General features: G+C 38.8%; 2 protein-coding genes and 1 pseudogene across 2 annotated transcripts; 1 reads left to right on the forward strand and 2 right to left on the reverse strand.

Moving 5' to 3' along the window:
* Positions 1-2,802: 2,802 nt before the first annotated feature.
* LOC118520413 (beta-arrestin-2 pseudogene) lies at positions 2,803-3,910 on the reverse strand (annotated as a pseudogene).
* Positions 3,911-22,547: 18,637 nt separating this feature from the next.
* Positions 22,548-24,201, forward strand: LOC118520418 (small ribosomal subunit protein eS4, X isoform-like). The gene has a single exon (XM_036068457.2). The coding sequence runs from the start codon at positions 22,888-22,890 to the stop codon at positions 23,635-23,637; it is 750 nt and encodes a 249-aa protein (XP_035924350.2). The 5' UTR covers positions 22,548-22,887; the 3' UTR covers positions 23,638-24,201.
* Positions 24,202-57,167: 32,966 nt separating this feature from the next.
* Positions 57,168-220,496, reverse strand: PLCXD3 (phosphatidylinositol specific phospholipase C X domain containing 3). Its single transcript, XM_036068454.2, has 3 exons — positions 219,939-220,496; positions 116,804-117,512; positions 57,168-63,833 (listed from the first exon to the last, which is right to left on the reverse strand). The coding sequence occupies exons 1-3, from the start codon at positions 220,039-220,041 to the stop codon at positions 63,680-63,682; spliced, it is 966 nt and encodes a 321-aa protein (XP_035924347.1). The 5' UTR covers positions 220,042-220,496; the 3' UTR covers positions 57,168-63,679.
* Between the last annotated feature and the right edge of the window lie 67,862 nt (positions 220,497-288,358).

A 288,358-nucleotide genomic window follows, 5' to 3' on the forward strand; every position in this document is an offset into this window, starting at 1 on the left:
ATCATGAGATGTTGTTTATGTGTGATCCTCAGTGTTTTTATGTGTGACTTAGGCCTTGAGAATGAAATAAAAATAGTTTATACTTTTTATTCAATTCTATAAGTTATTCAGTCTATTAAGTGCTGAAAAGAAAAAAATGTTGACAATATCCAAATGAATATCTAGCAGTTATTTAAAAGTTATTTTCTCATATCAAGCAAAAGCTAAAAGTTGAGTTCACTAAAAATAATTTTTAAGCAATTTAATTTTTAAACTATAGCTAACTCTTGAACAACATAGGTTTGAACTACATGAGTCCACTTATATGCAAATTTTTTTTTGATAAGTACAGTACAGTACTACAAATGTATTTTCTCTTCCTTATGATTTTCTTAATAACATTTCCTCTTCTCTAGTTTACTTTATTGTAAGAATACAGTATATAATACATATACAAAATATCTGTTAATCAAATATTTATGTTATTGGTAAGGTTTCTGGTCAATGATAGGCTACTAGTAGTTAATTTTAGGGGAATCAGAAGTTCTCCATGGATTTTTTACTGTGCAGGGGGTCGACACCCTTGACCCTTACACTGTTCAAGGCTCAACTGTAAATTACTTTAAAAAAAAAAAGTTTCAAAACCTCTTATTACTGTGTATTGTGTATGTTGCTAATTTGCATATTAATTTCATACATTATAATTTATAGAACTAACTTACATTAAAATTTACTGTGCAGTCACACAGTTATGAAGTTGTTACATGACACTAGCTTTTTTACTTTTAACTTTTTAACTTTTAAAAGTGTAGTCATTCTGAAACCTGCCTTGAGTAAAAAGAGTAAACTTTGTATTTTTTTCTTTTTATGTATAGAGTACAGATATGCATACAACATATAAGCAGGTATACCATATATCATGGGTATTAAAATTTGATTGCAGGAGATGAGTGATTCGGAAAAAAAAAAGTCAAAAAATTTTCTTAGGGAGTGATAATGAAAAAAAGGTTGTAAACCGGACTTAAACTGTCATACGCATTTCAAAGAAGTTAAAAGGAAAAAATAATTGCTTCTTTATGTATATCCACAATTTTATCATTTCTGATCTTCGATCTGTATGTAAGATTTGATTTTCCAGGCCTAGTGTTTCCTGCTGGAGAAGATGGGGAGGTGGTTGCTTGTCTTGAGTGAGGTAACCTCATCGATGCCTCCAAGTCCTTTGCCTCACAGGGTCCTGCAGGTTAAAAATGACTCTTTTAGTAATCACCCCATGTGCCCTTAAGCGTATAGCTTACTCTCTTCTAAGTCCAACACTATTCTTCCATCTGCTTTCTGTCTCCCAAAGTTATTGCAATATTATGTCTACTGACGTCTCTGTTCTTCTTGTCCTTTTGGATTTACAACATTTTCTTTCTTTCGTGTTATAATGGAGATCAATGAAATAAGTTTATATGGCCAATTGCTATGTTCAGTAGAAATTCATGTAGCTTCCTAGGTGGGAATAAATATAATCTTTTAACCATATTCATTTAACCAGACACTTTCCCTATCCTCCTCCCCATCTTAAAAAATTTTAACATGCATAAATCCTTTTGAATTTCTTCTGTAAATTAAGTTTCCCAATCTGTTTTGATAACAGATATAAAGAATACAATTCATGAGACTGTGAGGGAAAGATTTGTATTCAGCTCGAAGCTGAACATGCCTGGGGGTACTATTATGAGAAACAAATGCTACGGTTTTATGGTTTCTCCTAAAGCTGACATTTAGGGATTAACAGGTATTGTTACCCCACTGGGCACTGGGGAGATACATGTCAGAGGAGGCAGGAAAACAAAGAGGGTAGCAGAGAAGTAGTTACAAAACTGTGATGATTTCATTATTCTACAAGGACCAGATGGTTGAATGAAACTGTGCTTGAATAAAAGTGCTTTTTCTGCTCTTCTTTCCAGTGATGCTAGAGGAAATCAGTGGGGGACAACAATTACAAAATAGACTGGGTGGGTGAGCAATCTGATGCGGGACTCGATCCCGGGACTCCAGGATCATGACCCGAGCCGAAGGCAGTTGCTTAACCAACTGAGCCACCCAGGCGCCCCTTGATTTTTACTCTTAACTTTATAATTTTCTTTTCATTTAGTTTAGGTTTAATTTTTTTTAAATGTTTAATAAACTTATATCACTTGTCTTCAGCCTTTTCCCCCTTAACACATACATTTTAAAGTTTTTAAATTTCCCTTTAAACACTGATTTCACTTTATTTTATAAGATTTAATATGTTGCATTTCTTATTCAAATGAATATATTTTCTGATTTCTATTTTTATTATGTCTTTGATCCATAGATAATCTAGAAGTGTATTACTTAGTTTCCAAATATTTTATTATTATTTTTCCTATTAAAAATTTATTTTCTTCTTTATGTTCAGAAACAAAGAAGTGACCTTGTCCACCCCCCCCCCCAGGGCCTCCTCCTGAAGGAAAAGGGAGGAAGGGTGTGTGTGGGCTGTGGCTGTTAGTATGAGGTCGAATGTGGGAGTTCTTTCTCCCTCCTTTCCCTACAGTCACTCCTCTTTTCAGAATCCCCCTCCAAAAAATATAGTTTGAACACAGCTTGCCACCCACTGGGGTATTGGGGAGGCACAGCTGGAGACAAAATGTAATGCCCACATTCAACAGGAGATGGATTCAGTGCATGTCTGGAGGTGACTAGCGAGGGAGGGAGGGAGGTTGGCTGAGGAAGCTGCTAAGTGGAAGGAGGGCAGAGAGGCTGGGATCCTCCCTTTCCCAGCACCCCCCCACCCCCCTTCCTTGCAGCCCCCTTCTAGCATAACTGATCCTCACAGTCCTCGTCCTTTATCCCCTTCAGCCACAGTTGGCCAAAGTCCTCAAACACGATATCACCATCTGTGGCGTAGTTGGTGTACACAGGGGTGTCCGTTTTAGGAGCAGCTGTCCGGGGCCCAGGAACAGTGATATGGTCGTGGGGCTTGGGGTGCATAAGAACAAAAGGCAGCTCCACGGAGACATCCCCACCATGAGACACTACCAGCTTCACCTAGACCTTGTAGGACATCAGGATTCCCAGCACCTCCTTGTTGGCACCCTCCTTCACAATGGTGCTGGAAGCCAGGTTGGTGTCCTTGTGCTTGAGCTTCCCATTGAGGGCAAGACCATGCTTCTTCTGGTTGTCACTGAGCAGCAGGGTGAGTGTATACACCTTCAGAACAGGGAACTGGGTGATATTTGGTCATTTTTTTCTATCTGAGCCACAGGACACTTATACTGGGCAGCTGAAGAGGCAGATGTTGGCATGTTGTCTCACAGAGACTTTGATCTTCTTGACGGTCTGGGTGGAGGTGTTGGTGATGTGGACATTGACACTGAGGGGCTCCCCATGATAGTTCAGCTCCTTGTCCAGGGAAGTCTCAAGGTGCAGGGACTGGTCAGAAATGAAGCAGTGGGTGGTTTCTGCTGAAGGCTGGGGCCTGGTTTCTCTGGGGCAAATTTCACCTTTCAGATCACCAGATGCGTGAAGCTCTGTGGCTTTTCTCTTCTAGTGATTTGGCAGAGAAGGCTCGAATCTCAACGTCTGCTCCACAGGCCTACCCTGTGTCCTCTGGGCCTGGCTGCAGTGTGACGGAGCAGGGCAGATTCTGGGGTATTATTATATCCAGGTCCTCATGGCCATAGCGGAAAGTGTAGGTGAGGGTCGCAAACACTTTGCGGTCCTTTAAGTAGTCAGGGTCCACAAGCACCATGCCATCCACAGGGTCCACTTTGTCCTGGTGGTCTACAAAGTCCCACTTGCCAAAGTACACCTTGAGCTTGCAGTTAGGGCTCGAATTCTTGAAGACGCTAGTGCCTGTGTTCCCCTCATGGTGCACACGCCCGCTGCCCTGTCGGGTTGCGGCTGGCTGGCAGCCTCCCATCTTGTGGCCAGGTCCCTGCTCCTCCCCACACCACTGCGCATGTGCGCCTTCTGCTTCCAGCTATTTTAGAATACTTATGCATAGCTAAATTCCACTGCTGTTTGGGATTATATTTATATATCTCCATCCCTCTAAACCATTGAGACTTACATTATGGCTCAATATATGATTATTTGTATGGTAAATATTTCGCATGCCCTTGAAAATGTGTATGAAGAAGTTTTGTAGTCTTTTATCTATTTCAATTAGGCCAAATTTATTAAGAGTGTCCTTCCAATCTTCTATGTCTTTACTGATTTTTAGTTGCTTGTTCTATCAGTTACTGTTGAGAAGTGCATTAAAATCTTCCAAGGACATTACCCATTCCTTGAGTTCTGGCTATGTTCAGCATCCTCCTAGCCTTTGTCCCCACAGAGAACTGTGAAGTAGAAAAAAACCTCTGATCTGCTGGTTTTTGTTAGGACTCTGGCCCACAGCACTCATATATCAGAAAATTCCTTAAAAGGAAAAGTGGCAGAGAATTTCTCTTACTACGGTGGATTTTTCCTTTCTCGGGTTACTTTGTTGCTAAAGTATTTCTTGCCCTTATTATTCTTTTTAATTTCAGCATTTAGAGTTGCTTTTCTAGGAGGTTTGGTTTGACAGAAAGTACTGTGCCAGAGAGAGAATCAAAGTCACACATTCATAGTTTCTGATTGGTAAAGTAACATCTGTGTTTTGTAGAGATTTGGAAAGTCGGAAAAGTAAAAAGAGAAAATAAAAGATCTTCCAACATTTTCACCTGGCTACTTCCTAGTCATCTTTCTGTTTTCTGACTCAATTAACTTCTTCAGAGTCTAATCAACCTTCATTTATATTCAATTAGATGCTATTCATAGCACCTTGGTTTTTTGTGTTTACACTTTTTTCACAATGTGTTATTATAGATTTATTTTTGTATTTATTTTATTAGCATTTGTCTCTTTCAGTAGATTATTAGTTCTAGTGTGGCATGGACCATGTCTGCTACTCTCTGTAAACATAGTATCTATTATAGCCTATTTGATATTTATAAAATGTGCTTTTTGAGCAGTAATTTCTTTCTTGTATGTATATATGTGTGTATTTTCAATTAATATTCTATTATGCATATAATCTTTATATGCATTTTTCCATTTTCTGTGTTTTAAAAATTCATTTGACAACATATCATAAACATTTCTCCATATGAAGATTGTCTTCTAAGACTAGCTCAGTCACCAATTTGAAGTCTGGCATGTCAATTAACATTTCTAGGGCTCAGTTTCCTCATCTGTAAAATAAGGAAATGATAATTGCTCTACTCATTCGGAGAATTGTCAAAAGTAAATAAGCCCACAGATCTGCAGGAAATTACGGCATAAAAGATACTGAGCATGAAATTGTTAAGCAATGAGGGATTAAATTGTTGCTACCATTGTTGCTTGGTCGATTGTCTACAAAAAGACCACTGGGACCATCTATGATGTGACAGACCCATGTTCGCCTCAGATCTCTAAGGAAGATGTAATGCTTTCTCTTGACCACATAGACAGAGAAGCTCTTCACACGTGGAATGTTTACATCATGACAGAGGGATGAGTGTCGTAGAACAATTAGGTAAGAAAACAACATAGAGCTAAAACAAGATGCAGCTATTTCTATTACAGAAAAGTAGGCAATTAGCTTTTTGTAGAGCACTTTAGAGGGAGGCAAACATCTGCAGAAATGTAATAAACACTCAGTTGCTTCTAAGTAAGTGCATGAGCAAAAAGAAATAATTGCAGTTATTAATAAGGGATGAGAAGGGAAAAAAGCTCTCCTGTCTTAGAAGATTTGAAAGAAAATCACTGTGAGACAAATCCAGATGAGATCAGATCATTTTTTCTAGCTATGCTGGGTTATCAGCAGGTGATATGAGAACCTTATCAATGTATACTTTTCCAGTTTAGTTAATTCTTTCATTAAATTCATTTATTTTTCTCTTTTGGTTATCATTCACATAAGGCAGCATTATCGCTACTGAATATTGCTTCAATCGTTACCACAAATATTTCTGTTTTCTTGATAAAGTCTTGAGATTAAATGAAAACCTTCAAGTATTGCTGTATGTGATACCTGGATGAGTAGGCTCTGCCTAGCCGTTAGTCAAGGTTTTGGTAGCCAGAGTTTGCAAAACTAGGTGAACAGTATCACCTATGTAATGCTCTCTCTCAAGAATGATCCTTCCCAGGTAAACTTTGTATTATTTATTTTGAGGAATAAAGGTAAAAAAGAAAACACTGTGTAATTGCAAGGTATCAATATAGAAACACTCCAGAGTAATAGATTCCTTGTCTCCATAATAGAAATTCCACTTTCCCTTAATTTTCCCGGGGTGGGGGGGAATTTCAGTATTTTCCCAAGAGTGAAACTTTGTAATTCTAAGTTTCTTTTGTTTGGAAAATGTTGCATTACTCTGGAACTAGAATCATTTCATCAGAGAATTTGGCAATAAATATATCTCCCAAATGCTTGTTCTTTTAAATTCTATCTGGCAAAGTGGCCATTTAATCAACAGAGTAAGAAAATAGAGATTTAGTCTAGAGCTTAATTGGACTAGGACTGAGGTAGAAACTAGAAGAAGCTGAAAGATTCATTAGTCTGTGGTTTCTCCAATTTTATAAATGATTATTAGTGACTAATGAAGCAATCTTCTACCTCCTCCATACCATTTGTGGAAAAAGAAGCACAGAAAATCCTCTGCTTTGACATTGCTGTACTAAGGTGATTCCATTTGTTAAAGATGCCAAGTGAATACAATTACTCCTGTTCATTAATTACTAGTTAAATCAGCTTTATTACCATGAGAAACTTGGAAAGTTATGAGAACTCAAGAATGCCAAGGTAGTAAAATATAGAAGCACATTTGCAATTGTGAATTATTCAGAACTCAAGATAGACAATTTATTACTACTTGTTGCTGTAATAAATCCTCACTAATGGAACTGTATTAATTTGGAGTTTGGGATGATTTGGAGTCTTGGCTGAGATCTGTCCTTTTATTCATTACAAAGACAGGGTTTGGAAAGCAAGTTAGTAGTCAAGCAATAAGGACAATATGTATTTTTAAAATCTAGGCTCTCTGCTGCCCTTCTTTATTAATAAATAATAAATGCCATTATTACATTTTTTGGCCCAGTAAAAGAGGAAGATGCAAAAGCAGGTCTTGTCACACGTGACACAGTAGTAATAAAACCCTTAGACCACTGAAAAAAAGAGGAGAAGAAGAGATGAAAAGTTTAAGGAAGTAATGGGCAAGAGATAGTCAGGAGTAGTGGTGTGCTGGTAAATGTTTAACAATTGTAGCGTTTGTCAGTTTCTGTTGTGTAAATACTCACATTATGGACAATTTCAAGCTACGAATCTGATATTATTGGGTGCAGAGTTAGAAAGAGAAAATATACATAAGTAACTTCAAGGGTATAGGTATTAGTAAAGTCTATTTTATTAGTAAACTGCTAATAAAATTAGTAAAAATGTATTAAGATCATTAGGATGTGATGATTTGGAGTATTTATTACCTTTGTTTTTAATTAACTTAAATGCAAGTTAATATAATTTAATTTAAAATAAAGTCTGTGTTTAACAACTAGCTGGCAACCTTTCTGAACTTTCATGGGCTGGGATAAATAAGCTGGCTCGAGTACACCACTAAATCTTCTTACCACTCTCTCTCCCAGAGTTGGAAACCTAGGGGACAGCAAAACATATCCAAATAAATTGTGGGGAATCCAAAAATACTGGGCCTTGAACTCTGATGCCCTGGACTGAAAAGATTACAAAGCTTGCAGAGAAGCTCTGGATTCAGAATGGTGTCACAAACAATATGGCGGGTGAACAAGAAAGCAGCAATGTTGGAGGAAGTAAATGGGCTAGGGATAATTTTACCAGTTGTGGGAAGCCTATTTGTGGTCTCCACAGCTCTTGTGTGCCTAGAAAGAGTAAGAAGATATATTGATGGAACAGAAAAGGCCTTGAGTAAATGCTATGACAAGGAACACACATTTCATACTGGGTATCTGCATAAAGCCTTAAAAGACCAAATGGAAAGACTAGTTCAAAATGAATACCAGTGGTAGACGCTGAGCAAGTCAGTACGACAAAGCCCATCATGGCGGTAGCCAGCATGGTGTGAAATGACAGTCTGTGGATTAGAGGCCCTACCCCACCACCTCTATGAGTATGAAACACAGAAGGTAGAATAGAAATCCTATGACAGAGCAAAAGACAATATTGATAGGGAATTTAAATTTTGAACTGACTGAATGTTTACCTTGAACAATAATACTAATTTGGTAATTTAAGACGTTTTCCCTCAATCATTGAGTTAGAGGCAGAAAGGCAAGAAGAACTCACAGAAAACAAAGTTACATTTTTGAGGTACATCTGAGTTCTAGCAGGTAAATACCAGTTCCTCTGTAGTCAGCACACATGTGTAAGGAGAATGTTTCCTTACTTAAGAAATTTTTCAAAAACCTCTCCGTAATCTTAAAAAAGTCTTTCTATAATCTTTTATGTAAAATAATAATTTGTAAATTGTGTTTCATTCCCAAATACATTTCTAGCTAAGATTTTTTTTTCTGTTTCCTTTTTTTTATTATGTTCAGCTAGCCAGCACACAGTACATCATTAGTTTTTGATGTAGTGTTCCACGATTCATTAGTTGCGTATAACACCCAGTGCTCATCCCCACATGTGCCCTCCTGAATACCCGTCTAGCTAAGATTTTATATCGTTTTTTTCTCATGTTTGCAAAAGCTTTCAGAAATCCCATGTTTATGTTTTCAGTCACCTCTAGAGCAGTGTGTCTAAAGCTTCCAGTTCTCCTGACTTACCACCTTGATGTCACCATTTATTTCTTCCTTTCCACAGACCCCTATGCCCAGTCAATCAACAGGCCCTTTCAATTCTGCCTCCATAGGCTTTCTTATATCTCTCTATTCCTTCTGATTCCTCCTGTCTTACGTAGAATCCAGGCTCCTTTCCCCTCATATTTAAGTAACTGTGGTCGTCTCCTAGCTGATCTCTCTACTTCAGCCTCTGCTCTTCCTTCATCCTTCTAAAAGTAATGTTGGTTTTGTTTCCTAGTAACCTCTATCATATCCACACTCTGCTCTTCATCCACAATGGCTCTCTTATGTTGAGTCTAAATGCTCAGCTTGGCAGTCACTCTCTTCCATCAGCCAGCTGGTTTTTAACAGAGCATTATAATTCTTTGCTACCACAAACTGTTTTCATGGCAAGCAACATGCCTTGCTGTTCTACTCTCCAACTCCCCACTAGTCTGCTCATTTCCCTATCCTTCCCTGCCCTTGTCCTAAAATCCCTTCAACCCACTCAGGAAAAGCCTGTATTCTCTCAGCCAAATCCCATTTCCTCCCCTAAACTTTCCTGACCTCTCCAGCCCACAGGCACAAGTTCCAGAATATCTATAATGATATATCTATATATATATTCTCAGAATATCTATAATGTTATGATCTGTATCATATAAAATATCATTGAGTAGACGTTTTCTTGGTCTGTTCCTGATGTCTTATAGATCAAACTAGATTGTAAAGTACTTAAGAACAAAGTTTAGATCTTCTCCTTTTATATTCTTTATTATGCTTAGTATAATCTTGGGCATATGTGTTAACACTTTAAAAATTTATTGGAAAATCTATTTATTTATTTATATCCATTAAGCAAATCTTACTGCCTTGGTTTTTTTTTTTTTTTTTAAAGATTTATTTATTTATTTATTTGAGAGAGAATGAGAGACAGAGAGCATGAGAGGGAGGAGGGTCAGAGGGAGAAGCAGACTCCCCGCTGAGCAGGGAGCCCGATGCGGGACTCGATCCTGGGACTCCAGGATCATGACCTGAGCCGAAGGCAGTCGCCTAACCAACTGAGCCACCCAGGTGCCCCTCTTACTGCCTTGGTTTATTGCAATACACAATTGGGGAAAAAATTTCATCCCTTTAAGGATACTTCATTAATTGAAACTGGCCTTTTTTCCATCCAGTCTAAACGGAGAAGTTTACATGCAAATGACAATTTTCAAAAATAGAAATCTACACACAGGTGTTATGGATTAGTATGAAGTAGTTTATTTTTGTGATTCAGTTTTAGTCAATATACTTGATTTTATCAAAGGACAATAAAACGACTGACCCATCACCAAACTATCAACCATCCCTTGAGTTATTTTGCAGTGCAGAATTGGGTATCAACTGGTTTATTCATTCATTTATTCAGCAAATGTAAATCAGACACTTCTTTTGTGTCGAGCATGAGTCTAGGACTCATGCTAGGTTTGTGGCAATGTACATGTGATCCCTTCTTCCAAAAGCTTAGAGTCTTTCAAGAAGATAAACGGTAATGAAAAAACAAGTTAAAATACTCTGGAGGCCGTGAAGCGATGTGGGTGGAAGAGCAAGTTCTGGAGTTGGGGTCCCTGAGTTGACACCAGACTGGCTTACAGCCTTCTAACAGCATAATATTGGCAAGTTTCCTAACCTTACCAAACCTCACTTCCTTCATCTGCAAACTTGGAATAAAATTAGTTATCATGAGAATCAAATTTAAAAACTTAGTGTAAATTGCTAGAACTTAGAGGGCCACCTAAAGTACTGCCAGTAAATACATATCGATAAATTTGGAATTCTATTATAATCACAATCTTCACAGTGTAACAAAGGCAAGGTACAGGATGGCAGGGGCAGAGAGTCTGGAATCAGGGAGGTTTTCCTTGGGAAGTGAGAAAAGGAATGGCCTAGAAACTAATCTGTGGGATTAGAGGTTGAGTTAACCCCCAGAGGAAGATAGAAAGGTGAGAGTTGTGGTCTAGAAGAAGAAAGGAGGGGGTCAGGAGTGCAGGAGAGGAAGGACACCAACTTCTATTTCCTGACCTTTCTGGTAAACTTGGTAAGTAGCAGCTACCACTGGGGAAAGGTCAGGAGAGAGCCTGGTTTTATTAAGGACAGAAAAGAAGTGTTAAGGCTGTTATGTGGGTTTGTTTAAAGTAGAACATATTTTACCTACAACAGAAGAAGGACTAATCTTTGAGTTTAATATGTCCAAGAGTGATGGAGCAGGAAGTTGCTCAAGCTTCAGGCAAACGACTAACTAGCCTAAGTGTCATTTAAAAAAATAAATGGAAGGTTGCTCATTAGTGCAATAGGTAGGGCATCAGTCTCATAAAAAAAGGGATTGGTTGGTTTTCATGTTGACATATCTTATGATTTATGGGAGCATTGTTTTTCTCTTGGTTTGTGGCATTACAGATGTCACAAATAACTATTCAGTTAGGTTAAAGAAATTTTTGTTCTTGGCCTTTTTAAGCTCGTAGGGGGCTTCATAATAATGCATTAGGCTTTTAAAATAGAAGGTCTTGAATTGACAATTGGGGATTTGGTAAAAAGATACTCACACTTTCTCTCCCCTCAGTTGGAATAAGTCTGAGATGTGCTCCACATTGTCTCTTAGAAATCTGGGGTGGAATTAAGTGTACGAGATCCTGCCTGCTCCTGTCCGAATCAGGAAGATTCCTCTGACATATCTCCCTTCTCTCTGTTAATCACCAAATTCTCTTTCCTTGTTGGATGGCTCCTATCAGCACGTATGCGTGCTCCCACTTCTCCCATCTTAAAACCAAACCAAAAGAAAACAATTACCCTTATTTCAACCTCCAGCTACCCTCCCATTTCTCTGCTTATGTTTTCAGCAAAACTCAAAGTCTCCTATTTGTATGCCAGTTTTTCTTTTTTTTGTCATTCAATCTTTTCTTTTTCTGTGACAGATAAAATGATTTTTTAAGAGAGAAACAAGCATAAAAACTGTCAACCTAAAAACTTTTTAATCAGATTTAAGATTTCATCTAAGAAAATATTTCACCATAGATGGTAACATCTTTTTCTACAAAGCACTGTGTTTCTGCTAAATCACAAAATTCGATATGTTATAATGAAAACTTACGATGTACTATATGCTGGCTAACTGAACATAATAAAATAAATAAAATAAAAGAATACAAATTAAAAAAAAACCCAAACCAAAAAACAAATAAAAAAAATAAAATTCAATATGACTTTTATAAAACGAAGAATAACACTAGGGATGGTTCTCACAAGCAAAAAATTAAATTGCTTTAATTCTCTTGATCACTTTAGAACACATTTCTAGTAGTGTCCAAATCTTGATTTAAAGTTCTCATTAATGTATTATCAAAAGAAAATAAGTGAAAGAAAGATGAAAAAAAATAAAAGAAAATTGAAAACCATTGTTTTTACATTGCCTTGCAGAGCCCAAAGTCCCAAGAGAGACCTGTAAAGTCAAATTTTATAAATTTCTTTTTTCTACATGGAATGAAAAAGGTTTCTGACCGTTATTCAAAATGTTTTTAGGTTCAAGTTTTGGTATTGTGGTAGTTTCATGATTTTATTTAATGTTTTTATTAGCTAAAATATGAGGCAATCACATTTAAATGAAAATAGGAAGAATATATTATATACTGTTATAGGAAGAGCTTCAGACTTGAAGGCTCCTTTCCAAATGTTAGACCTTGGGACCCAGTTATGTAAGTGCTCTGATGCTATAGTTTGGGAATAATAACACTGAACCTACATGGTTGTTGGGAGGATTATTTAAGAGAATGTCAAAGAGTTCTCTAACATAGAACTGAAGTGTAGTACAACTAATTGTAATGTAATAGCTTAAACGTAGCCAAAAGTCAAATGCAGCTGACCCTTGAACAACATACATTTGAATTGCCTGGTCCACTTATATGCAGATTTTTTCAATAAATATATTGGAAAGTTTTTTGGAGATTTTCTCTTATGATTTTCTTAATACCATTGTCTTTTCTCTAGTTTACTTTCTTGCAAGAATATAGCATATAATATGTGTAACATAAAAAATATGTGTTAATTGACTGTTTATGTTATCAGTAAGGTTTCTGGTCAATGGTCAACAGTAGGCTGTTAGTTGTTAAGTTTTTGGGGAGTCAAAAGTTATAGACAGATTTTCGACTGCACTGGGGTTTGGCACCCCTAACTCCATGTTGTATCAAGGGTCAACTGTAATTTTTTAAAAAGATTTATTTTATTTATTTTAGAGAGAGAGAAAGAGAGAGAGTGTGTAAGTGGGGAAAGGGGCAAAGGGAGAGGAAGAGGGAGAGAAGCAGACTCCCCACTGAGTACATGAGGCAGCTCCATCTCAGGATCCTGAGATCATGACTTAAACGGAAATCAAGTCGGAAGCTTAACCTACTGAGCCATCCAGGTCCCCCAAGGGTCAACTATAATTAAAAACTATTACCTACTTTGCTTTCCAGCAATAACTCAAGAAGTTGAGAACAGAGAAATACATAACTAAAACCCAGCTGCACCACAGAAGATTAAAAAAATTTTTGAAAGCTCACAAGGGATCTTTTTATATTAAACAGATATTAAAGCTAGGGACTTGTTGGATGAAAGTAACCACATCTACACATATACAATGAGATTAACCAAGATGTTCATGGGTTTTAGTTCAATAATAAAGAACTGGAGCCTGAGTCATTATCACAGCTGAGAAATTACATCTTAAAAACTTGAAAAAAAGAATGTAATAAAATGGTGTTGCCTTTAGGAATATTGCTCTAATGGACTTGAAAAAATTATTTCTTTAACTTAAAAATTATTAAATCAAACATTTGATGAAATTTTTGAAAAGATATGAATCCAACCATAGTTCTTCTTGATGGAGAAATTCCATTTGAAGGATAAAAATGTTTAGTTGGCTAGGGCTGAACTAAATACAGAGCTTATTTTATCCTGTTCTTTGGTATTTATATAGGTTTCTAGAGTTTCTAGAGTTTCTTATGTTTATTCCATCATCAATGTAAACAATGATGTCTAGGCTCTTCCCAGGTTCAACTTTAATTTTAAAACCTATTTTTCAGGTCCAAAGTGGTTAAATCTCCAATTGTCCCAATTTTGAGCACTTAAAATTACAAGAAATCTTTTGTTTTCTTAGATAATAGCACTATTTTCCCACATTAAGATTTAAACTGTTTCCAGTACATTGCCACCTTACATAAAACCATCAAACCCCTTGGCACAAACATTGATTTAAATTACCAATTGCTTACAGTGAGTGTTAACTATAATTTTAGGAAGAGGAAATTTGTTTCCTAATTAGTTCATTTTACTGGCCTGAGTCTGCACTGGAAAAGAAAAAAAGAAGAGTATCCAGTCTAGTTTTCTAATATTTCCCATATATCATACCTATTAAGAATAGGGACACCCTCAGTTCTCAACAGGGGTGCTGTTGGCATTATGATGCGAGAGTTCTTCATTAAGCCAGAATGTCTTGTATGCATTGAGGATTATTTGGCATCTCTGGCCTTGTACTCACTAAACACCCGGGGCTGTCCCCAGTCATTACAACAATCAAAAACCTCCTCTAGACATTTCCAAATGTCCTCTAGGGAGCAACCCCCCCCAAAACTTAAACCTCAGAGGAAGAACTAATTTTTTTAATGCATCTGTTTATTATCCACTTACAGATAATGATTTCTAGGTTATTCACAAGTTATAGCCAAAGTTTCCTATAGTTTAATTTTTTTAAAAAGTATCAGGCTAATATTTTGTTTTTATTCCACCACAAGCTTAATATAAGCTCTAAAACTCAAATATATTTTATTTTATTGTAAAACTCAAATATATTTTAAATTCTCAGCCTGGGCAAATGAAGTGGTTACCAAGCGGTAGACTGAACTGGCGGGTGCGTGTGCGCACGCGCACACACACACACAACAGCTTTGTGACTTAGTTACATAATTTTCTGCAGGAAAAGGATACGCAGCAAATTTTTGAGAAAACTGGCCTTCAAACATAATAACATCAAACCGCTTAATCAGTACTTTCAGACTTCCTCTTTCAGTAAATCCAGAATTGTTCACTAACACACACACAAAAAACAACCCTACAACTTCACTAGTCTTGAACACCAGTCTTTAAGGATGAGCAATATCAATAAGGGGAAACAGAATGAACAAATGAAAATATTAACAAGTTAGATTTGACAACAAGATTGCACTTCAGTTAGTCATGACAAGATACTATGAGAAGTTTTGTCTTCCCAAATGCATAAGTAAAATCTCCACTCACCTTACATAAGACCTGTCGCACAGCCACCTCCTATTAGAAAGGATACTATGTGTTGATGTGCTATAAAGCATAGTCTATAACACTTGGTTACTGACTTAATCAATTCAAATCTAGAAATCTTTTTTTTTTTTTAACCAGCCATTCCAAGAAACACAAACCTCACAGGCATGCTCACCAATACAGGAAAGAGAATTAAAAAAAAAAAAAAGTGGAAAACTTACCATTTACCTATAACTTGAAGAAATACTTCAAGAAATACAGCACCTACTTCAGCTCAACAGCTAAGCCCCAAGAAACTTCATATCCCTTATGGGTTCTCATCAGGAACCTCCCTATGTCCTGAAATGGTTAGGTGAGATGCACTTCTCTTCAAAAACATTCTAGTTTTTAAGACTTGGCTTCAAAATAAAATTTGATAAGGGGTGCCTGGGTGGCTCAGTTGGTTAGGCGTCGGACTCTTGATTTCAGCTCTGGTCATGAGCTCAGGGTCATGAGGTCGAGCCCTGTGAGGGGCTCACGCTGAGCGTGCAGCCTGCTTAAGGTTCTCTCTCCCTCTGCTCCTCCTCCTTGTGCCTGTTCTTTCTTTCTCAAAAAAAAAAAAAAATAATAATAATAAAAATAAATGTTAGGTTGAAGATTAAATTAAGAGAGACTCACATATATTTTAGCGAGAAATCTTTATAAACTCTAACCTGGGTAAAACATGTTTACGTGACGTGGGAAACAAAGGCAAAAGAAATGTAGCTTAAATTAAACTCTCCTTACGGCGTGCAGCCCACTGACAGATCCCTGAAGCATGCAGAATGTGACCCTCTTCAAGGAACTCATGGCTGCCTTTAGTGCCTGAATGTTTAAAAGTAACCTTATCTTGGCAGCAGCTAGCCCCTCAAGGTCCCCAAAGCCTTGCCTCCAGATTCCTTGGAGACTCGTGCTATCCCTAACCCCCACTAATTAAAAAGTATACAATCAGTCACTCCTCGCAATCCCAGTATGGCTCTTTCTGCCCACAGGTCCTGTCTGGTGAGCAGGGAAGGCGTAAGGTCTAGGCAGGGAGAGAGAGGAGGCCCCTGAATCCCCTGACTAGGCTCACGCAGGAGGCCCCATGACCAGGCTCACAGAAATCCCAGATGTGGAGAAAGGCTGAGGCGTTCAAAACCGGAGATAAGAGAACATAAGGAGACTACTTCCTTACGTCTTAAATGTCAGAGACGAGATATCTCCATGACAGTTGCAGCTGGACCACTAAAAATGACCAAACTTCAAAGAGAAAGTAAATATGGTACTACGAGTGCGAGAGACGTCAGGAGGACTTAAGCTCCCTGGTCAGTTCTCAATGGAAGACTGCCCCTAAAAGCCCTCAGTGGCAACCCATTCGGGACCCCCCTCACTCTAGAGAGCTTTTTCCTTTCCTTTCTGTTCTCACTTCACTTAATAAACGTTCACTTCACTTCACCCTTTTGCATCTGCGAGATTCATTCTTGGACTCCGTGAGACAAGAACACCACAACCTTGCAACAGAAGTTTCTTAAAACTTTTTTTTTTTTTTAAGTGATCAAGTTTATTTTAGAAGCAGAAGCAGCAGGAATAGGAAGGAGGGATGAGAACAAGACACGAGTCCCTCTTGACAGTCCAGATCCAGCGCAGGCTTTGTCTGTGTGTGTGATCCCGGCCACCCAGCAGCCTCCACCAGCCTTCTCCTTCCCCGACAGGGCGTGAGGAAAACCTGGACGGAGGTGAATTTTCCATGAGGGTGGAGGTGGGATAAACCGGCCCTGGGTCCTCTGGACCAGGTGGACAAGCCAGAGCGCCCACAGCACCCTTGGCAATGCAGACAGAGGCACAACTCTGTTGTTCTGTCTTCTGTCTACCGTTTTTAATTCGTTTTCAACAAATACAAATTAAACATGAAATAATTTTTTACTCCAATTTTTAACAATCATGAATTCAGGAAAAGAGCTTTGGAGTTGCGTCTAAATATTTACAACCTATCCTACAATTAAAATTTTGCAAATGGTAAAAACAGTAGTTTAAGAACTGTGTGATGCTCAGGGCACCTGGGTGGCCCGGTTGGTTAAGGGTCCGACTCTGGTTCCCAGTGCAGGTCTTGATCTCAGTGTGGAGAGTTCAAGCCCTGCCCCACCCAGTGTGGAGCCCACTTAAAAAAAAAAAAATTGTTTAAGGCTCACTTACCAGTCCAAAAGTTATTAACATCTGTTATTTCATTTTTTAATTAAATTTTTAATTTTAATTCCAGCATAGTTAACATACAGTGTTACATTAGTTTCAGGACCTTTTATTTCATTTTTAAAGAGATTTTTAAAAATAGCAACATCACTACACCAGAAGGGGTGGTTCTTCCTGCTTTCAAAATACTTTTCAAATTCTATTTTTGATTTTGGAAATACAGACATTCAATTGAATGAAACATACTAACTGCCGTAACAAGTAAGACATGTTCTTTCGGGGCAAGAAAAACAACTTGCAAAAAAAGAAAAAAAAAAAAAAGAAAGTCCTGTCAATATACGATAAGGGAGTAAGCAAGTTCTACTTTTTCCTCCCTTCCTTCCTTCCCTTTCTCCTTCCTTCCTTCTTTCCTTCCCTTTCTTCTTCCTTCCTCTCTCTTTTCCTTTCTTCCTTTCTTTTTTCTTTCTTCTCTTGTCCTTCCTTTCTTTCAGATTCCACTCTTAAGCATATTTCACAAAACTGGAACTAAAGAACTGAGGTGGACAGGGAGGAGGAAGAAAGTACAGACAGAAAATGAAAAGGGCTAGATTCACAGCCAACAGAGAATTTATAATGTACGGCCCCACTCCAAGATGGGAAGCGGCTTCAAGTAGTTTAAAATGGAGCAGGAGCTCAGGTTTGTACTGTGGTGTGAAAATCAGGAAGGAATTCACCACCAGAAACCGATTTGCCTTCCCATTGTTCCACATTCTGCTTCCTGCAGCCTTCCTCCTCAGGAAGGGCCTCTGTTCTACTACTTGTTCACTCGCTTGGGGGACTTCCGAGCACACACAGCAAACAGGAAGTTTGAGTTTCCCGGGATGACTTAAAAGACCATTTTCAAGACCATGCATGTTGGTGGATAGGGCCTATATAACTCATTTGCAGATCTGGGGATGAAATTCAATCTTTGTTTATGTTCCCATTCTTAGTAATCACCAAACATTGGAAGACATTCTTTGATTTAGGACAATGGATATTATCAGAAATTTTACTTCTCTGTATATTGTGACCCAATTGGTCACGACTGAACCTCATATGTCATTGCTGTTTGGAGTCACTCTGAAAACAGGTGTTACAATATTGTGAAAAGACTTAACTAGGTACTATGTTTGGATATCCCGTAGAAGGTATACACGTAAAACAAATTAGTTACGCCCACTGTCTGAAAAGCATTCCTTCAAATGGAAGTACATTCCTCTTATGTCCTTGATTCTTTACCGATGGATCAGGAGGTAAAATAACAAGTTTTGTGTTTCAAATCATTTTGGCTAAAGTGTTTTCATCTTGGCTACAACCTAAGGAAAAAAGTTATTGCGATATGAAATGTTGGAATCTATAAGTCAGTGTGTTTTGTTTTCATAATTGGGATTGAATGGAAGTATGGAGCCATTAACGAGGGAGTAAAGTGACCTAGACGGAAAATGAGCAGTGGAGCAGAAGGCTATTTCATGGAGTTATTTCCCCCACATTGACCATAGAAGTACTGATTGCTCTGGCAGTGACCAATGGAACGAGTGACCATGCGCTGGTAATTTAGAGGCCGACAGTCCCACTGTTTCACTTGAGAAGGATGAATCAAAACTTTAAGTAAGTTGGCTACAAGATGTTTGCTGGTTTAAGATGATTTGACTTTTTTAAGTCTAAATACAAATTTTAAGTAATATATCTGAACAATATTTACTCGTTTTAAGGTCATACGAATTCCTCCAAGTTCACATTCAAATCAAGGATGAGCTTCCCTCAAGGTTTGCCTTTGGTGCTGTCTTGTCTTATTTCTCATCACCATCATCCCTTCCAAATTTACCTGTGGCTCCCCTCCTCTGGGATCTCTCAGCTGTTTTTCTCTAAGTACTGCCTGGGGATCCGGATCTTGTGTGACAGATCCTCAGTGTATAGTGTCCTTATTTTTACAACCTACAAAGATCTGAACTTCTAAGAAATTTTTCTTAATTTTCTCCTCTATCAAAATCTTGCCTCTCTTTATGGCTTTGGATTCAAGCTACCTAATCTTTTTTTTTTTTTTTTTTTTTAAGTTACCTAATCTTAATCAAACTTGTTACAGTGCTTATTAGGGGTCAGTATGTCCCATTTCCAGGATATATTTCTATGTTTAGCAAAGGTCATCTGGAGCCATAACACATAAGCTCAAATACAGACGGGACTCCCCTCCTCCAATATCATGGCACAAATGCATGCCATTGCTCCCAACAAAGACCAAAAGAGGCAATATAGATGGTTCTATTATTCATCCCCATCACTGGAAAACAGCATGAAACACCTGTGTTTTCTAATGTATGTTTGTGAAGTTATGGGGTAGGGGCTCAGCAAAAACATTCATAGTGACGATAGTCAGACTATTGATTTCCTTTCTCATAACATAAACCAGAATCAAGTCACTGGAAGCCAATTTTGAATCTGAGGCTGATAATGTTTCCTGTATCCTGGTATTATTTTTCTCCCCAGCATGTGCTCAATGAAGATAAGTCCTGTGAATAATTATCTGACTGCATAAAACCATTAGGCCAGGGTCCAATGAGGTGCCACAGCTGTGCTAGGGACCAGACAGCAGAGAAAGAACAGCACTCAGGGCTTTCTTCACCATACATCTCCACCATGACTAGTGTAGTAGAGAGAACACAGGACCCAGAGTGGGGTGGTCCCAATTTTCCAGGGTAGGTCATGAGACACCAAGGGTGTAGGAGCCAACAGATGAAGTCATCTAAGAAAAGAGCCAACAGGACTGTTCTAGGCTATGTATTTCCTAAAACCTGGAGGTTGAGATTATTCTTTCAGTCTCTCCTCATGTGGAAGGGATGCAACCACGATGTTACAGTTAACTTGAGCCTCTAAGATAAAGCCAAAGTGTAGGAGAAGCTCGATGATCCCTAAGCGTATACTCTGAAGTTCTTTCTCTGGAAGCATTAGCAGTAGGTTAAACCAAACCAAGTCCTTAGAACATGTGTAAGTCTCTCCTAGAAAGGGCTGGGAGTTGGCCGATGTGCTGCTACCTGTATCACTCCTCTGACCAAATTGCAGTGTTTTGTTTACTTAATTAATGGCTTTCTTCTCATTAGGCTCGCTGCCACAACCAAGTGGAGACTTCTCAGCCTGCCAAAGGGATGAGTCTGGACTGTTTGCCTATGCCTTGAGGCTACCTTTTTGCTTTCTCTCTAATTTTTTAAAAACTGTCTTAAAGACATGACTTTAAGCTACATTAGAACCAGAGGAAAATATCAGCAAATCCCACTGAAAAGAGTAAGTGAATAGCCTCAGGGGTTTGTGCCCCAAAGGTCAGATTTAATCCAATATCAGTTCTGTCTGGGAGTCAGAATCAGAAGATTTTTGAAAGGTCTAGGTGTCTTCTTCATAATTAGGTCAAGAGTGGTGAGTCTACTCAATGGGGGCCTATTTTTAAAATAAACTAAAGCCTTCCTATTCAACTCAAAATACAGGTGGAGTCAAGTTATGTGTATATAACATCAGTACATAAAGGATAAAAGTGAAATATCCATTCTTTCCCTCAGATGATTTGTTTCTGTGATAAATGCATGTGGGTCCTGAACATTGTTCCGTCTTCAAATCGATTTGGACCGATACCTGCAAAAACAAGAAAACACAAGAAAGACCACAGTAAGATAAGGAGTAGATGTTTCGAGGAAAGTGTGAACAAAGATGAAGAAAATTTAGGAAGATTTGATGGCCCTTAATGGAAGAGAAAGAGCAGAAAGACGGATGCACCGCTCAGTGCTGCCGTGAGGGGTGGCTGGCTCCTACTAGTTTCTGCTCTAGTCTACAGTATGTCTACACAAATCTTTCCTTAACTTAGAAAATTTTGAAGAAAACATCTGTGGGCAGAAAACAATGGCTCAAGGAATTTCCATAGCAAACCATTTTGATACCAACAAAAATCACTGGAGCAAACATGGAAGTCTCATCCTTTTTGTCTGACTTTCATTAAGACAAATTGAATGTTTACTGATCACCCAGGGCATATCTATGTAGTCCAACTGAACTACCTGAGGGGAAAATGTCTTTGTGAATGAGAGGGCAGGAGAGATTTTGGAAGCTTTTCTCTGATGTATAGCAAATATCAGCACTTCTTTTTGGAGGAGAATAGCTTTAATTGCATCCTTGCATTCATCAAAAATGAGAATACAATTTTCTGAGAATATTTCAGCAAATCTCTTGCATTTAGACATGGGCACTGCCTGGGAATCAGAAAGCTAGACTCTGGTTTAGTTTGGGTAAGGCTGTCTGGGACCTTAGAAAAGGCTGCTGACCCCTTGGCTTCATCTTTCCCATCTGTAAAATGTGGAGATTCACAAGTATTTTTTTTTTTTACTTAGAAGAATTTTAAGATCCCTTATAGTGCCAATATTCTAGAAATCTATGCTCCTTCCAGACAGCTCAGAGAAAGAAAACCATGTCTCTAGCACATGTCTTGTTCATTATAAGTAATAAAAAATAAGGATAATACCATGGTTTGAGTAACGAAGAAATTTTTGTCTTTGTGAACAACTGTGTTTTTTAAGCTTACTCCAGTTGAGAATTGTAGAGCAAGTGGAAATAGAACTTGTAACAGTATGTCCTAGTTCTTTTTATCAAAACAGCACAAAAGTTCTGAAGAAGATAAACAAAATGCAATAAATTGGACAGGGCTCTGGAATTTAGCACCGCAGTCGGGGGAGAGATGATGGACTAAAACGTCTTTATAGGCAAGCAGGTCCATGAAGTGTGGATCATGTTGGCCTGGCCTGCCTTTGCCAGTGACAAGCTGTGTGATGGAAGACAAGTCCCTTAGGCTCTCTGTTTCCCAAATTCCTTGTCTATAGAAGAAGGGATTGGAATGGATATATTCCCAACCACTTTGAGTCTTAGAGTCTTATGACTCTGTAAGAAGAGATTAAAATGCTGTTAATTACAAATTAATAATGTAAACAAATTGCACAGACACATATTTTAAATCCTTAAGGCAATAAATTTTTCAAAGATACTCATTTACATATAAATTATTTATAAGTTAATTAAAACTAACAGGGTCACGTGACTTTAGATATGAAAGAGACCTTAGCAGTCAGTACCAACTGTTATAAAACTGCATCATAATTATTTGTGAATGTGCCCCTTTCCTTGTGCATTCTTTGAGGAAATAGTCTTGTGTTTCTTTGTATCATCAGTACTTAGACCAGTACAGATAGAGGGTAGACACTAAGTAAAGATTAATTAAATAAATTTTGCAGATAAAGAACCAGGAACTCTGAAAAGGCCCGCTAAGCTGCCTGAACTCACACAGGTATCTAGATTGGAGCTTCTGCCTCTTCTGAGACCCAATCCAGGGAGAGCTTGTTCTTTTTTAAGGCCAAATTGAGAAGTTTTTTTCAAAAAGTGTCATTGGCAATGGCATCTTTTCCATGAAAACAGGTCTTTTAAGGACTTTAAGGCAGGCCAAATAAAATTAAAGGGACAATAAGGCACAGAATAAATATCCAATAACTATTCATTGATTGATTTAAACTTGAATCAAATTACTGTATCTTCTTTGAAGGAATTATTTATCTTTTCACGCCTAGTGCAGCCATGGCTTGTGGTCCCAAGAAGCATCTGAAGCTTGTAGTAGTTCCAAAACAGTGGATGCTGGATAAACTGACTGGTGTGTTTGTCCCTCACCCATCTACTCGTCCCCATAAGCTGAGAGAGTGTCTCCATCTCATCATTTTCCTAAAGAACGGACTTAAATATGTTCTAACAGAGAATGAATTAAAGAAGATCTGTTCGCAGTGTTTTATTAAGACTGATGGCAAGGTCCAAACTGATATAACCTATCCTGTTGGTTTTATGGATGTCATCAGCACTGACAAGACTGGGGAGAATTTCCACCTGATCTATGACACCAAGGGTTGCTTTGCTCTTCATTGGATTACACCTGAGGAGGCCAAGTGTAAGTTGTGCAAAGAAAGAAAGATCTTTGTGGGGACAAAAGGAATCCCTCATCTGGTGATCCATGATGTTCACACCATCCGCTGTCCTGATCCCCTCATCCAGGTGAATGACACCATTCAGATTGATTTGGAGACTGGAAAGATCACTGATTTCATCAAGTTTGACACTGGTAATCTGTGTATGATAAGCAGATGTGCTAACCTGGGAAGAATTGGTGTGATCATCAGCAGAGAGAGACACCCTGGTTCTTTCGATGTAGTTCACGTGAAAGATGTCAATGGCAACAGCTTTGCCACCCAGCTCTTCAACATTTTTTTTTATTGGCAAAGGCAACAAACCATGGATTTCTCTTCTCTGTGGAAAGGGTATCTGCCTCACTGTTGCTGAAGAGAGAGACAAGAGACTGGCAGCCAAACAGAGCAGTGGGTGAAATGGTCTCTAGATGACATGATTAGAAGTCTTTATACTTAATTAAAGATAATACAACATGATAAAAAAGTAATAAAGTTATATTTTTGTGGTAGCTATTCCCAAGACGATCACCTTCATTTCTTCTTTGCCAACATCACATGCCATCAAAGGATGAAGTCTATTTCTCCACACCCTTGAATCAGCCTGTCACTGCTTTGACCAAAAGAGCACAGTGAAAGTGACACTCCATCATTTCTGGTCCTGATCTTTAGGATGATGGTGGCTTTTGCCTTGGTCTCTTGGATCCTGTAGCTGTCATACATAAAGTTCAGCTTCAGTGCTGAAGAGGTCCTGAGACTACATAAAGAAGAGAAGAGTCCAGCTGTGCCTGGTCTTTCAGTATCCCCATCCAGCCACCAGGTGCGTGAGAAAGCGGTCTTGAACTGTCCAGAATAGCTCAGTTTATAGCTAAATGTCACAAAGTGACCAGAGTGGATAACCCATGCAACAGATGAATCACACAGTTGAGTCCTACTTGAATTTGTGATTAATAAAATTTGAGATCTAATAAAAGGTTGTTGTTTTAGGCCACTTAATTTTGGGGTCGTATATTTGCAGCGATAAGTAACTGAATTCTTTGTTTAAAAGTTATATAGTTCTACATTTTCTATAAATGAAACTCTATTCTTATCACCTACTCTTACCCCAGATTAACACAGTTTAGAAAGATTTAACAGTGCTGACCAATTGAAGTTTTGCTATGGTAAGAATTTCCCCAGGATGTCAACATTAGGGAAAGCTATAGTTTATTTTACAGCAAAGAAGTTCATTTTAATGGGATCCATAAGATGGATAAGCTATAGCATCAATAGCATCAATTTCTATCCCCATAAATGTAGCTTTACTTTGTATAGAAAAGTTAATTGAAACAGTAAAAATCTGCCTAGCACAGGTATATGTGTTTGACAAAAAGCATCTTGATAGAATGACTGTCATTTGTAAAATGAGTAATATCATTCCCTTTCTTCCCCTTTTACTAAACCCTGATTTACTATTTCCGCATTCACTTCAAGTACCTCATTCACTTATGTATGGATTCCTTCAGAAAACCTTTACTGAATCCCTACTGCGTTCCTGACATGATCCTAAGCACTGGTGAAGAAACTATGATGACTAAGAGGTAGAACTGTAACTCAAGAGGCAAGCATTCTATCAGGGAAGACAAGTGCACTACTAAACAGGGCCCACGGGTATAATAAGTGCTAAAATGGCAGTAAGCACGAAGGAGAATGGGAACTCAGAGATGAGCAGCAGTGCCTACAAAAGTAAGGGTGAAATTTCCAGAAAAGGTGAAGTTGGATGGCAAAAGATAAATTTTTCAGACAAAGGAAAAAAATTTGCAGACAAAGAAATGGTAAAGGACATTTCAGGCAGAGAGAATGACATTTGCAAAGGGAGGAAAAAGTAGGGCAAAAATGGCAAAAATTCTGCCGTGGACATAGCAAAGGACTGATGGGGGAGGGCAGGGGACTAACAAGAGATAAATAATGGACCATGGTAGAGATGGGTTGGGGGGCACAAAGTGAAGAACTCTTATGCCATGAACTCACAGTCAACTGGCCTTCACCAGTGCTCCTATGAGGCCTACTGGATGGGGAGCATGCCCACCGCCATCCACAACTGATTAGACAAGAAGCGTACACCTGGCCCCAAATCAGTTCATCCTTTGGTTTGACTGGAATCAAGCAGATTCTCTATCTCAGACATTTGCCTTAGCAGATCTGCCTGACTCTACGGTAGCGCACACTGGATCAAACGGCCGTGTAGATGCGGGGTCAGCTCTGACCTCCTGGCAAGCCAGGGCCACAAGCCAGTTAATACTTCAGGGCATCAGCAATGTCACAGGCCTTACAGAGTCTGTGGGTAAGAAAATGGAGCTGGCATACTGAGAGAGGCAGAAGTGAAGGGGCAGGCAGGCAGAATGAAAGCGAGAGTGAGAGCGAGAGAGACAGAGAGAGACAGAGACCCATGAAAACAGTCACGGGTAGATAGTTTCTGAGAGGAGGGTGTGGGGTTGCACAATTAGGCCAAACGTGGTAGAGACGTCAGGCACATGAGAACCTGGTTTTACCCATCGGATTTGACAGTTATTACTGACCTCAGAAAGAATGCAGTCTCAGAAGACATGTGGCTAGAGTCTGGACACTATTATCAGGAGTTCTGAGGCTACAGTGTGAAATAAGGTGAATGAAATATGACAGATACTGATGACTTATCCTATCAACCAGTGGGGTCGTGGGAGACAGCTGCAAGGATGAGGGGATTCAAAACACGTCCAAACGAGGCCACCCCTCTCATATTTCTGCTAATTTGAGGAGAGGAATCCAACTCTGCATTCTTCTGAGATCTGCTGCCTTCCCTTTCGTTAATGACCACAACCGACGTTGCTAACGTTCCACTCACTTCGCCAGTGCACAGCTCAGCAAGTCCCCACTTTGCCTAATTACTGTTCATATATTCAAAGACTGGATGCAGGACTTCAGAAAACTTTACCTCTTAAAGAAACTTGGGTCACCTGGGCCACAAAGAGATTGAGCAAAGTGAACTAGGTTTTGTATTGAGATTTTTCTAGCACTGGGATCTTTAGAGCATGATTACGCGCCACGTAGATGGTAGAACAAATGTCGACAACATTACAAGGCTCCTTATCTTGTTGCTGGCACAGCAGTTGACGCCTTACCCACAACAGTTTGTGGTTTCGCTTTTGTCTGGTGATACTGTCTCCCAACAAAGAGCAGGGGGAGCAGGTGTGCCGAGCAGTCCGCAGGAGCATGGGTCGTGTAAGAGGGTCCGCGAGCCTTTGGAGCACCGCTGCTTGCTGTAATATCGCATTCCCAGTACTCGCCCTCAAAAGAGCTGGCACCTCAGATCTTTCAGGAAAACAGCTCTTGCCTTTAGAACAACAGTAGACTTACTGTCCACCTGTTCTGAAGGAGAAATGAGAAAAGAAAAAAATAGGCAATGAGTAATGACCAAAGGAAGGGAAAAAACCATCAACAAAAGAATGTCCTGTGAGAAAGCTCAGAGCTGAGTTTTATTTGTTTGCTTATTACAGGCTGAGATATAAAGGGAGTTTGAAGAGTAGAGCTGCCTTCTCTGGTTAATATATTAGCCAGATACATCAAGGCTGATCGTCTTTGCTTACCGCCGGGGTGCACCAATGCGCACACTATTCCAAACTTCTAACAAGATCAGCATTTTTAGACCTTAATAACTGGACTCAAGTCACTTTTGAAAAGAATGCTGGGGAGTTGGATCGTTAAGGCTCTGTTTATTATAGCACAATTCTCACATCCTCTGGATATCTTTTTATCAGATCTGCAGTCTGTTCTGCTACAACGTGTGTTTTTAAATGCAAATCAACTAATACGCAATTGGTAATTAGGGAAGTGATATCAGCATAACACAGAAAACAAATTGGACCAAACATGGTTTTTCCCAGTGTGTTCATTGTCTGAAACGATCAACTGTGTAAGCTTTTTCACAGTTAAATAAAACAAAACTTTAATGGTATTTGAAGAGTTTGAAAAAAAAAAAGCTGAAAAGGCTCTAAATATCTTCCTTCAGTTGAAAGAAAGGGGCTGGCTTAGTAGCCTCAAGTACCTACTGTATTGTCCCCTAGGCTAAACTATACCTGAGGAAACTGTAAATGCAAGGTTGATAACCTGGGATGGTATTTTCCTGTATTAAAACAAGACAACAACAAAAAACAAAAGACCTGTATCTCCGGGGGGAAGCTTGAGTTCCAGGCTTTGAGACTTCAAAGGGCAGGTTGACAGATTTTCATGGCAAAGGCTAGTGGGGATTTAGCTCAATCTTAGTATCTTCCGGATTCTTATCATTTTTCTTAGTGCCCTCATTAAAAAGTGCCATGGCTTTTGCGGATCTGCTCCTAACCCTGTTTTTTCCAATGAGCGCTGTTATGTTTAGTGTGTGATTTCACAAGAAGTGAAGAATGCGTATGTACAGTCATCTGGCAGAAACACCTGTGCTAGGATTTTTCTGGAACAACATTTGTGTAAGACCTATAAAACACCAGACATTTTCTACACATTTTACATACATCATCTCATTTAATTCTCACAACTTAATGAGGTCGGTTCTATTACTATCTCGTCTTTACCAATGAGGAAACTGAGATCCAGAGAGAATAAATGGAGAGCAGAATAATGAGTGTTCCAAGTAGCTGCGCGTCTGGGATGGGTAGGATGGAGAGGTCCTATTCTTTAAGTTATACCGGTGGGAGGGCTCTCTTAAAAAGTGAGTTTGCTGGGAAATCAGATTCTGTTAGAATGAGGCTATTATATACAGGTAGCATATAACCTTACCTGATGAGAACTGGCTTTCGAGCTTTTCTACATACGTTTATATACATAGCCAATTTCCCCTTTAACTCAGTGAGGTACTTATTACACTTTTCAAGATTTTAATCAAGTTGTCAATAGATATTCCATATGAAGCAATGCAATGCTGTGTGTAATGGACTGTAGTTACTGTACTGGTTATTCTGGTAGGAGTTGATTAATTACAACTTCCCATCTTCCTTCCTTGTTCCCTCCCTTCCTCCCTTCCTTCCTCCCTCTCTCCCTCCCTTCCTCCCTTCCTTCCTTCCTTCCTTCCTTCCTTCCTTCCTTCCTTCTTTCCTTCCGTCCATCCCTCCTTCCTTCCTCTTACATTAGGTCAGCACAAGATCAGGCCAGACATGGAAAATGGAGACCCCGTAAACCTCTTGTACACAAGTTTTTAAAAGGCTCAGTTGCTTACTTTTCTACATATGAAATTGCCGCTGATAAAGAAATTCTTTCAGAAATTGATTTAATGAGAGTAAATGAAATTTTAATGGTAAACAGGCATTGTGTAAGCTGCCTAAGACACGGGCTTCAGTCACTAGCAGAATGTAATAGATGATATTATGCTCAGCTGCCTTTCTGTGCATCTGAAGATTAGTAACAACCCTTCTTGTTTTCATAACGAGTTCATAATGCAAAGAAGTACTATAGGAGTTTGCCGCATCCCCTGCTAATTGTATTCTGGGGCTCTGAAAGGAGAAAACTTCATCATTGAATTACCATTTTATTTGAAATTTCACAACGAGGAAAGAATGTACAAAAATGGAGAAGATAATGCCTGTAAATTTATAAAGAAAGAAAAATGTGACATTGCCTTTTATAATTCTCCTTTTCATTCTTTTGTAACAAAAATGCTTTTCTGTTTTTTGGGTTTTTTTTTTTTTCAGATTTTCTTTTTGGTGCCAAGTACCTGAGGCTTAGTTATAGTTCCTCTTTTGAGAACAAATTTGGATTTTAAAGCATCCCAGTAGATGCAGATCAGTGTTTAACAAAGCGTGAGCTAAGGACCATACCTATCAGAATCACCTCAAGTGCTTGTTAAAAAAAGTGAATTCTTGGTGCTAAGATCTATTTACTGAATTAGAATATTCATTGTGGGGTTCTAGGCCTCTACATTTTAACAAGGACCTTATGTCTTTTACACACACTAATGTTTAGTATGCATAAAATTTAGTTTTAAATCACTGACTTAGAAAATTTAGAGAACTCACAATAGGTGTAATTGTTTCAGCCAAACAAAACAACCATTGATTGACTTTCGTTATTATAGATCCCAAGTTTTTCTCTGACACTTTGTGGATAGCCTTCGTTTCTTCATCCAAATTGAATCAAGAGAATTAAATAATCCACTCAGTCAATTGAAAACTAAGGACCAAGTCAATAAATCAAAATCCAATTGTGTAAGCAATCTCAGAAGTCTTATTTGACTGAAAAATGACATTTAAAACACCTATACACAAAGTTTGTCAAGATAGTTGAATTGATTTAGGAGTGTGGTAGCTGCCTTAAAACAACCACCACCATTAAGATCAGAGATATGTTTACATTTATCCTAAAAATCTTCACTTGCAAATAGTGCAGGTCACTGGAGACCTATATGTTGCTAAATCTAAGAGACTCTTTTCAGTACCTAATTTGCCTGACTTTTCAGCAGTCATTTGACATTGCTGACTACTCCTTCCTTTTTGAAACAGTCCCGTCCCTTAGCTTCTGTGAGTCCACCCTGTGTGAGTGAAAGTGATGCTTCTGCTATAGTAGATAAACACCCAAATATTGGTGGCTTAACACAAAAGAAGTGTCTTTCTCACTCATGTAAAGTCCAATAGTGTTTTCCCCTAAGGGATGAGGAAGGTTTCGGGCTTCCTCTTGGGGTTGACACTGAGCCATTAGATGGAGAAGAGAGAGATCATTATGGGAGACTTTTGTGCACCAGCTTTGAAAGTGGTCTTCATCAACTTCTGTTCCCATTCCATTAGTGAGAGCTCAATCATATGGCAACATTGAACTTCCTGGGAGGCTGGGGAGAATGCTCTAGAAGGAAGAAGAGACAGATGGGTGCTCAGATAACAATCTTTGCCAAACAAATTCTTCTCATTTTTTCCTACCTCTTTGCATATTCTTTCTCAGATGCATTTGTGACTCTGTTCTTTCCTCAATCCTAGAACGTTGACTTACCTCATGGTGCTGTTCTAAGTCTGCTACTCTTTTTGGTCTCCAAACTTCCCCTGGTCAATATCATTCTTTGAGATTGCTTTAATGGATGTCTCTAGCCCAGGGAGCCCCCAAAGCAAAGTCCAATCGCTACTGAAACTCTACCCATCAATGTCTCAAAGGTACCTCAATGTCAAACGTGCATAAGTGAACTTGTCAGTTCCATCATTTCTCCTTCCAGTCTTTCTTGACACAATAAATTGCCCAAGTCAGAGGCTTAGCAGTGCTCCCTGACATCATTCATCCCTGACTGAATGACATCATTCAATCAATCATTAACCCTCAGGATTCTAGTTGCTAATTATCTTTTAAATCTAGTCATTTCTCTCCATCTCCATCTCCTATAACCTGATAAAGTGCATCATTTTTTTTTTTTACTCCTTCCTGGTTTCTACCCACAGTCCTGCTCTCCCCAATCCACACTGCCATCAGAGTCACTTTTATAAAATTGAACTATGGTTATATATTCTGTCTGCTTTTAATCTTTCAATGGCTTCCTTATGTCCCTTGGACAATAAAATCCAAGCCCTTTAACATGGTTTATGTGTCCTTCATAATTTAGTTCCATTCACCCCTTGACCTCCAGCTCCTTCCCCCTCACTCTTTCACTTGAACATCCTATTTTCTTTTGGTTATTTTCTAAGGTATGTCATTCTTTTTCCTTGGCACCTAGCTGCTCCCTTCATTTGGAACACTTTTCCCTGACCTCTTTCAAAGTCTAAGCCCAAGTCATTTCTCAGGTCTCAGCTAAAAATGTCACTTCCTTTTGGAGATCTATAGTAATTCCTTAGTTTAGATTAGAAGTCCCGCTTATGCTCCTGTGACACCTTGGATTTTGTTGTTATTTTCTTGGTTAAAATGTTTATTTACTCCATTGTTCAGCAGTCCTCATGAAAGCAGTAGCTGTATCTGTTGTATTTACTACTATATCTCCAAATTTCTTAGCACGCCCATTAGGAAATTTGTTGGTGAATGAATAAAGTTATTAAGTGAGAAACTTGACCAGCTTCTATCATATTTCTACAAATTCTATGATACAAATGGCTACTTATATGTCATAGTTAAATTCTCTATGAAACAATTTTCCAGAAGTCCAACTTCTGATGGCATTTTGACCTAGCACCTCCAATCACATTCTCTAATGAGAAGACCCAGGCTGCTCTTTGTTTACATGCCTTTATTCATTCCCATTATGATCAACATCCTCAACAAACTCCAGCAAAGCCAGGGAATGATTTCCCTAATACCTCCCAGAGGAACCACAATAAAGGAAATCAGAGAGACATCTGTGCATTGTTTATACCTCCATGATCCTTTCTCGAATTGTAAATTACTTGGCAAAAGCTAGGCAAGAGAGAAAGGAGAGCTATTCTATTTGAAAAAGGAGGTATGAACACAATAACCAATTCAGTGCTTTGAAGCTTTATCATTCCTTGAGTTCCTAGACCCAATTTCAACGTGTGGAGGGAATGTTTCTCATACCACCAACAAGCGGTTCTTGGACACCAGCAGTGTGTCTGAAAATTCAACTCAACTCCCCAACTCTCTATGGGGAGATAGCATCAGGTTCCACAGGTTAAAGATTCATTCCTACAAGACCACGAATCCTCTTCCCTGCCCCCACTTCAAATGCCAGTCATAAGCCCAGGTTGTTACCTGTACTTCTGACTAACCAGCTATAAATCAAAGGTTCCCATGACGTCCTCTTTGGGTTCAATTAATTTGCTAGAGCAGCTCACAGAAACTCAGAGAAGCATTTTACTTACCAGACAATTGATTTATTATAAAAGGCTATAACTCAGGAATAGCCAGATGGAAGAGGTGCACAGGGCAAGGCACGGGGAAAGGGCCTGGAGTTTCCATGCCCTCTTCAGATGCACCACTCTCCCAGCAGCCCCATGTGTTCACCAACCTGGAAGTGTCACCAGCAAGACCTCTACTCCCCCCTTCCTCTTCACAGGAAGGTTAACCTTATCTTTTGGGGCAAATAATAGCAAGAACACCAGCTGGCCTAGACCAGTTTGAGCTTAACCACTGACTCACCCCTGTGCAGATGGACTCTGGAGTGTCCCACAGTTACCTCTACCTCACTGTAATGTTAAAATCTCCCAAAGAGAAGCACAAACCTCTTTAACATAACATACAATGTATATATGAGCATGTTTCCTTAAGACAGATGAGCGACCTTATACCCACCTCTACATGTGATGACAAGGATTCCCTTCTAAATATTCATTCTAAACCCTAAATAAAAAGAATCTGTTCACCCTTGCTCAGGGAGTCAAGCTCAGGGCTTTGGAAGTTAATCCCAATGATCTCCAGCCCCTCTGCTGTTACCAGGGATCTGAGAGTGGGACTGAAAGTTCTAACCCTCTAATCATATGATTGGTTCTCCTGGCAACCAGCCCCATCCCTAGGTGGGATTCAAAAGTCACAGCATTAACATAACGAAAGATTTCTATTGCTCTCATCTCTTAGGATATTCCAAGGGTTATAGGAGCTCTGTGCCAGGAACAGGACAAATATAGATTAATATATATAATCTATAATCTATTCTGTATATACATTAATATTAATAAATTGTTATTGGATGAAGCTTTTTAAAAATAGATATCTGCCTAGTCATTTATTCCTCAGCTTGGTTCTTCCATATAGAACATTTTTTTTTGGGCACTCAATCTGATTTTAAGATGTTATCAAAACCACTCTTCAAGGCTGGTTAAATATAGATTTCTTTATACCTTTTTGTTTATTGACATGTTGAATGTAACAATTTCCATTATAATATAAAACTGATTCCAGTTAAATTTGAGAACTTAGTATGTTCCAAGGGTGGGGCAAAATGCTCTACATGCAATCTTGAAATCTTTCTGGATTTTGGAAAAAATATCTGCATGATGTATTTTTTTAATTTATTATATTTTATTGTATTTAAATTCTTGGGAAACTGACAATCCATTTAAAGACTAATTAGACTATTTTTTTCTGAATTAGAGTAATTGGTTAATAACACAAACCCATGTTTGGGTGCCTGGGTGGTTCAGTTCGTTGGGTGTCTGACTCTTGGTTTTGGCTCCGGTAGTGGTCTCTTGGTGTGGGATCGAGCCCTGTGTCTGGCTCCATGCTCAGTGGGGAGTCTGCTTAAGATTCTCTCCCTGTGCTTTTCCTCCCATTCGTGCATGCTCTCTCTCTCTCCCCCAATCTCTCTCTAATAAATAAATAAACAAACAAATAAATAAATAATCTTAAATAATAAATAATCTTAAAAACAAAACCAAACCCATGCCTTATGGATGTCATGTAACAGGATGGCAAGTGGATTGTGGAGTCAGATTTTAGGCCCTGAGCACTCAGTGATAAGACCAGGTCTTCTGGGAGATAGCCAACCAGGAGAGCTGCTGAATTTTCTTTGACATTTTAATCAGCATGCCCTATTTTCATTGCTGTTGGAATGACTCTTTGTTGACCAATGAAGGAATGAGTTAGTTCCTCCTTCATTCAAAGGGAATGGAGCAGTCACAAGACCAAGTACCACAATAAACTAGGAAAGAATAACAATTAAACACAAGTGGCTTAGAGAGGAGAATGTAAAGGGGGATGTAAAAGTTCAAATAAGAAGAGTAGATTAAGTGTGAGTATGAGCAGATCTCTTTCTGTGAAGAACAGGGAACTGGCAAGAGGGATTTAAATTAGCAATTAATTTCAGTTTGCCCTTGAGTCCCCACTATATGTCTTCCTGTCACTGTGCTGTAATCCCTGCTTTAGAAGAGTCAACAGTGGGGGATTCTGACGGAAACAAACAGAACATCACTGTCCTAAGGCAAGTGTTGATGGGGGAGTGGACAGAGGTGCCAGTACAATCTAGAAACTTGAACCTATGTCCACAAGAAGCTAAGCGTTTTCTCTCTCTGGGCTTTTAAGAGTTTTTTGGGGGGGGGGGGAATACCTTTATTTTGCTCTATTGAGTTATGTTTTCCAAATAATCTGCTTAAGAAAATCTCTGTGTTTAAGTAAGAAATTGCCTGAAGGGAATTTAACTTTATTCTTTTGTTGACAGTAAGTTCAGCAAAATCATTTACTGTGTGCACAACTTTATCCACCCACAAAAGAGATTGCAGTCAGAACTATGTTCTAATGAAAACAAGGCTTCTATTTTCTGCATTTATTTATACAGTGTGGTGAAAATCACCCCACACTTCTCTATGATGTGCTTATACCTGTAACAACTCCCCGCAGATCTGAGAAGTTTCCAGTCTTGGAGGAAGCAAGAGAACAGGTTGGGGAGGGACAGGAGGTGTGTCAACATAAGGTCACTGATTTCAAGATGCCAGCACCTCAGACTGGTGGCAGAGGTGTAACTGTGTAATCTGCAGAGGTTTATTTTCTGTTACTTTATCTGTTCTTTCTAATTAAAAAAACAAAACAAAAAAAACCCCAAAAAACAAAAAACATCTTTGAAGAGGAGAGGAGATGGTGGCTGTTAGCACATTAGCTTTATTTTTTTTCCCCCTGAGACTGTGCCATATAATTGTTTTCCACAAATGGGAATCAGTACTATGGACAGAGGACAGATACCTGGGTTTGAATTTTGGCTCTGCCACTCACTAGCTGTTAGCATAAAAACTCATTTTCCAACATCGATTCACTTAGGACTCATAAATAGCCATGACTTGGGGTTCCCGTGTTCTGTGTATACAAAGGAAGCAACAGTGTAAGAACTCTATTTATAATCTCAATTGTTTTTGTAAATATACATAGGTCTTGTTTGTCTTCGATTTGTTTGGTGAGCAAAGAGAGGATATCCTTTAGCTAAGGGAGACTCAGCAGTTTAGGACTTAAATATCAGTGATTCAAGCCCCTGTTCCCTTTTCTTGTATCATTCCTTCCTAAAATGTAATGTCACCTAATCAGCAGATCATACTAAATCCTATAATCATATATTTTTAAAAACACTTTTCAGGAAGTTTATAAAGATATGCAGCTGAACTAATTCAGATGGAGGTAAACTACCAGAAGATATGGGAAGGCTGGGGGCAGGGGGAGGGATGGAAATCATTATACCACAGCCTAGGACGAGAATCATTACTGCCAACAACCACAAAATTTAACTCTGCTCTTCACGGTGGACAAAGCCATAAAAAACGAAGGCAGTGAGATATAAAGTAAACCTATTGTGAAAGAAGTAGCCTTTCCTGGCAATAAACTCTACAAGAAACTTATAATTCAAATCCTTACGCAAGAGACAGATGGTTAGATTTGCTGCATAAAACAGGAAAACCCCAAATAAAAATGCTTTGAACAAATGAGCAACTATTTCTCTCTCTTGTAAAAGAAGGAATCCCAAGGTTTTTGGAGAATCTTCATGGTGTCACCAAGGACCTGGGCTCCTATTTTCTGGTCCATCATCCTCAAGATCTGTGCTTTCCATCCTCAAAGTATCTTTCGGTCCAGCATGGCTACTGGAGCTTTAGTTATCACATCTGAGTTTCAGGCTGTCAGCAAGAAGGAGTAAGACCCCCAAATTATTTGTCCCTTCCTAATTTAAGAGAATTTTCCAGAACTCTCACATAACCACTTCTGTACCTATTTTTTTTATTGGCTCCAATTTAATCATGTGCCACATCATGTAAGGATGCAAGGCTGACTGGGAAGTGTAGTCTTCTTCTGGGTAGGTGTACTCCCCTAAAAATAGTTGATGAGCAACTGGTAGTCTCTGCCACAGACAGGAAATGACAAAATGGACAATGTTTCAATAACCATTTTACATAAAATTCAAATGTGGCCTTTATAGAAATAGTTATCAGAGACCAGGGAACAAAGTCCAATGACCTCAAAATATGGATACATCTACACCACTTTAGCCCAGGTCTCCAGGCTTTCTCAAGAGAAGTGAATGCTGGAGCATCAGAGAAATAATTACATGTTTAATGTGTTGGCTTTAGTTTAAGTAATCACTTCTCTAGGTACCAACCTACTGTTAAAAAATGAAGTTCTTATAGGGAAGACAGAAATCTAGTTAGGAGATTTAATCATCACAGAGTCTTATATTCCTTTAGCCTTCTAACAGGCAATAGATACACAAATCTTTTGCTTTCGGCCCCTGTAATAACTGCGGGGAAAGTTACACAAATACTCTTGTATTCTGGGTGTTTGGAGTTCTCCCTAATTCTTCAGGTCTGAAGAAGATGGATTTGAGCTCCATTCCCTGGAATGTGGAAGACCAGGGCCCTTTCCACGATTGCCGTGAGCTCCAGAGGGACTTGTGTTCTCATGGTTACCTCTGGCTTCGGACACCTGCTTCCAACAGTTGGCTCTGATTTTATGAGTTGACTTGCTGTTTCACTCATGTTCTTCCTCTCAGACTGTGTCAACCCTGAGGTAGGACTTGGATCTTTTCCTTATTTTTCACATACACACAAAAAATGCAACCTCCCCCCCCAAATGAACCAACAAAAATAAACATACACCTACCTATACAAGGTAATTTTGTGTGACTAGAAGACTTTCCTGAAGTATGTCAGATTACAAATGTAGCGTCACATATAGACGAACAAATTAAAATTAAACTGTAGACATCTTTGGAGTAAAAAAATCCTTTAGCCACCACATACCACTGGGAGCTTCTTCCTCATTTCTTCTCCTTCTGATCCCTTCTCAGTCCCATAAAACTTGGCTTACTTCTCTGTTCTCATATATAAGGTAATAAAGCTCTCTTTGGTTATTACCCCCAAAGTTACCTTTGCATATTCAAGTTCCATCGAACGGCACAGCTGGTTGGCAGTTGTGATCACATGTAGCAGGTTTTGAAGGTGTCATGCCTATACCGGGCTGTCTTTGGCCCATGGGCTGTGTTTAGGATTGTAGCAGTGGGAGTGAGAGCCCTCAGAAGGAGGAACTGAGATGAGGTATGCGAAAGGCAAATGACAGCGCTTGCGAGTAAGTACATGGTAGTCATTCAGTGTTAGGTGCTATTATTAGAGTAACAATTGTCAATTGATAATGCTTTTTCTCAGTGAGAAAAATGCTGAGTCTTCCTATTCTTGTGGCTCAGAATAGTTTTAACTTGAATATAGAGGCCTCCAGAATCTGAATTTGTGTATCTTTCCAGAGATGTGTGGGGCATATAGCATGTGACTGTATTTTTTCTCTTCCATTACTAATACGGAGGAAGGCTATTTGAGTCTTCTGTGTCAACACTTCTGTTTATCAATTAAGCTATCTGAAAGTTATGTGCTTCCTTTGTAATAAAAGACAAGGTTGTGATCATCAGAATTGGTTAGAATGCCAACTCATTTTCCTGAGAGATACAAAAGAAAATAGAGAAATAATTTGCTGAAAATGGAGCAATACATATAATTAATTTGATGAGGGTCACTGTTAGAAATCTGGATTTGTTTGTATTATGGAGTGTGGAAGGGCACTGTGACCTACCGGCCTCATCTCAAGGAGACATAACCGAGTAAGAGGATAAAAGCTGAATGGCAATGTGACCTAAGCACAGGAGGAGGATTCTTTAGAGCGATGTTAGACTATAGGTGAGAATTATTGTGTAATAGTCATTTTCAGAACTTCAGGAACTTAATTTCAAAGTTATGTCCAGAAAGAAGAAATGAATAGTCTTTGACCTATTGAGTTCTTGTTATCTATGGCTATGGTATCACTTGTTCCCATTGTAAATTCTAACTCCTCAAACTCAGAAACTGTGCTTTATTTACCCTTGTATTTCTTACCTCGCCTAGTGCTTAGGACTTGGTAGATACCCTATAAAGAGGTGTTGAATGAATGAGTAAATGAGTACATTTATAAATGAATCAACCCTTCAAACAATCTACAGTTTAATTTCTGTACTTTTCAACAATGAGTATTTCCATTTTAGCTTTGGTGAAAATAGAAGAAAAGGCATAACAGTCCAGTTTTTAATATCGCTTTATCACAACATTCCATGAACTATGAGGTGCAATTCTTATGTCAGTGTTGCTAGATTAAGATGTTAATTAAGAAAAATTCATGAGCCTTGGCATTCTTTTTTTAGATGTTCTATCTTCACTTTCCAAAAGGGCAAAATGAACATCTGTGTGTCTGGAACAAAAGACAAATTAAAAATAAGAGCTTAATTAGGCATTAAATTGACATTTTAAACACAATTTTAGTGCTATAGAAGTGGTAAAAAAATCATTTCAAATGTGCTATATTGGGGGAGGTAGATTTTATTGATTAGTTTACTCAAAAGCTGACTAAGTCTGAACAATTAGAATATTAAGCAAAGAATACATATGAAACAAGCTTTCAAAGAATTGTTCATTAAGTATCATGATTGTTGCAAAAAAAAATAATAACACGCTTTGCACAGCTTTGTTATCAGGAGACTTTACATCTGACATTTCGGAAGCAAGGAAAGCGAATGGCTTAAGAAGTTGAAAAGCCAATTCATCATGATGTCTGACATTTGGGAGCTGATATTATCGTCTATAATTTAAAATTCAGAATTTATAAAGTGCGATCATATAATACTGCCCAGCAACAAAGGTCTTGCTGAAGAATCTGGGAAATAACATACAGTCACAAAAAGCTGAAGGTTTTGAATTTGAATGTTTATTCCTCCCCACCTCACCCCCCAAATTTTATAAAATAATGAGTTTCTACCTTCTGCATTAAGCAAAATTTTGTATAGGGAGATTTAAAAATCTACTATGACCTTTGTCATCATGGTTATGAGTCTTTTCTTGAACACGTATCGTGTGATGTTTGTTGATCATTTGTTTGCTTTATTTCTAATCGAAGTATGATAGTGCATGAAAATATATTCGGAGCTCCTCTGGGATTCTGCTGAGAATACCAATCACAGTTGTGCTGTTGCTGTGTGCTTATGCATAAGGTTTTCTAGTCCAGAGATTCCGATCTGACAACATCAGGAGGTATTTTCAGTAACAGCTGCATCAGAATATATCCAGTTGGAGAAATTCTTCAGGAACCCCAGACCCTCAGCATCCTGGGGCCCAGGTAATCTCCTTGGACCTGAACCTGATCTTCCAATTTCTTTTTCATTAAAGGAATCAGCATTAAGATGGAAAAAAGGACAGCCTTTCCTGGTCTGGCATTGATAATCTTGCTGCTTTTCTAAAGATTCGTTTGCTCTGTGCACTATGCTCAGCTTTCTTGTAGTTACTCTTGGATCAGCGAAGCAAAATATTCCCTTTCTTCCTTTCATACAAATACTTCAAGAAAAGATACTCCGTGATTTGTTCAATGGACAACTGCAACCATTGCTCCAGGGCAGATTGAGAAAAACTCATATGCTCTGTAGCACAACCCAGAAGTGGCCGTTCATCTACCTTATGGCAGAGGCATGTGTTTCGTTGCTGCTCTGTGATCTAATTCAGAGGAGAGATAGCTGTGGCATTTTCAATTGATATATAAAAATAGCTGGTTGCACTAGACACTGTCTGACGTCAATGAAATCATTAAAAAGCAGTGACCAGTCTGCAGAATGTCTCTGATTGCAGCTCAGTGTGCAGATACTTAGGCCATATCATTTTTTTCTTTTGACAGACAGCCATCTTTTCTTACTGTAAGATAATTTTCATCAATCATTTAGCTAATATGTGGTTAAAGCTCAAGTTCTTTCTGTTCTATTCTTATGTAAAAGGTCAGCCACATTTGAGAAGGGTTTATCCTGTGAAGATGGTGAGAATGGATAGCTGAGGACCCTTGGAAATTTCTCGTAGACTTCTAAATAAATGTGAGCCCACAGATTAACTATTATTGTATTGGTTTCGAACCATAGGATTTTGTGCTGAAACCTTTGAAGGTGACTGATGCAGGAAGCCGCTGGACAGTAACCAATATGGTACTGAGGACACTTACAAATTCTTTCTGAAAGGTAAAACTCATACCAGGAACCAGATATGAATACCAAAATGCCAGATGGGGTCTGGCTCAGGAGTTTTCCAAATCTGCTATCCTGTAAGAAGGTCTGCTACCTTTCCCTCCAATACTGAGTCCCTTCCCCATTCCTCACTATCAAGCTAAAGTCTACCAGTCCTGCAAATCACCCTGAAGTCTTGCCCAACCACTCTGCCATCATATTATCTTTCCTTTTCCTGATCAAACTACTCCAGCCCATAAACTAGTTCTGACCTTTATCAAAGGCTCTCTCTCTTTCACTTTCACAAAAGAATGCTCTCCTGACCTCTGTTTCCCTTCACTCCATCTTTTACCATACCTCAGTGCAATTCTTCTAAAATACCAGTCTGATTATGTTAGCTCCTTCTTTAACAATCATCAATGTCTCCCTATGTGAGAGCTCACCAACCTGCATGCCTTTTATTTATTATTTTTTTTAAAGATTTTATTTATTTATTTGAGAGAGAGAATGAGAGAGAGAGAGAGCACAAGAGGGGGGAGGGTCAGAGGGAGAAGCAGACTCCTTGCTAAGCAGGGAGCCCTATGTGGGACTCGATCCCGGGACTCCAGGATCATGACCTGAGCCAAAGGCAGTCGCTTAACCAACTGAGCCACCCAGGTGCCGCCCCCACCCCCCCCCGCATGCCTTTTAATCAGATGAATTCATCCATGTCCTAGCCAGAGCCAATTAAATGCATCTGTTGTTCTCCAGCTCTTGGGACCCTTTATTTTACTCTACCCTTGCCTTTTTGTCATCAATCCTTTCCTGCAACCATTTGCTTTGTGATACACTTCATCTATAGTGCTCATCCCTCACACTTGACAGACTTGGCTTTCTTAATGTTGAACGGTTGTGTTCTCTCTTGAACTTGGTTTGTAATAGTGCTATGACAACTTAGGGCACCATTCTAGAGGTTCCATGTCCAGACGAGGTTCCACCTGGAACATGGCTCACCTCCCTTTTGGGAATAGATCAGATGCTCCCTTATTCCTTGCAGGATAAATCCTGTGGCACATTACACAGAACCCCAATCTGCCATTTCAGACTCTTTTTCCACCAGTTCCCACCATACACCTGTATATCAGCCACTGAGCCCATCACAAACTTTCATTCTCCCATTCTTTTGCCAAACTAAGCCTTATGCTCATAAAGCCCTTCCACCATTTACAATTTGGCACACTCGCCCTTTAATATCAAACTCAAATATCTTTACTCCAGCCAATTTATTTGATCCCATTTACATGTTCCCATGGAATTTCCAATGGAAATGCATATTCATTTTTAGTACTTATGTGGTTATCTGTTTTTTCCCTAAAACTTGACTTTCCACAATGTAAGAAACTAAATTTTATTCTTCTCTATATCTTGAGATACAGATAGAACACAGGGTCTGTCAAATGATGGTTCCTCAACAAGTGTTTATTGACTGAACACATAATCTATACCATATGTTTGAACATATCTTTAAAAAAATTTTTTTGTACTGCCTAATAATTAAATATCTTTCATCTATGAATCATTACCTTTAACTATAAGCATGATGTACAGCAAGTATTTTTTAAATACCCTGTATACCACCTGGGTCAGTGTTGAGAATTTATTCTTGATGAACTATGTTCTCTTTCTTGATATTAACCTCTGTTTTCTGTTAAGCTACATTGTAAAATTTTCATCTTTGACTATGTTCTTTCATACTTAAAATTTTAACCTTTTCCACCTCTTAGGGCATAAACTTCTGGGCAATGTTGCTTTCACATCTCCATTTCCATTTGTTGATGGCTCATATCTTATCCCAACAGAATTAAGACAAGAAAACCACTTAGATGAAGAAGGATTAAGGCTGATTAGGTCAGTTAATTTGAGGGTCCACCTGGGAGGAGAATACTTGTCACAAGTGGTATGTGTTACTGGTTTCTCCTTTGCTCATATCTGTGTCCTGCTATCATCATGCAATGCAACCTAAATAATTGAGAGGGAGACTGTTCCAATCTAGGTTCTGTACCTAAGTAGATTTGGGGATGTTCACCTTGTCCTCAAATTTCTATCTTCAGCCAGTTCACCCAGAAACCTACCTAAGAGCTCCTCCTCATCACACAAGAATCTAAAATTCATTATGCCCAAAGTTTGAACAATGATGCATCTTTCCAAATGTGTGCATCCTGAGATTTCTTCCATTTTTATAATTAGTACAATTTTGACTTTTATTGAGTCAAAAACTAATTCTTGTGTTTTCAAACCTGCCTACTTTTCTCCACCTCTTTTGCCCTTATTCTAATTCAAACCATCATCATCTCTCTCCTGAATTCTTGCAAAATACTTTTATTTTGTCCTTCTAATTTATTCTTTACATAGCATCCAGAGAAATCTTTTAAGAAACAAATATGATTAGTTGCCTCTCTTGCTTAAAATTCTTTAACAGTATTAGATTTTCTTTAAAATACAGTCCAGAATGCTTCTCACAGTCCACAAGACCTTGCATACCCTCTTTTGCTCTGTCTCAAGCTCTTCCCTCCCCAGTCTCCATGAGCATTACTGGAATTCTTTCTGATACCTGAGTATTCCATGGTCCCACTTAATGCTTCCCATGCTTCCCCTGACCTTTCCTCTCTCTTTAGCTAGCCAGCACCTACTTGTCCTTTTGAACTCAATTAAAGTATCACTTCTTCTAGGAGCCTGCTATGATTTCCAAAATAAGTCAGGTAATTTTTTGTACAGTCACAACTCATTAATTTCACTCCATATATTGTATTACATTTGAGATTATGTAATTATTTGTATGAAAATTGGTTTTAGCTTTCCCTGTTATAATGTAAGTTTATTCCATGAGAGCAAGTATGTTTATATTTTGTTCACCTCTGTATCTATAAGATATAGGAGAATACCTGAAAAATAAGAGTATTTCATATTCATTCAATACGTGAATGTCTCTTTCTTATAAGAGTTCAATTATTCATTGAGATTATGAATCTTAATTTAGGTTTGGGCATACAATTAACATCTGTGTGGCTAAACTGATGAATACAGGTGAAACATTGGATTACACATTATTCTTTTTGGCAAAATTGCCCTCCTTTTAACTGCCTTGGTAAGAAGTTATTCACATTTGAAAATAGCATGTACAGGAAGATAGCAGGCTCTATCACAGGCTTCCCAAGACAAGACATCTTGTGATTCTGGATTTGTGTTAGTTAATTCCCTAGGTTGGCACATCATTGAGGAGTAGGACTTTGTCCTTTTGTTTAAGTGCTCCATTATATATGTGTTTATATCTTGTTGGACAGACACAGGTTGTAGGTAATGACTGAGAGCCACCACTAAGCAACTGTCAATGAAAAATGTAGAGCAATCAAATCAAATCAATAAAGATAGTAAAGATCAATTGCAGGAAGAGTGACATAGTTAGATTTCATATTGTCTGGCCTGTTTCAGGCCACTTGGAATATGTTTTTGGCTTAAATACATTTACTGTAACCATGTTGTTATTGGCAAGGTTTTTAGGACCCTTGGGGATAAAATCACCTTTCCTTTTTCTTTTTTATACCTTCTATTTTAGTGCAAAGAACATGAGGTTGGGAGTCAGGGAGTCCTGGGTTGAAATCCTACTTACAAATTTTGCAATGTTTTGAACATTATTAGCCTTTGAGAGGTCCTGCTTCCTCTACTTCATGACTGTCAAGGCTGAAAAAAATAATATGTATAAAATGCCTGGCAGATTACAGAAGCTGGGTATATATTAGTTTTCTCTTCCCACACATCATCCCTTGATTTTATCCTTGTTTTCCTTACCCCAACTCTTTTGTCATAGTCTTCCTGGTCTGTGAGACTCTTGATGATTTCCTTTAAATTCCAAGGTATTGGCTGGCTAAAATATTAGCCTGCAGATTTTTCCAGAATTCTGTAACTTAGGGAAATTTAGGCCTTCCTTAAGCATATTAGTAACTGGAAAACTTTGGATTCATCCTGCCTCATCACAATATCCAGAGTCCCCTAGATGTCTACCAGAGAAAGTTGGTTCAGCTTTTTCTCAAGAAGTCATTCCATGCAAGAAAAGAAGCTCTGCCTGAATCCTCACCCACAGAACTAATCTGGTATCTATTGAGCCTTTGGGATGGGACATGAAGATGGATTAGTTGTTGCTAAAAATATTTTAAGTGATTAAAAACAGAGCCCACTCTTGGTCCCATACCAAGTGGCTCAGGGAAAATAGAGGAGTTGAGAGTTGTTTACCTGCTTGCTATGAAACCCCTCTTTGAATTCTTCTACTTTGGTTACCATTTGGCATTGGTAGTTGGGGTAGGTGAGATGAGAGTACATAGCTTAGAAAGAAACCTAGAATTCTCAAACAGAAAGGATGATAGATGATTATTTCATGCTCTCTCCTCTCTTTTCTTACCTTCAACACCTACTCACCCATCCTTATTCTCAGCTGATGAATTTGCTTTCAGTTTTATAGAATACAGGGTGGCAATCAGAGGAGAAGGTCCACAAGTTCCCACATTACCTCTATTCACTAGCCAGCGTCCGCACCCTTATATTCTCTCTTTTTTTGAGCGAGCGAGAGAGAGAATGAACGAGCAGGGGGGCAGGGGAGGAGTGGGGAGGGGCAGTGGTAGAGAGAATCTTAAGCAGGCTCCTTGCCCAGCGTAAAGCCTGAGGCGGGGTTCTATCTCACGACCCTGAGATCATGACCTGAGCCAGAATCAAGAGTCCAGCACTTAACTGACTGAGCTATCCAGCACCCCTGAACCCTTATATTCTGCCCTCCCTTTTGCTACTGCCGATGAGGTGTCTGTGTTCCTAGTAGGGACAACCTCTTCAGTTGTCCATCAGATGCCATTCTCACATTCTCAGGGCTATTTCCCCAGTAATACTCCTCTTCTGCATCATCAATTTTCCCTCCTGGTGGATTATCCTCATTATCTACTTATAAGCTCTTATTTTAACAATCTCAACTAAACCTTTCCTCTCACTTTAGCTCTAATAATCACTCAATTCCTTTACTCTTCTTTACAGCAAAACCCTTCAAAGTGTAGTCTTTACTCACTACCTCTATTTCTCCTCTGCCATTCTCTCTTGAACCCATTCAAATCATGCTTTTGCCTCTATTATTCCAACAAAAGTACTGTTGTCAACAGGTTCCAGTTGCTAAATCCAAAGGTCAAATATCAATGCTCATCATGGTTGTCCTTTCAGCAGTATTAGACACAATAAATCACTTATTTCTTTTCTTTCCTTTTATTCTCTCTTTTTTTTTTTGAAGTGCTTTTTGTTTTGTTTAGTTTATTTATTTATTTTTACTGGACTTCCAGGATGCCACTCTCTTCTGGTTTTCATAATCCTCACTGACCACTCTTCAGTCTTCTTTGCTGATTCCTCTCTATCTCCCTCACTTTCATGAATAATGTTGGAGTATCCCAGGGGCTCAGTATTTGCACCCCTTCTTTTCTCTGGTTATACTCATTTCCATGGTAATCTCATTCAGTCTCATGGCTTTAAATCATAACAACAATTTGATGACTACCACTCTGAAAATTGAAACATAAACCCTTAAAATCCAGACATACATATGCAATTGTTTTGTTGACATCTGCCCTTGGAGTTTGATGAGTTTATTAAATTTAGCATGCCCAAAACTGAATTCTTGAGCTTTCCTCTCACACCTACTCTTTCCTTGTCTTCTTCCTTATAGCTTATATCAAATCAAGTTTCCTTGGAGTCATCTTTACTTCCTCTTTCCTTCTCACTTCATAAAGAAAGTCTTGATATATTTACCTTCAAAATATAACCAGAATCCATCACGTCTTTTCACCTCTGCTGCTACTGGCCTAAACTACAGTCATTTCTTACCAGAATTACTATAGAAGACTTTTAAGCAGTTTTTCATGTCTACCCTAACTCTCCTTACCCTCTTGTTAACACAGTGCCCATAGTGATCCTGTTAAATCATAAGTCAGATCATGTCAAGAACTTTCTACTTCAATCAGAATCAATGCTGAAGTTCTCCAGTGCCTATAAGATTTTATATGGTTGGTTCTCAATTACCTCTCTAACTTAGTTTCCTTTTATTCTTCCCTTTGCTCCATCTGGCCTTACCACAATGGCCTTCTTGATGTTCTTTAGGGTGCCAGTCAGATTTCTACCTCAGGACTTTGCACTTCTTTTTCAGTTTGTGTCTTAGATTAGGCTACCCAGAAACAGAGGCACAGGGTTTATGTGATATTTTCAGGGAATCCAATGCCAGGGAAGAGAAGAAAGAAACAGGAAAGGAAGGAGACACAATGCAAGAACATTGAGCTGGCTTCCATTTAGTGCAATTAGTTGTTTGATTCAGTAGACTGCACTTTTAAGCAGCAATGTTCCTGGGAACATTAAGGGGGAAGAATTTATCCACAGGCCCCTCTTTTGCCTTGTTCAAGTTTATCCACATGGGCATTAATTCCTCTGTACTTCCAACTTGTGCCAGCATGGGTTTAGGTGCCTGAGGGTCTGTAGCAGTAGCAACAGGAAGTCCTGGGGCAGAAGGAAAGAAATTATATCCATCAAAGTCCATGCAGAACTGGAACAAGACACAGATGAGGCCAAGAGGATCTCAGGGAGGCATAAGAGATGTCTGATAGACTGCCTGGAGTGTTCTTCTCCAGATGTTGACATAGCTCACTTTTCCTTTGCACAAAGAAGGTTTTTACTTGAATGCCACCTTCTCAGTAAGACTTTTCCTCAACCTCCCATTTAAAATTGTAGTCATCTACATATTCACAATACCCATTTCCTGCTTTATTTTTTCCCATATTACCTTCTAATAAACGATAAAATTACTTATTTATTTTTGTTGTCAGTCTTCCTCACTAGACTCTAAGCTCTAGGACAGCTGTGATTTTTGTCTGTTTTGTTCATTGTTGTATTACCAGACTAGCACATAGTATGTAGTCAACAAGTTGTGAATGAATTATTATACAAATTCTTGACTGGTACTGTAAACTTTCACGATACACTTGAATTAAATATATGGAACATTCTAATCAATGTGTTTGTCAAATAATCAAATATTTTAAGCATTCACAGATAAGATGGAATATTTCCTAGGTAGGTCCTAAAGCAAGTTAATGAAGGAGAAGATTCTGAACTATGGATGTTTGTTTGCACAGCTTCTTTATTCTTCTAAGTTGCCTTTTAATAATTTTCTTTATTGGGCACCTGGGTGGCTCAGTTGGTTAAGCGACTGCCTTCGGCTCACGTCATGATCCTGGAGTCCCTGGATCGAGTCCCGCATCGGGCTCCCTGCTCGGCAGGGAGTCTGCTTCTCCCTCTGACCCTCCCCCCTCTCATGTGCTTGCTCTCTCATTCTCTCTCTCTCAAATAAATAAATAAAAAAATCTTAAAAAAAAAATAATTTTCTTTATTGATGTTTTCCATTAAATCTCTATGGAAATAACTGCAAGGATTGGTGATAAGCTCATTCTTTGTTCTACCCTCCCGCGGATGTTAACAGTGAATTCCTGTGAGTCAGACAGTGATAACAGAAGACCTACGAACACAAGATTCTGAGTGAAATGGAATGTTGAAACAAAAAGGTGAGGTGGAGGGCGCCTGGGTGGCTCAGTTGGTTAAGCGACTGCCTTCGGCTCAGGTCATGATCCTGGAGTCCCGGGATCGAGTCCCGCATCGGGCTCCCTCCTCAGCGGGGAGTCTGCTTCTCCCTCTGACCCTCCCCCCTCTCATGTGCTCTCTCTCTCTCAAATAAATAAATAAAATCTTTAAAAAAAAAAAAAAAAAAGGTGAGGTGGAAAAAAATGACCTAAGTTAGTTCCTATAAGCATACATAATAAGCATCATAAGTTATGATGCATGTTATTAAAAAATAATCATCATTGATCTGCTTTATGTCGTCTAACTCTGCAAGAAGGAATAATGTTCTCTGCCATTATAACTGAAGGGAAAAAGAGCCAAATAGTCAGTAGCAATGGTACAACTATTTTATAATTTTTTTCTTAACATTAGTATTATTTTCTTCTTTTTTATTAACACATAATGTGTTATTTGTTTCAGGGGTACAGGTCTGTGATTCATCAGCCTTACACAATTCACAACACTCACCATAGCACATACCCTCCCCAGTGTCCATCACCCAGCCACCCCATCCATCCCACCTCCCTCCCCCCAACTCCAGCAACCCTCAGTTTTTTTCCTGAGATTGAGTCTCTTATGGTTTGTCTCCCTCTCTGGTTTCATCTTGTTTCATTTTTCCTTCCCTTCCCCTATGATCCTCTGTCTTGTTTCTCAAATTCCTCATATCAGTGAGATCATATGATACTTGTCTTTCTCTGATTGACTTATTTCACTTAGCATAATACCCTCTAGTTCCATCCACGTCATTGCAAATGGCAAGATTTCTTTTTTAATGGCTGCATAATATTCCATTATATATCTATATATCTATATATCTATATGTATCTATATATATCTATATATATATACCACATCTTCTTTATCCATTCATCTGTTGATTGACATCTAGGCTCTTTCCATAGTTTGGGTTTTGTGGACATTGCTGCTATAAACATTGGGGTGCACGTGCCCCTTTGGGTCCCTACATTTGTATCTTTGGAGTAAATACCCAGTAGTGCAATTGCTGGGTCGTAGGGTAATTCTATTTTCAACTTTTTGAGGAACCTCCATACTGTTTTCCAGAGTGGCTACACCAGCTTGCATTCCCACCAACAGTGTAGGAGGGTTCCCCTTTCTCTGCATCCTCGCCAACATCTGTCATTTCCTGAAAGGTAATTTTAGCCATTCTGACTGGTGTGAGGTGGTATCTCATTGAGGTTTTGATTTGGATTTCCTTGATGCTGAGTGATGTTGAGCACTTTTTCATGTGTCTGTTGGCCGTTTGGGTGTCTTTTTTGCAGAAATGTCTGTTCATTTTTTCTGCCCATTTCTTGATTGGATTATTTGTTCTTTGGGTGTTGAGTTTGATAAGTTCTTTATAGATTTTGGATACTAGCCCTTTATCTGATAATAACATTAGTATTATTTTCTTCTGGGAGCTTTGTGGGGGCCTGATGAGTTACTGATCCAGATATGCCTGCATCTACATCCTGGTTCAGCCATTTATTAGCTTATGTAGGCTTGGGATAGTTATTAAACTTAAAGTCTTTTCTTTCAATAAAGAAAGTGGAGATGATCATACTTAAACTCCAAGGTCAATATTTGACAATTAAGTAAGATGAGATAAAGAAAGTACTAGTACCTAAAAGATGTTTAATACAAGCTAGATCCTTTTATGTTAACAGTTATCAAGAATCAACAATGTCATCATAAAGTGTAAAAAAAAAAAAAGCATGAAGTGAGAAATAAATAATTTAAAGTAACTAGACTTTTTAATTAAAAATAATTTTATGCAATGATGATTTTAATTTTATTCATATTAAAGATGAAAAGCATTGTAATTGACCCAGCATTGAAGATCACTATGTTGAAATGTCACAGACAGGACACCTCAAATATCTGAACTCCAGTGTTATGGCATTCTCTTAGCACTTGTATAATTCAGAGAAACTCTCTCTTCCCCATAGAAGTTAGTTTGCAGTCTAGAATATCTCATTAAGCAACAAAAGTCTGCTTAAAGTTAGCAGTCTAGAATGTTTCATTAAGCCATGGAGAGATAATTCAGTTTGCAAACTAAGGAAGTTGATGTCCAGATGTGCCAGTTATGAATTTATAGCTCCAAATCAACACTACATTGCCTGTATTGTGAAAATATAGCTGGGTCCTTTAAATAGATCTCCTTTGTCAGCTGTCACAATGTTAAGTTTTAGGGATAGAGCACATTGGAGGGAAAACTCTTTTTGGTTCCTGGACCCAACTCCAACATGGGTGTTGACAGGGCTTCCTATACAACATCAAGCACTTTTCAGACACCAACAGGGTGTCTAAGAATTCATCTCAACGCAACTCAATTCTAACACTATCTACCCAGAAATAGCATTAGGTTGCACAGGTTAAAGTTTAAGTCCTCCATACTCCAGATGCCAGTAGCAAGTTCATATTGTTACCTGTACTTCTGTCCAACTGGCTACAAGTAAGAGGTTCCCAAGACCCCTTCCTTGGGTTCAATTAATTTGCTAGAGCAGCCCACAGAACTCAGAAAAACATTTTATTTACTAGATTACTGGTTTATTATAAAAGGAAATAACTCAGGAATAGCCAGATGGAAGAGATACATAGGGAAAGGCATGGGGAAAAGGCGTGGGAGCTTCCATACTCTCTCTAAGCCAGAAGCTTCATTACATAGGCACGATTGATTAAATCATTGGCCGTTGGTGATTGATTCAACCTCTGGTCCTTCTCCCCTCCTTGAAGGTCTGGAGGTGGGACTGAAAGTTCTAACCCTCTCATCACATGATTGGCTCCATTGGCAACCAGCCCCCATTCCTAAGTGGGGTCCAAAAGTCTCTACATTAACATAACAAAAGTCACCTTTATCACTGTCAACACTTAGGAAATTTCAAGGGTTTTGGGAGCTGTGAGCAGGGAATTGTGGACGAAAACCAAATATATCAGTCACAATATCACAGGAGCTGAAGGAAGAAAGTGTTATTGTCTTACTGGCCCCAGTTTATACCTCTCGCCACCTCCTGCCAAATGATTGCTCTAGTGCTGGGTTCCTGCAGTGCACAATGCTCAGAAACACCCATTGGCCAGCGGCTTCCCCCAGGGATGGCTCTGCAGCAGAGACTCTCATGTGGGGCACACCTCTGTCCATGGTTACCCCTGCACCCACTTGAGCAGCATGCAATGGGTTCTGAGGCATTACACCTCCCTCTGGATGGCTTTCTCGAGAGGGCAGATCGCCATCAAGTTCCAGTGACAGAGCATCTCAGCAAATGCCCAATAAGATATGGATCTCACTCTGGGAGGACCTCTTTTTGGATGCTCTATCTCAGACCTGGAGGTTGAGACTGCTCCTTGTTTCTGCTATTTCTATATTCTTTAGAATTCTAGTTCTCCTTACTTCATGCTAGCCGATTCTCTATTACTTCAATCTCCTGTTATAGTTAATAATTATTTATGTTAATCTTTCCCTGTTCAAATGACTATGTGGTTTCTGTTTTCTTGTTTGATCCTCATGGGTACACCAGAGTTTATTATTATCTATATGGGACCATGAGACAAAAAATCTGTTCTATCTGGATGTCGTTCTGTAAACTTGTTAACACAAGTTTATTATATCTCTTTAAGTGCAACCAAAAATGGTAAATAAAGAAGGATAAAAGGATTATTAATCATGTAGTCATTCTACTTGGGAAGACATCTACAGAGACATGTAACGGGGGGAGGTTGTAGGAAAAAGACACATTATTTGAGCAGAGTATGCTAGAACATTATTTTTTAGAGCTACATAGTAACAATGTGAGAATGTTGTTTTTGGTGTCCAGGCCTTCCTATATTGTCAGTCTATAAGAAAAAAAAGTTCCAAATGGGTTTTACACACTAGTAATTTGATTTTATTTGACACTGTTTTGATTTAAATTAAATTTACTGAACAACTAAACCACCCACTGAACTATAGGGGAATTTATCAAAAGGAAGATGGATGATACATTGATATTATTTTTTAATGCACTGTGGTTATTTCAGCTTTTCTTTCAGATATATACTAATTGGTAGTAGGTTGAAGAGGACAGAGCTGATGACTTCTGGACCTCCTGCAATTAGTGTTGATTAAGGAGAAATGATTTGGTGCTACCAAGGCTATAATTTCTCCTATTATAAAACCATTAATTTCACTGTATTACCTTCTTCTGAAAACAGTCTTGCTCAGAATTGCCTGTCACTTCCCCACAGCACGAATTCTAGCCTGCATCTTGTTTGGACTAAAGAGCGCACCTAACATCCTCTCGTATATTCTACATCTTAGGGTTTTTCCTCTCTCCTCTTTTTATACAAACCACTGACTTTATTTTTATACTCTCGTGGTGCTCTAGTATATTGTGCATTTTGAATGAAGACCTACCTTATTATATGAATGGCTTCAGGGGTATAGATTTTTAAAGTTTTCAGTACTGACATCTCAATTGCTTCTGGAATGTGAATAATACCTTAAAACATACTATTTCCCAGATGATAAGAGCCTAACATTAAAAAGAAATTAATTAAAAATGACTCCAAGGAAAGTCTATGTGAAAGTTTTCTCAAATATTTTTGCAACTTTTCTGTAAGTTTGAAATTATTTAAAATAAAAAAGTAAAACAAACAAAAAACCCACCTCTAAAACATAAAAGTTAAAAATCTACTTAATGTTACTTTTTACTTTCCTATCTCCTCTGGGACTCAGAACTGAAGTCAAGGCAATCAAGGCCAACCTGAGGAGGAAGAAAGGCAGTGCCCCCATCCAGGGCCCGATCTCAGAGGTGACGGGAAAGCCTTGGTGGAGGACATCGGTCTTGGTGCCTGATGGGAGCACCTTCTCACGCCTTGTAGCAGAGTTTCGATTATCCTTGTAAGCAACCATCTCCCGTCCCACTCCATTCTCATTTGTGCAGGGCTTGATTGGGAAATTGACTTCAGCCCCAGCTCAGAGCAGTCAGATTCAATTCTGTTTCTTGCTTGAAGTTACTAGGAAATAGAAGTGCTTGTTGGTCATCTTGACTCAATGTAGAAAACTCTACTTAAATAGAGTCAATGCAGAGGAAAGTAAAGCTGAGGGATGGAGAAAATTCAAGCCCTCATGAGACTGTGTAAGATCCCACATCCAGTTATCCCAAAGCAGCTTCTGTTTCAGTTTCCATTAGACTGAGAAGTACCCTCCTCCTTTTTTCTTTTTTTTGACTTAAATTAATTTGAGTTAGCTTTCTATCACTTACAAATTGAGAAGGTAAGAATTAGCTTGGAGTGAGAAAGTAAAATCTGCCTGGCCATTCATCAGGCTGGAATAACAGGCAGAGACAAAACCAGCTTGGCAAAGTGAACAGGAAACGCTGTTTCTCCCAAGGACACACCATGGTTCTAAAGTGTCCTAAGAACACCCTTCTTGAGTGATGGTGGCTATTTGAAATTCTGTCAGTAAGAATGAGACATCCCACTCCTGCATGCAGGATCTAAGTCACTCTGATACAAGAAAGCAGCCTCTACTCACAGCCCAGGAGCAGAGCTTTGGAGAAGTGGGTTTCTCACACAGCTATCTTCTTTGGAGGCCAAAGGCAATAGGACCCTGGGTCCACTTTGTAGTCCAGACTCTTTACACAGCCTTACTTGCTTCAAGGGTATTAAAATAGTGTTGCATTGAAATTCTATCTAAACTCCACCCTTTCACAGAACTCTGTAACAGCTCTCTGTTTTCCTTTGGTAAGATGACCCACGTTTCATCTTCTGCGTGGTCTCTCATATCGATGGGCAAATAAATCTGATTTATTAAACTGATTAAACACATAAAACTGATTTGTGAAACCAGTAACCAGTAGTTATTGGTGGTTTCAGGTTGACTAGGTTTAGGAAACAAAAGGGTTTTAATTACATAGCCATTTTTTTCCAGTAGTAATTCCTCCACCCAAATTGGTTTTAAAATTAAAGATCCAGTCATATAGTCCTTCCCCCGAAGTCAATCTCATGGAAGAGTTAAGACTTCAAAGTGTTGTTTTATTTAATTTAATTTATTTATTTTTAAATTTATTTATTAGATTTTATTTCTTTATTTGATAGAGAGAGACACAGCAAGAGAAGGAACTCAGTGAGAGAGGGAGAAGCAGGTTTCCCACTGAGCAGGGAGCCCGATGCGGGGCTCGATCCCAGGACCCTGGGATCATGACCTGAGCTGAAGGCAGATGCTTAACTGACTGAGCCACTCAGGTGCCCCGAAGATAAATTTGACCAGAAAGAAAGCGTGGTCCTCAGAAGGGAGTAGTGACTTTGAGAACAGCATGGTGGCTGTCACTGGAATTAATTTTTGTCCCAGTCCCATAGAAAATGGGGTGAGGGGGGAGGAGAAAGAGAGAGAGAAAACTGATTTTGGGTAACTATCAGGATGCTAGAGTCCCTCTGTTAGAATGTAACATAAAGGGAGGAGAAGCATTTCACACCTGCCTGCGTTCGGCCGTGATTACTTCAATCCTCGGCCTTTGGCACCTGAGGGCTTTACCTTCGCAATCATGCCCAGTTGGGGATAAGCAGATTCTTGGATCTGGTAGAGGAGAGGCCAAGATTGGAGGCTGAAGTGAGCATCAAGCATCAAGGAGATAACAGCCAGCAGCCGGAAAATGTGGAGTTTTTTATTAAGCATGCAGGAAACATCCCCTGGGGACCCAGGTGAGTGTGGGGAAGGGAACTCTTCCAAAAGGGTGTGTGAGCAGAGGCTTGTGTAGAAGCAGGAGTCTGTGGAATTCTAGTTAATGTATCCGTGCAACCCCACTTGTATCCAGAAGTAGAAGAAGCATGGAAAATTCTGCAAGAGATTTTGTCAAAATTCAATATGTAAACAAAAACAAAAACAAACCCCAAACCAAACCCCAAAACCAAACTATATGTTCGCTAACTGAACATAATAAAAATAATATAATATAAACAAAACAAAACTCAATGTAATCCCCTCCTTCACCCCTTCTCAGCTCTTTTTAATAGATGCATCATAAGCCAATTCCCCTGGGTGGGTATTCTTTGCCACGACTGAGTTGACTTTATGGCTAAGAGATGGGGTTTTTCTGCATTTGGAGTGAACAACACAGAGTATATATTCCCCCTAAATTCCTCCAATGTTGTTAGTATTTCTCCAAGGAATACAAGAGGTGGAGGATACCGCCTTGTACTTTTTTGAACCCCCCTCAACCAAACAGTGCTCAGCTTGTGCTGGCCCTTCTCAACCACTTGTCTACCATTTGACTGGGTCACATCTACTCACAATTTAATTTCATCGTTTCCAAACATGTTTTAATAACTCCCATGCCCTGGGAATGCGGAAATAGCTAAGATGTTCCTCTTCCTGTCAAAGTTTAAGTCAAAGACTCATCATCTTATAGTCCAATGAGAAAAGGATCATTGGTTCTATATTAATATTTTCTGTCTTTTCCTCATGCCAAAATAAAAACCAGTCTGCAGACACACTTTCCTCTCAAAATGAAAGAGCACAATTTAATAATAGCTGAGCACTTGAGTTGAGGCAAAAGATTTTCTCTCAGTTATTTCTTGGTAAAACCCCAGGAGGTCAAGTTTACACATTTCTATGAGGTAAAAAGTGTGAGGGGAGAATAAAGGCTCTGACAAGGAGTTCGTCAGGAAGCGCCAGCACTGGACTTCTTCACCTCCTTCCTCTGCCTGTCACTTAGGGCACTAAATCCCACTTTCTAGAATTCGATGTGGTTTTAATGTGGTTCACCTTTACTTAATAGCTAGCTCCAGATGGTTTCAGGAATACTTCTATTCACTAAACCGAAGGATGAATACGGTGGCAGGTGCCTAGTTACATTGAGGTTTGCTTCTCGAGCTTGATTCCAGTGCAGCCTTTATTATGGTTTATGACTAAGGATTTTGGTGAAGCGCATGCTGAGAGAGCTAATGCTGAAACCGTCCATCACAGTCTTAGTAAGCCACAGTGTTATTTTCTACTTTAAAAGAAGCATTTCCTCTAATTCCAGATGATGTTTTCCCTCTTGATCTAGACAGCATCATCATTTTTACCTTGTGTGGAAGAGACACTTCTTTATGGGGTCTGTTTTACTTTACGAAGTCAGCCTCTCCTGGCAAGAAAAAGTTTCATCTCAAGTCCTGGAGGTGAGGAGGGAGAAGAGATGAAGCCTCTGCTTTCGCTGTTTTAGAGCCACAGGTCGAATGGGGCAGCCGTGCTTGTACAAAGTACTCCTGTGCATGACGACAGGGAATGTGGCAGGGAGACAGGGGGAATCCATTCTTTGTTAACACATGGACCTGACCAACCTATTTCCAATTATACTTACTGCAGAAATTGTCCTTTTCTTCTTAGATTTTCAGGAACAACTGTGTTCAAACAGCTCTTCTATCTGGGGATATTATTTTGAAAAGTTCATTGAGAATAAATGTATGTTTGTTGTTTATTTGTTAAAGGACAAAATGATGCCAACTGTTCGTTCTCCATTGAGAAAGTACCAAAGATGTGCTTCATCCATTTTCCTAAGGAACATTTTAAAAATGTGTTGTAGTGCTTGGTGGAGAGCCTACCATAAAACAGGTACTTGGAGAATGTTTGCTGAATAACTGACTAAATGAATAGTGGCTCTGATAAACTATAGCAATATTATGTTAAGGACAAAGATATGATTATGTGGAGTATTATTTGCAGATATACACTGTTTCACAAATGTAGAAATCATTATAGCTTTATAAATAGAAATCCTCTAATGTCATGAACCCACCAAAGTATCTAACAAGCACAACTTTTGAGGGGACTTATGTCCAAGTACAACCCCCCAAATAATCTTAGACCATATATTTTTTTGTGTGTTTGTTTGTTTTGTTTTGTTTGGCTGGATTGTCTTTAAAATACTATTACAATGCTTAAATTTTGCTTGAAGTCTGATTTAACCCAGCACATAGGGTTTATTTGGTGAAATAACAAAGGCAATTTCCTTTTTGAAATAGTGTTTCATGCATTGGGTATAGTGAAGATTCAGCAAAAGTAGATTTCCTTCACCCTAAGCTTTTAACCTCAAGATGGCATTTTATAATAATAATACTAAATTAAAGTAATATCGCTATATTGATATTGGTCTTCTTTGTGGTAATATCAGAAGCTAAGAGCATCAGACTTTGGAGATATCTAACTTTGATGTAATGGAAATATTCATGGCATTGCCTTATTGGTGGAGAATATATCCTTCCACAGAGGAAATCCTTATATGATGATTCATATTTTAAAAAAATGATTATACTTTCTCATGCTCTGAGTCATGTTCTATTTAAGAGATCTAGTTTTGGACTTATAATGAAGCACTGATGAATATGAAAGAAAAAAATAAAGATAACTGGTACCAGGACTTTATTAGGCATTTCACTGGATACAAAGAAACTTTTTTTTTTACATTAAGAACAACAATCTTATCCAAAAAATTCACATTTGCTAAACAGAACAGTGGTAGGCATATATTTTCTTTACACCACATTTATTAAAGTATCAATGACCAGATCCTAAAAAGAGAAGGCACAGATCTGTCTCCCTCTGGTGAATTTCTGGTGTCTAATGAAGGAAATGTCACCAGCTCTGCAAACTCCCATCCTTTAGAAATGAAGCAAATCAATACAAATGTGTGCAAGCAGGGACCATGAGATGGAAATGTTATATTAAGGAATTTGGATTTTCTTGTCACTTATAGGAATTTCAAGAGAGGAAGTAGGTACCAAAACTGTTCCAAAACTCCATCCACATTCAGACCACATCAAAGATTCACTGTTGGATACAATGGTCTTTGAAAACTCTATTTTAGGAATTCCAACATAATTCTATTCTCTGCAAACTGTTCTAGAAACTGGCCTTAGATCTCATTGTTCTTACCCTGGGGTGTCTTGAGTTTTCAATTTCTTAAAAAAAAAATGCTGGTTGTTATAATTTGCTTTGGCAAATCTCCCTGGCAGGTACTGGTTCATTGTCAGGGTCCATATTCTATCCCCTGCCCAACTCCAACCCAGTCTCCTGAGGCTATATCTATATATCTATATCCCAGGCTCTTTTCCTCTCTTTTTTCAGCAATGAAGAGAGTTTTTTTTTCTATGTCAAATTTTCTATAGTTCCATAGATGATCGGTTCTAAACTGATAAAAGTAATTTGTGGTAGGGTGTTAATGAGGGGAGTAATGAATTAGTTTACCTCTCCGAATGAAGAAGAAATTGAATTTTAAAAGAGGTCCCAGTATTGAGTTGGAAGGTGCTACCACTTTCCAGGGAATTTTTAATGTGTAGTGTGTTTTTGGGTGTCCCAGTTACTGGGGAATGTTACTTAAGGGATTAGTAGGGGAGACTCTGGATCTTGCAATGGGATGGTAAAGGGAAATTTTGAATGTGGTGGCATTAATCTTATAGAGGCACTTGCCTGATTGATTATGCCGTCTCTATTTGAGTTGGTCCTTTGTAAAGCAACCATGGAACTTTGTATGGACCAACATTTTCCTTCATGAAGGGTATTAGGACTATAGATTTCCATGAGATATAATATAGGGGTTTAGAAGGAGGTAGAATCTCACCCTTTATAGGGAGCCCAACTGAAAAAGAGAGAGGCAAGATAGATAGGGTTGCCAGAGGAAAAAAATACAGGACACATCCAGTTAAATTTGAACTTCAGATAAACAATGAATAAGTTTTTAATATGTCTTATGAAATGTTTTGGAAATTCTTATACTAAAAAATATTGCTTATCTGAAATTTGAATTTCACTGGGTGTCCTGTGTTTTATCTGGCAAGCTTAAATATGGAAAAGAAATAATTGAGGATAGAGAAAGAAGAGGAAATAAGAAGACTGATTAATATTCCACACCCAGATCCCAGGCTCAAGGAAGATTACATTTTTGCTTTGAGCATGACAACTCATGCAGGTCCTTGAACTAGTCATGCATTTTCCATTGCTAGACTACACGTAGGCAGATAACAAAGGTGTAAAAGGATATTGTATGCCTGTGTTTTGAGAAGGGAACCATGTTGGAACCACTTAATGTTGATGGGTCTTTAGTGACTCTCATAGAACCTAGGCAGTTCATCTTAACTGAGAAGATCTAATCTTTAAAAAGAAAAATTGAAGAAACAATTTTTTATGGAAAACTTATCCTCACAAACTTATCCTCACATGGTTCCAAGTTTGGAAGAACAGCTTTTGAAGTGTACTGGTTCTGTTGCTGATGGAAACAAACGTGAATCTAAGTTTTTGCATGATAATGAAGTTAATAAATGACTGACATTGGAAACTTTTGAGAAGCTTCAGGTGCCCCACAAGCTTAACTATTTATGCTTGGGGGAACTCAGATAATTTCTAAAGCACATTCCTCATATGATTTTTTTTTTTAAAAGACCATTTTAAACAAAAACATAATTTCTCTTTAAATTTTAATCCCAAATTACAACAACAAAAAATGGCAATGAATTAAAGCTGGTCATAATGTGCCCTTTTTCTTTAGGATAAGTTTGACTTTTTGTAAGATACAATATATTAACACATGAACCACATACAAGCACATACTTTTGACTCATACAAATATACATTTAGAACTAATACCTACGCACATACTTTTGACTCATACAAATATACATTTAGAACTAATACCTACGAAATAGTATCACAAATGAAATAAAAACTGCACAATTTTCAACAGACTCAATCAATACATTTTACAAATTCTACAGAACATTTTATTGATGTTGTTGGGAAAACAAACAATTTAGAGCATTGTTTAAAATTGTGTGTAACACAGGAGCCACCAAGAAGTTATGGCAAATATAGCATTTACACCACTGTGTCACTGAAATCTAATTGAAAAGACTAAAGTGCTGTAAAATAAAATACTTTTTAAAACCTTGCTTAGCATATCCTGAGGGACACTGTGCATTATTTTCTGTTAGCAATTCAAAACTCAAGCACTCTACCTATGGAGCTTTCATTTGGATGAGTAACCAAATGTTAGGAGATTGTGTCATTGAATCTGTAAAACTATAGAACTGGAAACTCATGAGAACATGCATTTCCTGAGACTTTCACCTTTCCAGTCTGGAATGCTCACAGGGGAGAACCTGAACAGGTAACTGGCTAAAACATGTCAGGACCTCAACAAACTTAAAACAGCTTTAAGTAAAGATGAGTGTTTGTTTGTAATTTATATTCAAGTCCATCTTCAATTCTCCAGCTTGAAGTATAATTGACAATGTATTTAGACTATTACTGCTAGGCATTTCTTATTTATGATGGTCTCATTGTTCACCAGTTTTCTAGTGATTTCTTTCTCTCTTAAATATTTAAATATCTGAAGTATGTTTATGCCCATTAATGTAGGAAATATTGATTTTAAGGGTTAAAATGGCAATAGAATCAAGTTGAGTGATTAGAGAGTGCAGTTTTAACTTGAATAATGTGTGTGTGTGAGATGTGTATCCCATGTGTGTGTGTGTGTGTGTGTGTGTTTGCATGTGTGTACACATACAGGTGACCACATGCCAAACACTTCATGCTCCAGTACATTCACTGTTAGGTGGCGCTCCATGAAAAGTGAGTTTTCCCAGTATGGCTGAAAGTGAATATTGAGGTCATCATATAGAATATCCTAAGGCTTTTAAAAGATGGCTCCTCATTCTCTGCACTCATATGATTGTGTAGTAATAAGGGAGACAGAAATGATAACGGCAGGAGTGTTCACCATTTTGGTCCTTCAAAATTACAGACAGGAAAGCAAACCCAAAAAATGATATTCTTTGCATATTTTCCCCTCATCCCACCCGCTTCTTTGATTTCCTGCTGCAGATTGGGTAAAAGTTTGATTTTGTTTCTGTTTTTTGCCTTGCAGGACTTGTGACATAAAGTCTCAAGAAAAATCAAAAAATAAAAAAAAAGTGCACCAAGATGTATCTCCTACTATCTTGGGGCCTATTTGTAGCCCTTGTGTTCCTAGCTCTCTGGAAAGACAATGCCCTGCTAAGACAAAGGAGCATAGGCTGAGGGTAAGCTCTGACTGCATAATACTAGTCCTCACCCCCACTTTTTATTTAAGGCCCACAGCCTGCTCCTTAAATGTGCTCCAGCGCAGGGCCAATGGACAGAAGACAGCCAAAGGCGCCTTCTCTCCATTCCCCTTTCCAAGGACTCCCTCCTGGTGACTCTCCCTCTAGCTGGAGGACCCATAGTTCACTTCTACCTGTTCCCTCCTTTAGAAATTAAGGCAAGTCCACTTACTCTTGGTGCCTGCTACATAGGGACTGTATGTCCACATGGAAACCATAGCATTGACTTGAAAGTACCTTCTGTCAAACAAGGTTTCTGTGTGCATATCATTAATAGCAATAAAAAGCTTTCTCCAGTTAAAAAACTGCACAATTAGTCTAAAGCTTCAGCATGTTTGTTTTTTCCAGCACCCAAATGACAAATATGACAAAGCTAATTCTAAGCAAACATTATAAGAAAGCATCTAAGTTCAAGAAAATACAACATAGTTACCTCTATATTTTATTCATTCTTCATTAATATGTTGAAAGATTTGTTTTCTGTCATATTTATAAGTTAAATCCTTGTGTCATTGCAAGTGTGCTTGGCTAAAGATCCTACTGAGGGATGAATAATGAATTGTCAGAGAGAAAATCTGCTCACAAAGCAAATTTCAATAATCCATAGTCCTTTAAAAAGGATTCATATTCAATTGCACATTAAGAGCAGGTGAAAGAGCTAAAAAGACAATAAACCGCAAGAGGAGGGAAGATGGAAAGAAAACTCTATTTGTAAATAATTAAGTCCCAAGCTAGAATATTTTTACAAAAATATTTGAATATGGTCAGCCACTCTACTTTCAAAGGTCTTATCACTCTTTTCATACCTTGAGGGTTTCAGTCTCAAAATTAAATTATTTAATATTATCAGTGTTTTTGCTTAAAAAGAACTGTGGCTGTGTTTGCCCATGTCTGTGTGTCTGTCTGTATGCATTTCTATCTGTCCACTGGCAGGATGGGTAGACGTTGGCATACTGTGTGTAGTGAGACGTAGACGCACAACTGGAATGTGGAACTGTTGCATGTATATGCACGCTACCAGGTCTACTGAGCAGACCAAACACTCTGCATAAACATTCTCTTCAGTATAAACAATTTCTCTTGCTTCCCTGCAGCTGCTAATAAATACTATGTTTTGACAATGAGTATTTATAATCTTATAACCAGCTCTTGATTATTCACAATCTTGACATAATCAACCCCCTTGCCTAGGTCTAAGAGATTAAACCACATGCTCTATGTTTAAATTAATTAAAAACTGAGGGCATGCTTTTATTATTCTATGGCCCTACTTTGCATGGACCGCATTTTCCCAAGGGACTACTGAGGTGCAATTATTTCTAAACATGAAGATAAAATAATTCATAATTATAAGAATTTCAGCAATTTATAGATTTTTAGTTGTGCCTCACAATATTCCTGTGAGGCACATAGCTGAGGGTTATGGTGCTTTTTTAAAATCATCTTAGCATTGTCAAAAATCACAAAGACACCACGGAGGAAGTGAGGCTCAAAGTCCTGCTACCATTTTTCTTCCCCGTAGACCTGGACTATCAAATCTTGGGACACTGAAATGTTTTGTAAAACTTTTGCTTCTGCCCCAGTCTCTATCCTGGGGTAGGACAGAACCCAGAAATGATGGGTCAGTGTTAATTTTCAGTGCATCTGCCCAGATCACGTGTATGTAAGAATATCCTAAAGACATTTCATGATCTTTGAGATTTTATGGACATCGTTTCAAAAACTGCTCTATTTCTTTCTGCCATCTTTCCTCTTTCCTCAACTTCAAGTAAAAATTTGAATCGAAGCTTCTCAAAATATGTTCCTCAAAATCTGGGATTTAGAATTACATGTTTGTAGATCCCAACTTCATAGGAAAGCTTGCACAATCTTTTATTTATTTCTTCTTTCTTTTCACCTTTTTTTTTTTTTTTAATCAAGAGAATTGTTAGGGGAGAATTTTGTAAGGGTTTTTTTCAGAGTTGCCCGATTTTAACACATTTGTCATAATTTTTCATTTACTGAGCATTTGCGGGGCAATATTATTTAAGAGATTCCTGAATTAAAGTGGCATCCATCTCTTCCCCCCTCCCCCATCTTTCGCTACAGAGTTGGCACTAATTGTTCTTCCAAAAAAGTTTTTACACTATATTTATAGCTGCCTTAAATAGAAATACTGTGAAACACTGTTATTTTCATATAACACAAAAATTACTGATTATGTCCTCCAATATTACTGATGCAGGGAAACTGACTTGATGCATATTTTCTATGACCAAAAGTTAGCAATGATCGACCAATTGCAGATGACTAGAGGATATTATATTATACCAAGTCTCACAAAAACAAATTTCAGTACAACAATGTAATACACATTACGTTGGGCATTCAATTGTTTTGAGTCCCATACGGCATCTGATTAAAAAGAGCGAGCGAGAGAGGGAGTGGAAAGGTTCAGTTAGAGGAATCAGTGTAGGAGCCCTAGGTTGAAATCAGAAATGCAATCACGTAAACACTCATGAGTTATACGTTGCAAAGACTAATTCTGAAAAACAAAATTCACTGGTCTTTTTTTATCCCTAACACTAGAAGCAGATTTTGCTCATCAAATGGGAAATGAAATATTTATAGTAATGCAGTATGATAACAATCACTGAAGAAATGGTTTCCCCCTTTTCCCACCCACTACCAGTCTAATCCCCTCAGAGACCCAGTGGAATAGGAAGATCAGAGTGTTTATAGATAATATGCCTAATACAATGAGTCTTCTCTGTCTTACTCGTGGATGCTCCAAATGGTACTATCAAGTGTTGGCTTCTCCCTCATCAAAGACATAGTTGAGCTTTATGACAGTGCTGATGAAATCACCAAGTTCCACAAAATCAGCAGTGACAATATTGATGCCACTCTCTCCCGGCTTCTGAGTGCGAACCCACTGCATCATGGCAGGAAGAGCTCTGAGAAAGGAAAGAAAAAGAGAAGTCACAGAAGGCAAGATACTATTTTTCAAGTTTATGCTACCCAGGGTTTCCTTTAGTTTTCTTTTTTCTTTTCTTTTTTTTTTTTTTTAAGATTTTATATATTTATTTATTTGAGAGAGAGAATGAGAGAGAGACAGAGAGTACATGAGAGGGGAGAGGGTCAGAGGGAGAAGCAGACTCCTTGCCGAGCACGGAGCTCGATGCGGGACTCGATCCAGGGACTCCAGGATCATGACCTGAGCCGAAGGCAGTCGCTTAACCAACTGAGCCACCCAGGCGCCCCTCCTTTAGTTTTCTAATGTACCAAAATAAATGCCCCAATTATAGACACAGAATAGAGAAAAAAGCCAAATGGACAATGGTAAATTTTTAACCTCTGAAGGGACTCTGCAGGAGAAACGTTCACCGTAGTGGTCCGTATTGGACTTTTCATCTTTGGAGATCTCAGATGTGTGAGTTTACAGGGCAGCTTTTCCACTAAGAAAACGACACTTTTGCACTCACATTCTAGTTTGGCATGGTGTGATTGCCAACCCTGCAAAGCTATGGGGTGGTGAGGTCAGAGATGAATACATGTACTTAACGAACATTTATTATGAGCCGGCTATTTTCAGGAAATGTGCTAGGTACTGTAAATAGATACAACAGCAAAAACTCCTGCATCCAAAGAGTGCATGATTTGGTGGTGGGCAAGTGGATAAAGAAAAAGTTTTAACATAATACAATCAGGACGAAGAGGGAAAATCATAAATAATAATCATAAATAAATGATATCATTTGATAGGAAGGAATAAGCACTATAAAAATGGGGACAAAAAAGGAGTAGGAGTGTGCAGGTAGAGAGGGGTGGTCTAGATGACAACCTAAAATAGGGTGGGTTAGTAGGCCTCATTGATAAGGGGACATTTGTGCAAAAGTTAAAGGACACAAGGGAGTGAGTCATGTGAATATTTAGGGAAAGCATTTCAGTTACCACCATGGCCCTAAGGGTGTAGCATGCCTACTTGGAAAAAGGAAGGAGAGAGCAGTAAAAGATGAAGCAAGAGGGCAGAGCCTGCAGGGCACTGCAGGCCATTTTAAGAGCTTTGAGGGTGACTCTGAGTGAAACAGGGAGGCTTTGGAATCTTGCGGGGAAGAGTAGTACAACCTGACTTTCATCATAAAAGATGACTCCTTACAGGGGAGCCTGCGTGGCTCAGTCAGTTAGGCATCTGACTGGGTTTCAGCTCAGGTCATGATCTCAGGGTCGTGAAACCGAGCTCCACGTCGGGCTCTGCGCTGAGCGTGAAGCCTTCTTGAGATTCTCTGTCTCCCTCTCCCTCTGCCCCTCCTGCTTGTGCTCACTCTCTCTCTAAGATAAACAAATAAATCTTAAAAAAAAAAAAAAAAGATGACTCATTACCATGAAAGCATAAAGGCGAGTCACTGAGTCTGGCCTGAGAAGTCAGGGAAAACTTTTCAGAAGCCTGCTCCCTGAATGTTGAGGATCAGGAAGACAGTATGGTGTGTGCCTAGTAGCAGGGCACATGGTCAGGGAGACACAGGTGATGTTAATATGGCCGTGCAGTATCCTCTGAAGCACACAGAAGTGACACCTACTCTGACTCCAAGTGTCAGGAAGGGAGGTTTACATGGGGAATGGATAAACAAGCAGCCCTGAGAGCTGACAGTTCGACAACAACGAAAGTGTGAGGAAATCGATGTGAACTTTGAATGCTTGGGTAAGATGGAGAGGGACGGAGAGAGGGGAGAAGGGGAAGAGAGAATGAGGTGGTGGGTAGGTAGGAATCTCAGAGTCGTTACATCATAAAATTTAAGGAAGCCTTAAGTTGGAGAGATAAGAGATAAGAACCAGATGCAAGAGGGCTTTCAAAATGTAGAACTGTCAGCTACTAACTAGGGAAATCGTAAGCTTAGATTTGTGATTTGGAGAGAGTGGCTTCCCTTCAGTGTAGGCCAATGAATGGGACAGAACTGTAGTAGGGGCAGGAGTAACAATTAGGGAGCTGTCAAAGTCATCCAGACCAGAGACAGTGGTAGCTTACATTGCACCAGCAGCCATAGAGATAATTGAAAGGAACTGAAGAGATAAAATGATGTTTGCTTAGTGTGGGTGGGATGGAGATGGAGAGGGAGAAAGAGGCCATGGATGGATGCCTAGATTGCTAGCAGTATTCTGGCAGGTGGACATCATTCTCTAATCTTGGAAAGACAGGAGGGAAGTCTTTCCAGTGGATGTGCTAAGTTTGGTCTGAGACATTGATTTTGAAGTGACTTTGGGACACATGAATTGAGATCTCAGTTGGTAGGTAAGTACAGATCTGATATTCAGGACACAGAGCTGTCAAGAGCCATCACATAGCATAGTTAGAGCTATGAGAGTAGATAAGGTTACCTGATTTTATAGAAGGAGAGGAGAAAATGTGATCAGCAGCATGTAAAGGTTGGCTGGAAAACTTGATTCAAGAAAAGAAAAAGAGAAGTAGGCACAGAAGTAGAAGGAAAATCAGGAGCATGTAATCATCATGATAATCAGCACAAAAAGGAAACCATGCCCCTTTTGGTTTGTGAAGCCAAAGTGTGGGATGTAATACCTGTGCATTTCTCCAGATCTCAGAAAGCAAATCTAGTCTAAGCAAACTCAAGCCATCTAGGCAAAACTGGCTCAACTGCCTTGGACTACATTAATCTGATGGGTCATCCCTTAAAAAGTCTGATCCATGTTTTTCAGCATATACATTTTTCCCATTAGACCCAGATAGAGGAGGATCCAATTGCTTCTAAAAGCGCATAACATGGATCTAAAAGGCCCAATGCCTTCAGAGAATAGACTGGCAGGTGGAGAGATATGGTCTTCTCGGCACCAGTTTCAGAAGATAATTCTACCTTACAGTGAAAAATCTGGATCTCTCAGCACAGATGCAAGTGTGTTCAAGTTCATTAGAAAGACAGATGCAGTGGCAATGTGTGTGTAGCCACTCGGGCTCGAATGTCATTACTTTTTCTTCTGGACTTGCTGGAGCAGATGATATCTCTGTGTTGTGAATGCAGTAGCACCTTGGCATTTTAGAAAAGGCAGACATTCTGCAGACAAAGCATCAGAATTGGGCATCTCCTGGGAAGAAAGGGTGGGAGGTGGGAGGTGGCATGGAGGGGATAACACTGAGGCCGGTGTTGACTCTGTATTGACCTTAACTGAGTAGCTGGTTCACCAGATTCCTTGAGGTACTAGGTCACAGGAGGTTCCAGAACAACCAATTCCCATCTTAGAACCATGACCACCACAAAAACAGCTCCTCGGATGCCTTCTGCTACTCTAAGATTAAAATTCCTGGGCCTGAATTTAGAGCAACTAATTATCATCCCCATAGGGAGATGTTAGAACCTAAGAGTGCTCTGCTCTGTTTCCCTATAAAATAGATTGCTCTGAGGATCGATGAGACATCCTTTTGGAATGGCTTGTGGGCTTCAGGTAAAAAATGAGTTTTACATTCAAAATGCCATTTCTCTGAGTCGTGGGAATACTTCTATTTTTCTGTTCAGATATATTTTCCTAAAGTCAGTATGATATCAAAGACAAAGCAAGCAATAATGCCAGGTTGAAAATCAAATACTCAGATGGTCTTAAGTAGAATTATGTTGAACAAAAAGAGTCAATATCCTGGATTAAAACTAGCTGATGCTACTGAAGTTACAATAATTTTTTAGAGTGCCATTTCTTAACCCATTTTCATTACTGCCCCCCTATGGAGGCTTTAAGAATATTTTTTTTCTGCTCTCCCTCCTGCTCCATGATACACCACAGATAGACTGTGTTTCTGCTGATATACTGTTTATATAGCTGTGTTTTATACACAAGAAGAGTAAATTTTTTATTTGCCCTCCCAAAAATCAAGTTTAGCCACTTTGGGTGCCATATTGATATTGACAATGCAACTTTATAACTAACTGCCAAGTTTTGATTACATTTAGTGTTAAATAGAGTGAATTGAAAACCCTACTCTGATGGTAATAAAATATTGTCTCAATGTCACAATTTCCATGGTATAAGCTAGTTAAGCTTTAGCTTTTTCAATCATTCATACATTCATTCATTCATTCAACAAAGATATATTGCACACCTGTGGAGGATGCTGTTGTGATTGCGCCTCCCCAGAGCCACCCGGGAGTTCAAACCTTCTTCATCTCTCTTGGAGAAATGTTGCCATAGCCTTGCCCACACACTCCTTTTTTGCTTTTTCTACACTACAGTCAGGACAATCTCTTTTTCATCTGAATGCTTTATTCCTCTACAAAAACAGTCAGAGAGTCTTCTCTCCCCTACAAGATACACCCAGCTCTTCAGCAGTGTGGAAGACTCTGTCCCTACCTCCCTCACACCATCTACCACACAGATCCCTCTTCCGCATCATTTGTTACTACTTCCTACATGCTAATTTCTTCTCCAGCAATACCAAGAGGCTTGTTATTTTGCCCTAACCACACACTGTGGTCTCATGCCTCAGTATTTTTTTCAGGCCTTCCCTTTCTATGAAATACCATTCCTTCTTCAGTACGTTTCTTGGTCTGGCTAAGTGCGACCTACTTGCCCTCCAAGATTTGGCTCAGCCATTATCTCAATCCCTCCCATCCAAGTCTGGGTGAAGAACCCTTTCTTTTCCTTATGCTTTATACTCCGGAAGCACAGTTCTGTGACTGTGTATTGCACACAGCATTGACTTGATCCATTTCCATGCCTATTTCCGTCAGCGCCTGCACACTTTCCCAAGAACAAAAATCATATCACAGTCACCAATATGTCCTCTGCACCTACCACAATCCCTGAAACCCAAAAGAAAAACAACACATTTATTGAATTTAAATGTTGAACTAGAAATCTTGGTCTCAGATGTCACAAAGTCTAACAAGCAGAATGGATGTGAACCAACTGTAACAATACAATATGGTACAATGGTCATGGGCACAGGAATCTATGGGAGCATGTGAGATGAAGTAATTTATGTCACTTAGGAGAAATTAAGGAGGAATTTAAGGAATACGTCACAAAACAGGTGACATCTGAACTTGGTCATAACTCATTAGATAACAAAGGAAAGCATTTCAAGAAAAGGGAACAATACATGCAAAAGCATAGGGGCTGTCTAGTAGATCTCCAGAATTTACTTATCCTGCATAACTAAAACTTTGTACCATTTAACCCTCACCTTTCCTATTCCTCCTCTTTCTCCCCAGCTCCTAGCAACTACTATTCTATCCTCTGCTTCTATGAATTTGACTACTTCATTCTAATACGTAAGTGAGACAATCCATTATTTGTCTTTCTCTGCCTGGCTTATTTCACTTAGCATAACGTCCTCCTCCTGTACTGAATACTAAGATTTGCTACGAGGGTAGGTCCTATGTTAAGTGTTCTTTACTACACACACATACAAAAATAATAACAACAATAAAAGGGGCAGAAGCAAACTTTGGGAGGTAATGGATACATTTGTGGCCTTGATGGTAATGGTTTCATGGGGATATACTTATCCCTAAGCTCATCAACTTGTATACATTAATATGCACCCCTTTTTATGTCAATCAGACCTAAATAAAGTGGTTTAGGAAGAAGCATATGGGCATGAAAGATGACATGATTAGGAAAGACAAGGTGACCAGAGAGTAAGGGCCATGGAGGTGTGGGGACAGTAGGGGGACACCTGTATTGCACACCTGCAAGGGAGGGACAGGAAGGTGTTAGGCCAGATTGTTAAGAGCCTCCTTTGACAGCCTGTGGAGTCTGAGCTTCGCTCTACGCACTTAAATGTTTGTCATTAATTTTGTCCAATTAAAGAAGAGTTCTTTGATTTTCCCATGTGAGAAAGAATCTATTAATTTCATACAAAGTCTGCCATCTAATGACACTGAAACTTGTATTCTTGTCACATATAAATAAAGAACACATTGTCTCCCTTTGAAAATTCTCAGGTTGGGGGCACCTGGGTGGCTCAGTCGTTAAGCGTCTGCCTTGGGCTCAGGTCATGATCCCAGGGTCCTGGGATCGAGCCCCGCATCGGGCTCCCTGCTCAGCGGGAAGCCTGCTTCTCCCTCTCCCACTCCCCCTGCTTGTGTTCCCTCTCTAGCTGTCTCTCTCTCTGTGTCAATAAATAAATTAAAAAAAAAAAAAGAAAATTCTCAGGTTGTACTCAGACTGTTACGAGATCTTAACATTCATTCATTCATTCATTCATATTACTTCCACCATACAGCCAAAAAGTTGCTAGTGGAAATTTGAATAACATTCACTAATATTATGAAGGAAAATATTTCATAGTGAAGTTATATATTCTGAAGAGATTCTTAAATTTCCTTTGAATCTGTGTATTCATATTTTAGTATTTATTTATGGTACAGAACGATGTGACTATACAAACACTGCAAGGTTTTCTTATAAATGCCACCCTTTTTCTTAATCTCTTTTTAATGAGATGCTAGATTTATAGTTGGATTTAGACTGTTTACTCACAAACCACCCTGACAACCAGGAGAATCACTTCAAGATAAATAAAAATTTAAATAAAATCATAGCACTAGTGTCAAATCTGGCGCCAAGCTGTTTCTACTCAAGTCTCAGCACCAGTATTTATTGTAAGCAAGTTAGTTAACACTCTGAGCCTCAGTTTCACCATCTAGAAAATGGGCACAATAACAAGGCTTAAAGTAGTGTGTATAAAATGCTAAGATAAATGTCCAGCTCTCTCTAAGTGGGACTGTATTGAACATCCTCTGAGTGACAACCTTGTAATGCCCTGCTCTGGTCTCCAGAGTCTCTAAGAAGGAAGGTAGCAGGAAATTCTGAGAGCAACATCCAGCCATAATACAGTTGTGATGTAAAAACGAGCCTGTGGGATGTCTTTCCAAGTTTCACAAATCCAATCGAAGACAGAAAGAACGAGGGCCAGACTGGTGATGAGGCTGTCAGGGAAATGTTCTTGGAAGGGCTTTGTTTGCAGGCACACAGTTGTGGCAAGCCTCCCACATGCTTCTCCCACCAGAGCTGCTAAATAAATGAAGACGGCGAGAGCGCAAGCAAGTGCACAGCCGAAACCTGGTACATGAAGCCTCAAAGCCCTTCTCTGGCCCGTGGAGCTCTCCTGCAGAAAGGCATCTTCAAACAGAAGGCAGGCTTCTTAGGAGAGAAACGGGCACATCTGCAGGAATCAGAAAACCTCCCTCCCAAGAACAACTGGAGGGGAAAGACAGAGGAGCCAGAGGTCTTCTGATGTGCTGGCTTTGAGAACTGGTTTGGAAAAGATTTAAAGGAAAAGACTTAGGAGTTGAAAGTGCTGAGTTCAGTAACCCTCAGTGTGCTGACCTTGACTTACTAATTCATGTCTGTCTTCTACTTGGGATGCTTCAATCACTTCTCTGTGCTCTTAGCACAAAGGTAAAAATCCTTCACTGGCCTTTGGGGCCTTGAACAATGGCCCCCCGTGGCTTCTCTAGTTCCATCTCTGGTCACTCTTCCCCTCACTGAATTCTAGCCACATCCTCAGTCTTGGTCACCTTGACCAGCCTATTTGTTCAGGGAACTTTGTAAATGTTGTTTGCTTGTTTTTTAGCCAGAATGTCTTATCTTTTATGCCCCTTCCCTTAGCCAACTCACTCATCTTTCAGGTGATAATTTAAATGTCACCGCTTCAAAACACCAGTGAGAATTGTCATTATATTTATATGCGTGATCAATATCTGTCTCCCCAGCTGGACTGCAATCACTTTGAGGACAACGACTGTCTGTTTTCCCACTGTTGTATCCCCAGTGCTTAGCACAGTGCCTGGCATGGACTAAGTATCCAATAAATATTTACTGAGTAAATAAACAGATTTTATTTAAAACAAAACAAACTGAGGGTTCTAGAGGGGAGGGGGGTGGGAGGATGGGTTAGCCTGGTGATGGGTATTGAGGAGGGCACGTTCTGCATGGAGCACTGGGTGTTACGCACAAACAATGAATCATGGAACCCTACATCTAAAACTAATGATGTAATGTATGGGGATTAACATAACAATAAAAAAATTTAAAAAAACAAAAAAAACAAAAAAACATTTTTTTAAAGATTTATTTATTTGAGATAGAGAGAGATCATGCGGAGGGGCAGAGGGAGGGGGGAAGGAGAGAAGCAGACTCCCCACTGAGCATGGAACCTACCTGGAGGCTCCACCCACAACCCATGAGATCATGACCTGAGACAAAATCAAGAGTCGGATGCTCAACCTCAACCGACTGAGCCACCCAGGTGCCCCTCCATTACTTTTAGAATAGAGATGTATGCAGTAACATAATTCGTGAAAAGACTGCCCAGTTTTTCTCACTATGGCTACTGCCAAAGATTTTAGTTTGTGAATTCACTGCTATTTTGTTAAATGAAAGGGGTGTCTTTTTTTTTTTAATTAACTTGACCAGTCAATTTGCAAAATGGCTTTCCCTGCATTATACAAAGAGAGTCAGGAGAGTCTGTGTAATAATAATGATAGTAGTGACCATTATCTTCATAAGAATAAAGTTTATCAGAATTAAACTTAATCAGATTTCTTTATTTACTATCAATTTTGTATTAGTTTTAATTATTAATTATAATTATTTATCATTTAATTAGGTTTAAATTTATTAGGAATCCATGTTAAAGCCATATTCAAGTGTGTGTGTGTATATACATAATACTTTTACCACAAAGGTATGCGACTTCTCTAACCTCTCTGAACTGTTTTTTTGCAGTTAACGAATGAATGATAATAAAATGCTTGCATCTTTCAGTGAATTTTACTTGAATGTATTTCATTTAAACAATGACATGTTTCTTTTACTGAATGAAATAGAACCTCCATGTTCAGCTCGTTAATTTTTGCACAACTCTCTGATGCCCTCATGGATAAAGATTACAAATGAAAATATCAGAGTCTTGTTACTGTCTGTCCCAGACCCAGCCGTTCCTGAGAAATGGATTTTCGTTGATCAGCAAAGTTTAAAATTAGGATCATAGGTCTTTCTCTCCCTGAGCAACTGAGTCACCCAGGACCAACTAATTAAAATCAAGTCTGACATATTTTAAAATGTGATTTCCTGTCAGTCTGGACATTTCTGAAGGCTTAGAAATTTCACTTGAAAAATGTAAGGAAGAGAAAGACAAACTACAAAGAAGCCCTTGCCGAAAAGGTTGGCATTTCATTCACCAAAGCATACGGTGGTAAAAGGCAGGGCCTTCGCATCTGTAGGTTTAAACCCTGGAAGGGGCTTCAAAATAACCTCAGGTTATCTCACAAATCATAACTTCTTAAAATACCAGGCTTATCAGTTTTTTACTAAACCTGTTTCTATTCAGGAAGCAGCATATCTGATTTATGCCTGATGAAAATAGCTCATTTTTGAAAAAATCTTTTTCCCCTAAAATTGAGCACAGAGAAAGAATGAAGTCATATGAATTATCTGTGAAACAAATGCCCTCACAAACAACTCCAGAGATTTTAGAGGACCTGAGCTTTCCTAAATAGGAGACTGAAGCCTTTCCGCATCTTCCCATGATCTGCACTATATACCTTCAGAACCAAATTACTGCAGTTGTTAGGTATAAAATAGAAAATAATTAAAGGCACGACTAAACACAGCTGGTTAGAATTTTTCCCTCTGTGGCAGTGAAAGGAAGAAATCCCTTTCTCCTTGACTGTCCCGGATCCTCTGCTTAAACCCCATTTGTAGCTTGATAAAGACGTCTGTTCAACAAATATTTACAAAGCACCTCTCACGAGCTACATATTATTCTGTGTGCTGAGAACACGGTGGGGCTCGAAGACAGACACAGCCCTTGCTCTCCTGGTCCATGCAGTCTAGTAGGGGAAAAGGGATTTATTAAAAATACACTAATGAACAAACAAGTAACAAGAAAACAAACAAACTGGACTGGTGTTAGAAGAGAAACTTCAGCTCTGGTCCCGACTATAATAAAATGTGTTTTGTCTATAATCTTGCACAAATTGTGCAAACCTTCTGTGTCCCCATTTTCCCTAATTGTAAAATTAGGAATACTAGCCCTCAGAGGTAGACACACCCCCACACAAAGTGATGATATCGACGAGGGTGCTATTCAAATGTAAGGTCCGGGGCTGTTTTCTAACGCGACTCGGCACAGCCATGAAGGCGGACACGTTCTGGAAGCTGCAGGAGAAGGACACGAGAGCTGCTTGTCACACCAGGCGTACTGCGCAGGACACTGACCAACCTTCCTCGTTACCCTCGCTTGCTGGTTTTCAAAGGGACACAGTCCCAGTCCTCAGGAATACATGAAAGCTATTTCATCTCCTCCCCATGCCGGGCAGGTTGTTTAGTTTATTTCTGTGTTGGTTTAGCGAAAAGCGATGCAGTCAAATCAAAGCAAAGGACTCCATTCTTTTCCTTTGAGGCTGGCAACAGGAGCCCTTTTCATTATGGTGTAGAAGAAATCCGTTAAAAAGCCATTTTCAATTCAAATAAGGTCATAGCAACTACAAGAAGAATGGTGTTTAGAGTTCATAAAATGGACTGTGTCTGCAGGCTCATCATTTGCTCCCAGCCCATGTTTCAGCATAAGCCATAACCCTGCCAGGAGCACTGAAGGTGAGCGGGTCAGCCTCCCGCTGAGCAGGGGCTCTCCTGTCTGCTAATTTCCTAAGGCAGCAAGCAAGCAAGAAAGCGCTGCAAGTTCTAAACACAAAGACGTTCCATATATTGAGACTGAGATTGCCAGGAGGCACATGATGGGTTCTTTCAAGCGTAGAGTCTCAAGACGATGAACACTTCTGTGGGGGGTCAAGTGTTCTCACTTTGGTTTGTTCCTGCACACCAAAAAGCCCCTCACTCAGAGCAATGTTCGGGGAATGTGGTACTCAAAGTTCAGAAGCAATCTGCTTTATTCAATACGGTTTCTATCTGCAGGCATCTGCCCTGCCTTTCTGCTCTTTGGAAGGATTTCCGTTTGCCAAGAAAGAGCTGCAGTCGAACTTGCGCTGAAAGTAAATTTGACATTTCTGTTTTTGCTTGGATCACACATCTCAAGGACTCTCCAGGTTGATCCCTTGGCTCTCAAGGATTCCCGACTTGGGGGGTCCTGGACTAGGGATATCAGAGGTTGTAAGGTAAGCTGCGACAGAAATCAGTCACCCATGAACTGTGGTCGCAGAAGTTAACTTAAATGCCACTTTTCTTTACTGCTGGCTGGATCATTTTATCAATCCAGTTTTAGTATTGAGTACCTATTTTTTATTGGAAGGTCTAGTGGAATTCTGTATGCATTTAATTTTAACAATGGGGAGATAAGTTATTACTTATCAAATACACATTTATTAAGAGGAGACGGGCTCTGTGAGGGGAAAATGTGGTAAAAGGTCCTTCAAGGTGAAATCCTGGGAACGAATGGTCTCCATAACATTCATAGATTCCCTCCTACCATCAATAAATGCTTATTGAGTACATATCATGTGATAGTTGTTGGGACAGATACAGGGATGGATTGGACATGGTCCTTGCCTTAATTATGGAACTAGTTCTGGAATTACCTGAACTGCTACAAATAGAAATTGCATAATTGCCTCGAATAACCTTGTGTGGAAACAAATGGAGATGTCCATGAAGCTTCTTTTGGCCTCATGAAGTAGCTGCTGGGCTCTTTCTTGACATATGCTCCAATTCCAATGGAAACATTCCATGGACTCTTATAAATTCATGAGGCTAAATAAAAACTACTCTCTAAGGACTCATAAGTTAAGTGAGTATTTATCGAGTTTTAATGGACTGCCTACAATCGATCCAGGGGCAGTAGAAAGAGCAAAATCTTTAGAATCAGGCAGAGCCCTATTAGAGTTACTAATGAAGTGTGACCTCAAGAAAGGTTATGTAACCTCCCCAATGTGAAGTTTCTTCATTGTCAATTGGGAATAATAATGGTACCTGCCTCATAGTGTTTTTGCAAGAATAAGATAAAACAACACGATATGGATAGGTGCTATAGCATAGAAGTGAAGAGTGAAGACTTTGGAGCAGACTCTGAATTCACACCATGCACTCTCATTTATACCAGTGTTACTTTAGGCAAATCACTTAATCTTTTCTAGCTTTAGTTTCCTCGCTCACAAAACAAAATAAAAAGAGGAAACTGATGTGAAGATTAAATGGACTAACACGCATATAAAATTTAACATAATACGTGAGAGATAAGAACTGCATATATGTTAGCTGCTACTCCATTTTTAGTGTTAATACTTAAAGTGCCCAGTACATAGTAGACAATGAATAAATGTTAGTTAGCTTAATTTTTTCATTTTTCCTAGTTTTAGGTTACTTAAGGCAAGTGACTGAAAAAGTTACTCTATGTATAAATGTATGGTGACTGCTGTGAAGAGTGCCCAGATCCCCCCTTCCAGATTGAGGGCGCTCCTTCTCCCAGATGCTCTGAGTGTCCTTGGCTGTCAGCTCTCAGCTGAGTTTCTGTCCGAGAACTGCCCTCAGGCAAAGAAAGCCACCTCACTCAAGGTGACACACCCTCTCTGGGGACAACTTGAATCCAATGACTGATCTTTGGGGAGGAGTATATAGAGGTACTTGCCTCAAAGTGGGACAATTCTGAAGGTTCATCCCAGCTCTAGAGCTTCTCTGGGCTTGGCTGAGTCCTCTGTTGAGAAGAGCCTATCTTCTCCCTCTGCGCAATCTTATTTCTTTCACTCTCCCAAAGGCATGGATCCCAAGGGAGCTCCAGAACAAAATTTCTGCATACAAATCTCAGTATCTCAGAGTGTATTTCTTGGGAAACCCAACCTACAAGTCTCCAGTTTAGATGGCAAGAAATTCTGTGATCAGTAGACTTTCTCTTTCAACCCAAGTAGGAATCAAGAGTGGCCGTTGGCAACCTTAATGAGATAGAGAAATTAAAAATATATTTCCTTTCCCAAAATACAAACAGGGTGAGTCTTAGGCTGGTTTGAGGGGTTTTTTTGGAGGAAGGGTGGGAGGGGATCACCTGAGGGAAACTGCATTTATGCTTAGGGCCATGCACGTGCAGACTCACACGGGTACCTCTACTTCCTCTGGCAAAGCAGAAAGGCCACCCAAATCAGACTACTTAGAAACAGTTACCACATAGTCTTACTTTAATCATCTGTTAGAATTTTCCTCTGGATGCCATTATGCTATGAATAATATATCAGGCTCAGAAAACCCAAACCTGCTTCTAAAGAAAATGTTTGTTATGGTCACTCTAATGGAAGACTTTTCCAATCCAAATTGCTCAGCAGAAGCTGGGTGGGGCTATTTATTACATCATCACAGCCTTCTGTGTATAGTACTTTGTACAACTTCACGTCCCTGACACATTCTTTCAAAGATGAATGTAGTTAGAGCATCCAAATCAAATGTTCAATTTAAAAAAAAAGGCCAAATTCAGAAATTTCACTTTCTTTAGAGAAAATGCTGACAGGTAGAATGAATACACACAGAATTTAATTTGATCATAATATCCCAGGTGCTGATGTGTTCATGTGTCTGTGGGTCCATGTAATTATGCATAATTATCAGGGGTGATTTCTTTGGCCTTTTCTCCTTAATCAGTGACAACTGCAGGTGCAAGGGGGAAAGGAATATGTCATCTGTTCTGCAAGAGAATAATATCCATTGTGCTATTAATTCCATAATTTCCTCCAGACAGTGGTCTTACAAAGAGTCTTTTTTTTAAAAAGATTTATTTATTTATTTATTTGAGAGTGCGAGAGAGAACTCACAGGTGTGGGCAAGAGGGACAGAGAGAGAGGGAGGGAGAGAATCCTCAGATAGATTCCCCGCTGAGCAGGGAGCCCTAGGAGGGGCTAGATCTCAGGACCCTGAGATCATGACCTGAGCCGAAATCAAGAGTCAGAGGCTTAAGCGACTGAGCCACCCAGACATCCCTTGGAGTTTTTAAATAGCACCAAAAGAGTGTAAAATTTTAGGTCAATTAGCCCCAGAGCAGTGTTTTCCATTGTGTTATCTGTTCGTTATATCTTTGGGAAATCATGCTACCTGACACTTTTTAAATTGTCCACTTTATCATTCTTTGACAACATGGAAAATTCCTAGAAACTTAATAACATACAAAAAATATTGCTGAGCCAGATAGGTGCCATGTATGTATATAACTTGTTAATACATTCTCCCTCTTCCTTGCATATTTTCTCCTTGACACATTTAGAAAAGTGACAGAGAGTATCAGGTTTGAAAATGTGCTTAAGACATTTATGAACAGTGACCACATTCTCTATAAAAATGTTTTTTAAATTGAGTTCCCTGGGACAATACTTCATGAGATACTGAAAGATATTCTTAAGACAAATAAATATTCCTTTGGTCAAATACATATAGGTAACATTGAAGCCTCTTTGGGGCTTCATTATATCTAGTTCACAATATACATAGTAGCATATTATGCATATTATATTAAAAACATTGAGATGTTATTGAAATAAGTTAAAAATTTCTTTCCCTGTTTTCAAATTTATTTGATTCAAGGACAGTCCCACAACTACCAACATGTGCACGCACACACACACACACACAAACACCCTTTTTATTTCTTCCCATAAACCACCAATGGACATCTAGTGGATCTAATGTTCTATAGAACACTATTCTAGAATTATTGCACTACAGCATCATTTTCAAGGGCTCAACTCTGTCATATGTTTCAGGGACTTGAAATTCTCACAGCCTCCTGAGTCAGACAGCGTTGGACTACTCCTGCTATTAGAAGGTTCTTTCTGACCACTCTCTAGTCTTTCTTAGGTTCATCCAGAACAAGTATATTCCTCTTCCACATGACATTCATTTAAATATTTGAAAATAACTGGGACTCTCCTGCCCCTCCATCTGTATCTCCCCTTCTCCATCTGAAACATCCCATTTCCTTCCCTTATATAATTCAGTTTGGAACATTCTTATTGTATTTGTCAATCCCTTCTGAACACTCCACTTTGTCTGTTCTTCCTCCAAAAGAGGTACATGGAAAATAATGCAATTTTCTAACTTGGGTGTAGAGTATAACAGAGCATGCCCACCCTCATTCTGGGTTCTATTGTTCTCTTATTATGGTCAAAGATTATTTTGACTATTTCTCTTTTAATGCTTCCAAGATCTTTGCATCATCGCCTTTTTCCTGGAATTAACAGCTTCTTCTGAAGAAAGCAGGAAGATATTAGGCAGTGCTAGTGGAAGGGAAGGAGCTCTGCTTCTAGAAGAGTCAACACAAGCTTGCTACCTTACACATTCTTCTCCCACTTTGACTCAGGGAATCTCCTCTTTGCGGCCAAGGAAGATATAAAGGATGCAGAAGCTGAGGTCCCACCAGAACTGTAGAAAAGCTCTCGAGAATGGTGTGAGGCTAGAATAATGGCTGGAGACTGAGGTGTTGGAGCAGATGACAAATGGAAGTTTCGATCCTCTCAGAGATAGCTCCAGCTGGCAGTAGCAACAATCCAGGTAAGTCTCCTCTGGGTTGTTTTAGAGTCAAGATATCAACATCAGAAGAACTCGTACAGATACAGAGAAATTTGAAATAATTTAATTTTTTCAAAATTTGCAATCACATATGCATGTGAATATTTGGCCATGCAAATGATCCTCCTGCCTGCCTGAGTCTGCACTTAGCAAATACAGAGGTAGGGTATGGCAAGGTGACATAGTGACAATAATGCTGCCCTTCCTTAGGGCTGGTGCTCACTCTAGCCTTAATTAAGTCATCAATTAACTAGTTATTGATTCTAGGAGTCAATGAACATAGAATGTGCTATATGAAAGATGAGCATTAGCAACAGTGTCTGGCTGAATTTTAGGGAAGGGTTTGAAAATGTGGTCTTAAAAGAACAATTGCTACACTTTTTCCTTAATTAACGTCTTCCTTTATATAAATCTATAGATTAATGTATAAATGTATTGGGGGGCATGCTATAAACCACCCCCCCAAAAGGTGAAATAAAATGCTCCCTCATGACAGACCAGACCTGGGTTATCTGAGTGGAGGTCTTCAGGGATAAGACTTTGAACATTGTTATAGGATTGATTCAGACTGGAATAGAAGGAAAGACATTGGCCAGAGAGGTGCAGTGAGCCTTCTGTTGGGGATGTGGAGTTGTTGAAAATTCAGAAAAGAGAGTCTGGGGGGTGTGTGTGTGTTTCTGGAATCTCAATTAACTTCCAAAATTCTACAGTCACTCCTACAACTGCATTAGCTGCATGTTTTTATATAGGATGCTGCTCTCCTGGGTCCTACCATCAGCAATACTTCTGTGCAATAATGAAGAAGCAGTTTCATTTAGGGAATGAAGTGACCGGTATGCACCACAACCTGCCTTATATCAGTGCATTTGCTTACACCTGAATTTTGAACTTGACTGTTCACAGTGTCTTTGAAAACAGATAACACGATACTATGAAATTAAATAACTACTGTATTAAAATATCAAAACTGCCCTGGAGAGAACAAAATATATATTTTATATACAACTGACACATCAGTTAACTGATATCTCAACTAACCAAAAGTTGTACAATAACGTGAATGCTAGGTGTCTCAGTTTCTCTGCTTTAAGCAAGAATAATTCAAAAAAACAATTCTAAAAATCCCATATATCCTCACCGCTGTAGAATGGAAACTTCTCTTTCAAACAAGCCAAGTTCCAATTTGAAAAGGAACTTACAAGGGGCAGTTGGTGGTGAATGAGACGGCTGCAGTAGTGATGAGCATTGTGTGGGATGACTTGAGGGCCCGCTGTTCATCAGCTCGACCAGCCCTGCCCCTTGGGGAGATGCAAGGCCAGGGAAGAACCTTTTTCTTCAAGGTGGAATAGTTTGACAGGGAGCTGTTCACAGGGACAGTGCTATTTTCAAGTGAAAGAATTAATGAATACTTTTCAACTAAAAGCTCAAATCAGCAGAAAAGAACCTAAAGAATAACGCTGCTAATTTTATGAGGAACCCATGTCCCACTGGAAGTCATTAAGTGGAAATCATTTGAAAATATCTTCAAATGTGTGGCTTTCTTAGCTACTAATAATAAGATGTATTTTATAACAGGTCGTATTCCTGGTATTCCATTCCATTTTAGGGTTGATATTTAAAAAACAAACAGAAACCTTTCTTAATATCCTACTGAAGCAAGGTGTTTAAAATAAATATAAAATCATTGCTCATAATATACTTGCCATTTTTAAATGCTCTTCATTACTATTTTCTGATGACAAATAAAGAAGGTCTATAATGCTGATTTACTTTTCTTAGCTACATCATACCATTATATCTAGTGGAAGTGAGTGGGAAAACAAAATCAGTAAGTTTGACTTGAGAATTATGAATCCTTGATTCTGAACCTGGCTCTGGCCCTAACAGGCAACCTAAAGAAGACAATACCATCAATATCACATTTCTACACTGCTACATTCATGTCCAGAATGAGAATTCCCTCCTGACTTTTAAAAAGTATTTCTTGAACCCAACTCTACTTGAGCCATGTCTGCAAATGACTGGCTCTGTCCGTGCAATGTGCAGGATAGAAATTTATCACTCCACCTCAGAGTTATTGGGAGGCTCAGATACAATCATGACTGTGAACACCCTTGAAAATTGCGAAGAGCCCTACAAATTTAAGTTGTTCCACTTAAATGAATTACTTGGAATTCTGTATACTGAAAATCCTCCTTGCCCTCAGCTGAACTCCTCACTTATAAATGGGTTGGCTTGCCATTGGGTTTTCAATGTTTGTTCACCCAACCTGCGTTGGCTAGGCATCATTCCTCTTGCCTTATTGGAGACCATAAGGGAGGTGGGGAAGTAGTCAAGGCCATGGTAGAGATGAGAGTTTCTATCATTCTTTTTGCATTTCTTAGAATCTCCCTCATGTTGCTAATCTCAAATAACTTGAATCTAAAATGAAGTTGGAGTCTTCCAGTTACTATGTACCTACAGAGGTACATAGAGGTTATAAACTGAGGTTCTAGCATACTGCTTTGGGACCAAACAACTCATCTGGGTTGCAAAGGTGCCCATTTTTAGCCACATTTTCTTATTTAAAGACCACAGCTCTCTCTCAGTTGGAGTTTCCACCATCCACCAGAAAGCTTTGTTCTATTCATTATAATAAATGAGACTTGATTATGGGGCTGAAGTCCGGTAAACCCCTGTCTTCTTATCTATCTATCTATTCAAAAATAAATTTGGGTAGCCAGATTTCCCTTTTGGAAATGAGCACAGCAGCAAGCAGATGTGATTTTGAGGGCACTGTCTTTCACAGGGTAATTGATATATCCTCTAATCGATCAAGCCACTGTAACATTAACTAGCACTCTTGGATCCTTCTGGCTAGTGATGCCATAGTTTTCATTCCAACCTTTTAAACCAAATTCTACTGCATGTCAGGCACTGTTCCAGGTATTGAAGAGTGAACTCAGAAGAGCATGTAGAGATGAGGCCTTAAACGTTTTTAGTTTAAACCAGAAAACCTGAACATTTACTCAGGAAATGGCCCTAGTTTCAACAATTGTGCAGTAGTTAGATGTTATTGATTCTGCCCACCAATCTCCTTAACAATAGTACAGAAAATCTGGGCCCCAAAGAGCTCAAGTCACAAGGCAGTTTGATGATTAAGATGAAGGTTCACAAAATATGTCTTATTGAACATACAAAATAAGATGCCCAGAATGCTTTGTAAATTTTATGCTGAAATTCAATTACCAGCTTCAACATCTCATCCTCCATCTCCGTTTAATATATCAAGTCAACAGCAACTGTTGTAGAAAAATCTCAAAACAGAAGTAAAACTCACAAGTGCAGCATAAAAGTAAACGTAGTCAATAGAAAAGGAGCTGATTCATTCTAAAACTAAAACATATAAGATTTTATAATGTACTTAGTTATTTCAGTAAGTTGATATTGTTGCTTCACCTACAGAGAAACAATGAGCTAGGCTGCCTCCTTTTTTCCTCTTTTTTTTTGCATTTTATCTAAGGATAGTATCTGGACAAAAGTAAAAATAATGGTGGATTGGTGGGTGTCTGGATGGGTCCTGGAAGTCTTCATGTTCTCAAAAGTGGAAAACTGTCCACTTCAAAAATCTGTAAGTACCTGAATGTGAGTAGTGTGAGCATAGATTTTCCTTTCATCTGAAGTATGTAAAAGCCTAATGATAACTCCTCACAGTCAACACTCCTGCGCTGTCAAATCTGCTCTAACTTCACACAAGCTGCGGGATCCTCAGAGTTAAACGCAGGCAGCTCCACCTTTCCTGCCCTTGAGTCCTTACCCACTGACTGGCCTTCTAACGGTTGGGTACATGGTGACCATTTAATACACCACAATGAGATAGGGAAATCGGACTAAAGATATTAAAAGCATGTTTTTTCCTTCAAAAGGAGTGATATCCTTGATTACTCAATCTGAAGATGTTATGTTTACTTGAAATCTAGTTTGTTTTGCTTCAAAAATCTTTTCCATAAACAGAAAAAAAATTTAAGACCAAAATAAAATATCTCTAAATATCCAATGAATATTTAAAAAATGAATTACTGTTAAGCAAAAGGAAAATTAACTTTGTTTATATGCAAAGTAAGTGTCTTTCTTTTGGCTAAAATAAATGGTCAATTCAGTTCTGAACTAAAAGTTCTAACCTCAGTAGGTGGTTCCATGTTGGACTGTCACAGAAATCACTAAACTCAGTGTGTATCTACATCCTGAACACTGGATTGAAATAATTTAAAACCATAATACATGTCTAGACTGAGAACATAAAAATAAAAATCCAAAATGCTTGAACCTGGAGAAAATAAAGAATGGCATCAACTAATAGTGGATTCTGACATTTTTCTGATCTTAATGAAAATGTTTTTCAGTGTCAAGTCATATTAAAACATTTCCTTCTAAAGCCTAGGCATATATTTGCTATATACAAGGCAAACATTTCCATGAATTGTGTTATTTACTTGCTTAAGCTGAATTGGATGATTCATTTGTTCAAAAAGAAAAAGTCTTCCTTACACCTCAGGCATCTATTTCAATTTCAGATAAGTAACAACAAACTATATATATATATATTTTTTTTACCATTTTGTATTAGCTCTAAGTTTTAAATGGCATCTATGATTCTCCATTCACCTAAAAAACATGATCTTGGGCTGAAGAAATAATCTTTTGAAGTTGATGTTCTGAATTAATGGGTATGTTTAAAAGGAATGATTTCAGATGGGCTTCTAAAACATGAATAATAAATTGGACATAAAGGCAAGCATTAAGCTGGCATTTAAAATCACAGGATAGAATAAGGTAAAAGGTAGTCCACCCAATATTTTATTGATATATTTGACCAAAAGACCAAGCACTAAGTCAACCATCTAGAAATGCAACTTATTTTTAGAAAGAGTAGACTCAATAATTAAGGTTTCAGATTTCTTCAGCTCTCATTCAAATACAAGGTAGGACTTTTTGCATTTCCAAATAATCAAATCATCCGTTGAAGAAATATTTGCATCTAAAATAAAAATCCGGGGCGCCTGGGTGGCTCAGATGTTTAAGCATCTGCCTTCCGCTTAGGTCATGGTCCCAGGGTCCTGGGATCGAGCCCTGCATGGGGCTCCCTGCTCAGCGGGGAGCCTGCTTCTCCCTCTCCCACTCCCCCTGCTTGTGTTCCCTCTCTCGCTGTGTATCTCTCTGTCAAATAAATAAATAAAATCTTTAAAAAAATAAAATAAATAAAATAAAAATCCATTTCCATTTTGTCACATGAGGAAATAGTTATTTTTGTTATAAGTTTTATGTTCAGCATAGTTCCCATTGATTTGCTCTTATAACTTTAATTAGTTTGCCTAGAAATCGTTTTATTTTTTAAAGATTTTATTTATTTATTCATTTGAGAGAGAGATCAAGAGAGAGAGCAAGTAGGGGGAGGAGCAGAGAGAGAAGGAGAAGCAGACTCCATAGTGAGTGGGGAGCCCGACCTGGGGCTGGATCCCATGATCCTGAGATCATGACCTGAGCCAAAATCAAGAGTCAGACGCTCAACCAAGTTGCCACCCAGATGCCACCTAGAAATTGTTCTAGATAAGAAATACATAAATGCAACTGATGCCTGTGGCTCATATCAATTAACAGAAGATCATTTATGTAAAAGAAATTACCACTGAGTACTAAAAATTAAAATTCCTAAGTTTCTGTTGGAAAACTTTCAGCTCAAATCTGCAACCTATGTTTGGTATCATTTAGGAAAAGCTTCTTAATTTGTGCAGACTAAATCATGTTTTAAATATCATAATTCTCTTTTGTTTCATATAATTAAAACTTATATTTCTATTGCACTAAACTAATACAGTGAATCATTCATTGATTAATTTATTGATTGATTCAGTACATATGTATTACCCACCTACTCTGGGCTCTCTAGGTGCTGGGAATTTGATGGTGAATACAATCCATTCATTCCTTGCTCTCACACAGTTCACAATTTAGTGTTTGTGTGTGTGTGTGTGTGTGTGCAGGCATTAACAAGATGATCATGAAAATAATAGTGTAATTACAAACTGGTGAGAGATATGTAAGGAAGTGGAAGTTGAATGGTTCTATAAGAGCATGTAATAGGGCAAATCTGCCCAGCCAGGGCAGTCAGGATATCAACTTGAGTATTTTCTTTTTCTTTTCTTTTCTTTCTTTTTTTTTTTTTAGATTTTATTTATTTTGAGAGTGAGAGAGCAAGAGAGAGAGTACAAGCAGGGGGCAGGGGCAGAGGGAGAGGGACAAACAGACTCCCCACTGAGCATGGAGCCAGACACGGGGCTTGATCCCAGGACCCCAGGATCATGACCTGAGCCGAAGGCAGAGCTTAACCGACTGAGCCACCCAGGCGCCCCGAGTATTTTCTTTTTCAAAGTCCAAATAGTAATTGATGAAATAAGTCAACATTAGCTTTGTTTCAAAATGAAATTATCTCTGCAGACATGGGTTTTCTTTGAGATTGTCCAAATTATGTTTTGGCTCTATTTAACCACACAAAACAAAAGAACTGGAGAGCAAGAATGGAGTTCAGACAGTATGTAGTCCAGCCCTCTTACTGGATAGATGCAGAAACTGTGCATGAGGAAGGGTAAGTAGCTTGTCCTTGTATTGTTCTCACTCAGTGGCAGAGCTGAAAATGGAACCTTATTATGCTAAAATCCCACCCAGTGTGCATCCTTTCATCCATACCACTCTGGGTGTGGTTTACCTAATGTTATCTACTCTGATGCACTAAAGCAATAACTGAAATAGTAATGTGATAAGAGAGGCTAGAGAATGAGAATATTCATGAAGTAACAATTGTTTTCTGAACACGACCTGTCATTTAGCTCAAGCCACTGGTCAAAGAAAAATATAGCTAATACATACAAACCAAATATCTTGGTAAGTTTCCAATTACTTATCATGTTTCATCTTTCCCCCTAAATTATGTACATGAATGTGTATATGTGCATATGTGTGTGTGTGAATGTGACATGAATGCGTGTGTGTGTGTGCGTATATTTTCAGGTTTAAAGCCACTAACTTTTATAGAGCTCTATTCTTTTGCTCAAATCAAAACTGACGTTAACTCATGGCCAACCCATGTTTAATTTTTGCCATATACTTACGGCAAATGGATATTTTTAATAGACTCTATTTTTAAAAGAAGTTTTAAGTTTACAGAAAAATTACACAGAAAGTAGAGTAAGCTCGCATATATGCTCTCTCCCACCTCCCCACATAAGCAGTTTCTTCTCTCACTAACATCTTGCATGAGTGTGGTACATTTGTTACAACTGATGAGCCAATATTGATACATTATTATTAACTGAAGTCCATAGTTTACATTAAGATTCATCCTTTGTGTTGTAGAGTTCTGTGGGTTTTGAAGAATGCATAATGTCCTGAATCCACCAGGACAGTGTCATAGCTTTGCTGCCGTAAAAATGCTGTGCTCCACCCATTCAGTCCATCCTCCCTTCCCCTAAACCCTTGGTAACCACCAATCTTTTACTGTCCCTATAGTTTGCGTATGTGTGTGTGTGTGGGGGGGGGGTAAAATATGCATAACATAAGATTTACAATCGTAACCATTTTTAAGTGTACAGTTCAGTGGTCATTAAATACATTCACGCTGTTATACAACCATCACCACCATCCAACTGTGTCTATAGCTTTTCCTTTACCAGAATGTCATTCTGTTGGAAACAATATGTAGCCTTTTCAGGTCAGCTTCGTTCACTTATCAATATGCATTTAAGTTTCCTCCATGCTTTTTCATGCCCCATTTCTTTTTAACACTGAATAATATTCCCCTGTAGGGATGTGTCACAGTTTGTTTATCCATACACCTATTGAAGAACATGTTTGTTCCTGCCAAGTTTAGGCAATTACGAATGAAGCTGCTATAAACATCCATGTGCAGGTTTTTGTGTGGATATAAGACTTCAACTCATTTTAATAAAGACCTAGGAGTAAAGTTGCTGGATCGTATAATAAGATTAGGTTTAGCTTTGTAAGAAATTGCCAAACTGTCTTCCAAAATAGCTGCTTCATTTTGCATTCCCACCCACAGAGAATGAGAGTTCCTGTTGCTCCATGTTTGGTGGGGCATTTGCTGTTGTCAGTGTTTGGGGCTTTAGCCTTTCTGGTAGGTATGCAGTGGTATCTCATTGTTTAATAAGTGGATATTTCAGGTCTTTGAAGAGAGACCTCAGCGCAGTAAAAAACAAAAACAAAACCCTTCACCTATTTAAATGATCTCTGGTCCATTATTGGTGAAGTGTGCTACCCAGTAGAGTTGGTCTATTCTGGTATTTACTAGATCAGTCTCATAGGTCTTCAGCAACGTTTTACCCCAAGGCAAAATGATTGATTTCTTCTCTGAACTCTTACAGCATATTGTTCAGGCTTAAAATTACTTGCTTGGTAAGCAAGTAATTTTAAGCCTGAACAACTGTGACAGTTTATTGCTATGCCAGCCTTTCTCATTGGACTTTGAGGTCCTAAAGGCAGGAAGCTCCACGGTCCTGAGTCTGCATCTCTGGGCTGAGTACAGTCTGTATGTGGCAGTTATCAGCTCAGATTTGTTCTTGATTATGACAGATATTAGTGGGGGACATGTGAAACCAATTCAAACTCCTGCTGGCCTTCAGCTTCACTATCTGCTCTCTGACAAGTTTGCTCTGAGTTGCAGTTGCCCCAGGCTCTCCCTGTTCCAACACCACATCGGGCGGACGCACTAGTACTCAGAGCATCATCAAGTAGGGGCCGGAAAGAAAAGACAGACGGAAGAAAGCCACAGTGGCCCCCCAAAGGGCTAACTAGTCCCTAAGACGATGAAAGTTGCTGGCTTTATCACTCTTTTCCTTTGCTTCCTTATTTGTCAGAGAGAGGTGGGGGAGGGCCCAAGCAGGGGGAGTGGCAGAGGGAGAGGGAGAAGCAGGCTCCCCGTTGAGCAAGGAGCCCGATGTGGGGCTCGATCCCAGGACCCTGGGATCATGACCTGAGCCGAAGGCAGACGCTTAACTGACTCAGCCACCCAGGCGCCCCTACAGCCGCCACTCTTTTGGGGATGGTAGGCATCCTGTCATCACTACTCAGTGATCCTATAAAGCATTAAGTAAAGACGGCTTGATGGAGATTTTTTAGAAATGTTCTCTGGCTGCTTTAGTGGGTATTTGGGAAACAAACACTTTTTCCAAATGATTATTTAACACTTCATGGGATTCTCTGTTGTAAAGAGTTTCTTGCTTCGTAAGGTATTAGCCTCATTTCCAAAATGAGTTAGGGGAGCAGCTGCTCTGGGTGCTATTTTCAAAACAAAGACATGACTATTTCTGTGATATTATGGTCTAACAGAGGTTCCAAATGGACCCCAACACACGATTATCTTAAAATACAGGCAGGAGGATAAAAGAAGTAATCACAGTATAGCTGAGAAATCCTGTCAGGAACTTACTTATTTTTTATTTATTTACTTTTTTTTTTTTTGTATTTTTATAGCTAATGTCACAAGAATGAAAGTAGGATTTTGAGTTGGTATGGGAAACTGGAAAAAAAATCCAGCCATTCTGGTGTTCCTTTGCAATGTCAATATCTACCAGTCTAACTTAACTACTTAATTAACAAGATAAAGTGGCTTTTGCAAATAAAAGGACAAAGATCTTTCCAACTTTGAAATGGATTTTTTTCAGAAATTCCATAACCACCACATAAAATGATGACTTACAAATAGAGCAGATTATTGGGGCTTTTGGTCTGATTTTGCTTTATATCCAAACAGAATTGGGCAAGAGGTGATGGTGAACACATTACATGCTTGGCAGTCCCTAAAATGCAGGATCACTGAGGAAAAGACATTGGGAGAGATCAAGATCTGCGGTTGATCCATGAGTGCTTGGCAAAGAACAGTGACTTCTGAACTGCCTTCTATACCTTTAAATACTGAGCTCTGGAAAGTCTGCCAAGGGTAGTGAAGAACGAAAGGAACTAACAAGGTCAAATAATCACACAACAAATATTTGTTTTAATGATATGGCAACTGGATCTAAAACATAATTCAAAATCCCTAGATGACTGTAATGTGACCTACTAATCTTTCCTATGATTTGTTGACAATATCCATCAACAGATAATGGCTGATAGGGTAAAAGTAATAGAAAGATTCCACATACCTACATGTTACCAGTTCTGCATATGCAAGGTAAAGACCCCTAATTCTACCCAATAGTTATTTAAGTTACCAGAAAATTGATTTTGTGTGTGTTCTTCTGTTTCCAAAGCAAGATTTATTTTTTTTAAAAGGATGGCCGGTCAGTTAATCTTCAACAAAGTGGGAAAGAATATCCAATGGGAAAAAGACTGTCTCTTCAACAAATGGCATTGGGAAAACTGGACAGCAACATGCAAAAGAATGAAACTAGACCACTTTCTTAACACCAAACACAAAAACAAATCGGATTCAAGACCTAAATGTGAGACCTGAAACCATAAACATCCTAGAGGAGAACACAGGCAGTAACCTCTTTGACATCAGCTGTAACTTCCTTCTAGATATATCTCCAGATGCAAGGGGAACAAAAGCAAAAATAAACTACTGGGACTTCATCAAAATAAAAAGCTTCTGCACAGTGAAGGAAACAATCAACAAAACTAAAAGGCAACCAAAAGAATGGGAGAAGATATTTGCAAATGACATATCTGATAAAGGGTTAGTATCCAAAATATATAAAGAACTTACACAACATAACACCCCAAAAACAAATCATCTAATTTAAAAATGGACAGAAGGGGTGCCTGGGTGGCTCAGTCGGTTAAGTGTCTGACTCTTGGTTTCAGCTCGGGTCATGATTTCAGGGTCATGAGATAGAGCCCTGTGTTGGGCTCTGCACTCAGCACAGAGCCTGCTTGAGGTTCTTTCCCCTCCTCCCTCTCCCCCACCTCTGCTCCTTTCTCTGCTCATGCTCTTTCTCTCTCTATTTAAACAAAATCTTTTTTTAAAATGGGCAGAAGACATGAATAGATATTTTTTTCCAAAGAAGACATACAGTTGGCCAACAGACACATGAAAAGATGCTCAACTTCACTGATCATTAGGGAAATACAAACCAAAACTACAATGAGATATCACCTCACACCTGTCAAAATGGCTAAAATCAACAACACAAGAAACAACAGCTGTTGGTGAGGATGTGGAGAAAAAGGAGCCCTCTTGCACTGTTGGTAGGTACACAAACTGGTGCAGCCACTCTGGAAAACAGTTTGGAGGTTCCTCAAAAAATTAAAAATAGAACTATTCTATCATCTAGCAATCGCACTATTAGGTATTCATCCAAAGAATACAAAAATACTAATTCAAAGGAATACATACACCCCAATGTTTATAGCAGCATTATCTACAATAGCCAAAGTATGGAAACAGCTCAAGTGTCCATCAACTGAACGGATAAGGAGGATGTAGTACACACACACACACACACACACACAGGAATATTAATTACTCATTCATAAAAAAGAATAAAATCTTGGCATTTGCAACGACATGGATGGAGTTAGAGAGCATAATGCTAAGTGAAATAAAGTCAGTCGGAGAAAGACAAATACCATATGATTTCACTCATATGTGGAATTTAAGAAATGAAACAAATGAGCAAAGGGAAAAAAAGAGAGAGAGGTAAACCAAGAAAGAGACCCATAACTATAGAGAACAAACTGATGGTTACCAGAGGGGAGGTGGGTGGGGAATGGGTTAAATAGATGATGGGGATTAAAGAGTGCACTTGAGATGAGCACCAGATGTTGTATGCAACTGTTGAATCACTATATTATACACCCACAACTAATATTACACTGTATGTTAACTAACTGGAATTTAAACAAAAACTTTTTAAAAAAAGGATGGCTGGGCTCATTAGAGGCAGTTAGGATACTAAACATGACTTTAGGAAAAAAGGAGCGATCACAAGTTCAAAGTGTAATATCTGGATGAAAAATGTCATTTTGATAATCAAATAGCTCCAAACCAGGGCTGACATTCTCAGGAAAATAACTTCTCCCAAATTCAGAGATGTCTCTTTTTGGGAAAAGTGTATGGAATTCTTCAACATTTTGTTATAATAAAGTCTACCAGAATGTGATAAAAGGATAGTATCCCCAAGACATCAACATTCCTTTAAACCACAACAACCAGAGGACATCTGGCTTCATGCAGGAGGGGAGAGTCAGAGGTGATGGTTTGTCAAACACATCTCACACTTTCCCCACATGAAGGGGTCCAAGGGTTTAAAGGAAGGTTCTTACATTTTGGAGATTCAAGTGATACTTTAAAATGCTATAGAATACTTTGCTGCACACTTGACTAAAAAAAGCACTAAACAATTATTACAACACAATCACATGTTATCATGGTGAGTATAAATCACACTACATTAATGTTTGTCTCTCTTGGTTGTCCTTTAGCTCTGTGCTTATTCTACCTACTTAATCCCATAACTATACCCATAAACTCCCAAGGCAAAGTCCTAGCTTGTCCCAGTAAACATGCAGGTTTTATTTTTTTCTTAGTGCTCTGCTCCATTTTGTTGCAGAGAACTGCATCCAGTTCTACCCTGTGTTGCCAAGCCTGTTCAGTTGAGTTCTTCTCTATCTGCAGATTGCTACACAATGGTTGAGGGTGATGAAGATTCCGGTCATACTTCCCATGCCAGAAATTTCCACCGTCTCCTGTATCACAAGACACCATAATCCTCACACAGCTCCCTCTTGCTCATGTCTTTAAGTAGTTCTGCATAGAAAATTTTCAATTTCAAGGTCCCAAGAGACTTCAAAAGCCAAACAATTCCCCTCTGGGCTGAGTATCGGCTAAGTCTTTTCTTCCTCGTGTTGTAAACTTCAGGAGCAGTTTGCTGTCTGCTTTCTTTATTTTCACAACAAAGCCTAAGTAAATTCTACACATTGATCAAAAGTTGACAGCTCAGTGTGCAGTTTTATAACACGCTGGTTGAGTGCCCTTGCTTTAAAATACTCAAGGTCATTTCCACAGTAAGACTCCCAGAAATGACTAGGCTTGAAACACCGTATGCCTAGTTGAGGCTCTCTTCCACTTCCCTCTCTTGAAGGGCCCAGTTCTCTCATTCTTTTCGTTTCTCCTCTCTATTTATTTCTTGGAAATGAATGAGGCATGTTGGTTTCAGCCAGTTCCACAGAAGACCCCATCAAGGAGGCACTGGGAGAGCTCTGTTTGCTGCAGTTCCCACTACATGACCCCACATCTACCACATGCCCCATCTCTCTTGGAGACTTTCTCTTCACTTGCCCTTGTCCTCCATTTGTTCCTTTTTCTCCACCTGAAGCTATAAGAGTAGGGGAAATAATCTTAGGATACTAGGTCTTATCTCCTTTATGCAGAGGATACTATGAATTTTCATGCAATTCTATCTTTATTTTTAGGGCATAAATACATTCCACTAAAAAGGCTGTCATAGCAATGGAGAACTGAGTAATTAAATACAAATTTCATCTTTCTTAAATCATACCTCAAAGAATACAACAATCAGGGTGATCTGAACACTAAAGATGAATCAGAAAAATCAGGTAAAATTCTGTTCAAAGATAAGATTAAGAAAATTTTCCTGAGCATCCATTCTAGAAGACTTAGTGGAAGAAAAGTCCCACAGAGGTCTGTGAAGTAGACTAATTATAAAGAACATTATTTTTCCTCAGAAAATTGCCTCATAAGTCTGATAAATATATTGCATAAACAAATCAAAATCTCTTATTTGTTAAAGTCCTTTTTAGATCTTGGTGTTTTTATTATTATTTTGGAATTTGAGACCGGTAACTACTTTTCACAACTTTATGCCTTTCCCACCACTTTGAAGCAAAAACTCTGCAATGAATTGCTCCCTGCACTTACAGTGGGCAAAATTCACCAAACCATCTTTTATAATATTGTTTTTGGCAAGGGTTGGAAAAACTTTGAATGAGGTGATGATATGTTTCATAAACTATCAGAGAAATACCAAGTGCTGTAGCGCCTAGTTTTTTGGAGGCAAACTTGCTCTAACCTTCAGATTTCTTGGATTTTTAAGGAAATTTGAAAATCAAGGTAGATACCCTCCCTCACTCACGAGGTCCCTCTGCTCTGCGCTTCTGTTGGAGCATACATCTATCTTTCCCACTCATCATTGTCTCCAGCTTGTCATTTCACATCAGTGTGATTTTATTTAGCATCCCACTAAAATCTATTCTCATTGAAGGATGAGCTTCAGACTAGTAGGGATCCTTTCCCCTTTTATCCATCCTTGTATTTCCAGAATGTTGTGGGAAGTCTGAGCACACAGTGTATACAAGTAAAGTGAGGTCCTCATTCTCCTTCCTTCTTGGGCTCCTTGCAGAACAGAGGGAGATCAAACATGACCTCAGTGATGACAGGAGACATATATTAGGAAGGAGCCACTCGCCTGGGAGCCTAAGGGCCTGAATTTTAGGACCAACTGTGCTAAATAGCTCTTTGACTTGTAGCCCTCAGTTTTCATATATTTAAGTGAAATTGCTGTAAGGAGACCTTATGATCTGTTCCAGTTTTCAAATTCCAGGTTTCTCACTGTTGTCAATGTAGTAAGTTGTTTATTCATTCATTCAATGAATAAGCAATGTTAATGATATTACTATAGCCCATTACACTTTAAGGATCTCCAGATCTTGGTCTTACTGTGTTAAATCCAGTGTATATTATTTTTCAATTAAGTCATATCCCTCAAATTCCAGGCCTCATTTTGCTGCTTTGAAACATGTGAGAAATAGTCATTTATTATTTTTTTGAGGGACTATTTGAAAAAAGGAGTGAAATAATTGCAATGTTTTGGTATGGTGAATATTAAATTTCATGGTGAATATTACATTTAAGAACTAGGTCACTTTTATCTAATTTACCTACTGCAACATTAAGTTGTGCAGGCTTAATGAGGCCAGAAATGGTCTATTTCCAAGAATGGCCAGATCCTGAGAATTTTAATTGATGACCTTGGCAGATGATAAAACTGGTCACAGTATGAACTATAGCCACAGATACACTCTCCTGATGCTTATATGTATTTAAAAATATAAAATAAAGAACTATGTCTCCCTTATCAATTGAAAGGCTTTACACACAAGGGACCCACCCCATTGTCTGACCTCTTTTAAACTTCTGGTTACTTCATCTGGCCCTCTTCTACATGAACTTAAGGTCAAACCCCATTAAACACCTTATGCATCTTTACTATTTATTTATATTTATTTATTTATTTGAGAGACAGAGCACACACGAGCTGGGGGAGGAGGGATAGAGGAGAGGGAGAAGGAGAAGCAGACTCCTGAAGAGCCTTCCTGAAAAAGGAGTGCAGAGCCCGCCCCGGGGCTCAATCCCAGGACCCTGGGATCGTGACCAGAGCCTAAGTCAGATGCTTAATTGACTGAGCCACCCAGGTGTCCCTACCTTGTGCATCTTTAACATGAACATCCTTGCTTATTAAACACCTCCAAGAAGTCGCATGCAGTATTCCTTCTGCCTTAACAGTTCGTTTTCCCCAGATTCATCTGACAAATTCCTACTGATTATAATTGTGAGATCAAAAGCCACTTTTTCTGTGAAGTTTTCCTGGAAATCTCTGGGTTTATGAGGGCAGGGGCAATATCTTCTTTAACCTTAAATGGACAACATCTAGCAAATGCTGACAAAAGCAGGTGCTTAAGATATGAATGAATGATAGCTAGCCTTGTCTTAAATCTCTGCCTGTTTTTCTTAATGTACTTGGTTATAATAAAGGTAGCAATCCATTGCACAAACTACTTTTGCCCAAACTATTCAGAACTCTGCACTAGTAAGTCTGATATTTTTAAGATTCAGATGTCTTTGAATTATTCAAGCAAAAAACAGACATACATCTGAACAATTCTTGACAGCCAAAAAATGCTTTGTTTAGAGAGCTTAAAATGAGATAAATAATTTTTTAACAAGTCATTCTTTTGGAGCTGTGAATTTCTTTTTTATTTTTTATTTTATTTTATTTTTTTTAAAGATTTTATTTATTTATTTGACAGAGAGAGACACAGCGAGAGAGAGAACACAAGCAGGGGGAGTGGGAGAGGGAGAAGCGGGCTTCCTGCCGAGCAGGGAGCCCGATGCGGGGCTCGATCCCAGGACCCTGGGATCATGACCTGAGCCGAAGGCAGACGCTTAATGACTGAGCCACCCAGGCGCCCCTGTGAATTTCTTTTTTAAGTTTCAGGTAATTTTCTAGGAGAATTCTAAATGAGAAAAGTTCATTTGAAAAAAGACCCTCCACCACATCATACTTCCCAGAGTTGGACCTATCTGAAGGAGAATCCTCAGTGAAAAGTTTTGAAGAGAAAGAAAATATGAAGCTTTTATCATATGATTTAGAGACAGTGCATATCATGGCTAAGGAGGTTTACTAGAGGCATTAAATATCCTCATGACACTGTGACCTCTTGTTTAACTAAAGCGCTGCATACTGGAACCTTGAGTCCAAACCAGTATTTTGAGCATTCAACTTTTTTAAAAAAGATTTTTTTTTTTAGGGAGAGAGAGAGAGCACGTGCATGTGCGCGCGCACACACACACACACACACACACACACGTGTAAGTGGAGGGAGGGGCAGAGGGAGAGAATCCTTAAGCAGATTCCCCCCTTGAGCGTGTAGCCCCATACAGGGCTCGGTCCCATGACCCATGGGATCATGACCTGAGCCAAAACCAAGAGTCAGACCCTTAACCCACTGAGCCACCCAGGCCCACCAAGCATTCAGCTTTTAAGAGAAAGAGCCAAACACAAGAAAATAAATTCATTTCGGGAGTTATATAGAAGTAGGCTTTCCTAGATATGGTCTGAGGTCAGTACACATCTGGTCCAGATGTATGATTTTCATGTTATTCATTCAACAAATATTTTTTGAGCATCCACTATCCGTTGGTGACTGTTCTAGGCATGGGGAACACAGAAGTGAGCAAAAGAGACAAAAAGGTATGCCTTTGTAGTGTTTCGATTTATTAAAGGGAGATCTAATAAACAAATTAGCAGGTAAAATACAGAGTCCTGCTGTGCTATGAAACCACTCACAGGGTAAGCAATTGTTCAGGTTCTACTTCTGCATTTGTTTTGGGGGAGGACGGGAGTAAAGGGATTGGTAGGGACACTTTTCCTCTGGGCTCCAGCAATACTTTCCCTCTGTACTATGAGCATTAATGGCTCTGAATTATCTACCTAATTGTCTCTTCCCTCACTAGAATTCAAACTTCTCCCAGGAAGGACTGTTTCTTTTATCTTTATATCTTCAGTGTTGGAATATATGCTCCTTCTCCTGCACACATTCTGCACATTTCTACCACCACTTTTCTTCTGTCCAAACCTAAAATGTTGGTGATTGTCAGAACTATGTCCACTTCTTTTTGGATGCCCCCTCCACCCCCCCGCTGCAACACATGGATGATCTCATTATTTCCATAGCTTTAATTCCCATCTACTTGGTAGTAATCTCTCCAAATAATTTCACAGCCCAGACCTCTCTTGAGACCTTCGGACCCTTCTACCCAGGACTTTATGGTCGTCAGGACTTGGATGTCCTACAAACCTCTCAAAGACCACATACCTGAAGCAAACTATCATCTTCTCTCTCTCTACATCTTGCTCTACATCCAGTGTTTCTGACTTTAGTGAATGGCATCATGAGCCAAGCCAGAAACCTGTGTTTTTATTTTGACTCCTACAACTCCTTCCCCTCACCTTTTCCTATAACAAGTCAGTTGTCAACCCTTACAGATTATACTTTACTAACATTTTCGAATCTCTGTCCACCTCTTTTAATCCCTGCAACCACCATATCAGTTAGTCCATCACCAGATGGTATCTAAATTATAAACAGAGCCATATTCAACAACAAACATTTATTGACTACGTATTATGTACCTAGAGCTTGAGGTGTAAAAATAGACAAAATTCCTGTTCCAATGGGAATTTTGGTCTGGTAACTCCTCTCTAGTCCCCTGTCTTTTCTCTGGTCTAGTACTACCCCACTTGAACCCATTCCTTCTACTCTAAGTAGAGTGATTTGCCTAAATCTGATTGTACTCCTTCCCTGCTTTAAACCCTTCAATTAGTTCTCATGGGAACCTCAAATTTCTTAGCATGAAATCCAAGGAAGACCCTTTGTAATGTGCACCATTTCTCTTTCACTAGAATTATATCTTGCTCTAACCCAAATGCTATGTTACAGAATACAGAACCCCTTGTAATTTCCCTAATGTATTGTATGCTTTCTCTTACCCGTAGGCACATACTGTTCTATATGTCTAAAGAAAAAACTCCTAGCAGAATACAGATACACACCAAACTTTGGAAACCCCAATGTGTCCATGTCTACTCCTAAACACCTCACTATACTACCATTTCCTCCCTCTGCTAGCACTAGCCTGACACCAGGCATCAGTCTACTAAGAGTAGACTCTTATGTCTACGACAGACAGAATATACTCTTTGAGTTCTAGGTATCACAACTCCTAATTTAACATTTATTATGTGATGTAAATGATTATTCTGTCTTTGGAGATCATATTTTAAAATGCACAGAGTTATGAAGAGCCATATAATACCTGGAGCAATACGTCTTCAACAGGAACAGGGACAATGCACTCTAGAACACTTTATAGCTTGAATAATGTTCTTTCCAAGGCAATAAGGCACTTGTCTGAAATGTAACATCACAATCCACATCCCCTCCAATCTCCATGCTCCTGTTTCAGCCTGAAGCCCCATCTTTTTCTGAACTCTTAATAGAGTCATGCTGTAGACAGTCAGTGTTCATTTACAGTCCATCTAAACTCTCTCCCTGCCACCCCTGAAGAGGACCTCCATATCTACTCAGGAAGCTGGAAGTCTGTGCCTAGGAGTTTTTCTTTAATTGGTTTGACACATATTATACACATTTAAAGGAAATGAGCACCTTTGCATTGTTTTCTTTTTTTTAAGATTTTATTTATTTGAGAGAGAGAACATGAGTGGGGGGGGCAGAGGGAGAGAGAGAAGCAGACTCTCTGCTGAGCAGGGATCCCAATGTGGGGCTCAATCCTAGGACTCTGGGATCACGACCTGAGCCGAAGGCAGATGCTTAACTCACTGAGCCACCCAGGTGCCCCTGCATTGTTTTCATTCACCAAATGTTGTCTTTCTCCTGATCCATGATCCATGCTGTCCTAATCATAAGAGTATGGTGCATGCAAGATCTGGAAATTGGGGGTGGGGGGTTTTGGCCAGGCTGAAGTTTGGATTGGAATAGGTGAGGATAATATGAGGAGAAGAAGAAAATAACTCTTGCTTACCATACCTCAGGCCTTTCTCATTCCACTAGTATATCTTTTTCTTTTGGACATCAAATGATTTCATTTCACTTCGATTTTTAACTTACGTGAAATAACTGTTTGCAAAACCAGGCCATTTATCTTTACTACCCAATTGCTTCTCCAAGGAAACAGCATCTTGTGTCCCTGAGAAATTTACTACAATGGTGGGCATTACTACCAACAGATGACCTTGTGTTATGGGGAGAAAACTGGGCATGATTACAGGAGATTTTGATCTAAGTAAAAATTAGCAAGCAACTTTGGGCAAATCATTTCAGGTGCGTGGATCTATGATCATAAGCATCAGCAATTGTTGAGATGCTATTATTATTAACCGACTTTTGGGTCACTGCTTTAGATTGTTCTTTCATTAACACAAATATTAAGCTTTATATTATCGGGGGTATCAACAATTCCCAAATTGTGTGGATCCCTGTTTTTGAAAATGAAAATGGCCTCTCACTTTAATCTAGCTTATAGAGTACCATGTCTGAACGAACCTTTCTGATATTAATATATTCTGAAACATATGCTATGAACCCTTTCCAAAACTTCATGGAGAAGTGACTCCCAGAGATAGAAGGAATCTTTCTCCCTTCCCATATTTCTGCTGATAGGGCCAAAGTGGGGAAGGCTCACTAAGCCATACCATCTGGAGGGTCACATGATGTTTTCTCAAGCTACATGGCAAACAGGGAGGGTGGCATGGGGATGTGGAAAAGTTACACATCCCAGGAGCCCACCATTAGCTGCCAGAATTAGCTGCACAATTACCCAGTCACACCAGATTGTCACCAAGGGTGACAGAGATCCTAGAAGAGACCTAATAAGTTATTTTCAGTTTTACTATAACAACCATGTGTGTGCAGACACGCTTGACCTCACCCTGAGATGGATATATGCTTACTTACAACAGAATCTGCTGCTTTGGTTGATGTATTTATGTGATGGGAATGTGATTAATGGCAATAATATGTCTTTCTCAGCACAGTTCCTTGTCAACATTATCTAGGTAGCCCAATCTCTCAAGATTAATACCCCTGAAGGACGGGTATTTAAGCTATTTGTTAATTGTGGCTAGTTTTTACTCCTTGGTATAGATGTCAGAATAATACTACAGACTGTATTTTACAAAACAATGTTAGCAATTAAAAATTGTTATTGTAATAATTTTAGGTGGCTCTGGCCAATTATTTGTTAGGTATTAATTCATTTCTAAAAGCATGCAGGACTTGGTTTCTTTGGAATAGGTAACTCAATTTTTTCTTTCATTATCTTCTATGATATCTGACCTCCAAAACTCCAGAAAATACCTAATAGCTATTATAAGCCATTTTAGGGCATACAAAACTGAAAAGGTGGTGTCCTTGTCTTCGAGGAGCTCATGGTATAGTGAATCAGTGGTTCTCAAAGCTGACCCAACACCAAAACAACATTTAGATCCAGGCTCACTGCAGAATCTCCAGAGAAGGGGCTTGAACACACATGGATTGTAAAGTCCCACTGGTAATTCTGATGTACAGAATCACTGTAACAGACTTAAGCTTAGTTTAAAAAATGATTATAAAAAATTAAAAATAATGAGAAACATAATAGAAATCTGTAATATTAGTGTTAGAGAAAAACAAAACCCCAAGATATATGCTTCAAGATGACCATATAACATCTGATACTTAGTGTATGGAATTGCCATGTGTATCCACATCTATTAGAAAATCCAAATCATAATAATAAGCTCTATTACAATACGGTTCTATTTAAAGTCAACTAATCTCAATAATGAAATCTCTTCATAGGATATTAGGTTCTTGAAGAGAATTATTTACTTTTCTAATCTAGCACAAGGCCATTGAGTGTCCTTACAAAACTGTTGTTGTTAATAATAATAATGAAAGCCAACATTTATTTCTCTCTCACTTAGGTGCCAGGCTCTGAGCTGAACACCCTGCATAATTATCATGTTAATGCTCTGCAGTAGCCTTTTGAGACAGGTGTATTTAGACTTCTATTTTACAGAGGAGGAACTGAGGCTGAGAGTTTTAAAAACCTGCCTAAAATCGCACATGGCAAGTGGCAGTCAAGACAAGTTCAACTCTGTGTCCAGAGTGAATTCTCTTAGCTACTTAAACTATACAGGAAACATAAACAAGATGCCTAATGGAATGAACAAGAGAATCTATCTCACTCATTCGCTGGATGGAGAATAAATGGAAGAATAAAGAAATGAATGGATAGACTGCTTTGCCACTCTCTGCTGGAAGCCACATCTGAGGGCTCTTGCTAATCCCTGGCTCTATAATCCATGGCAACTTTTTTTTTAAATCTACAACATAACAGGTAATATAGTTAAAAGGGATATTTCACTTAATTGACTGTTTTTTTAAAAGATTTTATTTATTTATTTGACAGAGAGAGACATAGTGAGAGCAAGAACACAAGCAGGGGGGGTGGGAGAGGGAGAAGCAGGCTCTCCACCGAGCAGGGAGCCCGATGCGGGGGCTCGATCCCAGGACCCTGGGATCATGACCCAAGCCGAAGGCAGATGCTTAATGACTGAGTCACCCATGCACCCCTTAATTGATTATTTTAATCTTGAACTAACTATCACAATTGTATATATAAACCCTTGAATCACCAAGGCTCCTCACAGATGAAAGTTTAGAACTGGAGATAGAAGTGTCTGCTTTTTGGGCAAGCCACCCAAAAGAACCCCACACTTATTTTGATGTTAGCATGTCAGTTAGTACACTAGCCAAAGGAGATAATCTGAAAATTGGATTGCCTTTTCCTTGATCCCTGAAGCATCATAATTTAAAATATTCTGGGTAGGACTCAATGACACTCATTGGAAGCCATTTTCACATGCTGGGAAAAGCTACCCTTCTGACAGGACACTTAACTTGTTTGTTATTTAAAATTCCTGAATTTGGAAGTAGATCGAAACATTTTCTTCTCTTTCATTTTGCACTTGTTGGTAAATATGGTACTTTCATAGGACTTCTTTGAGTTCCTTGTGAAAAAAATCATATAATTGCAGAACTTAATCAGAAACAACTTCGAATGTGGAGTGATGTGCAGGGGCTTAACATAGAAACACAGACTCTGAAATCGGGCAGACATATATTTGTGTCCGGCTCTGCCATAGATGCTGTGTAAGGCTGCGTGAGCTGGTTTACTTTGCTAAGCCTCCTTTTTTCCACATATAAAATAGAAATGAAAATATCCGCATCATTCAACATTAGGAGGCCTAAAATGAGAACAGACATGTCTACTCTAGTTACTCAAAAATATGATTTCTCACTCCAATTACTTCATCTTACAGTTGAGAATGTTGAGGTCAGAAACTGATGCCCTGAAAAGCATACAAACTTGAACCTAGGTTTATGGATGTCCCTCATTTTTTCTAATAAAATGCACTGATTTGAATAACAAAGGATTTATGAGTTAAGTTTTAAAGATAAACAGGTTACTTCACTTTCCACAGCTTGCCACTTTCTTAAGATATAGCAACTTCTGGGCAAGCACAGCGACATATAACTCATTACAACCCTGCATAGTCCAGGAAAAAGAAAGTCAGTATAGTTCCTTTGGTTTACAATCGCTTTTTAATAATGAACTACCAGTAACAGGTCAGGTCTCTCAAGAGTTGGTGTTCATGAATATCTAATTGGGCATTTCTTCCTGTTTTGGTAATAACTCAACTGAAACTAAAAGTTAGTGTTTAGATAGCATATGATTAGATTTCCCCTACAAAACACTGTAATATGTATGCCCTTGGAAATTCTGTTACCATAGAATTAGAGTATTGATGCCAGAAGAGGGGACAAAGGCTAGTCAATGTCTTTACTTTACAAGATCAGGAACCTGAAGGCAGATGAAACTGACTTCTTCCAGCTTACATAATTAGTTAATAAACGGCAGTGCTGGGTTCAGAAACCAGTAAACATCTGCTTCTGGTTTATCTTAGCACTTACCACACTATGTTGACATAAACTGTTCATGAATATGTCTCCCCACTAGAAAGTAACCCCCTTGATGACCAAGGACTGTATCTTAGTCATTGGGAAGCCAGGCACTTAGCACAGACTCAATAAATGTTCTGTAAAGATCTATGGTTTAATCGACATAATACAAATAATAATAAACATTTTTAAAGACAGACATTGTTTTTTAAGAATCAAGAATATCTTCTCTTATACTACTTTATTCCATGAGGTATGACTCTAAAGACGTGGGATGTTCTTTTTATAACACATACCCAAAACTTACAAGCTGAAAGTGAGCCATCATTCAGAATTGTTACCTGTGGAGATGATTGTTCACTTATCCCATCAATGGTAGGATGACTCAAAATCTTTTTATAACTCCTCTATTTGAAATTGCCTTCAGAGTATGTTCATGAGCCACAGAAAAAAATCAATCTCCTTATTGTACCACTTGGATTTTGGCTCCAAACAGCATTCATCAGCTTTGCTCACCCACCTTATTTACTAAACTTGGCCCTGAGTTCAGGTTGTTTCAAAAACCAGTTCACCCTGAAGAGATGAAGATTTACCCCCACTAAAACTAGTCTTAAAAGTGCTTCAGTATCACTTGGATGGATAACTAAATTCCCAAGGTGACTAATCTGAAGGCAGCAGACACTGAAAATGTATAAATTTTGGCATGTTCATTTAGACAAAAAAAACCCCACAAGCCGTATAACTAAATATTTTATGTTTCCCTAATCCCTGAGCAGTTGGTGTCATTTGTTTAACAAGGAAAGGAATGGAGCTCCAGGAGAAATAACTTCACAGATTTTTTGTGAAGTGACTGCTCTAGGCCAGTGGTTTTCTACTAGAGGGAATTTTCACACACACACACACACACACACACACACGGTGGGAGGTGGTATTTGGCAATATCTGGAAATATTCTGGACTGTTGTGACTGGGGGGCAAGGTGCTACTGGAGTCGTGTGGCAGAGGCTAGGGATGCAGCTGAACATCGTACAGTGCACAGGACACTCCCTCACCACAAAGAACTATCCTGTCTAAAATGTCAGTTCTGCTGAGCTAAGAAATCCTGCCCTTGGCTGAGAATTCTGACTCCCAGGCTCTTTAGCAGCCTTCAGTAGTGGCAGTGTTAATATGCCTGTGTCCTCATGTCTCCATAGGTACGTACTTGCCCTTTTCTTTGGTGATGAACGAGTAAATGTTTTCCCTGCTATTGGCCACTTGAAAATCTCTCTTTGCCTTAGGCTCCTTTACCAAAGTGTACTAAATTGTCACAGAGGTTGCCTGGAGATACATTTGGCATCTTAAACGTCTAATTGGCAGGGAAATTAAAGCAACCTAAAATGTGTGCACTCTTCTGGGAGATGTGCTATTCCCACCCTATGTTATTAGATCTCGCAGGCAGCTGGGGCAAGAACAGCTGGGACTTCCTGCACTACCGTTTTGCCAAGTTGCTATAAAATTGTCCCTTTTCACTGCAGAACTGAGAAGGAAGAGAGGAAAAAATAGTGCAAAGACCAACCATAGTTGTCAAAAGTTGCTTCTCAGCTGTCTTTCAGAAGTCAGTCCCAAAGGTGGCTCCCTTGTCAAGTTAATTCAGTAAGTAAAGGAATGTACTCCATTGATATATACTTCTGATAACAAAGGAATATATCTTGGCACATACAGTGGGCAAGTCAGAGCGTCAAACCTAAAAGCATATTTTTTTACCTCAAATTTTTAAAATAAGATCTGTAACATGTCGTTACCATGTTTCTCAGGGGACTTGCTGAATTTTGTGGTCAAAAGAAAATCCTTTAACATAGTGGTTTTGTTTTCCCTTCTCTCAAAAAACAGCCATCACTAACACCGATAAACACACAAAGCATTGAGAGTCTGTGGTTGGGTCTTTCAAACCATCATGGAACTCTCACTTGTTGGCCTACTCTGAACCTTATTGTCTGGAAATGTTCCCAAAACCGAGCAGAATTTTCTACCTTAGAAAAGATACTTTTTACCCTTGTCATTGGTCAATGATTGGAGAACCACAAAAGTAGATCACATTTGAGTAAAGATAATAGATATAATTCTGATATTTGAGCACAACATTACGATGTTTTGAGGAAAGGAAAAGGGCAGGAAAGGTCAGTGTATTATTGTCCTTAGATATCAGATAAGTCACTTCTGTCATCTTTCCTTCTTTTGAGCTCCTATGGCATATGAAATCTACAGGTCAAAATGTTAGTACTCAGTTGCAAATTCTGTCATGTACCATTCTCTAATTCTGTCTCTTATACAAATCTCAAATTCCAAAAAGATTGCCCTGTAACCCAAGGATCAGGAGGCAATATTTTGTAAGACACTACACCATGCCTCTCCTATCTGCACTCCAAGTCTGCAGCATAGTCTTAATATGTTCTTGTTGGTTGAGTGATTGGCTGATTCAAAGGATGGATGGATTCTTGAGCTGGGACTCTGGGAAAGACTACTTTGGTCCACCTTGAAAAATAGAAATTAAAATTCTCTAAACCCATAGCATAAAAAACATCCTATTCACCAAGTGGGTTATACTAGTTTCTTCCCCTTTCTATCCTATCATATCTAGGTTCTATTTGACCTTTTAACAAGAGTCATAGACAGAGAAAAACCTCAAAATTTCACAAATATAATGAGCCATGCAATGTTGGGACAGGAAAAAAAAATTTTCACCATGAAATTGTCAAAGAAATACCTCAAGAACAACACTAAAGAAAACAAAAAGTCTAAGCAAGCTAAAAGAACGTAAATGCATGTTCCAGAACAATCTTGAAACTAGGTGAGAGAATACCACATTTGGGTATTTGAGCACTTTCTCTACCCTCAGTTGGAAGATAATGACACACTGCATGTGAAACTCCTCTCCTCATGGCAATGTACTCTCACAGGTGCTGAGAGAAAAATAGATTTCTACTTATTTTCATTACTTCTTTCTTACCCCTTCAACACACACACACAAACACACACACACACACACACACACACACACACCACCTTTTTAATCTGAAGCTGACCACCTAATGCTAGTTGGAGCAGAAAATGGTGGGCCATTGAATAAGCCTTTATTTGCACAACCTATGTCATGGAGACATCAAAATGTCCCCACTCATGTTCATGGCATTAAGGAGTCTCTCAGTCATTATCAGATACCAGAGTCCCTGGCCATATCCTGTTTGGGGGCTGCTTAGACACATGGGTAAAGTATAAGCACACAGTGGCAATGAATGAGGTGTCAGTGTACAAAGGTGTGAAATTCTTCGACCTGCTCTGCTTGTGAATGGCAGTAAGAGTCAGATTCATGAAATAAACCTTCAACTGCTGAGCAGTAAACGTAAAACCAAGACAGGAATAAAACTAAGTTCCCAGGCTATTTTTTAGCAATAGATTCATCATATCTCCCCCAAATTAGCATATGGTGTCTGTTAACAGACTGAACTTACACTGAGTGATCTAACCAAGTTTCCCTACAATCGATTCACTACAAGCTACTTCTTACAAGCATTTTATCTGGAGAAACAGGCTATCTAAATTCAACTCTTCAAAGATGAATCAAAAAATCTGAAAAATGTACATTCATGAGCAACTTGTTATTGTGTTATTTATTCTCCCAACCGGTTCATTTTCAAACCTTAGTTAAGTCATATTGGCAACAGCTTTTCTGCTTAGTATTCACATAAGAGGCAGCTACATGGTGAAGAACTTGCTCAGTTTTATAATGGCCAAATCTCCCATACATTTCCAAAGGGCAGCCTGTGGCTTTTCGCATTCACTAATGAAATCACACATTACAGTCTCACTGCCACATAACGCTCCTTCACGGAAGGATGTCACAGCTCCAGAAACAACTCGTAAGCTTCTTTTCTTTTAACAGCTGAGACTACAGGGAAATAAGTGATGAGGGGGTGGGAGGAAGGAATATTTTAAAGCAAAAATGCAAGTTATACTTGTGATTTCTGAAAAAAAACCAATTATGACAAGTAAGTTTCTAGGTATTCTTGTCTAATTATTTTTAGTACTTTAAAATAAGTTAATTAGTGAGGCTATAATCCCAGACATACAAATCAAGAGCCGGAAGATTTGTGCTCTATTCCATGAAGCCAAGTATTAGTGTCTGCAGCCGACGGAAGTAGTATTTTCTTCTCAAATGTCAAGGCCAGATAGTCTGAGAAAATTTCATATTTTCAACTTTTGAAATTGTTGTTGTTACATTGAAAATATTATGGAAGAAAATATTTTATCAACTGAATGTGATAAATTAAAAGCTGCAATGTCATTGCCTAGAGTGGTATTAGTCAGTTATTTGAGCTTTATGTAATAATTTTGTTAGGTGAGGTGCACATAGAGCAACTCCTCATCCTTTTATCCTTTGACAGAGAGGATTTAGCTTATACACTTCACTTAGATAAGTATTCATACTTGTCGGAGTCACTCCAGGTAATGAGTAGATCAGTCACCCAAAGCTGGGTCTACCAAGTGTGGCCAACACAAATAAGCCTTCAGAGGCCCCCATTCAAAGAAGGCCAAGAAAAATATGCCTCCCCCTGCCAAAAAGGGCAAGAAAACAATTCAACTGTAAACGTAACAGTTGACTCTCACCTCCTGCTTCTTTGTGCCCTGAATAAGTTGTGAAATTTTGGGAAGTTGGAATGTTCACAAATATTAAAGAATCAGCAATTCCCTTTTCAAAATGCTGTGTTCTCACATTTCTTTCTCACCCCCAACCCCTTTGATAGCTACCACCTGGGATTCCAACCCTTGACAACTGAGATAGGCAGAAACTTAAAGACTAGAATATCAAGTTGGTTGTCACTAGGGCTCAATGTGAAGAGTTTGCATTTTCAGTAGACAAGCCCTGGGCTAGGGTATCACCAACTCTTTGATTGGCTTCATTATCAAAATGGTCTGGGTTTCTGATTAGATATAGCCTCATTTGTTTCAGTGAGAAAAACAACAATGGAAAAGCACAGGGAAAGCCTAATTCACACCAGAGGCTTTCAAAACAAATGGAAATAAGTGATATTTCTTTCTTGCATTGCACTGGAAAGGGCGAAAAGAAACTTAAAAGCAACCCCTGACATTAGGAAGCTGGCCTGCCACTCACAACCTGGCCATATTATTCTCCTGTGGGACATGAACAATCTCTCAGAATACCAGCCTCAGACAAGGTTCCTTGAGATCATGAGACAGTGAGATAAAAAAGGATACTTTGTAATTTTGTCTAAGCACAAAAACAAGATCACCCACAAAGTAACCAAACATCTAGCTCTCTAGACTGAAATAAATGAGACTGCTACTCCTTTACCAATTACAGTTTATCCTCTCTGGCCCTATAGAAGACTTACCGAGGTACCCATTTATAGAATTACCCTTGGTTTCTGACAGCATCCAACCTAGAGAGAACCTCTGCTTCCTTAAACTTTCCTCCAAGTCAGTCAACCGAAGCCCCAGTTCTATAGGGCTGAAAAGTCCCTCCTAACCACACTCTCACACTGGGATGTCTCATGGCTCCCAATGGTGTGTGTGCTTCTTCACTGCAACAAGTAAGCTCAGCATGTCCAACTACATATTTGTGTCTAGTGATTTGGCAATGCTTTCTCTTCCCTCAGTTGTAAATCAATTCTCTCCAGAGTGGGGCTGTTCCCCTTGGATGAGCTTTCAGCAGAACGGACTTGCCCTCCATGTCAGGAGCCCTGTGTGCACAGGGCAGAAAGGTAGAGCAGGCCCGAAATCCTCGTCCTTGTACCCCAGTGTGTGGCCTGCACTGTCCACATCCGGTCTGCCTCACTTCTTGAATCAGACACCACTTACTGGCTCGTCTCCTGACAATACATCTTATGGTTCGTTTCAAATCCCAAACAAGCCTCCCTATCCCCTCAGTCACTGGCTGAGGTCCCCCAATTATTGTGCTACAATCTAATTGACTAAACATCCCTGCCGCCTGGGCCCTCCATCTTAATCTGCCCATCATCAACCCATCTGCTCTCAGCTTTTTGTGAGTTCCAGCTACACATTTGGCTAGTTCCTTTTCAGATGTTAAACTCAATCTGCCCAGCAATTCCCCGTAAGAAAACTGAGATCCGGAGAGATTAAAGTGGGTGAACCTCTATCCTATGCCATGCTTTTTAGAAAAGTATATGTATTTTCCTTCTCTCCCCCCTACACACACTTCCTCTCTCTCTCTCACACACACATACCCAGACACATACACCCTCCCTCCCTCTCTCTCTCTCTCTCACACACACACAGACACACACACACACACACACACACACACACACACACACAGATCTTCACCAGGCACTGAATGGGCATCTTACTTCTCAGCAGCTTGGCATTCCCTCTAGTCTTTGACTTTCTGACACAGATAATGAAAGGTGCCTGCCTGTATTCACCTGTACTTTAATCATACAGCATCAGCAGAATGAAGAAGAGAGAGAGCTTTTATGTACACTCTTGCTTTAAAAGTTCTTAGGTCAACAGTTGTGAAAACAGAGAGTTACAGACAGCTCTCCGTCCTGCCATACCCCAGCAGGACCCAGGCTGAACTCACTCTTTTGTCACATGACCTCATTGTTAGACGTTGTTATAGAATCTTCTTTTTTACCATTTGAAATCAGGACTGGGGAGGCCATTCAGTTGCAAAGTGCTGTAATGTTAATTGGTTTTGGTGGGAGACACTGAGTCTCAAAGTTACCAAGGTTTCTTGCAAAGGAATGTGCTTCTGAGGCCAGGGGAATGAAGACTCCCCCCCGAAAGACTTGCCATGCTCCTGCAGCACCATCATCCTAGGATGGAGCTATGTGACATGGGAGAGAGGATGCACGGGAGAGAATAGTAGAGGACTGGTTTTTGGAAATCAGTGATGGGCAGCTCTAATTAGTGACAGAACGAATCTGGCGGGGTCTGTGAGTAAAGAAGTCATGGATGAGATTTAAGGAAGAACTACTTGAATGTGGTGTTGGAAGGGGACTGACAAATCTTGGGGTTAACTCTTTCTAGGTTTCCCAAAACCAAGTTTATGTGTTGCTGGGGGTGGTTGAGGTGCAGCTTGCTACTCAAAGAAGGGCTCACCTGGAGTCTGTTAGAAACGTAAAACTCTGATAGTGCTGCTGTAAGTAGGGGGAGCATGGGCCCATATAGCAGCAATGTCCACAACAGTCAAACTATGGAGCGAGCCCAGATGTCCATCAACTGATGAATGGATAAAGATGTGGTATGTATAAACACAATGGAATATGACTCAGCCAGCAAAAAACAATGAGATCTTGCCAATTTGCAACGATGTGGATGGACCTAGAGTGTGTTATGCTAAGTGAAATAAGTCAGTCAGAGAGAGACAAACACCATATGATTTCACTCATATATGGAATTTAGGAAACAAAACAAATGAACATAGGGGAAGGGAAGGAAAAATAAAATAAGATAAAAACAGAGAGGGAGGCAAACCTTAAGAGATTCTTAAATATAGAAAACAAACTGAGCGGTGCTGGCGGGGGAGGGGGCTGGGGGGCTGGGTATTAAGGAGGGCACTTGTGATGAGCACTGGATCTTTATATCTAAGTGATGAATCACTAAATTCTACTCCTGAAACTAATACTACACTATATGTTAACTAACTTGAATTTAAGTAAAATCTTGGGGAAAAAAAGAAATTTAAAAATCTGAGCCACAGACTCATGAATCACAGTCTCTGGGGCAGCACCCAGGAATTTGCATTTGAACAAACTCTCCATAAGCAGCCCCCCGCACCAAGTTTGCCAAGCCTTGTGCTCAGAAAAGCCTTGCTTTCTGGAGCTTCCTTCTGATTTACAAGCCATACTCCTCTTTCTAGTGGTTCCAAAGACCTAGATCTTGAATTGATCCTAGCACTGGTTCAAGTCTCACCTGAACAAATTATTTAGCATTTCTGACCTTCAGTTTCTTAAATTGCAAATTGAGACTAATACCTGTTGAACAAATGAGGCGTCTAATAAGTACACGTTGAAGAAATTAAATCTTATGATGAAAGCATCTTACAAACAAGGATTATTCTAATACTGATCTTCCATAGTCTCCTTGATATTCTCTCTTTGTAGGCATATGTAGCCCAAGGAGGCAGCTTTCCCTTTTACTGAACAGACTAATCCTTTATCAGCTGTTTCACAGGTGCACTGACCTATTTGGTGGCATGGCCCAGGGCGTAGAGCCAGAAAGCTACTCCTCATGGAGACTGGTGCTCTCTCATGTCACCCTGAGCTGTCTTTGAACCATTTGGAGTCTCCACCCTTCGTGAGTTCCCTAAAACTCCTAAGAGGACTGATGCTGCTGGTGAATGACTTCCCAGAGACCAGCCACACCTGCTGGGTCCAGGCAGTGACAGGGTAAACTGGACAGCAGAAGTGTTGTTTGTTTGAGGTGTGGTTGTGAACCGGGGTGTGTCCCCATTAGATGGAAATATTAGAGTTTATTGTGTTCATGAGGCAGACAGAGCCCAGGAAAGGCCAGCTCTGCACAAAATCCATGACCCATCTCCAGGCCTGACCTCTGACCCATTGGGGCAAGGTTCCAGGGCACCTTGTTATGTTGCACACGGTGCAGACTAAGAGCCAGCTTGCCTTTCCACACTGGTCCCTGCAACCTCTTGTTCTCTGGTCCTTTCCGGTGTTCCTGTCCATCCTCTGTCCTCATCCCTCCCTAGGGTGTAGAGGACAGAATTCTGCCTATAAGCCAAGAGACCTGGATTTAATCCTGTCTTTGCCGCCAGTTACCTCTGTTGCTTGGGCAATCATTTAGCATTCCTCTGTCCTCGGTTTCCTTACTCAATGGTAACAGTCAAATGGGCAGTAGGCACAATGCAAGGAGGATTAAGCCAAGTCACCTTTAAGTTCCTTTCCTTTCTGTTATTTGATGGTGCTGCTTCCATGAATCCCCATGACAGCATTCTACCTGGGTCTGCTTTCTTGAGGAAAAGCCACACACTTCAAATCTGCTCTTCTCATAGCCTTGCCCATCCCAACTGTGGCATACTTGACCTTCCCAAACCCCTGGACCTGACTCTGCCTTCCAAGATGACAGATAACATATTATATGTGCCCACTGTTAAGAAATGTGAATTTTACCTAGTTTGCAGGAGGAAGCCTAGAACTTGGAGTCAAACAAACCCAAATAATGATCCTGGCTTTGCTAAACTAATATGGGAATTTTGAGCAAGGTACTAGACATTTCTGAGGCTCAGTTTTTCATCTCTAATGTATCTAATGATACCTACCTTGTTGGAAAGAGGATTGAATGGATACAATTCATGTAAAGCAGATAGCACGTTGCCTAGCACATGGTGTGGGCTCAACAAATGTAGTTGCCTTCATTTTCCCAGCTGGGTCATATTGATGCTTATTAACAATCAACCAACAACCAAATACATCCTGAAAATTCTACCTTATCTTCAAGGCAATGACTGTGATGGTGAGAGAAAATGGTCAGGGCAGTTAGCACGGTATTAAACAGATATGGAACACTTAAAATAGATGACCACCACCATCACTATCATCATCATCATCATCATCATCATCTAAATTGTTGGACTGTATAAACATTGTCTAAATTAATTCAGTATCAATTTAATTCCCAAGATGCATTGTTCCTTGAATATTCTGACAGGTGGTCTAACTGATTTTTTTTAACAAAACCAATAATTTAATAAACCTCCACAAATTAGGGAAGGACTTGACTCAAGTTGCACACCTTCTTTTTAAGAATGTGTGAATTCCGTGGGGGTGAGGTGCAAAAGCTGGTGTTTGAAAAATAAATTAAAAATAGGTCTTTAAGAAATAAAAATCTGTGTCGTTTGGCATTGCTAAAATGTGGAAAATGCATCTGCAGTATTTGGAACCAGTGGCCAGATTGAAAGCTACACTACCTGAATGCAGGCTGACTTTAGTTTCCCTGAAAGCCACCCACACCTTCAAACACTGTTTTCTAAATGCACGTGCTCACAGTTTTGTTAGCCCAAATATTAGGCATAATAAAAAAATTATAGAGAAACTAGTCAAATGCAGGATCTTAGAATTGTAGGATTTTAGAACTGGAAAGTATCTTGGAGATAGTCTAGTGCAAACTCCAAATTTTGCAGATGAAAATACTTAAGGTCTAGAGAGGTCTTAAAATTGCCTACTAACTTCTCCTTTGGTGGCAAAGGAGAGTCTCATTACATCTTTTGGTGTTAACATAGGACTTTCTGAATGAGCAGCTTTGTGCACAATAGGAAGAGGAAAATGGCAGAAAGTTGTCTTTGTGGGCTTTATCACTTGATGAGGAAAGAGAAGCAATATGTCCTTGGGGAATCAAGTGTTCTTTCACTGACTCTTTCAGAGGTAAGTAAATTACCTTTGCAAGGTGCTATCCAAGGACCGACAATGACCTTTTCCTATAACCCTCACCCAGAAGGCTGAAATATATCAAATCAAATCAAAACAAAACCTGAGTTTCACACGTACACCATATGCAGAATACAGGCATTGCAATTTGTTTACAAGGAGGTCTTTCTAGTACTTCCAAGGCAAACTCTGTTCATCCTGGCCAGGTTCAGATATATTTGCAAATCGTTTGCAAGTAATTTGCATAATCCTAGAGAGAAGAAAAAATTGATTCTGCCTATAAGGTCCTCATTTCAATTTATTAAATTTTTTCATCCCACCATCCCCCCCACCCTCAACTTCTCTTCCTCTGTTCAGTGACGCAGTTCTACTATTCCAGAGAAGTAAGCCAGAGGCAAGTGAAAAGTTCTGAATTAGAGCAGATGCCTGAGGACAGTTTTTCAAAATGAATTCCATGGGCTGTCAATAAGTGCTATCTGAAAAAAAATTAGGTGCTTGCACAACATTGCATTAATTCAATTTAAATAGGATTCTTCACCAAAATGCTTGTTAGTGCCTTTTATATGCTAAAGATTGTGAATATTTTGAGAGAGTTGTGTAGATATACAATTTTCAGCACTTTCTTATTTGATCTTTTCCCCACAAATCCTGCTTTACTAATGCTGTACATAGCATATGTAACTAAAAGTAGCTCAACTTCTAGCTTGCGAAGACCCTAACTGCATGAAATGCCATAAGAGAGAAAAATGAAAGTCATCTCTTCCTTGAGTAGATTTTTCTTCTTGACTACCCAAAGGCTATACCCTACACAGGTAAAATCAGGGTATGGTTCTTGGCCACATGCAAAAAGCAGACATATTATATGGAAAAGTGTTTTCCTAAATATAGAATTAGGCAACAGAAGGTAAAGCTGGAAGGGCTATGGGAAGACTCCTTTCATGCCTGAAGTGTAAAATTTTAGAAATGAAGCTTCCTTCATTAAAGATGTAGTGAGAATAAAGAATATTGGAGTTGGCTGAGTCTCAGACCCCTCCTGCCTTTTCCCCACCTCTAATAGGTCCTCAGGAATTCCTCAAAATCTGGGGCCTCAGTGGAGTATGGTTGAGAACAACACATTCCTATGTGTATATACTATAACTCCCTCATTTTTAAGGGTGTAAGAGAGGTGGTAAGTGGTTATTTACCAAAACAATGAACTTTTGTAGAAGGTGGTGCTATTAAATAGAAAGACTTCTTGGTTTGATGAATACTCTGATGGGACTTGCTGAGCCTTAGGGCCAGAAGAGAGGTGAATAATTTGGCACAGTAATCTAGAGTGTGGAATCTCCAAGACAGTGTGGGGGTAGGGGAAGAAAAGAGACGAGAAAAAGACAAGGAGAAGGAGGTGGAAGAGAAGTTTCAGCCACAAGACTTGAGGATGGGGTTAAAGTGATATAGATATCATCGGGGTAAGATATCCCAGTCCAGAATATTTGTACTTACAGACAATTTTAAAATTCAACTTTGAATTATCTGTATTATTATAATTATAAAACCTCCCCTGTTGCCTCAAACCCTCAATAAAGTCTAAAAACCATTGTGGAAACTGAGCAAGAAGCAAGCAAGTTTCATGTCTCTGGTTCTACAGGGACATGGACAAGCCACATGGGACAATCAAATCCATCACTTTATGGAAAATGATGTAATCCAGAAACAGCAAGGGCTCATACCATAAGAATGTAAGAAAGCTAGACATGAGCAGAAATCCTAGGGAAGGCCTTATACTTGCACAGGGTGTACAATGAAGAGCTAGGGATTGCATTTAAATTTTGAAGAACAGGGAGATCTCAGCTAATATCTGAATAACAGACGGAAGTTATGATTCTGTATGGAGGAACCCTTCGACTCCAATGGCTTGTGACTTTCACTGCCAAAAAATGCCAATAACTGCCACTTGAGTTGGCTTATATTAATGATCAATTGGCCACATCTACTGGATGCATAACCCTGACTGAAGCCTCCCCACCTCCTCCTTAAATCCCTGTGTCTTTGTTTCCTGATTCTGTAAATGTCTGCATCACTCGTTCTACTTCTCAAGAAGAAACTTTATCCCTAACTCTTTTCTCCCATTATACCTCATAGCCAAATTGTCATCAAATAATCCTATTTTTTACTGTGGCATACCATCCCCTTCTGTGTTTTGTCCCTTCCTCAGTTTAGCTTGCATTACCATGCCGAAACAGTTCCAAGCACCTCTTCACTGTCCACTCTCTCCAATCTTCTGCCTCCATGCTACACCAATTATCTGTCTAAAATGCAGATATGGTCAAGTCACTATGACCCTAAATGCCATTTTCTAGCTCCCCATTGTTCACAGGATGAAATCTTTTCTTTAACCTGGCTAAAGGCTTTCTTGCAAATGTGTTCCTGCTCCACTGCAAGCATCATCTGCCATTCCCTACTCTACAGGCCATGCTCTGAGGCCATCCATATCATTTCATCTCCTAATCTTTCCCCCTCATCTCCTTGTCTTTCCCTACAAAGACCTTGAGCAAAACATGCGTGCTCTATCTCCTTACCATAATTAAAATATCAATTAAAGTTAAAGATAAAAGTCTGCTAAGAATTATATTTTATCTTCAGACAATATTTGCACTGTTTAGTACTTTAACTCAAAAGAATAAATAATATGTACAATTCTGCACGTTGTATCACATTGATGGGAAAGAGCTAGAGATCTTTGGTGATTGCTCAAGTTACATACTTCACAAGTAATCACCACTCTAACATATATGGCTGGGCTTGACAAATGGAATACCCACACTCTGGAGGGTGATCCTTGCTTATGGTATAGTGTAAGGAATAGAATATAGAGTGAGAAGAATGGAATTTGGGTCTTTGTTTCCTCACTCATTGTCCAACTGGCCTTACGCAAAACATTTCACTTCTCTGAATCTCAATTTTTATCTGTCATACAACTTCCCAGGGTTGTTGTGCAGATCAGATGGAATTAGGTATCTAAAAAGAGACTGTGAGCAGGAGAGAAAAGGCTTTGTAATCTATAAAGTGCTACACAAATGTGAAAAGGAGCGCTATGAAAAGATAACTGGACATGGAGTCAAAATGCATTGTGCTACATGTTGATCTGTGTCCTAGAAAAAAATATGTTGAAGTCTTAACCCCTTGTACCCATAACTGTGGCCCATTTGGAAGTAGGGTGTTTGCAGACATAAGTAAGATGATATCATTAGGGTGGGCCCTAAAGCAATATGACTGGTCTTATAAGAAGAGAAAACAAAGACACATGGGGAGAACACCATGTGAAGATAGAGGCAGAGACAGGAATGATGAATCTACAAGCCAAGGAATGCCAAGGATTGTCAGCCATCACTAGAGTTAGTGGGGGAGGCATGGAAAAGATTCTCCCTCAAAGCCATCAGAAGGCGTTGACATTGCTGACACCTTGATTTCAGACTTCTAGCCTCTGGAACTGGGAGGCAGCAAGTTTCTTCTGTTTCAAGCCACCCAGTTTGTGATATGTTGTGTGGCAGCCCTAGGAAACTAACAAACATGAGTATAAATTTTATCTCTGTCAGTTACTGACTCTATGAATGTGTGTTAAATTCCTTAAGCTTTTTCTCTGATACCTTAAGGACACTTACCTTTCTGTGATAGTTTCTCTGAGGCCACTGGCCACTCCTTTGACCACAGTGCTAGCTTTGGGGGTCAGCACCACCTGAGATATAAAAAACGATCCCTTCTTTCTTCTCTCAGTGATGGATGCCTGAAGAAACTGGATCAGTTTTTCCGGGTCTGTGGTGTTGGCCCAGGGTGCTGGCATCATCTGCCCAGGCCAGAGAAAGGGCACTTCCAGAGCCACTGGACTGTGGTAGAAGACCAGCACTTGATAGTCTTTCTCCCACAGGTATTTTAGACTAACTTCCTGGGCAAAAATCGCTGGGCACATCTTGTTTCCATAGATGTCTTTCAGCATTTGGACCAGTTTTTCATGGTGATACTTCTGCATCCCATAAAAATGGTTGAAGTCCAAGAATACCACCTCCTTATGGTGATCTGTGAGGAATGCATTAATCTCCTCAAGGCCTTCATTGACTTTGGCACTGAACAGACCATGAGCAAAGTAAAGTTCATTGTCGGGGTCTCTGGGCTTGGTGGAAATTCGAAGATCAAAATAACGGATCCCAGCTCCTAGCTGACCAGTAAAGTTCATTGTTTGAGTGGCTAACCATTTCCTCATCAGCTTTTTGGCTACAGTTCCAAACACAGAGACAAAATTCTGGACGGTTTCTGGCTGTTCCGGCCCTACTGGTGAGGCTTCATCAATGTAGAAGCTGAAGGAATCATGAGATCCTAGAAAAATAACAAGGCATAATGTGGTTATAGTTCAGTCCTTTGTTCTTCCCAACTTCTTTCCCTCTTGCAAAGTCCATATCTCTCCCTCAAATGCACGAAAGGAAATAATAAGCAATATTTACTTAGTTCAGTCTCAGGTCTTACGAGGGTCCTTTTTATAGCCTGTATGGTACACATAGCACTTCAACAGATAAAAACGGATTATAAAATTATGTAAAAATTCCTTCTGACTAATATTATAAATAAAAATGATCACCTTCTACTTCTGTAAACAAAGAATTTAATGTATTCACTAGGATTGGCTTTCCATGTAGGTGGCATAAGTGACCATTCATAAAGTGGAATTTATGGGGATTCACTGGTTCCCAAATAGTTTGTCTACTATCTTGCCCCTTCCCTTCATTTTGAGTTGATTTCAATGGTAGAGAGCTTGTTTCAATGAATAAAGGAGGTTTTTTCATGGGCAGATGATCAGCATATGAATTGGTACCTTATACACTTTGGAAAGCACAAGAGGTCCTTATAGAGAAAGGAAGAAATAAGCAAGAGGACAGTACAATGTTGATATATTTAACATCACTCCTGACCCTGCATTTGAGCAATTATGAACTTAGATGAGGCCAAGTACTTTTCACATATTGAGGAAACAATTTTTCTTATAAGTTGACAAAACTAACAGCATTAAAAAATTAAATGACAGACTATTTTCTTCACAAATATTTCATCTCAGCAGTGAAAACTCTCTTTGGAGTTGGCTTCCAAATTTGGAAGAATTTCTCCCTAGGAAGAACAAAGGCAACCTATTTAATTATGATTATGATTATTATTTTTTTTGTCTGTTACAAATACCAGAACTCCAGAAATGTAGCAATGAACATGTGCATGATTTGCTGGTAAGTATAGAGGGCCATTTAAAATATTTTTGGACCTAATGAAGAAAAATTATTTCAAGCTTTAATTTTATTTTTTAAATCCTCCTTTAATTCTTGGGCACAACCTACTGAACAGGTAAAATGAAATTAATGTATCCTGAGTTTTCACATGTTAGAAAGGGCAGATGTCATCATTCCCCATCTGTTACTCAGGCTTCCTCAGACCGTGTTGCCTTACTCCTGATTTAGTTGTCTAGAAACTAAAAAATACACACCTTGTTCTAGTTCCTACATTCCACCCAGCCAACACACACACACACATACACACACACACACACACTCCCCTTTACGTTTATCATCCATCACCTCAGGGCCTTTGCCTGATAAGCTATTTGAAGCAATTTTTTTTTTTCAGTGAATGCAATATTTAACTTGGTCTGTATTCCATATCTACATCAATCTCTATCTCTCTATGTACATCTGTCTATGTCGAGCATTAAACAGCCAAGAGGAATCACAAGAGTATGAAATGCAGACACCTCTGTAAGTTGTTAGAGGAAATATTTTGAAAAATACTTTAATACCTTAAAAATGATAACCTTTAAGATTTGGAACAGCTAATTCCTCAGAATTATTAGACTTTTTTAAACAATGAAAAGTAACCCCAAAATACAGAAATGCCATGTTTAATTTAATCTGGAACTGTCTGATCTATTTATCTTTAGTACATGGTATGGGGAGAAAATGTCAGCACTTTCTGAATAAGCAGAACTGGCAGTTTGGATCTGGCATTGGCAAATTTTAACAGGGATTTAAATTGCTGCATATTGATTTATTAGTAGCTGTTCAGCCAATTGCTAATATAAATGAAAAAGCTAAACAAACCGTACTGTGGATCATTATACAGAGAAAATATGTTTAAAGAAAGAAATAAAAAGGTGAGTTTAAGAAGAGCTATAATCAAATGTTCTAGAATTAAAATAAGTGCAAATGAATAAATAAACCTTCAAAATAAGGGTTAATTTATAAAATTAAAAAAATTTTAAAAGTTAATTTCCAAGCATGTGAAAAAAAAAAAAAGGTGGGTGAAAAAAAAAAAGGTGGATGAAAATAATTGGTTACCTCTACAATCTAGTAGAAGAGATAATTGGAAGCAAGCAGAAAGGGAATTAAATATGACTAGATTTCTTTTTCCAGAAATGAGTGGTTCTTTGCTTTCAATATGGCTTTAGTTTCACTATTCTGTCATGTGGCTATCTGGCAAATTAAAAAAAAAAGCATAGGAAATTTACCAATTTTGAAAATCCTATAAAAGAACATTAGTCTCTAGATTAAATTATTTGTTGACATTTCAGGAAAATATAAGATCAAAATAAGGTAATGTTAAAATAAAAATTAAAAACAGCTGTTGGAAGAAACCATTGGTACCCCCACTAATATTTGTTCTAAGCTAGATGACTCTGAGGTACATGCACAGCATTTGGTGCAGAATGATGCACCAGATGCAAACATTACTTGGAGAGGAGAATTAAATCATCAATCAATACAAAACACTATCTTTGCATTTGGGGAGAAAATACATAATCTAATGTTGGCCAAAAAGGAGTATCTTCATGGCTTTTGATTGCATTTGGAATAATACTTCCTCCCCAACTTCAACATTTTCACTAAACCATTAAGTTTTCTATTTGAATATAAAACAAAAATACAACAGTATTTTATGACCTTTCAATAACAAAGGAAAAGTCTGGCTCCACCCTGGTTCTTTAAAATCAGAGAGCTCTGCCCACAAGAGTGGTAAGCATCATTTCTTTCTGCCTTATCTGGTCTAATATTTTGCTTCTACACGGGCTCAGTATTCCTGGGTTTCTCACTCTTACCCTTCTCTTGTCTATAGCCCCAAACTCCTATCTTGGACTTGATACTTAATGTTGCTCCCCTGATTGTGAATTTAGCCTCTTAATTTTGGGTTTGATTTGCCTTCTGTAGTCAGAGAAGAGCTGGCCACTCCCAACCCTGTGGAATAGTGGGGAGCCTCGTGGAGCTTGAGGACCACAGCCCCACAACTCAAGGAACTAGATTCTGCCAACAAGCAGCAAGCTTACAAGAGGAGCCTCAGCCTCAGATGATGAGATTACAGCCTTGGCCTACACTTTGATTTCAGTCTGGTGCAGTCTGGCCTTCAGATTAAAGTAAATTGGGTAATGCAGTGCACTGAGAACAGCCCTGAAGTGGGTGTTGGGAGACGAGCCTCAAATTCAAGCCCGGTCACTAACGCACAATTTAACACTGGTGGATCATCAGATTGTTAATCATTCTGGCTTTGGGTTTTCTAATTTGCCAAATTAAAATACTCTCCATACCTACTTCACGGGCTTCTTACGAAGAATAAATGAAACCATGTTCACAAAAGTTCCATAAAAGGAGTATAAACCTTAAATTACTGTTATTTTCTTAGGGTGGTATACCTAGTCATGAAACATAGATTCACTGGTGACCAAGAAAACATTACCTAGATTAATATACATTGGGATGGCTGTGGAAGCTCACACGGGATGGAGGACAAGAAGGGAAATGATTTAAATTGTAGGATTTAGGTTTGTAAATATTTCTGGAAAACAAGATTCTTATCTTGTTATTATCTACCATTTGTCTAAGATTTTAGCAGATACTGAACAAACTTACCCCATTCCTTGTTGCTTTGAACAGCAACTAAATATTTACATTCTGCCATGTACTTATACTAAATACTAACCCTCTTGCATTCAGTATCTTCCCAGTATTATCTATAAAAATTCTCTGGGATGAACTTCTGGTTGGTCTCTTGATTTGGCCATAGTTCCATTTCAAATTCTACAAAATTATGGGTTTAATAAACATCAAAGAGAATCTATCAAGTCAATTTCATCTGTGAACCTTCAGAACAAAATGCCTTCGGAACAGGAGGCTAGGGTTGGATGTGCCCATGCATGTGCGATTCCAATATCTCTACCCTGACCTTAGAATTCAGGCTCTGACTCCATCAGAATAAGAACTGCTCCCCTCCTTGCTCTACAGAGCACTGAGCTTGCTTGCAAGTTTATCTATAGCATGCCATGCTTCCCTCTCCTGTCGTTTGGCACAGTGCTGAGGTTTTCAAGACTCCTGCTGTCTGGTAGCAGGTTTCTTGCATATTTGATACTTTGATACCTTTTATGATAATAGGGTCAACACCCCAGGAATGGGGAAGCATATGAATCCTCCGCCTGTGAACCAAAAGAAAACTGCTGGGTGAGGAACTGAAAGGGTAGATTTCGTTTTTGAGGACCTTTTCTACGGTGGAGATAGGCAGGTGGCACAATTTCCATGGGAAGAGATGCAGTTCTGGAGTGAAGTTTACCCTCTTGTCTTCCCTTTGTGAAATTCTTTTTTTTTTTAAGATTTTATTTATTTATTTGAGAGAGAGAGAGGGCATGCATGCATGTGCGCTCATGCAGGAGTGGGGGAGGGGTAAAGGGAGAGGGAGAAGCAGGCTCCCCGCTGAGCAGGGAGCCTGTGTGGGGCTTGATCCCAGGACCCTGGGGCCATGACCTGAGCTGAAGGCAGATGCTTAACCGACTGAGCCACCCAGGTGCCCCCACTTTATGAAATTCTTAATCCTAGTCTACTTTTATGACCCACATGTATTCCCTTCTCTGTGGCGAAGAATTTTTTCACTCATGGTGGCTTTCCTTTCTCCTGAATGCATAGTCCTTTTGGTCTGCAGTCCCCCCTCATCAGCTAGAAACTGTTATTAGATGTTGTTATTAACACTTATCATGTTCATTACATATTTTCTCTTTGTATCGGGTTCTCCACCTCCAAACCCTCCTCTTTACACACACATATATGCACACACTATAAGCAGATTGTAAGCTTCCTAAAAAGAAGAAAAAAAATCCCTATGCTTTATAATTCCATATCCACTACTGCACCCGGTTTTATGAATATAAAGCCCTATTTGAAGTCAATGGGTCAAAATCATTCCTACAGGATATGCTGTGAAGGTGAAATAACTACTTCTAATAATCATTTTTACATATTAGGCCATTTTTCTTTACCATTTCCCCTCAAATTTCTCAGATTAGTCTACACAGCCTGGCTCTCTTTCCCCGACTTTGGTTCCATCTCTCATCCACTGTGATCAGACTATCGCTGTTGCCACTCATTTCAGTCCTCTGTGAAATACCATTGATGACCACAACAGAAAACCCGTGATCCACTTCTGTGACCTCATTCCGAAGTCCTCCCACAGAACTCAACAGCCATTCAGCTAATTGTCACTCAGCAACAATTCAGTAGTTGAATAAGCAAATGAGTGAATCCTGCTCAGCCTTTCTGGAACATTTGACACTGCTATGCTCCCTTCTTGCAATCTTTTCCTCCTTTGGCTTTTGGGATATGGCTCTTGCCTAGTTTTTCTATACTCTCTGTGATTGTCCTTTCTCAGTCTCCTTCCAGACCTTTTGTTGTTCTTCCAGCTCCTAAATGAGGGTGTTAACCAAAGCTCTATTCAAGACTTCAAGTGACTCCGTACTTTTTCCTCGGGTAATCTCATCCACTTCTTTGGCCTCATGCCTTTAGTAGAAGGACCATGAACTGATACCATCTCATCTGACCTGCATTCCATACGCCCTGTCTGCCTAGCAGGCAACTGAATTTCATCACTCCATAGGAATCTTAAACTTAAAATGTTCCAGATGACCCTTAGCATCTTCCTCTTCTAAACTGCTCCTTTTCATGTGCCCCCTAACATACTTAATTATCTTATAATCCTTCGATCTCATCCTTGGGTTCATCTTCAGTTCTTACCTGCCTCTCAAACCTTACATTTAATCAGTCGTACAGTCCCATTGTATTGACCTTCAAATCTTCTCTCAGACGTGCTTTTTTCTTTTCTGTTCCAGGGACCTGGTTTCCTGTTGGCACCACTAAAATAGCTTTCAGGTACTACTCTCTTCATCCCAGCTGCCACCATTCCACCCTCCTTGAAGGTTTTACTCTGTCTCAGCCTCTAGAATGGATTTAATCTAAGAGAAAAGATATAATTGATCCCAGCTAAATACACTGGTATTCATCAACAAGTTCCTCTTGCTTTCTGCCCTATTTTCATTAACAGGAATTTTGACTCGGTAACTTATATCTAAATGTCCAACTCTTCTAGGGGAATCATCTGCTCTTATAACCCCTTGCCACCCTTATGAGACTGAAATCTCATCCCTAAATGTGAGAGTGGTAACTAGGACCTGGTTATCTGCTGAGTCTGTCTACCTATCGGTCTTCCTTTAATATCCTTCAGTGCTGTCCCCAGAGTACTAATTAACCAGCTCCATTCCCTGTTACCTTGTACTAAATCCCTAACAACAATCTTTTGTGTGGACCTTGGCCTTGAGAGGCTGCAAACCTGACTGATGGCACATGATCTTCTCTGCAGGTACTGCCCCATCCCTGATAGTACCTAAAATAAATAAAATCCACTCTTAGTTTTTAACTATAATGGAGGAGAGAAAAGATTATGAAAAATATTAATTCTCAAGTCATTTTTACTTGGTTTGGAAGTCAATTGGTTCTCTCCACTGTAAATATGTGATGCTCAATCTGACAGGGAAAAAAAAAACCCTTTAAAATTAATTAGTTGGTTCTTACCTGACAACCCATAATTAATCCCATTAATTTTTGTTTACCCCATTAATTAAACTGATCAGTTACTGGGAGTTTTTTGGAGACAAAGACCAAACCTTGAAGAATTGGGATCACTCCTTACTCCCAACACATAATCTTGCCTCAGTCCTCCAGCACATGGTCAGGTCTTTGTGGACAATACAAGAGATTTTGCATCATCAGAGATAATGGGCAATATGTATCAGAAACCAAAACACTTCTAGAATTGAACAGATAATTAAAAACCACACACTGGCAATATGTATACTTCACTTGACATAATAAATGTATAGAAAATACATTTTCAAATAAGAAATCTGACATATCTTGCAGAACACTGAGATGAATCCTTTCATAAGAGGGTGATCAAAATAGTCATGCTGTGATATATCTTTGGCTAACTCTGTATCTTTCGGATCGTGTAACGCCTCCCCCCACCAGCACACCTCAGAGACAGTAAGCTGAAGTAAAGGAGGTTGGTTTCCTCACTTAAGTCTTTTGATCCAGGATCCCAGATGTTAAATTTGAGAAGCCCTATTACACTGATGCTTCTCAGGAGTACAGAAGCTCAATATTCATCACAATTTCTTTCAAATTGCTGCACTGTTTCCTTAAACCAACATATAAGCTGGCAGCGAATAGCTTAAGAGCAGCAGTGTTCCAGTCAAGGGGCAGGAAAAATAGCTTGTTCTAATTGCCACCCTTGGTGAAACTATTAAACCTGCTTTTCATATGAATTTCTTTTTAAGGACTATCAATAGGGCTGCCAGAAAAATAATGAAAAGAGACCCCAAGAAATAGAGAAGTCCGAGATTACTGTCTAAGCCAGCCCAGGCATGCGGTGTCCCTCTCCGCTGCATCTATCTGGGCCCTTCTTCTCAGCTGCCGGTCACATGGATTCAAGCCCCGAGCTTTTGCTGGTACATCGTGCTGCCACGCCAGCACTGAGAGCGTCACGACCTTCGGAGCTTAGCCACACCGCGGCAGCGAGGGCAGCTTCCGAGAAGGGAAGGTCCTGAGACCAGGAAGAATCTATAACCTGCATATAAAGATGTAAGCGAACAAATCAGTAGATCAGGAGTATTTGTCGGGTACTTGGAAAAGAGCAGTAGGCCATCTGCTTTCCTCGAGCAATGGTACTCAACCAGCGGTGATTTTGACCCCGGAGATATGTGACAACCCGTGGAAATACTTCGCATTGTTACAGCGGAAGGGAGCCGCTCCTGGCATCTCGTGGGTAGAAGGTCGGGAACGCTGCAGCACGTCCTACAAGGCAGCACGTGTTCCCACAACAAAGAATCAACCCGCCCAAAATGTCAGTAGTAACAAGGATGAGAAAGCCTACTCCAGTGGAAACCATACAGGCAGATGGAGTGATTTCCAGAGGTAGAAACCAAACTCTCCTGATGTCCCTGCTTCGTCTGTAATACCCGCATTTCCCCACACCCGTAACTCATCCCTCGCACACTCCTCACACTCCTCACCGTGCCATCCTACTTTGAAGCTGTCTAAATACAGCGGTCGCACACGAGGCATTGCTTTCGAGTTCGCTTGAAACCCAACAGAATACGTGGCTTTGGCACTTATTTCTACTAATCTCTAGATTTTTACTTCAAAATTTCTTTCAATGGTTCTGACACGTTCTCAAGGTAATCAGTAGCTCTTTTAGGCTAAAATTAAACCCATGCAGACAGGTACCTTTTATTTGCCGATCTCTATCTCCACTCCAGAAGCTTCCGTGTGGCATGAGTGTTATGGAGACAAGATTTGTCTAGCTCTTATTTAACGTATTAAATAAATCAAGCACCTTTTGTGTGCAAGACAGTATGGGGGGGAATACGTAGAATACATAGAATACGTAGAACATGAAAGTTCTATGTATGGCTGTGAAGAGGTGGGGGTGGCGTTTGGAGAGATGCTGCTATAGATAGATAAGTGTGTTTTAAATTCCTCTCTTTTTTGATTCCCTGGACCATGAGTTTCCTTTCCTGTACTAGACACAGCAATGCCAACACCTGCCTTTGCTGGAAAACTCTGCTCCTTATGAACATGCCATTCCAGATGCTTACAAGTGTAGGTCCTCCTCCTGCTATCCGGAGCCACAACCCTCATCTTTCCCTCAATCCAGACCACCTGTAAGGCAGCTTCCTCCATGACCATCTCTTCCCCCAGGAGTTTTATCCTTGGGACAGGTACCCTGAGCTGAGCAGCCACTGAAGGAGAAGCTAAGGAAATTCAGCCACACTCTGGTATCATGCATCCCAAGGGCGAAGAAGTGGGGAAGGGAGAGGTGGTCGCCGGACACTCAAGCTAGTCTTGTCCACTCCTTTTTAGGAGCTAGTTGTTTAAGATGCTGATGTGTTTTTAATGCCACCTCATCCACTTGGTTTCTTCACTGGAACTTCCCTCTACTGGCAGGTTCCAGAGTTGGGGGCAGCCCTGAATTGTCTATAAACACTGGAACATCCCTGGTTCCCTGGGCAGACAGAATGAATGGCCCAGGAAAAGGGAGGGGACAGAGTACATAAAACCCAATCCCTAGCACTAAAACCAACTATTCTGAATGAAAAGAATCTCTATTGTGTTTTCCCTCTAAGAAGAAAACAAATATGAAACATGGCAAATAAACAGTCCAATTATTATATTCTCTTAGACTTGAGAGCCAGAAGGCCTCTGAAGCCTGTTTAGCTTTGTTCTTGCATAGCTGGCACTACTGGTTTTCCTTTCATGAATAATGAAAATCTGAAATAACACAACATTACCCTTAATCATGTTTGTGCTACAGAGAGAACATCTCCTTGAGATTTAAGCCTTTGATTCTATGATGCCCTCACAAAACACCACTTTTTGCCAACAGCTGGATCTTTTCTTATCAAAAAAGTGTTTGAGGCATGGGGATTTTTTATTCCTTTGGTCCTCCTTCCAATCTCCCTTTCCCTTCCTCCAGCCTTGAGATTTGAAATCTGGGATTGGAGAGAACCGCATATGTCCTCCTGCTTTCCAAACTCATGACAGAGCTAAGGTCATGAGTGCTGTCTGTAAGTCTGGTGCACACATATGGACTTGTTGTTAAAATCTAGAATACGGGGGCGCCTGGGTGGCTCAGTCGGTTAAGCGTCTGCCTTCGGCTCAGGTCATGATCCCAGGGTCCTGGGATCGAGTCCCGCATCAGGCTCCCTGCTCTGTGGGGAGCCTGCTTCTCCCTCTGCCTCTGCCTCTCTCTCTCTCTGTCTCTCATGAATAAATAAATAAAATCTTTAAAAAAAAATAAAAAAATAAAAAAAATAAAATAAAATCTAGAACACGGGTACCAATATTAAACCTAAGATTCTGAATAGCATCACCTAACTGCTGCATATTTTGTCTCATAAATCCAAGAACACACATACATACTATACCCAATACAAATATTCCCAAACCACTTTACCCCACTTCCTCTTCTACATCCCAGCATATATGTAGTGTTTTTATTGGCTACAAAGCAAATGTGGCAACATTAAAGGATAGTTTAAAAATATAGAAGATACACAATTTTCCTACTTTAAGGGAGCTACCCTAGAGAAAACCATCCATCTACCCACATATCCTTTTAGTATGCATCCATCAACATTCATAGTTTACATAGTTCGATCAGCATGTACCAAACACATTAGGTTATATCACCAAAGTTTTTCCATAGTCTTTCCCCATCGTTATGACATAGTCTTCAAACATTGTTTAAATGATTGCATTATATTGCATGTGCTAACATATATTTTAATAATTCCACTATTAGCATGCATTTCTGAATTTCCTCTCATATAAATTATACTGAAGGGAACCTCCTCCTATTTTTTTTTTTACAATAAGTTCTCAGAAAGTCAGTAATCTCATTTTTTTTTTTTTTTGGTGACTTAACACACTCTTTCTTCCTCCTCTACTTTATTCTTCCTCTGTCCTCTCAGAGTTGTGTCACTCCCTTCAGAGAAGTAAGGGACATCAAAAGCTGGCTGTGGCAGTCATGGGAGCTGTGAGTGGGGAAAATTACAGCTCCTCTGCCGTAACCTCTTCCAATCTCGCTTTCTCTGTCTGCTTCCCACAAGACACACATTTCTTGTTTCAGCCTCCATGCTTCACATAGCTATTCCTTCATTTATCTTGTTTTTTTTTTTTTGCTAGTCCTTACTTCTGATGTCTAGTTACTCAAGGCCTTACCAAAGTTTCTGAACTTGGACATGCGCTGTAGAGAGCACACACAGAAACAAGCACATCTCAATCAGTTGTTTTACTTCTTAAGGAAATTCCTTTTTTTTGAAAAGCCTTTTTATTGTACCAGACTATTTGTGCTGTCTTTGGGTAGGAACTGTTCAGATTGGATTTAAATTGTGGTCAAATGTGCACTCCATGTTCTTATTCACTTTTTTTTGGTCTCCTCAGGAAAAAAGACATAACAATAGATGGAATGATCTCCCACACCAACCAGTCATTTCTAATGATCCCAGGCTGAGATGAAAACAAAAGAAATGTAATCATAATAAGCCCTGCCATTTACTGAATTACGTTTGTTAGATGTTTAATTTGGGAGTTAACACTCAACCACACAGGATTGCAAATAATTAAAAAACAACTCCCTAGTTAAAAGTTATTTATTTTTGTACAAGCCAAGCAAATACTTTGCAACTGAATGAGCCCAATATTAGATCATGAAAGTCACAAATTTTCTGGAACATACGGAAGGGATTGATATAAACTGGCTCAATCTCAGTGTCAGAACAAGTAAAATAAGAGAAAACATGAGGGCCACTTCGCTTTCACATTGAACTTGAAAGAGTCAATTCAAATCAAATCGGTAAATACATATTGAATACCTGCAATATGAAAGGAAAGGTGCTAAGCACCATGAGAGATGTAAAAATGTATCAGGCAATTCCTACCTCTAATAAACTCAAATAAATGGTTTCTAAAACAATGGTCCCTGCCTTTAAGGAATTTTAAGTGAAAAGTTCTACAGAATACTGCTGAAAAGACTTATTTTACTTGCCATTATTCATTTCTAATAGTCAGTGTATTTGAATTACGGCAGATTTGGCTTAGCCAAATTAGCTTCTTGGAGATGAAAGTTTTTCTATTTTCATAATTAGATTAGGCAATGGTCATCTTGCCTATGAAATGGGAGAAGGGTTTTCAAACTTCCAGTATGAGTAGTCTTTGACTCTCAGTAGAAGTTCTTGCTTTTGCACCCTAGTGCAGAATGTGATAAACCAGGTATTTTTAAAAGTCTTCTACTATAAGAGAAATAAGTGGAGATATATTTTTAAAATATTTTATTTAAAAAATGTACAGCTGAACCAGTAAGAAAATAAGGAAAATCTCCAATGATCAAAACCGAACCGAAGAGCAGACAGAATCCAGTAGGGTAAGCCAGCCCTGGGGCCTTTGATGTCAGGAGGACATTTACTGATGTAAACCCCTAAGGCTTTGGGTTTTTGCAGATACACAGCAGAAAGCCTGGGCCATGTTAACGTAAAGCTAAAATCCTTTGAGGCTAAAAGTATATCTCTATATCTTCAATGAAAGTGAGGCTTCCCTACACAAAGGGATTTGGGAAAGCAGTATGTCCATCTTGGCCTTGGTTGGGGTAGGTGGGTGCAGAGAGGGAGTAGAGATGGGTGTGTGACGAGAAGGAGTAGGAATTATCTTTGGTGGGAAAAAAAGTAGTATCTAAATGGAGAGGATATACCACAGACTTCAACTGTATTGATAATATTTTATTTTTTAACTTGTATGATAGATATGATGGCTATTGTTATATTATTCTTATATCAGTGTGTATGTCTTTAATATAGATGAATCAAGGGGAAAAAACCAAGTCACCTATAACAAATAAAATAAAAGAATTATTTTCAGATTAAAAAACATTTAAGGTAGAGCTAACGAAGGACAATTAAAATTAGAACTCTAGCCTCTCAAATCCTAATCTGCTTTTTTTGAAAAAAGAATATTTCATTTCAAGAAATCCTAGAAGTTTTATATTTTGTTGTGGGATTTAGCTGAGTAAATCATTTCCAAAAGGCCTCATCTAAGGTTAACCAATACTGTGTGGGCTTTTTGGAATAACTCCAAAATAGGCTTTCTGCTTGGTACAGCCTTGAATACAACATCCAAATTGGATCTAGATTAGAAAATCCACCAACAAATGGTTCTTTGGTGTGGGACAGGTCCATATGTTTCCTTTGGCCAGTCAGTTCACAGCGACCTTGCCCATTTCTGAATTCTTAGAATGCTTATTATGTACCCTAATCACTTGGATACTTTGCTTTATTCTGCATTTCAGAGGTATATAGATTATCTCTTTAATGAGATCTGAAGCTCCTAAAGAAAAGATTTACTTTTCAGTCCCTACATTGCCAAGTAAATTTTGAACTGGAAGGGATACTATCTGCTTTACATCTCTCATATAACATTTGAGGTTAACTAGTTCTGTGAAGGGGCTTGCCCCAAATCAAACAGCACGTCTGTCAGAGTCTCAACAGAAAACAGATAGCACAATCCAATTAGGATAATTCAAGGAAAGTTTATGCATGATGGGACCATGTGAATGGGGTATAGAGAAACCACGGACTATAATGTATTGTCTCAAGGCTAGTAACAGTTGAAGACTTTGCTATTATTGCTGGGCAGCAAAGGGTAAGGATGAGGAGTACTACTAAAAACTGGTAGCAAAGGGCTCCAATGAAGGCTCCTTGGAAGGAATCTTTAGTGAAGGAATTCACCCATCCCAAAGCAAGCTCAGAAAGGGATCCAGAGCAATAAATATCCCAGACCCCACCATCACTTTCCTATATCCACTCAAGTCACCTCCATTAGTCAAACCAGTGAGAACTTGAGAACACAGGAGCCCATTGATGAATCCCATAATAGTCAGGAGCCAAGGACAAGTGAATGGGTAGAGAGATCTGAAGGAAAAAAACAATATGTAGGACATATAGCTTTGGTTAGAATAGTTCTCCTAACTCTGAGTCCACTACCAACTAGAACATAATTCTCATACTGCTCAAAATGCTTAATGACTCCAGTTTGACTGCATTGAATAAAAACTCTCCCCAAAGAGGGAAGCTCTGTGCACATAAGGTTGAGTCAGAGCCCAGTGAGGGTGGGTCTCAGACCTTCTCCCACTTTCAGAATTAGAATCGGATCCAAGAGCTGTACTCAGAAGCAGATGGGAAGCCAGTGTAGTGCCCAGGGCCAAGTGAGTGGAATGTTCCAAACAACCAGATCCATTCAGCATCCCCTTTTGCTAAACAGTGACACAACCCAGCATATGGCAGGCCGGACACTCTGTGAAGCATGGGACCATAGCCAAAGACAGATCTGGTCAGATTCGAAAGAGACATGCTAATTTTCAGAATTTGAGTTAACTCTGTGAGGTGTCTTTCTTTGTGAGAAAGGATCTGGCAGGAGGACAAAGTTCAGGAACTCTTGGTGTCCTTTTGCCTACACCAAAGACCTCTGCCCCAGTCAGAGGCGGAACTGAACACTGGAAGACAGAAAGAGACTCACACTTATTTGTGGGCTTGAAGGCAGCTCTCCTCGAAGTCTACTACAGCAGAGTCCCAGGGATAACAAAAAACATTTCCCAGGGCCAATCATCAGACTGAGAACGCTGATATGCAGAGACATGACAAGAACAATGGTGGGGACATTTCAGGATGATTGAGTCGATGTCTACTAGACCTCTCTCTTTCCTTCTCAAACATGTAGTTAACACTAATGGTGCCCATTAGTCCTTTGTAGACATTCCTCACTGGGCTATTATGATAATTAAATGAAACAATGAAATAGCACTTTGTAAATTGTAGGGCTCCCTGCATATGGCAATTGTTATTATTACTCACTGTGGGCTGCCTAATGGTCCCAGGAAGGAATACCCATTTCTACACTTTAGGATGGCCACTATCCTGAAAGATGGTTCTATTACTGGTGCCTGCATTACAAAGAGTTTCCCCATTGCAATTGGTTGATGGAATACGTCTTCTTATGAGCCTCAGCTGAATTCATGGGTCAGCTTCCTTTTCTTCCCACCCCAGGAACTAACAGCTAGAAGCAGATGATGACACTTGGCTTGATACCAAGAAAGGGACTCAGAGTTCTGTTTGATCAGACTGTGAAAAAGTACTTCCTTGCCTCTTGTTCTAGCTAGCAAAGCAAGAAGACAGAGCTGGTGACTGAAGAATCAACAGAGGGGGGCAATCAGGCCTCTGAGAAATCCTTGGAGAAATCCCAAGAGAAGAAAAAAAAAAAAATCCCGTAACAGAATAACACATTAATATTAACTACTCTCTGATCAGCAGCTAATTGTTGCAAATGAGCTTACTGACCTTTCCCCTGACAATTAGGAGAGCGCTGCCATCACAAAGCTGTCAGGCCATGACACAGATCTGTGCTGCACAAACCTGTGATGACTGGACTCCCGTGGGAAGGCCATGGACACCAGGGCAGGGTGGCCAGGGAAACCTGCCTACTGTGGAGCCGGATCTGGTGCACATGTCAGACTGGCTGAACAGACTGAGCAGGTTTTTGGGGCCTAGGATATATGGGATAGAGAAGAGAAGATACCCTCAGATGTTCATCTCATTACCTACTAACAGTTTGGAATTATCTATGTACTGGTGTTCGGAATTCAAATGACATATTAAGGTGTCCGAGCTTAAGCCCTATCAAATAATCAGACAACAAATATAATTGCTTCTTCATTATTAGGGGAAAAAATTTGTCCGGGATGGCTTGGGATAATCTTTTCAAATTGCAATATAAGTACATGGCAGTGTGGTGTTGTAGAAGCCAATGCATAAGCATGGCATATGTTTCTAGAAAATCAATGATGATGAAATTTTTTGCATGAAATTTTTTTAAGATTTTATGTATTTATTTTGGAGAGTGTGCATGCATGCAAGCAGGGGGAGGAGCAGAGGGGAAGGGAGAGAAAGGGGGGAAGAATCTTAAGCAGACTTTGTTCTGAGCGCTGAGTGCAGAGTGCAGAGTCCAACGTTGGGCTCGATCTCAGGACCCTGAGATAATGACCTGAGCCAAAACCAAGAGTTGGATGCTTAACTGACTGACTGAGCCACTCAGACACCCCCAATTTTGCCTGATATTTTAAGGAGAGTGAGATTATTTTCATCAAACACAGACTCACACCCCCACCCCCAAGAAATTTGCTTTTGTTTTTAAGATAAAACATGAGGCTTCAAAGACTTTCCTCTCTTGTGGCAGGCTACTCTGAATAAGCCACACAGCCCCCTCCCCACTCCTGTTTGGGGACTGCTGTTCATAAAGAGTCATTTGAAGTATTTGGGTAGAAAATTCCATGAAATTCTAGTGATGTACAGCTCTGTGTGAAAACAGAGGGACAGGCAGCAGAAAGAACCCTTACAGTCTTTTATAAACCTAGAAGCTGAAGACAAAAAATACATGAGTTATATTAATTTTTTTGGTAAACTTTACTTAATATTTGACATATGTCTGGCAATATCCTAGACACTGAGCCAAACACACAAAGTTGAACATTACAATCACCTCATTCACAAGTCCTCCAGTTTATAAATTAGACTAGATCAAGAGTTCCTAAAGTAGAAGTAATATCTTCTTGTTCTTTCTCTTCTTCCTGCCACACCCCCTCCCCACACCTTCCACCCCAGCTTCCAACTGAAAACACATTTATTCATAAGTTATCTGAGCCATTTGCTATTCCAACAGTGACACTGAATCATTCATCTTTTTTGAAAGAATATGACTCTCAAGTATGTTGTCATTTCCTACAATCTACGATGAAATGATGAACCATTACACCCCAGAAGGTTACACTGTGCCTTATAAAATCACCTTGTGTGTGCAGAGCAGTAGAGTCAGAGAAGGGTCAAGGCTGAGCCTCGGGCAATAGAGTTTGAGGTTCTGCCATCTTGGAAGAGTGACTGAGGCCATAGCCCTTGATTGTTGGGCAAGGGGTCTTACTTTATGTCATTATGAGTTCCCTTTTCTCCCTCTGTGTAGATTAGAAGCATAAAAGTTGGAAGTTGGGCAGGATAGGGGTTGGAGGTTAGTCATTTTGAGGGAAAATGCCCGCTGATGGGGTTTCCAGGGAGAAGAACACAGGAAAATGCAGCCAGCAGCAGGAGTCCTTCCCTTCGCGGTTCTGCTGAAGATTTGCAGCTACAAGTATCCCCCAAATCATAGAAAACTCCCTACCCTCAGATTTCACGATTCATAAAAGGATCTCACAAAAAAATTAGGGCCAATATCCTATACAATGTATGCATTACTTAGAATAACTTCCTGGAACAATGGAATCAAAGAGCTAGGGGAGGATTTAAGCGGTTTCCTAGGACATATTTTCTTTTCAATAGAGAACAACATACATGGCAAGTCAGACAGATCTCCATGATGCCAAGACATAGTTGGAGTTTTGGGAAAATGGTAAATAGCATTTTGTTCTATGTTTACCATGAAGGAATTTAAAAAATTCTGAGACTGACCCCCAGGTAGCCAGGGCAAAATCCTTAGTTGTTTATTTGTTTAAGATTTTATTTATTTATTTATTTATTTGAGAGAGAGAAAGAGCAAAAGCACGGGGAGCAGAAGAGAGAGAAGCAGGCTCCCCACTGATGGGGGGCTCGATCCCAGGGTTCTGGGATCATGACCTGAGCTGAAGGCAGACGCTTAACCAACTGAGCCGCCCGGGCGTCCCAAAATCCTTATTATCCTATTGTCCACTAAGTCACTCCACATCAATGGTCATACTGGAGAGAATGACATGGATTCTAGAATTAGATTACCCAGTTCCATTATTTTTTACCTATGTGACAAGTTAAATGACTTAATCTCATTGTGCCTCAGTTTTCTCAGTTGTGATATGGAGAAAATAACATAGGCCAAACTCACTCAGTGGGCCACCAGCAGAATTAAATGCTGTAATGCATATAAAGAACTCAGCACAGTGTTTAAATGCCTCAAAATTAAATATTATGATTTTGATTATGATTATTGTCAGAAAATTACATCTCTATGCTTCCTTAGAAAGTTCCTTTGGTCGCTAAATAATTCCAGGCTAGAGATAAGTGATACTTCCTTTTTTCTCTTTCCTCTAATTACTAATCTCCTTTTCTTTTTTATTTTAATTATTTAGTGTCAAATGTGCTGTTGCTATAATATGCTCAAATCTTTTCAAAAAGTATGTGGGGGTGTAAATTACAAATAAAAATAAAAACCACAATTGTACCCGTACCAAGTACCGCATCTATGAGTGCTTAAATGGACTTTTTTTTTACATCTAATTCTTATCCATAGAACAGAAAGGAACTTCTGGATGTATGTCAACTAGAGAATATAACAAAATAAAAAAAAGAAAACACATAGGTGTCACTAAGTGTTTGAAATGAATCCATTATATCCGTTTGTCTCTTTTCCTCAGCCCAGAAGAACACATGTCTCAGAGTCATATGGCTATTAGGGAAATTCTAGCCCAAGCTATGCAACAACCCAAAGATCTATTGGCACAAATTCAGTGTTCCTCATCCTCCAAAACAGTCAACTTCAGATGCCACATGAAACAAGATTATGATAATCACATTTTCTATTAGGAATGTAAAGGGTAACAAGAAAGATGCAAAGGAGCTTAACTGTCTATGCCTACCTACCAAACTCCTTCCCTTGCTAGTCTGCAAATAGGTTCCATCTCTTAGGCTGGGCTCCTGCCAGACCTGCCAGGCTTAGCCATGCCATTCTTCCTGCTCTTCTGTGGCAAATGGCACCTCCAATGCTCAGGAGAGAATTTATCTTTTCACAGCCGGATAATTACAGGCAAGAGGCCAGGCTACGAACACAGATACAAAATGACATTATTTCTGCATTTCTAGTCTTTCCCCCACCCCTTACCCTTAATTTTGTCACATCACCTCTGCATTGTAGCCAGTTATTGGTTTTTCCCACTATACTCTTTCACGCAGCTTCTCTACAATCATGTGGCCAGTTAACTCCATTATGTGAGGCTACAGATAATCAAATCCCGCTATCCATTAAGCTCACAGACTGGGACATTATTCCCTGCACTCTCTGGTTCTTTCAGTTGAATCCTACCCACCAAGTAGACCCCTGATTCTCTTCTGCTCTCCCAAGGTGAACAAAAGACCTTTTCAGTAACAATGTCTGCTCTGAAGCCCCAGAGGGTTTTTCGGTTAACATAAAAATAGAAAAATATGTTTAGTATCAGAACTCCAAATACTAAAAACAGAATGTATTAAATTCTCCCCTACTAATATTTATGTTTCTGCATCTCTGTCATAAAATTTATTGTCAGATTCACATTGCTCAATCTTTAATTCCTTTTTGTGTTCTACACTCTCTCTAATTAAAATATAAGGTATTTGAGGGTAGGTGGGGTCCATGAATTATATTTCTTTTAAGAGTCTACAGAGTATTATAGTGTTGGGTGTTTAGCAGATCTTAAAAAAAAAACTAGTTGGCAGAAACCAGATGAATGGAAAACTTAAATATATGCACATTCTAATTTCAGCTGATTTTAACAAAAATTCAGATTCAAGTCATCTCAGGTATCCTGAGCAGTGAGCTCTCATGTCCTAATTACACATTAATAAAACATTAATAAAACAAGTTTGCTGTAATGACATGCTTTTCTTTACATATTCACTATAATTCTCAGTATCACTCATAAACGGATAAACAACCTAGATTCTTCCAAATATATATTTTATTTATTTATAATGCATATAAAAAGTTGTCAACCTTGCTTTCAGAGTTACTTATATATGTATTCTTTTTAACATGCTTATTGTATTTTTATCCTTATTCTGGATCTTTATAGATAACAGAAAGTATATATTATTGTGCAAAGACTCAGAATTCTATACTTCTGAATAAGTATGCAGAATGTAGATTCAGTGGGGTCTAGAGCCAAATTAATTAGCTAGTTCTTCCTTATAAATAACTTCCTTACCCCTGTTTTTTTATGCGCACATTATCCATTTTATCAATCCTAGAAATAACTGTAAATTATGACTTAAATGTTATTGAGGAACAGGATATGTGAGAATGTAGACTTGGCAGCAATATGAACCAGGATTTGATCCTAGCTCTGCCTTTTACTAAACTCTAGCCTTGGGAAATTTATTAACCACTGTCTTTGCATATCTGGATAGGGTGGGTCTCACCCTTCCAACTTCCCTTTCTCAGTCAAAATCGACTTGGCTGATCTTGGAGTGTCATTCTTTCCTATGAGTTTTTAGAATATATTAGAAATGTACTTGTTGACAAAGCTTGTTGAAATTTTGATTGGGATTGCATTGAACAATTTTGGGAGAATTGTCATCTTTATCATATTGAACTCTTCAAGCCTTCTTTTTTGTCCTTAAGGCTTTAGAATTTGTTTGTGGGGCGCCTGGGTGGCTCAGATGGTTAAGCGTCTGCCTTCGGCTCAGGTCATGATCTCGGGGTCCTGGGATCGAGTCCCGCATCGGGTTCCCTGCTCAGTGCAGAGCCTGCTTCTCTCTCTCCCTCTGCCACTCCCTCTGCTTGTGCTCTTCTGTCTATCTCTCTGTCTAATAAATAAATAAAATCTCGAAAAAAAAAAAAAAAAGAATTTGTTTGTGAAGTTTCTATGCTTCTTTTGTTAGACTTATTTTCAGGTATGTTATAGCTTGGTTTGCTACAAAAAAAGCAGTTTTCTTTCTTTCCAATAGGTGTGTTTTTATTTATTATTTCTTAATATACTAGCTGGACCTCCAACACAGTAAGGACAGGGGGCATCTTTGCCTTGTTTCTAAACAATGTAGAGAGTCTCTACATTGCTAAAAAGAGTGCTAAATTTAGATATTTGGTAGATACACTATCAGGTTAAGGAATCTATTTTCTATTTTTAGTTTTCTAAAAAGTATATATTTTTAAAAATTATGAATGGTTGTTTAATCAAATACTTTCTCTGTATTTGTGAGTTGACCAACTTTTTTTTCCTTTTCAAATCTGTTTAACAGACATTCTAATTTTAAAATATCCTTGCATTCTTGACATAAGCCCTATCTGGCTTTGCTTTATTATTTTAACTTTTCTTTCTTTTCTCCAGAACAGTAGATATGAAATAGGGGTTATATGTTCTTTGCTGGTTTGAAAGATTATGATTAGAACATAGTCTGGTCCAAATGTTTTATCTGTCAGTTAGGAGAGATTTTTTTTTCCAAGTTTTCTTTTTTTTTAATGCTTAATCATTAAAAAACCTTTCAGATTTTCTATTTCTAATGAGTTATTTTTAGTTCAGTTACATTTTTCTAAAACAGGAAGTTTTTCAAATGTATTGGCAAAAAGTAATTTATGAACTTCTTTTAAAATTCTACTGTACCAATAGTTATGCCTTCCCGTTTCTAGCATTATTTATTTTTATATTCTTTTTTTCTTATTTTTTCCAGAGGATAGTCTATTTTATTAGAAGAAGTAGATTTTTATTTTGTTGTCTCTCTATATTTTCTGATGTGTATTTAATCAATTTCTGCCATTATCATTTTCCCCTCCTTTGTTTGGGTTTAATTTCCCTTTATTTGTCTAGCTTCTTAAGTTAGGTGATTAGCTTATTAACTCCCATTTTTTTCTTTTCTAATGTATGCATAAAGGATTCTGAATTTCATTCTTATGACAAGTTTAGCTTTATTATGCAAGTTTTGATACCTACTTTCACTGTCCATTACTTTTTTTTCTTCAACACAGGAAATAATTTTTTAATGACCTAATGTTTTTAAAAATCACTTTTTCTGTTTTTGTTATTTCTTTCTCTCTTTTTTGCATTGAAAATGAGGAAATTGGTAAGTATAATCTTGATAATTAATCTTGGCATTTGTTGAGACCTGCTATGTGACCTAATATGTATTTAATATTTGAATATATTCCATATGTGCTTGAAAAGAATGAGAATCCTTTAAGGGTTCAAGTATCCTTGAGGGGAGCATGATTCTATTTACCCATTATATCAAGCTTTTCTATTGTCTTGTCAAATCATACATACCCTTACTAATTTCTTAACTGAATGATCTAGCACATAGTAGGAGAATTATACTAAAAATATTCCTCAACTAAAATTGTGGTTTTAATTATTGAAGTGCATGCAATAAGCTTTTATTTCTATGTTTTGAGGCTATTTTGTTAGGTGTATGTCATCCTTAGGGCTATTCAAGATTTTTCTTGGTGAATTGTTATTTTAATCATTGTGTAGTAACTATCTTTCTCTTATAGTAATGCTGTTTGCCTTATAGTCTAATTTGTGATATCAATAAGCTGCATCAACTTTCTTTTGTTAATATTCACTTAGTGTATTTTTTCCATCCTTTTACTTTCAACTTTCCTGTGTCCTTATGTCTCAGGTGTGTCTCTCATGAAGATAATAAAAACAAGACTCTCTGAAACTGCTTCCTAATGGTCTTTTGTTAAAAAAAAAAAAGTCTATTTTAAAATAGACTTTATATTTTATTTTATTTTTTATTTTTTTAAAGATTTTATTTATTTGACAGAGAGAAAGACAGCCAGAGAGGGAACACAAGCAGGGGGAGTGGGAGAGGGAGAAGCAGACTCCCCGCTGAGCGGGGAGCCCAATGCGGGGCTCGATCCCAGGACCCTGGGACCATGACCTGAGCCGAAGGCAGACGCTCAATGACTGAGCCACCCAGGCGCCCCTAGACTTTATATTTTAAAGAAGCTTTAGGTTTGCAGCAAAATTGAACTGAAGGTACAGAGATTTCCCATATATTCCCTATCTTCACACACCCAGAGCTCCCATATCATCAACATCCCCCACCAGAGTGGAAAATCTGTTATAATTGATGAACCTACATTGACACATCATTATCACCCAAAGTCCATAATTTACATTAGGGTTCACTCTTGGTGTGTATACCTATAGGTTTAGATAAATATATAATGACATGTATCCACCATTATAGAATTATACAGAAAGGTTCCACTGACCTAAACATACTCTATCCATCAATCCCTTCCTCTCCTGCTAATGCCTGGCAACCTCTGATCATTTTACTTCTCCATAGCTTTGCCTTTTCCAGAATGTCACATAGCTGGACTCATGGTATGTAGCCTTTTCAGATTGGCTTCTTCCACTTAGTAATATGCATCTAAGATTTTGTCATGTCTTTTCATGGCTTGATAGCTCATTTCTTTATAGTGCCGAATAATATTCCATTGTCTGGATGAATCACAGTTTATTTATCCATTCTCCTTTTTTTTTTTTTTCCTCTGAACAAGTACTTTTTATTTATCCATTCTCCTGAAGGACATCATTGTTGCTTCCAAGTTTGGGCAATTATGAAGAAAGCTGCTATAAACACCCATGTGTAGGTTTTTGTGTGGACATAGTTTTCAATTCCTTTGGGTAAATACCAAAGAGCACAACTTCTGGATTGTGTGGAAGAGTATGTTCAGTTTTGTAGGAAACTGCCAAACTGTCTTCCAAAGTGGCTGTACTATTTTACATTTCCACCACCAATGAATGGGAGTTCCTGCTGTTCCTCATCCTCACCAGCAGTTGGTGTTGTCAGATGTTAGTTTAGGATTTTGGCCGTTCTAATAGGTGTGCAGTGGTATCTCGCTGTTGTTTTAATTTGCAATTCCTTAATGACATACAATGTGGAGCATCTTTTAATATGCTTCTTTATATCTTCTATATATCTATATATATATCTTCTTTAGTGAGGTATCTGTTAAGGTTTTTGACCCATTTTTTATTTAGGTTGTTTCTTATTTTTCTTTTAATTTGTTTGTATTCATTGTAGCAACAAATTTGATTTATTCTTACCATCTTACTTGTGCCTTCTATTGGTCATACTTTTTCTAAATATTTTCCACTTTCTTTTGTATTAAGTTTATTTCCCTCTTGTCCTTCTACTGGTTTGAAAATTATTTATTCTATTTCTATTTTAGTCTTTATCCTTCAAATTTTAACAAGCATACTTAATTCGACAGTCTAACATTAATGTTTCTATCCTTCTCTTGAAAAACATATTAGAAAACTGATTATCCCTTCAGTTATTATTAACAATCTTAGTTCTGTCTTGCTTTTAGTCTTCTGCCCAAATTACCATTGTTATTAAATTTTGCATCTAATGTTCATTTAGATTTATATGTATTTATTAATTTCTTTGCTCCACATTACTTCCTGCATCCCACTGCTTCTTAAAATATCATTTTTAGTGTAATTCATTTGATGAGGGTCTTTGAGTGATTAGTGCTCTCAGTTTTTGTTTTTCTGAAAATGGCTTTATTTTGTTCTCACTTAAATAATTTATCTGATTAGAGAATTCTAGAATGACTATTATTGGTATTAGTATTTTGAAGGCATTATCTCACTCTTTTCTGATCACTAAGGATTTTATTGAGGATTCTGCTAATTGATTCTATTCTTTGTAACGTATTGATCTTTACTCTCTTATTGCTATTAAGACTTTTCTCTTTGTCGTTTTGCGAATACACTATAATATGTTTACATGTAGATTTGCTTTTTGTTTTTCCACTCAGGACCCTTGGGGTTTTTCAATATGAGGATTCATGTTGCTAATCAAATCTGGAAAATTCTCAGCCATGATTTCTTTGAATATTGTGCATTCCCCATTCTATTTCTTTCAGAAATCCTATTCTCTTTATTTTGGATTTTCTCATTCTATCCTCTGTGACTCTTACACTATCATTCAGGTGTCCATTTCTTTCTCTCAGTGTTGCAATCTTGTTAATTTCCTCAGCTCTATTTTCTAGTTCATTAAATTTCTTTAGCTCTGTATAAATCCATTATTTACCCAGTATTTTAGGTTTTAAATTCAGTGAGGAAGATTCTATATATAGGGGTTTTATTGTTCATATTTTTCTTATTCTGGTAAATAACACCTCACTCTTTTTTTTTTTTTGGCTTCTAAATCTTACTTTAATCTTAATCTTTTTTATTAAAATTCAATTAGCCAACATATAGTACATCATTAGTTTCAGATGTAGTGTTCAATGATTCATCAGCTGCATATAACCCTCAGTGCTCATCATATCACGTGCCCTCCTTAATGCCCATCACCCAGTTACCCCATCCCCCCACCTACCTCCCTTTCCACAACCCTCAGTTTGTTTTCCGGAGTCAAGAGTCTCTCATGGTTTGTCTCCCTCTCTGATTTCTTCCCATTTAGTTTTCCCTCCCTTCCCCTATGATCCTCTGCGCTATTCCTTATATTCCACATATGTGTGAAACCATATGATAATTGTCTTTCTCCAGTTGACTTATTTCACTTAGCATAATACCCTCCAGTTCCATCCACAGCGATGTAAATGGTAGGTATTCATCTTTTCTGAAGGTTATTTTAATCTTTTTAATAATTTTAGCTCTACTTACGTGAATATCTCTTTCAGATGATTTGTCTATTATTTTTGAACTTTCTGGTTGCTAATCCTCCAGCCAGCCTTACAAATTAATTATCTGCTGCACATGTTCATGGTAGATAATTCCAGGTGTGTTTTAAAACTTTTATTGGGAAGTCATTTAAAGCAAGCATTGTTTTTCCTAAGGGAATCTTGACTCTCATCCCTAAGGGAGTCTGGATTGCTGAAGTGTTGCTCTCAAATAGTTTGGGATTTTCTTCCTGCATTCACCCCATGAGTATCATTCACATGGGAACAACTTTTAAGTTAATTTTTTAGGGTAGAGTTTGAAGTACTACTTAGGTAGGATAAATTTGGGCTCCAATCTCATTAAAGGCACATGGAAACATGTTTTTAATCTACTCAAAACCAGAAAAGAAACAAACATCTTGCTTTTTTTCCCCAAGCTAAGCAGTGAGCCCACGTAATGCCCCTTTTCTTCAGGTAGAAATGCTTCAAGTTACCCCTCTTTCGTTGGGAGCCTCAGTACCCATTTCCCACCTTCTGTGGGATCACTCTGGGTCAGATGTCTTGCCTTCTATCCCTGGGAAGACGTTCAAACCTAAGCTTTATCCCTCCCCCACACATTGCACCCCATTTGGCCATGGCTTAAATGGAATACAATTCCTCTAGCTTTTAGCTCCCTCTTATCTCTGGCTTACAGGAATTTCTACATCTTTCTTCTAAGCTTGGACATATATTTTAAAAATTACATTTCAACCAGCATTCCTAGATGTTTAGTATAGGTTGAATTGTGTTCCCACAAAATTCATGTGTGGAAGCCGTAACCCCTAAGCTCTAACCTCAGGATGCAGCTGTCATTGGAGACAGGGCCTTTAGAGGGGTGGTTAAGTAAAAATGAGGCCACTTAAGATGAGCCCTAATCCAATCTGACTGGTGTCCTTACAAGAAGAGGAAATTTGGACACACAAAGAGAGACACCAGGGGTGTACACACACAGAGTAAAGATCATATGAGGACACGGCAAGAAGGGCGCCATCTGCAAGCCAAGGAGAGAGGCCACAGAAGAACCCAACTCTGCTGACAATTTAATCTTGGACTTCCAGTCTCCAGAACTATGAGAAAATAAATTTGTCTTTGATGCCACTCATCTGTGCTATTTTGTTTTGACAGCCCTGGCAGACTATGATAGTGTTTTAACACATTTATCTCCATCCTAGTCTACTCCGATATTTTTTCCAGGAATTGCTTAATTTTAAAAATCGATACCCTCATCCTCCTAACTTCCACTCCATTATATTTAGTGCACTTTCCACACAAAGCAAATGCTTTATAGAACCTTCGAATGCTATTAAAAATTTTAGCAAGCAAACAGTTGGTGACAAAAGGTAGTTTTAAAAAAAATTGGTATCACAGTAAGATACATGGGATGGGTAAAAGAACTGCCGGTTTTATCCATATAATATTTCAAAGACTCCCTTGAGTTCAGACTATTTCCAGAAACTGGAATAGCCAGACTACAGATTGACTTGGGAGAGCTGGAAGAGGGTATTTGTACCTTGGAGAAGTACTGAATTATTCCAGCTTCCTAGAAAGTCTCTGTATCTATACCATTCAGGATATACCCAAACAGCCCAGACTTTGGGATGTCCCTCAAAGGGGAAATCACTCATTCTATCTATCACAGTAGGCATATGAGCAATCACCAAAACAAAAATGCAATATTACCTATGAAAACTTTCACCGTTCAGAAAAGCCACTGGACTCATGCATGACATTTTCTCTGATAGGGTTTGCTTAGTGACCAAGTGATCCTTCAATGACATCAGGGATGGATGAGACTGAAAACTGAATGGAATAGGACAAAGATGACACTGTTACTGGGCGGGGGGAATGGAAATGGATACATTTAATATCTGGAAATGATACTGCAGGGGAAGTTGAGGAAGGATGGGAGGAAAAGAGAAAGTGAGAAAGAGAGAGATCACCAGTAATGTTATCTTGGTTATCTTAGCAACTACCTGGTCAAACTGAATTGTGAAGGTTGATTAAACATGAGTATGTGCCAAATGATATAAGGGAAATGTTGTGGATTTGTCTCTTACTGGACTGGGATTTTTATGTCACCAAATTTGGGATCCAAATCATCTTGAACATGAATGTGTTCATATGATTTCACACAAGAAAAAAAAAGCACAGTAAGGTTTATTGTGAGTGGATGCTGGGAATATGTGCATGCTTTAGGAAATAAATGTCCTCCAAAAGGAGAAACAAGCAAACCTGATAAGGAAGGAGAATGGGAGAGAGACAAAAGGATGAAGAAGGAAGAGGTTCAGATCTGAGGCTTTTCTATAAGAGATAACATCTCTTCACATCCACATTGATCCAAAAATCTATAAAAGTCATTTAAGGAGTCACATAAGCTAAAGTTTTAACTTATTTTTTTAAAGAGTTTATTTATTTGAGAGAGCATAAGTGGGGGGAGGGGCGGAGAGAGAGAGTGAGTAGCAGGCTCCCCACTGAGCAGGGAGCCTGACATGGGGCTCAATCCCGACTGAGCCACCTGGGTGCCCCTTAATTTATGTTTAATGTTCTCATTCGGCACCAGCTAATTACCAGTATCATAATGTTAGAAAAATATTCAACTTCTCATCAACCTTGATGCCTCTGTAAATAATGTTTTATATATCAGAGGAAAGCAAATGTCAAAGACAGGACCTAATGCCAATTTGGCAAGGCATTTCTCAGTGATCTAAAGCAAGAGAGCAAGTTCTAGAGCAAGACGGTCTGAGTTTGAATCCTAGCTTTGCTATTTTCCAGCTGTGCAGCCTTGAACAAATTACTTAACCTCTCTGTGCCTTAGTTGTCTCACATATAGCATAGGAATAATAATAGTACTCACCTCAATAGGCTATTATTAATTAAAGGAGTTAATATTTATAAAGCACTTTTAACAGTTTCTAGCACATAGCAAATGCTATATAATGTTTGTCAATAGTGTAAATACATACATTTAATCAATTTGCTTTCCATGAGAGAGGAATGAATCCAAGGAAGGTCTGAATTGAAATAAATCAAACAGTTGCTTGGAATTCTGGTAGGATTAGATTATAAAACCAAAATAGGGAACTTATAAAGAATTGACCTGTCTATAGTTTTCCAAGGTTAAGTATGAAAACAGCACTAACTCAATTTATTGAAAATAACCGCAGCTTGAAGCAGCAAAAATTTCCACATCTTCCTGCAATAACAGAGTTTAATGAGGCAGGAATATTTAGAAAAGACACGAAATGTTTCACAAGCGTGGTTAGTTTTTCACTGTCCTCTCTGCTTCCTTTGCCTTTCCAAAATTAACTTGGCAAGCCTACAAGAGAATTCTCTGACCTGATGTGTGCTAAGTACTCACTTATTTGTTTAGTGGCTGACCTTCCCCAGTTTCTCTCCAGGACACGTTCAAGGGCCAGCGTAGTCCTTGGGGCTCACATAATTTGAAGATATAAATTACCTACGAGCTTTGGGAGGGGGAATGAAATATTTAAATCCTTAAAAACATATTGTCAGGTGTAAAGGAAATAGGAAAGTGACCATGAAAGAAGAAATGCTGCTACCCCAGAGCTGTCACTCCAGCCCATTACAACATTTCCATGTGCTGCTTATAGGAACAACTATTGTCCCCCAGGTTTGGCTGACCCACTGGTTGTCCTCTACTGGGTATTTGACCAAACTGTCTTCATTTGGAAATATGCAAGAAAGGAATTCTCTACTGAGAGCTCATTATACATGGGCAAAAGTCACCAAGCAGATGCACAGAATGTCAGAGTTAGAGAAGATCCATGGCAATCCCCCCACTCCCCCCGCAGGGTAGAGATCATTAATCTGTTTCCAGGTAGAGCTTTCATCTCTTACTAATGATGTTTTGAATTCTAAGCACTTTAATTAATTAAAGAATGGTCATAGATAGAACTACTGGCCTATTCTCTGATTTGAATAGGAATCAGAAACAAAATATACTTCTCTGAGCATATGAGAGACTGTGCTAAGAGTCTGCAAAGGTTAAAAGCACACCGAGTATATAAAATTGCTGATATTCATATTTAAATTTTTACATTTATATTTTAAACCATTTTATTGAGGTATGACTTGACATACCAAAAGCTGTACATATATAATGAAAACAACTTGATGAGTTTGGAGATTAGTCTACATCTGTGAAACCATTATGGCAACTCTTGCCATACACATACCCATAAAATTCCCAATATTTAGAGTTACCAATTCTTACACATTCCTTGGTGGTGAATTTGTATTAGGTTATAGAGTTATTCATATAACACAGTCACTTTCATAAGAAATTTACCTTAAATCTTCCTGTCAAGGTAGATAATTTTATAGCTATAGAGGTCCTAAAAATTATACAACATGAATTGGGAGGAAAACAGTCACTTGATACTACTACATTAAGTGGCGGGCTGCCTGTCTATAGATTTCACGTTTCTGTTCTTCACTCAAAAGGAAAACTAGCAGAACAGAATCCAATCATCCTTTTCGTTTGATTGTTTTCAGACTAAATGTGAAGTATTTTACATTAAAACCCACAAAGGGAGGTCTCATTGACCTGGCTGTGTTGCTAAGCCATTACTCACAAATCTAGTGAAAACAAGGTGTTGGAGGCGAGAGACAGATAATTTCGGCGGGATTCAGATGACACTCTGTTTTCAGAAATTCAAGAGAGGAACAATAATGCGATTACCTCCAATTTCAAGGCCATCTCTTTACAACTGGTCCAGGACGGGTGCTAGGCCCATGAGATTTGTTGCAAATAAAGAGCCCAAGGCATGGGACCTTGAGCAAGAGGAACAAGATGGAGAAGCCAGTCAGGGCCAGAAGAGAATACAGGAGACAGAAAGATGAAGCGAGACATCTCTCTGGGAGACAAGAGGGGCTTTTTCTAACTACCCTGTGCCTCCCCACAAAGGACACAACTTTCCCTGGTTTCCTGCCGTTGGGTGCTATGACACTGATCAAACTGACTTGATAATCCAGAGCAGATTGAGACTTTCAGAAGGCCCCCACCCTGGATAATGTTACAAGCCTCCCTCACCCTACTATGTGATTCCAAATAAAAGCAAATTTTTTAATGCACAAATTGCCGTTCTTATCCTGGTGCTAAAGGTAGGGTTTCTTTTTTTTTTTTTTTTTTTTTTTAAAGATTTTATTTTTTTATTTATTTGACAGAGAGAGAGACAGTGAGAGAGGGAACACAAGCAGGGGGAGTGGGAGAGGGAGAAGCAGGCTTCCTGCCGAGCCGGGAGCCCGATGTGGGACTCGATCCCGGGACTCCAGGATCATGACCTGAGCCGAAGGCAGTCGCTTAACCAACTGAGCCACCCAGGCGCCCCAAAGGTAGGGTTTCTTTCTAAATATTTCCATTGTGTAATTTGGGTAAGTTGATCAAAGCTGAAAAACTCTCACTTCTTTGGCTACCACTGCTCTTCTGGTGGCCAGAATGAGTTTATTCAAAAGATAAAGGAAAGTATGAAGGAAAGAAAAGAGGAAGGGAGGAAGAGTGGGGAAGAGGAGGGAAGAGGTCCTGAACTGATGGCATTTACTCCTGATTTCTTTCATCAGGTCTTAATTTCACTGATAGATGTCCTGGTGTTCTTTCACTGTCTACTTCTCCAGAAAGTACTTTAGAACTGGACTTTCCAAAGCACAACCTGCCAAAGAAAAGCAAGTAAGAGAACCAAGTTCCAAGAAGAAAGACATCATGGCCGCAGTATCTGAGCACCCAGCAAAATCTGCCACTGTCAGTGCATAAGGATAGTGGTGGAGTAAATAAGTGAGAGCAAGAAGATTCTATTTAATATAATACCACAACCAACAGATGAAAGGAAAAAATGTAACCAGCCAGTTATTATGCCTTAAATAAATCACCACGATCTGGTGACTTTCTTGATATTTTTGTTGAGCTGACCTGCTTACAGGTTGCACTAACTGGTGCACTTTTCTTTTCCCGTGAGAGGACAAAAAGGGCCGCCTACCTACTCTGTCCTCGTCTCATTCTGTCTTGCCTGAAGTTTTCTTTTAGGCCAGAATCCTCTTCTCATTTCACAAGGAACTCGACCTTATTTTCAAGGTCCCGGAGCCGCGAGCCGGTGCTGCTAGTGAGGTCACGCAGCACAGCTGAAGCTGGGGTCGCCGGCCTGGCAGCTGCGCTCTCAACGGCACGTGAAAGAGGAGCTGGGCGGGCGGGGGACAACACACGCACAGCCCCAGCCTGCCTTCTATGCCTCTGTGGCTGCTCCCCTGGGAGAGTCAGACCAGGATGAGAGTGTGGACTCTGTCTCTTACCAACCAAGAGCCTCAGAACCCACATCCCAAGTGAAAATAACCACACCGACCTCATCCCTCTGGTTGAGGATTAAATGACAATAAATCCTTAATACTTGCCACTTGGAATATGCCCCGTGTTCATTAAGTGATACTTATCTCTTTCCCTTGTGCCCCTTTTCCCACCTGGTATGTGCCTCAGTAGTGCTAATGAGAAAGCCAAAAAATAGACTGATATGGGCTCCCCAAACCTCCCTGTTGTAAAGTATCCCGCTCAGTAATTGTTAAAACACCCCTTTCCTCAGTCTCAAGCTGGAGGCAGCTCGATTAATTTCTCAGTAACCTCTGAGAGCAATTCTATAGATTCTTTTCCATATTTGCTCAGGCACAGAAGGTACAAGACCTGAGCTCTTGGTGCCAAAGTGTTTCTTCTATTACTGGCTCACAAGGATGACAGTAGAAATCAGGAAATAAAGTGCTCAAAACAAGAATGATTAAAGTGGTGTGAACGCAGCCTTGCTCATCTCAGCTGATCTAACCAGCACCCTCACAGTAGGGAGAGAAAATTTCTGCAATATCGAGTAATACATTAAAACCTCAAGAATCAATTCTTTAATGCACAGAAACAAAAACATAAAATGACTCATCTCCCTCGAGGTGATCTGGTTTTTCCCCTCCTCTAATCTGCTTCTGTCAAAAGCCTAGAGGTGGGAAGAGAAAATGAACACTCGTGTAGCTGTGATGTCATATGATGTGAATTGAGCCAATGGGATGGAGTGTTTGATGGCAGCCCACGCCTTGCAAACACATCCAGCAGCAGCCCCAGAGCCAGGAGCTCCTCTCCCCCTGCACAGAGAGACTGCGCTCAAGAAAGCCCCTGGGGGCACTTGCCAAAAGCTGGAAACCCTTGTGGTACTTCTACAAATCACTGCTTACCTCTCTTTGCCCTGGTGGCAGCTACCCAAGTTGCTATTTTACAAAGCACCCCAGGTTTGATTTCTGTGCGTGATTTTGGACAAGTCACTTGACATTTTATTCATTTATTAATTCACACAGTGCATATTTATTGAGTACTTCTGTGTGCCCCACACTGTACTAGGTGCTGGGGATCTGATGGTGAGCAAAAGCACACCCAAACCCTCTCCTCATTGGGTAATGAAGAGATGCGTATTGATAATGTATAATTGCAGGTGGCACGACGCTTGGCTGTCACTGCTTTTATAATAACAGAGGGATCTGACCTAGTAATGGAGCTCGGGAGCCTCAGGTTGGTGATCAGATTGCAGCCGGGATTTCATTCTCCACTCACTCCCTTCGTCACATGTCTTTATGCAGGGCACAATGAGCACAGAGCCCTGTATCCAATCCTGTGATATGGAAGCTTGTAAAAGCAGCATAAAAATACAATGGATGGGATGATTTCAAAGGCACCAAGAATCTGTTTATCCAGAGGTGAATCTTGGGATGGGTCGTGAAAGATGGATAGATTTTCGGTGGAGGGAGATAATATGGTGAAAGGTGAAGAGCAGACATTGTGTAGACAAGAAGGAAACTAATTATCAAGGACCCAGGAAAAAGGAGGCTGGTGAGAGAGGGGGCAGGAGGAATTGTTTCTAGAGGGCTCCTGGGGTTATGCCTGGAGCCAGCATTAGCCAGTACTGTGGGGGACCGGGGGACAGTATGTGGGTTTGGAATTGGTAAAGAGGGAATGAAAAGCAGCTAATGTTTTGTTTCTTTAAATGAAAATAGCTTCGTAGCTTTTTCCTCTTAATTTTAATGGTAGCACACACTCTTTATAAAGTATTTCCAGCTGTATAAAGGGTATATGAAGAAAATAAAAATTACATATAATGCCACTATTCAAATAATTGTCTAATATTTTGGCATACTGATTTTAGATTTTTTTGGACACACAGATGTGTGTCCACAAAGACATACATTACGACTTTAAATGATATAATACTGAGAATATTATTTTGTAACCTGCCTTTATCCCTTTTTGATATGCTCTGGGCAACTCTTCAACAAGTGTACAATGCGGTCATCATTTCTGTGAAGACAGTGGATGCCACTATATGGTTGCACCAGAATTTATATAACTAGTCCCATGTTGATGGATATTATTTTCCAAGTTTTGACTATTACTAGTAACCTTCTGACCAACATCTTTAGAGAAGCCAGAGTATGGAAAAAATGTCAACCTGCCATCGACACTCACAATTAGTGTCTGGTTTTATCATCTGACGGTTGTGGTTCATCGGGTGCCGCTCACGTGGACGCTGGGCAGCTGTGGTGTGCAAGCAGGGGGATGTGGTGGAAAGCGCACTGGGCTAAATGCTAAAGATTCTGAAAACTCAGGAGTCTCATCTTCTGCCTAAGAAATCTTAGAAAAGTAACCAAGCCTCTCTGAATCTGAATTTCCTCATATGTAACTGAGGCAGGGCAGGGGGTGGGGTGGGGGTGGGGTGGAGGTGGGGGGAGAAGTGTTGTTCATGTACAGGAAGGGAAGACACTTGCAGATTACATAGCACTTCCCAAGCACTAATTCAGAGCAAAGGTAATAGGTATTCTTTTGGTAAACATAATGGTTCTGTTGCAAAATAAGTTTAAAAATACTGGGCAAATTTTGGAAAATAATATTTATGGAGACAAGTTAAAGGAACAGAGGTTCTTATTCGGAATTTAGCAGAGAAAGGAGACTCTTTCTACCAGGAAGAAACAGGAAGCATCATTTGCATCATACTCTGTAGGAACTTTGAAGTCACTCTATACTACCTTCTGGATGGCATCCTTGCCCCTGACAGCTTGGTCCGCCCTGCGGATACCAATCAATCCTGACACATTGCTTGGGGGTGAGAGGTTCTTGGTGTATTCTCTGAGGAAGGGGCAAATATTGAAAGAGTAGTTGGAACAGGAATGATATTCAGGAAGCATGAATCAGGTAAGACGTGCTGGCATCCATTAGATTAGTTCAATATCCATTCTGACTGAATGCCTGATACATAATTTGGATATTACAACTGGTTAGACTCATAAATGTCAACCCTGAAAACTACATTGGCAGTTACCTAATATAACATTTTCTAAGATATCTGAGCACCATCCCTGTAAATGCCTGCTAATACAAGACAATTTAGCATTGTTTAAAAGAATGGGATCTATTATAACACTGAGTTGGGTTCGAATCCTGGCTTCATCTCTTACCAGCAGTGTGATCATTTGCAAGTGACTTAATGTTTCTAACCCTTGGTTGACTCATCTCCAACCAGAGACTTGGTTAAATAGTTAAATTACACACAAATTCATAGTTTTCTACTTAATATGTTCAATAAATATTAGCTGTTACTATTGCTGAACTACTTGAAAAGTTCTTATTAGGCATCTCTTTGCAATAGTATCAGCAGATTTTCTACTAAGAAATTCTGATGGTCAAAGGTTGTGACCCTCTACTAACTACTATGACGGGCAGACATTACATCTTTCAATTCAATTCAATTCAATATTATTCAGCAGGTGCACAGAAAGAAGGTGTAGAGGGCTAAATCCAGAGCTTGCAAAAGCAGAAAATTCCTGCACATTGCTGTGAGCTATAGTGGACAAAATAAGTTTACTTATTTACTACTTCAGAACAGATTTTTAAAAACCAAACTTAAAGTATTGAAAACCAAAATAATATATCTATATTGCCTAAATAATAATAATAAATAATGATAAATAATAATCTGGATATCTCCTCAATTCCATAAGTGTACAATGTTGTCATCATTTCTATGAAGATAGATATTTATTATATGCATCTATCTATGTTGACTAAAGTTCAGTTATTTTTTATTGTGTGAATTCTATACTTTGGGATATTTGTATGTATAATCAAGGAAAAGGTATGAATTTCACAGGAAGTGTCACCTTAATTCTTTCTTTTTTTAAAAAAAAGATTTTATTTATTTACTTGAGAGACAAAGAGAGCACAGAGGGAGAGGGAGAAACAGACTCCCCACTGAGCAGGAAGCCCAACACAGGGTTTGGTTCTAGCACCCTGGGATCATGACCTGAGCCAAAGGCAGACGCTTGACCAAATGAGCCACTCTGGTGCCCCTTAATTCTTTCTGAAAGCTCTTTTACTTAAGCATCATAGGGACAAGCTTTGTCACCAGAATTTCATGAGGTTAGAAAGGAAAGTGGTGTAAAATGTGATCCTCTGATTGAAATGTTATCCCCTTGGGCCATTTTCTCTTTAAAAACTTATATTTTTCCCTTTTATCTTTCATTTAATAAACTCACCCTACTGGAAATTTAAATATATAATTAAATTAGAAGACATCACCTCTGTCTTTGTGGAGCTTATAATCTAAATACAGTGAACAAGGCAACATACATGAAACAAATAGAAATACGAACTACTGAGACATCAGGCCCATTGGAAAGGGCTTATGGGCCAGTCAGACAGAGGCTCTGACCACAATAAACTTTCATTCCAAGTGGTGGTAAACACACAGCAAATAAACAAACATGACAAATAAGTAAATGGATTTTTAAAAAGGCAATTTCAGAAAATGTGAAGTATTGAAGAAGACTATAATGACAGAGTCTCATGATAGTAATTGGTAGCAGTGGGAGGTGGTTGGGGAAGGCCTTCTTGCAGAGGTGACAGTTAAGGAGAAAGTGAAATCATGAAAAGAAAGAGCAATGTGATCATCTCAAGGTACTCTGGTCCAGATCCATGACACAGCAAATTCATGAGCTTTAAAGCTAAAAGGGGCTGGGTGAGGTCAAAAAAATAGAAAGAAGCCAATGTGATAGAACCCAAACCATGCAAGAATGGAGTGGGTGGGGTGAAGAAGAGCCAGAAGCCAGATGATGCCCTGTCCGATAGATAGCGGCAGAAAGTTTGGACTTTATTCAGATATTAGGGGCAGCCATCAGAGACACTGGATCAGAAGAACCGTATGACCTAATTTATTTTTTTCAAAAGACTTCTTTGGTATTGGGCAAGACTGGATTATGATGTGAAGAGTGACGTGAAAGAAGGGAGACTAACTACTGTCCATCAGTGTGAGATAAATACTGCTAGCCATTCACTCAAGTCTAGTTTTTTCTTCTTGGACACAAGGCTAGAAGACATGTCCCAGCTCCTTTTGTAGCTATGGGTAATGCTTATCAACAGAATATGAGAAAAGTAATGGTTGCAAAGAAATCCCTAGCCCTGGGCTTTGGTTTGTTCTGCCTTAGGTTGCCTAGGAAGGTGATCACTAGACAAATGATGACTGAATCCTTGAATGACTGTAGGGAGCAAAGCTGCTGCCAACTTAGAACACTCACATCAGAATTTTACATGAGAGGGAAATTAAAAGTCCTCACTTTTAAAGTCAAAATATTGTTGGGCTTCTTATTTTGGCAGCTTAATCATTACCTTAATGAATACACAAGGCAAGAAGAGCAGCATGCAAACACACGTGCAGGTCTCTCCATTAGAAATATCCAAGGTTGTGGGCGCCTGAGTGGCTCAGGTGGTTAAGCGTCTGCCTTCAGCTCAGGTCATGATCCCGGGGTCCTGGGATCGAGTCCCGCATCGGGCTCCTGCTCAGCGGGGAGCCTGTTTCTCCCTCTGCCTCTGCCTCTGCTTCTCTCTCTCTCTTTCTCTCTCTGTCTCTCATGAATAAATAAAAATCTTAAAAAATAAAAAATAAAAAAAAGAAATATCCAAGGTTGTTAACTTGGGGAGGGGCCTTTGGAAATTATTAATTAATATTGAACTTCTGATTAGAAAAGCAACTTTACAAGCTATTTATACCAATGAAAATCAGAGCATCAAAAAAAAAAAAATCTAAGTGGTCAGCCAAATGTTTTCCTCTTTGGAAAAGAGCCAAAGAAAGCAAAGTTTTATATGTGTTCATTCCTATAACTGTAAAAGTACATTTATCTGGGTAACTTGCAAGACTTTCTGCTTGTTTGAATGCAAGTAAACCCTCATCTTTAACAATCTAAGCGAACAAAAACAGCACCAATAGTGATTGGCAGTGATGCGCAGGGATATTTCCAGATACCCGTGTCCATAGAAAGGGGCCAGGCTACTCTGCATGTGTCCATGCACCTCCCAGGAGCTCCCCAGAACACATTTTAATTTCTTGCATGTGTCATGAATGGAAAATCTTTTCATAAAAAATAAAATGTAGCTGAGAAGAAACTGATAGAAGATTATTTTCATTCTTCTTGTGGCAAAACTTACTAGTTGCCTATCTAACATCCATTCTCCCCTTCCAATTTATTAGGAGAACCTTGATTTTTAAGTGGGCACATTGATAGGCTAAATTAAAGACTACATTTCCCACCCACCCTTGCAGCTAGGAGTAGCCTTATGAAGAGTTCCATCCAGTGAAATGTAAACTAAAGTATTATTTGAAACCTTCAGGAAGTCTCCTTAAAAGAAGTGTTCCTACTGAGGAGTGCCCTTCCTCTTCTCTGCTGTCTGAGATATATCTGACCCCGAAGTGGCCTTAAGGATGGACACTGAGTACTAAGAATGGCAGAGCACAAAGGTAGGAGCCTGGGTCCCTGAAGACGTCATAAAACTCCCATTTCAGCCCTGTACTAACTCCCTCCAAGCTTCCTTCAGGCAAAAAGAAAAAAAAATCTTGTTTAAGTTAGTATTATTTGAATTTTCTTATCTGTTTTATGCAATGAAACTCACTCCTAAATTGATAATCTCCCATATGTTTAAACCTAATTTCTTTTTTTTAAAGATTTATTTATTTATCTGAGAGAGAGATAGTGTGTGTGCATGCACAGACATGTGTAAATGTATGCGTGTGCAAGCCTGGGAGGGGCAAAGGGAGAGGGAGAGAAGCAGACTCCCCACTCAGTGCAGAGCGATCTCAGGACCCTGAGATCAGGGCCTGAGCTGAAATCAAGAGTCAGATGCTTAACCGACTGAAACACCCAGGCGCCCCAAACCTAATTTCTAAAACTTCCAGTATCTCAAGATTCCATTAAGTTGTATATTGGTCCCTTTTTAAGTACTAGGTTCTGCAGAGACACAAAAGAACCATATAACTTTGTCTCTTTTTATACATTTGCTCAGGCTAGGTGGGCAGGGAGAATTTAGAGAATAAATAGTGAAAAACAATAGTAACTAGTATTAAATTGGATAGAAGTGACTATGACTTTCAAGGAGTGGAAAGGAATAAGTCAACTGGGGCAAGGGTAGGAGGGAAAGGATTCATAGACAGGTGGGCCATGGGCTTGGCTTATATGATGGCCATTTATAAAGAGCAGTGGAATATAGTGATTAGGTCCATGGATGCAGGAGCCAGACCACCTGGGTTCAGATCCTAGCTCCACCACTTATTAGCTATGTGGCCGTGAGCAAATTATGTAATATCTCAGTTTTCTAATCCATTACATAGAGGAAGTAACATTTACCTTATAGAGAGTTATAATGATTCTATTAGTTAATATATATAAGTACATAGAGTGACATATAATAAATGCTCTATAGGTGTTAGCTGTTATGATTCTGATTTCAATTTGGACACATTTTCTAGTAACATCACTCTCTTAATTTTGGGAATCTGTTCATACTTCATGGTAATCATGGTACTTCTCTCCCTGACAATTTTCACAGGTGAATAAGAGGACTCAACCTGAGCCAAAGAATACTTCACCCTCTGACCACTTTGATTATTCCAAGAAGTAAACATGTGACCTATCCTAAGGCAGAAAGGGTATTCCCTAGAAATTTTAGAACTGAAGCTGAGGGGTGCCTGGGTGGCTCAGTTGTTAAGTGTCTGCCTTCGGCTCAGGTCATGATCCCAGGGTCCTGGGATCGAGCCCCGCATCAGGCTCCCCGCTCGGCAGGGAACCTGTTTCTCCCTCTCCCTCTGCCTGCTGCTCCCCCTGCTTGTGCTCTCTCGCTCACTCTCTGTCAAATAAATAAATAAATAAATAAATAAATAAATAAATAAATAAAATCTTAAAAAAAAAAAAAGGAACTGAAGCTGAGAAGGAGGGATTCTCCCCTTTTAGGGAGGCTGGGAAGAGACAAACCTAGAAGTTATGGGTCCAAACTTGCTGAGTTTAAGAGGAAAAAGCCAATAGTCCTGAGCAAGCAAGGCCACTGTCCCAGGCCATGTGCCTCAGGGGACCCTGCACTTTGGAGTGCCTTCCTCTACATGTTCAAGGCCCCTCTGGTGTCTGTAATCAGCTGGGTCTAGCAGTGTCATCTGGGTGGGTCCTGAGCCTGGATGAGGACCCGGTATACCTGTTCCCTGTTTCTTCCCTCTGGAATGCTCTCAGGTCCACTATCCCTGCACGTAGGGTTGAGCATCTGGTCAGTATTTGTGCATATATGGTCATCCCAACACCCCACACCCAGGCCCTCGCTTCACGTTCTTTCTGCCCACTGTGGTTTCCTTCACAGGAAAACATAAGATCAGGCAGTATACAGGGAGATGCAGAGACAAAAACAGAGACAATCCTAGTGATAGCCAAGACACCGATGAGACCTGATTTAGAAAACTCATTCATGCAACGTCAATGGCACCAGTCATTAAATGTGAGGCGATTCTAGCTAAGACAAGGCAACTCTGCCACTGTTTGCAAGATCACTACTTCTCACAAGGAGAAGTACAAATGCATCAGAACCCATCAGTTCTACCCTGATTTTCACCCTTCTCTGAATTCTCATGGAAAGCCAGTTTCTCTTTCTATGGCCAAGAGAAGTTCCTCATCTGAGATAGCTTCTCTAAGCATTCTCCTGGGAGATCTTCTCTTGAGGGTTCCAAGAGACTGTTCCAGGACATCCCCATTTGCCCACAGGCATCACCATGTATGGTGCACATTTACACAAACTAGACCTCAGCATACACTTTGAAGGTAGTTTCTTAATTCTTTTGTCTCTCTGCATGTCCCATGTATCACCTGTAGGAGAAGTCATGGCCAAGCCTTAGGGATAACCTCAGTTCTGCCAAATGAACATGAGAGATGATCTCACCTGCTTGTGTTTCAAGCTCCCTGCCTATAAAATGAAATATGTATGTGGTCTATTCTATAAATGTAAAAACCAGAAGTGTCTTCACACAGAAGACTCAGATGCTTGCTTTGGCCACCTTTAAAATCTAAAAAAGTTGTTTAAATCTATATGAGTCTACATGAGTCCTAATTTTTGTGGAGCTCTCAGTATCTGGCTTTAAATTATTCTTTTTAAACACTCATACTGTATTTGTGAAAACGAAATTTAGATTTTGAGTAACAGACCATTATAGATTCTTCCCCAAGTCAACTCCATTGTTGATGTCCATTAAAGAGCATTATGCAGATCAGCAAAGGATACCAGAGTCTTATTTAGATAATCATATTGCAATTTTAAGAATCTCATACTATTACAAAGAGCAAACTTCCCATAGGCCAGGATAATAGTGAATTTCCCTTCTAAATCCGTATGAAATAATGAATAAAAACTCAGACAGGTGTTAGCTCAGGGGCAGTGGATGCACAAAGTAGGCCCGCTGTGTGACTTGGGTGACAATATTCTACAGCTTTCCATGCTCACTGACACTTCCCAGTGCTGACAAAGTTCCCTAGCACATTCTGTTCTATCGGTGCCCCCAACCCTTTACGTATGCTGACACACATTAAAGTCATAATGTACCTGAGGACTAAGCTGCTGCCAACCTGCCCACATCACCATGTTTCTAAGCCACAGTTTTCTCATCTGTAAAATGGAAGAGAAATAAAAGTCCACATTGTGAAGATTAAGAGGAATAAATAAGCTAATGAAGTGTAAGCTGTATGTAATGCACCGTTGGGCTGCTTTATGCTTTGCCTGAGCACACAGTACCATTGAGAAATAGCACTTTTCCAACAACCAAAAATAAGGAAACTAAGCAAGCTTAAAAAAATGTGTTGTAGTGGTGAAACAAGGCCAAAGAGGACTTCCACACAGCACACAGGAGAAAACTCCACAGGCCTCTTTCCTTAGCTTCTTAGCTGTACCTAGATCCCCTGCCCTCACACAAACCCTTCAAAGACCCCTCTTGTCTTGCTTTCCCTTCTTCTCTATCTTCCAGTGTGACTCAACGTGCCGTGGCTGGTTTTAGTCCTTCCCTTTGCTCCAACCTGCACAAGTCACAAAAATGAAGTCAGCAAAGACAGAATACTCCTTATTCTGAGTAGGAGGAGATCCAGGGAATCCTCACATATTAATATTTGTCCAGTAATTTAGATAATAGATAGATAGATAGATAGATAGATAGATAGATAGATAGATAGGTAGATAGACAGATAAAATCAGTTATTACAGGACCTGCGACTTAGTAAGTATTCAATATATTATTATTATTATAATTATTTTAATTAGAAGAAGCACAGCCTGGAGGAGCTGCAAGACTGCTGAGTAGGGCAGCAGTCTTAGGGAAGAAATCTGAACCTTGTCTTCCCTTTAAGGAAACTTGAAAGGTGCTGATAAAAAAAAAATTATTAGCTTTTTGGACAAATATTTCAGGGCAGGCTGGGTGAAGTGCAGACATACCAGACTCAGGTATCAGTACTAGGACAGCCTGTGACTATACAGGAAAATAACAAATTTGTCTGAGAATCCACATATATTCTCCTGAACCTTTAGTTCTCATTTTTATTTTATTAACCCTGTTCTGTCTCGGTACTTTTCCTGAGCTACTTGGTTGGTAAGAGGTTAGAATCTGCCTTTTTTTTTTTTCCTAGTTATTGTAGGCACTCTTTTAAATGGGGAAAATTGTAAATCAGTCTGTGAATATATTTCCTTCTCATGTTTTGTTACTCATCTCTAGGCTAGTATTTAGTTTCACCCTGTAATTTGGTGGCCTTAATTCCAAGTGAACAGTGATGACAGCCATCTTTCTCACATAACAACCATTTGGTTATTTGTCTGCTATTTTAGTCCCCTAGTGGGCCCAGGGTATCTCCCTCTGATTAGGCTTTCATCATACATGTCCCCAGGACTCCTCAAGCTTTCTTAGGAATCTGATCCTGTAACATTTCTGTCTGAGGATGACAAAGTTAGAATCAAAGGGGAGAAATCCTAACGATAGCACTTCAGACACCAGCAGAAACAGGTGGGAGTCCCATTTTTGGTTGGGGTTCCAGGGACTCATTCAGTGCTTCTCAGAGAGCATTAACCAGTATCTTCCACCTGGGCAGTAGCATCAACTTTTTCTGCCAAGAATAGCCTCTTTACCTATAATTGAGCTAAATTCCTCCTGCTGAAATATAAGCCCAATTCTTCTTATTTGGTCCTCATTACTTAAACAAATGACTTGGGTCCTATAATACCAGTTAAGCTACAATACTATGCTGGAAGGTTAATAATACATGAATTAATACAAGAGGACACCTTTTAAGCAGTGGTTTCATAACTGCAGATTATGATACTAATAAAAATGAATAATCAAATAGCCAATTCAATTTTAAATAGGTATTGTGGGCTGAAGCCCATTAATTGTCTGTGCATCAAAGCAAACAGACACAAACAAATGACTCATAGCAAGTCTGTGCCAAAGTTATTTTATTAGCACCTGGTAGGTTTTTTGATTATGGTAGCATATAGTAAGCTCTCTATAAGAGTCTGCTATTGGTACGGGTATTAATTTTGGCAGTGGAATTAGTAGAGTACTTTTGTGTACTATTTGGGTATTCTATTTTAAAGAATAAAACAGGAAAGAAGGGAGTAATAACTGGTTCATAGTCTTAAAGTGAAAGGAAGAGAAAGAGTTTACCCAATAAGCTCTTGTCACAGAGACAGCTAGTAACAACATGTAAATATGTCACATGCTCTCCCTGGACATAGCTCCAGAAAAAATTCTCCATTGATGAGAATCTAAATCCATGGCCCTGAAGAGAAACTGGTTTCTTTATATTAATGTGCTGAGCGCAGTTGACAGGGGTAAGGTCAGTTTTGATTTGTGACGCTAGGATCCTGCCAACTGAATTCATAACAAGGCTGGTTTATTGCACTGTGGGGAATAATTCCTGGTGACAGACTATTTTCAAGTACCAATTTATTTATATCCAGTGTTCAGGGTCTCTTATTAAGGAAGGGCACATAAATCAGATCATCCTGGCTCCAAACCCAGGAATTATGCTGATTGGGGGGTCCTTATCATGCCACAGTTATCCAGTGAGTCAAAGGGAAACTAGTATCTCATCTCAAGTGCATGACAGAATCTTAACAAGCGAGTCATACAGCAGGTAAAGGATTATTAAAGTCTTTAAAACTCCTTCAATGAGAATATGGCAATATTGCCACTGATTCTCACTAGGAAGCAAGGCTTGAATTCAATGGGGAAAGACTTCGAGTTCCTCTCTGATACTGTGGCAGCGTCTTTCTTAAGAAAAAGATCAATGAAATAATATCTCCAAAAACTAAAATGCAAGAGAAACTATATTGGGGGAGGGGTGGAGGGAGGAAGGTGAAACTGTTCTTCAGACCAGTCAGAGAATAGCATACACGGGGTGGCTGAGGGGGGAGTGACATTGTTTAGTTCCTCCCTACTGGTGAATTACAACATACAAACTGTTTTAGAGTCTACTTGGCTTTGGAGGATGGATTAGCCAATCACATTCATACCAAAGCAATTAACCAGTAATGGAAAGTATGGCTTCTATCCAGCTGGCTGTTCATTCCGAAATTGATTGGACTGTGATCTGACTCAACTAGTCAACTCCAAAAAAGAACTTCATATGGGTGTTTCATACTGACAATAGAGCCTGTGTAAAAATCCCCATGAAATGAGTAAGTGCTAGTTTCAACTGAACAAGCTTTTTTTTTTTTTTTTTTTTTAAGATTTTATTTATTTATTTGAGAGAGAGAGAGCTCATGAGAGGGGGGAGGGTCAGAGGGAGAAGCAGACTCCCTGTTGAGCAGAGAGCCTGATGTAGGACTCGATCCCGGGACTCCAGGATCATGACCTGAGCCGAAGGCAGTCGCTTAACCAACTGAGCCACCCAGGCGCCCCTGAACAAGCTTTTTAATTTGGAACCCAGTCTTCCAGATAAATGCTAAATTAATTATATAATTGCTTTATTCTGAACCTAGCGAGGGCTGCATGGAGGGGTGCTTTAATAATTGTACAATAGTTGAAAAAGCTATTAATGTTCATTAATAACTTCCACTTACATGCCACCCTTGCCAAAAGCTCTTATGCAATGGCTGTATGTCTGGGGGTGGAGGTCAGCAAACCTCAGGAAGGTTGTTTTGGAAAATGGGCTGGAGAATGGTTCTATTAACCTTCAGTGCTTGTAAAACTCTTACCCATTCCTGGTTCGTGTCTGATTATGAATCAATTTGGTTGTGTTAATAGAGCTGTTGCCCTTTTCTTCTCATTGCTAAGCATTAATAAAGTTACCAGAAAGGCAGACTGGGAAAGACGTAGTTGTTAGCCGGGGTTAAAAAGACTCAGTAGTAATTGAAGTGAATGGAGAAAAAAGAATTTGAGAGAAAAAGGACAAAGTCAAAATATATATAAAAAGCTAAGGCCAAGCCTCTTGTCAATTTCTTGTTCTTTAGGAGGCATTGGTTTTTATGCCACATTATTTCCAGGATACTAAATGCTGATGGATTAAAAGGGAGGGAAGGAGGGAGGGAAGGGGACGGGGGAGACAGAGACAGACAGACAGAGCCAGTACACTTAATAGACCCTGCTTGATAACACCATATTGGAATTAAGATGCAACTCCTTGGAATATGCAACTTGAATAGCCTCTTCATCTAAGCCACACAGGTGAGCCCCAAGGGATGTTACATTTAATTGCCAGGGATGAAGGGGGATAAAACTTGAAATGGCTCAAAGAACAGAGCAGTGGCAGGAGGCCATAACATCTGTCTTTCTCTGCAAATGGACCTTATAATATATGTCAGCATAAAGCTACAATTTCTGCTTGTATCCACTTAGGTAATGCTGACAAATACAACTAGCGTAAACCTCCAAACCTGGGAGGCAGTTATTTCATTAAGGCAAAGCCCATTAACTTGCCATCATTATCCGCTTGCACACAGTGCTGTGAATAAATTAAACGAGGATTCAGAAACATTCTGGCTATTGTCGGTTGACGTGCAATATAACAGTACAAACACCACCAATCATTCCCACACCAAAAAATGATGAGGGAGAAAGGAGGAGGCAAGAGAGAAACCTACCCTCAGACATCAGTGCAACTGTAACCGAAAGCCTCATAATAGCTCTTCACATTCCATAAATGTTGAAACATAGGCTCTATAGATCGTATTTCCCCAGATCTCCAAATCAGGCATCAGAGGTTTTGTAAAATCAATGCATCTGACAAGGTGCTCTTGACTGGCTCCTGGAGCCCATTTCTCCCATCACTCCTAGAGCCTGCAGAGCTGACCCAAGCCAGGAACTCTGTGGACTTCAACAAACTGAGCAGGATGAAAATGCCACATGCCCTTGAAGAGCAGAAGTCTGGGGCCAAGCTTCGGGCGAATTTACTTTCGCTGGAGCCTTCTTGCATCCCACATCCCAATCTGGCCACTGGCCAATACTATAATCCTTTGAAAAATATCTTAAGAATTGGTGCCAATTAGGTTTTCTTTTCCTTCTTTTTTTTTTATTATGTTATGTTAGTCACCATACAGTACATCATTAGTTTTTGATGTAGTGATCCATGATTCATTATTTGTATATAATACCCAGTGTGCCATGCAATATGTGCCTTCTTTAATACTCATCACTGGGCTAACCCATCTCCCCACCCCCCTCCCCTCTGAAACCCTCAGTTTATTTCCTGTAGTCCATAGTCTCTCATTGTTTATCTCCCCCTCTGATTTCCCTTCCTTCATTTTTCCCTTCCTTCTCCTAATGTCCTCCATGCTATTCCTTCTGTTCCACATATAAGTGAAACCATATGATAATTGTCTTTCTCTGCTTGACTTACTTCACTTAGCATAATCTTCTCCAGTTCCATCCATGTCGATGTAAAAGTTCAGTATTCATCCTTTCTGATGGCTGAGTAATATTCCATTGTATATATGGACCACATCTTCTTTATCCATTTGTCTGTTGAAAGGCATCTCGGCTCCTTCCACTCTTTGGCTATCGTGGATGTTGCTGCTATGAACATTGGGGTGCATGTGCCCCTTCTTTTCACTACATCTGTGTCTTTGGGGTAAATACCCAGTAGTGCAATTGCTGGGTCGTAGAGTAGCTCTATTTTTAACCTTTTGAGGAACCTCCACACTGTTTTCCAAAGTGGCTGTACCAACTTGCATTCCCACCAACAGTGTAAGAGGGTTCCCCTTTCTCCACAACCTCTCCAACATTTGTTGTTTCTTGCCTTGTCAATTTTGGCCATTCTAACTGGTGTAAGGTGGTATCTCAATGTGGTTTTGATTTGAATTTTCCTGATAGCTAATGATGTTGAACATTTTTTCATGCATCTGTTAGCTACTCGTATGTCTTCTTTGGAGAAGTGTCTGTTCAGACATGAACAGACACTTCTCCAAAGAAGCCAATTAGTTTTTCAAAAAGTAACTGAAAAAATGGACAGAATCAGAGAACAAGATAAATTCGTGAAGACCTCTCATGTTGTAAAAACCACACAGGACTGGTACATGGGTTCAGTGTGGACTGCCTTAAATGTTTCTGGAAAAGTTAGTGAATAACCAAATAAATACACAATTTGTATAAAACCAAACTCAATTATTTTTTAAATTCCTAACTTCTTAAATCACCTGAGTCATCCTTTTCCCCCATCTTCTTTTCACCAGGTAACAAAACAATGTGTATGCCTTTCAATAGAGCAGTTCAGTATGTGTTTAATGAACAGATGATAAAATGAATAAATGTTAAAACTTTATTTAAAAAAAGAAAAAGAGGGGTGCCTGGGTGGCTCAAACGGTTAAGCATCTGCCTTAAGCTCAGTCATGATCTCAGGGTCCTGGGATCGAGCCCCGCATCGGACTCCCTGCTCAGCATGGAGCCTGCTTCTCCCTCTCCCTCTGCCCCTCCACCTGCTTGTTCTCTCTCTCTCTCTCTGTCAAATAAATAAATAAAATCTTTAAAAATAAATAAATAAAATCTTAAAAAAAAAGAAAAAGAAAAATTGTATTCACTTTCTAAACTCCTTAGACACATCAGGTTCTTTTTAAGATTTTATTTATTTATTTATTTATTTATTTATTTGAGAGAGAGAGAGAGCTTATGTGCATGAGCAGCGGAAGGGGCAGAGGGAAAGAGAGAAGCAGAGTCCCCACTGAGCAGGGAACCCGATGTGGGGCTCGATCCCAGGAGCCTGGGATCATGACCTGAGCTGAAGGCAGACGCTTAACTGACTAAGCTACCCAGGCACCCTCATTCAGGCTCTTCTTAACTGGGACAATGTACCTACATATTTTTAACTTTAGAACTTCTCTTAAAGAATCTTCCATTTGAGACAGACCCAGAATACCACACACATGCACTTTCTCCTCTCTGTACCTGTAAAACTTCCTTTAGCCCATCAGGGATCTTCTTCCATAGTATTTTCCAGGACAGTTTCCATATACATGTCCTTCTCTCTGAATCCCTCTGGTATATATTGTCTACATTTTCATGTTACATTTTAACATTTACTCCTTGACATTCTGCATATTATTTTATCTATTATCTTTTAACTTTTTATGTTTTCCCCAATCTCTTCAAATGTATAATCTAATGTTCTTATAAATAAGAAAAGATGTTACATTTATTGATATCTTCATAGCAATTTGCATTAATATCTTTTATATCGAAGCTCAGGAAAAGATTTTTAAAAGAGTGACTAAACAAGATTGTGCTGAGATTATAAAGCAGAAATCTTAGAGCATAGGCCCCAGTCTATTTTCAAGATAACTTTCTAATTTTCTAAATTATACACAGATTTTTCTACTATTATCAATGACACCATACATTTTCACTTTCAAAGAATAAAATGTATTCTCTTTGCTTGTAGCTGAGTTTGGATTGCCCAAAAGCAGATGCTAAGCCTAAGATTTTAGCTCAAGTAGTTTCTTTGGGAAGTAATCACAGAAACACCAGGAGGAGAGTGGGGAAGTGAGACAGGAAAGGGAAAGAAGCCAATGCAAGGTGCAGTAATGAGAAGGATTCACTGTGGGACCAGGGCCTCCTCCTGCTGGGACCAACTGACGTATAATATTTACATACAGAAATGGTACCCTGAAAACAAACAAAAAGTGACTCTACCCAATGGAACTTCATCCTTTCTTTAATCTGCAAAGCTGCCCTTGGTTTTAGTTTGATTTCCCTAGGATCAGGATGCTGAAGAGCTTGGTGAAGACAGGGATAAAGGATAGGCCTGAGTAGATGCCATATAAAAGACTGATGCAAAAAAAAGCAGGAAAGCTGTGGATTTTCTTGCAAGTTGTAATTGATAGGAAATTAACTTTTATAGCATCTTAGGTACAAAAGCTTCAAGCCAGGTAGTAGTTATATTATCTCTAGACAAGCTTCTATACCCCATTTTTTAAAGGTCTTGAAGAGAAAAGAAAATGAAATTTTAACTGGCAAGTTTCAATTGACAGAGAATTAAAAATTAACCTTCTATTCCTCAGCAACTTAAAGATGAAGTTCTCTGGGTACTTCCTGGGAAAGGGGGCTATCAGGAGAGCTGCTGACAGTTTATATAGACTTGGCAAGACTGACAGCACTGATAGAAACAGGTTGAATTTACTTATTTATTTATTTTTTGCAAGGACACACCTGACTTCAGGTCTCCCCATGCAAAAAGAGGAAAATTTACTGTCTTCCCATTTAACTCTCATCTTCCAAGAATGCTTTCCTTGTTAAAGGGAGATGAAAATGTCTATAGACTATAAGTTGTTTATCAGTGGCACATTTTCTAAATGCAGGTCTCCTGAATCCTTGGGCTGCCTCCAATGTGTGCATACAGATCCTCCTCTGTGAGGAATGTAGAGAAAGAAGGGTGGCATCCTCTCATTCCCTCCTCTCCATTCAAAGGTTTCCCCAGATGGATAGAGAGAAGCAAGGCAAATAGAAAGGAGGTAAAGAAGGGGATAGTTTTCAGCACAGACCCACCTATCCTGGGAAGGACAGAAGCAGAAACATGGAGGAAGAATAGGAAGCTGATTAGCAAAACTGGAGGGGAGCCTCCTGCTGTCTCTATACCAAATTAGTATGACCCTGGAATGCAATTTTGTGTCCTCATTTCTAGCTTGGAGAAGGTCTCTGGGTCAGGAGAATATTCTTCTGGTGTAAGCTTCAGATGAAATAAGGGGAATCGGGGAACATAATGTTCTTTTGGTACATGTTACTCTAGGGCAGACTCTTCATAAGATACCGAAGCCTCAAAGGTTCCAAATACTTCAAGGTATCCTAAGACATCTTTTTTTTTTTTTAATTTATTTTTATTTTGAAAAGAAGTGCACATCTAAATTTGTTTTGTTATTTTTTGGCTCCTGAGATACACATACAGAATACCGTGTAAGCCAGTGAATTTTATGCCAGAAGAAATGTATAGAATATTTGCTGTATGATGATCACTGGGAAATGCTATAAAAGATCTCTGCTTGAGGAGGAAAATGGTATGATTATACTTACAATTCAATTTGATAGACATTTATGTGCCTATTATTATACAAGTGAGCATAAAACTGTCCCCGGTGTCAACAAGGTCAAAGTCTAGCCCAAAAGATGGGTATAGACCACTGTAATAACAAAGGTGGTGTGCCCCAAACGTTTATGCAGAGACGAAGAAGCACTGCTTTGCCATGAACATTGGAAAAACACCTCAGAAGAGGAACAGAGTGATTATTTTGTCAGGTAGAGCTGGGCTCCTTTTATTTTCCATCAGGCATCAACTCCTAATCCTTGTTATCAGAAAAGGACCAGATGAACTCACTGAATGAAAGACACTGGAGGGAGGCTGTGCCCTAAGAACTGACTCTCCCTGGGGTTCTTTCTTTTTTCACATTTATTACTTTATTCTAGAGCTGTCAGCTAGCAATTTTCTTTAAATAATATAATCAACTGATTCACTGAACAGTAAGATAAAATATCATTTTCTTGTTGGTGTAGAGGCTTCCCAAGGCCTGCCTGACAGGCGAAGTGGAATATTTACCCAACTCTCAGATGAGGACAATTTTGTGGCTATGTTGAGAAACAGTGATGTTTCGATGGCTGTCCTATCGGCCTAGTTTTTTTTCTTTCTTCTCATGGGGATCATATTCCTTATTGAAGTAAAACCAATGTCCAACGTACTGGTGTCTGAAGGAGTCTGATGCAGAAAGCAGGCTGAGCTGCCCTGATTTGGTCTTCCAACTTTGCCCTTCCCATGGTATTCTCTTCTCCCAAATTCTGCTGGCATTCTCTCTTGTTAAATCGCTTGTCAGAGTTTGGACAAGACTTCCCTTGGTTCTCTTTCTTACTATACCCTAAGACTTTCACAAGTATGGAACGTTACTAAATATTAAAGAAAAATAAAGGGGAAATTATCTGAGAAAAATATACACTCATAAAAAGAAGCTGGTAAGAATTTCACCAAATTTATAAGGTATGTTTGAGAGGTCTAAACTTTATAAATAGAGGCTATAAGGTTTTCATTCACCGCGGGACCTGAAATGAGTAGATCGTGATCTCCCAGGGCAGGTGAAACTCAGTCCAAGAGACCTATGTAGCTCTTGATAAGGAGACAATGCCACAGATTACAGAGGAAAAACTAACAACAACAAAGATAGTGTCAAATATGACCTCCAGGTGAAAAATCTTGAGAGCAGACACACGAGGCAGTGATACACCCTGGGGCTGCCCTCTTCACAGGCATCTCTATGTAGTCTACTTCAAGATCAGTGCGGGCAGAGACATTTATTTAAACGATGCTTAATTATTTTCTTGAGGAATGTTGGCACTCCCAGCAAAGACCAGAAATTTAAAAGCATTTACACTTAAAGCAACACATTTCTGAGGTTCCCACAGCTGACTTCGGTCTAAAAGCCCTGCAACCTTCCCTTTCCTGCCAGAGAGTCTATCAATATTCTTATACCAAAGAACTGATACAAGTGTCACAGACTCTTGGCTGAATGTTTTGCTATTATGCCCACTATTTTCTATCTTCTTTCTCCTACCCCATGGGAACTGGTTTCCTAGAGATCTGTATTCTTCATAGGTATGTTCCCTCATTTAGCCACTCACGTGGAGTTTGTCTGCTTTGTTTTGCTTGCTGTATGGCATAAGTATAGACAAATGTGGGTACAAATCCTAGTCCAATGATTCATTAGGACTATTTATCTCGGGCAAAATGTTTTTAACTTTCTTAATAAAACCTTTGCCTCCTCTGTAAAATGGAGTTAATAAATATATTACAGGGTTGTCTTGAGAAATAGATGAATTACTTATGTTTTTATAAAGAGGCTAGTATAGCTCCAGGCATGTGCTAGGTACTAAATATATTCCCTCAATGGAACATAGATGCTTTCTCTGCACACGGTTGTGTAACAGCCAGCCTCCAATCCTTAGACATGAGAATAAGTTCATGTGTAGAAAATTTGTGTCTCAGTCACTTTTTCCCAGAGGGGTATAAGCTGCTGAATTGCCCAGGGTCATTCAGCTGGTCCCTGGTATTTTTGAGACCAGTATCATATTTCCCTGACTTTGCCATGTTTCTTTGAGGAACTGCAAAAAGACGGGGCCTTCCCCATCTCTGTAGACCATTGTGTTTCAGCTCATCCTCCCCAAAAATGATGTTCTATAGTTCCAAGAAAGAAAATAGTTTATAAATCAGAGAAATATAATGCTGTTTGTGGATGGTTACAAAGAAAAACTGTGTATATATGAGTGGAAAGAACCAATAGAGGCAGCAACTTTAATCTAGGGGAACATCAACCATCATTATATACAATATGTTTGAAACACGACAGCTTTTAAAGGGAGACAACAAATGTGTGTTGTCACTGGAACAATGTTTAACCACCAGCCATCAGTTGCTTTTCCTCCTCTCTTTCCCCATTCTAGATAAAATCCATGGTGGTAAAGGTTAGCCAGGTCAAATAAATACAGTATCGAATCATTAATTTATACGCTTGAAACTAATATGTTATATGCCAATTATACTTCAATTCTTAAAAAATTAATTAGATCAGAGATGAAAGGGTAGAGGGTGGTCAGTGCACTATTTTAGAAAACAGATTTAGATATGACCCAACTGGATGAAGCTTTAGGGATTCAATATTTAAAGAACTGAATATAGAAGGAATAAAGGACATAGTGAATAGCCTGGGAATCCCCAGTGGAAATGAAAGGTTAGACATTGAAACCGAAACGTTGAAAATAAAACCAGAAGTAATGCAAAAATAATTCTGCAGAGTAAGAGGGAAAAAGAAATGTGACCAGGATGAATAAGAAATTATAGTCATCTACCCTGAAGTACAGAAGTTTATCGGGGTGCCTGGGTGGTTCAGTCAGTTAAGCGTCTGCCTTCAGCTCAGGTCATGATCCCACGGTCCTGGGATCGAGCCCCATGTCAGGTTCCCTGCTCAGTGGGGAGCCTGCTTCTCCCTGCCCCCTCCCCCCACCCCCGCTTGTGCTCTCTCTTGTTATCCCTCTCTCTCTCAAATAAATAAATAAAATCTTTTTTTAAAAAAGAGCAGAAGTTTATCAGTGATGAGGCAAGTTGGGGCAAATAAAAGGAACTTTAATAATTTTCATTCAATAAGCGTTTGAGTACCAATCCTGTGCCAGGCACTGAGCTGAGTGCTGGGATCCAGTGGTGGACAAAACTGGATTTAAAGCAAGAGGCCAGGGTGGAGGGTCGGGTCATTTCACAGTATGCTGAATTCTCCTGGAAATCTGAATGCTTGTCTTTAGGCTGTGAAGCAAGAGAAAGCTAAAACAGGAAGAATGGGCTGAAGTAAAAAACAAGGGTCCAGAGGAAAACTTTCAAAGGCACCTACATAAATTGCATTTATTTCAAGAGCTACACACACATTTAACAGGAAAATCCCTTATCCGAAGGTAAAAATAATTTATACAGAAACCCAGGGTGGTTAGGCACACATATGCAACCCATGCTACATTTTAGCTGCACGTTTTCAAATAAAAAAGACATATTTATATTTTTTTCAGACTGTCTGTTCCTACAACTTCCTTCCTTATGAAAAGCATCTTTTATTTAGACATTTCCATAGAGTATTGCTTGAGTTTTTTCTTTCTTACCTATTTTTTCAAAGAAAAATATTTCCTTTAAATGCCAAGTACTCTTTCAAATGACTAAATAAAAGAACAGTAAAGTTATTGATTAAATATTCTCTTATCTTTCTAAGTCTCCTCACTTAGGTTCAAGGCTGTAGAGAAAAATATGGCTTAAGAAGACAAATAACAAAAATATGTTCGCAGCCACTTTCATGTTTGAAGAGGTTAGGAGGATTTCAAGTCTTGATTCTTCCAAATGTAAATGGCATTCAGACTAGATAAAAGGAAAAAATAGTCTTCAGGATTTCAGAAATGCTATAACAAATCACCCACATCAGTGTGGCAGAGTTGCTTGCTTAAAAGCCCTTCAATTAGATTCCATTACTATAAATGGAGGTGAGAAATCAGTCAACATAACCTGAGACAAAAATAAATAAATAAATAACACTGCAATGAATACATACTACAAATCCAGCTTAATCTCACTAATTTTGAAAGAATGGTATATTCACATGAATGAATGGGACATGTCCAACTAGCATCACACTACATAAGTCCCTTTAGCACACCAATGTCAAGTTAATATTCCTAAAATACCATGTTTGTAAAGTCAATAACAAGATTTCATAGTTCTGGCTTCGAGACTGCCAATTGGTTAGAGGGCCTTACCTCTTACTGCTTCCTAACACATCCCACTCCATTCCATCAGACACCTCCCTACAATTTCTCCATCTTCCATTATGTTCTCTGCCAATATCGCCACTCTCAACTACCTGTCAGATACTGACCTCTCCCTACCAACTTCTTTTGTGCCCAACTTAAGGCTTACCTCCATCAAGCATACAATCAGGCGAGTGACAAGTATTGACTGAGCGTCTATTCTGTGTGGGCTAAGGTGTCATGGAGGAGAAGGGAAGGAGAAATGATTAGATATGTAAATACAGATCTTGCCAGGGAACTAATGATGGAGGTCAAAGTATAGCTTTCAGAATCAATCCCAGGTCAAGGTCATATGCAACAAAGTCTTAACTATATAGTGCAGAGAGAAAGGAACTCCAGTTTAAAGGAGTTAACTAAGCTATGTATTCCAAGAAAGATATGTGTATGTAAAATATAATATAATAATTCCCGGTGTCTTCTAAAAGGTGCTTTTATGGTGCTTTCTTTCCCCACCTACATTGTAAGCCTTTCAGAGACAGGGAATTTTCATTTCAGTACACCAATGCCTACCACAGTGGTGACCGCACTGCTAGTTCCCTGAATTTTAATACACTGCACTTAAGCTCCTGCTGAACTGTACTTAAATCATTCAGAATGTGGCTATATAGAGGTGCACAGGTAATACATATGTGTTTCTCATCTTCTGTTAGAGTATGTGCTGCTATAAACTGAATATGTACTCCCAAAATTCGTATGTTGAAAGCTAATCTCCAATGTGATGGACTTTAGAGGTGGGGCTTTGGGAGGTGTTAGGTCATGAGGCTAGAACCCTCATGAATGGGATCAGTGACCTTATAAAAGAGGCCCCAGAGAGCTCCCTTCCCATGCTGCATGTGAAGACACTAAAAAAATAACTAACAATCTATGAATCAGGGAGCAGGCTCTCACCAGACACAAAATCTGCCAACACCTTAGTCTTGGACTTCTCAACCTCTAGAACAGTGAGAAATAAATTTCTGCTGTTCATAAACCACCTTGTCTATAATTTTGGTATAGCAGCTCTAATGGACTAAGACATGGGATTCGTCAGATTTACTTTTTTTTTTTTCTTTAAGTTGAAGAAACATTGGAACATAACATATCAAATCCCAGCATGGAAACTCCAGGCTTTCTTGCAGCTCATCAACATTTAGAGCAAGAGTGCCTGGAACACTGAAAGGAATCAGACGGTTTATGTATGCTTCTACTTTTGTGCCATTGTACTATGGGGAATTGAGACATTAAATGTGTTTTCACACACACAGTTTTACCTAGTGAGTCCTCTTTACCCTGCAAGAATTGAAAGATTCATAAGGAATAGCATGGAGGACATTAGGAGAAAGAAGGGAAAAATGAAGGGGGGGAAATCGAAGGGAGAGATGAACCATGAGAGACTATGGACTCTGAGAAACAAACTGAAGGTTTTAGAGGGGAGGGGGTGAGGGGAACAGGTTAGCCCGGTAATGGGTATTAAGGAGGGCACGTACTGCATGGAGCACTGGGTGTTTTATGAAAAAAATGAATCGTGGATCACCACATCAAAAACTGATGATGTATTGTATGGTGACTAACATAACATAATAAAATAAAATTAAAAAAAAAAGAAAGATTCATTGCTTCATTTAGGATAGATTTTTAAAATGTATTTATAAAACGAAATTTCATTTGAAATCTTTGATAATTCGATTTCATGTGTTATCATGAACAAGTGGCTTACAGTCTGCATTCTGCAAGTTATTTAAAAGTCTTATTATGAATGTGTAAAGTTATTGAAACTATTCTTTGATTGTTTTGGAATTGTCAGGTTTTTATTCTTGGTGCAAGTATTGTTGTTGCCTCGATATTTTGTCTGTGATCAAAGGGATTATAATAAGTCTGGCTACTAAATTCAGTATAAGGTGATTTTTTAAAATATTTTATCAGCAAATGCATTCTCGGTAGTGTCACATTTTTGTCTTCTAACAGTTGGTTTGTTATTTTCTGAAAGGACCAAAAATTATCTGGATTATATCTAAAAACTGAATTGGATAATCAAATTATATAATACAGTTTGGTATTATATTGTTTTATTTATAAATAAACTAAAGCAAACATTTCTTGTAAATATTGGAACAGACTTATCTATATAATCCATACATTGATTCAACAGATAAAACCAAAAAGGGGTACCTTAGTGTGTTATGCATTAAGAATGAAGGCAATAGGATTCTAAGCTAGAGAATCCTACAAGAACAGTGTAACTTCAGCATAACTGAAATAATTTCCTTTTTTTTTTTTTCTGGTATCCTACAAAAGAGCAGGAAATTGTCCCTCCTACCTCTTAATTTCTGTAAAAGAGGAGAGGAGGAGGAATAATGCGGTTTTCTTGAAATAATGACTCTCCTCTAAGTCACTGCAATTGGTTTCACACACACTTGAGAATTTAGTTTTCTCTCCTCTATAAAGTATGCTGCAAAATTGTGATAGGTTTCTTCCTTTCTCTCTTTCTTTCTTTCTAAGACACTGGGTTACAGAAACATTTTTTCATCACTGCCTCACTTGTTAACCTACACTTTAGCTTTATTTTTACAGTATTTCAGAGGTGTCTGATCATCTTTCAAATGATTAAGTGATAAGACCATCAAGAAAGGAAAGGATGGTAATGTCAGCCACAGCGTTGCTCAGAAGAGGGAAGGATAAAGTGGCTTACTCTGCTCCCAAATCAGCAGCAGCAGACAAATTCAGTGTTATGGTCAGAACCCAAGTGGGTTCCACACCAACACGTCAGCCTCCCGCTCCTATCTCGGGACAACTCTAGAAATTGGGTTGTAATAAATTATGTCCATATTTCCGTTTTACATTAACAGAGTTGATTTTAATTTAGGTTTTGAATCCACTGAAGAAGCACATGCCTCACAATCAATAACTCTGTTTTACCACAGCCCTAAGAAACTAACAATATTAACACTGCATCAAGCAGCCTTAGAGAACCTCAGGGTCACATGTGGTTTCAGGCTCGTTCTTCAGCAAGCCATTTAGCCCAGGCAAGTCACTGTCATATTTCTGCAAAGGACATGTCCAGTTACAAGAGTCACCATATTAGGAAAGCCCAAAGCTATGATGACTATATCCAGTGTATGGCAGTGCTCTTATTCAAGATTCAGTTTAGAAATCCAAGGTCATTTTATCATAAGCATATTTTACCTAAAAATATGATTGACATTTTGCTCTGATCAGGTTACCAGGGGAACAGAGCTAGCAAGTTAACCAAAGGTCAGATTCTGACATTGCAGGGGAAACGGAGTTTGAGAAGTGCAGTTTTGAACACATTTGCAATACCTATGAGACCATCCAATGGAGACGGCATGTGGGGAGTTGGATAGTCCTGGAACACAGATGAGAGAACTTGACTGGACATAGAAATTCAAGAGATATTTGAATATGGGTGGTGTTCAGTGATCTCATCTAGAGTGAGGGGTGAGAAGAGGGTGCGGGATAAAGCTGAAATCTAACATTTAGAAATCTGATAGGAGAGGACGGCTGAGGACGAGTGGCTTAAGACGTAGGAGAAAAATCCATGAGAGTACCTGTAGCAGAAGCTTGTGGAATAAGGTGCCTTCTTAAAAGAAAGAAATTATGCTCAACTTCGTGAATTGATGCTGAGAGGATTAAAAAATGTGCATTATGTCTCTAAAGGCAAGGGAAACAAAAGCAAAAATGAACTTCATCAAGATGAAAAGCTTCTGCACAGCAAAGGAAACAGTCAAAAAAACTAAGAGGCAACCCACGGAATGGGAGAAGATATTTGCAAATGACATTACAGATAAAGGGCTAATATCCAAGATCTATAAAGAACTTCTCAAACACCCAAAAAACAAATAATCCAGTCAAGAAATGGGCAGAAGGCATGAACAGACACTTCTCCAAAGAAGACATATGAATGGCCAACAGATACATGAAAAAATGCTCAACATCACTAGCCATCAGGGAAATACAAATCAAAACCACAACGAGATACCACCTCACACCAATGAGAATGGCAAAATTCAACAAGACAGGAAACCACAAATGTTGGCGAGGATGAGAAAGGGGAACCTCTTACACTGTTGGTGGGAATGCAAGCTGGTACAGCCATTCTGGAAAACAGTAGGTAGGTTCCTCAAGACATTAAAAATAGAGCTACCCTATGACCCAGCAATTGCACTATTAGGTATTTATCCCAAATATACAGATGTAGTGAAAAGAAGTGACACATGCACCCCAATGTTCATAGCAGCAATGTCCACAATAGCCAAACTGTGGAAGGAGCTGAGATGCCCTTCAACAGATAAATGGATAAAGAAGATGTGGTTCATATATAAATGGAATATTACTCAGCCATCAGAAAGGATGAATACCCACCATTTGCATCAACATGGATGGAACTAGAAGGGATTATGCTAAGTGAAATAAGTCAATTGGAGAAAGACAATTATCATATGGTTTCACTCATGTGGAACATAAGGAATAGCATGGAGGACCACAGGGGAAGGCAGGGAAAACTGAATGGGAAGAAATCAGAGAGGGAGACAAACCATGAGAGACTCTGGACTCCAGGAAACGAACTGAGGGTTACAGAAGGGAGGGGGGTAGAGGGATGGGGTAACTGGGTGATGGGTATTAGGGAGGGCACATGTGGTGATGAGCACTGGTGTTATATGCAACTAATGAATCGCTGAACACTACATCAAGAACTAAATATGTTCTATATGTTGGCTAAGTGAACATAATAAAAAAATAAATTGAAAGAGAAATAAAGAGGAATGAAAGCTAAATAAATAAATTAAATAAATAAAAAGTGTTCAGTGGCTTTGCCAACCAAAAGTTATCAGTGAATAATAATAAGCATTTTTAGTAGAATGGTGAGGGCAGCAACCAGACTGACTTGAGTGAGAAAATGAATGGAAAGTAGGAAACTGGAAACAGCATGTGTAGAACTCTGAGCAAATTTGTCTTTGAGAAAAGTTTATGAACTGTGTGTCTTAAAGTCAATTTTATAAAAAAACTGTGGTCTCACCTAAACACCAATCCTACCTCAAGAAGAATTTGTCATAGTGTACTTGCTTCTACTGGTAGGAGATTCACATTTCTGGTCTTTGTCTGAGTGTCTGCTTTCCATCTCCAATCCCTATTTGCAACTTCTTAAGGATTTTCCCAGATCTTGCTATCTGGAGGCAAATGTTCCATGAGTTAAATTTTCCCCAGAGTTAAATGACCATACCATAAGGCTTGTATTCCTGATCATGGCAGGTGTCCCTAACCAGCTGCTGCACTATTATTTCCATGCCTCTCTGTATTGGGCATTGGCATTGACTACTGGCTTGGTTTTCCTTGAGCTTCCTTTATTCAACCAATCACAGCATTCACATTCAGGATTACCCTTGCTCTTTGAACATTTGCCTTCTCAAGGAGGATTAGGCTTCCTAAATCCTTGGGAGCTCAACAAAATCAGTGACAACACTTTTTAATGTAAATGTTTTATTAGCAATTATGTTATAAGCATTAGTCTAGACACTTTTGGTCAGGTTCTTGCTGATCACCGGCGCTTCCATAATTGAGCCATCCAATTGCCACTCATAGACCAGTCCAATATCATGCTCAGTACTGATTGCAAAATGATCATTATTCTCTCTTTCTACTCTGACAGGATCCCTCAGTTTACACCTTGTTGACTTATCAATCAGTTTTAATATGAAGAACTCTGTGGTCTACTTTCAGGACATATGAGGATCCATTTATCAAGTTCTCACAGTTTTGGTTCAGCTTAATTACCTATTTATTTAAAAAATTTCTAAGATTATACTTATGAGATATAAATATCAGTGAGTTCCAAACTTTACTGTGTGCCACGATCAGCAAAAAATATATATATATATTATTTGTGTATACCACTGCTTTGTATACTGTGAACAGTATAATGCATAGAATAAAAAGAGAAGAGATGAGGTATAATAAATATGCATAAAAATTGTGTTTTCAGTGACCACTTTCAAAAATCACTCCTTTATTTTCCTCTGGTCATTGTTTATCTTGCTCAGTACTCAGAAGGCATTTCTAATCTGAATACTTTTTGTGTTCATTCTGGGGAATTCTCAACCATTCTCTCTTGAAATAGTTTTTACACCATTCTTTATATTTTCACCTTCCTCAATTTGTAACACATATACGCTGGACTTTCTGAATCTTCTGTCTCCTAACTATCTCATACTTTACATATCTTTGTGCAGTGTTGTCCCAGTTCATCATTCTCTCCTCATCTCTTTCCAGTCTTCTTTTCAATATATCTGTTTTCCTGTTATTTCTATAACAATTTTACGAAGTTCTAAGAATCTCAATGTTAATTTCAATACATCTGCTTGTTTCACTGTCACTCATTCTTATTTTATTATCACCAGTACTTTTTAATGTCCTTATTCCATCATTTATCTTTTAAGGGACATAAAAAGTATTTACTTAAAAGTTTCTTGCAGATTGTTTAATGCTCCCCATTTTGGGAAATATAGATTCTTAAACTTGCTAAATGTATTGTATACTTTTCATTGTATTGACCTTCTCAGATAGTTGGGGAGGCTATCTTCTGTGTAAACCCATTATAGCTTCATGAAGTCCCCAGCATTGATGGAGTAGTGCCCAGCACTCAGGCCCTGTTAGGGAAACTCAGCTTAAGAACAGTATTTTATGTTCCTAAGCTTCAATTTCCACTTATCCCCATAGATTTTTTTTAAAGGATTTCTGCTTAGAGCCTCCAGAGATTTCCCTTTCCTAGCATTTGAAATTTATTGCTTTTCTTAATTTTTATAAGTATGTACCCAATATTTTTTATGAGCTTGAAGCAGATGAGAGAGGAGTCAGCATGTGCTCAATTCTCAATTTACTCTCTTGATCCAGATGTCTTGTTCTTGGTCCTTGCCTCAGCTTTGCTTTCAGTCCAACAACCAACCAGGAGAGTAAAGAAAAATTGAGCTTGAGTAGGCAAGTAACTCACTCTCTTCTAAGATATCCAACCACTTCATATTCAAAAATGATACTCTAAGCAGGCAGGGGAACCAGGGAACATGTGTCTGTGGTCTGAAAACTGGACAGGCCATTACAAACATCTATTCTTAGCTTTGCTCTTGACTTTTGAAATAGCCTAGGGTAAAAGCTGCTGTCTCAGTTCCCTATTGATGCTTCATACTAACCTCAAAAGACCTTTCCCCTCAATTCCACTTGAAAATATGCCTCTGCTATGAAATTGGCTAAGAGTTTATTAAGCCCCAAATTTTCCTAACCCATGAAAACAAGATCTCGAATAAGAAAAAAGACTACCCAATTAAGTCTGTTCTTCCTTTTCTCCCCTATCCTCCTGCAAACACAAAAGGAAACCCACTTCTTTCATCTTTTGCCCTGGATCTCATTAACCAACACTTTAAAAAGTATTGCTCTCTTTCATGCCCTCTTTTTCTAATCTCCTAAAGAGTTGTAGTCTCCAAATAGAATTAAAATTATAATAAGAATTTGACATTAAAATACTATATTAGTGTTTAATAAAAACAGATTTTGAGGGTCAGAAAATAGTTTTTTTAAAGATTTCATTGAAAAGTACTTCCAGGGGTGCCTGGCTGGCTCAGTCGGTAGAGCATGTAACTCTTGAGCTCAGGATTTTGAATTTGAGCCTCACGTTGGGTATGGAGATTACTTTAAAAAAATTAAGAAAAAAATTAAAAAGAAAAGAAAAGTACTTTCAAATGTGTAAGAAAATTGAGCACTGGACAGAAAAAGCAGATCTAAAAATGGATGTAGAGTTAATAATTGAATCTAGCAATGTGGGAAGAAGCAGCGTAGGTACTACAAAAGGTATCACAGTTAAATCTTTATAAAACAGCAGTAATTATGTTTTTAAAAACTTACCATCACTGAAATAATGAGTGAGAAAAAATTAGGGTATATTTTCATCTTTATACTTATATATTATCTTGGTAGGAAAATGTTCTTTCTGTATCAGAACATATGCTGTTTTCATGACTTTTCTTAGTGGTGTGAGTCACAAATTCAGCTACCATATTTTTTCACCCTAATGAAAGGTCTTAGGCACCAACGGCCTTATTTATAGTCTCTATCTTCTTAAATACCTTGCTTCCCTTCAGGGAGATAGAAAATAAGAATGGTGAGACCAAGGTGATAATGGGCTGAAAGGAGCTAGTTTAGAAAGAACTCAACAAAACCTCTTTGGTGTGATCCAGACCAGCAGCTCTGTCCAGTGATTTCACTAGCCAAGGTATCAATTAAAAATATATGATGTATGGTGAGCATAGCATAATGTATAGACTTGTTGAATCACTATGTTCTACACCTGAAATGAATGTAACATTGTATGTCAACTATACTTCAATTTTTAAAAAATGGACAACTTGTGGAATAAACTTAGGAAATATGGCAAACTAAATATGTGTTTATCTTTACCCTCTCCCCAAATTAAAAAAAGAGAGAGAGATTTAAAAATTACAATAATGAGAATGTAAAAAGAAACAAAGAGACATCAACAAATACCTGGAAGATAAAAAGTGAAGGAACAAATGACTTATGAATGACTCAGAAGAGCAGAGGAAGCTGAAACCCAAGGGCCTGAGGAGAGGATACTGCTGGAGAGAAAGACATTTCCAAAGAAGCCTGAAAATGCATAGGATCTAGAAGCACCATGTATCATGGAAGATGCAATGAGACAAGGTGGAAATGAGGGAAGCATCAGTCAAAAGTCTATGAATCAGAGCAGTTAGACCCATAGGTCTCTTCCTCCATCCCATACAACTGCACAAGGATTTCTCCTCCTACAACCTGGAAGAACAAAGATTTTGCTCAGGAGAAACTAATCTAGGAGGGGCATGTGTATGGTGGAAATTGAAGGTGGGTAAATGCCACTCAACAATGGAAATCTCAGATCCCTTACTGGTCTATTTTCCCTAATGCCAGAAGCCTAATCAGGCAAAACCAAACCAAAACAAAACAAAACCCACAAACCTAGAATGTTCTTAAAATATTTCCACAAAACAACCTGGGGTGGTGTCTACCTCAGTGAATAGACATGCTTACCATCTGATCACCTTAGAATGAACCCTAAAAGTGATAAACTGCATCCCTTAGCTCTCTCCAACACACATACAAATCATCATCACCATCATTATCCAACTTCCCATAAACTTTCATCTGGTCTCATTCCTACATATAAGTGGACATCCAAGGATCACCAACATGAAGGAGAGCAGAAACAATGAGAAAAGGGAACTCTAAGGACACAAACTAATAGGATTTTATAAAGAAACAAACAAAAAGAACAGGGAGGAAATTAACAAAGAAGCAATAAAGGAAGATTACTGAGTGCTAAAAATATAAATTAATAGATTGAAAGAGCTATCAATTACTTAGCAAAATGAATGAATGAAGGGTATCATCAGAGATCATGAGAGTTGAAAATACTAGAGATAAACAGGAGTTTCTGAGTTTATAGAAGTTATTTACAAACAGATCAAAACACAGGGAGTCAAATGGCATTTTATTTCTCTAAAGTTAACACTGATGCTAAAAGGCAATGTCTTCACAATTCTGAGTTGAAACGATTTTCAACTTAGACTTCTATACCTAGCCAATGTGTCAATCAATCATGAACATAAATTATATTTTCTGACATGCAAGGACTCAAAAGTTTACCTCCTAAATGCCCTTTCACGTATAATGAAAACACATTTTGAGAACAAGAGATAGTATACTAAATTGATTTAGGCACAGATCCTAGAATCAGAATCCTCGGTTTGAATCCTTTCACTTTCTAGCTGTGGGCCATTGATGAAACTATTTAATCTCTGTGCACCTCAATTTCCTCATCAGTAAAGTGGAGGTACTAGTATCTACCATGAGGTCGGTAGTATCAGGAGGTAGCACCTATAATATAAGCATATTAGCAAATCCATGCATGTAAACAGTACCTGGCACACAACAAATGTTAATTAGTATCACTATTAACTTTACCAAGTCACGGAAGATATGAATTTAGAATCCAGGATATAAGAAATTCTACACAGTGTCAGAAAAGTAAATCCAGAGGACAGCTGCATATCTACCTAGAGAGCAATTCATACTTAATAGGAGCTTGGAGGGCTCAGGAGTGGGGCATCCAGGGAAAAATAAACCTATGCACTATTCGGAACTGTGAGCATTTGGAAAAATTATTATAGGCAAATGACAAATCTTTGTGAGCATTTGGAACATAACTACCATAAGCACAAAGAAAACAATTTTTTAAATGCAATTTTTAGCTTTAGAAAAAAAACTGTATGAAATATAATCATAGTACATTATTTGGCTTAGTAGTGAGCAATAGATACCTAGTCATAGGAATGAACAACAGATATCTAGTCATAGGAATGTAGACACTAACTATATGATTTAACCAAAAATAATAATATAATTACAATGAGAAGATGGTAAGGGTGGAGGTGGGGGGCCGTAGGAGTCAGTAAGAGAATTAAATCCTCAAGTACTATACCAGGAAGTCTCAATAGATGGTGCCTAAAATGGACAAATCAGCAAGCATCAATATAAGCTTATTATTTAGATGTATAGAGGTAAATATCAGAAAATGCAGGCGCACCTGGGTGGCTCAGTCAGTTAAGTGTCTGCCTTCCGCTCAGGTCATGATCCCAGGGTCCTGGGATCGAGCCCCGCATCGGGCTCCCTGCTCGGCAGGGAGCCTGCTTCTCCCTCCCCCTCTGCCTGCTGCTCTGCCTGCTTGTGCTCTCTCTCTATCTCTCTGTCAAGTAAATAAATAAGATCTTAAAAAAAAAAAAGAAAATGCAGTAAAAAGGAAGTTAACAGTAGTTTTCTCTATGGAAAAAAAACTGGATGGGGATAGGGGACTTGTGCTTTTCAAAATATAAGCCTTTTTGTACTATACAATTTAACTATTATTTTGTTTACTATTTATCATAGAATAACAAAGTAAAAATTAAGGTAACTAAAGTAAATCATGTCATATAAAAGTACATTTATTCATTAAAGCATTATCAAACCCCTGCCATATGCCAGATATGCTAGATCTGATGTTAAAATGCATAAAACAGTTTTAAGCTTCAGGAGCTCACAAATTAGCAAGGGAATTCAACAGAAAATTCTTAACAGGAGACAATTTGATAAATGTGATAATAGTAGTATGAACAAAGTATTCTGGAGAACAGGGGACAAATCCATTTGCTCTTCCCAAGCAGGTAAATTTTTTAAAACAACATTTTGCATGGATAATACACACACATTGCAAAAGTCAAAAGGCATAAAATAGTATACATTGTGAAATTTAAATCTTCTTCTCATCCCTGGTCCCAACACCTTTACATCTTCTAAGAGGCAACTATTGTTACCAATTACTTTGTAACCTTCCAAAGATGTTCTATGCATTTTGAGCATGAATAGAAATATATATTCATAAATAAGCATTAAAAATATACTTACATGCAAATGGTTGCACATAATACGGATTCCTGCGTGATAATTTTCATTTAAAATACCATGAAGATCATTCCACATTGACATATAGAGCTTTCTTAGTTTTTTTTTTAATGCTGGCAGAGTATTTCATTGTTCATAAGTTATTTAAACAGACCTCTGCTGATAGATATTTTGATTGTTTCCAATGTTTTACTACCACAAACAACCCTGAAACATCTTAGTATGTAACAAAGGTATACATATATCAGTAGGGTACATTCCTAGAAGTGGACTTTCTAGGTTAAAGCAAGTTTCAAAGTGTGTTCATACTGAAAGTTAAAGTTAACCTAATGTCAGATTTTGGTTGGATAACTTAAGTGAACACCTGCAACAAACCTATATGAATTTTAATAAAATGCGCATATTGATGAGTCTAGTTGAATCAGTGAAGACAGAACATTTCCTCAAGCCCATCTTTGAAGGTAAATGAAAACCCCCTCCCTACTTCACTAACCAATGTTCTGGTATTGAGTTTGAGCTTTTAATTGCTCGCTGGATTTAAACATTCATAACCAAGGTTAAATACCAATAAGATTGTTTATCAGAACGAAAGATGGTCTTTCCTATGACTACACATAGAAATGTTTATTAGCAAAACCCATATGTAGTTTATTTGCTTATACGTTTCCCTCTTCATATTGCTTTACTTCCTGTTCCCTCTCTGTGTAGCTGGGTTTTAATGATGATCTCATCCCCTTTGCTCTTCCCTTGACAACCAAGATTGTAAACTGCTGGCCCAATCTCAGAACAATGCCACAGAATTAAAATCTGGATCTATTTCCTACTTAAAATAAAGTTGCTAAATGTAATGAGTCCACCATTTAAAGTTTCAAACAGGCCTATGGCATAAAGGATACCCTTTCTGGTTATAAAAGGTATATTGTTGAGGCAGTTTCTCTTTTCATTCTTCCAACTGTAATGTTTCTGCCATTCCATACATTTCAGGAACAGGCAAGTTAATTTGTAAGCATCAGTAGCTGCATCCAATCTGCCCTGCCTGGTTTCTGAACCACTTGGCAAAGAGAGTATGGCCTAAAAATTGGGTAAATTATTCATATCTTCATTACTACAATTCTTCTCATGACTTAAGAGTCCCTGGCCTACAAAACTCAGTAAGGTATTTAAGGTGATGAAGAAACCTATAAATTATACTAAATTGTACATGATAGGATTAGAAACGGCTATATTTTTTAGTTTTCACCCAAGGGTTTTTTTTTTTTTTTTTAAGTCCTTCAGTAATTAAAGCGGGCTCTTAAAAAGAAAACTATCTAGACCATAATTTCTATATAATAAAATAATATGAATTCTCATCCTGAGTGGGCAGGCCATATTGTCCTCTTTCAGAGATAACACTGCAGGGGCTTAAGGCTCTGCTTTCTAAGAAGTAATGATGGATTGAAGGTTATGGTTTTGTCAGAAAAGCACTGGGTTATTAGAGAACTGATGATTTTTCACTTGGTATCAATTGCCCAATACTCAGGAGATTTAAAAAAAAGGAAGAACTGCTCATTGTAGATACTAATAGGTTTCTTAAGTAAAATCTCCATTATAAAAAGATAATTGTTTTATTATGTGTAAAGAATATGTCTATCTCCTTAATTTATATGATACATTATACAAAAGATATTTAAGTGTTTTACTTTCTAAAGCATTTTTATTGTCTAAAAACATATCTCCACATAAAGGAAAATATTCTGGATGGCAGGGGAAACTGTGCCCAGTATTAAAAATTAGCATCTAAGTTAGCCATAAAGTGGAAAATGCATTGGCGGGTAATTGAGGATTAACAGTATCTCAACAGAATAAAAGAGGAACTCTGACATCTTAGGCCTTTAATGAATCAATTTATGATCACTGGGATTTCTGCTGCACAAAACAAAGTAATGACTCGCTCCCTCATACAAACTGATAGCACATTTATCATCCTTTCTTGGTACCAATTGTGAGCAATACAATGACTGAACTGGTAGAAGAACCATTCTGCATTCAGGCTTCCTTAGTAGAGAGAGTATTACCTCTATGGACATAGTAGAACAGTCCATAGAGGTAACCTTGTCAATTACTATTGTACAATGATCTGTATGCCCCCTCCAGTCCTTCAGTGGAAGCTTACAACAAAATGCCCCTTCTTCTTTGTTAATTTCAGACAAATCTTCAGGAGTCTATGAGCATGAGTGTCCTCCACTATCAAAGGAGTTCTGAACAGCAGGATGACATTGTCTCTTGTGTGTGGACCTAAGTATCTGTTTGGCCTATAAGGCATAACACTGAAGAGATTACTGGGGGGTGGTATATTCTTAATTGCTACAGTTTAAGAGGTAAAATTAATGACACTCTCCCATGTGTTTATATGAGTGTATAATGATTCATACCACAAAAATATATCCACAAAAGAATGTGGCCTATCTGCAACCCTATGAGACTTTCTCATGATGCCTTCTTGCCTCCTGGTTAATCTTCTGAGAGTGAAATGTACAGCTTTGTGGGCTCATTCTCTGCCAAGCATTATTTAAGCACAATATATTAACTCATTTAATCCTCACCACTTTGGGAAAATGTACAGAAAAGAGTTAACGTAACAGGCCCGACTGCTGTCCTTTGAAAGGCCTACCTACAAGTTTCACTTGGCTGGCATCTAGGAACTTGAGTTTCAGGGGCGTTTTCACCATTCCCAGAAATGATAGGAGTAGTTCACTATGCCTAAACTATTTGTGCAAATGATACAGTTTACATTGAACACCTGCTTTCCTTCTGGGTATCTGGAATTTGACACATGCCAGATGGAGGATGCTTACGTGACAGCCCCCAGTAAAAACCCTGTTGAATCTCTAATGCTCTTCCCTGGTTGGCAACACCTCACAGGTGTTGTCTCAACTCATTGCTGAAAGAATTATGCATGTCCTGTGTGACTCCACTGAAAGAGAACCACTGGAAGTTTGCACCTGGTTTTCCTAGCTATGCCCCAAGTGCCTTCTCCCTTTCCTGATTTTGGTCTGTATCCTTTCAACCATAGTAAGGCACAGCTGCGAATATGACCAAATGCTGAGTTCTAGGATTCCTCCTAGTGAATTCCTGAACCTGGGGTTGGTTTCAGGGACCCTGACATACAGAGTGTATTCTTATTACCCACATTATACAAAGGAGAAAACTAAAGTACAGAAAGGTTAAGGAAATCCCAGAGTTCTCATCAAGGCTTTTAGTAAACGTCAAAGATGATTCTAAGGGACATAACAGTGCTGAACCTTCCAATCTTCCACTGCTTTTGAGAAAGTTACGGAATGAGGTTTCCACAGATTTCCTTGTTTTACCAATATTCAGTGACAGTGTTGTTCTCATTTCCTGCTGCAATAAATAATAAAAACATACACATATGGATACATACATACTGCTGGACACCAGAGCAGGGGTCAGCAAACTACAGACCACAGGACAAGTCTAGCCTGCCGCCTGTGTGTGTATAGCCCGCATGCTAAGAAAGCCTTTACCTTTTTAAATGGTTAAAAAAAGGCAAAAGAAGAATAATATAAGGTGACATTAAAGTTGAGAAATCCAAATTTGAGTGTTCATATCTGGCTTTATTAGAACACATCCATGCCCATTAGGTTTACATATTTCTAGGTCTGCTTGCATATTATTGGCAGAGTAATTGCAACAGGAACCATATGGCCCTCAAAGCCCTTTATAGAAAAAGATGGAGCTCTCTCCTCTAGACCCTTCATGTCAAGGCCCTTCTCTCCTAGCCAATCTAATGCCACTTGTACTGCTATCATCCCCCACATATCATTTTTCTGGCCCTGTTATCCCGAGAAAACTCCCTCAATCTTCTAAAAGCCAAAGCGCCTACGTTTTATATTTCTGGTCCTGTGAACTTGAAGAAAAATCACTTCTTTTCTCTGGGCTTCATTTCCTCATTTGAAAAATGGTAATAATACTATCAGCCTTAGAGTAAAATTGTGAAAATTAAATGAAATAATACAGATACAATTATCTAGTTCAAAGTAAGAACTCAAGAAATGGTACTTGCTACTTGTGATAGTTGTAGTTTTTATAATATCCAATAATCTTTTCATCACTTAGTACAATGCAGAGGTTACTGTGGATGATCAGTTTTAAAAAATATACTTTATTAGCATGGCATTATACAAAATAACCAGAGTATCACTGGGTAGTAGAAAGAATTTGGGTCAATTTCCTACCTTCTGAGTTTCTGCATTCTTACTGCTAAAAGGCCTGTGACATTACCTGGTTCTCCCTGAAGGGTCCTTCAAAGGATCAGGTACCTCTTTTCTCAGATACTTGGTCTCAAATGGTACTTAGAATCAAGAGGTATCTCCCATGATACCTAAGATTCAGCACCCTTACCCCACAGTAACTTCCAAACTCTAGATTTTATCATCATTAGAAGTCATTTTGAAGAGGCTGTCCTATATCTCAGTGCAATTTCCTAATTATCCACTAGACCATCTCCTGCTTTTATCAGATTATAACTGACCTAATTTGTAAAAACTCCAATGAAAAGAGTCTCATTAAAAACCTTCATCTCTTCAGCAGCTGCTCTTTTCTCCCCCAAATGATCTAGGTCAGCGTGGCCCAATACAACCAGCTGGAGAAATTACATAGTCACTTAAGAACCTTCTGAATGGAGCATGCAAGGAGCGGTTTCTCTAAGGACTGATAACAGACATGTACTGACTAGGAGTGCAGTTGGGTGCAGTTGCAAGGGTAAAAGTACTTTCAGAAATGTCTGAAAGGTATAGCACTTGGTAACTCCTACTCCACTTCCTCTTACAGAAAAGTTTTTTAAGAATCCCTAATCATTGCAGTTTAGATTGATAACACCTATAATGAAGGGGATATTTTATTTTGACCATTGCATTTCATGCAAAAACAATAAGACAATTCTCAATAATAGAATCATTCAATCAATATTTATCAAGTCTACTATATGCAAAACACTACAACCATATAGACTGAATCAGTTAGGTATTCCCATAATAAGGCTATATAATAAAAAACTTCAAAATCTCAGTGGCACACAACAATAAATATTCACTTCTTATTCACAAGTTTGGCCAAGAAGCCTTGACATGAGGCAACAGTTGCTTGTGTGGCTCTGCTCCACATGTCTCTCATCCTCCACTTGGGACTGGCAGGCTACCCAGGGAAACTACTCTCATAATCATGGCAGAAGTGCAAGAGAGAGGCATCTTTACAGCTTAGGCTCAGAACTAGCAAATTGTACCTTCTGTCCTATTCTCAGCAAATCACATGGCCAATTCCAAAGTCAAGTTGTAGGGAAGTATTCTCTGCTCATAATGAAGCTATATCAAGTGGCTGAATGGAGAGATGAAGAAAGGGGTCAAAATTTCAACTTACTATGAAGTTGTAGGATAAGATAGCCTTCTGGATCCTAGGATCATCTAGTCCAATCCTCAGATTTTAAAAACAAGAACTCTGAGTACCAGAAAAGTTAAATGACAGCTAGCCAGAGGAAACATTTTTTTTTTTTTTTTTTTTTGCACACAACGAATCACACATACTATGCTCTGCCCTCTAAAGGAATAAGAGCTTAGAAAGATTGAGTAAAATCACCCATTATAAACAATACTTGGCTGTTAGACTTTGTTGACAGGTTATAAAGCTGAGACAAACCCAGAAGGCAATTAGGGGAAATTTAAATAGGAGGCAAGAAAAGAAAGCCAAGATGAAAGCAGTCTCCTGGTGTCCAATTGGATGGCAGAACTGATATGGGAACCATAATTCAAGGCACAATTTAAGTTCTCTGGAGGATTTTGTGAAATGACAAAACTCAAGTCCTATGGAAACCTGAGCAGAGAATATTTGAGGGGAGAAATCCCTTCTTCCTCTCTATGCCCCCTTTCTCAGTTCTTCCCTGTAAGGGCACAGGAATGACTCTATCACATATAGCATTTCTCTTTCTAGACATCCTGTCCTACCAGAGAATGTGTTATGCTTCCCTCTCTGTCAGGTTATGACAATTAGAGTCCTGAAGAGTTAGCCAGGCTAACTCTAGGATTCTGTATTAAGAAGCCCATTTGTACCTTGTACAAAAAGTTAGAGTGAGATCACCAATCTGATTGAGAAGCCAATCCAAAGCCTCTTTTATATTGAGAAATTAATGCACAGGGGTATGGAGCTAAATTAATGTTAAGTAACTAATCCATTGGGGGAGATATCCCCACTGCCCAAAGACAGTCTTGGATGAATTGTCTAGAGCTAGGAACCTATAAAGTGAAATCTGAGTGGTCCTAGTTCCAAAGATCAAGGAAGGCAGTGATATGGGATTCCCCAGACTTATAGCTGTTCTAATATGAAGTCTTATTTGGTAGTTCTTCTTACCATGTCATATTTACATACTATCTTAGAATCCTTCCCCAAGCATAGATGCCAGGATATTTCTTTCTCAGCTTTAGCTGAAAATGCCCCATTCTCCTCTAGTTCTTATCCAGTCCTTACCCATTCTATCTCATCTCCAAATATGTCTCCTTGTGTCAAACAACTAATGATTTCCTGAATGTGCCATATTACTTGACACCTTGATGCTTTTTGCACATATTGACCCTTTTGCCTGGAATTGCCCTGGGTTTCCTTTTCTGCCAAGAAAACTAACTCCTTGAGACTCAACCTCAACATTACCTCTTATGATAAGCCTTCTCTGTCTACTTCCCCTACAGCTTATACATTGCAGAGAAGCTAGGCATATCCCTACTTTGGTTCTGATCATACTATATTATCTTTATTTTTTGAGATGTGTGCTTCCTCCAGAAAGCTATGAATAACTTAAGTGCATAGAACTCAGCAGTGTCTGATAAGTCTATAAGGTAAATGGTCTTTGGATAAAGGAAAGACAGGGAGGGAGAGAGAGAAGAAGGGTATACTGATTTCCTACTATTAATCTTCAATAAAGAAGCTTCTCCATTTCAGGAGAAAAAAGTCTTTTCCATTTTGCTTTTGGTTCTGATGAAGTTTCTAATATAGATAATTCTTCCTATTTTATTTTCCAGAGGCCTATTTTTTCCCTGTCATCAAGCGTGAGAGACAAGTAGAAATGGGAAACAAGCCAAATGGGTCAGAATTCAAATAGACTTTGAATGGAAACATGGACCCAGAGTACAAGTGGGAATGATGATCAAAAAACAGGATCCAACATAAAGGTCAGGTTTGGGGTGTGAGGTGCCTAGTGATGGCTGGGTAGCTTGGCTTGCCTAAACAAGGAAAAAAGTCAGGGAAGACAATTGGCCAAAATACTGCAGTAGTAATGGTAATCCTTCAAAAAAACACACCATTGAGAAATGATCTTAGGATGACTTGCATATATCATAGTTAAAGATCTAATATTTGATAGTCGTAACAAATCCCCATTTCCATGTGGCCATATTATTTATTGGTATTTATTTTTAATGAAATTATTAGCTATTATTAAAGTCATTTTTACCACCAATAAATTATGTCTTGTTTTGCTTTGCCTTGGCAGGTGCACAAAGGCTTATATTTGCATTTTATACTCAAGATCTAGACTATTTACACATGCTAAGCTGAAACTGTGCTTAGAGACTGACATAAATACATAATAAGCATCTGTAATAATAATTCATGAATTTCTAAAAAAATTTTCTGCTATGGATAACATCCAATGTTTGGTTCATTATGAGATTATGCAGAATAGCTAGATTAAGGAATCTTAATTCAAATAACTGCAATATCTTGCTGATCTAGAAGTTGCAACTCCTATGTTTTAATTATCTAAAACACCATCAATAACATTTTCAATTATATACATTGAAAGTACATAAAAGGACCTTCAGTGTTAAAGTAGATGTGATAACATTTATATACTAAAGCTGATGAACTTTACTTAATTAAATGTTCTCAGATCCTATTTACTTCTATTCTAAGCAAAACTGTAATCAATTTAGCTAAATCCCTCTTCAACTAAGAGAAAATAAACAGCAAATAAAGAGGTGTAATTAGGTAAGAAAAGGTTTCTAATGACAAGCACACTAACAGTACAGAGAAATGGCAGCAAGAGAAGAGAGATCAAAACTACAGCAATCGTATTCCTCAAAAAATTACACATAGAACTACCATATGCCCTAGCAATGCCACTTCTGGGAATGTACACAAACGCAGTGAAAGCAGGGACTTGAGCCGATACTTGGGCAACAACGTTCATAGCAGCATCATTCACCATAGCCAAAAGGTAGACAAAACATAAGTGTTGATCAATAAACGAATGGATAAACAAAATGTGGTACATACAGATCATGCAGTGTTGTTCAGCCTTAAAATGGAAAGAAATGTCGACTTGCGTTACAACATGGATGAAACAAACATTACAGTAAGTGAAATAAGCCCTTCAAAAGAGGTCAAATATCGCATGAGTCCACATCTATGAGGTTCCTAGCATAGTCAAATTCATAGAGACTGTAAGATGAATGGTGATTTCTAGAGAATGGGGGGGTGGAGGAATGGAGAGTTAGTGTTTAATGGGTTTTAGGAAGATGAGAAAGTTCTGGAGATGAATGGGGGTGATGGTTGCACAACAATGTGAATGTACTTAATGCTATAGAACTCTACACTTAAAAATGGTTAAAATGATAAATTTTATGTTTTATATATTTACCACAATTTTTAAAAACTATAATATTCAAATGCAAGAAAAAACAGATGTCTAGTCCAGTGAGTATGTGTGCAAACAGCAGTGCACATACCAATAGCTTCTTCCAAATATCTCTGTGTGGTACATAGTTCAGTAATTGATGCTAATAATTATCCTGTATCATAAAAATGATAAGTTATATTGGTCTTTAATACAAGACAAAAAAGAAAAAAAGAAAGTCTGGTCCTTTTTAAAAATTTTGTTCACAATAGTTGCAATTAATCATGATATCACCTTTAAAGGGAGCAATTCTCTAATTAAAAAAAAAAAAAACAACCCCATGAATTCATTACATAGAAATGTCAGCCAATATTTGGCTAAGTATCTACCACATGGCTTAGAATATAGAAAGTAATCATTAAATGTTGTTTCCATAGGTTTCTTTTTTTTAATGGAGGAAAAAAAATTAGTAAAATGCGTTTCTTTCATTTGATTTTCTATTAAAATATTGTCTTAAAGTTTGGGAAAATACATTTGCTATGACCATCAGCAAAGGCTACAATGAAATCAAACAATTTTAAGTAGCTGGGATCCAAAGCTTTGCCATATTCTGTTCTGAATTCTGATAAAAAAGATGACTTTCAGCTGGAATAAAAACGATTTTTGCCCAAACATTAGCCAAGAAAAATCCCTAAAAGCAATATTCTGAGAAAGGTTCTAAACTCTCCATAAAAAGGCAATCAAAATCAAAATGCCATCTCTCAGGGTCAAGGACCAATGCATCACCCATTGAGAGGCTCTCCGAGGTGCACTACGCAGCAATGTCCTTTCGAATATAACCCTGGGATTTAAAGTTCCACTTAGGCACTTGTGAGGCTGATGCAGCTGCACTGAACGTTTTTCTCATTTATAACATTTGCTGTTTCTCATCTGATAGAAAATGGTATGATGACATTTGCAGCCAGAGATAGGGCATAAAGAAAAAACACAATTTGAGCATAAAGCAAACTTTTAATCTTACTCTTGCTGAATTTAATTCCATTAGATTTGGTGCTTTACTTGTTTAAGGATTTAAGAAACTATCTAGGTCCATTTTTTTTTTTTTTAAGATTGAGAGAGACACAGCAAGAGAGGGAACACAAGCAGGGGGAGCAGGAGAGGGAGAAGCAGGCTCCCCACTGAGCAGGGAGCCCGATGTGGGACTCAATCCCAGGACCCCGGAATCATGATCTGTGTTGAAGGCAGACGTTTAATGACTGAGCCATAGCCCAACGAGAAAGTAAGTTAAAACATTAAAACTCGTGAATAGTGATTGTTTTTAAAAGGGCTCAAATAAGCTCTTTACTTAGAACAACACAGAAAAATATAATTTATAATAGTCAATGAAAATAATTCTGAACAAATAATGAGGACTGCTACTCAAGACCTATGAGTTTTATTCAGGATAGAAGGCCTAATCTGAAAAAGAAAAGAAAGAGAAAAAGAAAAGGAAAAAAAGAAAAAGGAAAAAACCCAGACACCTGGACTTGGAAACCTGACAGCACCGTCTTCATCACCTAATACCTCCGTGAGCCCAACTATTTAATTTCTGTTTGCACTTCTGTAAAATGGGAATAATACCGTACAGGGCTGTTATAAATATTAGAGGTAATATATGTAAGTGACTGCCAGAAGGCAGGCCTTTGATAAATGGCAGCTATTACTCCAATCTCTTCCTATGAACATACTGCTAGAGGACTTCTAGCTAGACCTCCCAGAACTGACTTCTGCCTGCGTGAGAGCTTTCCAGCCTACTGAAGATGAGTCACGTTGCACTTTTGGATTCGCACATAAGGAACAAAACCAACAACTGCCTTCCCATCACTTCTGAAACAACTTCTTTGAGCAGGGTGACTTTAGAACTCAGCAAGTGTTCTCCAACCAGATGGACAGCTTCTAAAAGGGCCAGGCAAAAGAACAGAAGCTGTCTTCTGATATTACTGTGGTCAGAGCCTGAAACAAGATGCAGGTAACGAGAGTGTAATACGATTGCAAGCAGCTGTCCCTAGGCCCGGAAGGAGACTAAAAGAAACAGGCCCTGTGGGGAATGAGGTTGAAGGTAGGCAGAAGCTGTCTGGGATGGGCACCTCAGCCTTGGCCTCCCTCCCTTTTCCCACCTTCCAGCATGAAGATCAGAGAGTGAGTCCACAAAAACATCCCTGAGAAAGGTGAAAAGTTCAGGCCTTCATCTGGATATTTGAAAATATCTAAGATAGTGAAAATTTCAGTCTTTAATTGGCTATTCAGGGCCCCAGCTAATGACCTAAGAGTGTTTATGGGAGCATAGGATGGGGCCCCAACCATTGTGCCCATGCTCTATATTTTAATGTGAAAATGAGTGAAATCCTCCAAGAGGCCTTGTTTTCACCTAGAGCTCAGATAGTTTGATAAAAATCAATATGATCCTCTGATTTAGGTGAATTCCGACAATGAAGAAAATAAAATGGAGTAACCATTGCTAAGAGAGTTATTTAAAATGTAGCCAAGAGGACATCGAGGAAGTGGAACTTAGTCACATCTTTTGCCTCAAATTCTCGGATTTTTTTTTTTCTGAATTCAGCTAAAAGCCAAGGCATCCACTTATGTTATAATGGGCATAAATGGAAATCTTCCTAACGCTAGCCCCAGCAATCAATCACACCTAGATTAATGTAACTGTAAACCAGCACAAATTACCTTCTCTTCCAAACAACTTATGTAAATCCCCTCTTTCCTCTTTAAAAACTCTAACCTTCTTTGTCTCTCCTCAGCTCAGTTTTTTTCTTCTCTCACAAATTTTTTATTTTTTAAATTTAATTTCAATTAATTAACATAAAATGTATTATAAGTTTCAGAGGTAGAGGTCAGTGATTCATCAGTTTGATATAATACCCAGTGCTCATTACATCATGTGCCCTCCTCCAGATCACTTCATTTGTATCTTTGGGGTAAATACCCAGTAGTGCAATTGCTGGGTCATAGGGTAGCTCTACTTTCAACTTTTTGAGGAACCTCCATGCTGTTTTCCAGAGTGGCTGCACCAGCTTGCATTCCCACCAACATTGTAAGAGGGTTCCCCTTTCTCTGCATCCTCGCCAACATCTGTCATTTCCTGAAAGGTAATTTCAGTCATTCTGACTGGTGTGAGGTGGCATCTTGTGGTTTCGATTTGTATTTCTCTGATGCTGAGTGATGTTGAGCATTTTTTCAAGTGTCTGTTGGCCAATTGTATGTCTTCTTTGGAGAGATGTCTAGTCATGTCTTCTGGCTGTTTCTTGTTTGGATGATTTGTTCTTTGGGTGTTGAGTTTGATAAGTTCTTTATGGATCTTGGATACTAGCCCTTTATCTGATGTGTCATTTGCAAATATCTTCTCCCATTCGGTCAGTTGTCTTTTGGTTTTGTCAACTATTTCCTTTGCTATGCAAAACCTTTTTATTGTGATAAAGTCCCAATAGTTCATTTTTGCCTTTGTTTTCCTTGCCTCTGGAGACATGTCTAGCAAGAAGTTGCTGCAGCTGAGGTCAAAGAGGTTGCTGCCTATGTTCTCCTCTAGGATTTTGATGGATTTCTGTCTCACATTTAGGTCTTTCATCCATTTTGAGTCTATTTTTGTGTATGTTATAAGGAAATGGTCCAGTTTCATTCTTCTGCGTGTGGCTGTCCAATTTTCCCAACACCATTTGTTGAAGAGACTGTCTTTTTTCCATTGGACATTCTTTCCTGCTTTGTCAAAGATTAGTTGACCATAGAGTTGAGGGTCCATTTCCGGGCTCTCTATTCTGTTCCATTGATCTATGTGTCTGTTTTTGTGCCAGGACCATACTGTCTTGATGATTACAGCTTTGTAATAGAGCTTGAAGTCCGGAATTGGGATACCACCAGCTTTGGTTTTCTTTGTCAACATTCCTTTGGCTATTCAGGGTCTTTTCTGATTCCATACAAATTTTAGGATTATTTGCTCTAGCTCTGTGAAAAAAGTTGATGAAATTTTGATAGAGATTGCATTGAATGTGTAGATTGCTCTAGGTAGCATAGACATTTTATCAATATTTGTTCTTCCAATCCATGAGCATGGAACATTTTTCCATTTCTTTGTGTCTTTTTCCTCAGTTTCTTTCATGAGTATTCTATAGTTATCTGAGTGCAGATCCTTTGCTTCTTAGATTTATTCCTAGGTATCTTATGGTTTTGGGTGCAATTGTAAATGGGATCGACTCCTTAATTTCTCTTTCTTCTGTCTCATTGTTAGTGTATAGAAATGCAACTGATTTCTGTGCATTGATTTTATATCCTGCCACTTTGCTGAATTCCTGTATGAGTTCTAGCAATTTTAGGGTGGAGTCTTTTGGGTTTTCCATTTAGAGTATCATGTCATCTGCAAAGAGTGAGTTTGACTTCTTTGCTGATTTGGATGGCTTTTATTTCTTTTTGTTGTCTGATTGCTGAGGCTAGGACTTCTAGTACTATGTTGAATAGCAGTGGTGATAGTGGACATCCCTGCTGTGTTCCTGACCTTAGGGGAAAAGCTCTCAGTTTTTCCCCTCTGAGAATGATATTCGCCATGGCCTGTTTGTATATGGCTTTCATGGTACTGAGGTATGCTCCCTCTATCCCTACACTGTGAAGAGTTTTAATCAAGAAAGGATGCTGTATTTTGTCAAATGCTTTTTCTGCATCTATTGAGAGGATCATATGTTTCTTGTCCTTTCTTTTATTAATGTAGTGTATCACATTGATTGATTTATGGATGTTGAATCACCCTTGCAGCCCAGGAATAAATCCCACTTGGTCATGGTGAATAATCCTTTTAATGTGCTATTGGATCCTATTGACTAGTATCTTGGTGAGAATTTTTGCATCCATGTTCATCAGGGATATTGGTCTGTAATTATTCTTTTTGGTGGGGTCTTTGTCTGGTTTTGGGATCAAGGTAATGCTGGCCTCATAGAAAGAGTTTGGAAGTTTCCTTCCATTTCTATTTTTTGAAACAGCTTCAGAAGAATAGGTATTAATTCTTTAAATGTTTGGTAGAGTTCCCCTGGGAAGCCACCCAGCCCTGGACTCTTATTTGTTGGGAGATTGTTGATTACTGCTTCAATTTCCTTGCTGGTTATGGGTCTGTTCAGGTTTTCTATTTCTTCCTGGTTCAGTTTTGGTAGTTTATACAATTCTGGGAATGCATCCATTTCTTTCCAGATTGCCAATTTGTTGGCATATAGTTGCTCATAATATGTTCTTATAATTGTTTGTATTTCTTTGGTGTTGGTTGTGATCTCTTCTCTTTCATTCATGATTTTATTTATTTGGGTCCTTTCTCTTTTCTTTTTGATAAGTCTGGCCAGGGGTATATCAATCTTATCAATTCTCTCAAAAAACCAACTCCTAATTTTGTTGATCTGTTCTACTGGTTTTTGTTTGTTTGTTTGTTTCCATTTCATTGATTTCTGGTCTAATCTTTATTATTTCTCTTCTCCTGCTGGGTCTAGGCTTTATTTGCTGTTCTTTCTCCAGCTCCTTTAGGTGTAAGGTTAGGTTGTATATTTGAGACCTTATTTCTTGAGAAAGGTTTATATTGCTATATACTTCTCTCTTAGGACTGCCTTTGCTGCATCCCAAAGGTTTTGAACAGTTGTTTTCATTTTCATTTGTTTTAATGAATTTTTTAAAATTCTTCTTTAATTTCCTGGTTGATCCATTCATTCTTTAGTAGGATGCTCTTTAGCCTCCTTGTATTTGAGTTCTTTCCAAATTTCCTCTTGTGATTGAGTTCCAGTTTCAACTCACTGTACTCTGAAAACATGCAAGGAATGATACCAATCTTTTGGTACTGGTTGAGATCTGATTTGCGACCCAGTATGTGATCTATTCTGGAGAATGTTCCACGTACACTCAAGAAGATTGTGTATTCTGTTGCTTTAGGATGGAATGCTCTGAATATATCTGTGAAGTCCATCTGGTCCAATGTGTTATTCAAAGCCCTTGTTTCCTTGTTGATCTTCTACTTAGATGATCTGTCCATTGCAGTGAGTGGACTGTTAAAGTCCCCTATGATTATTGTATTATCATCAATGCGTTTCTTTAATTTTGTTATTAATTGGTATATATAACTGGCTGCTCCCATGTTAGGGGCATAAATATTTACAGTTGTTAGATCTTTTTGGATAGACCCTCTAATTATGATGCAGTGTCCTTCCTCATCTTTTATTACAGTCTTTGGCTTAAAATCTAATTTCTCTGATATAAGGATTGCCACCCCAGCTTTCTTTCGAGGTCCATTAGCATGATAAATGGTTTTCCACCCCCTCACTTTAAATCTGGAGATGTCTTTGGATCTAAAATGAGTCTCTTACAGATAGCATATCAATGGGTCTTGCTTTTTTATCTAATCAGATATCCTGTGTCTTTTGATTGGGACATTTAGCTCATTTACATTCAGAGTACCTATTGAAAAATATGAATTTAGTACCATTGTATTACCTGTAAAGTCACTTTTCTGTATATTGTCTCTGTTCCTTTCTGGTCTATGTTACCTTTGGGCTCTCTCTTTGCTTAAAGGATCCCCTTTAATATTTCTTGCAAGGCTGGTTTAGTGATCACAATTCTTTTAGTTTCTGTTTATCCTGGAAGCTTTTTATCTCTCCTTCTATTTTGAATGACATCCTTGCTGGATACAGTATTCTTGGCTGCATATTTTTCTCATTTAGCACCTTGAATATATCACGCTAGTCCTTTTTGGCCTTCCGGGTCTCTGTGGATAGGTCTGCTGCCAATCTAATGTTTCTACCATTGTAGGTTATGGACCTCTTGTCCAGAGCTAACTGTTTTCAGGATTTTCTCTTCATCTCTGAGATTTGCAAGTTTCACTATTATATGTCAAGGTGTTGACCTATTTTTATTTATTTTGAAGGGGCTTCACTGTGCCTCCTAGACTTGAATGTCTGTTTCCTTCCACAGATTAGGGAAGTTCTCCACTATATTTTGCTCCAATATACCTTCTGCCCCTCTCTCTCTCTTTCCTCTTGTTCTGGGATCCCAATTATCCTAATATTGTTTCGTTTTATGGTATCACTTATTTTTCGAATTCTCACCTCATGATCCAGTTGTTTCTCTCTTTTTCTCAGCTTCTTTATTCTCCATATTTTGTCTTCTATATAGCTAATTCTCTCTTCTGCCTCATTTATCCAGCAGTTAGAGCCTCCATTTTTTATTGCATCTCATTAATAACCTTTTTTATTTCAACTTGATTAGATTTTAGTTTTTATTTCTCCAGAAAGGGATTCTCTAGTGTCTTCTATGCTTTTTTCAAGCCCAGCTAGTATCTTCATAATCATTATTCTGAACTCTAGTTCTGACATCTTACTTATATCCATACTGATTAGGTCCCTGGCAGTCATTACTGCCTCTTGTTCCCTTTTTTGGGGTGAGTTTTTCCATCTTGTCATTCTTGCAGAAAGTGGTTGCTTTTCTATTTGTAGAATTGCAGCTATTCTTTTCTTAAATCTCCATTTGAGTTCGCAGGTATTCAGAATGATTTGATAGCTATCTAGCTGAATTCCTGAGACCAGATGAAACTAAGGTCTCCTACTCCTCTGCCATCTTGGACTATTTCCCCCAGCTCAGTTTTGATTTTCATCAAATCTGTCTGCTGGATTGCAATCCCTAAGACCCCAAATAAACACACATATTTAATTTTACAACTTACAGTTGTTTGACAATTCTTTTAAAGGCTCTTCTTCTCTTCAGTAGTTTATGATCTCCTTCCTACTACTGAATGAAACTGCCTGATCTAGCTTGTTGACTTCCATTTCCAGCTCCAAGAAAAGCCTGGGATACATTTTTGGTATATAATTTCTAAATGAGTGAATCCTGATCTTGTCCAAGTTTTAATATGGTGCCACTCACTCCATCCAAGAAGAGAAACTGTCCTTGGTAGGTAACTCTGGGCAATGTGAACCCTAATATGTTTTATAAACTCAGAAAAATGTTTCCAATAGAAAGAATTTGAAAGCTTGTCATATATTATTTTGCTAATCCTTACCAGCAGGATACTAAAGATGCCAAAGTACACTATTAGTCTGATATCACACTAAAACAGAGACCTAAGAAGGTAATGTGACTTGGCCATCTCCAATCAGTGAAATAATGAATGAAATAAGAGGGAAAAACAAGATTATTAGTCTCATAGCGAGGGGCAAAGCTAAAGAAGATGCTGTTTCTTGGTGTTAGAGCCTCAAAGAATTATAACACTGCAGGAAACTGCAGAGCAAACCTCCAGGTGCTTATGTCAAAACCCATAAAATGTGATCTGACTGGGCAAGTTCTGCCCCCGTCCCTCAATAATGGTAACAACAACAACAAATACATGCACACACAACATAAAACTTACCATCTATTAGCCACTTCTAAGTGTACAGTTCAATAGTGTTAAGTCTATTCACATTGTTGTGAAATGGATCTCCAGAACTATTTTCTTGCATAACTGGAACTCTATTAATGCCCAAGGTCTCCCCAGTTCCTTTCTCCAACACGGGCCCTTGGCAACCACTCTTTGATTCTATGAGTTTGACTATTTTAGATATAACACAGGCAAGTGGAATCATGCAGTATTTATCTTTTTGTGACTGACTTATTTCACTTAGCATAATGTTCTCAAGATCTATCCACTGTGCAGGTTCACTTTAACATCAGGTTCTACATATATCATTGAAAGCAAAAAGGCTCTCAATTAAAGTGAACCTAATATGATCTCATTGGAAAAAAATACAAACCTCAAATACTAGGGATTAAAAGAAAACCTGGAGAGCAATACAAAGTTTACAATGGGTTAGCACAATCAAAGAAAAATAAGCCCAGTTACTTGAGCACAGGTGAAAACAGCGAAGAGTTCGTTTTGCATTATTAATGGATTAAGCAGGAAAAATACGGCACTGGAAGCCAGATGTCCTGAGCTCCCGTTCTGACTTTTCAAGTAATCAGAAGAGTGAGAGCTAGCAAGCTACCAAGTGTCTCTGAGCCTTGAGTCCCCATCTTTCTTAAAAGATTGTTGATACAAATATGATAAAATATATACTATGTCTTTGCAATATCAAAAGTGCTTTACAGGTGAAAGATAAAATTATTTTTAAAGTAATTTTTTAAATCTTATTAATAAATTTGTTTTATAAGATGAAAATGTTCTATAGATGAATGGCAGTGATGGTTTCACAATAGTGTGAATGTACTTAATGCCACAGACCCACAACCTTACAGATAGTTAAAAGGGTGAATCTTGTGTTATGTGTATTTTACCATAATTTTTAAAGTATAAATCTTTTAATTTATATATGTATAAATACTATTTACATCTTAAAAAGTGATTGGTCAATCAGATTATATATTTTGGAAGTAAAAAAATCACATTATTTTCCTATATAAATTCATAGTCATGGGTGTTTAGATTTTGATTTGCCATTTTTATGCCCTCCTCTAGCCAAAATACTGTCAGCACCACAAATGCATACATAATTATTTAGTCTAATTTTACTGATCTTGGTATTATCATACACATTTTGTAAAGGCTTCAAATGCATTAAAATAGAATCACTCTCCTTTTGAGGAAGCAGTTATTGATATCACCATCTAAGTAGGTGTGAAAACAAACACGAAGGTGTTGAGGGACTTGCTCCACCCCAGGAGTCCAAACTGCCAGCAGTCATCAAAAACGATAATGTCCATTTTATCAGGTGCATGGGATGGTGGGCGGGGGAGGATGGGAAGTTAATTTTACATGTTTGATTTCCAATGCTTAATCGGGTTGACTTGGTAATCTTTGATACCTATAAAATGTGTGATTTAAGATCCTAAAACACACACACATACACACACACTATTCTAATATTTACATGCACATTCATTGAATTATTGAGACAAAAGTAGGTGAGCCATGTCTAAGGTCTCCATGAGTCACACACTTTTATTATTTACTTATTTAGAGAGAGAGGGAGAGCGCGCGCGTGCACGCGCGCACACACACACACACACACACACACACAAGTTGTGGGGGGAGGGGCAGAAGGAGAGGAAGAGAGAGAATCCCAAGCAGGCTCCATGCCCTGCACGGAGCCCCACACGGGGCTCGATCTCACAACCCTGAGATCATGACCTGAGCCAAGATCATGACCTGAGCTGAAATCAAGAGTCAGACACTTAACCCCACTGAGCCACCCAGGAACCCCCACACACCTTTATTTTTAAGCAACTCTTTGCAAAATATTTGTTCATACATTTCTAGCTCTCAAGTCCAGCAGTTTTTTCTTTTCTTTTTTTTTTTTTTCAAGATTTTATTTATTTATTTGAGACAGAATGAGAGAGAGAGAGCACATGAGAGGGGGGAGGGTCAGAGGGAGAAGCAGGCTCCCTGCCGAGCAGGGAGCCTGATGCGGGACTCAATCCAGGGACTCCAGGATCATGACCTGAGCTGAAGGCAGTCGCTTAACCAACTGAGCCACCCAGGCGCCCCTCCAGCAGTTTTTTCTATTGCCAATCTTTCATTTTATTAACATTGAATAAGCAAATACTATAGTGTGCCCCCATTAAATTGTTTAAATGGTCCTTAGATGAACTGTCCACTAACATAATGAAATGAAGAATAAACTGGCTTTAGGGAGGAAAACATTCTTCAAAAACTTTGAAGTCAGGGTTGTTGCTTTCTCCTTTAAGAACTTTGCTCGAAGTCAGGCCCTAAGGGTCATTCTGGCATCCTGACTTCAGGAAAGGCCCAGGGGATCCCAGTCTGTGTACAGGTAATGGAATGATCGGGGCCTGGAGACTGCACATCTTCTATCACAGGAGGTCAGTCTCAATAATTACGTTGACACAGGAGAAAAATAAGTTCCATCTACTCATATGCCAAAATATTGTTCTTAATCTAATAACCGTGGAAATAATATTCAGGTCCTAAATTAAAATGGGTTTTGTTCCTGCTGTATTCAATTTTCAGTTCATATCCCGCCTGCTAAAAGAGATTGCTAAGTCCTTCTAGGCAATTAAACAATACGTAAAACTATAAAAAATGAAGGTAAAAGACCAAAAATATGCTACAGATGGAGGACAGGTAAGGTAGAAATAGTGCTTATGAGAAATTTTGATTTATTCTGTCTGTGAAGAATTCATTAGGTAACTTTATGTAACTCACAACTCCTGCAATGAGAACTTACTAGGGGTCAGGCACGATGCTAACTGTTTCACGTCAGGAAACTGACCTGGACAAGAGAGAGAGATTAAGTAATTTCCCCAAATTCACGGAGCTAATAAATGGCAAAGCCAGGTTGCAAACCCAGGTATTTGAAACCAGAAACTGAATTTTTAAGCTACGTATCTTCTGCCTGAATCAGGGAACGGTGATTTCTTGTTATCATTTTTTAATTTTACATGATCTGTCCCAAGCAATGTTCTAGGCTCTCTTGTACTACATTTAGCTCCAGGCATGGTGAGGAGAGATCTTGGTATTGTCTTGTTTGTTTCAATCTCTGCCTTTTCTGGACTTCAGTCATACTGACACATTTCTGCAATTAAATGCCAGCTCTGACATCTTTTGTATGTGGCATTTAAAATCTGTTATATTGGTTCTTATTTGCCTGTGGCTATCCTGAATACTTTTGTTGTATTTTAATAGAAATTTCTTATGGAGGCTAATAAGGAATAAAACATTCCAAGTAATTGTGGAATCTAGTATTATTACTATATTTTGGTTAAATAAGTCACTATACAGATCATATTTAAGTGACCAACTTATACATGATTAGAATACAAAACTCAGAAACCTGAGCAGTATTAAAGATAGCACAGTTGTTTTTTTCCTGAAGTCACAGTCCAATCTGATATTTCTTCAAAGTCTTTATTATAACCAATCAACTTAGTATATAAAAATAGAAGAAAACTGGTTGAACATGTAGTGCCATAATGGCTAAAAACTGCTATATAAAACAAATTCCTATTTCACTTTGTTCAATTGTCATGTGTCTTATTCACAAAAACATTGGATTGAGCCCAGTACAATCTTAACTAGTGTTCATGGAGATCATTCCTCTGCTGAAATTAACCTGATTTTGGTCAGGACTTTATAAAGAATTCAAATAATGGATCTGCCTTGAATACTTTTGTTGGGTTACCTTGTTCTCAAATCAGCTCAACAGAGGTCTTCGTGCAAAATCAGACTCCCTCTATACTGTTATTTATTAGTCAATAAATATTTATCGCACACTGACTGTAGCCCAGACATATTCTGGGTACCTGGAAAGACTGACAAGGTCCTGTTCTTGAGAAGCTTGTATTACATGCAGTTGACATATAATAAATATATAACTAAAGGAGTTAATTGTTACTACTTAAGCGCTATGAAAAGGATAGATCAAGCAATTGTTGGAAAACTTATGAGGATAGAGGTAAACTGCATTGGCTAGCATGGTCAGGGGATGTCTCCTGAGGAGATGGCTTCATTAGAAGAGGAAGAAGGCATCATTAGAAGAGGAAGAAGGCAGACTGGTGACAATCTGGAGGACAATTCAAATCTCTAAAACAATAGGAAACCTGAAGGACATGAGGGCCAAAAAAAAAAAAAAAAAAAATGGCTAGGATCAATGGGCAAGGAAAAGGTGGAAGGAATTGAGGTCAGGGAGATAGACAGAGACTAGTAATTTTAGTAAGTACATGAGAGGATTTTTAACAGGTGAATAATATACCAGATTTATACTTTTGAAAGCTACTCTGTGTAGAGGGACAAATCCCTGGGGGCAGGGATATGAGTTAGCAGCCTTTGGAGTAATTCATGTGAGAGGGGACAGTAACTAGATTAGGACTGTAATAGTGGAAACAGTGAGAAATGAAAAGATTTGAAATACATTTAGAGAAAGATTCAACAGGATTTACTGTTAGGGTGGTTTTTAGGGTTTGAGGAGAGGGAAATGAAGAATCATTCCAAGGCTTGAGAAACTGATAGACAGTGATGCAAAATACTTAGATGAGGAAAACTTCATTAGGAACAAACTTGGCAATGGATGGTAAACTCAAGAGTGCTTTTTAGGTCACATTTGAGGTTTCAAATGCAAATGATGGGAAGGCAGTGAGATATTTGAGGATGGAGATCAACAGAGATGTCTGGCTAATAACATACACTTAGGAGTCATCATCACATAGATATTATCTCAAGCCATTGGTTTATATATTGCCACAGTAGGGAAAAGTGTAGTTATAGAAAAAAAAAAAAAGAGAGAGAGAGAGAGATCAAGGCCTGAGCCCTAGGTACTCCAACATTTCCTTAGATGGAAAGAAAAGGAGGCATAGCTAGCAAAGATGACCTAAAGGAAATAGCCAGTAAAGTTGAAAAAATAAGATAGTAATAGTGACATCAGCAAGACGGCAAAATTGGAAACCCCAAACCCTTTATCCCCCCATGGAGACACTAATTCAGCAATACATGAATTAATTCCCTTTGTAAGAAATTGAGACACCAGTTCAGAGGTTCCTGCACCCCATACAAGTACAATACCAGCCACTGAAGCTGGTAGGAAAATTTGTGGCACACTCTTGCCTTAGTCCCTCCCCCAACACAGTGCCACATGATTGAGAGTAAACTCCCAGCCTCTCTTTGAAGAGGGAAAGATAAGATTGGACAATATTTCCAATGTTCAGACTTTGGGGGAGGGAGGGGCTGCCCCAGCGACTGCCTTCTGCCTCATCTGTCTCAGAGCCCTAATGGAAAACCCAGCACATTCGAAATGCCTGGGGGCCACTGAGAACAAGAAAGCTGGGTGGCTTGGTGCTGCTCCAGAGGACTGGCAACACCACAGACAGAGGCCAATACGGCTTGGGAGCCTCTCCCTCAGAGGGTAGAGAAGAATAGAGCATGTGTCCAACGTTCTGGCTTTTCAAGGGACTGCCCAAGGAACTGACTGCTGCCTTGCTTGCCTCTTGATGGCACCTGGCACATTCTAGATGCCTGAGAATTGCTGAGAACAAAAAAAGGGCTGGGTGGCATGATAACAGACATGAGAGGGAGTGAGAGATTATGAGATGCTGGCAGGGTGGAAGGGAGGGATCAGCAAATCCCTCTAATGAAGAAGCTACAAAGACAAGCCCAGAGAAGATAGAATGACAGAAAAGGTTTAAGAGGCCTCCAGAATCTCTAGCCAGGTTAATTGTATTTTTTTTTATTATTAATTGTATTTTTGATAATGGCCATTCTAATAGGTATTAGGTGATATCTCATTGTGGTTTTGATTTGCATTTCCCTGATGATTAGTGAATTTGCACATGTTTTCATGTACCTGTTGGCCATTTGTATGTTTTCTTTGGAAAATGTCTATGCAGGTCCTCTGTCCAGTTTTTAATCAGTTGTTTTTTTGTTATTGAGTTGTGAGTTCTTTATATCTTGGAAATTAACCCCTTATCAGAGATACAGTTTGCAAATATTTTCTCCCATTTTGTTAATTATTTCTTCCGCTGTGCAGAAGTTTTTAGTTTGATGTAGTCCTGCTTTTATTCATTTTTGCTTTTATTTCTTATACTTCTGGTGTTATATCCAAAAATGTCATTGCCAAGACTACTGTCAAGAAACTTTTTCCATATGTTTTCTTCTAGGAGTGTTACCGTTTCAGTCTTTAATCCATTTTGAGCTAGTTTTTGTGTATGGTTAAGATAGAGGCCCAATTCCATTCTTTTGCATGCAAATACCAGTTTTCCCGACATCATTTATTGAAAAGACTATCCTTTCCATTAATCTGTCTTTTTCAATTACTTTTATCAGTGTCTTACAGTTTTCAATATACAAATCTTTCCTCTCTTTGGTTAGATTTGTTCCTAAGTATTTTATTGGGTTTTTTTTCTGCTACTATACATGGGGTTGTTTTCTTTATTTCTTTAAAAAATTTTGTTGTTAGTGTATAGAAAGGCAACTGATTTTTCTATGTTGATTTTGTAAGCTGTAATTTTACTGAATTTGTTTATTAGTTCTAACAGGTTTTTAGTTGAGCCTTTAGGGTTTCCTATATATAAGAGCAGGTCATCTGCACACAATTTTCCTTCTTCCTTTCTGATTTGGATGCCTTTTATTTCTTTTTACTGCCTAATTGCTATGGGTAGCACTTCCATACTTGGTTCAATAGGAATGGTTGGTGTTGGCAGCCTTGTTTCTAATTTTAGAGGAAAAGCTTTCAGCTTCACCACTGAGTATGAAGTTAGCTGTGGTTTTGTCATACATGATCTTTATTTTATGTTGAAGTATGTTCCTTGCATACCCACTTTGGTGAGAGAATTTATCATGAAATGGCATTGAGTTTGTCAAAGCTTTATCTGCATCTGTTGAGATGATCAGATGATGATTTTTATCCTTGATTCTATTAATGTGGTATATCGCATTTACTGATTTGTATATGTTAAACCATCTTTGCATCCCAGGGATAAAACCCATTTGATAATAGTGCGTGATCCTTTTAATGTGCTATTGAAAAAAGAGACTCACTTTAGATTGAAGGACACAGATAGACTGAAAATGAAAGGATCGAAAAAGATATTCCATATAAATGGTAACCAAAAGAGAACAGAGGTAGCCATACTTGTAACAGTGAAAATAGACTTTAAGTCAAAAACTATCACAAGAGACAAAGAAAGACATCATATAACCACAAAGGGTCAATTCACAAGGAAAATATACAAATTATAAATATACATGTACCTAACACACATACATATATTTATATACATATAAATATACATGTACCTAATATATGAAACAAACACTGACAAAACTGAAAGGAGAAATAAACAGGAAATTTCAATACTCCACTTTGGAGAATGGATAGAACATCCAGACCAAAGATCAATAAGGAAATAGAGAACTTGAACACTATAGACCAAATGTACCTAGCAGACATATATAGAATGTTCCATCCAACTGCAGCAGAATACACATTCTTATTAAGCACACATGGAACATTCTCCAGGACAGATCACATGTTAGGCCACAAAACAGATCTCAAGGAATTTAAAAGATTAGAATCACATCAAGTGTTTTTTCTGTCCACAAAGGAATAAAACTAGAAATCAGTAGAATGAAACTAAAAAATTCTCAAATACATGGAAACAATATACTCTTTAATAACCAATAAGAAATCTGGTTAATTTGGGTCAAATAAGAAATTAAAAGGGAAATTAGAAAATATCTTGGGACAAAGGAAAATGAAGACACCACACCAAAACACATGGGATACATCAAAAGCATTATTAAGAGGGAAATTTATAGCAATAAATTCCTTCATTAATAAAGGAAGTCTTAGGGTGCCTGGGTGGCTCAGTTGGTTAAGCATCTGACTCCTGATTTTGGCTCAGGTCATGATCTTAGGATTGTGAGATTGAGCCCCACATCAGGCTCATGTGCTGGGCATGGAGCCTACGTAAGATTCTCTCTCTCCCTCTCCCTCAGCCCCTCCCTGACATGCACGTGTGCTCTCTCACTCTCTCTCTCTCAAATAAATAAATAAAACGTTAAAAAAAAAAAGAATGAAGTCTCAAATAACCTAATTATAGACCCTCAAGAAACTAAGAAAAGAACAAATTAAGCCTAAAGTTAGTAGGAGCAAGGAAATAATAAAGATTAGAGAGTAAATCAATGAAATTTAGAATAGAAAAATAGAAAATGAAACTAAGAGTTGGTTTCTTAAAATTGTAAACAGAATTGACAAGCCTTTAGCAAGACTAAATAAGAAAAAGAGAAGACTTAAACAAATGAAATCAGAAATGAAAAAGGAGACATTACAATTGAGGCCACAGAAATAAAAAGGACTTAAAAAGACTAATATAAACAATTATATGCCAAACTGTATAACCTAGAATGGATAAATTCCTAGAAACACACAATTGACCAAGACTGAATCATGAAGAAACAGAAAATCTGAACAAATCTATAACTAATAGGAGATTAAATCAGTAGTCAAAAACCTCTGAACAAAGAAAAGCCAGAGATCGGATTGCATCACTGCTGAATTCTACAAAACATTTAAAGAATTAACACCAATCTTTCTTAAACTCTTCCAAAAAATTAGAGGAAGTAACACTTCCAAACTCATTTTGTGAGGCTGGCATTACTCTGATGCCAAAGCCAGACAAAAACACTACAAGAAATTAAAACTACAGGCCAATATCCCTGATGAATTAAAGATGCAAAACTCTTCAACAAAATAGTAGCAAACCAAATTCAACAGCACATTAAAAGGATCATACACCATGACCAAGTGAGATTTAACCCAAGAGTGCAAGGATAGTTCAATATTAAAAAGATGCAGAAAAAGCACTTGACAAAAACTCAACACCCTTTCATGTTAAAAACACTCAGCAGACTGTGAATAGAAGGAAATGATTTTAACATTAAAAAGGTCATATATGAAATGTCCATGATAATATCATATTCAAAGCTGAAAGTTCTTAGGAACAAAGCAAGTATGCCCACTCTTACCATTTCTATTTAACATAGTACTGGACCTAGACACAGCAATTAAGCAAGAAAAATAAGACATTCAAATAGGAAAGAAATAACTAAAATGAGTCCGCCTTGCAGATGATATGATCTAATATGTTGAAAACCCTAAAGATCACACATACACACACACACACACACACACACACACACACACACACACACAAACTGTTTGAATAAATGCAGTTAGTAAAGTTGCAGGATACAAAAATCAATATACAAAAATCAGTCTCATTTCTATATACTAAAAATAAACTATCCAAAAAGGAAGTTAAGAAAACAATCCCATATAACAGCATTAAAAAGAATAAAATATTTAGTAATAAATTTAACCAAGGAGGTAAAGGATTTGTGCTCAGAAAACTGTGAAACATTTGTAAAACAGACTAAAGATTCACATAAATGGAAAGACATCCCCTGTTCATGGATGGAAGACAATATTATAATGCCCAGGCTACCCAAATTGATCCACAGATTCATTGCAATCTCCATCAAAATCCCAATGATTTTTTAAATAGAAATAGAAAAAACAACTCTAAAATTCATATGAAACCACACACACACACACACAAAAACCCAAATAGCAAAAATAATCTTGAGAAAAAAGAACAAAGCTGGAGGACTCACACTTCTTGTTTTAAAACATATTACAAAGCTATAGTAAGCAAAACAGTATGGTCCTAGCATAAGGACAGACACATATATCAACAGAACAAAATGGAGAGCCCAGAAATAAACTTACACATATACAGTCAACTGACCTTTGACAAGGCTGACAAGGATGAAAGGATAGGCTCTTCAATACTATGTTGGGAAAACTGGATATCTATATTCAAAAGAATGAAATTGGACCCTTATCTCACACCATATACAAAAATTAATTCAAAGTAAATTAAAGATTTAAATATAAGACCTGAAACAGTAAAGCTCTTAGAAGAAAACATGGGGGAAAGGTTTCCAAACATTGGTCTTGGCAATAATTTCTGGTATAAGAGACCAAGGGCACAGATGACAGAAGGAAAATAGAAAAGTGGGACCACAAGCTAAAAATTTCTACACAGCAATCAAGCAATCAAGCAATCAATAGAGTAAAAAGGCAACCTATGAAATGAGAGAAAATATTTTCAAACCATATATCTGTAAGGGATTAATTTCCAACATATAATTAACTCCTACAACCAAATAGCAAAATGCCAAATAACTCAATTTAAAAAAATGGCAGAAATCTTGAATAGACATTTCTCCAAAAAAAAGACATACAAATAACCAACTGGTATATGAAAAGATGTTCAATATCAGTAATCATCAAGGAAATTAAAACTCACAACTGCAATGAGATATTACCTCATACCTGTTAGGATGGTCATTATCAAAGACAGTAACAGAAAACAAGTGTTGGTGAAGATGTGGAGAAATTGGAACCCCTGTTTACTACTGGTGGGATTGTAAAATGATGCAGGTGCTAAGGAAAACAATATGGCAGTTCCTCAAAAAAATAAAAAACAGAACTACTATATGACCTTACAATTCCATATTTGGGTATTTATCCGAAAAAACTGAAATAAGGATATCCAAGAGCTATTAGCACTCCTATGTTCATTGTAGCATTATTCACAACAGCCAAGACATAGAAACAAGCTAAATGTCCATCAATGGATGAACAGATAAACATAACGTGGAATATACATACAATAGAATATTATCCAGCCATGAAGAAGACGTCACATGCTACAATATGAATGAACCTTGAGGATATTATGGTAAATGAAATAAGCCAGTTACAAAAGGACAAATACTACATTCAGTAGTATCTAAAGTAGTCAAACTCATGAAAGCAAAAACTGGAATGGTGGTTGCCAGGGGCTGGTGGGAGGAGGAAATGAAGAACTGTTATTTGATGGATATAAAGCTTCAGTCATGCAAGACGAAAACATTCTAGAGGTATGCTATACACCCCTATACTTATAGCTAATAATACTGTACACTTAAAAACAGGGTAAATCTCATGTTATGTTTTTTAGCACAATATTTTAAAAAGTGTCATAAGAAGCCAAAGGAAGAGCATGTTTAAGAACAAAAGTGTAGTCAAACACATCAAATGATGCTGAAAGATCAAATAAGATGATAAAGAATTAACCATTAGCTTTAGAAAAATACAGATCACTAGCAACCTTGATAAAAACAATTTTAGTGCAGTGTTAGGGAAATAATGAGATTAGCATGGGCTAGAGAGAGAAAAGGGAATAATTTCAAGACAGAGGGGATGTTTTTACAAATATCACAGAGAACTAGCACAGTGGAGAGAAAGGCTGGTATGGAGCCAGAGGGCTTTTTTTTTCTTTTAGACAGGGGCGATAATAATATGTTTGTGTACTGACTAGAGTGATCCAGCAGAGGTAGAGAAAAATAGTGACACGAGAGAGAGGGGATGAATTTGGGAGTAAACTCTGAGGAGATTTGAGTGGATGGGATCCAGGCCACAAGTAGAGAAGGTGGACTTAGGGAGGGGCAGATCCAGGAATTTCTCTTACATAAAGAAAATGCAGAAATAGATGCAGGTAAGTTGCTGGGTTAATGGTGGGAAACCGAGGAAGTTCTTCTCTGTACGTATTTTTTTATATAAAATATAAGGTGATGTCATAAGTTTAGGGTGAGGTGGGAAGGCAGTGCTGATTTAAGGAGCAAGAAGAGATATGAAAGTATCATCTCAGAGAAAAGGAAAAGGAATTTAATGGAGATATGAAATAAGATATATGGTCAGAAAGTTCTAGCGAGTTGAGGCATCCAGGCCGTGTAATTTCTTCCGCCACACCCCAGTAATGTTTAGCTACTGAAATTTTCTGGGATTGGAATAGGTAAAAAAAAAAAAAAAAAAAAAAATAGAAGTTGACGGAGTTGAAGTTTTTCCAGGTAAGGAGAACAAAAGTGAGATAAGAGAATTAAGGACATTTTCAAGGCTGGTACTCTAATGCCAGACCCGAGGAATTTGAGCAGATATAAAGAGAAATAAGGACATGGCAGGGGCGGGGGTGATAAGGACTAACAAAACTTAGTTCTGTAGCCTTCCCTTCTAGCAACCTTCGAGTCAGTATTTTTACATCCCCTTGACCACCTTCTCCCACCCTCTCCCCTGGAGAAAAGCCCAGGGCTGGACATGGCAGGAGTGTGTTTAGAGCTAACTCTGCTAAAGACAGCCCTGGTCTTCCTTCTCCTCTTTCTCCTCCTCCCTCCACAGGGGAGTGTGGCCTGAGACATGCACTGAGTTCCCATTTGCCCATTAGGATGCCTTTGAGCGCATCTTCCTCTTTACCACCCCACAAACCAGAGGGGACTTCCAGGAAAGCCTAGTAGGCAACTAAAATTGCCATTCATCATAGTCCACTTTTCTTCGTGAAATAAATTCTCCAAGTGAATCAAGGAACACAACCATCATTTATAACATTGTCTAAGGATAAACATGGCTGCTTCCTAAAAATTAATTCACAGGAAGAATTCTATGTGAAACATAGTATTAGCTGGCATTTAAGATAAAGTGGTAACAGAGCTGTCCATTTCCAGGGTCTGTGATGAAATATAGGGACATAACAAGAGCGTATCTAACAATCAATGTGCCATCTGCTTCAGGACCTGGTCTCCGGAGGTGACTAATCCTGGCTGCTTCTCAAGAACGTTTAACCATCTCCTTCTGCCCCTCTTCCTGACCCATCTTCCTCTCTTAATAGAGCATAATAAAAGCATATGGCTCTAGAAAAAGCTTCTGGCAGAATTCCATCTGAAGCATGGTAAATTTCTCTCTCACTCTTCCCTGCCTTCTGGAATATAGGATTTAGATACTTTTCCGGCCTCCAATCTGAGATCCTAACCCACCCAAAGAAGGAGAAATAAGAGAATATATAAGCTTCTTGAGGGTGTCAAATGCTTGTGTCTAGAAGTTCCTTGAGTACCCATTAAGGTGACATGTTCTCCCGTTTCCCAGACTAATGCTTTTTGGTAAGAGGCGGTGTCATTGGTAGTAATAGGAAAAATTTCTAGATTAGCAGAGCTGACCCCTTTGATTAACAATAGTTAAAATCTGTGCATATATATGCATGTATGCATGAGATTTAACCTTTTCTTTAAGGCTCAGAGCACATCTCTTACTCTACTATTCTGCTTTCAAATAATGGAGGTGTTAGCAATTACTTTAGGTATGTCCGTTTATTTGGCTCTATTTATGTTGTCCCAGGCTTCTCCCCAGGAACAATATGGACCCCAACTGCTTTCCTACCCTGGACCTGTCTGGAGATAGGATTAGTTAGGTAGCACGCACCAGAGGTCTACTTATTGGGCAGGGGAGGAAAACAAGTCCCTTGGAAAAGTAGTGATATGCACTCTATGTGTGTACATACACACATGTGCACACAGAGAGCGGGCTAAAATTGAGAATAATGCAGAGTATAGAACAAAGTCTATTCTAAATATTATCCTCCATCCAGCCCTCATAAACTCCTATGTGAGTCCTAGGGTAAGGGTGCAACAACAAAAAAAAAAAAAAAGAAAAAGAAAAAAAAAGAATCAATATAAATTCAAAAAGCTCTTTTGTTGACATCCATCCTAGGCAAAAAGATTGAAGGGCTGTGTGTTGGCACTCAGAGCTCTAGCAGTGATGGCAGACAGGGTCAGCGGAGGTGGGTATCTGCAGCTTCCACAGTGGGGAACCCAGCCCTGGGAGCCTTTGACTACAGTGGAATCCAGGGCCCTTGTTACACACTAACATCCTTAATGTTGGGTCTCTGCAGACATAGCACGGGCCCTGCTGGGACTGCCAGCAGCAGTGGTATTTTAGGTATAAAAATTATGGAAGCACAGTTCCTCTAGATGTCTCATCAGCAAAAGTGACAACTCCTCAAAGCTTCCCCAAAACAGGAAGGAAGAAAAATGGCAGACACCATGTATGTAGTAGCCCCCAAAATCAGCTTATAATGCATACTTAAGAATTTGTCCAGAGGTTTTTAGAACTATTTGGAAGTCCACTAAAGAGGTGCTTGGGAAGAGTGAAAATGGACACTCTAACACGATTCTGATTTTACTTTGGGGTGGCAGGGTTTAGGAAAACCTACCTTCTGTGTCCTTGTGTCTTCATTTCTTAGCCTTCCCTCACGAATATTCCCTATATTACTGCTGATGTATGGCACTCAACAGTCTCATCCCTCTTCTTTGTAATTCACGCTTTCCATTTTGATTGGGTAGGGTTGGAATTAAGTATGAGAAACTCTAAGTAAAGATATGAAAAATTTTCGTAAGGGTAAAGTGTGTAAGCCTTAACATATAAACATTGTGTTATCCATTTTAGCAAATTGAGGGTTTTTTAAAAATGTCTGCTCATTTGGAACACTGATTATGCTCAATAACTAAAATTCCAGTAAGTTTGTTATAACCACATTCATGTTTCTATTCCATGTCAACCATGCTTCAAATAAATGAGGCATGGTTTGCAAATACAAACAAGATTGGTCATTTCCTTTTTAATTTAAAAAAAATCAATTTACTGGCTTTCTGATGCTGATTTTGCCTTCATGATACCACTTTTACTCAAGAGCAATATTGAAAAGTTTAGCTTATCGATAAATTGAATGACTCTGTAACCTATAAATACAACAATAGTAGCTGGGCCTTTAACACAACAAAGAATGAGACCAAACGGACAAAGATGCAACACAGGGATGTTTTCTAAATTGCCATTAGCGACCTCTAGCATCACCAAATGGGCTAATTTTAAGTGCTGTTGATGGCTGATAGCAGTACTTTAAGGAAATGAGGGGAAAGGTTTTACATTTATCACAGAGACCTAATTTGAACACTTAGGTAGCAATTAAGTCACATTTATGTTCAAGGTGCATGATGAACTATAATATGAGTTATCACTATGTTCCCAACCTGGGCCATTAGCCTTGAGTCAAATACCCACATTCTGGCTCTAAGCCTGATTATAAATTTGAACACTCATAAATAGACTGCATGGTCCAAAAGAAAGAGCTTAGTCAAAGATGTGTATTTAAATTTGGCTCTGCCACTTACATAAAGGATCCCCTTAGAGCTACCCTAAAGCAGTGTTTTTCCAACTATAAATGTGTATATAAGTCACCTCGGGTTCTTGTTAAGTGCTGATTATGATTAAATTGGTCTGAGGGGTGGAATCTGAGATACATTTCTACCTCTCCTGGTCCCTGGACCAACTGTGAGTAGCAAGGCCTTGGAGGTTTATTGACAGAACATGTAGAAAACGTGTGTACATGAGAAAACATTTTGTAAGCTGTAAAATGGCATCAGTATCACTTTATATTAATAGGTGGTGATTCAGTTCAGCTCATCAAGAAAAAGTCCTAGAATAAATGATGTTCCAGATATGTAATTTTTCTTTTTTAGCAAAATCAAAAACAAAACTGGAAATTGGAAAGGCAACACAAAAAAGGTATTCATCCTAAACAATTTTGTTGCTTTTTGGTTGCTCTCAAAGATTAACTTTGTATCACCATCCTAACTAAAATGATGGGAAAAAAAAAACAAAACAACCCTGCTTTTTGAAAGATTAGACCCAATTGTACAATTGGACCCAATCGTAGATTTGTCCTGTAGATGGTCTCATCCCAATCAAAATAGAAATAGTAAGTTACAAAGAAAAGGAAGAAGACAGCTGGCTCCAGAAATACTGGCAACAAGAAGAAGAGATCGTTGTGAGGAAAGAAATGAAAAACTAACAAAAGCAGACATAAGAACACAGAAATCAGAGCTGTATATAAACATCTAGTTTCTCTAAGTAAAACTGTTCTTTTTCATTGCCATCGGCATTTTCTGGAAGAAATGAACAAAATCATCAGGTATGATTATTGATCTCCAAAGCATTTCTGTGTTCCTTATCTAAAGCACAATCAACAATTCCTGTTTAAGTGTCAGTTCAAAAACTGACCCCTGTACACAGAGGACATGAAGAGACCAAAGAAAGAAGCAGGCCGCCCCAGGCTGGAAGGTGTCAGGTTTCATAAGCAAGGGAACCTACATGCAAGACTTGTTTTTGGGTGGCCGCGAGAAGAGTAGATCTTCACACGCCAACAGGAATCTTAAGACTTTATATAGAGGCCTTGCCTGGGTTCAGTCACGTGCACGGCCAGATGGTCTCAATAACGACTTAACTCTCTTAAGGCAGCGTCCTTGAAAGGGCTTCAGCTGTGGGAACAGTGGGTGGAATGCACATTTCTAAGGATAGGGGCGGGGGTGAGGAGCTTCTAATTGCTGGGGTCCATCTTTAGGGTCAGCTGGAGGTCTCAGCCTCTCCAGGAACTCCAACACCAAGGAAATATACACTCTCTCTGAGTTCCAATACCACAATATTTTGGCCAATCTTTCATTATTACATGGTCAGTTTGCTGTATTATGTGAAGATTTTCATCACCTATCAGAAAACGTATGGCAGAACCCTCCCGTGGAATAAAAAACACTTCCTGATCTTTCACATTTTGGACAGAATGACTCCTTATCGTAGACCTAGATCACCAACACCTTACCCAGATCAAGCAAAAAGCTTGCTTTCTCCCATGACGGGTCTCTTTACCGTGTTCTGGAGGCGCCATGATTATAAGGTTAGAACTCTCTGCAAATTCATCACACTCACTTTCATCTGAATTTTACCATTTGTCTTCCTGCTTCCATTTCTGTTTATTCTCTCTCACCTGTCTGTAGTGACAGGAAGCATCACTTCTTTGCACTAGCCCTGGGGAATCTGGGTCAGCTGCCCCAAATGGGTGGCCTCTTAATTAAGCTGCTCTTCACTCCCTGGTTGCTTCACCTAAGAAAACCTGAACTTTGAGGATGACCGAGCAGTCGTTCCCCTCCACAGAAACACTTGTATGGTGCATCAGGAGTGGTTTTAAATGGTGGAGATAATTACTTAATTCAAGCTGTAGCAACTGGCCAAGTAAACATGTAGCAGCCAGGAAGCTATTAGCATGATTTTAAGGCAATTATTCCATTAGTGTTTAATAGTCTCCAATTAGTCTTCTCTATCAAAGTTTGAATGTCTTTTTTCCTCCAAAAATTCTCACAGTTGAGTAATGCAGAAAAGTACCAAACCCATTTTTACACCTAGATTTTATACATATGGATCTACCAAACTGACTTTACAAAATCATGGGGAAATTCAGGGGTGTGGATTTTGTGAAACATGGCTGGTTTTTTTTTTCTTCTCAGAAGTACTGGGGGTAAGAATGGGAGGCTTTGTAGGGGAGTCACTTTGAGTATAATATTAAGAAGGGCTGGGAAAGCAGTGAAAATTCCCACTGCGTCCAATGCCACAACCCCTCTTAGTATTATACTCAAAATGGATCCCATGCAAAGCCTCCCAATCTTACCCCCAGTGCCTCTACTGGAACACAAACAGAATATCAAAGTCTCTGACCTCAGGTTTTCACTTTGTCCCACAGGGAGAAAAGGAAAATTGCCCTGTATCCTGCTAATGCCTAGTTCCTTGTCCCCTCACCCTGGTTAGTAGCTGTTGCTACTGAGCCATCCAGATAAAAACCCTAACGCATTTCCCTCGAAAATTCCTTGGAGACTTTCCCTAAGGACCACTTTGGGGGTCAGATCACTGATCTGATGGTAAATTACTTGCCCTCACTGAGCTGCAATTTTTACATCTATGAAGTGGAGTTAATGGTAGTAGCAGCACTGCCTCCTTGATGAGGTTTGGGGAAGGGTTCTGGTGTACATATGAGGGTTTTGAAAAGTCAATTACAGAAATGTAATAGAGATTCTGACATACGATCATACTATCCCTCCTAACTAGCAATGTGAACTTAGGCTTTTTTACTCCCTGTGTATCTGGCGAGTCACCTGCCAGAAGGCTGGCATCAGAGTCCTTGCCTTTATTACTTTCTATATGTACGGAAATGCTCAGGAGAGATCGTATGAAAGCAACTGTCTAAAAACCACATAAAGAGGAAGCAAAGACGATTGGAACGTGGAACTGTGGAAGTAAGAGTGAAATTTTGCCAACAAAGTTGTGCACTTTCTACTGTCTCCTTCAAAAGAGCAATCCCCAGGCTCACCCAGGTAGCAGGGTAAGTGCACAGTGGAGAAGTGGGGTGGTCTTTTCCTTGGAGATACCTGGGCTCTTGGGAGGCTACCTCTTGAAGAAGGGCAAAAGGAGACCGACAAACCCTTCCTTCAGGGATTGGCGCTCAGAGTGCAGCCTGTGCCTGTCATAGCAGCCAAACGTCCACTTGACTAACGACCATTGATCTGAGTTACTGATCAATTCCAGAGCTGCTGGTTAGAGCTTTTGGGGATTTTTCAAAGGAACCCTTCTCTTCCTCCCCCCCCCTTCCTCTTTATTGTGTCTTCCTCCAGTGGCTGAGAGGGGGCGCTGGATGGGGTAGATCAAGAGGAGACAGACCAGAAGGTTGAACTTGATAACCGGGCAGAGCTCGGGGCAGGGGTGGACTACCTGTGGGTAAATTGCCCTCTAGCCGGCTCCTGGGAGAATCAGGCATCTGCACCCTCAGCACAAGTGAAAAGTCAAATTGGTAACGAAGTATGGCCGTGTCCCCAGCGGTCACCGTACTACTCCGCCCTGAAACATCCCTCTCTCCTGCACACCTGAGTTAGGGGCTATTGCACGCTCCCGCCCCCAGAAACCTGCCTAGTCCTCTGATCTGAGCCGCGCGCGCCATGCTGAAGCCTCTGGACCCCTCGCGTCTCTTCCTCGCTTTGCCCGGACTTCCTTCCTTCTGGGCTGTCTGGACACTCGCATACTCCCCTTTCCCCTTTGGTTTGCCTGTTAATCCCACCCCTCCGCCGCTGCTCACGCAGGTTCCCCCGCTGGGCTTCTGTCCCGAGCAACAGACGCACGGTCCGCAAGGGTTTGCTTTCCTGACCCGGGCGCTACACGTTGCCAACAGCACCTGAAACAGAATCCCGACGGTGACCACCCGGCCAAGCCCGCCGGGTCCACGCAGACCAGGAAGCGGCGCCCTCCGCCCCTCGCTCCCTTCAGCTCCCGGTCAAGGGCAGCGATCACGCCGCCGCGGGTCCCTGAACTTTCCTCGCTCTCAGGGAAGCGCTTTGTCTCTTTAAAGGAGACTGGGGACGAATATTAAAGACTCGGGTAGGTTCTAACCGAGAAATCTACCAAATCCGCTCCATTCCGTGACAGGGATGGAGTCGGAGGTCCACGAGCCGGAGTCGAGCCCTCAGGACACCCGCTCGCGCTCTGTCACCCCACAGACCCTGAAGTCGCCCCCGCCCCCCCCCCAAGTCTGCGAGGAAAACCGTGGCAGGGGGGCTCCAGGCGGATCCTGGAGCCGAGGCATCCCCCTGCCCCAGCCCTCTCGCACAGCCTGCCTGCTTCCAAAGCCCAGTGCAACAGCAGTCACCTTGACTGGCCGCGCCACGGTCCCCAGAGGTTTGCAAAACGCCAGAGGCCCGAGGCTCCCAGGCACTCGCCTGGCCGGAGACCCACCCCTGGGGACGAGTTTCCGTCCCTCGGGCGGCGTGGCAAGTTACCACTTCGCGGCAGATAATGCAGGGCGGGGCAGGGGAGCGCCCCGTCGGCAGCCTCCGCGCGCCTACCTGGGATGGCTAAATTGGTGAGGGGGATGCTGTGGATGCTCTCCGGCAGAGTTGCCATCCAGTCGGCGAATTTCAGCTCGTTCTTCCCCTGAGACGAGGCCATCGTGCCGGTCGGCGTGCCGCGCGCTGGTCCCCGCACTCCTCGGCAGGCTGGCAGGCTGCTGCCGCTAATCCAATGTTTGCTCCGGCCCGGCTGGAGTTTACACTCCGCTCTGCGCCACACCCACAGGATGGCGCAGACACACGCTAATTTTAATAATTATTCAAAACACCCCATGCTCCCCTAGTGCCTCCGCCAGACTCCGCTGGAGCTTTTGTTCCTGACGTCCGCGCTCGGCTTTCTCCTCTCTCCCCTCCCTCCTCGACTCCCTCCTCCCGTCTTATCCCTCCTATGCGTCTCTGCCTTTTCTCGCCATGCTGCAGCTTTCCTTGTCTTCTTTTTAACTTGGTTCACCCAGCGGCTTTGCCCGTGGTTTTGCTCGGCCCTTTGATGTGACTTCCCGGTCCTGTTTGTAGGAAAGACAGTCTTGTGGTTGAACCTAAAATCCTAGAAGACTTGGGATGCTATCGCCTCCCGGGGAGCAGACTCTCATACTGGCTTTCAGGACTTTCCATTCTTACCAGAGAGCTTTCCTCTTTGTAAGCTACAACAGGTTGTGCCTCTCCTCAGCGAGAGCCCACAGCCCTGCTTATAACAAAATGGTGGTCTTTAATCACCACTTCGCCTAATTGTTGGAGTAGTTGACAAGTGTGCTGTGAGCAAAGAGCCGTGAATTCTAGTGGTTCCTACTTAATCCCTGGTATCCTGTTCCAGACATTTCAAGGTAAAAAGCACTTCAACCCCTTCGTTTCCTGGATCGTGAGAAATCGGTTATTGCTATGGAGAGAGCTGCCTGTGTCCTCTCTGTGTCATTTTTATGGCACTCAGGACAAGGTAAAGCCTGATGCTAGAAGAAAAATCGCATTTCCCAGTGACATACTATAATTATTGCCAGTAGCATTTGGTGGAATTTATTTGGCAACATTCAAAATGATTTATGCGATTGTCTGATTTTTCATTCCTTGGCAGACTGGAGAGATGTATCTCTCTCAGGAGAAATCACTCATTGAGCCTCCAAAGAACTGTCTTGGTCCACCTGCTCTCAGATGAGAAAGAGAAATCAAGTTTTACAAATGTGATGAGTCCAGGAGTGGCCTGAGGAATGTATAAGCAATGCACTGAAAATATGCTAGGTCTTTGCAACCCAAAGAATGTAGATGCAGTGGTGTGTAAATCCTGTTCCTAAAGTAAATGCTTTTAGTTTGGAGAAATGAAAACAAGGTAGGAGAGAGAGCTATAAAACCTGGGAATGATCATTTTACTTCAGTAAACCATACAACACCAAAAACCACAACTAAAGCTTGCTTATTATAGGAGGATGCAGAGCCCACAGAATATTTACTCCAAAAGGGATGCACTGTGAGAAAGATGGAGAGAAGAGATCATTCCCCACCCTTAGTGATCAAATTTTCCATTGCTTCCTAGAATCAATTTATAGCTTCAAGAGAACAAGGTAGGGTTATCGTTCAGAATAAGAAAGAAATGTCCTAGGATTTTTTTTTCCCAAGATAAATCTTAATATTCTTGCTATCCCAGTAGGAGCCCACAAACCCTTTTGATTAGAGTGAAAATTTAGCTCACTATAAGATTCTAGGTCAAGAGACCTACAAATACCACCCTTCTGACTAATGTCGGTGCTCTGTCGGCATCACGGCAGGCCCTTCAGGAGAGAACTCAGATCTGGGAATCAGTTGCTCTGTCTAAATAGTTTGGGCAAGTTTTCTAGTGTCTGTCAGCCCTGCTTATCTCCATTATAAAATGGTGATAATAACTCAGAGATTTGTGGTGAAGCTTCCAGGAAAGAGTGTATATGAAAAAGCTTTGTTTTCAGCAAAGCATCATACAAAATGTGAGATTTATGTTTATTAAGATAACGTATGTTTATTTCCTTCATTGCCTTTTCTATCCTCACAGAGCATTCATCTTCAGGAGAATGAAATAATTATTAGATCTTGGGAATATTTTTTAATAAATTATACTTTAAAAACATGCCCCGTTCAAGTATGTTGAACTTATGTGTCTCTAAAAGGTTACAAAGCTTTTTTTTTAAATGAAACCATTTTAAATGTTGAAGATAGTTGTCTTTATAAAGAACTGTATGAGGATGCAGAGAAAGGGGAACCCTCTTACACTGTTGGTGAGAATGCAAGCTGGTGTAGCTACTCTGGAAAACAGTATGGAGGTTCCTCAAGAAGTTAAAAATAGAGCTACCCTATGACCCAGCAATTGCACTACTAGGTATTTACCCCAAAGATAAAAATGTAGTGATCCAAAGGGCACCTGCACCCTAATGTTTATAGCAGCAATGTCCACAACAGTCAAACTGTGGAAAGAGCCGAGATGTCCATCAACAGATGAATGGATAAAGAAGATGTGGTGTATATACACCACAATAGATACCTATAGATATATTATACAATAATACAATAGAATATTACTCAGCCAGCAGAAAGGATGAATACTTACCATTTGCATCGACGTGGATGGATCTAGAGGGTATTATGCTGAGTGAAATAAGTCAATCAGAGAAAGACAATTATACGGTTTCACTCATATGTGGAATATAAGAAATAGCACAGAGGATCATAGGGGAAGGGAGGGAAAACTGAATGGGAAGTCAACAGAGAGAGAGAGAGAAAAAACCATGAGAGACTTTAACTATAGGAAATAAACTGAGGGTTGCTGGAGGGGAGGTTGGGGGGAATGGGATAATTGGATGATGGGCATTAAGGAGGGCATGTGATGTGATGAGCACTGGGTGTTATATGCAACTGATGAATCATTGAACACTACATCTGGACTGATCATGTACTATATGTTGGCTAATTGAATTTAAATAATAAAAAAAGAATTGTACACTGTATCTTTTGGTGAAGCAAACAATCCCTCTCCTGTTTTATCTGCTTTAAATTTCAGAATTTTTCATATATTGGTTTTGCATAAAATTTCACATTTCTAAGCATGCAATCCACCAGAAAAGACAGGGCTGAAAGTTGATAGTTCTGAATTTCTTTCCTAGCCTTATAATCAATATTTTAGGCAATTTTATGACCCAGTTTCCCCATCTTTCTTTTACCAGCTCTGCCACCACTTACTAAATGACATTAAGAAAATCATGTAATTTCACTGGGTTTTAGTTATCCCACTGTATTAGTCATGGTTCTCTAGAGAAATATATATATAAAATACATATATTATTATATATAAATATATATTTTATAAATATAAAATATAAATAATTTTATATAATATAAATATATTTTTATTTTTATCATTTACATAAAACTTATATAATAAGAATAAGATATAAATAAATATAAAATATTAGTAAATATATATTACATATATATTTATATTTATAAATATATGTGGCGGGGAGCGAGGAAAGGAGAGGGGGAAAAGAGGGAAGGAAGGATGAAGAGAGAGATTTATTTAAGGAATTGGCTCATGTGATTGTGAGAGCTAGAAAACCTGAAAGGCAGGCCAACAGGCTGGTAACTCAGGTAGGATTTCTATGTTGCAGTCTTGAACAGGAATTCTTTAAGAAACCTGTCCCAGTTCTTAAGACCTTTCACTGATTGGATGAGGCCCACTAACATTATAGAAAATAATCTGCTTTACTCAAAGTCAAATAACTATGTATGCTAATCATATCCACAAAGACCTTCACAGCAGCATCTAGACTAGTGTTTGACTAAACCATTGGGCATCATAGTCTAACCAAGCTGACACATAAAATTAACCATCACAACCACTGGTAAACTAAACTAGAAGTTGTTACTGATCTCTAGGGCCCCCTGTGACTCTGTTATTCTACAGCTCTGTTTCCCTTGTGATTCTTTCTCATGTGTATAGCTTCTGGAAATAGCAAGACGAGGAATGAAAATATTTCCTTTTTTTTTGTTTTAATCTATCCAGACAACTCAAGGTGCGGAATAGCATTTTCATGTCTACAAGAGAGATGAGAAAATACTAGTGGTTTTTAATTGCGGTGTCAATAATAGCCAACCTTAAAAAACGGTTTTAAGCCCAAGTGAAAAGAGTAGAATAACTTGTTGCAATGGTTTCATGCTACTAATAAAACGTATTCATGTAATCTTTAGCTCTCCATTAAAACCGTACTATGCCCACTTTATACACATTACTGATTATTTGGAACATTTCCTTACTTCATATCCTCTTCCACTCTTAAACATTACATGGCTCTCTTCCTAGAAATAAATCCATGCTTATATGGTCAATTAATCTATGACAAAGGAGACTAGAATATAGCTAGGGAAAAGACAGTCTCTTCAATAAATGGTGTTGGGAAAACTGGACAGCTACATGCAAAAGAATGAAACTGGACCACTTTCTTACACCATACACAAAAATAAACTCAAAATGGATTGAACACCTAAATGTAAGACCTGAAACCATAAAAATCCTAGAAGAAAACATAGGCAGTAATTTCTTTGACATCGGCCTTAACAACATTATTGTAGATATGTCTCCTCAAGCAAGGGAAACAAAAGCAAAAATAAACTGACTGGAACCATGCTAAAATAAAAAGCTTTTGCACAGCAAAGGAAACTATCAACAAAACAAAAAGGTAACCCACTAAATGGGAGAAGATATTTGCTGATGATATATCTGATAAGGGGTTAATATCCAAAATACATAAAGAATTTATACAACTCAGCACCATAAAAAAAATAAGCCTCCTTTAGCATGCCTACCTTTTAGCATCTCACTGAGTGCCAAAAGACTTAGAACTTCGTAGAATTTGAGGGGCCATTACTAGCAAAATGTTTGATTTCTCATGGCATGGGAGTTGCTAGAGGTGGAGGGTGGCCTGGGAAGGAAGGAAGAGACTCTTACAGGTTCATATGCAGACTCAAAAAAAAAAAAAAAATCCCGAAACTATTTTACTCATTCTTGCTAAAAAAATTATGACTATAATTATACCAGTGCTCATAGCAGCATTATTCACAATTGACAAAAGGCATTGACAGATGAATGCCCATTGACGGATGAATGCATAAACAAAATGTGGTATAATTGTATGATGGAATATTATTCAGCTTTAAAAAGGAAAGAAATTCTGACCTCTGCTACATCATGGATAAACTGAAGACATTATGCTAACTGAAATAAGCCAGACACAAAAGGATAACTATTATGTGATTCCACTGATAGCAGCTACTTAACATAGTAAAATACATAGAGACAGAAAGCAGAACAGTGGTGTCAGTCAGGGTCTGTGGAAGGGGAGAATGAGGATTATGGTTGAATGGGTACAGAGATTCAGTTTAGGATCATGAAAAAGTTCTGCAGATGGGTAGATAGTGATGATAGCTACACAACAACGTAAATGTACTTAATGCCACTGAACTGTACACTTAAAAATAGTTCAGATGGTAAATTTTTTATGTATATTTTAACATAACAAAAAAAAAAAACCCTAATGACCAATGACTGTTGTTCATCAGAAGGACCATAGTTGTTTGATCAACTATAAAGTTCCCATCGTAATCATCTGGTCAGAGTTTATCTTCTAGCCCATGACTGCCAGGAACACACCTGAAATTATACAAATTGGGCTTATTACTTTTTGCTGTGAGAGAAAACACACATCATGGGAACCTTGGAACATCTCCCCACGAGGGTGTTTGAACTTATAAAATTTGCTCTTCTGTTATGCGATTTGGGGGATGGATTTAAGGAAGTGGTGTTTGCTCTGATTTGGATGCTGCTGGGAAGTAGTGTGGAGGGTAATTCAGTGAGGATCTTGGTAAGTCTTATTTGGAAGGAGAATAGACTAGACTAAGACTAAAGCTGTAGGAAGTAAAGAGGTGGGAGTCACTCACAAGAGTGCAGGATATTGGATCATTTTTGTGGCATGGACGATACCAATGTCTTGTCTATTTTCAGACATGATTACAGAGGGATCATGTTCTTTTTTGTTATTCGTCAAAGTCACAGAGTGGCCTTGTCTAATGTTGATGTTCTGTGAATGTGTTTGTATTCAACAGGGAACACCAAGGCCAAGCTGATAGTATCTGGAGAACAACAGCTGGATGTCAGGGACTACTTCTCTCTTTCTCACTCCTAAGCAGAAGGACATGGCCCAATCTAATTTATCTGGAATTCTAAGAGTCCTAGTCTAGTAGACCTTTGTCAACAATAGACGTTATCGGCAACTTCGATATGTACTCCCCAGCAATAAGATTTTCATTTATACTTTACGGCACGAACAGCCTGACACAATAAAGCAAATTATATGTCTGCATGTGCAAGCTCATGACGGTTCTTGCACAAATATGCCTCGTGAGACCTTTTGTAGCTTCTTGCCATCCTCAAATAGTTCCTCGGGTACACAGAAGCAAAGATTATCCCCCCTATAGGGTAACTCACTCTATTTGCAATCCCCAAAGGCAATGCTGGATATCTAGGGCTGTCTGACAGGCACAGGTAATGCTGTGGGACGCTGCTAACACCTGAGAGAAGGATTCTCAGAAAAGTCAGATAATGAGCTCTCGGTCTGGCCCTAGTCCTAGAACTGCAGATCAGCTGGGAAAGAGTATGTCAGAAATCTGGGCACAGTGTGAGAGGAAGGCCAAGTATCTGGCTGTCTGGGGAGCTCTGAGCAATGCACAACACTGGGAAACAAAGAGGAATTAGAGACAATGACTATTTGTGCTTATTCATTTTTCCAATTACCAATGTAGCATCATTTAAGGCTAAAACTTCACCTAATAAAGATTTACCTTAATGATTGGACAATCATCTTCATTCAGTACTAAACCTTTCTTTACAACTTTATGCAACCCTTAGTCCCTACATGATTTTTTTTTCCTTTTGCATTCATTACATAACAAACAATTTAAAGATTGAAGCTCCTCTTTTTCATGCTTACGCTTAATGGGTCAAATGTAACCATGCATTAAAGAAATGTTACAGGATGTAATGAGCACTGGGTGTTGTTATATGTAACTGATAAATAACTGAACTCTACATCTGAAACTAATGATGTAATATATGTTGGCTAATTGAATTAAAATTTAAAAAAAATGTTACCACACCGCCTTTATTTGGAAAGATGAATTCCACATCATTTATAGTACCTTGACTTTTTAAAATTAATATTGTAATATTTGGCCACACCACTCTTGTCAGAGATTATAAGGGTGAGGGTAGGATGGAGAAAAGCAAAGCAGAAAGCATTTAATTTTTTCTTTATTCCATTAAAACGTTTATGTGAATTATTTATAAGTAAAGATATAATAAAACATAAAATAAGTAAAAACATAAAAATAAGTAAAGATATAATAAAATGCCCAGATCCTGCATTTGCCTTAGTAAATGCATAAACTTGGGGGAGGTCTTTAATCTAAGCCATAAGCTACAGACACTCAGAGTAGCTGTCCACAATTCTAGTCCTGAACACAAACTCGTCATTGGCCCTGGGCATGTGTTTATCATGGCCAGCTGTCATAAGCCTGTCCCTATACTGTTCTGGTGGTAAACACCAAACTTGTGTGTGTGTGTGTGTGTGCGCAGTTTACAGCCACAACTGGCTTCTGATTGATGTCATTTTATCATAAAAATTTCACTTGATGTATTAAGTTGATTATTTAGTTGAGGAATCAGTCAATTCATATTTTTTAAATCACCAATGATTGAATGAACAGTTTTTCTGACTGCATTTATTATTAACCTATAGAATATAAATGTGATGCTCTAAATCCTCTTGTTTAACTCAAGTTGCATGTAGAGAAATACATATAATACATATGTAACTTGGGGATGTCGAATTCCCCAAATACAACTTGTAGGAAAATTGTAAAATGTGAAATTAAAACTTTACATAGACTACCATAAATTCAAAGTAATCACATCCTCTGGTTCTAAAATTACTATAGGCATACACCATTAAAAAGATAACTAATTTCCCTGAATATGTGTGTTTCATAATCACTGCATTTATTCTTTATAATTTTTTTAAAGATTTTATTTATTTGAGAGAGAGAATGAGAGAGAGAGAGAGAGCACATGAGAGGGGGGAGGGGCAGAGGGAGAAGCAGACTCCCTGCTGAGCAGGGAGCCCGATGCGGGACTCGATCCTGGGACTCCAGGATCATGACCTGAGCCAAAGGCAGTCACTTAACCAACTGAGCCACCCAGGCGCCCTGCATTTATGCTTTATAATCAAAAACCTTTCTCTTTTAAAATGATTGAAGTTTGTGTATTTTTTTTTTACCATTTTGTATGTTTCTATAAGTCTGTTTTCTTAAAAAAAGCAAAAGAAAATGCATACATTTCTTTTTAAAAACTTTTTATTGAAATTCTAGTTAGTTAACATACAGTGTAATATTAATTTCAGGTGTACAATGTAGTAATTCAATACGTCCATACAACACCAGGTACTCATCACAGCAAGTGCACTCCTTAATCCCCATCACCTGTTAAACCCATTTTCCCACCCACCTCCTCTCTGGTAACCATCAGTTTGTTCTCTATAGTTTAGAGTCGATTTCTTGGTTTGCTTCTCTTTTTTCTTCGCCTATGATCTTTTGTTTCGTTTCTTAAATTCCACATGTGAGTGAAATCATATGGTATTTGTCTTTCTTTCTCTGACTGACTTATTTCAATTAGCATAATACATTCTAGCTCCATCCACGTCATTACAAATGGCAAGATTTCATTCTTTTTTATGGCTGGGTAATATTCCATTATATATATATATTGGAATATATATATATATATATATACACACACACACACACATACACACACACACACACACACACACACACACACACACCACATCCTCTTGGGCTGTTTCCATAATTTGGCTATTGTAGACAATGATGCTATAAATATCATGTATCCCTTTGAATTAATATTTTCATATTCTTTGTGTAAATGACTAGTAGTACAATTGCTGGGTTGTAGGGTAATTCTATTTTTAAGTTTTTGAGGAGTCTCCATACTATTTTCCAGAGTGGCTGTACCAGTTTGCATTCCCACCAACAGTGTAAGAGGGTTCCCTTTCTCTGCATCCTAGCCGACACCTGTTGTTTCTTGTGCTGTTAATTTTAGCCATTCTGCCTAGTGTGAGGCGATATCTCATTGTAGTTGTGATGTGTATTTCCCTGATGATGAGTGATGTTGAGCATCTTTTCATGGGTCTGTTGTTCACCTGTATGTCTTCTTTTCGAAAAATGTCTATTCATGTCTTCTGCACATTTTTAAATTGGATTATTTGTGTTTTGGGTATTGAGTTTTTAATAAAAAAACAAAAAACCTAAGGTTTAGGCCTCATTTTGTTCACTACACATCAAGTCATCCACATGACTACTAAGTTATTTTATTATGTATCACAAGTATATAAGATATAATATTTTTTACTTTCTCATATAGGCAATAATACAATTTTACTTAATTACTGCATATAGCTTGAAAATAACATTTGACAAATATATTAAGAATACATTGGCAGATATCTCTAAAGATACATATAAAGACCCTTTCACAGTTATAGAGAAATCACATTTCTAAGAGATAGGAATGCATTCTATCTAATAATGATCTAAATATTTGTACCAAGTGCTGAATGGCTATACTGGGAATCAAAGTATCTTTAAAAGCTTATATAAAGAGCTTGTAAACAAACTTGCCTTTATACACACTGCAGAAAATTGTTATGGTTATGAAATTTATACTACATCAAATAAGAACAAATTATCATTAATACAGGGTAGCTAAAGAGCAGCTCTCCTGGCCCAGCAAAGACAGCTGTGGACCCAGAAGAGATGAATGCCAAGTCCATAATAAATCACATCGCAACTGACAAAAAGGTCCAAAAGGAGACTGCAAATGCCTAGATGCTTACTTCCCCGGCTGAGGGATTCTAATTTGTAAAGCACCTGGAAGAGAAGAGGAGCTGAGAAAATATAATCCAAGAGGAGACCTCCCCACCCCCTTCCCACATCACGGTGGGATAAGGCAGTTATGGAGCTACCTTCCAGAAACAGAAAAATCGGTAGGCATGCAACCTCTAGATTTTAATGAAATTGGCAGAGAACTCATGTGGTCAGGGCACTGCAAAGTGGCACATTTCTCAAAGTGAATCACGCTGGTTTGCCGACCCAAAGAGTCACAAGACTAATCTGGATTTTGCATGGAAATTCAAAAATGCAATACTGAAAGTCATGGTTGAGTAATGTGGCCACCTGCAGGCGGTTAAGCAACAGAAGAATGTCCCAGTACGCACTGGCTAATAACAGGGAAGTTATTTTCTACTTAAAATAATTTATAGTAAGAAAATTATAACCCAGCATTATCATATACTTTGTGTAATTGTAAAACTTGAATTTTTCATATGTGACAATTGTTGGTATAATTTTCCATGAAGATATTACTCATTATAGCTCATTATTAACTTTGATTAGTGAGACTGAAAAAGAATACATCTATTATGATTATTCATGCCACTATTATTTTCTTTCACAAGCACTGAAAAAGCTGAGATGTGACTCTTGGCTTATACCGAAAAGACACAGGATATGGAAAAATCCAACGTTTGAAAAGAATGGGTTTGAATTGACTTTGGCTCATTACAATGGCCCTAAAGGGGATTAGGAAGCCTTCACCTCGTTAAAAATTACTTTAAAATAGACTATACAAAATAGCTGTTGGAAACAATAATAAGGCTACGTGAAGTAAGCTCATTTCCACACGCAATGTATTTAATGATGTGCTTTAATGGTAGGACGTTAGTTGAACTTAATAGTTAAAGGAACAATAAAATATATTATAAAAAATTTAGAAATTATGCAAATGGATTTCATGTGAAGCAAATATTGGCAGATCAGCTAATTAGTAATAATGGTTTCAGACTAACAAAGGATAATTTTGAGTATCTGTCTGTCACTGATCGGTATTAACGATTTTAAGATTGAACTATAGACCATCTGTATAGTCTATACTGCAAGCAACGGGCAGAGGAAAAGAAAAACAGAAGGCAGAATGGAATCAGAGTAGAAGAAGCCAAGAAGAGGAACAAAAACAAAAGCTGGATGTAAAGCATGGTCAAAGGTGAAACAGAATGATGGTGAGGAGTACATGAACAAATTATTTGACCATTCTTTACAACAAAAAGAAAAATTGAAATTGGGAAATTATTCAGTTAATACAATTACTGTAGAAAATGTGGCTGATTAATTTGGATCAAGATACCACGTTTGGCACCTCCACACACTTGTTTATCTGACAACGCTAATTAGCTTGTTCTTTTCATTTCACTTTCTATTGTGTAGTTATGCCTAAAGCTACCCTCTAACAAAACACCCAGATGAAAATGGGGTGATTCATTCAATTATTCAGATGTTTTGCCTATATCAGGAAGGCTTGAATTTCTCATTCCATTTAGATATTTTGACAGTATATATCATTTCAATACAAATTAGACCCAAGTGGTAAATTTTGTGTAATTCCCCAGGGACATATGCCAGGCTAGAAAATAACACTTTAAAAATAATTTAAAATATTTTTTAAACAGTGTCAGAAAATATAACTTCATCTGACATAATAATTAAAAGAAAAAATAATTGGCCATATTTCATTCAGTGATCCAGACTCTCTACCATATATTATCTGAACATCACTACTGGGGAAGAAGGCAGGCACAACTAATAACATTAGGTATCATTACTGAGTCCTTAGTACGTACTGGAGGCACTAGGATAAACAACACAGCATGTATATGATTCTGTTAGTACGTCACATGGGGATCAGGATGCATTAACTCATTAGTGCCCAAGGTCCTCTCCCCAGGCTTAAATTTTCAGTTGAGTCATCAGAGACATGCAAAGGTCCTAATGATTAAATGTATAAGGCACTCAAATTGATTTGTAATTTAGCTCACGGTAGCCATACTGCATGTTCCCTTTGCTGATGTGCTAAGTATCCTCAAACCTTCTCTCTACCACCATAGTGTTTTTATACCCCTTACTGTATGTTTTCCTAATAATTTTGTTTTTCCCATGCTCACTATCCTGTGATATTAAGGAGGAGGGTATATAGCAGTCTGGGTGTAACACTAAGGTTGCCAGTTAAACATTTGCCCATGAATTTGAATCATGAAATCTGGTTTTATAAACTTTAAATTAATTTGTAGGTGGGTTTTGCTTTTCTTTGCTTTTGTCCCTACATCTATATTTTCAAATCAAAATTAATATTTTCCCATAGAACCTCTTCTCTCTTTTCTAACTAGCATGCACCATGAACCTCTTATACTGCACAATAATTCAGACTGTTAAAGTTATTTCTATGATAGGTCAGCTTATTAGGTAATGACATAACTGATCTCATCTTAAGAGCTCATTAAGTTCTCAATAAACAAGCCTATCTTAGGATATGGGGAAAGCTCTGTGATAACCCTGAGCTCTGTACTTGGAGGAGAAGGGTGCAGCAGAAGGATGGGCAAAAACTCAGGGAAGCAAATAGTAACCAGTGGGAAAGAATCTACACGCCTGAGCATCCATTACATTCCCTGGGTTCCTTACTACTAGCACTAGACCTCAGATTGGAACACAAGAATATTATCCATGTTCTAGTCTAGACACACGTGCACACATACACACACACACACACATACACACACACACACCTTACTTCAGTTTTTCCTTTTGTAAATTATTTTTTTCCCTTTAAACTCTATTTTTTTTTTAAGATTTTATTTATTTGCGAGAGAGAGAATGAGAGACAGAGAGCATAAGAGGGAGGAGGGTCAGAGGGAGAAGCAGACTCCCTGCTGAGCCGGGAGCCCGATGTGGGACTCGATCCCGGGGCTCCAGGATCATGACCTGAGCCAAAGGCAGTCGCTTAACCAACTGAACCACCCAGGCACCCTAAACTCTATTGTTCATGTCACTCAACTTCAGATACCTGGTAACCTTCAGTGTGACTTGCTCTATGTACCCAACTTCTCCCACCAGGCCCCCAACGTGTCATCTTTTTAATACACAAGTACTTGATTGTTTTGACTTCTGGTAGATTTATATCACATCACCTCCTCCCAGTGTCTCAACGACCCTAAAGACCTATGTAGGCCACTGAACTTGAGTAGGAGCTGGGGGAGATGGGGGGTGGGGGGAATGAGGATCTGGACATTTTAGAAATAATGATATTAAGTCCATTAAGAGAAGTGCACTCCTAGACAAACATCATTCCTATCTGATGAATAAACCTCTTCAAAGACTGGGTGTGGAGGTTTAGAAGGGCTTCTGGGTTGCTAATTAATGTCAGAGTATAAAAAGCAGATTTAAACATGATTAAGATCACATTTCCATGATTGAAACATTATTATTTTATGTTGAGTTCTTTTATCTCTGGCAAGAGTGTAATCCAAAGGATGTTCAAACATGTAACGAGGTCATAAATTGTGAGTGTAGTCGCACTACAGCATACATGTAGAAATTCAAACGCATACTTTCTTTTGGCAGCTTAGTTAAAGATTGTAAGACTATACAACATAAATCTCTTTCACACACACACACAGGCACACATACACATGTGTGTGAAATTTTATTAAGATCTTCACTGAGAAGACTATTAAACTACTGGTATCAAAAATTACATACGTGTTGGAGCGCCTGGGTGGCTCAGTCAGTTAAGTGTAGGACTCTTGATCTCAGTCCTGGTCTTGATCTCAGGGTTGTGAGTTCAAGCCCCGTGTTGGGCTCCACACTGGGCATGGAGCCTACTTTAAAAAAATTGCATAAGTTTTAAATTAAATCTGGCCAAAATAAATCAGTTTCTTGCATAGTTTTAACTTTAAACTGGATTAAGATTTTCTAGTAATCCTGTGTCATATTCTTTTAAATGATTTTTCTATTAAAAGAAAAAGTAAATGTCTTTGGAATTTTTGTTACTTCACATTCAGAAAAAAAATTTGACCTTATAATCCTGTGAAACGATTTTGTTGGGAAGATAGACTTTTATTTCTACACCATAATCTTTCTTGCAAAACAACTGCATCAGACAGGTTTGAGATCATTTCTCTTCCCTCTCAGCTCTTTCTAGCCTTTTCTTCTAAGGCTATTATTCTTTAGTCTTGTACCCATTTGTTGGGAGGAGCTTAAAAACTGATCATAATGTAAATGTAACAGGAAAACAAAAGTATACTAGGTACTTCAACTAAGACATTTTAATGTAGGGAAATAAACAGATGCTGGAGAACTGAGAAACCTAAAAATGCACACTGCAGTAATTATTGCAAAAAGCTGCTGTCATCTTTATGGTCGGAGAAAGAAAGAAAATAATTTGAGGTTTTTAGAAGCCAGATGCTTGGAGCAGTGTCTCTGATGAGTGGAGACTCAAACTTCTGAAGAGGTCCGTTGTCCAGCTTGTGTGTGTAGTCCAAGGGTAACGAGGCTGATTCTGGAAGTGTGGCCATTCTGAGAATGTGGGGAGAAGCTGGGATCTACAACCATCTGCTGCCGCCTGGGAGGACCATTTCTGAGGCATTGCCAATAAGAGCATCGAGCTGAACAGAACTAACTCCCTTCCTCTTCCTGCCTTCCAGTATCCTTTAATACCCCCTATGGGCAGAACCTAAGAGAGAACCAGTTACCAAAGCAGAAATACAGTTTGCAGAGTCCCATTATCTCCAATCAGAGATATAGAAAACAGGATCTGTCACCAAGGAACAACAGCTTAGCAACTGGCATATGTGGTAGACAGAATAATGACTCCCCCAGAGTTATCCACATCCTAATCCCTGAAACCTGTGTATACATTATCTCACATGGCAAAAGGAACTTTGCAGATGTAAACATGTCAGGGATCTTGAGATGGGGAGATTATCCTAATTATCAGGGTAGGCCCAGTAGAATTATAAGTGTCCTTAGGAGAGGGAGGCCCAAGGCAGAAGGGTCAGAATCCAAGAAGGAGATGGGAAGACGGAAGAAGAGAGGGAGATTTAAAGATGCTAACCACAAGAGATCTAGTGTTGGATTCTAAGGATACCATTCTGAGTAATGAATAAAGTCTCATTCTTTTAAGAATATATTTACTCTAGTAACAATTTCTTTAATGTTTTTGGAATCAATCAGAGTTTTAACTCAAGATAATTTATTTATTTTTTTAAAGATTTTATTCATTTGAGAGAGAGAGCAGAGTGAGCAAGAGAGAACACAAGTGGAGGGGAGGGGCAGAGGGAGAGGGAGAAGCAGGCTCCCCGCTCAACAGGGACCCCCCCACCCCCAACGCGGGCTCGATCCCAGGACCCTGGGATCATGACCTGTGCGGAAGGCAGACGCTTAACCAGCTGAGGCGCCCAGGCGCCCCTAACTCAAGACAATTTATAAAATAACACTTTACATTCCTCTCCAAAGACAGGCAAGATGAAGCTTAGAGATAATTGTGTAAATACTGTCCATTCCATGCTCAGTAAATATTGTCAATTAATACCTCTTTTAACATTGCCGTTACTTCCTCTAAGAACTTTGAGTTTAATGAATTTTTTTTCGGGAGAATTCTGCTTCTCAACTTAACAATGTTGCTCCCACTGTTGGGAGAGCATGGACATGTCCACAGTCCCTTGGGTTCTAAAGCCCTGTTGGCTGATCCTCCAGCAAGCTCTAAAATAGAGTCAGTTCCTAAACACAAAGGAGAAAACAGTCATTAGATGACTTTGGGGGGAAAAGTGCCTTAGAGGGAGTGGGGGAAATACAAGAGAAGTAAAAAAAAATTACATTGAATAAATACTAACTGAGGAGTTGACTGGTTTGTCAGGGTGTCTTTTAAAGGAAATTGCATTTCCTGTTGCCCTTATGTTACTTTCAGCCAAGGTGGTAAAAAGCAAACAGGACAATATTTATCTATCTATTTATTTACTTATTTATTGTTTTTATTCCAATATAGTTAACATACAGTGTTATATTAATTTCAGGAGTACAATATAGTGATTCAACAACTCTTTACATTACTAGGAGCTCATCATGATAAGTGTATTCTTAATCCCCTTTACCTAATTCACCCATCCCCCCACCAACCTTCCCTCTGGTAACCATCAGTTTGTTCTCTAAAGTTAAGAGTCAGTTTTTTGGTTAGCATCTTTTTGTTTTGCTTTGTTTCTTAAATTCCACATATGAGTGAAATCATATGGTATTTGTCTTTCTATGACTGACTTACTTCACTTAGCATTATATTCTCTGGTTCCATCCATATTGTTGCAAATAGCAAGATTTTATTCTTTTTTATGGCTGAATAATATTCCATTGTGTATATATATATATATATATATATATATATATATATATATATATCATTTCTTCTTTATCCATTTATCTATCGATAGATACTTGGGTTGCTTCCATAATTTGGCTATTGCAAATAATGCTGTAATAAACATAGGGGTGCATGTATCCCTTCAAATTAGTGTTTTTGTATCCTTTGGGTAAATACCCAGTAGTAAAATAAATGGATCATATGGTAATTCCATTTTTAATTTTTTGAGGAACCTCCATACTGTTTTTCAGAGTGGCTGCACCAACAGGGTAAGAGGGTTCCCCTTTAACTGCATCCTTGCCAACATTTATTGTTTCCTATCTTGTTAATTTTAGCCATTCTGACAGGTGTGAGGTGATATCTCATTGTGGTTTTGGTTTGTATTTCCCTGATAATGAGTGATGTTAAGCATCTTTTCATGTTTCTGTTGGCCATCTGGATGTCTTCCTTGGAGAAATGTCTATTCATGTCTTCTGCCCATTTTTAAATTGGATTGTTTTTTGGGGTGTTGAGTTTTATAAGTTCTTTATATATTTTGGATACTAACCCTCTCTCAGATATGTCATTTGCAAACCTCTTCTCCCATTTCTTAGGCTGTTAGTTTTGTTGATTGTTTCTTCTGCTGTGCAGAAGCTTTTCATTTTGATGTAGTCCCAATGATTTATTTTTGCTTTTGTTTCCCTTGCCTTAGGAGACATATGCAGAAAAATGTTGCTATGGCCATATCAGAAAAATTACTGCCTATGCTCTCTTCTAGGATATTTATGGTTTCAGATCTCACATTTAGGTCCAAACAGGACACTCTTTATATTCCTCCATCCAAAGAACAAAAAGAAGGAATCTTGCTACATTTTCCTTTTCTCCCCCTTCATCTTTGTCCCACTAAAAACTGAAGTTTTGAATAAAGATATTGCTAAATATTGGGTCAATTTTCATAATCTGAGATGGAATACCTGGAATTTGAGAGAGAATAAGCTTTACTGTATTCACTTAGGTCTTTTTTAGTATTTTAAATTAGTTTCATAATTATCAATATAAATATTATACTCACAAATTAACAACAGGGACTCTACCCTGTGGAGTTAATTAAATACCTATAAATTAGCACAGCTCCTCTTCCAAGGCTGCCTAACCTTATGACTTAGATGTGTGCTTTAATTGCAAATGGAATGAGTTTGAATTCCTTTGAGTTTTATTTTTATTATAATTCTCCCAATCTTTTTCTTCTGATATCCAGTGAACAACTATAATCTTTCATTTCATTATTTTTATCATATCACTCTATCTTGGCTCTAATGGAAATATTTAAGTAATCTATGGTTCCAAGAAGGAAAAAAAAAACACAGTATAAAATCTAATTTTCAGAAAAATTTACTGCATTTTTAATCGACAAGGGACTGTGCCTCTTTAGTACTTTATAGCACTTTATCAGGTATTGTGCAGTATGCTTTTCTCTGAATTCTCAGCGTGTCTCTGCAGTTTCAGGAAACAAGAGCAGACCCCACAGCAGCAATCCTTTAAACGGGAATTTTTACTGACTAACACTCAGTCAAGATGAGTGTTCCCCGCATGTCAAAATATAATGATTCTTGCTCTATACACAGTTGGATGATACTATAAACAGCAGATTTTTACTTGTCCGATTAATCATCTCTTCTTCCTCTGTGGGGTTTCAGTCCAGGATAGCTTGCCCATTGATAAAATTACGCATCTCATACTTTATGGTCAAGTTGTAGCTAGAATCATAAAATTGTGGAATTAGCCATTTGTTCAAGTACAGCACAGTCTGTAAATTCTGTTCTCTTACAGATTTCTATTATAAAATCAGAGCAGAATTCATACAGGGAGAAAAGTCTCACACTAGGCTAAGTCAAAAATGATTGAAGGTGGGTTTGTGTTATCAAAGAAAAAGAAGAACAACCTATTTCTTTATAACCAGGGAGCTGGAGACCACCTCAGCAGGTCCCACTTTCCTGACAGAGGGTCTTCTTCGGTCTGTCTACATCAGTTGGGTATTCCTTAACTTTATATCTCCATATCTCAACAGAGTGTACCCTGGAATAGTGATAAGAGTTGGGGAGTCTGACAGACATGGTTTCAGCACTAGCTTCACCACTTAGAGAAATTATTGACCTCTCTGGGCCCCAATTTCCCAATCTATAAATATAAGACAAATAATGCCTAAATATACACATATTTGGCTTATACATACATATCTTAATTTCTATGTTTCTGGATGTCATGGTCTTTAAATACATTGTAGGTAATTGTAAAAAGTCATGAAACATAATGACATAATATTTGGGGGGGTGACAGGACTGTTCTATATCTTGATTTGGGTGGTGGGTATACAACTGTATGTGTTAGCCAAAATTTTTAGAACTGAACAACTAAAACGGAGGAATTTTGCTGAATGTAAATTATATTTCAATAAAACAATAGAGAAAAATAATATATCCACAGTATAGGAAATTATGATAGTGCATGAATTATACCTATTATTAATCACTTCAGATGATGAATGAACTTACAGAGAACTTAATTTTTAAACTTTATTTCCTCCTTAGAGTTAAGTCTTGTATTTTACACTTGATTTAAAAAATAATGTCACTTAGGTGTTTGAGATGGCAACTATGCGTTTGTTTTCTTTCTCTAATAATTCAATAAAAGTTTGTCTGGTACTCTCTAAACCTAAAGCAAAATGTGGAGCTTTGTTTATATTTTTTACAAGCCTCCTACTTTTATCATGGGTGTCTATTAATTTGGGGCAATTTAGCAAGATCTCCATGAGGTTCATGATCCTGGTATGACCTACCTCATGGAATGGTGTGATGAACACCTCCTGTATAAATGTCAAGAATTGCAAGGTTTTGTCCCAATATGATATAGAAGGGGGAAAGGCTGCTTGCTAGTTCGAACTCTCTAATTTGAAAGCTCAAAAGCAAAAGATTTCACTTGGAAAGTCCAGCCTCGCCACCATAGAAATGGAGTGTAATGACTAAGTCATATGAGTTCCAGTCCCAACTTCACTTCCTGGGTGACCTTGAATGGACCTCCAATGGATAGGGTACCTATTTTATGGAAATTTATGAAGATCAAATGAGACAATGTATATAGAAGCATGTTGAAATTGTGAAGTCTCGTATACATGTAAGATAATATTAGCAAGGATGAATGTACACTGGACAAAGAGCTGCCAATTACAATGTTGTGTAGCTCTTTGCAAGTGACTTGTCCCTAAAAATCACTTGTTCACTTGATTGTGAAGGCAATCTATGAAGTTTCAACTGGTCAATATGTGACCACAAATACTAATGTGCCTCCCTTTATAGCTTGAGATGGATAAGAGTCTGAGATGGCCAGGAAACAAACTGAGGGTTGCTGGAGTGGGGGGTGGGGTGGGAGGGATGTGGTGACTGGGTGATGGACATTGGGGAGGGTATGTTCTCTGGTAAGCGCTGTGAATTGTGCAAGACTGTTGAATCTCAGATCTGTACCTCTGAAACAAATAATGCAATATATGTTAAGAAAGAAAAAAAAAAAGAAGAATGTAGCAGGAGGGGAAGAATGAAGGGGGGGTAATCGGAGGGGTAGACGAACCATGAGAGACAATGGACTCTGAAAAACAAACTGAGGGTTCTAGAGGGGAGGGGGGTGGGAGGATGGGTTAGCCTGGTGATGGGTATTGAGGAGGGCACGTTCTGCATGGAGTACTGGGTGTTATGCACAAACAATGAATCATGGAACACAATATCTAAAACTAATGATGTAATGTATGAGGATTAACATAACAATAAAAAAATAAAAAAAAAAAAGAGTCTGAGATGGCCATTATCAAACAGCCATTGTTTTAGTCGTTATAGTTTATGACACCAAAGACTAGATAGAAGCTTATGATGTTCTTGGTTCAGCTTGGCATCTAAGCCAGCACCCAACACTGAGTAAGCTTAGGGCAACAGAAAGCAATGATTTAGACAGAGCTTTCTGGCTGTTAGCTTCCATCCACAGCGAAGTTTGAGGATGCGATATAAAATCCAAAAACGAGATTTAGAATACTTTTAGTTCTTGAACAAATTTGTCCATCAGAATGGATTAAAAATAGTTTTCCAATGTCCTAAAATGAATTACCTAGTGGTTGTCTTATTGACAATGCCTAAAAACCTATCCTCAAAAAGGTATGCACAGAATGGAACTGCTTTTTTGTGGAAAATGAACAAAAAGCAAAGGTCAAGTGTCAGTCTATGCCACAGGCACCCTCCAGGATCTCCTGGTGAGATAAGGAAAGTCTAACTGCCAAAAGTCCCCTTCTGGTTGCTAGAGGCTACTAGGCTGCAGAGTCTAGCTGGGTGTCTGAGGCTGCTCAGTTCTCTGCTCTCTTTGAGGTACTCATGCCTGTTTGTGTCAGCTGAGTCATCCACAGGAGCTGAAGGGCTGTTAGCTCTCAAGTCTGCTGCTCAGGGGGTTAGGTGACCTCTATTAAACCTAAATCCTGCCCAGACTTCAGTGCACCCTGCCTGCTGTTCACCTGTAACCTGGTGGTCTGCACTCAGAGGTGTGAGAATTTGGGATTTGTGCTCTTCCACATGTTGGTTTATCTTTTATTATCTTATCTTGTTTTTTTTTATTTAGATTCCAGTTGCTTAACATACAGTGTAATATTAGCTTCAGATGTACAATATAGTGATTCAACACTTCCATACATCACCCAGTGCTCATCACAAGTGCACTCCTTAATTCTCCTCACCTATTTCACCCATCCCTCCACCAACTTCCACTCTGGTAATGATCAGTTTGTTCTCCATAGTCAAGAGTCTGTTTCTTGGTTTGTCCCTCTCTCTTTTTTCCCTTTGCTCATTTGTTTTGTTTCTTAATTTCCACAAATGAGTGAAATCATATGGTATTTTTCTTTCTCTGACTTACTTCATTTAGCATTATACTCCCTAGCTCCATCCATGTTGTTGCAAATGGCATAATTTTATTCTTTTCTATGACTAATATTCCAGTGTGTGTGTGTGTGTGTGTGTGTGTGTGTGTGTGTGTGTGTGTTCTTCTTTATCTGTTCATCAGTAGAAAGATACTGCTTCCATGATTTGGCTATGGTAGCTAATGCTGCTATAAACACAGGGGTGCATGTATCCCTTCAAATTAGTGTTTTTGTATCCTTTGGGTAAATACCCAGTAGCCCAATTGCTGGATTATAGGGTAGTTCTATTTTTAATTTTTTGAGGAACCTCCATACTGTTTTCCAGAGTGGCTGCACCAGTTTGCATTCCCACCAACACTGCAAGAGGGTTCCCTTTTCTCCACATCCTCACCAACACCCGTTGTTTCTTGTGTTGTTGATTTTAACCATTCTGACAGGTGTGAGGTGATATCTCATTGTGGTTTTGGTTTGTATTTCCCTGATGATGAGTGATGTTGAGCATCTTTTCATGTTTCTGTTGGCCATCTGGATGTCTTCCTTGGAGAAATGTCTATTCATGTCTTCTGCCCATTTTTATTTATTTATTTTTTAATTTTTATTATTTTTTTCTTCTGCCCATTTTTAAATTGGATTATTTGTTTTTTTGGGTGTTGAGTTTTGTAAGTTCTTTACATATTTTGGATACTAACCCTTTTTCAGATATATCATTTGCAAATCTCTTCTCTCATTCCTTAGGTTGTCCGTTAGTTTTGTTGATTGTTTCCTTTGCTGTGCAGAAGCTTTTTATTTTGATGAAGTCCCAATAAATTTATTTTTGCATTTGTTTCCCTTCCCTCAGGAGACATACCTAGAAAGAAGTTGCTATGGCCAATGTCAGAGAGGTTACTGCATATGTTCTCCTCTAGGATATTTATGGTTTCATGTCTTACATTTAGTTTTTTAATGCATTTTCTTTTTTTCTTAAATTTTATTTTATTATGTTATGTTAATCAACAAGCATCATTAATTTTTGACGTAGTGTTCCATGATTCATTGTTTGCATATAACATCCAGTGCTCCATTCAATACGTGCCCCCCGTAATACCCATCACCGGGTTTACTCATCCCCCACCCCCTTCCTCTCTAAAACCCTCAGTTTGTTTCTCAGAGTCCATAGTCTCTCATGCATTTTCAATTTATTTTTGTGTATGGTGTAATAAAGTGGTCCAGTTTAATTATTTTGCACGTAGCTGTCCAGTATTCCCAACACCATTTGTTGAAGAGACTATTTTTTCCCCATTGGATATTCTTTCTTGTTTAATTATGTTCTTTTAACTAATGCTTTTTACCTTTACTAAAATCTAATTTTAAAATTTTGCTTACTTTTTAAGTATAATGCACATCCAACAAAATGCATACAGTACACAAATCTTGACCAGAAAGCTGGATGTATCTTCACATACGTATATTCCTGTGTAACCACCACTAAATCAAGGTAGAAAACATTACCAGCACCCAAAGAATTCCTTTTATGCCTCCTCCCAATAATTACAGTCCCCTGAGATAAACACTCTTCTGACTTCTGTCACAAATACACTGGTTTTACCTGTTTGAACCTCATATAAACAAAATCAAAACTATTCACTCTTTTTATGGTCTGGCTTTTTAGAGCATAATTATTTTGATATTCATCCATGTTGTTGATCAGTAGTTGATTTTTTTCATTGCCTATAGCACTTCATTGTATGAATGCACCATGGCTTTTTATCCATTCCCCTGATGATAGACATTTTGTTGTTTCTTCTTTTTAGCTATTATGAATAATAATTCTATTAACATTCTTGTTAGAAGTTTTGGTGAATATATGTATACATTTCTATTACTTATATAACCAAGCGTAAAGTTCTTGAATTATAGGATGCAGTTTTAGTAGATATTGTCAGTTTTCTAAAGTAAGTGTATCAGTTACACTCCCGGCAGCGATATATGAGAATATGCCTTTATACCGTAAATCCTTTTACTTTTTGCCATTTCAGTGGTGTAAAGTGTTCTTTTATTGTGGTTGTAGTTTACATTTTCTTAGCTTTTTCTGAGTATAGTTGACACATGATATTACATTAGTTTCAGGTATATGACAGTGATTAGACAAGTCTATACATTATGCTATGCTCACCACAGTGTAGCTGTCATCTGTTACCATACGACACTATTACAATTACCATTGACTATATTCCCTATATTGTACTTTTTATTTCCATGACTTATTCATTCCATAATTGGAAGCCTGTGTCTCCCACTCCCCTTCATCCATTTTGCCCCACCTCCTACCTCCTACACCCTACCCCACCCCCACGCCAACCATCAATTTGTTCTCTGTATTTATAGGTCTGATTCTGTTTTTTGTTTGTTTGATGAATAATAATATTGATTAGATTTTTATATGCTTATTGGTTATTTGGATATCCTATTTATGAAATGCCTGAAATTTTTTAAAAATGCACATATTAATTTGCATGAACTCTTCATATATTCAGGATACCAGGCCTTTGCCAGACATAAATTACAAATATTTTCTCCCAGTATATGGCTTGTCTTTTCATTATTATAATGCTTAATATGTTTTGATGAATCAATAGTCATGATTTTATTGAAAACCAGTTTATCAGGGTTTTGCTTTATTATTGGTAATGCTTTATGTATCTTGTTTAAGAAATTCATGCCTACCATAAGGTCATAAATGTATCTTCTATTTTCTTCTCGAAGCTTTATTTTTCTATTTTGTACATAGAGATCTATATTCCATCTCAAATTAATTTTATTGTATGCTGTAATATGGGAGGCAAGGTTCATTATTTTCATGTGAATATTTAATGCTACAGCACAGTTTAATGCAAAGCCAACTTTCTCCCACTGAACTGCAGTGGCACTTTTATAAGTCAAGAGACTATATGCGTGAGTATATTTCTGGACTCATAATTCTGTCCAGTTGGTCTATTTGTCTCTCCTTGCATAATAGCACACTGTCTTAATTACTAGAGCTTTACACTAAGTCTGGAAGTCTGGTAGTGTAAGTCCTCCAGGTTCATTCTTCTTCAATATTATCTAAGCTTTTTGAGGTCCTTTCATTTCCATATAAATTTTAGAATCAGCTTGTCAATTTCTACACAAAATCCTGGTAGGATTTTGATTGGGGTCAGATTGAATTTATAGATCAATTTGCGGAAAATAACATCTTAAAAATATTGAGTCTTCCAATCCACAAACTTGATACATCTCCCCGTGTAAGTATTCTTTCATTTCTTTTAGCGACACTTTGTAGTTTTAATTATAGACATATTATAAATCTTTTGTTAAGTTTAATCCACAGGTATACAGTTTTTAGGTGCTATTTTTAATAGTATTACTTTCTAATTTTATTGTTTTATTTTTGACTGATATATAGAAATAAAGTACTTTTTCTATATGGATTTTCCCACCCAGCAGATTTGCTAAATAATTTAATTCTAATAGCTTATAACTTTTAAAAAATTTCTTATATAATTGTGTCATTTGTAAATAGAGGCATTTTTATTCCTTTTAATATTTTTATAATTTTTATTCTTTTTCTTCTGACTGGAACCTTCAAAAGTATGTTGAATCAACATGGTAACATTGGACATTCCCAAATTTAAGGGAAAAGAGTTCAATATTATGCCATTAAATATGATGTCAGCTGTAGAGTTTTGTAGATGTCTTTTATCACATTAAGAAATTTCTATTCTTAATTTTCTCGCCATCATTTTATGTTAGTCATGAATGGGGTTAAATTTTGTCACATGCCTTTTTTGTATCTATTGAGATGATAATATGATTTTCTCTGTTTTAAAGTTATTTTTGAAATTATATTGATTAATTGGTTCTTAAATATTAAACTATTATTGTATTCCTGAAATAAAGTTTAGTTGGTCATGGAGTATTATGTTATTTCTATACTGTTGCACTCTATTTGCTGATATTGTGTTTAGGAATTTTGAGTCTATGTTCATGATAGATAAAGGGATGTCATTTTTTTCCTATAATACCCTTATCATGTTTCAGTTTCAAGGTTGTACTGACCTCACAAATTGAATCGTGAGAGTTCTCTTTCTTTATTTTCTGAAAGAATCTGTGTAAACACAGTATTATTTCCTGAAATTTTGGAGGAATGAACCAGTGAGGCCATTTAGGCCTGGAGTTTTCCCATGGGAAGGATTTTGGTTATGGTTTCAATTTCTTTGGCAGAAATAAACCTTATTCCAATATTCTCTTTTGTGTCAGTTTTGACAAGTTGTGCTTTTAAAGAATTTTTCTATTTCATGTAAGTTGCCATGTATATTCTTTGCATAAAATTATTCATAATGTTCTTATTATTTTATTGTGGGTAGGGAAAATCTTTAGTGCTAGATAAAGATGCAGACATCCTCATCTAGGAGGTAGACATCGAAGTCCCCAAAGAGCAGAGCAGCCACGCAGAGGAGAGGTAACACCTTAAGAAGGAGGAATGGGGAGAGGAAGGAGGACCCAAGGGAGGAAAAAAATGGAAAGAACTAACAAAAGGCAAAGCACAAAACCATAGCGACAAGTTTACAGACAGCCAATTCCTTAGGCTCAGTTGAACTCAAACAAAGGATGGCTTGGTAGGCACACCTTACCTGGTGCTTAATACTCATTTATTTTCTTAAGCCTTAGTTGTGTCGGGAGTAGGTATGAATGAAGAACTTCAACCTTCTTACCCCATGAAAATACTGGTTGGTACAACTTACGGTTGTACCATAAGAGGGACCACACCCAGAATTGTCTCCTAGTCTGGTAGGACATCAATTCCCAGTCACCCGACACTAACAGACAAGACACTGAGAGGCTCAGTGACATTAATGACTGGCCCAAAATCATATAGTTAACCAAAATTTGTTCTTTAAGAGATTAATGTAAAAATATCTAAGTTTCTTTCCAAGAATTTGATTGCTGTGTGGTAATAATATACTTTACTGAGATCCTTACTTGTTTTAAATTACACAACATTCAAAAACATGCCCTAATGTCCTACTTTTTACAATTAGGGAATAGGACAAATTATGCTCAGGACTTTGGCATCACAGGATTTTCCTAGATCTGTGTTTGATAAATTTGCTTTCCTCATGTTCATTACAGTAGAAGTATGAAGAACCACATCTGGTCTTAAATTTGAACCAGCTACAGTCCTTAAAATAGCTACTGTATATTAAGCACTTACTATAGAACCAATATCTGTACTAAGTGCTTTATATAGAATCACTCATGCAATCAAAGCTATTAAATGCCTACCATTTGCCAGGCACTGTTCTAGGCACTGGAGATTCAGTAGTGAAAAAACAGATCAACATCTCTGTCCTCATGCTCTTAAATTCTAGTAGTGGCTACAGACAAATACACAATCTATAAGTTTATCACTTAGTATATTAGAAGATGATAAGTGTCAACAAAAGATCATAATAAGCTAAGGGGGACAGATAATGCTGGGGAGACAGTATTATATTTTGACTAAGGTGGTTAATCTAGGCCTCAATGAAAGGTGAAATGAAATTAAGTTTTAAAGCAGGTAAAGAATGAGCTCTATGTGTATGTGGGTAAAGAATGGGTCATAGTGAAGGATAGGCCCCCAAAAGATCTCTAGGCAGGAATATCCCTAGCATGCTAATGGCCACTACTGCTAATAAGGAGGAAGGGAAAAATAGTAAAAGTGGATAGCAGAGAAATTAGAAGGGCCACACAAATTTCAGAGGATCACATATGGCCCCACAGGCCACTTGCAGACTTTGGCTTTCACTCTGAGCAAAATTGCAAGCCATTCTAGTACTGAGCGAAGTTGTGACATGGTCTGACTTGAAAGTGTGCCTGTAACTACAACTGCTGTGTTGAAATAGTTTTAAGAGAACTAGGGTAGAAATAGGCCATTTAGGATCATCTTATTTAATCCTCACCACCACCCTGTGCAGTAGATACTATTATAAAACTCACTTTAGGATGAAGAAACTGAGGCCTGGAAGATGACATAACTTACTTAATGTCACATAGCCAACAAATAGTATAGAAGGCCCTATTCAGAAGTTGTGTGTATGCCCCCCTCCATGCACTGAATAAATTTTAATTTTCCTAATGTTCTACAGGATACCCTTTTTCCATGTTGGTGGTTGGAAATCATTAAAGCAGAGGCTGACCCTGGTGTTAGATATTTGGTTTCTGTTAATCAGATTGAAAAAAAACTCTTTCACAATATCCCCCTGAGAATTATAACATATTTCTACGTCTAGACTTTGAAAGGCTAGACCATACCAAATCTACATCCACCCCATTTTCTAGTAAATTGGTCAACAAGGTATTTTCTAAGTGTAAGGGCATGAGGTGTTAGAGAAGAGCTGTTGCCTCAAAACCTCATTCATAAAGTTGTGGTACAGACCACACCTGAATGATGCCCAAATAAGCAGTACAACTAATACTTTTCTCAGAAAAAGTAGGCCTTTCTGAGCAAGTTTCTGTAATTACCACTCATGTCAGGGCGTGAGAAGGATGGTACCAGATTAACAGAGAGTGCAAACTCATGCAGGAACTGTAGGACTTAAAATCAGGCACTCTGACTGAACCATATTGGCTTCTGTATCACATTGGTCAAGAATCTTGGACCAAAACACAGAAGGCTGCCACTCAGAATCCATGGGCTCAACAGCAGAGTTGCTCCTTCGTAATTCTCCCAAGTGTTCTGGACATGTTGGGTTCTCAAAGCATTTTTTTAAACAAGTTTAGGTATAAGTCCTAACTTCACTTTTTTTTTAATTGTGGTAAAATTTAAATAACTTAAAACTTAATGTTTTAACCATTTTTAAGTACACAGTTCTGTGGCATTAAGTGCCTTCACATTGTTGTGCAACAATCATGACCAATCCATCTCCAGAACACTTTTCATCTTCCCAAACTGAAACTATGTACCCATTAAATATTAACTCCCCATTCTCCTTTCCCCCAGCCTGTGTCAATAACTTTACTTTGTCTTTTTGCATTTGACTAATATGGGTACCTCATATAAGTGGAATCCTACAGTATTTGTCCTTTTGTGACTAGCTTATTTTACCTAAGCGTAATGTCCTTAAGGTTCATCCCTGTTATACCATGTGTAGGATCTTCCTTCCTTTTTAAGGCTGAATAATATTACACTGTACATATATACCAGATTTTGTTTATCTGTCACCCATTGATGGACATTTGGGTTGCTTCTTACCTTTTGTCTATTGTGAATAGTGCCACTGTAAACATGGGTATGCACACATCTCTTCGGGACACTGTTTTCAATTATTTTGGATATATACCCAGAATTGGGATTACTGGATCATAGTTTAATTCTATTTATAATTTTTTGAGGAACTGACATACTGTTTTCTGTAGTAGCTACTCCCTTTTATATCCCCACCAATGATTTACAAGGGTTCCAGTTTCTCCACATCCTTGCCAACAGTTTCAAGTTGTTTCCTTCTATTCCTAGTTTGCTGAGTGTTTCTATCATGAAAGAGTGTTGAATTTTTCAAATGCTTTTTCTGCACCAACTGAAATAATGTATTTTTTATACTTCATTCTATTAATATGGTGTATTGCATAGGTTGAACCACAGACTTTGCTTTTTATTAGCTATTGGCTTTGAGCAAGTTCCTTACCCTAAATTTTAACTTCTTTATCAGTAAAATGGAGTTAATACTAATACCTACCTTCATCATTGAGAATATTAAATAATGTAAATATAGCACTTAGTACAAGGCCTGGAACATTCATGTTCAAAAATGGTAGCTCTCACCATCACCATCATCATCTGATCCTTTCACTAAAGCTAACAGTAGACAATAAATTTATTCAAAGCAGACACAGAGAGAAGAGCATAAGCAGATTGTTAAAATGCATTTAAGACTTATTCCATGCCCTGGACAAAAGTCAAACTAGAAAAAATAATGATTTATACCCAACCCCTTTCACAGAGTCTGGGCAGCTCAGCCAATACCTAAAAGAACAGATACTATTTTGGTATCCCTGTCCTTTAGTTCCAAATCTTATACCTTGGCTTCTCCCAGAGGGAGCTTGAGTCTCTGCTGCCCAGTCATGAAGGCAGGATGGAAAGAAAGGCACAAATAAGGAAGGAAAGCAAAGGAGGAAGGTTCAAATAAAGCTTAGCATTGAGGGAGGAAGGTGGGAGCCATGGAAGAATGGGAGAGTAATCTAGTTGCTGATGTATCAGGCTCTTGTCACCAACCACCTGAGAGAGAAAGCCTCAACACCTACCATTCTCACCAAATCCCTACCAACCCCAACACATCCAGTACCCACCCTTCCCTTACCCTCTGATGTTTTTCAGAGCTCAACTCTTCTCTCTCCTGCCTGGGATAAGGAAAAGGATGCAGAAAATAGGGGGTAGGTCAGTCTGGCAGAGAGGTTAAACTATTGGCTAAAATTGAAGAGTGTTTTAGGATTATTTGTAGATTATAATTCTTCCTGCTTCTCATTACCACAGTGACAGAAACTAGGCTCTTACAAGAAAAGTCAGGTTTTCATAAAAACTTTTTCAGGCTAGGCCTGATAGCCCCCAGACAGCTCGTTTTGTCCACTTCATTATTGTATACCATGCATCTAACTCCATCTCTCCACCACCTCCTTCAAGTCTTTCAATTTCCGTTCAACAGTTATTGACTGGCAATGGAGTGGTGACCATCTCAAGTCTGTGCTGTCATAGAATCCATGTTCCAGTAGAGGCAACAAGACAATAAATAACCATACAAATATAAAATGCAATGAGAAGGTTGTGATGTGTTCCACAAAGAAAGATAAAGGAGGAAGCGTTTGAGTAGAGAGACCTAAGCAAAGTGAGGAGCTTGCTACACAATCTTAGGGTGTGGATTCCCTGGAGAGGGCACAGCAATAATCTCACACTCCTTTTCCAAAATAATTCTGAAGAAGGGCACTTCTACTGCAATTTCAAAAAAACCTGGTTATTTTCTTAACCACTGTGCAAAGCAAGGAACATAGCACATTTTCTTTCTTATCATGTTCCAGAATGGCAAAGGTCAGATTCTGACGAGGGTCTCATGGCAGAAGAGCCTCCTTAAGCATCTAGCCTTCGATCTCTGGAACCACACTGTCTTTACTCCCTGTAATGATGTAACAAAACTTTTTCATTAAAGCATGCTTCATTTGTTGACAGCCAAGCTCCCTGCTCAGATTGCCCGTCAAAGCTCAGGTCCAATGAAGTTCCTGGATTATCTGCAAACTGGTGTTTTCCTTTAGCCAAGTAGTTTTAAATTCACAGTTATCTAATAGCCCCCCACCCCCACCCCACTAAGGGGAAAATTGAACCCTCAGCTGGATAATTATTTGCCATGGGATGAAATCAGAGAGGTGAAGCTAATGCTGGGAAATCAGAATCCATGATACCAGACCTTAAAGAGGAAGATAATTAAAATAGGGAGGCAGAGTTTCCAGGAAGTTCTAATTGTCATGTGACAGACTCTGGTCAGTTCATGCACATGGTAAAAGCTTTTCAAGGGAACTTGCAAATAAACATTAATAAGGAAACAGTTATAAGGTTAAGTCCTAGAATAACCTTTCTCCTCCTCTACATGATATGCTTTGAAATTTGTGAGGCTGTCTCCCCATCTCCTCTAGAAAATCAGGGGGAAGTTCCTATTCCCCAAAGTTCTTCAAGTGTCTCAGCAAGCTCCAGAAAAATGGGTGGACTTGCCTAACTAAAGAATGGCTGAAAAGCACTTTGAAAATCCCATCATCAAAGAGCCATTTAAGTGAAAGGATCATTAGATTACATATTTATATCAAGTAAGATGAAAAGGATAATGATGGGAAGAGATACAGTAGTTAATCAGGATGGTTGTGCATGATTCCTTTCTCCCAATAATAGTTACTGTCAACAAGCATATTTAGATCATTGCCTGAAAGATCTTGAGCAGCTCTATAGCAGTGAGCCAAGTCTCTCTCTCTCTCTCAATGTTCTTTTACAAGAGGTTAAAATAAATCTCACCTACAGATAGCAATTACACTGGGAGACATAACAATAATGGGTACCACTTTCTAAGGACTGAGCTAAGTATTTTCCATGTGTATTTACTTTATAACCCACTTTAATTTACAACAACTCTTTAAGCAGGTATTAGTGACATTCCACAGCTATTGAGTCTTGGAACCAGAACTCAAACCCAGCTCTAACTCCATAGTCTGTTCCCCCAAACTTTGCACTATATTGCCTTAAGAGTCCTCACTTTCTTTTTCAGGTTTTTACTTTTTTCTCCCTTTTATAATTTTCTATTTGTATTTACAAACCAGGAATAAGGCATAGGGCATCTTCTGGGTGATGGACAACATTTCTCTTTGGTGTTATTCGAAATGCTCTAAAGCATTCCAGAGAATGCTTTGTACATCATGCATTGCTCTTCTAACATGTTTAGCTTCAGAATTCAATAATACATATAATATTGTGTTACAAAGATAATACATTTTCCTTTGGGGCAAAGTGTTACTGAGACACTTTCATTGCTGTGAAAAAAATTAAAAGTTATTAAAACCAACACTGAGGAAAAACTAAAAACAAGTAAATTCTTGACACGATATCTTCATAATTGGCAGAAATTCTCTGTGGCATGTGTCCTTCTGTGTCCAACCAATCCATCAGCACTTTCTTCATCTATTACGCAGGCACTTACCTAGTCCTTTTCACTATATGGTCTGGGCACATGGTCAGCATTATCTGGGAGTTCAAATGGATGACTTCCTGTATTGTAACACCATAGTCTGTAGTCTCCAAATTTTATCCAATTCCAAATTATTCTTCCACTATCCTTAGAAGATAGAATTTCCACTTCTTGCTTTGAGTTCAGTTCTTATCTTCATGAAATTCCTCTGCAGGTTCATTCAGAAGCATTAGGAGCAATTAATCCTAGGCAGAAGTCAAATTGCATGGAACCCAGCAGAGATCAGAGCAGTATGGAACAGAGAGCCAGAACTGGTGTGTCCTCCCTGGAGTTTACATTACTGTGTTGGGGAGAGAGATGATAAACACAACAAACATGCAAAATATGTAGTGTATCAGATGGTATGACACATACTGTATTAGTTTGCCAGGGCTGCCATAATAATGTACTACAGCTAGCTGGCTTAAAACAACAGAAATTCATTCTCTCATAATCTGGAGGCTCGAAGTCTGAAATCAAGGTGTTGGCAGGTCCATGCTCCCTCTAGAACTCTGAGTAGAATCCTTCCCTGCCTCTTTCTAGCTTTTGGTGGTGAACGTCAACACATGTCTTTCCTTGGCTTGCAGTTGCGTTGCTTCTAGCTCTGCCTCTGTCATCACTTAGCACTCCCCCTGTGTGTCTCTGTCTTCCTATGATTTCCTCTTCTCAGAAAGATACAAGTCATATTGGGTTACAGCCTACCCTAATGACCTCATCTTAACTTAATTAAATGGATAAACACACTATTTCCAAATAAGGTCACATTCATAGTTACGAAGGGTTAGGACATTCAATAGATATGTTTAAGAACACAATTCAACCTGAAACAGATGTTATGAGAAAAATGAAGCAGGAAAACTCAATATGACATATGTGTAGGTGGAGAATAGGGGTCAGATGCAGTATTAAAAAGAATAGCCAAAACGAGTCTCAGTGAAAGGAAATATTTGCATAAAGATCTGAAGTTGAGGGAGCCAGACTGTGGATGCATAAGCACATATGCAAAGGCTCTGTGGAATATACCAGACATGTTCAAAGAACAGCAAGGAGGCCAGCATGGCGGGAGCAGAATGAACAAAAGGTGATGTGGTAGGAGATGAGTTCTGAGAAGTAATAAAGGAGAGAGATGATATACAGACTTTAGCTTTTATCCCAAGTGATATGGGAATTCCCTGGAAGATTTTGATCAGAAGATAACATGATCTGACTTATATCTTAACAGGACCTTCTGGCCACTGTCAGAAATAGACTATAGGGAAGGAGGTTAGAAGCAGGGATCTAGCTTAAAAGGCTATTGAAATAATCCTGGTGAGAGATGATGATGGATTGATAGTGGAGATGGTTAGAAGTTGTTAGTTTCTGGATATTTTTTGAAGGTAGAGCTAACAAAATTTGCTGACAGATTGGTCATGCAGTGTGAAAGAAAGAGGAGTCAAGGATGACACAAGATATTTGGCTATAATAACTAAAAGAAGACAGTTGCCAATAACTTAGATATGTGGAATATGAAAATAGCTGGTGCTGAAGGGAAATCAAGAGCTCAATGAACATACGAAGTTTCAGATGCTTGTTTTAGATACATCTGAACTGTACGGAGATTTCCAGTGGCTAGCTGACCGTATGAGTCTATACAAGTGAGAATAAACCTCCCCTGCTCCACATCTCACCTGGGCAGATGCTACTGCAAAACTGACCTATTGTAGTGTGAGCAGAAAACTGAACAGAAGGCTAAGTGGTTTGTTTGGGAAAATATCCAGAGGAAAACCGGAGGAATTAGTGTTTTCTCATAATGCAAGAGTTTATTCATTTAGTCAATATGTAGATATTTATTATAAAGTTTGGCAATTTTTAGAACTATTTATTGCAGAATTTCCAAAGGGTGAGAGACCAAATTTACAGACCTAACATAAAAGATTTTGCTTTGGTATTAGAATAAGACCCCATAGATAAGAGAGAAAATCTAGACCAAAGACAGAAGCAGACTAGTCCAGATATTCATGGAGAAGGAAAGATGTATGGCTCTTCAATAGGTGGTGTCAGGAGGCTCGTCTTTATCCCTTCTAAGGAAAAGGACTACCATGGACTCTGGGAGGGAAGGATCCACGAAGCACCCACAACAGGTACCATGTGGGACCTGTCTCAGTTTGGGAAAATGTAGAGTGTTCTCTCCAGCTTTGCCTGGAGCAGCTCTCTCAATAAGAGAAGATGCATCTACCAACACATGCTCTCCAAAAACAGCAACTGTTCTCCAAGGCATCAATAGCACTGGTGATCATATGCCTCATTCTACCAGGAAATGGGACAGGAAACAGCTAGAAGTATATGTGTGTGAGTATGTGAGGTGGAGCTGAAATTCAAGCACTTACCCCAGATTTCCCCCCATCCTTTCACTGTTTTCCTCCAGGTTGATGATCTAAGACACTTGGATAGAAAGGCATCATGACCTTGAGGTCCAAAGTTGGGGTTTAGAGGTATTTTCAACCATGGCCTCTGTTCCTTTTCTCTCCACCACATGAGAAACACAGCAAATCCATTCAGTGTGGATACATACATCTTCTAGAACACATCTGGGTCATTAAAAGATGCAATGAAGCTTTAAGCGACTTTAAGCAATATAAAATGTTATACAGATCTTAGTTAACTTCTCCACACCACAGATTAATGGCAGGTTTTTACTTCTCCTTTAAAGCAGTCATAGAATCAGTCTATAAAAAAGTTCACTAATCATTTTACAGAGGAATAGCAGGGCGAATTGGTTAATGACTTGCTCAAAGTCTTACACTTTGTTACCTGTGGAAATGAGGGTAGAATACAAGTCTCTCTTGGCTTCTCAACCACTTTCTCATACTCAACTTGATACGTCACTGTAAACATTATGCTGCCAATATCTACACTATTTGGCACACTTACAGCCTCAACTTATAGCTCTGGAAAGAGCTTCAGTTGTCCTCTCACTCCAGGCAAATTACAGTCAAGCCCTCATAAGATCTTAAAAATATATCTAAACACTCTGAAGGGTAGCCTGATAAAATGAAATGACCACATATCTTGAAGTCAGGCAGCTGTCTATGAATCCAGACTGTCACTCACTACCTCTGTGACTTAGAGCTTCTAGCAGCCTCTGTCTCCTCATCTATGAAATGAAGATAATGATACTCATACCAAAGACTGATTTTAATAATTAATTGTAATGCTATATTGAAAGAGTCTAACAAGCACAGAATAAGGGATAATTGCTGAATAATAATTATTATTTTCAAAGGTAAGTTGCTAAATAAACTTCATTTGAGTTGACAAAGAGGTAAGATGCAGTCATGAATCGCAAGGTAAATACATTTTTTTAAAAAAAACCCTCTATACAAATAGATAAGTAAATATGATGGTGAATGGGTAACCAGAGGCCACTGTGACTAAATCAGTTGGTAGAACCAGGGATATTACCCAGCCTGGCACCTTTTCTTATTTTGATGTGTATCTTTAGCACATAGTACCAAGACTTTTGAAAATATATCATTAGCAAGAATAAGTTAGAAGAAGGTGAGGAGAAAGTTAGAGGAAGATGAGGACAAGAAGATGAGGAATAAGAAGAAGATAGAAGGTGGTACAATGTACACAGTATATAGAGATATACGTGTGTCTCAGAACTACTTGTCCATAAAGAAGCCTTTGAATCTGAAAAGGAAATATAGACACAGGTGTTGGCAGTGCCCGTAAAATCACCCATTGGTCTTCTCATCCCTGCAGGAAAAACGTCTCTCATCCCTGCAGGAAAAATGTTTCTTAGGGAGATATAGGAGGATCCTAGAGAATACTAGGGCCAGACACAAGCCCTCCTCATTCCACCTATGGGAAAGCTGAGGCATTATGTCAGAGCCAGGAGTAGTCAAAGAGCAAGTCTCATCCTTTACATTCAGTGCTCTACATACATCATTTGACAGAAATAAACTTTCAAAAGCTCATCATTATTATTTCCAAATAAACGGCAAAGAGGCCACTTGGGCAGTGGTTTTCTTCCAGTTTCCTGTGGAAGCTTCCTTTCCTTCCAGTTAATGGTCCCTTCAGCCAAGGGGAAATCTAGGATTTGCCCTGCCAGGCTGTGATCTCCCTCAAGTCTGTGATACTGTTTTCCTCCACAGCGCACAGTTGGCCTCGTTAATGAGGCCCTAGGGGCAGGGTTCGTGTTTGCCAATGCCTCTCTCGCCCTGGTTGCTGATTACAACCCGGCATCCAAGCTTTAGAGAGTTTATTACCATATGTTCCATTTCCCTTTTTAGCACTGTTTGGGCTCTGTGTTCAGAGACAAGGTACTTCCTACAGTTTGGCTGCAGCAGTTTTTAGAAGATGACTAGAGCTATAACAAGAACACTGAGCTTTGTCGAAGACACCGTCTGGAAGAGAACATTCTCGCTTTCGTGAAAAGTTCTGTTTGGGCACACAATTACATATACACGTTGAAAGGCTCTATCAGCTAGCCTGGGCAGGCAGAGTTTTTCTTGCTGTACTAAACTTTCCTCTCACACTGTTAGCCTCAATGATATTAAAGAAGCCTGTCAGGGTTCGGATGGAAGGAAATCGCAGACAGGCATTATGTTTCCTCGTAGGTGGAGAAACAAAATAGAGTCTGCAAATTAACTTCTTGTTTTTCCTGGAGATGATTTTCCAGTAGGGTTGACATAAGCAAAGCATTTCTCCTGCAAATCCCATGCTCTGACTGTGAAAGAAAGGTTTATAGGATTAAAATCCTGTAAGTGTTGTCCCTTAAAGCACCAATGCTTTTATTTATAGTCTGTTTTAGGAAATGTTTTACAAGTGTGATTTGTGTTTATATTTAAATACCCTGGCCACCCCCATATATAATCTGATCAAATTTACTGAAAAAGATTCATGTAGCAATATTTATACCACAGGCAGAAAAAGGCTACAGAAGCTTATAAATATTAACTTGCCACTTTAGAAATACAATTAAACCGTGTCTTACATATTTTTCATCTTCCAAAACTCTTAATAGATTTTTTTCCAGTTTGTGGTCATGATTCCCAAAGGAAAATTCCAAAGTTGCACTGGTTTCCTTAGTAACAGAATCAGGTATAAATTGTGTTCCTATAGTTCCAAACATCTGTATCCAAGCAACATATTAAAGTGCACTGCCAACTGATGTATGTATAGTTTGTAGGTAAGCTTGACTTTCCAGAAAGAAGTGAAGTGGCAGGAAAAAGAAAGCATAAATAGCAAAAGAAGCAAATAAAATCACAAGGAAAAGCAGTACTGTTTTTCAGTTTTTAAAAAAATGTCTCAGCTAAATCTCCCCCCAAAAGGGATGGTCAGGGTATTATATAAGACATTACTAATTTCTGGGGGAGTTCACAGTTCGGGATTAAATGATATACTTTACTTCTGTAGCTGGCCATTCTAGCCTGAAAGGTAACTCAAGAAAGCTTCCTGGTTGTCCTCAAAAGGCCTTATTCCTTGGTAAGGAGGAGAGACTCATAGAGGCCCAAAGCATTGACCATGAGTAAGAGAGACTGTGGAGTAGGAAACTCTTCAGGATTCTAAGAGTAGTACGTTAACTGTTCTAAAAGGGTCTTTGGTATTCCAGAACTCAGACTTGTATTCTTAGCACAATCCTTCTTACTTCAGTGGATCCAGGAACTTAAGGCAGACCCTGGCAATTCTGCCTAGAAATCCATATTCACTTGAAATTAAACTCTTCAAGACACATAAATTCTAGACTCTAAAATTAAGGACAATATCAGTTCCATGCCCTTGGGAAATATTTGTTTATTTAAGCCTTAGCTGCCTCATCTTCAAAACGGGAATAATAAGGGAAAGGGAGGATGGGAAATTACTGTTTAATGGGTACAGTTTTAGTTTGGGATCACGAAAAAGTTCCGGAGATGGATGGTTGCACAACAATGTCAATGTATTTAATGCCACTTAAAAATGTTTAAAATGGTAAGTTTTATGTGATATATATTTTCCTAAAACAACAAAAAACCCATAGAAATAATAATAGTACCCCACAGGATTGTTTTGAGAATTACATGAGATAATGAATAGTCTGCATGGTGCCTGTGACAAAAGTGCTCAATAAATGGTCATTATTATTGTTGTGATTCATGTTAACATTAATAAAAATAGACTCTTCAGCCCCTATAGGAGTCACAACCAGTATCAGTGCTTATCATTCCCTGTCTCACTGCCTGTTGCCTTTCCATTGCACTGACCCATCTTCATATCTTGGTCCCAAGTCCCTCTTTTCACTATTTTCCTATTGCAAATCTGCCTTTTCTCCAATATCCTTGTATCAGGCACAGTCACCACAGAATCCAAAAAACAAAACAAAAACATTTGGGAGGGTCAAATTCTTTTACTAGAGTTGCATATAAAAACAACCCTAAAGAAAACTATTTTGTTTTTTTAAGATTTGTTTACTTATTTTAGAGATAGAGAGTATGTGCATGAGTGTGGGGAGGAGCAGCAGGAGAGGGAGAGAGAGAGAGAATCTCAAGCACAACTCCCCACTGAATGTGGAGCCCAACATGGGGCTCAACCTCATGACCCTAATATCATGACCTGAGCCAAAATCAAGAGCCCGATGCTTAACTGACCGAGCCACCCAGGTGTTCCAAGAAAACTATTTTAAGTTCAGCTGCCATTTGAAAAAAAAATCTTCAAAATAGCTCTAAAGTTTTGGTAGTTGTGAGACTAGCCATGGGTAAAACTGCAAAATAAATGTGATTTCTGTTTCCTCTTGTTCTGGCTTAGATGGGAGTAACACCAACAACCACCACTTCATGGTTTAGAGAGATTTTCACAGGCGTCCATTCATTCATTTCATCTCCCCACAGGTGAAAAGCCCAAGACTATCATTCCTGACCCTGAAGTCTGATGGTGTCCTGTCGCCTGTGTACACTCCTGATACCCTAATCAGATCCACACTCGAAGTCTCTCCCCTTCCTCCAGACACCCAAAAGCATAAATTGATAGACCTAAAAGAACGTTGGAAATCTTTCAGTCAATGCCCTTGCTCTCACCAATAAAAACTGGAAGCCCAGCGTGTTTAGGTAATGGGACCTACCTTACCTATCTCTGCTTTGGATGCCACCACCTCCAATCTTCTCAGAGACTTTGTGCTATCAGGTATTCCCTCCCTCTTCGGGAACTACAATTTTGCTTCACAACTTTACTTTCCAATTAGCATTGATATGTGTTCAATGTCTCCCACCTTTAAAAAAACTTTCCTCCTGCTTCTTGTCTACATCTCCACTCGCAGTCCAATTTCTCAAAAGAGTTAATTCACTCTTCTCATATCATCTCCCCTCACTCAACTTCGCAATCCAAGGTGGGCTAATGTCTCCCCTTACTACCCTTCCAAAATTGCTCTCTCAGGCCAACAACTGAAGTCTTCTAGGTCTTTATATTCACTTTTCAATTGCATCTTGCCCAATCCTTCAATAATATATGATACTGTTCAAATACTTCCCTCTTAAAAGACTCTTCCATTGACTTCCTTGTTGCCACTCTTTCTCGGTTTTTCTCCAGCTTCTCAGGTCACTCAATTTCAACATTTTTGGCTAGCCACCCACCTCTGCCCATACATTAAAGGTTAAAGTGCCTCAGGGCTTGATCCTGGACCATTTTTCCTTTAGTTTTCATTCTATAAACTCTTCCTGCACCATTTTTCTGTTTCAATTATTTTATTGGCCAATAATTCTGAAATCATTTGCTCCTGAGCTTTATATATAAATGTCAACCTGAAGCCTCCACTTTGATGATCTGTGAGAAACCTCATGCTCATATCATTTTCCTCCCAAAACATGCTCCTTCTCTTATTTTTTCATTTTAATTAATGGTCTTATTATGCACCCAGTTGGCTAAGTAAAAAATCTGTAAAGCATACATGTCTCCTCTTCGTGAATCCCATGTTATACATTCATCCTTTTATGCATTGAGATAATTAAGTGCTGACTAGATGCCAGGCACTATCCCAAACAATCACCTCTAATCCATTCTGTCTAATCCATTCTGCTTGCCAAGTGATCTAACTTGCCAAGTGATCTAACTTGCCAAGTTATTTCTTCCACCACTCCCATAGTTTATGCTCCAGGTCTTACCTGAACTACTGCAATAATCTCACTGACTGCCATATTCACTCTTACTTTCTTTATTCCTTTTTATTCCATAATATTTAATCCTCTCTATTACCAACTCTTAATTATAAAAACCTTCAAAGAAGTTTTACAATGAACAAATAGCATAGTGTCTCCACTTATATTCCACAATTGTTAACATTGTACTGTATTTGCTTTATTTCACTCTTTTTACTTAATACTTTTATGAATATAAAATATTCACATTTTATTTATACTATTTGAAAGTAAGTTGTGAGTGCCTGGGTGGCTAAGTCGGTTAAGCATCTGTCTTCAGCTCAGGTCATGATCCCAGAGTCCCAGGATCGAGTCCCACATCAGGTCCCTGCTCAGTGGGGAGCCTGCTTCTCCCTTTGCCCCTTACCCCCTCATACTTTCATTTCTCTCTCTCTCTCAAATAAATAAATAAAATCTTTAAAAAAAAAAGGGAAGTTGTAAATGACATAACATTTTATCCCTATGACTTCAGTGTACACATCTTAAGAATATGGAGAATGTCTTGTATAATTGCAAAACCATGTCTGAGAAAACTAACAATAATTCCATGATATTCTATAATAGCCAGTCCATATTTCCAATTCCCCAATTGTCCCACAAACATCTTTTGTGGCTGCTCCCTCCACCCTCAGTCAGGATTCTACCTGCATTAATTTATTGCATTACATTGTTATATCTCTTTTACATCTTAGTTTAGAATTGTCCCTAACCATTTTTTATGACATTGAATTTTTAAGTTCAAGATAGTTGCACTATAGAATGTCCCACATTCTGAATGTGTTGCCTTATTTCCTCACTTTAAGATGCTGAATTGTAGCACTTGATTAAAGTGTTGACTGACAGCTCTAGGCTCTCTTCATTGTAACCATACATGTTTCCCTTTCCTATTAGAAAATTATTTGTCATGTGATCCCCAGCACCATGTTACTATCCTGTCTCCATTGACCTTCCACCCAATGTTTGAGCATCCATCTATGATCACTGGCTGCATCAAGTATGAAGTTGGGTGGATCTTTTCAAGATGTAAATCTGATCATAATTTTTCTTCAGTCATTTTCCATTACTACAGAATAAAGTCCAAAACCCTTTGAATGCCTTCTGAGCCCCTTCCAAGTCTGCTTACCTCCTAAACTGTCCTCTCCCCTTTTTCCCCCTCATTCCATGCATTCTACCCAAAATGGTTTTCTCTCAGTTTCTCTGCCTAGGAATATCACACATCGTGTTCCCTCACTTGGAATATTAACTCCTATTCATCATTCAGGTTTCTTCTCATTATTTCATGGGGGAAGCTTTTTCTGACCTCTCAGACAGGAATAGCTTCCTCCACAATATGCCCCATTGTACCCCCCATATGTGATTCTCATCAGCTCCAGAACTTCCTTTCAATGCCTGTCCCACTGGCTATTCCACAAGCTAACAGAGGATCCCTGGGGAAATAGGAAAGTTAGACTGAAAGCTCACATATTCTGCCTTTAGCAATGCATTTGACCTTCTAAATATCTGCTTTTCTATTTTGTGTGTGTGTGTGTGTGTTTTTAAGGGGGGGGGGGAAACCACATGACTTGAAGCAAGGCTGAAAGTCTCTGTAAAGCCAGATAATAATGTTTTCTTTTAAGCTAATCTCTTTTGCAAAGCTGTGGATTCTGAATGTTCTTAGTAGGCAATAGAGGTTCTTGTTCTTTGAAGGGATAAAATGTCCAAAACAGTTTCACTCTGATTTTTAGCTCAAGGGAAAGGAACAGAAGTTGTCTTATGCACTTTCTGTGTAACTACTGTTGATAAAAAGGTTTGACCTGAAATTTCTGTCCCTCTGCTCCCTCCAGAGGAGGATTAAAGGGGAGATAAATGATAATGTGCTTAATTTTTCTTCTGGCAATTTCAGCTTCCACTAAGTTTCACTTTTCAACTTCTTTTAGCTTTCTGAGATTCTTGCCGTTAACAGAAACAATAATTGCCATTATTATTATGACGGTAATATAGCAACTGCACTTTTATTCTTCCACCTGGAAAACATCAAAACTTAAACAACCCATTATTATCATTTTAGGTGAGAGAACACATCTGTAGACTAACTACTCTGGCAACAGTCAAGGTGTGTACCTCTGAGGCCAGTACTTTGGACCACTCAATCCTACATGCCGATGGGTAGCCCTCAACCACATTAGTCACTCAGTGGCAGACAACTTAGAAAGAAACTACTAAAGAAGAAAATACAGCTTGAAGCAAATTTACAACTTTTCCAATAAGAGATTAAGTCATGTCTACATTGCGTATATTAACAGCAAACTGACACTTTGGCCAGCAGTAAGCAAGACTCTCTTCTAAACAGTTCTCACTTTTTTCGTTTCCTGTGCATCCTGAGGATGGTTTTCTAGTCCCAAAGTTTACTTCTTCCCATTCTGTCAGGTTCACAAAGAGAAGTTACTCAATTCCTGTCACTTCTCTTCAGTACAGCCCTCCTGTGCCTCATGGTCTTCTAGGGCAAAAATCTTCACCCATTTTAGTCAGGTACTTCACAGAGTCAGCCTCTGGGGTTAAAAAAAAAAAAAAAAAGGCTTTGGAGGACCAAGCAAAATAGCTCTTGGTCCAAAATGACTGGTCCAAGTCTAGATGAGGGTAGTCCTTGAGAAGAAAAAGATGGAGGACCAAGTGTAAAGGATCCAGAGGCTACTGACCTTTTCCCAACAGCCATATTTCAAGTTAGTTCTCATGAGCTTTTATTGAATTCAAAGCCTCAAAGTCCCCTCATCTCTGAGCTCCTCTTGTCTCCTGAGAAGCCACTCATTTATGATACTCATTATGACTCTAGCAGATACTAGAGCATCCCTTCTAAAATAATGAAACATCATTCATTTGAACCATGGAATTAAACAGCCACATAAGCGTCCTTCCTCCATCATACTATTTGATCAAAGGTTACATATTAAAACCCACTGAAAACAAAACCTATAATTAGTGAGTTAAGATTGTTCCCTTATATGAATCAGGTAGGCCCAATTGCCTCCATTACTATAATGGTTGAAAGTGCACAGAAAAGTGTAGAGAAACTGAGTATAAAAATAACTAACTATATTCAATAATTAGAGAATGCTTACTACATATGTGCTTGACTCTAAGGATAAAGGTCCTCACTCCTAGGGGACCAACAGTCTTCCAGGGGGCAGATATACCAACAGTTTACAAAACATCCACATAGAAATAACTGTGTAATAACTTATGTGGGGTCACAATGATAGATTATCCCTGGGAGAGACAGAGGAGAGTTCACAGCAGAAGTATAATATGGAGGGGCTTAAAGAATCAGTAGAAGTTGGTTTAGTATAACAAAATCAATGGCATTTTAGGGCAGAGGGAAATGTAGCAACATATCATTTTTCTCTTGGCAATACTTTTCTAGGCAAGTTTTTCATCTTAGTTTTGTTTCCCCATCCATAGCACATGGCACCTGCCACACAGCACCAGGTAATTCTGCTAAGAGATATAGAATGAAGGTTCCATATTCACTTAAATGACATGGGATGGGAAGAAAAATGTGCTACTCAGGAAAGTCAAATATAGATAGTTTAATTAGATTGCATATAATTGAATAAAATCATTTGATGTGGAGAGGTTTGCAGTCTTTCCCTGATACATTTTACCTGATTATTTATTTCTTCTTTCTCTCTTCCTCAAGGAGAAAAAGGATTAAATTTCTCCCATATGTAGTTTCTTGGGAAAATCACACAGAAGGAAGCACTATACTCCCTGAGGACTGACTGCATCCAAGTATCAGGAACATGTCACAGGGCAACAGATGGCATAGACAAGATTTGGTCTTAGAACAAAGATGACAGGGACTGGAAAGTATGGATGACAAAGTTCTTTGGACTAGAACAATAAGAGACCTCCAGTTTGGGGATAAAGGGGAATAGAAGCAGATAGAAGAATTTAAAATAGTTGCCATGAAATATGTATTTATATCTTTCTCATTGAGAGAAAAAGACAAAGTAAAGATTAGACTTTCTGTTGGGGTTTGGCTTGTGAAGATATGACCTGGCCCTGACATTGAATCAGATGAGGCCCAGCTCCAAAAGTATTTCATACATAAAATACCTAATTCTGAAGGGTTGAGTAATGCTTAGCAATATGGGAAAGGGACCAGGATGGGAATTTACATTATTAAACACCAGTCATATTTATCATATTTTAGGCATTTTATTAGACATTTTACATATGTTCCTCAATACTCATATTGGGTTCCTTCACCTTACTTTCAACCTGCCTCTAGCTGCTATTAGATATTCTGTTGCACCAGGTTTGTATAGTGAGACTCCCAGTCCCAGATTTATCCTCCACTGAACCCTTGGGCCATGGGACATATACCCTATTTTAAATTCCACAAAAATTTACCTATGTGCCAGATCTCAGCTGGAGAATTGATACATAATTTACATATTGTTTTCCCACATAAAACTCCCCACACAGATGTAATTTTTTTAAAAGATTTTATTTATTTGTCAGAGAGAGAGAGAGCACAAGCAGGGGGAGCAGCAGGCAGAGGGAGAGGGAGAAGCAGGCTTTCTGCTGAGCAAGGAGCCCGATGCAGGACTCAATCCCAGGACCCTGGGATCCTGAACTGAGCTGAAGGCAGACGCTTAACTGACTGAACCACCCAGGTGTCCCAGATGTAATTTTTTTTTAATATGATTGTACATAATGAGATTTTCATTTGGTTAGGTTCACCCCACCCATGCAGTGGTTATCTGCTCTTGGTTCCTCTCTACTAACAAATGAGGTGTTTTCAATGACTGAGAAAGTCCACCTATGCAGTGGCTTCATGGGGATTCACCACTGTCTCTGACAGCTTTATAGAGTTGCTCCCTCTTTCGTATTAGTTTCCAAGAGCTGTTGTAACAGATTAGTTTCCAAGAGCTGCTGTAACAAACTTGGTGGTTAAAAAAACGCAGAAATCTATTTTCTCCCAGTTCTGGAGGCCAGAAATCTGAAATCAGAAGTGTGAGCAGGGCCACACTTGCTCTGAAGTCTCTAGGAGAAGACCCTTCCTTGCCCCTTCCAGCTTCTGGGGGATCCTGGCATTCCTTGGTGTGTGGCATCATAACTCCAATCTCTGTCCTTGTTTTCACATGACCATCTTCCCTGTGTCTGTGTCCTCTCCTCTTCTGATGAGGACACCTGCCATTGGATGTAGGGTTCACCTTAAATCCAGGATGATTTCATCTTGAAATCCTTAACTAATTACATCTGCACAGACCACATTTCTAGGTAAGGTCACATTTTGAGATTCTGGTTAGATGTGAATTTGCAGGGGACCCTAGTCAACACTCTACACCCTTTAACATCATCAAACCAAGGGGGGAAGGAAGGCTGAAGGAGGACAAATGCTCCCCTGAACCGTCTCAAGACACTACTCCACATTTTTCCATCCACCTATCTCATGAGATGGCTCTGCATCAAGGCGTTTAGACATTGCCCGGCTGTTGTCCTGTGACAGTCTGCAAAGAGGCTGCCTCCCTATATGCAGCTCAAACACTTCGCCCTCTTACTGCCTTTCATCAGCTGTTCCATGGGTCCATTTTTGAGATGTCCAGTCAACCCAGCACACTCATGGATATTTTAAATTACTTTTCAACCTGTGCCTTCTGCAGGATGACTGATGTGTGAGTTTCTCATGTATTGAGAATTGCTCTTTACAACGATTTTTCTCTAGTCCAATCTGCATTTTAATAAACTGGATTCTAGATATGGCTCAGCTACTATCTGTTGTGTCTATTTTAAACATGCTCCAGTATTCTTTAAGCCACTTTTCCCTTTATGACAGTTTTCCCATTTCAGACAATTTGAACTAAGCTTTCCAGGTGAAAATTGGAAAATTGGTAAAACCTACACTCTCTTGCTGCCTGAGTATAATGTCCATGTTTTCTGAACACTAAGCCAAGACATATAGTCTAACCTGGATGAGTGCACTCACTGGAACTACATATGAGAAATCCAAATTTCTCTGGAGAGTCAATTTGTCATAGGAGCACTCAAGAAACACTAGCCAGGTTTTGTGAAAAACAGCCAACTATAGCACCCTTGCTTTATGTGAATGCAAAAATACTTCCACAAAAAGAATATTCTCTCATCTCAAATCTCAAACTTGCTCATCAGATTTAGGATCAAAACTAAGACAGGAAATACAAAAAGCACTTCAGTTCTAGAATAATTTGTTAGGAAAGTAAGATTTGTCTTAATATATACATACTTAGTGTTTGTCTTAATATGTGCAAACATAGCACTATCTCAAGCTTTAATATAGGTGATTCTAAAATCAATTTTCTTACCAGTGAAAGCTTATAAAGATGCTTAAGGTTTTTTTTAAAGATTTATTTATTTGAGGGCACCTGAGTGGCTCAGTCGTTAAGCGTCTGCCTTCGGCTCAGGTCATGATCCCAGGGTTCTGGGATCGAGTCCCACATCGGGCTCCCTGCTCTGCGGGAAGCCTGCTCTCCCTCTCCCACTCCCGCTGCTTGTGTTCCTGCTCTCGCTATCTCTGTCTCTGTCAAATAAATAAACAAAATCTTAAAAAAAAAAAAAAGATTTATTTATTTGAGAGAGAGAGTGCGCATGTGTGCATAAGCAGGGGGCGGGGCAGAGGGAGAGGGAGAGAGAAAATCTCAAGGAGACTCCCCACTGACTGCAGAGCCCAAACCAATGCGGGGCTCAATCTCACAACCCTGAAATCATAACCTGAACTGGTCGCTCAACCAACTGAGCCACCCAGGAGCCCCAAAGATGCTTAAGTTTTAATCAACAAAGTGGCAAGGATATTCTAGACAATCAGTTTAGTAATGTAATATGCAAATTAGCCAACAAAGTAGATAGAAGTTTTCTGACTCATTGTAAAATGTAATATCTTTGTTTTTGTTTTTTAAAGCCATTTTTACAACTTCTCAACTGATTTATTTAAATATGCTCATTTTATTTTCTTAGTTAGCAAGATGTTATTAAATAAGGTAATTAGGCTTTCTATTCAAAATATTTAATTTCCTTCTTATAAAAAGAATTTTTTGAAAATCTGTTTGCCTTCCCTTCATTTCACCAGTTATCTGAAAATAACTTCTCATCTCTTTAGCTACTTTTGCCAGAAAAAGGAAAACATATTCATCTTTATTCATACTCTATTTCAGGTCAGGGTCCTCCTTCTTGAGTCAGCTAAACAGCTCAAATGAAGTCCAGCTATTATCCATGGGGTATAGGATAAGTAAATAAACACAATTCAAATAAAACAGAATTACCCACAGGAAATAACCATTCTAATGCTAGCAATAAACAGCTAAATCCCAAGTTTGTTCAGTCCTCCAATACTTATGTTTCATTCTTAACAAATCCCTATAAATGGACATACGGTCAAGATGTAGCCTCTCTGGGAAAAGCCCACATTGCTCTTCCCCTTTGTCCCCTTTGCTCTGAACTCAGGCACATATTCAGATGGACACACTCCTGTTTTTCTCTATTCTTGCTCTCCCATGTTCATTCCTCCCCACTCCACAGTCCCTCTTACCCGTGCCTCCTCAGATCACTCTTAGACAACCCTAGCTGACACAGAGAACCTGGCAAGAGTTGCAGATACAAGTTGGGGGAGTCTCCTTCGCTCACACCCATTGTCTCTGAGGCCTCGCTTATGCCCAGCACCTCTGCAGTAACAGGCCCCTTCCTGGTCACAGGTCTGGGCACAGTGCTCAGACCCAAGTAACTTTATCCTATGATGATTGCTCCAGTTTAGGCATGTGAAATGATCAGCTAAAAATGATGAGAGCATCAGCTAAAAATAAAAACTCTTCCTTTTCTGTTTCCTAAGAGGATATAAGCCCTGAACTCTGTAGCTTTGTTTCCTGACACATTTATAGCAAAAGGGAATGAGAGAAGCAGATGCTGGAGATCAGGAGATAATCCCATGGATCACTCCCATGATCCAGTTGCCCTAGAGGATGATCTCATTCCTTCTGTTGGATACAAAAAACAATAAATTCTCTCTTTCAGATTAAATGAGACTTAGTTGGATGTGTGTCTCTTACAACTGAAATAACCCTGACTAATATAATAAGGGTGGGAATCTGGGAACAAAGTTGAGCATAAGCCTTAGGTGCATTGTCAACTGGGACCAACTGGAGATTTAACCTTTTGTGGCGATGTGGAGGTGGTGATAATAACTGGAAAAAGAAATAGAGCACAGGATGAGAGAAGGAAAGTCCAAATGCATCCCAAAGCTAAGAATGTTATTGTAAGTAGAGGTAGGTCAAGCAATCTACAGAGCTCTACATATCAGAAAAACTGCAGAGGTCTGAGACAAATAAGAGATGTGTGGCAGCAGGTATCATAGATTTGGTTTTTGGGATACTGAGATTTTTGTCAGAAAAATACCTGTTTAAAGGACTTGGCTACAAGGCAGTGACTTGGTACAGGAAAATTAGCCATGAATAATTAGGAGCTGTACACCAGAATCCTACTAGGCCCAAACAAAAGACCAACTAATACAGATTACTTTAGCCATTATATGCACTCCACCTAGAGGTTTGATTGCCCCTAGAATCTGGGATGGAATGGAATAAGTTGCAAGGACAGGTCAACTCTCTTTGAAGACTTGATTTTAAGTCACATTCCCTGAATGTTATCTTTTGCCGCTTCTTAATAGATTTGAGGGTCTTTCTATCCAGTCAATCTCCAGTTGGTCAGGTTCCAAGTATTTGTTGTATGAACTGAAAGAGTAATTCTTCAAAATGTAGGTGAACTTTTCAGGTGTTTAAGGGCTGATCTGAAACTCAACCACAAAGGAAATTATTGCTATGGGAAATGGGCTCTGAGCTGAGACTCATGACTCCAAGCATGCATCTCCCCACAGCACATTCAACCCTAAAGGCAGAGCTACTGCAGGGAGAACATGGCAAGATTGAGATAATCCCTTCCCTACCTTGCATCTCTAACAGCTGGTGAAAAGGAAGCATTGGATGTTCTGGTTATCTACTACTGTATAACAAACCACCCCTAAATCATTTTCCTATATCTCATGATCTTGGAGGTCAAGAATTTGGCAAATCTCTGAGGAGCAATTCTTCTGCTCACTTGGAATCTACTGGGATCACTTGTGCCTGGAAGTCTCTTTCCTTAAGACCTAGAAGACTCCAAGGGTTTCACTCACATACCTAAAACCTCAGCAAGAATAACTGCAAAGCTGGGTTTGGCTGGGTCCCTCTCCATCTCTGAGCAGTCTCAGAGCCTCTCCCTGTGGTCCCTTCACTGGAGTAGTTGGACGTCTTACATGGCATCTTAGAATTCCATAAGAATAATGTAAAAGCTGCCTGTCTTCTAAAATGCCACGTCCCAACTGGCATAGCATCATCTCTATCATATTCTAATTGGCACAGGCCAACCCAGATTCAAACGGAGGGGGAATAAACTTTCGCCTTTCCATGGGAGAAGGGTCAAAGAATTTTTAGCCATTTTTAATCCACCACGGTGTTCCTCTAGGACTCCTAAGAGGGCTACACACTTGTCATGGCCACAACTCTGGGGTCTTGCCTTGTTTTTATGTTCAAGCTCTACTTTCAAACCCCATTTCTATAAATTTCTTCAGATGAATTCAATAAACCCTCATTTATTCACTATTCATTAGGAGAGAATAATGTGCCAGAAACAGTGCTAGGTTCTAGGAATATAATGATAAGCAAGGCAGATGGATCATTTCTGTCCTTATGCAGATTACAGTCTGACAGAGAATATAAGAAAGTAAAAAGCAATCACTATACCTTCTAATAAGTTCTATGATGGGGTCTTTGGAGCATGGAACATGTTCCAGAAGAGGTGACACATAAAGGGTGACCTACAATGGATAGCAGCTAGCCAGACAAAGAAGGGAAGAGTATTCGAGGCAGAGAGAGCAGTGTGCAAAGGACTGAAGTTTTTATAGACAGCTCAGTGTCAATTTGCTTCTAAAATAAAGCCTGGGTGGCTCAGTTGGTTAAATGACTGCCTTCGGCTCAGGTCATGATCCCGGAGTCCCAGGATCAAGTTCCGCATAGGGCTCCCTGCTCAACAGGGAGTCTGCTTCTCCCTCTGACCCTACCCCCTCTTGTGCTCTCTCTCTCACATAAATAAATAAAATCTTAAAAAAATAAATAAAATAAAATAAAGTGGGAAAGGGCCGAAGTGTATACAAAGGAAAAAAGAGTTGAGAGAGAACACTGGAGAAGTAATCAAAAGCCAAATCAAAAAGAGCTTTATAATCATTTTAAGAAATCAGGACTTTATTCTTAATGTGGGAACCCAAGAATAATGGAGAACTGAAGGATTTAAGCAGAGAAAGGACATGATTAGATTTTTTTATTTTAGAAGCTCTGCCTGGCTGCAATAGGGGGAATGCTTTGGATGGTGGCAAAGATGAAAGCAAGGAGAGTGGCCAATTGTGGATTAATATAAGTGAAAGATCATGGTAGCCTGAATAGGTGCAGTCAGGGTAAGAAAAAAATGGGTAGTAGTTTTGAAAGCTATTCAGAAGGACACATCAACTGGATTTGGTGACTGGATGTAAAGGGTGAGGGAGATGAAAGAGGAAAGACCACCACCCAGCCATTGATTTAAGTTTTTGGGCAGATGATGGTGCCATTCACTGAGGCAGGGAACACAGGAGAAATCTCGGGTTTGGAGACAAGAGTCAATGTATTTTGGATGCACTGAACTTGAGGTACAATGAGACATCCACAGAGAGATGTCCTGTAAGTGGTGAGAAGAAACCCGTCAAAGGAGGTTTTAAAAAGGCATGGCCAAGGGAGTTAAAGAAAAACAAAAAAGGGTAATGCCACAGAAATCAAAGAGAGTTGATGTTCAAGGAAGAGGGAGTAGAGTGATCAGTAGATTCAAATGCATTCCCGATGCACAAGGCACTGAGCTAGAAAATGGGGCTCCCAAATGACTAAGACAGTCTTCCCGCCCTTGAAAACATTATCGTTTTATTTCCTGTGTCTGTTCCCTACCTTCGCTCCTTTGGTACTGAGATTTTTATCTTTCTCCTCAGAATTCTCCTGGAATCTGGAGTCTTGGCCCAGATTCCAGTCTGTATGGCATGGTACCCATCATGTGAACTCTTATTGCTTCTTACAAAACATCATTGCTGTGGTGCTTGACTTCCCACTGCTAAAAATTGTTTACATTCCTTCTTCTACTTGATTGGGAGGTCTGTTGTTTCCAGGTGTTTGTTATGATCTGGCTAATTTTGTTTCTAATTGAGTGCAAAGACCAACTATCCTTTCCACTGCCCCTACCCAGCAGAAGCCACTTGTTCTTTTTTTTTTTTAAGATTTTATTTATTTATTTGACAGAGAGAGACAGCTAGAGAGGGAACACAAGCAGGGGGAGTGGGAGAGGGAGAAGCAGGCTTCCCGCCAAGCAGGGAGCCCGATGTGGGGCTCGATCCCAGGACCCTGGGATCATGACCTGAGCTGAAGGCAGACGCTTAACGACTGAGCCACCCAGGTGCCCCCCAGAAGCCACTTGTTCTTATATATGGTATAATCCTAAAGGGGATGTTCATAAAACAGAGAACCTATATTCTTAAGGATAAGAGTTCAAGAGGGGTCTCAAGACTTGTTTTCAGCCAAGAGTTTTCTTCTTGCTATAATTCTTTTTTTTTTTAATATTTTATTTATTTATTTGACGGGGGGAGGGAGGGAGCACACAAGCAGGGGGTGTGGCAGGCAGAGGAAGAAGCAGACTCCCTGCAAAGCAGGGAGCCCGATGTGGGGCTCGATCCCAGGACCCTGGGATCATGACCTGAGCTGAAGGCAGACGCTTAACCGACTGAGCCACCCAGGCGTCCCTTCTTGCTATAATTCTGGCAACTCTTTTGGATGTCCCTTTAAGAAAGGTACTGTGAAATTTCTTACTTCCTTCAGAGGACATTTATCAGCAGGGTACTGACCTGCAATATCTTTGGTCAGGCAGGTTTCATTCAGTACTGGAGCTCTCAGTCTTTCCTCCTGTTATATCCTATACATTAGACTCTCTGCAGGGTAAGAAAATCAGGGCAGACTATGGAATCATCTGTTCCTTGGTACTGCAATATCACCTGGCAGATGGAACCTTATGGCTGGGCTTAGGAGGAAGGCATTCTTTCCTGCCATTGGCAGGAATTTAGGGCAGTTTCTTTCTGGCTCATAAGTTGTCCTTTGTAAACACTATAATTTTGGCTGTCCAGTCCTTTCTCAATTTTCCATGCTAAAAGAAGCTGAGCCTTGGCATAGATAATGCACAATATACTACTTGGATAATAATTGGGGAGCATATTATAATGGATTTTTTTTTGTAATAGATGTGATTTTTTCCATCTATGCCTTGCCTAGAGTGGTATTAAATGGACACACAGCTGCTGACGGCAGTTTTATGGAGAGAGGGGAGGGCACTGAATAAAAGCCAGCCTATGATTTTTCAAATTTGTGGTGAAAAATTTACATACAGTTTATGAAGTACTGATTGTGCTTTAACCCAACAACACATAAGGGAAATTTAATTAAAGTGCAATTCAGCACATATATCAAATATTTCGGAAGAGTGGAGTCACATCATACAGGAAGGTGACTTTCAAAAGGGTATAAACTGAAATTTGCATATAATCAGAATTATTTTTAAATTTTACTAAATTTTGACAATAAATTCCATGCTTTTGACTTGAATTGACTTTCAATAAGTTCAGAACAGGCACATTTTCTTGTAGAGTTAATATAGAATGCTACTCCTCTGGTACTTCAGAGGACTCTCCATACTCAAATTCTCATAGTTGCCTTGTATTTCCACGTATTGAACAAAAATAGAAGCCTTTTAAATCTTAGATTAAAATTAGCCAGGCAACAAACTTGTACAACTAGAGATACACATAAGTTATCAATCAGTGGAGGAGCAGGAGGACCCAAATATGCCTCATTTCCAGGAGACATACATGATATTTTCTTATACCTTCTGGACACAGCTCAAGGATCTCACCAAGCCCTGTCTCAGAGCTCCTCACTGGATGGAGGAAAAATCACAGCTATGCTTATGTGCTTCCAGCAGGCTTGCTGGTCAAGGGATGGCCTGCATGAAGGAGTTAGCACCGAAGTCCCAGTTCAATGTGGTGATAGTACACAGCTGGGAACAATTGGCAGTTAAGTGAGCTTAACTTGAACTGAAACACAGTCTATATAATCCTCACAATTCTGTGAAATGATGGCATGGCCTACATAGTGGGACTAAATATGTAATGTTCCAATAAGATGCAACATGACTGTAGAAGGAGCCAGTCTGGATCTCATTCACAATATGAGCGAATTTTAGTTTATCACTTTACACATCAAAAAAAGTTTGCATCAAGTTGATTCCAGCAACAGCCTCAGAAAAATATCTCCAGCATTTTCTGTTGCGGAAGAACACTGAAAACAAAAATATGACACATTGCAGAGAAGCTCCTCCTTATTCCAAATCTACCGCCCATCCCAATAACTACAGCATTTTTATAGGACTGCCTCTCTTTAATTTATACAGCACTCTCAGTCCAAAATATTTCATCTTCAGATATTTTATTTTCAAACTGAACCTTGGTAGTATTTTTGATTTTTTCACAGATGGAGCCAATTAGATAATGTCCTAGAAGAATTTAATCCATATTTTTGTTTTGTTTTTGCTAGAGGCAGAAAAGCATAGTGGGGATATGTGGGCTTTAACCCAGACAAGTGTAGATGTGAAACCTCATACTCTCATTTACTGTCTACATGACTGCACAATTCCTCTGCAACTCTAAGTTCCAGTGTTTCCATTTATAAAATGGGGTTAGTAATATCTATTGCATAAAGTTGTTGTGAAGATTACATAATATATTTTAAGTTGCTGATACCAACTAAGCCAGCGGTCCTCAAACTTAATTTGCATAAGAATCACTTTAGGACCTTGATAAAAATAGCAGTGCATTCAGATGTTCCAATTCAAAAGGTCTGGGGAGAAGCCTGAGAATCTACACCAATTAACAAACACCTCAGGTAATTCTGTTTCAAGTGTTCCAAAGAGTGTATGGTGAGGAACACTACATTAGACTCTTAAATAACTGTTAATTCCTTTCCTTTCCCTTCCAGTAAACTATTCCTAGCCAAGTATAGGAATTGGATTTTAGAGTCAGACATTGCAGAACTTCACTAAGGATCTCAAAGCCGCGACTCTATTCCACTGTTAATAACTGACCTCTTGCTGCTAATACTCAGAGAAAATAGAAGCTATCAGATGGGAACTGTGCCAGCCTAGAAACTGACCCCTTTTTCATTCATTCAGCCAATGAATATTCGTTAAATGCCTGATATATATCATGCATAATTCCAAGGCAACTGTCAGCAAACTATGGCCCATGAGCCAAATCCTGTCTGCTGTCTATATTTGTAAATAAAGTTTTATTGGAACAGAGCCATGTTCATTTGTTTACACATTGTCTATAGTTGCTTTTGTGCTACAACGGCAGAGTTCAAGAGTTTTGACCAAGACTGTACAGCCCCAAAGTCTAAATCATTTACTATCTGGCCTTTTCAGAAAATGTTTGCAGACCTCTGTTGTAGAGATGGATCTTGGGTTTAATATCCCTTATTAGTCTGTATTTCTTATTTGATATCCCTAAGTATTTAGCATTCCTTTTCACCTCAAAAAGTCCCAACACTACAAGCTTGAAGCTTCCTTTTTTACTTCAGAGTCAAAAAAATATCCTAAAACACAGTGCTTTGAGGAAAAATCACAAAGTTCAACATTTATTTCATTAGATAGTGACTTAAATAAATATGGAGTCATATCAGTTTAGATCCTTTACACCAAAAACCAACTTTGGCTAATGTAAATAGAACATGGAATTTGTTGGAGGTATATTTAGTAGCTAAATTCTGAATAAGCCAAAATTCCAGAACCAATTCAGGAATAAGGGCAAACCTAAAGCCTTAAGCTATAGGAACTTCTTAACCATGGGGTCCAGGTATCAAGGTAATGAATGGCTGGATTAGTAAATCCAGTCCGTGCATCATTCCCTCAAAAATCAAAGTCCTAGAGAATAGTGTCTGATTAGCCTGTGTTAAATCCATGTCCACCCCCTAGAAGTGGACAGGGCACCTTGATTTCCTCCCCAACAAGAGTATAAGCAATGGCAAGGAAGAAATTCCCCAGAAGAGAAAGAAGAGTGCTAGGAGAAAAGAGTCATAATTTAAGTAGATGAGAAAGCATCAAATGCCCAACAGCAACTCTTTGAGAAAGGAGGGGTGGAAGCTCACATTCTATTTCCAAAATCCACTTCAGGCTTAGATTGAAAAAGTGATAAGAGATCTGAAAGGCGGTGTTTTTCAGAAAGTTTACCTTTACATCAAAGTCACACCAGATTTCATTTAAAACTTGACTGTTTCATTTTTACCTTTCCAGAACTCTCTCACCTATTTCGCACACTTTGCAATCTATGTAGTAACTCTTAGAGCAGTGCTCTTTACCTAAGCCTGTCTCAGTGTTCATAAGGCTATCCCCTCCCCCCATCCTGATTGAGTCCTGGAAGGCATGGGGTAGTTGCCAATTATTAACAATGTATAATGCTAAGCAAAGTAAGTCAGTCAGAAAAAGACAAATACCATATGATTTCACTCATATGTGGAATTTAAGAAACAAAACAGATGAAAATGGGGCAGGGGGAGAGAGAGAGGCGAACCATAAAACAGACTCTTTTTTTTTTTTAAGATTTTATTTATTTATTTGACAGAGAGAGACACAGCAACAGAGGGAACACAAGCAGAGGGAGTGGGAGAGGGAGAAGCAGGCTTCCTGCTGAGCAGGGAGCCCAATGCGGGGCTCGATCCCAGGACCCTGGGACCATGACCTGAGCCTAAGGCAGACGCTTAACGGCTGAGCCACCCAGGTGCCCCATAAAACAGACTCTTATCTATAGAGAACAAACTGAGGGTTGATGGAGGGAGGTGGGTGGGGGATGGGCTAAAAGGGTGATGGGTATTAAGGAGGGCACTTGTGATGAGCACCAGGTATTGTATGTAAGAGATAAATCACTAAATTCTACTCCTGAAACTAATATTACACTATATGTTAACTAAGTGGAATTTAAATAAAAACTTTAACTAAAAAAATGTTAATAGAGAAATGGCATAATAAAACATCTACAAAACCACTAATAAATAAAAAAATAATGTATATATATTGCCTACATTTCTAATTCCCCTTTTGATCAAGATATAAGATCACTAACTAGGGATTTTAATGGAGCCAGTAGCCAAGTTTGCTTTTCATTTACTTAGCAAATACTTAATTCCTTAATGTGTGTCAAATATTATTCTGAGAACTTTATAAACATTAAAGTATTAACAACACCAAGAGGTAGGTACCATGGTTAACCCATTTTGTAGATGACCAAATTGAGTAAAAGAAATGTTAAGTAACAGCATCTACCCTGGGGTCACATGGCTAGTAAGTGACAGAGTCAGTGTCTCCATACAGGCAGTCTGCCTCCCCAAACCATGCCTCCACTTACATATTGCAAAGCTAACTGATCCACAAAGAGATTGAAGACATGACATTGACTTCATTAGCAAGTAAAGATCATGAACAGTTTAGTTCTCTGGAGTTCAGCTTTGTGGAGTTCCATATAGCAAAGCTGCAGTACTTCTAATTAATTACCAGTATCTATCTACGGTTGACTCAGTTAAGTGATTCTACACCCTAGTGTTCTTTATTTTTTCATTTATTTATTTATACAACAAGCATGTACAGACAGTTCTATATCTAGGCAGCCTTCAAGGTGTTGGGGATACAAAGAGGCATAAGTTTGTGATACTGGAGGAGGGTATCTAATCCAGACCTGAAAGGGTCAAGGGGATGCTCTTGGAGGAGAGACGTATAAATTATGTGGAAGCTGACCGTGTAGGGAAGAGGTCATGATTAGGGAAGAGCAGCCTCCCAGAGTGGGAAACTGTGCCTAGACCGTTAGGCAGGGAACTACATATTGAGTATAGCCATCATACAAGAAGTGTATCAGACTAGAGTCTAGACCTGAACTATGTGATTTGGTACCCACTTGCTACAGGTGGCTATTTAAATTAACTCATTTAAATTAATTACAATTAAAATTTAGTTTCTCAGTTGCACTAGCCATATTTCAAGTACTCAAAAGTTCCATATGAATGGGCACTTGGGTGGCTCAGTCATTAAGTGTCTGCCTTCAGCTCAAGTCATGGTCCCAGCGTCCTGGGATCGAGTCCCACATCGGGCTCCCTGCTCAGCAGGAAGCCTGCTTCTCCCTCTCCCACTCCCTCTGCTTGTGTTCCCTCTGTTGCTGTGTCTCTCTCTGTCAAATAAATAAATAAAGTCTTAAAAAAAAAGTTCCACGTGATTAATGGCTACCATATTGACCAGTACAAATAGGGAAAAATTCCATTTTCATGGGAAGTTCTAATTAGACAGCACTGATCTAGACTGTCAGCTTGTGATACTGTTTTGAAATGTTAATTTTCAAGTCAAACCTTAGAACTAATAAAACAAAATACCTGAGGATTCAAAATACCTGAATTTTTAACATGTCCCAGGTACTTCTTACTGGGAACCAGAGGTATAAACCATGAAAAACGATCCAGCAATTGATGAAACTGGTCAGGGAGGCAGAGCCAATCCAAAAGTCTTTTTTTTTTTTAAGATTTTATTTTATTTATTTATTTTTTTGAAGATTTTATTTATTTACTTGACAGAGAGAGCACAAGCAGAGGGAGTGGCAAGCAGAGGGAAAGGGAAAAGCAGGCTTCCACTGAGCAAGAAGCCCGACATGCGGCTCAATCCCAGGACTCAATCCCAGGTCCCTGGGATCCTGACCCAAGCCAAAGGCAGACACTTAATCAACTAAGCCACCCAGGTGCCCCAGTCCAAAAACCTTTGAACACTAAGCTAAGAAACCAGGATTTGAACCTGAAAACTTGGGGATTGTTTGAGATGAGAGAAGGAAGAGATGCAATTAGATAGCACCCTCTAAACTTTTCTCAATTCTGCTGCCAGAATGGTCTTCGCAAAACTCAGATCTCCTCTTATCAACAACCTTTCTCTGGCCGGCCTTTCCATCGCTTTTAGCTAATAACAAAAAGCTCTAACATGACCTGCAGCCAGCACTCTCTCAAGGATCTTTTAGACCCTGCCCTTTCCCTCCTCCCAACTACACCATGACCCTGGTGGTGCTGTCACCCTTCTCACCCTTTTTCTTCAAAACCCTACCCATTGTTTGCAGCTGTCCATTAAGGACTCTAGCTCCCTGAAGTCGGGGGCCATATATGCTTAGCTGATCAATGTCTGACCAGCACCCAGTGTCTAGCTCATAGGAGGTGTTGCACAAATATTTCTGGAATGAATGGATGACTATTTCAGAAAGCTCATTGGCAGCAGAGTGGAAGATGAGTTGGGGGAGGGTTGGGGGAGGGGGGAGTGGCAAGGAATGAAGCAGAAAACCAAGCTGGGAGAGTGTTGCAATAGTCCACGGAACAATAACTGTGATCCAAACAGGGGCTGTGGCAATGAGTATGGGGAGATGAGGACAAATCTAAGAAATAGTAAAAAGACAGAATCAGCAAGAACTGCAGAATCTGCATCAAGGTGAATCTGCACCAACTGTCATTTTCTCTCTTTAATCTTATATTCCCTTCACCCAGTCCCTTCTAGATGCCTAGAATTCCTTCTCTATGATCCATTATCTTTCGGTTATTCTTATTCCCACCAGGCTGTTTTGTCCTTTACTACTTTTTAATGGATGCATTTCCTCAAATGCTCAGGGCCATTAACCATAAGATCTGCAATGAAGTTTTCTCACTGGCTCTCTCAATCTATAAGCTACAGTTTGATTTTTCTGCCAAAAAGGAGGAGAATGAAATTCAACAAGAAGCTCATTTGTCCAAAAGTACAACATCTGAAAAACTCTGGGCTTGCTTTTTCTGGAAATGTCAGATCTCTAAAGACAGAGAACTATTGAAAAGGTTGTCCAAATAGCTATCTGCTTTCACCCATTCCTCATTCCACTACAGCACAGCAGCCTAAAGGAGGTAATGTAATTTATAATTATGAATGGTTTTAAATTCCAAATTCTATGTTTTATCTCTATTTTGCCCTGCTTTATCACTCAGGATCTGCATACTCAGTCAACTACATCAGTCACACTATTCTCTGCAATCCTATGGCCAACACAGATGAACCATACAACCTTATATTTCATTACACTACCCTCTATCACTCTTAGACTGCCCATGTGTGTCTGTCTGACCTTCCTGCCTAATCAGGATCTGAAAGTGTCTGGCTCTCTTGTCCCCTCTCCCTCACTCCAAGTGCTTAAGTAAGCAAGCAGCCTCTCAGTAAATCATTCCCTGATGTTAACAAATTGAATTGCTTTGTTTTCTTCATAACACTTCCCAATTACCTAACCTCTCTGACATAGAATAGCCATTCTGTGAAAGAGCTACTCTATTCACCCATTTTTATTTACACTTTAACTTGAATACCCAGCCTCTTCTACATCTCCAAACACCTCCACATCTTTGCTCATTTTGACTTCAAACAAACCTACTTCATTCACTCATCCTTACTCACCTAGCTTGTACTCTTCCTTTAAGATGGAGCTTCTTGGGGTTCCCATTCAAGACATAGGAGCATCCTAAGCTCACCCTTCCCCACAGACACATGAAGTCTGCAGCAAAATATAGAACAACTTCCTCTGAAAAAAACCCCTAAAAACTGTGTGATCCTACCTAATCAGGTAAAGGACAGAAGGCCCACATCAAAGTGGGTAAGAGAGGCTGGGACACACAGTCTTACCTTAGGCCCCACCCCCTGGTGGCCACCCACAGTCAGGAAGGAACTCAAAACCTGGAGTTTCTCTCCCTGAGGAGCCAATGGTTTGAACCCCACATCGAGCACCCCCAACTTTTAAGACATGCACCTGAGAGGCAAGGCCTGAAAACATCCAGCTTTGAAAAACAATGGGGCCTGCATCCACAAGACCTACAAGACTACAGCTATCTGACAAACAGCTCTGATAGGGTTTACCTGCTCGGACTCACTCGCCCCAGGGCCTGGCACAGAAATAGCAGATCCAGAGGCACCCAGACTTTATGTGAAAGAGGCTCATTTGTTAAAGTGATGGCCTGAGGAGCAGGCATCTAATTTAGCATACATCTAGGTGCCTGCTAGCCAGAGGGCATTATCTTCACTTCTCCCCGGCCTCCCTCTAGCTAGCAGGCACCATCTTTATTTTATTTTGTTTTACTTTTCTTACCATTGGGCTTTCCCCCACTCTTTTTTTCCTCTAGGAAACATCTGTATACTCTCCTGCCTCATTTTAGCTGGTGGGCGCCATCTTCATGCCCTCCCTCTGCCACACTCCAGAAAACCAGTATTTCCTGAAGGGAGCTTTTAGACACACCTGGTGCCCTGGTTTTTGCGGCTGTACCCCAGGGTCACTATATGATTGCCTGGTTCTGGAGGCCATGGGAGCTTGTGATCCTGGGTCCCGTGGGACTGTAACCACCTGAGAGTTCTTAGCAGACTACCACCCCCAGGTCACTGCACAGACAGCAGACTGAAACACACTCCCAGTCTCTCTGTGAAAGAGGCTTACTTGCTTGTCCTGGAGCGTTGGCCTGAGGGGCCAGCTTCTGGTTTGGCACATGACTAGAGGCCTATAGGAGTGCTTTCAGGGAACAGAAGGTCAGTCTTCTGTGCCTCACTGTAAGTAGGTACAGTTTTTTTTTTTTTTTTGGTGGGATTTTTTTGATGGGCACCTCCACTGGGATGGTTTTTTCTGGTCTAGGACAATCTTCTTGAGAATTTTCCTAAGGCAATGTTCACAGCAACTGGGGGATAGGTTTACTACCAGTGAAGGAGTTCTGGGTGGGATACCAACAATTTCCACCATGGCTTAAATTCTCAATGGGGCAGTCTTCCCCCAAGAGGAAGAAATTAGTTCTTGGAGGGTGTGGGAAGGGGAAATCTTAGATATCACAATGGTTTGTGTCTCTACAAACAGTCACAGTATATAAACAAATGTACACTCTATCTATGGTATTAAAATTTTATGGGAAGAGAAACAATTAGGAAAAAGTGTCTGAAAGGGGCAATAATGAAACATAAATAAATATGTTGAGAAACACTGCAATACAGAGTGTAAACTATTTGTTCTCTGAAGTCCTAATCCACTGATTGCTACATCAATTAATTATACACGTATTCATATTTATTTTCTATTCCCTTCAGTGTATACAACAGGAGCATATAATAAATAATGGTTATTCCCTACTTGTGGAATTTAAACAGTGATACAGTGTCAGCAGCTGCCCCAGCTTGTGAGGAAATTCCCACCTGGATCTGTTTTAGTTCCTCCTTGATTATAAGGTGAGGTTTTTCCCCACACGCCCTTATCTCCATCCAAAGTATTTAAGTTCAAAACCCTCAGTTCAAGGTGCTAAAAATATCCAATGTTAGTAAGTGATCCTCCAACTTCATTCATTCTACTCCACTTCCTGGTCCCAAAAAAGATCTTTCTTCCACACTTCCTCTGCACTTTTCTCTGTAGTTTCATGAACTCCTCGTCTTTATCCCCTTTCTACCGGCTTCCAGTGTTAACTAATCTTTCATATCTGAAAAACTGGTTCTGCAAACCTGCACCTGCATCTCTCAGCTCCAAACCCACCTTTCCACACTCTGCTTGGTGATGCTGCAACCAGGACACTAAACCATGTCTCACCTTTGCTTGATGGCTCCCAGTTTGGTTCTGGCATAATCGGATATACTAAGGGGAGGCTGACCACAGGCAGAGGGAGAAGGGACGTGCTCCTTCTTGAGTGCTTGCTGTTCTTATCAGTGTCATCTCAGCAACAGCTCCTTACCTGGGCAGTGGCAGGGGGTTTTGCTTTCCATTTTGTCCACATTCATATAACTGGCTTCATTGTGCCCTTAAGATGCCAGTAGATGGCCCAACACCACCTCCTCAGCGGTTCAGGTCTCCGCTCTGTGAAGTCCTCTTTCCCAAGCACCAGTTCCAACCATTTCCCTTTGATTTTCCCACTACTACATCTGTGTCACCTCACTGATGTTTTTTTGCCTTTCTCTTGTCCTCCAATTCCTTATATTAAATTCTCTCTATTAAAATAATTGGTGTGATATCTGTTTTCCTGACTAGATTCTGGGCTCTGAATCTTAATAAATTGTTTTGGCCCATGACTTCTCTGATTCCTTGTTTTTGCTTTGTAAAAACTGGGGGAAGACGGGTTTCTGGCCTTCAAGGTCCCTGAGAGAAAGCTGATGAGAAGGGAAATACACAAAAAAAGGAACAGAATCATGCTTTGAGATCCTGACCACAGAATCATTTCTAAGTCCCAATCCCCAGGACCTGCGAATGTGATATCGTTTGAAAATAGGATCTTTGCAGATGACATCAAGTTAAGATTAAGGTCATACTGGATTAGGGTGGGCTATTATCTAGTGACAGGTCCTTACAATAAGAGGGAAACTGGGACACAGTGACAGAGACACACGCAGAAATGGCTGTGTAGTAACCAAGACAGAGACTGGAAGGAGGCATCTGCAAGCCAAGGAATGCCAAAGATTGCTGGTAACCACCATAAGCTAAGAGATAGGCAGGAAGAATTCTTCGTTCGAGCCTTCAGAGAGAGCATGGCCTTGCTGACATCTTGATTTCAGACTTCTAGCCTCCAGAACTGAGAGAGAGTATATTTCTATTGTTTTAGGTTACCAGGTTTGTGGCAATTTTTGTCAGCTCTAGGAAATTAATACAATTTTTTAAAGCATTAAAGCATTTGTTTCTTATGTGTGTGGTTTCAATATATCTATGTAAATAAGCTCTTTAATTTAAGAAACAATTTTCACTTTCACAAAAATGACAATGAAGCTAATATTAACCCCTGCTTGTCTCCTGGTTCTGAATGAATGATTCCTAATCATTATGACACTTAAATATAGGCCTTTTTGACCTAAATATTTTACATCCTGGCATCAGGCTCTTATGTAATTCCCTAAGCTTTAATACTGAAAATGTACTTAACTACTTCTCTATTCACAACCCACAAGGACAAGGCAATTTTTTACTTATATAGGCAGACAGACACAAATTAGCTATTTTCAGATTTTGCCAATTACTTATATTTCTTTTTTAATGAGTTATTAGAAAATTATAATTAACAAGCCAAAGACATCCTGTTAACTTTGTTATTATTTGGGCATAAAAGGCAATAAAAGGGCAAGAAGAATTTTGACCTTGAAAGTCAAAAAAAACATGTTCCCAAAGTACTTTTCCATTGTTAATGAATGACAAAACTTTAGGAGTTTTCTTCTACTTCAGTCAAACCAAATTGAAATAATTAAAAGCCAGTAATTGCAATCAGATCCTCAATTACACCAGGATGAAAATATATTTCACTCAGGATACTAACGCCATTAGAAGGTCAGACTCCCAAACCACTTCTTCCCAACTGTAAATCCATGGACTCTGGTTTCTAGCCCATGTTATGAGTTAAATTGCTGAAACATCATTGCCTTTGTTTTTCTACCAGTGCCACTGATCATTCTGCCAGAATGGTGGTGTCTAACAACACTGTACATGAAGACCATGGCAAGTTCTCTTTGTCCTGGGAAATATCCTAGGAATCATTTCCTTTTAAATAGCTATATTTCTTCCCATATTCTCTTTACCACTTTCATTGAGGCCTAGCTTCAAGCCATCCAAACATTCAATAGAAGTCAAAGATGTCTTAACTCTTTGTCACGTCAGCCTTCCTCTCTCTATCCTTACCTTGGGTGTTCTCCATGTCTCTCTTCATGTCACTCTTTTGTTTTATTTTTTTCTCTTTTTTTGTGGTGGGAAAGCACCACAGTGTAGTAACCAAGTACTTAAGCTCTGAAGTAAAGAGACTTGAGTTCAAATTCTGGCTCTGCCAATTATTAGTTGTGTGTCTTCAAGCAAACCATTTAAAATTCTATGAAACCTACTGTCCTCATATATAAAATCATAACAGTAGTTTCTACTTAGGGTTGTTTTTAAGGATTAGTGAGATAATATACATAAAGTGGCTAGCCCTCTTAATATAATAAGTAACAAAAAAAAATTGGCTCCTATATTCCTTTGTTTGATATTTCCCACAGTCACATTTAGATTAGATACAAATAAACTCTGGCACACCCGATATTCCAGTGGGGCCTAACTACTAAATCTCAGGGCAAATGAAAACTCCAGTTCTGTTCCATTGATTATAGCATATCCATACAAAAGCACTGTCAGTACATGGGAAATGAATGATCGTCGACCGCATGGAACAATGAATAATTAGGGTAGGTTGAACACTAGCTTTTAAAATACACTGTATCTATACAAAAGACAAATGAGAGGGAAAATTAAAAATAAATATATTCAGTGATATCCATAGCCATTTTCTATCCATCTGAGTTGTCAGTGTGTTTTGCCTTTGGTTTTGTTTTTCCTGTAGAACAGTAAAGCTGTTGGATTTTGCTCTGGAAATTGAACCAAGAGAGGCAGAATGTGTTCTTTTTCCTCTGAGAAATATTGCAGATTTTTGTGTTCCATGAATAGTGTAATTATTTCCACAATAACAGAAGACTGAACAGTCACAGGTGTTGGGTTTTGCATTGCACACTGTGAGTGAGACCATCATTTAAAGCTTTGTTCTCAGTGTCACCCAAAACAGGATCGCTGTGCGCCTCGCAGTTGCCAACATTTGAGTGTGTTCAGAAAGTCAGACTCTCCCAAACACTGTGAAAACACCCCTCCTGGAGGAGGCTACTCATTTAGAATATAACTTTCACCATACCCCTGTCTCCCTCATCCACACACCTGATGAGAGCAGCAGGTGTCCAGAACTACAGGACCCTTCTTAAAAGACACACCCGGCACTGAATCCTCACTGTCAAATGTCTCCTTGGAACACACTCTCTCCAAGGCTTCCTGTGGATTTATTGAGATGGGACTGGCTCCTACTCTATCTACGTATGTCTTCCATCTTCCTCCCACGCATCTGTCAGGTATCATGTCCCCTTTGCAATGACCAGAGAGAAGCATGACTCTAGTGGTTTTGACCTAGGCAAATGAAGGATGGAATTATCACTATCTTAGATGAGGAAGAATGCCTAAGAAGCCGGTTTCAGGAGGAAGGGAAATGAGGGCAGTCAGAGTAGGTGTTTCATTTTTACCACATTATGTTTGAAACATCTCTCATGCATTCATGTGGAGATGGCAAGTAAACAGTTGAAAATGAGACTCTAGAATTTCTATATATATATATATATATATATATATATATACATATATATATATATATATATATATATACACACACATACACATATATATTGTAGTTGTCAACATGTATGTGGTATTTGAAGCCATGGACCAGATGCAATGACCAAGGGAGTTAGGATAGATGGAAAAGAGAGAAGGACAAAGAATTATAACAAGATGTAGGGGAGATGAGAAGGGATAAGCAATTAGCATGTTTTTATTAAATTCATTTGCTTCTCTACATTAAATATCCTTGGGTTCTCTAAGTCATTTTTATGAGACATGTTTGCCCCCTCTCAGTACCATGTTTTACTTTTCTTATGAGAAATAAATGAACTTAGCCATGCCAAATGGAATAGAGCAAGCCCCGGAATGAACTGTACAGAGGAAAGAGGGACTGGTATGTCCCAAAATTCAAACCCCAGACTTTTATTATTGCAAGCCATGTTCCATTATTTTCTTTAGAAAGCAAGTCACTCAAATCCCCTAATTCTTTTCATATCTGACTCACTGTTGGCTGAACAGACTTGCTTGCCGGTAAAATGTTTACAGCAGTCAGAAATGACAGATGAACTTTGATTAAAATATCAGAAATTTTAGCTAATCTATGGTAAGTTTATTATTTTTATTAATATTTCTGTTATTCAAGTTATATGTGAACAATGTAATTTTTAAATATAATTGAAACTTTGTTCCTATCTTTATTGAGATATAATTGACAAATAAACCTTGTATATATTTAAGGTATATAATGCAATGTTTTGATATACATATAAATTGTGAAATTTCTTTAGAAAGATAGTTTTGATTACCATAATCAATAAATATCAATCACTTCACATAGTTACCATTTGTGTATGTATGTGGTGAGAACACATAAAATCTACTCTTTTAGCAAATGTCAAGTATATAATACAGTATTATTAACTATAGTTACCACACTGTACATAAGCTCTCCAGAACTTATTCATCCCACAAAACTGAAATTTTGTGCCCTCTGAGCAGTAGCTCCTCATTTACTGTACCCTTCGCCCCGGCAATGACTTTTCTACTATTTCCATGAGTTCAATTTTTTTAGATTCCATATATAAGTGAGAACCTGTACTTGTATTCCTATGGGGAAAAATAAAATCTCTTAGAAGAAAAATGTGGTAACACTTAAGATCTACTCTCAGCAACTTTTAAGTATACAGTACTGCATTTTAACTAGACTGACTACGCTAAACATTAGATCCTCAGTGCTTATTCTTCTTACAACTGTAAGTTTGCACCCTTTGACCTCCATCTCCCTGTTTCCCACTCCTCTGCAATCCCTGGCAACCACCTTTCTACTCTCTCTATGAAATTGCATTTTCTTAAAAAAAAATTTTCATATATAAGTGATACCATACAGTATTTGTCTTTCTCTGTCTGGTTTATTTAAGTTAGCATAACGCTCTCTCTGTTCAACCATGTTGTTGCAAATTGAAGATATATGTCCAAAAGAACAGAAATCAATCTTGAAGAAATGTCTGCAGTCCCATGTTATTGCAGCATTTTCTTATTCTTTTAAGCTACCTGAAATCTTGATTTATTTTTCTCATGAAATAGGCAGCACTAAACAGGATTACAAAAATCCTTTTAAAGAAGGAAGTATCATACTAATAATTTTTAAACAACTCTAATCAGATGAATTTAATAGTCTCTAGTTTAACAAGAACCACTAAAACCTCTTCAATTTATGGTGATAAAGTCACTAAATTATATCAAATAGAAATTGGGGCCTCTGTGAAAAGAAATACTTAAAGAAATGTCTAATATTTCATATTGTTATCATGATAAAGATTAGGCAATTATTTTCACACACTGTTTTTACTGAATTATCCTCAAAAATTTCTTCCATTAGCAGTTGATACCCTCATATAAATTATGGAATAATGCTCCATTAATGCTCTGGTGTCCAGAAAGTACTACCTATACACTCCTAGATATATGAAGAGAAGGAGCATGTGGGTGTCCATTTTTGTTTCTAGCAAAATTACTTTTGACTCAACTTTCTAATCTTCAAGTAAAATCCCCTCCAGTTTCCAGTCCGCTTTCCCATGGGTGGCTGTCACAGCCATCAAAAACATGATGGGCGCTTGGGTGGCTCAGTCGGTTAAGCGTCCAACTCTTGATTTCAGCTCAGGTCTTGATCTCAGGGTCAAGAGTTTGAGCCCCACATTGGGCTCTGTGCTGGCTGGGTGTGGATCCTACTTAAATTAAAAAAAAAAAAAAGCACGAAATGTTCTCACTCTTCGCAAGTGAAATGTTCTGGGAAAATTCTCCCTAATTCAATTTGATAGAGACAATCACATTCTCATTGTCCAAAGGACACTGAGATGAATTTTTTTTATTGAAGTGAGGAATTTTTTTTAATGAAAGGGCAGATAGGTTTCCCAGGCTGCTCTGACCTTGGAGGAAAAGCTGGTGCCTAAGTGCAGTCATAGGACAGTAATTCCTCTCCCCACAGCTGTGCCAGGGTAACATGGCCTGTGTATGAAGACTCCAAGAAGACTCTGTACTTTTGATGATCTGGTTCTTACACACACATATTGAACCTCTTATTTTTCTCTTCTTGCCTCCCACCCAGACTGCAGGTGTTTGTGTGAGAGCTTTCCATTAACTGGCATCATACCACCTTTGTACGCTGAAGGTTCAAGAATGAATCCTGACAATGCTCTGCTTCAAACCACTCCAGCCTCCAATGCCACTGAGACCCTCTTGACGTCCTCTGAAGGGTGAGCCCTTGTCCTGCTTCTTTGCTCCGGATGGCGGTTATTTTAATCAATAGTTCAAGCTACTGTGTCTATTCCATCTTTGAATATTCTACAGTAGCAATTCCTAATAAAGA

Source organism: Halichoerus grypus, chromosome 2 (assembly GCF_964656455.1).
Source record: "Halichoerus grypus chromosome 2, mHalGry1.hap1.1, whole genome shotgun sequence".
NCBI classification, from domain to species: domain Eukaryota; kingdom Metazoa; phylum Chordata; class Mammalia; order Carnivora; family Phocidae; genus Halichoerus; species Halichoerus grypus.

Excerpts from the sequence above, each read along its gene's own strand:
- LOC118520418 (XM_036068457.2), top strand. The coding sequence starts at position 22,888 with ATGGCTTGTGGTCCCAAGAAGCATCTGAAGCTTGTAGTAGTTCCAAAA.
- PLCXD3 (XM_036068454.2), bottom strand. The coding sequence starts at position 220,041 with ATGGCCTCGTCTCAGGGGAAGAACGAGCTGAAATTCGCCGACTGGATG. Across the intron at positions 117,513-219,938 it reads CACCAATTTAGCCATCCCAG|GATCTCATGATTCCTTCAGC; the intron begins GTAGGCGCGCGG and ends TTATTTTTCTAG. Across the intron at positions 63,834-116,803 it reads AGAGAAACTATCACAGAAAG|AGCTCTTCCTGCCATGATGC; the intron begins GTAAGTGTCCTT and ends TTCCTTTCTCAG.